At 38.0% G+C, this 225,528-nt stretch overlaps 14 protein-coding genes and 1 non-coding gene across 19 annotated transcripts; 5 read left to right on the top strand and 10 right to left on the bottom strand.

Annotated features, from left to right (window-relative positions):
• Window positions 1-2,667: 2,667 nt before the first annotated feature.
• LOC134795811 (divergent protein kinase domain 1C) lies at window positions 2,668-5,845 on the bottom strand. 2 transcript variants are annotated; one of them, XM_063767744.1, is made up of 3 exons: window positions 5,607-5,845; window positions 4,970-5,168; window positions 2,668-4,122 (listed from the first exon to the last, which is right to left on the bottom strand). In XM_063767744.1, the coding sequence occupies exons 2-3, from the start codon at window positions 5,144-5,146 to the stop codon at window positions 3,079-3,081; spliced, it is 1,221 nt and encodes a 406-aa protein (XP_063623814.1). In that variant the 5' UTR covers window positions 5,147-5,168; window positions 5,607-5,845; the 3' UTR covers window positions 2,668-3,078. The 2 variants fall into 2 exon arrangements, with proteins under 2 accessions (XP_063623814.1, XP_063623813.1); XM_063767743.1 differs by having other exon boundaries at window positions 5,600-5,698.
• A 2,169-nt stretch (window positions 5,846-8,014) lies between these two features.
• On the bottom strand, window positions 8,015-11,055 carry LOC134795492 (SRSF protein kinase 3). The gene has a single exon (XM_063767344.1). It carries the CDS (start codon window positions 10,928-10,930, stop codon window positions 9,005-9,007), a length of 1,926 nt encoding a protein of 641 aa, XP_063623414.1. The 5' UTR covers window positions 10,931-11,055; the 3' UTR covers window positions 8,015-9,004.
• Window positions 11,056-13,676: 2,621 nt separating this feature from the next.
• LOC134795898 (uncharacterized) lies at window positions 13,677-15,840 on the bottom strand. Its single transcript, XM_063767828.1, has one exon. The coding sequence runs from the start codon at window positions 15,681-15,683 to the stop codon at window positions 13,677-13,679; it is 2,007 nt and encodes a 668-aa protein (XP_063623898.1). The 5' UTR covers window positions 15,684-15,840.
• Window positions 15,841-16,701: 861 nt separating this feature from the next.
• Window positions 16,702-18,731, bottom strand: LOC134795899 (uncharacterized). The gene has a single exon (XM_063767829.1). The coding sequence runs from the start codon at window positions 18,729-18,731 to the stop codon at window positions 16,731-16,733; it is 2,001 nt and encodes a 666-aa protein (XP_063623899.1). The 3' UTR covers window positions 16,702-16,730.
• Window positions 18,732-19,790: 1,059 nt separating this feature from the next.
• On the top strand, window positions 19,791-23,153 carry LOC134795520 (DNA replication factor Cdt1). The gene is made up of 3 exons (XM_063767401.1): window positions 19,791-20,444; window positions 20,550-20,685; window positions 21,281-23,153. The coding sequence occupies exons 1-3, from the start codon at window positions 19,915-19,917 to the stop codon at window positions 22,445-22,447; spliced, it is 1,833 nt and encodes a 610-aa protein (XP_063623471.1). The 5' UTR covers window positions 19,791-19,914; the 3' UTR covers window positions 22,448-23,153.
• Window positions 23,154-23,434: 281 nt separating this feature from the next.
• LOC134795900 (uncharacterized) lies at window positions 23,435-45,022 on the bottom strand. Its single transcript, XM_063767831.1, has 11 exons — window positions 44,951-45,022; window positions 44,474-44,534; window positions 43,738-43,905; window positions 43,161-43,318; window positions 40,621-40,866; window positions 37,362-37,522; window positions 26,423-26,658; window positions 25,151-25,318; window positions 24,251-24,408; window positions 23,894-24,136; window positions 23,435-23,569 (listed from the first exon to the last, which is right to left on the bottom strand). The coding sequence occupies exons 2-11, from the start codon at window positions 44,496-44,498 to the stop codon at window positions 23,435-23,437; spliced, it is 1,698 nt and encodes a 565-aa protein (XP_063623901.1). The 5' UTR covers window positions 44,499-44,534; window positions 44,951-45,022.
• Window positions 45,023-47,457: 2,435 nt separating this feature from the next.
• On the bottom strand, window positions 47,458-65,975 carry LOC134795502 (RAB11-binding protein RELCH homolog). The gene is made up of 16 exons (XM_063767359.1): window positions 65,563-65,975; window positions 65,247-65,417; window positions 64,951-65,111; window positions 63,683-63,901; window positions 63,003-63,313; window positions 62,378-62,560; window positions 62,066-62,228; window positions 57,652-57,817; window positions 57,004-57,375; window positions 56,315-56,660; window positions 55,710-55,994; window positions 53,771-53,889; window positions 52,563-52,704; window positions 50,610-50,818; window positions 49,610-49,736; window positions 47,458-48,613 (listed from the first exon to the last, which is right to left on the bottom strand). Exons 1-16 carry the CDS (start codon window positions 65,789-65,791, stop codon window positions 48,397-48,399), a joined length of 3,420 nt encoding a protein of 1,139 aa, XP_063623429.1. The 5' UTR covers window positions 65,792-65,975; the 3' UTR covers window positions 47,458-48,396.
• A 212-nt stretch (window positions 65,976-66,187) lies between these two features.
• On the top strand, window positions 66,188-71,422 carry LOC134795504 (centrosomal protein of 135 kDa-like). Its single transcript, XM_063767362.1, has 2 exons — window positions 66,188-69,427; window positions 69,517-71,422. Exons 1-2 carry the CDS (start codon window positions 66,320-66,322, stop codon window positions 69,658-69,660), a joined length of 3,252 nt encoding a protein of 1,083 aa, XP_063623432.1. The 5' UTR covers window positions 66,188-66,319; the 3' UTR covers window positions 69,661-71,422.
• A 137-nt stretch (window positions 71,423-71,559) lies between these two features.
• LOC134795560 (transmembrane protein 170A) lies at window positions 71,560-73,456 on the bottom strand. The gene has a single exon (XM_063767453.1). The coding sequence runs from the start codon at window positions 73,139-73,141 to the stop codon at window positions 72,743-72,745; it is 399 nt and encodes a 132-aa protein (XP_063623523.1). The 5' UTR covers window positions 73,142-73,456; the 3' UTR covers window positions 71,560-72,742.
• A 4,696-nt stretch (window positions 73,457-78,152) lies between these two features.
• LOC134795916 (U6 spliceosomal RNA) lies at window positions 78,153-78,256 on the bottom strand. Its single transcript, XR_010144881.1, has one exon. It is a non-coding gene; the product is annotated as a U6 spliceosomal RNA (small nuclear RNA).
• A 1,350-nt stretch (window positions 78,257-79,606) lies between these two features.
• LOC134795567 (uncharacterized) lies at window positions 79,607-84,909 on the top strand. Its single transcript, XM_063767461.1, has 4 exons — window positions 79,607-81,773; window positions 82,487-83,006; window positions 83,568-83,745; window positions 84,736-84,909. The coding sequence occupies exons 1-4, from the start codon at window positions 79,746-79,748 to the stop codon at window positions 84,827-84,829; spliced, it is 2,820 nt and encodes a 939-aa protein (XP_063623531.1). The 5' UTR covers window positions 79,607-79,745; the 3' UTR covers window positions 84,830-84,909.
• A 2,821-nt stretch (window positions 84,910-87,730) lies between these two features.
• LOC134795521 (breast cancer anti-estrogen resistance protein 1) lies at window positions 87,731-205,886 on the top strand. Of its 3 annotated transcripts, none has more exons than XM_063767403.1 (10): window positions 87,731-88,252; window positions 198,510-198,650; window positions 200,155-200,295; window positions 200,568-200,659; window positions 201,722-201,917; window positions 202,414-202,600; window positions 202,742-202,982; window positions 203,466-203,637; window positions 204,896-205,119; window positions 205,509-205,886. In XM_063767403.1, exons 1-10 carry the CDS (start codon window positions 88,199-88,201, stop codon window positions 205,834-205,836), a joined length of 1,776 nt encoding a protein of 591 aa, XP_063623473.1. In that variant the 5' UTR covers window positions 87,731-88,198; the 3' UTR covers window positions 205,837-205,886. The 3 variants fall into 3 exon arrangements, with proteins under 3 accessions (XP_063623473.1, XP_063623474.1, XP_063623472.1); XM_063767404.1 differs by lacking the exon at window positions 87,731-88,252 and adding an exon at window positions 94,580-95,022; XM_063767402.1 differs by lacking the exon at window positions 87,731-88,252 and adding an exon at window positions 195,604-195,750.
• Window positions 205,887-208,499: 2,613 nt separating this feature from the next.
• On the bottom strand, window positions 208,500-214,604 carry LOC134795532 (uncharacterized). The gene is made up of 9 exons (XM_063767419.1): window positions 214,397-214,604; window positions 213,727-214,094; window positions 212,954-213,046; window positions 212,842-212,863; window positions 212,472-212,607; window positions 211,801-211,971; window positions 211,170-211,305; window positions 210,341-210,432; window positions 208,500-209,613 (listed from the first exon to the last, which is right to left on the bottom strand). Exons 1-9 carry the CDS (start codon window positions 214,441-214,443, stop codon window positions 209,407-209,409), a joined length of 1,272 nt encoding a protein of 423 aa, XP_063623489.1. The 5' UTR covers window positions 214,444-214,604; the 3' UTR covers window positions 208,500-209,406.
• Window positions 214,605-215,000: 396 nt separating this feature from the next.
• Window positions 215,001-217,970, top strand: LOC134795553 (N-alpha-acetyltransferase 11). Of its 2 annotated transcripts, none has more exons than XM_063767447.1 (5): window positions 215,001-215,145; window positions 215,600-215,756; window positions 215,838-216,003; window positions 216,254-216,402; window positions 217,709-217,970. In XM_063767447.1, exons 3-5 carry the CDS (start codon window positions 215,844-215,846, stop codon window positions 217,937-217,939), a joined length of 540 nt encoding a protein of 179 aa, XP_063623517.1. In that variant the 5' UTR covers window positions 215,001-215,145; window positions 215,600-215,756; window positions 215,838-215,843; the 3' UTR covers window positions 217,940-217,970. The 2 variants fall into 2 exon arrangements, with proteins under 2 accessions (XP_063623517.1, XP_063623516.1); XM_063767446.1 differs by lacking the exon at window positions 215,001-215,145 and adding an exon at window positions 215,227-215,472.
• Window positions 217,971-218,533: 563 nt separating this feature from the next.
• Window positions 218,534-219,345, bottom strand: LOC134795493 (U5 small nuclear ribonucleoprotein TSSC4). The gene has a single exon (XM_063767345.1). It carries the CDS (start codon window positions 219,246-219,248, stop codon window positions 218,598-218,600), a length of 651 nt encoding a protein of 216 aa, XP_063623415.1. The 5' UTR covers window positions 219,249-219,345; the 3' UTR covers window positions 218,534-218,597.
• Window positions 219,346-225,528: the final 6,183 nt, after the last annotated feature.

Here is a 225,528-nt window from a genome sequence, read left to right on the forward strand (position 1 = left end):
CAACGTTACCTAGTTGATAAGTTTTTTTACTGGAGATAAACACTATTAGTATTAAATCCCTGGTAAGAGTGAGCATTTTTATCTATTTACATTTAAATAGTGCAGATTGTATACTCTATGATACCTATAGTTCGCGCACGAGATCCGAGGAAATGCAAGATTCTCCGCTCTTGCCGTCTTCGCCGTCACACCAGTCCGACTAGTCTATACTCTAAATCATAATTAGATTCCAAAAAAAGCAAGACAATGTTGCCACTTTTTACTAGCGCGTCTTGTATTTATGTAAAAATAAGTAAATAATAGTACATTATTGTCGAGGCTCGGAAGTAGCTACTTGCAGGCTGAGGATTCGTTTTAAACGGACGACCTTGGGAGTCCGTTTAATTGAATCCGAAGCCAGCAAGTAGCCTTCCAGCCGAGTCATATATAGTGCTTTTCTCGAAAATGGTGCAACAAATATAAATATCATAGAAATATTTTACAAAAGCAACGTTCTTACGTATATATGTGACGTCCCACGGTCAAAGGTACCTTATGGCGGGTATGGAGTTATGCATACCCCAGTAATCTACAATAAATAAGCTATCGATAACACAAAAGATCAACCTTCTAGGTTGCGTAGTTACAGAGATATGATTTTTTGAAAATAATGTTGTGAAATGAGCAACTTTACGATAGAGAAGTTTTAAGTTTAGCCGCCTAAAAAACTATGTTCCTGAAGTAAGTTACATAGTTGACTACAAATAATAATGCCTTATATATCTGAGATTAAAAAAATATTGCGACTTGTTCTGTAATGCAAATAGAAACTTTTGATATCGACTGATTTATGTGTATACTAACCAATCTCTTGAAAATAAAGTTTTATTTCATTTTCACGATTGATTGCAATGAGCTCTCAAGATTTAAATTTTATCTATTAGAAAACGACACTGACAGACAGTTTAAGCAAAAAACAATACCGATTTAGAGGTGAAAATGTATTTTCTGACTTTTTCATATAAAATCACAAAATTGAATATTTTTACTTTTAATGTGACACACAATCAATTTTTCTGAGCACATATGAAAGAAATTCTGTCATTCAAATGAAATAAATCCTAAAACCCCAACTAAATACTATATTTAACCCCTTATGCCACTTTAAACTTACATAACAATAACAGTATTTGCTCCATACATTTACGAAAAGGTACCTTATGGAAATAAATCTAATAATACATCACTACAAAATATCAATCATATTATAGTTTATCTTTTATGAATAGAAAATATTAATTTACATTAAACTGCCCCCAATTTAATTAGTTCTTCGTCATAATAATCTTAAAAAAGACCAATAATTTGTATGTAATGAAAAGGTACCTTGTGGTCAAGTTACATGATGAGGCATGATGATGATGGAACAGTTAGGATAAACTAATAATATTTTGGGGTTAAGATGGTATAAATCGTCTATTTCTTATCAATAATATATTTCGGTTGCTATTGAAGATAAGCGGCATTGAGGTTCAATGACCTCAGATATTCCATAAGGTAATGCGTCGGGTATTGGCATTTTTCAGCAAACCAATGGCTGATTTACTGCATGCGACCAAACCAAATGAAGATTATTCTAGTTAAGAAAGACTTGACGAGAGTAACTTTGGTATAATAGCAGTCTACTTGGATTTGTGATGTCGGTCTATGTACGGTTATAATATTTGCGAGGCGCCCCAACCAGAACTGAAATTATCAAATTAGTTTTGCAGAATGCTAATACAGTTCTCTACCAAACTTCTTTTCCCGTATTGACTAGTTTTTTTGGGAATTTTCAATCTTTTTTCCATAAGGTACCTTTTCTACTAAACTCTGAGACGACATTACTAGGCTTATAACTAACTTATAACAAAAATAAAAACAGGTAAACAAACGTTACGCATTAAGGTTTCAGATCACACAATAAAAAAAAATTGAGCATTTTTTCACCTCTTTACAAAACATTTAATATCTCCGAAACTAGAAACCCTCATAAGGTACCTTTTCCCGTGGAACGTCACATATTTTCACAGAAAAAAGTAGAAACAATTGAAAAAATTAGCTATGCCGCCTTTTTATTTTTTTAATAAAAAAATAGAAGTGTATTTTTCTGCCGAAAATACGCCAACCTATTTGAGACAGCTAAATAGTCGCGGTACTAATTATCTGTTTGGCTGTTTAATGGGCCTGTGCCTTCATTTGATATGGCCATTTTAACTTTTAAAAAGTTTGGAACTCGACAAATAATGGAATTTGTATGCAACATTGCAGTCCCAAAATCGGGACTGCAATGTTTTTAACTTTTTAATTTTTGACTGACAATAAACTACGCGCTTCGCGACCTATTTTTTAAACGGCAAAGTCGACTTTGCCGTCCATTTTTGAGAAAAAGTACTTTTTTAAATCGTAGGCGTAAAATTACCAATAAATAAATTATCTTAGCGTATTTATTTATAAAAAGGAATTTACTTTTTTACAAACAAATTATTGCAGTGGCAACATTTTTTGGAATCTAATTACGATTTAGAGTTTAGTCGCACTAGATATGGATATGGGCGCAGAGGGCCTACCGCGAACCACGTTCGACGAGTTGCCTCCTTGTTACACTTACGTACGAATTTACAAGTGCGACAGAGAGGCAACACATCGAACGTGGTTTGCGGTAGGCCTTCAGAGCGTCACGATTCTACGGACATCGTGCGCGATTTCTTTTAAGACAAATACAATTAGTTGGATGTTTTACTATGTAAGGAAGAACTATTGTTGGCAATCTGGTTAATTTTAGAAGTATGTACCGGAAACATTAGATTAGAATTGACTAGATTAAACATTTTTAAATCTCATTTAAAGGCACATGAGAAAAACATTTTTTTGTTACTTATCAATGAATTCTAAAAGCTAACTATCACAATTTGGTGCAACTTGATTGTCACTCCATGTTTTACTAGTTATGATAGTGTTAAAAACTACTTAAACAATAAGTAACTTTAAAAATTGTGACTAGAAAATCTTAACACCTACATATCTAAGGTAATTATTTATCACAGTGTATTACATTTCTTAAGATAAAGATAAATGAGAGAGCAGTTTGTGAAGTCTGTTCCTAATTTCTTTGGAAGCTGGTGCTCTTGGTGTGCCTGATTCTACGTCAGGGTTGGCGCAGAGCTCCAGCACGTCGATAAGGACGCGAGGAGACCGCGGCCCGAGCAGCAACCCTGGCACCATGACACGACCAGACAACACCCAGCCCAAAAATATCTTCTCACAAACTATCTGCAGGTTATTGTTAGCCACGCCATGCTGACATTTAAACGTCATCAGATTACAAAAAGATCGACAGTCTTTAAAATCACAATCACTGTGCTGCTTGCAATCTGACCCGTCGGCAGTAAGCTTGTTTGTAACACTAACGGGGTGAACATAGTCGAGATCTAGGTATTTGATTTTCTTGAAATCGTTTGTGACTCCAAAATGGTCCATGTTTATATCACAGATGTGAAGCGGCTCTGGCAGTGCATGATCTAAACGCAATAAGAAATCTAGTATCATCACCGACAACTTGACTCTCTTCACCCACTCACTCTTGCTATCATAAAGTGTTATAAGATGCCAGTACCTTGATATTGTATTCAATTTCTGGACAGCATACAGTGAGCCGCATGATCCCTCCAAGTGAGGGAAAATATCAAACTTTTCATACAACAATAAAGCAAGATATTCATTGTCTTGCAATAAATTCCATACATTTTCCATTTCTATTTCCCTATGATGATTCAATGAATAATTAATATATGACATTCTCTTAGCATCAATATGGTTTAAGAAAATATTGAATTTAAGTTTTACATTTGTTACAATCATATTCGTAAAATCTACTTCGGAAGGATAAATCTTTTTACTTGAGTTGTCTAACCAGTGCAGCACATCATAGTTTGATATTTTTCTAGGCAACTTGAACACCACACTGTGGTTGCCATGGATACCTGAGAATACTGCCTCCTTGCCGGTGTGGAAATTGTGACAGGAAATGGAGGATATACCGTCAGGATTACAAAGTTCATCACAAAGGTTTCCAATGGAGGTTCCACTGTGGTAATCAGTACACTGGAAAGGAACACATGCTTGGGTTAATTTGAATTAATACTGTATAAATCTGGGATGATAATACAAAACAGTTTGGCTAACAAAATTTAAACCAAAGGAGTTTCAATTACAATGGCTGAGGTTGAAACAATTATTTATTGTTTATGAAATATATGGGACATTATCTATGAAAAGGGACCTTATTGTCGATGGCCCTTACGCCGCACAGCGTCGCGCGGCATTGTATTTATATCGGAGCATCGTTAAGCCGGGTATTCATTAGGCAACATTTGTTAATCAACTGTTTATGAATTTGATCACCATGTTTTGCAACAAGTTTACCGTAAACACTGTTTCTGAAACTTAGCAGTCCACACTAGTTTAGTTGTTGCTAGGATGTCGCCCGAGGAGGTAGTACTATTTCCATGTTTCTAAACTTGCGTCACACACGTCCACACTCGATGACATCTGTTTATAAACATTTATAAACTGAATGTTTCGTCTTGTTCTCCACCTAGAGTGGGGAACACAGCAACATGTATATGCAACAATATTTCATCATCCTTGTTTATAAACATGTTTACAGAGGTGATGAAACATTGTGCAACCCTGTTTATAAACAGTCATTAAACAGTGTTTATTAACAAAAGTTGCCTAATGAATACCCGGCTTAATGGCGTAAGCGCCATCGACAATAAGGTCCCTTATCATAGATAACATCACATATAAATATAAAGTAAGTTACAAAATAGAATTAAACCCTAGACTAGGCCTGTTTGTTGAAATGTGTGTAAATGTAATTTTATTTGTTATGTTATGTTCAACTTTTGCTAGCCAGACTTTAGTAGTTTTTCAAATAAATACTTACAATATTTTTCACATATTTTTGAGGCTGAATATTAGAGCATGTGAAGCTCCATTTCAATAAAATGGCAAATATTGTAAAACTTGCTAATGATGCAAAACCAACAAGAATTAGTCTTCTTTTAACTAACTTATACAGCTGGGCTAAAATCCAAATCAACAGATGACACAAATTGTTCATTATTAAGTGGAAATCCAGAAACCTGAAAGAAATAAGATTATCAAATTACATTAAAAAATAAATTCATTAAATATCTTGAGTATATAAATCATAGAAAGTTTGGCAACATATCTAAGCAATTTTATTATATTCCTACCAAGACACTACGGTCCTTTCCAAAGAGAATATAACCACTATGTTTTGTCCTTGCAACAAATTATAATAGAGGCTTATTAGTGCTATATTAATAGTGATTGATGTCATATTCAAAATTGGGAAGGAGTAACAGCAGTTTTAATCATTTTTTTATTCAGACTTATTTACAGTCAGGGATACACCGACAAGACAAGGAATGATCTCGTATTCGCGAGACTTGACCATGGACACTGTTATGTTCTGTGATGTTTTCTTGTTGGAAGTTTTAAATACAAGTTATTAAAATTATACGTAACAGTATCTATAATATTTGCATACCACATACTTTCTTAGTCTTTTCTTATTGGATGCATTTTTAAATCAAACTCTCCATTGACAAAGTGCACACCGCAATGCAGTAGACATTTGCGTTTAACGATCTGTTTTGCAAAGTCCAATTAAGTTTTACTAAAAGAACTATTGGGTACACGATGTACAATTCAATGAAGAAACACAAATATAATACAAAATACAAATACAACAATAAATAAACGAAAACCGGGGGACTTCTCCCGGCAATTAATTAATTTTAAACTTCAATTCAAAGTTATGTAAAGTGTCAAATGTGTCAAAACGAGCAGCTGTCAAAAGGATGTCAAAAATAAAGTGTGATCAAAATAATATTGTGCGCAAGTATTCAATGGATGAAATATAAACGTATCTATTTAAGCTTATTTTTTAATAATTGTTGATTTCTCTACTGTTAAGCCATATTACATTAATTATACACTGCGGTCAGAGCCACTGTAAAATCGCAAAATTGTGCTCAGCCTAGTATCATGCTGTATCTCTGCTGAACGCACCTTTTGAACATTCGAATTTCATCAGATATTCTACCCGATATAACGGTTTCATTGCGAGATGAGATTCAAACTCAAACGAGATTCACTAGTTCACCAGTAAATATTATAGGTAAAAATTATATTTGTATACTCTCATTTTAATTATCTTGATCTTTATATACTTAGAGATCAAGAGAAAATATCCGAACGTGCCATTTTACATCGGGACTGCGCGTTGGAGGGTCTGCCATCTTGTGGCCTGAATCCGAAACATAAACATGTACCTACACTACATTGGCAAAGCAAGTGCTACCATATTAACATTCTCGTACTCGTAGTAGGTTCTGCCATCTTGTGGCCTACATCGGAAGCATAAACTTCACATTTACGTCTCGCGTATGGGCCTAAAATCTGACGGCTATTAAGCTGCGCCCAAGCTCAATGCACGCTCCAGCCAGTGTCATTCATAGACTCATAGTAAACCGCTTTTTATTAGCTTAGCCGCAGGCCGGAGCCTGGCCACGACATTGCGTGACTGGCTTCGGCTAAGGCGACATAGATTATAGATGGGAGCGAGACAGCGATCGGACCTTTCGTTCCCACCTATAGTTTTCGCCTTAGCCGAAACCAGTCGCGCAATGTCGTAGCCAGGCCGTTAGCCTTAAGCTTAGGACAGCCGTGATTCCCATCAAGGAATTCCTACTATCCCTATCAATATTGCCTATAAAAGCGAAGGTAACTCTATCTGTTACCTCTTCAGTCTCTTCATGTATAACCACTGAACCGGTTTCGATGAAATTTGGTAGTTCCGGGCCTGGGAAACGACATAGGATAGTAATTAGTGTAATTACATATAAAAAGGGGAGTGGAACTAATTACGCAAATGGGATATAGGAAGTACTTACCTCTATGCATACAAAGTAACGGTCAAAAACTAGTAGGTATGTAGTAATAAATGCTAAAGTAAAACCTGTCTTGTCTGCCTATTACCTCTTCACGCTGAAACCATTTCGATGAAATTTGGTAAGGGCATATTGGAGTTGGAGTCTTGGGAAAGTTAGATTTTATCACAGAAATCAATAATCTAGGCAGACGGATTCGCTGCGGAAGCTAATTTACAGTGTAGGAATAGGTATACCTACTTATAAAACCTAAAGTGCTTAGTACCTTAAGTGTTTAGTACCTAAAGTGTAGAAACCTTACCTATATCTGAGTAACCTTCACATAAAATGTGTGGGAATGATATAAGAATTGAATAGCAACCAGATACAGCTGTAGACAATGCAATGGAACCACAGTATTCATATCTACATCTGTATAACACGCCATACATAGATAAGCTCTCTGGGTGCGTAGTTCGACTCGGATTACAATAACGTTTCCTGCTACACCTTGGAAAAATGTTGAGGCCTGTTATTCCTTACCGCACGACGTTACCAGTATAAAAGTGATCTTTGTACAAATAGATGTTACGAAGATAGAGGTCAAATTATACTAGGAACATTCAGCCAAGATAAAAATTAATGGCTTGTGAAGATGCAGGTTGCTTGCGCAGATAGGTCAAACCTCTATTACTGTGTACAACTCTTTTATTCATTCTGACTACGCCAAGCGTATCACGTGTAAAAGGTACAAAAAAAAATTAAACAGTTCTCAGGGAAATGGGTCTATGCACTTAGAACCGTTTTCCAGAGAACTACAAAGTTACTACTGTGCATCAGGTACACTCAGCTAAATGGAACCCTGGGTTACCACATAGAACCATGTCAAATTGACAAATATTAAGAGATTATTATGATTTCAATTGCAGCATCAATGCACTTCGTTAATGGCCCAGCCCTGGGTTTGATTTGACTGACCATACAAAATAACAATGTTAATATTTTTAATAAATCTACATTAAAACTCATAATAACAAGCTCGTTTTGTCATTTTATTTATGTAAATTTGCAGATATAATTAATACAAATGGTCATGTAAATTGGGATCTATGATAAATAATAACTATAAGCTGGATCAGAGGACACCATATTATACATCCTCCAGAATATCTGCACTCCAGCCAATGTTAAATTTAGATGACTCATCAAAATATAAAAAAGGCAGTCTCGGAGGTGTGGCTTTACAAATACTGTCTTATTCCTAAAGTTTATATTATGAGATTTCTATTGTGATAGTGATAAAACACAAACTTAGACTATTACGTGAACATACTACCGACAGGCTACAGCAGGGGTTCCCAACCTTTTTAGCGTCAGACTCCCATTGGTGAAAGGCTGTTTTCTATATGATTACACTCAATTTGCTTTTATGCTCTTAGGGGGACAGAACTCACAGGTTGGGAACTCCTGGGCTACAGTATGCATGCATGACTTCACATTACACTCCTCAATTTCTAGGTGGATTTAGGTGCTGAACTATGCCAACTAATAAATTCCTAAGATTTATGTGACAAAACCTATATTGTCTACATGTCATACATCACAATTTTTCCTAAAGCTATCTGTACAGTTTGGGTAATTCATGTTACATATTACATTCAATAATGCCAATGAATTTGTTCAGACATGTCACCACTAATAAGTAACCTGTATTATATACATAGCCACTCGCGGGGGACTTGTGTCTCAGCATTATCTCAATAGATGGATACAATTTTGTTTTACAAATTAAGGATTGCTATTAAACAATGAAGTTACAAATTAAATTATTCACAAACAAATCTATAAATAAACTTTGATATTAAAACACTGAATACTTGTAAGTCAACACTACTGATTTAAGGAACCTCAAGGGATTCACTCAGTAACAGAGAGCGAGCAAAATGAGTGTATACAATGAAGTTATACAACAAAATACCAAAGAAACAAAAAGTATGCACTGTGGCATATTATGATCTGGGCTATGTATACACTTTCTTGGCCCTCCTCTTTGCTGGTTTATCAGTCTGCGACAGCTCTTCTGGGTTTGGAGTAGAGTTAACAGATGACTCTTTCTCTTTCTTTTCCTTTTTTTCTTTCTGCTCTGAATTTGCTATTTTTAGCCAAGGGTGTTGAAGGCACTCATATGCAGTGGCGCGCCGATTTGGATCAAAATCTAACATGGGCTTTAAAAAGTCAGCAAACTCCTCTGCGTCAGTGTGGCTCCATTCATACTTCTCTGTGAGGACAGACACAAGACCCCATGGCTTCAGACCTGTTATATTCCTCAGCTCTCCTTTCTTATTGAAGAATACTTTAGAATACTTCCCAGAAGCAGCAATACGCTTAGGAATGTCTCCAAGCAACTCAATGATGTGTGCCAGGTGGTCTTCATCTCTGCTGTAGCCATCGCCTGAGTGAGGCTCAAATAAATAGTCTCCAGTTGCCAGTTCAAAGGCCATACAGGCAGTGCTCCAAATATCTGCGGATGTTCCATACCCCGCACTAAGCAGTACTTCAAGGGAGCGATATTGCCGAGTTTGAATGTCTTCTGTGAAATGCCGGTGCACCCAGCAAGCATTTCCAAGATCAGCAATCTTGACTTCCAGATCACATATATCAAAGGCTGGGTCAGGTTGTTTTTCCAAAGACTTACCCTTAGTGGACTCTGAGTTAAATGAAGGAGGAGTATCAGTCATGTCGCCTTCTGACATTGGGGTGCCAACGTCATCGCCGCAACCGGTCTTACTTCTCACCTGCACTGCATCAGCATCAGTATCGAATGCCTCATCATCTACTTTTTCATAGTCATTGCAGCCGTTAAGGTTAGGTTCATTTAAGTTAGAGTCAGTTTCAGAGCGGGTCGTCTCAATGACACTGGCTTCCTCGGGTGTCTGGGGTGAATCATCATTATCCTGAGACATTGGCGCTGAGTCACTGACTTCAACCTTTTTCTGCTCTTCCATCTCTTCTATTTGTTCCATTTGTTTCTTGAGCAGCATGGATTGGCGCTTTGCCTTCTTTTTTAATTTCTTCTTTTTATTCCTACTCATCTTACCCGTCACTACTTGTTCTTGGAATTCCTTTGGTGCAGTGCTTATCAGTGAATGGGGCAATCTCAAGCCCAAGGAATGTAGCTCAGTAGCTTCAGCTGCTAGCTTGCGAATGTAAGTCTCATCCACACACACTAACACATTTTCAGGTTTTATATCTGTATGAATTATCTTGCACTTAGTATGGAGATAATCCAAGCCTTCTAGCACTTGACGTATAATTGTCTTCACATTATCTCGAGGGATGCCTCTATAATTGGACTTCAGGATAAGCTTCAGTAAGTGGTGGCCTAGGACCTCAAACACCATACACACATGGGTGCCATTGACTCCAGTGATCTTGAAGTCGTTGAGCAGCTGTACGGTCTTGTTCCGCTTAGGATCCGAGGGATCGCTATCGCGAACGGACTTTAATATTTTAATTTCGTCTAGGGCAGTTTCTGTAAAGTGGGGCGCGGATTTCACAACTTTTAACGCTACAAACCGTTTGTCGATAAGATCCCAACAGAGCCATACCGTCGAGAAGTGGCCCCAGCCTAATTTTCTTGTAACGTGGTAGCGGTTAAGAAACAAGTCTCCGATTTTGACAGGATGGTATCCACCCTTGCAGTAGTCGGCGCTGTCCTCCTGCTCCTCGTCGTCGCTGTCGTACTGCTCGTCCTCGTCCTCCTCAATCGTCTCGTTGGAAGAACTGTGCGTGGGCTCTAGTCGATTCTGATTCTGGTTGCGCAGCCCGTTTCCTTGTCCTCCACCACCGTGCTCTTCCTCGCGATTTTTCTTTTTTCCTAATTTATGCCGCTTCTTTTTCGCCTGGATGGCGAGTACCCTTCTATTTACATCTGATTTAGAACTCATTTAGTAAATTAAAACACTTTCGATAACGCCCGATAAATATAAATTTTATCTTTTCATCTCAAATCTTTTTGTTTGAGTATGGCGGCCGGTCGTAGAACAAAATGCGCTCGAACACGAAACCCATTCAATGTTGCTATATAATTTCGTGATAAGTTCAACGAGAACTCTTCTACTGCGCTAGGGCGTATCTTTCCAAAAGCGTGTCATCAGATAAAAACGAACCAATGCTAATGGCTGCAATACAATGGTGTACACAATTTAAAGTACGTTCGAGGAAATAAAACTGAATTTTTTTCGTAGTAAAAAAATAGAATTGTAAATTTAAATTTATAAATTTAATAGGCACATTAGCCTAAGGCCAAGCGCGCACCACGACTTTTTGTCGCGCGATAATTTAGTCGCAGAAATGTAACGTATGTGTTTATATGGCAGTGCGCGCATATGCGACAAAAAAATCGCAGCGATTTTAAAATTGTGATTTGTCACATTTTTCCGCGACTGCTCGCGACGCGATTGTCGCAAAGTGAATTGCAGCATACGGAATTGTATGGCCCCGCGCGCACTGCGATAATAAAATCGCACCCGGACCTCAGTCGGCATATCGCTCTCCAAGCGTCAACATGTCGGAACCTGCTGCTGAAGACGCTAGATGTTGACCATTTAATTATGAAAATAGAAGGAGATCACCTTTGTGGTATAAATACTCAAAGTCATACAGCGATCACATATTAAAGACAACGTTTCATGACAAACGACTGGTACGAAATCCATGTTGAGAATGAACAAACCGCGACTTTTTCATCGCAGTGCGCGCAGTGAATTTTCTGCGATATATTACAGCGCGATTCTAAAATCGTGTCGCAAAAACTAAAATCGTGGTTAAACAGATTGTAGAGACAAATGTGTTAACTTAATAGTGGTAACATTAAACAGATTGTAGAGACAAATGTGTTAACTTAATAGTGGTAACAGACTATCGCACCGCACCAAGGTTATTGTGCGACGCACCCATAAGTAAAAGCGAGAAAGAGATATCGTTTTCTAGCTCTTACTTATCGGTGCGTCGCACAATGACCTTGGTGCGGTGCGATAGTGTGTTACGGCCTTAAGTAGCTAACACACTATCGCACCGCACCAAGGTCATTGTGGGACGCACCCATATGTAAGAGGGAGACAGCGGTGCTCACTTATGGGTGCGGCCACCGTGACCTTGGTGTGGTCCGGTCATAGATATAATATACTTAAAGATTACGTCTAAGCGAGCTGTCACTGTAACCCAAGGCCCCAACGGTGTCTGTTCTCTTTGACGGCGCAGCAACTAGTATCATTTCTCTCTCCTTGCTCTTTTAAAAATGCCGTTTGTCAAAAAAGGACAACCATACTGTTGACAAGGTGGACTTCAAATCAAGGTGTCCCCTTTTTAAGGCCGTAACACACTATCGCACCTCACCAAGGTCATTGTACGACGCACCGATAAGTAAGAGCGAGAAAGAGATATCGCTCTCTCGCTCTACGGCCTTGTAGCTAACACAGCACCGCACCAAGGTCATTGTGGGACGCACCCATAAGTAAGAGGGAGAAAGCGATATCTCTTTCTCCCTCTTACTTATGGGTGCGTCCCACAATGACCTTGGTGCGGTGCGGTAGTGTGTTAGCTACTAAGTGAAACCAGGTTGTGTATGTGTGCGTAAAAACGTATATGTGTGCTCTTTTAGGGATGTGAAAAGTCGATTTTAATCATTTTATATATCGATAATATTGTCAGCCTTGCGTGTCTAACTTCATTGGGAGTGCTTTAGGCCCCATTCGCACGACAGCTTAAAAAGCGTTGCGTTAAAACCCGACGTTGGCGCTTTTTTACCGTTTCCAATATTTGTGTTCATACGAACGCTTAAAAATCACTTGTGAGTCGTACTGTCACGTACGCATCTCAGCAAAGCCATACTTTATTTGCTATTACGACGTATTATTTGAATATAGCTTGAATATTTCAGGAATTTGTAAGCATAAGTTGACATTTTTAAGGTGAAACTAATAATAATCTTGACGATTGACACCAAAAATTGACACTTGACAGCCAACTGACAGCAGCGCCGGCGCTTTTTTAACGCTTGTGAGAACAGATACACGGAGATCCGTATGCTCTATTCAATTTGACGCCAACGCTCAACGCCGAAAATCGAACAGTGCTCGATAAAAAAGCGCCGCGCTTAAAAACCGCCTTCGTGTGAATACATACATGGTTATCCATTTGCGTCATTCAAACGCTTTTTTAACGCGCGTTGAAAAAGCTGCCGTGCGAACGGGGCCTTACAGGCGACGTCAGCTTAGAACAGGAGCGCCGCGGCAATATCTCGCACGTGCGACAGACTAGGTACCGGCCTTTTTATAATTATATTAATTAGAGGGACCGGTAGTTTCGTCTCGCGTGTACTGATACTGTCGCCAAACCAAATTGGTGAATCGGCTTGAAACTCCCAAGTGAGTCCCAAGTAACAATGTTTTATCTTCAAATTTGCGTTTACTGATAGAGCTGATGATGTAGGTAGTTGTGTAGCGTACCGAGAGGCACGCCAACAAGTACAAACAATGCACCATCGTGCCTGTCGCTGTGAATGTCTTACAGTTGATATGACGATGATGTTAATGATAAAGATATGATGCTGATGATGCATGCGGAAAACACAAACAGGAATATGTTATAAGTAATTAGGCATATATATTTATAAAACAAAGATACTTAAAATTACTTTTTACTGATTACAGGCTGGTCTGACGCTAATACAGATACTTTTTTGTCTTTGGCTGGTTTTGGTGGTACCAAAGGAATTTCTTTTAAATATATGTAATTCACAGGTATTAAAACTAGACCACCTAACGTAATAAATAGCCCAGCTACACAGAATGAAACAGTGAATCCAAAGCGTTCTATCAAAGCACCTGCTAATGGTGTGCTGATTAAGCTCCCTATTCCTTGAAATAGCAATATCATGCCTGTGGCATTTGTTAGCTTCTCTAGTCCGTAAAGCTTAACAAGCATTAAAGCCCGGAGACTAACCACACAAGCTACACAAAAGCCATATAAACCACAATATGCATATTGAAAAATCGTATTGAATGAAACATTTGAAACCACGGTACTCACGCCAGCAACACACAATGCAGCAGCTGTTAATTTGATTGGGCAAATTTTAGTAGCTATAAAACCAAAACTGAGTCTGCCCAGACCATTACATCCCCCCAGTGCACTGACAAATAAGCTACAATGCTTTGGATCAATACCAGCTTGTAAGTTTCTTTCTTGTATATATGAATAAGGTACTAAAAAACCTAAATAAATAAGGAATCCACTAGCACAAAATAATTTAAAAGTTCTTAATTTTAGTAATTTGGGGTCCATCATTGTTGCAAGAACTCTCCGAACCGCTGTAGTGAATACGCCGCGACGCTCTTGTAAATCTTGTGCAGCGGCCGCACGGGACACTGCTAGCTGATACTCGAGCCCAGTTTCTTCTTCAGCAACAACTGCGGCCCTACTTTTTTGGTATTCAGGCAAACTTTCTATTTTTCCGTCATAAAATGCGTCATCCCGGTACATAGGCCGTGACTCGGGCACATGTTGCTCCCAAGTACAGAGCCGGCCCCAACAACTCACTTTTTTGGGTTCTTCTTCTGGGACAGTAACTTGCAATTTCTGTTGTTTAGCATCCCCCGCCATGCTAGTTTTAGACATAATAGATTTTACTTGTTGTAAATGACGTTTACTGATACCGCCTTTTGGTGTAATTGCAGTAATCGTTAGTTTGGAGGCATGTGGAGGTCCAGCAGAAGGCCCAGGCTGACTTGATAGAGCTTGAGGTTCGTCACTGTCTTTCAACACAGCAGCAGCTGTGGGATAGTGGTCATTCTTCACTGCAGCGAATAGACGCTCTGCAGCTGTTGGTTTAGTGCCGTCAGATTGAGGCCCTTGAGATGCTGCTGCTGCTGCTGCTACATTGGGCAAATACGTGACTGTACGAGTGGGATGGTCTGTAACTTCAGTTTTTACTACATGTAACGAGAGTAAAGGTCGGTAAGTCATTGAAAGAAAATAAATAATTCCAAACATCCCCGAATGAAGTAAAGTCAATGAACGCCAACCTGCGATATCAACTAATTTTACGTTTATTGGATACCAAACCATAACTCCAACACTGGAGCCAAATGTAGCTATCGCTATTGCTAAAGACCGTTTCTTTTCGAAATAAAAGCCCACGACAAGTCCTGTAGACATATTAATTAGAGCAAGCCCCAAGCCATAAAATACTCCATAGAATAGAATAAGAGGTGCAAAAGTGGCTAAAAAATAAGAAGTGAATAATGAAAGAGAACATATTACTGAACCTGTCATGGCACAGGCTCTAAACCCAAATCGATTTATTAAAGCAGAAACTAAGGGTCCTGCTATTAAATATAAAGCCAGAGCAATCGAGTTGATTAACGATGTCATCGTTTCAGAAATACCGAGATCTAAGGTTATATCTGGACGTATACTGCCAAATGTCATTGATATACCATCCATTAAAAATGTTGTACAGAATGCAGCTGTAACGACGACCCAGCCCCAACCCCCTTCTTCAGGTACAGAAACTTGTGCCTGGATCTCAGTTTCTTCTGTCCCCTCAACACTGCCACGTCTACTTACTCTGCTTGCAACAACAGTAACACTCTTCCGGTTATCGTATGTCTTGGGTGAAATTGGTTTTGGGGGCATTTTGCAGGATAATTATATTTGATGTCATAGAATAAATAAGTAACTTGCTTTACAATTAGGTATTCTGTGTACTTTGATCATGAACAATGTTGAAATACTTAATACATTAATTATTTAGTAAATAATAAGATACACCTACATCACTGCAGACATTATTAAAACGTAGTGATTATATGCTCTTTGACATTATTGTCAAAACGACATAGCGTCATAGCGTGGTATATTCTCTTTGGACATAGCATATATAGAGTAACTTATATCGACATAGGTAGTCAACCACACGTAGTGTTTCATATTATGCTCTTTGTCAACCGCTTATTCAACATTTTATTCAATAGAGTCCGCTAACCGCTAAGTCATACATAGTCGAGCAGTCTGCGCGGAAAGAGAAGAGTCGTAGAATGTATTAGATCGTATCAGGCCTACCGCGAAAAAGGAAAAGCGTAATTTCTTTAACTGCCTCTCTATCACTAGATATTTAGTCTATCGCAAGAGCGATAAAAAGGCAGCGAAATTACGATTTTTGTCTTTCGTGGTAGGCCCTTTGGTGTGATGGACGGCTAAGCAGTATAGAGTGTGAACAATATCGTACTCCGCAGTCCTGTGAGGCGGACTACAAGGTTCCTAGTGTGAATCAATGGTGAGTAGTGAGTAAGTACCTATGGTGACCAGAGGCTAGCTGGGGCCTCTGTTCATGGAGAACTGGGCGTATTAGGTAGCATAACTATCAAACATAGTAGATAGATAACTATAAGTAACTGTACTCTGTCAAGCCATTTCCGTCAGTAGAAAAGAAATGCGGCAAATGTAAAAAATTTAGGAGCGAAGGGTTATCGTCCCATAGAAAAACTGAATTTCGCGCCTCTTTCTGCTAACAAACTTGTTTGCCCGGTTATATATCACTAGATATGAGGGCGTACGGCTTGTGAAAGGATAAATGTGACAACCCCTTAAGTAACTTATACAAAAATCAAATGTTATAATAATAAGTAGATATGTGACATAAATACATTTTATTCATTTAATAATTAATTAAGATGCTTAAAATTACTTTTTGTTATTTACTGGCTGATTTGACCCTTCAGATGGAGATAGGGAGACCAAAACTTTTTCTTTCATAAATACTAAATACATTCGTGCCAACATTAGACCACCTAAGAATAGAGACGCCCCGGATACAATAAAAGCAACTGTGTATCCAAAGTGCTCGCTCAGAACACCAGCTAACGGCGTGCTAATTAAACTCCCTATTCCTTGGAATAATAATAACATTCCTGTTGCGTTTGTTAACTTCTCTAGTCCATAAAGCTTGACAAGCATCAAAGCCCTGCAGCTAATCACACAAGCTACACTAAAGCCGAATAAACTGCAATAGATATACTGAAAATACATATTAAATGATACATGCGACAGCATGGTAATCGCACCGCCAGTACACAATCCAACTACAGATAATTTTATAGGACAAAATTTGATAGCTAATAAACCATAACCCAGTCTTCCTAGACCATTAAATCCTCCTATGGCACTTACAAATAAGCTACAATGCCTTGGGTCAACACCAGCCTGTAAGTTTCTGACTTGTATATATGCGACGGGTACTAAGAAACCTAAGTAAATTAGGAAACCCGCAGCACAAAAGTATCTAAATGTACTTAATTTTAATAAATTGGGGTCCATCATTGTAGCAAGAACTCTCCGAACTGCTGTAGTGAATATGCCGCGACGCTCTTGTAAATCTTGTGCAGCGGCCGTGCGGGACACTGCTAGCTGGTACTCAAGACCAGTTTTTTCTTCATCAACAACGGCGCCCTTACTTTTTTGGTATTCAGGCAAACGTTCCACTTTTCCGTCATAAAATGCATCATCCCGGTACATGGGTCGTGACTCGGGCACGTGTCGCTCCCAGTTACAGAGTCGTCCACAACAACTCACCTTTTTAGGTTCTTTTTCTGGGATATTAACTTGCAATTTCTGTTTTGTGACGTCCATCATGCTATTAGTTTTAGATATTATAGATTTAACTTGTCGTAATTGACGGTTACTGATACCACTTTTTGACGTCATTGCAGTAAGCGTCAGTTTAGAGACTTTAGAGGCATGTGGAGATACAGCTGCTGAAGTCCCTGGCTGGCTTGATAGAATTTGAGATTCTTCATTATTTTCCACAACATCGGCTGCTGTGGGAAACTGATCGTTCTTCACTGCACCGAATAGACGTTCTGAATGTGATGGTTTTGTGATGTCAGGTTGATCTGCTTGAGATGTTGAAGCTGCCACATTCGGCAAATACGTAACTGTACGAGTTGGCTCTTCTGTAACTTCGGCTTTAACTACTTGTAACGAGAGTAAAGGACGAAAAGTCATAGCAAGAAAATAAATTATCCCAAACATTCCCGAATGGAATAAGGTCACCGAGCGCCAACCGGCTAATTTCACTAAATTTGAGTTTATTGGATACCAACTCATAATCCCAACACTAGTACCAAGTGTAGCTATTCCTATTGCTATAGAACGTCTTTTTTCGAAATAAAAGCCCACTACAAGTGCCGTAGACATATTAATTAGAGCAAATCCGACACCACAGAATAAACCATAAAACAGAATAAGCCCACCGACATTGGCTAAAAAATAAGAGATAAATAATGAGAGAGAACATGTTACAGAGCCTGCCATGCAACAAGCTCTAAATCCAAATCGATTTATTAAAGCAGAAACTAAGGGCCCTGCTATTAAATATAAAGCCAGAGCAATCGAGTTGATTAAAGCTGTAATTGTTTCAGAAACATTGAGGTCTACGGTCATATCTGGACGTATACTTCCAAATGTTAATGCTATGCCATCCAGGATAAATGTTACACAAAATGCGGCTGCAACGACCACCCAGCCCCAGCACCCTTCTTCGGGTACATGAACTTGTGCTTGGATCTCAGTTTCGTCTGCAAGTTTTTCTCCTCCAAAACTGACACGTCTATTTGATTTATTTGTAATGACCGTAACACTCTCTCGCTTATCAAATGTCGTTGATAACATTGGTTTAGGAGGCATTTTGCAAGTTGATTAATAGTGGATTAATATCATATAGAACAAATATATTGCTTTAATTGAGTTTGTTCGTGTTCCTTGAACACAAACAATTTGATTTATTATTTAGTAAGATATCTATACGTCATTGCAAACATTACCAAAAGCGTCAAATCCCTTCTTAAACGAAAACTTTTTGGGTTTCAATTTGGTTTTAATAATATCGCACCCATCGATAATATCGAATCGATCGGATCGGAACATGTCGAGCTATTCGACTTAATAATTAATACCTATATACGTGCGTGACCCGTTTTAATTAATTTTAATACTTATTAAATTTTATATTAAAACGGGTTACGTATTTTAAGCCGAAAATTGCTCGACATGTGTCAGCCCATTGTCAGTCCATATAGAGGAGCATCATCGGGGGAACGCGTTGGCGGACCGACGCAGACGCAGTTTTTTGGGTTTCATATTATTTTTCAGATTTGCCGCCTTTTTCTACTGACAAAGTTGCCTTGCCAGAGTATACGTCCCAGAGTCCCAGACTAAAATACAATAAAATAAGGGTTTATTATATCCACCTATCGAGACCTATCGTGTCAACGGGAACAGTAAAACGGTGAAAAATTATACTCTTTTCTCTGTCACTCTCATTCTTGGTTTTCAGTAGAAACCATGTAGAAAATGTCCTGAAAAATAAAAGATCTATTATAATTACGACCTAGGCTATAACATTTTATCACAATCCACAATGACATTCTTGGATTATTACATTTAGGATCGCGATAATAATGAGAAAGCTAAGCCTAATAAACATGTGTTTACCACTTTAAGTGGTGGTGGAAAGTGGTAGTGGATAAAGTAATTAACTAATGATAATTTCCAGCCTAATATAAAAGGATTTGGTTTCATATTTAATCCGAGTATTTAATAGTTCAAAGGAGAGTTCGGACGGATGAGCAAACTTGTGTCTTGTCTTAATATTGGATAGAAAAACTGGCATCTAAAGTCAATGGATAAAATATATTAAAATACATCGTTCATTGTCTATGGTAAAGCTTGACGGTTTGAGTTGTCATTTTGAAGTTGACTGTTCGTTACGGATTTGGAGGGAAAAAGTGCTCTCAGTTATAATTATTTTATTTTATTTTGCCTCAAAATTAATGTCTGGTATCTGATAAGTGTTATTCCTATATATATAATGTCTCAAACTACGCTTACCGCGTTCTACAACAGCAGAAAAAGGCCTGCAGCGGAAGACATCGCATCATCAAAACGCAAGATCCCACATATAGAACGCGTTCTGGAAAGTGAATTAAAGTCTAAAGCAAAGAATATTTTACAAAAAAAAAGTGTAACTACTGTCAAAGATGGAATAAGCCCCACAGAAAGTATCGCCCAGACCCAGAAACATGACTCTCAAGCTACCAAGCTTTCGTCTCCAGTTGTTGAGTTGGGACACATAAGCGCTGGTGATGCATTTGCCAGTAAAGTTAATGCATCTAATATTACTAAAACCACTCAACCCTCCAAATCAGAAATAGTGAGTTCGGCTCGTAAGGAGCTTAGTTTAGGGGATATCAGAAAGAAATTGGCGAGCAGTTCCAGGTTGGCAGAATTGAAAGCATCTGCTGAAAGGCTGAGCAAGGGCATTCAGCAGCTAAAGGATGGCAGCGAAAAGCAAGGCAAACTCAGAGAATTCAAATCGATTGATGTGGAAGTACCATCAAGGTAAATGTCATTAGATTGTCTCTGTTGTAAGCACGCCGTAGCATTTGCGTCATTTACATGAATTAATATTATGATATGTATACTATAATCAATTTTTTCTTTTAGTCCAAGCAAAAGAGCAAGCAAGATTCAAAATGAGTTGATGTCTCCAAAGAAAGAGGTGCTACCTGGTGCTGTACAACAAAGGCCTTTCATATCACCTCGGAAGGTGGTAGTCAGTCCTGTGAAGAGCCCAAGCAAGGTAGTTATTTTTTATATACAATTTAGTGTTAATAATTGTTATTAGTCTTTACTTACTACTGTTTTGCTTTAACAATTGTTTTTCCATTTCTCTTAATTTGTAGGTTAGGTTCACAGTTAAGTAATTGTTAATTACTGTTGATTAAATACACTGGTATCCATTCTAGTAGGATGAATGAAACTTAAATTTTGATATACAATACAAATTGACCTTGGAATGCTTATCCCAAAATAAGAGTGATTATATCCAGATGCTTTAGATATTTTTTTCCTTATTTATTATTTTATACTCTCACTACTCACATTAAGGTGCAGGAAAACATTGTGAGGAATAACCAGGCCTACTTTTCCCTATGGGTTGTTGGGTCTGATGGCATTTAGTAAAAACTAGTGCCTGGGCTAGTTCTTGGGATAAGGCCATGACAGTGACAAACAAGTGGGTGATCCACCTCATGTTGAGCAGCCACTGCTTTGAGAGAACTCGTTGCTAGGCCCTAGCATATTTTTGATTGATTGTTCCAGGGTTTCTTAGGATGCAACAAGCACTGAGATCTTGTAATATGTTAGCAATAAATAGCCATTTGCAAATGTTACAGGTTCCAGCATACATCAGACATGCTGCTCTTGCCAGCAGCTCCTCCAGCCTGCCACTCCCGCACCACTACCGGTTCCTTGCAGAGCTGTTCCGAGGTATGGAGACTGTTGTGTCCCTCCTTTATAACAGGAACGAAAAAATTACTTTCGCCAAATTGAAGCCGTCTGTACAAGACATGCTCAAACGCAACTTTACTGAGAAGCATCTCGCTCAAATTAAGCACTTAGTACCTGACTTTTACAACTTTGAGGTGCAAAAGATTAAGAATTTCACCACCTCATCCCAGAAAGAGGCTTTTGAACTGATCATATCCCCTAACTTTCCCAATGATATTAAGGTAATGAATCCAAGTGTCCTTCTAGAAAGACGTAGATACTTCTTTGATACCTTGCTCCAAGTAGTGAAGAAACATCACACTCAGTATTTATTGAACCTTGATCCCCCTATGGTGATCCCCGACAACAAGCTCACTCGCTGGCATCCTGAATTTGAAATTGAGAAGGTACCAGAAATTGAAAGTGCCAAGCTTCCGGAAATGCCTAATGCTGAAAAATTCTCAACTGCTCAGGATGTACTGTCTAAAGCTAGAGAATTATTCAAATGTAACACGAAAATGGAGAGAGCTTTAGAAAAACTGGCTCAAGCTAAAGCCAGGGGCCTTACTGATCAAGAAAAGGTTGCCACTGGCATCAAGGACCCACCGACACAGAATGCAAGCACTCAAGCCAGCCAGCCGTCAACAAGCGGAGTCACCATACTGAATCCTGCATTAAGGAATCTACCTGCATCATTGCTTGAAAAAGTTAAAGCTAAGCAAGCGGCTAAAGCTCTGGAAGCCATGACCAGGTCGTCAGAGCACGAGCAGAAATACCTCGTCTACAGTCGCTTGCCTGACTTAGCTAGAACCTTGAGAAACATATTTGTCACAGAGAGGAAGAATGTGTTAGCCCTTAACATAATACTCTCTAAATTGGACAGCAGTTTCAAGAGCAAGGTCTCCAGCAATGATTTGCAAAGAGATATAAAAGTACTCACTGAGCAGATTCCAGATTGGATTAAGTTACATGACATCAGAAACACTACTTATTTAAAATTGGACAGAAATGTTGAGCTTAAGAGCATCACCTCCAAACTGGAAGCATTGGCAGATAAGTATAAAAGTGATTAGTTATAAATATTTATTTGACATAGGAATAGATCCTTGAGACTGTTAAGTAAGTGAATGTATTGTTAAGTATGACATTCTACTTTATTTTTAAGATAACTCTATTCAACTTTTAGCCAAATTTATAGTATTCAGTAGTTCGCAAGTTCGCATTCTTAAAAACTAGATTAACACGTATTAAAACGTATTTTATGTCCTATCCTACATCATAACTTGGTAGTTGGTATGTTATATTAATAATTTAATTTGACATTTTGGTTTCACACAAATAGAAATTACTTGACATCATAAAATTAGTCTGTATCTTTAGGTATTTAAGAAAGAGTAAACAAAATCTACCCTCAAATGGCTTCTTAAGCCAGTTGAGGGTAAATTAAAACATTACTTACCTACATGATCAAATGATGTAGGTTAAAGTCAGGTCGTTCAGCGACAGATCCAGGTGGTTTTGTATTTAGTTGGTTAATCAATAAATATTATAACTACCCAAAATGTACAAATTATTTGTTTACTTTTATTTAAGTACCTAAAGATACAGAGTATAGACTTGGTACAAAATAATCTTGATGCAGTTTTGACATAGTAAATCATTGGACATAGCTTTATCTTTATTTTCTGTTTATAATGATTTTTTCAAACACCAACTTATCATGAAATAGAAATTGAGGTGTCACATAAATATACTGCCATCTAAAAATAGTAAATATCAGCAAAAAAATATTCTTGATGCTACTTTTGACTTAGCTTAATCATTGGACATATCTGTATTTATGTTTATTTTATCATGGATGTATTACTTTCGATCCTGAAAGAAGTTGCAATGTAGTTTTCACATGTAGCCATAAGTATTTTTAGTGATTACTCTTACATTTTTCTTACTGTGTGGTATTTTGTTTTACAATTAATAAAAAAAATGATCTTATTCCTTATATTTTATTTCATAACCCGTAATACTAATATCTATAAATAATTTCGAAGTTATTAAATTAATTACTCCACAGTAAGGAGATTATAATCAGGTTTTCCTCCAGTTCTGTAGGGTTCAATGAACTTAAAAAGAATCTCCTTCGGCACCAAGTACTGGCTCACAGCGGGGTCCTTGAACATGTTGTTAATGTATTCCCACTGAAAAGAAACAAATAATTAATACATATTTTATTTTGATGTTTAAATCAGTTATGTTTTGCAGTTAGGCAGAAAATGATTATTTATTAGTTTCATCAAACTAGCAAAATAATAGATTCTCATGTGTATAGAACGTCTTTATTAATAATGCAATGAAATTGCTTACGTCTATATTTATATTTTAATCATTTATTTTCATAAGACATGGTACACAGGTGTTACATTGAAATAGTACTGCCAAACTGCCAATACTTTTAACTTAAGCAAATGCAAATTCTATTCATGACCATTTTCTAAGCTAATTTCATAAAAATAAACGCTTACAAGTAATTTGTATTCATTCTCGTCTATCTTCACTGTATCATACAGCTCTGATATCGGCACCATCCTCTCGAACCAAGGCCAGATCATATAGTCCGCGTATCCTGGTTCGGATCCTCCAAGAAACTTGCCTCCGCTCTTCTTTAGTTCGTCTTGGATAAAGCTCAAGAACTTCCTGTAAGCAGCTATGTTCTCTTCCGTGACTTGGTCTGGGGTTCTCAAGATTTTGAATAGCATTGTTTGTATCTAAAAAAATACGTAAACTATGTAACAGTGTAATTTTACCCGTAATTTTGAACCGTCAAAATCTGTTCATACTTTACTTGCAATTTTGTTAGGTGTTAAACACTGTTAACTTACTGGGCCCGATCCTTCGACGATGATCTTAGCAAGCGCCTTCTTTAACGGGTCTTTGGGCAGCAACGGCCGCTGCGGGTACACCTCGTCTAAATACTCCGACGTGACCAGGCTCTCGGCGATACAAACGCCATCTACGATTTCGATTGCAGGCACCTTCCCTGAAAATATGAAGTTTCGTTTTAGTTGCTCCGCCATTATTGTCTTTAATCAAGGCATATCTTAGAAAAGGTACAAATAAAATTATTGTAGCAATCTTTTTCTTAGGGTGGTATTACATCTGTCCAATATCTTGGTCCAATGTGTATTTGCATCTCGCATCTTCCTTAATGAGAGAGTGAGGCGCAATGCACAGGTGGAATACCACCCTTAGTGAAGCCACCATTTACCTACCTATGCCCACAGAGCCGTAATGCTAAATAAGAATAAGAATAAGAAATGTTTATTAGCACAAATAATAATTAATAACACAAGATGAAATAACACAAAACTAAGATTCAATTACATAAATATTTGTGCCAAAAAGTCCCCACTCAGCTTTTTGTCACGTTGTGTATCCTAGGACACACAACGTGACGCTGATTTTCAGTGAGGCCTGGTAAAAGACTAAAGCTAAAACTAAAACTAGGTATATGGTGGGAGAACCAAAACATAAGAATTCAACAATGAATAAATAATAATTATAAGGCTATTGATTTTATACATATGAAATGACCTATTTGGCTTCCCGCTGAACCTAACTAAGCATTCGCAGAATTTTATTGTATGGGAAGTTTCATAGTTCACTGCTGAGTGACGTTGAGTCCGATAAATGTGGTTGGTGCAACTGGTATATAGGGACAGTATAACGCATATTATAAATATGCACTTTAGACCTTAAGTAAAAGCAATAAGATTCATTACCAAAAAGGCTTTTGCTGGTGAGCCATTCGGGTTTGTCCATCAGGTCAATGTTGACAACTTCGTAGTCGATCTGCTTGGCGTTGAGGACGAGAATCGTGCGGTGTGCGTACGGACAATAACGCATGTTGTAGATCCGAAGCTTTCCATTGTACGGGGGCAGGGGATCGCCTGAAAATATTTAGGTACCTAATTGATTACTTAAATTTTTTCATTTCTCATGCTCTGAAAGAGGGTCCTTGTTGATCTAAAAGGTGTGCAGAAAATGATACGTTTCTGAATAAGAGCATTTTAGGTTCCCAGTACGATTTTTTTAATACGATAAGCAATTGAAATTTGGGTATAAATGGATTTGTTATCAATTTCCATTCTGATATTTTACTCCCCATTCCATAAATAACGATACTTTTGCCTAAATTGTTAGTTGAAAGTTGCCCTCAAAAATACTATAAAATTGTATACTTAGTCATGTTTAAAAAAAAAACATGAATTTTACTTTCCTCGTATCGTATTCGAAATGAAAAGTAGAGTGTTTAACTCGGGTGAAAGGCATCATTTCAGCCTCGGACTATTGGTGTTCTCACTGCGTTCGAGCGCCAAACTACCTCGGCAGAAATGAGTGCCTTTCATCCCTTGTGACTGTGACAAGGACAAACAATAATAGCTCTTTCGATGAAAGATACATAAGACTATCCTGTTCGGTCACTTCCCCCCAGGCCCCCACCTTCCATGCCAGATCCAGTTATATACTAGATTCATGGCCCATTCTTATGGCAATTATATCAATGTCACAAGTTGTGTTAAAACAAGTCGAATATATGTAACTTGTCTGCAGTTTGCTTTGCACAAATGCATTTCAAATAACTTAAATATGATTAATTAATATCAAGGTAAGCAGGTATTGAGACGACCCACTTACTTATTTAAAATATGTTTAGGTAGGTACTCATTAATGTCATGTCTGCGACTCTGCGCGGGAGGCAATTCACGATGATAATTTGCAGAATACTACATAATTTTTGCTGACAGCTGAAGTAAAAGTAAGTAGGTATATATTATCTTTAAAACACAACCATATGTTACACGTTTAAAATATTGATTACTCTACATCTACACAAGCCAATGATTAATTCACGTCACAAACATAACCTACATTTACGAGTATACACACTGTAAACATCTAGTCAAGTTCATTAACCTTTATAATTATAACACCAATTGGCGAGAAGTGACTCAGCGCAGGGCAGGTTAAATCTGCTTAGCGTAAAAACTTACCTTTTTTCAGATGTCTCGTGTCAAAGTTAATCTTAGCTGCTCCTGCCATAGCGCGGTATAATGGTAACACGTACTTTAAATTCTGAACTACCGGCACTAGTACCCTCCAAGACGCCAATGCCAGTGTGTGCATTATAAACAAAACCACGTCCACTTGTAACCGGTTTATCTTTGATAATGTAATATCGGCCAAAATAGCAGGTTTAGCTAGTATCTCGCTTTTGCCATGTTGATAAAGTATTTATTGCGGGAGCTAAAATAGTACCTAGAGATACCGGTGACGTAATCGCTCGAACACGACAACATTTAACATAATATTATGCTATGTCATGTTTTATGATGACTATAAGGCCGGTTTCATTTGTTACCATTAACATTTAAAATTGCTAATTTTTTACCCGAATAAAGAAAGGGGTGTAATGTTTTTCTACATATAATCTTGACGCGTCTATTACGTTATATCAGTGGCCTATTTTATAAAGCTACAAGTTACAATTTACAAGCGGAAGTCTCTTTCTAACCCTATCTATTAGAACGAGACTTCCGCTTGTAAATTGTAACTTGTAGCTTTATAAAATAGGCCACTGGTTATATGTACTTACTTAGCCCCAAGAGCGGAACCGATTTTAACGCTATGTTCAATACCTTTACCTATTACTATCGAAAAGCGAATTTCTAAAAAACATATTTAACTCATAGCGTTGTTAAATAAAATAAACTTACCTCTAGCAAGATGCCTCGTGTTAACGTTAACTTTGGGAGCCATAGTTACCACATACAAAACAAATCGATCTTCAAGACTAGACGGCGCTCACAACGCGTTTAGCCAGACACTAATAAAAAACAAATCAGGTACCTTTTATTTATATGTACCTCAGCTACATGTTCCAACTAAAATCATCGAATGACCAGACAGATTTGTTATCACATGTTGTGTGCAGTTCTTTTATCACTGGGTAAATAAGATCCCATCAAAAACATAAATGTGAAATTAGAGCCAAGTTCAATATTAAGAATAGGTACCTATACCTATGCGTCGTTGATGACTTCGCCGGAAAAAGAATTGAGATCTATAGATGGTCAAGCAGATCTTGTCAGTAGAATAAGGCGGCAAATTTGAAAAGTGTAGGCGCGAAGGGATATCGTCTCATAGAAAATTTGAATTTCGCGCCTTTTTCTACTGACGAGATTTGCTTGACCATCTTTATAAATGGGTATTAGGTGCCAAGTTCTAGTTCGCTTGGTATGTAATTAGACTTTATATCGGTTGAGCTATATTCATGAAATTTGGGGTTCTAAGTAGCCTTTAAGGGTCTTAATAAATTTCATATGTTTAATAGATTTTGAGTTACGTAGGGGTCAAAAGTGGCTCCAAATGGTTCGTGTAATACTTATAACACTCGGCCGCTGCCGTGTGTCTAGATACCACTCTAATATAGGTACTTACATATCTATATAATCGGTTAAATGACGAAATTTGTTGCGGTGGCTGATCGAAATGACTAAGTACCTAATATAACATTTAACATCAAGAACGGCATAATTCCAGACCAAAAAGAACTATATCAAGCGTAAATACAAAATACCTAAATTACGAAGGGCTCTAATGTATCTACAATTTTAATACCCATGATTACCCATATTTAACGTTTGACTAAATTTTAGTGTCCGACCGAAACATGTTTTTTTGCCGAAACCGAAACCGAAACCGAATGTTCGGCTTTGGCTCTAGTTTCGGCCGAAACCGAAACCGAAACCGAACCTTTTGTAGATTTGTTAAAATCGTTGCAAAAATGTCATAAAACCGCTTTTACACACATAATTATGGGGCTGTCAACACCCAATGTCCTTGAAATTGATGTTACTTAAGCAGTTTTTTAAGAAAATTACTAGAGTTAGACCAAGATAATTCTGCAACGATTTTGATAACACACGCAGTGCAAGTGTTATTTTAAACGTCAAAACTTCTATGAAATGATGACGTATAAATAACATTTGCCCAAGTTGCATTGCTATCAAAATCATTGTAGAATTTTCTTGGTCTAACTCTATTCATTTACCAGTCAAGCTAACATGTAGATATAAGGTCAACTAAAAAACCAACCATAAACGCGAGCGCAGCGAGCGCGAAATTTTTTGTTGACAAATATCGCAAGGCCGGGTACCGATCTTCAACTGGGCCTAATAGTCCGAAGTTCCCCAGTGAGGCGAACTTTCATGCGAAGTCAAAGCCGTGCTTCAGGCTTCAGGATAAGTAGTTGAGCACAGACTCCAACCAATGTCCATTGTATTAAAAAGCGAGCCCGCAGGCCGAGCATGGCGCAGCGAGGCTAAATGCTAAGCTGATGTAGAGGACATGTGGAACACAAACCAATGGTAAATTGAGGTAAAAAGTGAGGCTAAGGTCGAGCATTCGTATGATAAACTGTACTAGGGACACTTTTAAGAGCTTTTTCTTCGTTTTAATCAATTGTCAGCTGTTCAGCCTCGCAAAATATAAACTATTGAGAAAATCAACTTTGCGGCACTAGTTGAGCGTAGCCTAAGCCTCGCTTAAAATTTGCCATTAGAGGTATGTAGGAAAATGACTGAATAAGTGAGTGAATAAGAGCGAAAATGACAGCCTTCGACTCGGGCCGACCTGATACTGGGCCCCGACATGCTTAATCCGGCCCTTCTTAAAATCACCATTAAACGGTTCTAATGTCTTTATTTTTTTGACTTATGTATCTGAAATTTAAATCACAATGTGTGAATATTTATACCTAAACCGTTAACGAGTAATATTACACAAATAATCCACGTTTATTTTTATTACAATAGTTTTAGATTAGTTGTCAATTGGACCCCAGGCTCCCATTCCCATTGCCACGGCTCGGCAAAAATTCCGGTATCACGCGAGGAAGATGATGAATTTTCTTATTATTCTCTTGCCCAGGGCCCAGTAACATGCGACAGTGCTATCTCATTCACTCCGATACAATTAGACAGTGTGCGCGTTATAGGTATTGACAGCCTCTTAAGACTGCGTCGACCGTCCTGTGGCGCCCTCATTAGTGGAATTGTATTTTATAATAAACCAATTAATTTCTGTACCTATACATGAATCAGTATATGTAGGTATTAATATTGTTGTCCTACTTATTCCCCAACTTGGTCTTTGTCCGAAGTACCATTTCGTAAGTTTCGGCCCGGCCGAAAGGTTCGGCCGGTTTATGGCCGAAACCGAAACTCCAGCCGAAACATGATTTTTTGGCCGAAACTGGCCGAAACCGAAACCGAAACCGAACCTTCGGTCGGACACTACTAAATTTGTTGCATATATTAACAAATCCGTTTAAAGAAAACGCTGCCAAAACTGACTCTGTTACAACACTGTGTTACAACACAGACTTTATAGACCTTAGATAAGGTAGAAAATCAGATGCATAACCAGGGCCGTTAATTTTAAACTATGCTGGGGCCCTTTTGGAAAGAAAAGCGAATTAAACTATTTTTAGGGTTCCGTACCTCAAAAGGAAAAAACGGAACCCTTATAGGATCACTCGTGCGTCTGTCTGTCTGTCTGTCTGTCTGTCCGTCTGTCACAGCCGATTTTCTCCGGAACTACTGGACCAATCAAGTTGAAATTTGGTACACATTTAAATTAAATTTTTCAAACTATATCATGTTACATATCAAATGAAAGAGCTTATTGTAAGGATCTCAAATATATTTTTTTTATAATTTTCGAATAAACAGTTTAGAAGTTATTCAAGAAAATAGGCAAAAAATGACCATTCCCCCCCCCCCTTATCTTCGAAACTACTAAGTCTTAAATTAAAAAAAAATACATAAAATAGGTCTATACCTATAGATGACAGGAAAACCTATTAGAAATGTACAGTCAAGCGTGAGTCTGACTTAATTACAGTTTTTGATCCGACCCCTACGGATTTTTTAAAGAGATTTCACTCACGTTTCACATAAAAAATACATTGTTAACAGTGCCGGATTACTTAGAGTAGTAGTTTTCTTAGAGTAATAATTGGTGATAATTTTCTGATAAGATAATCATTTTAAATATTTAACGGTCTTACCTGCTTAGGGGCTGTCCATAAATTACGTCATCGATTTTTGACGATTTTGGACCCCCCCCCCCCTATAATCATCCAAAAATCATGCTTCAAATGACCCCATTTCCTCCTACTTCATGCTACCGTCATCCGATGTCCAGACCCCCCCCCCCCTAATTTGAAATGACGTAATTTATGAATAGCCCCTTACGAGTAATTGTAAGGTCAAATTAAAAAAAAATAAAAAAAAAAATGTTAAATTGAGAGCTAGCTCAAAGTTTTTTGTACTCGTCGACTTTAATGGTTGAATTAATAAAGACTTTGTAACCAATAAGCAAAACAAGCACGTGCTTAGGGCACCACGTTCAGGGGGGGCACCAAAATGCCAGGTTTAAAAAGGTGAACAAATTTTAAAATTAGGGACAGACACATCGTTTTTACCACACGATTTTTTTAGCTGTCCAAAAGCTAATTTGCAAAAATAATGGCGCGTAATTCTTTGGGAAACAATCGGTAGCAGTAGAAGAGTCGTGATTACATGCATAGATTCGATTTCAACCCACTCTTTTGCGGTTCGGCGTTAGGTCTTATGCGAGGCCTTCTGCCTTACGGCAAAGTTGATCTTCTGCCTTAATTACACTTGGGCGTGGATCCAAATCCAAGCTTTCCTCTTTCGCAGCTGGGCCTACTGCCTTTCTCACACTTCGCCAATTCAATTCCAAGCTCTGCTTTCTTGCATATTTTATGCATGAAAACAACCTCGCTGAGACCCTTAAATATCGAGCCCTATGCGAAGCTAGGCTGATAGAAAACTGTCCCATCCCTTCTCTGTATGAAATCCTGGATTCGCGCCTGGTTGGGACTAAAAGTAAAATTGCGTTTTTATATCGAAAAATTTTCGCGCTCGCTTCGCTCGCGTTTTCAATAACTTTATAAGGTATGATAAAGGTGACATTCGGGTGGCGACTGCAGCAACATTACTCTGTTGCAACGTTACTGCTGCAGTACTGTCAACTTCCGTGATAAAATGATGTGACTGATTTCCATACTAAAAGTAAAAATGTACAACTGTCTATCATATTGCGTTTTTATATCGAAAATTTTCCGCGCTCGCTTCGCTCGCGTTTCTATTACTTTCTAAGCTATGATAAAGGTGACATTCGGGTGGCGACTGCAACAGCATTAGGTACTCTGTTGCAACATTACTGCTGCGGCACTGTCATTTTTCGTGATAAAATGATGTGACTGATTTCCATTCTCAGCTGTAATGCGGCAATGAACTTCTCTCAATTTACCAAAAAATCAATGTAATCTTGATGACCTAGGGAGAGGGGGCACCTAGAAATGCTTAGGGCATCAAAATATCTTAATCCGGCACTGATTGTTAAAAATTGTGTAATATACGGAACCCTTGGAACGCGAGTCCGACTCGCACTTGGCCGGTTTTTTTTCTATTATCTTCTATTTATTATGGGTAATCAAATATACTGTTTTACTATCTGTCCTTCGGGGCCCCCTGAGGATGGGGACCCTGGGCACGGGCAATGTTTTTTAAACTACATATATCGTGTTACATATCAAATGAAAGAGCTCATTTTAAGAATCTCAAATTTTGTTTTATGTAATTTTAAAATAAATAGTTTAGAAGTTATTTAAGAAAATGGCCCATAAATTACCAAATCCCCCCTCTCTCTAAATCCTCTCCTCTCGCCTTTACCTATCTCCAAAACTACTAAAAAAAACCAGCCAAGTGCGAGTCGGACTCGCGTTCCAAGGGTTCCAAGCCGTACATTACACAATTTTTAACAATGTATTTTTTTATGTGAAACGTGAGTGAAATGTCTTTAAAAAATCCGTAGGGATCGGATCAAAAACTAAGTAATTAAGTCCGGCTCACGCTTGACTGTACATTTCTAATAGGCTTTCCTGTCATCTATAGGTAAAGACCTATCTTATGTATTTTTTTCAAAATTTTAGACCCAGTAGTTTCGGAGATAAATATTTTCTTTGCCTTGCCTTGCCTTCGCCTATTTTATTGAATTACTTCTAAACTGCTTATTCAAAAATTATAAAAAAATATATGTATTTGAGATTCTCACAATGAGCCCGTTCATTTGATATGTAACACGATATAGTTTGAAAAGCTTTATTTTTTAATATTTTCATTTATCCCCCAAACGTGGCCCCCATGTTTAAAATTCATTTGTTTACGTTACATGTCCGTCTTTGGGTTACAAACTTACATAATGTGTACCAAATTTCAACTTAATTGGTCTAGTAGTTCTGGAGAAAATCGTCTGTGACAGACGGACAGACAGACGCACAAGTGATCCTATAAGGGTTCCGTTTTTTCCTTTTGAGGTACGGAACCCTAAAAATATATAAAATAGTTCTTTAGATGACAGGAAAACCTATTAGAAATATGCAGTCAAGTGTGAGTCGGACTAATTACTTACTTTTTGATTCGACCCCTACGGGTTTTTTGTAGTTTTTTTTAAAGGCAATTCACTCGTGTTTCACATATAAAACATACATTGTTAAAAATTGGGTAATGTAACGGAACCCTTGGAACGCGAGTCCGACTCGCACTTGGCCGGTTTTTTTAACTTAAATTCACCCTTATACAAAAAATATTTGATAAGGGCCTAGGTAGGTATTTCACAACATTGCTTAATGTAAAAGATATATAATCTTAATGTGATGTCATGTTGCTCGAAGTCCGAATAGGTACCTATAATAAACTACAATCATCAAAAATCGTGACTTGCATTATGGAGGTGATAGACGCCCTGTGGTGTGACGTCACGACCCAATGTTAACAAATAGGTTCACTCTACTTACAGCTTGATGAATAAGTCAGGTCGTATTTGACCGCCCAAAAACTCGGACTTATAATTTACAAATACCTAATGCCTATCCTATAGTATATATATACCTAGTTAAATAATATCTGGGTACTTTGCTCGGAAAACATAAAAACTAAAAAATGTGGGTTTTCCCAGAGATAAGACCTAGCTATTAGATCGATTTTTCGTCCCAGAAAACCCCCATATAGCAAATTTCATCGAAATAGAGCCGTATCCGAGATCCCCAAAATATATATATACAAGAATTGCTCGTTTAACGCATTCACTGCCAGGGAGCTTCTCTGTGTGGCCATGCGCGTCATCGGTGAGATCAAAAGCTCACTCAAATTCTGCAATACTGTAGTATGGTGGGCAGCCAACGTGTTAAATTAACAACCCGCCCGGCTTCGCACGGGTTACGCAAAACCTTAATGCGAGCTATACACTCTCGTGGAGAGACCCCGAGACAGGCCGAGAACGAGTGTGTATATGCTGCTCCCTTCTCGTCTTGCTCTTCCTTGTCTCGTCTTGCGCTTCTCCGATTGGATCGGAGCGGTGCCGACTCTCGGCGAGAGGCTCTCGACGAGTGTGTACAGTACAGCCGAAATAACAAATTATGCGCCTTACCCTTCCTCAAGAATCAGTCTATTGATAGGTGAAAACTGCGTGAAAATCCGTTCAGTAGGTACTTAGTTTATTTTAGGGTTTCGTACCCGAAGGGTAAAAACGGGACCCTATTACTAAGACTCCTCTGTCCGTCTGTCTGTTTGTCACCAGGCTGTATCTCAGGAACCGTGTTACTTGAAATTTTAAACAGAATAAAATAAACATTTAAGTGGGGCTCCCATACAACGTGATTTTTTGCCGTTTTTGTGTAATGGTACGGAACCCTTCATGCGCGAGTCCGACTCGCACTTGGCCGGTTTTTTGAGTTTATCGTAATAGCAAGTAATAGTGAGTTATTATATTCTTTGGTTTATCGCAAACATACAGACAGACGCGGCGGGGGACTTTTATTGTTTTATAACAACTTAATAAGGTTGTAGTGATAATACTGATAATAAATTATCTCTCCCTTTCTGTCATCATACTCATCATTTGTTTTCATCTTTTCCAACGAGTCTCAGTTACCATTTTTACTTTTAAGGGTTCTGTAATAATTTCACGATGCTACTACTACTACGTACTGTAGTCAAGTGTAAAAATATGGGTGCATTCAACTTACTTAAAAAATTCAAATTCTTAATTCGTTGACATAAGAGCTATGGGACATATTTTTGAGTATGACAAGTACACCCATATTTTCACACTTGACTGTACAATGACAAGCATTATTCTTTATCTTATCAATTATCATTAACACAGACCATGCACACGCCACTAACCACATAAATGTTTTATTAGGTGAAAAGAAAAACCAATGTTAACTTTAAAATTTTATTGTACTTTTTTGTGATATCAGACTCCGCTTTTAACTAATAAATGAACATTATTATAAACTAGTTAATTATTGTATTATTATGCTATAATAATATTCATTCATTTCGATTGTAACCGCGATTCTTAACATAAATTTCGCTTAGACCATATTGCATACAAAATAGGGTAGGTATTCTTTAGTTTAAGAAGTTTACTTGCAAGTAAACTGCTAATGTTTTCAACAACAGTTTTAATGTGCCTAAACATTATTCTGTACTTCATAAGGTTGCTTTTGCCGTTCAAATAGCCAGGCTTAAAATTAAAGTCTAGAAAGTATAGCCACATAAAATTTGTCAGTTTAAACTTCCAAACTGCATCCATAATCGCTCTTTATATGTATAGATGGTCTCGAATTTTAAGATGCGAATGGAACTAATGACGAATAATAAAAAACAGACATACACGAAATGTTACTGCGTGCGTGGCTATTCTTTACGTTGTTGTAATACCTAGTTATAAGACTGACAAAAACACACAGGCGTAGTTGTATTTTGGCTTCACTCAACTCGGCATCTAGGACCAATTTTCTAGACTTTAATCTTAATAGCCAGGGCTGATAAATTATAGTCTGTATCTTTAGGTATTTAAGTAAAAGTAAACAAACAATTTGTACATTTTCGGGTAGTTATAACATTTATTGGTTAACCAACCAAATAAAAAAACCGCCTGGATCAGTCACTGAACGACCTGACTTTAACCTACGTTATTTGTGACGTCCCATGGTCAAAGGTACCTTATGGCGGGTATGGAGTTATGCATACCCCAGTAATCTACAATAAATAAGCTATCGATAACACAAAAGATCAACCTTCTAGGTTGCGTAGTTACAGAGATATGATTTTTTGAAAATAATGTTGTGAAATGAGCAACTTTACGATAGAGAAGTTTTAAGTTTAGCCGCCTAAAAAACTATGTTCCTGAAGTAAGTTACATAGTTGACTACAAATAGTAATACCTTATATATCTGAGATTAAAAAAATATTGCGACTTGTTCTGTAATGCAAATAGAAACTTTTGATATCGACTGATTTATGTGTATACTAACCAATCTCTTGAAAATAAAGTTTTATTTCATTTTCACGATTGATTGCAATGAGCTCTCAAGATTTAAATTTTATCTATTAGAAAACGACACTGACAGACAGTTTAAGCAAAAAACAATACCGATTTAGAGGTGAAAATGTATTTTCTGACTTTTTCATATAAAATCACAAAATTGAATATTTTTACTTTTAATGTGACACACAATCAATTTTTCTGAGCACATATGAAAGAAATTCTGTCATTCAAATGAAATAAATCCTAAAACCCCAACTAAATACTATATTTAACCCCTTATGCCACTTTAAACTTACATAACAATAACAGTATTTGCTCCATACATTTACGAAAAGGTACCTTATGGAAATAAATCTAATAATACATCACTACAAAATATCAATCATATTACAGTTTATCTTTTATGAATAGAAAATATTAATTTACATTAAACTGCCCCAAATTTAATTAGTTCTTCGTCATAATAATCTTAAATAAGACCAATAATTTGTATGTAATGAAAAGGTACCTTGTGATTAAGTTACATGATGAGGCATGATGATGATGATGGAACAGTTAGGATAAACTAATAATATTTTGGTAATGGTATAAATCGTCTATTTCTTATCAATAATATATTTCGGTTTCTATTGAAGATAAGCGGCATTGAGGTTCAATGACCTCAGATATTCCATAAGGTAATGCGTCGGGTATTGGCATTTTTCAGCAAACCAATGGCTGATTTACTGCATGCGACCAAACCAAATGAAGATTATTCTAGTTAAGAAAGACTTGACGAGAGTAACTTTGGTATAATAGCAGGCTACTTGGATTTGTGATGTCGGTCTATGTACGGTTATAATATTTGCGAGGCGCCCCAACCAGAACTGAAATTATCAAATTAGTTTTGCAGAATGCTAATACAGTTCTCTACCAAACTTCTTTTCCCGTATTGACTAGTCTTTTTGGGAATTTTCAATCTTTTTTCCATAAGGTACCTTTTCTACTAAACTCTGAGACGACATTACTAGGCTTATAACTAACTTATAACAAAAATAAAAACAGGTAAACGAACGTTACGCATTAAGGTTTCAGATCACACAATAAAAAAAAATTGAGCATTTTTTCACCTCTTTACAAAACATTTTATATCTCCGAAACTAGAAACCCTCATAAGGTACCTTTTCCCGTGGAACGTCACATTTGATCATGTCATAGTCTAATAAAACATGGTCTTCCATTCCCAGAGTGACACGGGCCTACGTCACAACAACATGGCCGCTATATATAGCGCTATCGCATATTATCATATAGCGCTGTCGCATGATGACGTAGGCCCGTGTCAGTTAGGTGACCTAGAAAAGACGGGAATGGAGTACCAGGCGGAGTATATTATTATACCATGGATCATGTAATGTTTTCATCTAGTCTCAACTGGCTTAAGGAGCCATTTGAGGGTAGATTTTGTTTACTTTTATTTAAATACCTAAAGATACAGAGTATAGAATACGAATGTTTTACTTCTTCTTCCTAGGACGCATGCAGCACACATCGCTGGTGTCGAGCATGTTGTAGTTGGCCTCGCCCTTGGTCTTGGACTCCACGAACTTGGCGTGAGTCTCGGCAGACAGGTAGTATTGCTTCACGGCCGGCACTTGCTTCATCGCCTCCAAGTAGCTTACCTGGAGATAAGATAGATAAGTTATAAAGTATTTTGTGTTCTAGTATTATCAATGTTTCTGAATCCTTTTAGGTGCATTCAGCAGCAGGAGCATTCCATGAAATTGTCTACCGTTTGTCCCGTACAAACGCGAATTTTCTGAAGATTTGCAGGTATAAGAGTTTCCTTTTCTATGACAAATGGCCAAAAATATGTACAGAAACATAATCGCCTGCTTTAAATATCGAAAAAAAAAGTCGCAACACAGGAAATAAAATGCGTTTGTACGGGACAGCCCGTGGAATGCTCCAGCAGCAGTCTTCGAGCCACACCCGGGAAGGGAGACGGCATTCGTACTATTTCCCCTCTGCCGAAGCATAGGTACAACTGTACTCATCCGTACACAAAAAGAGATCGAGGTTTGTAAGATTTGTCTTTGACGTTCGTCATTTTCTATGTATTTGTGTCGTCATTACAGATTGGATTTATTATGTAGTGAGTGAAAAGTGCGACTGTATGCACGTTTCCCCCCGCAAAAAACGGCAGAATGATTTGTGCGGTAAGGTTATCCCTTGGGCTCCGCCCTTCCGACATGTCAGAAGCCGGTGTTGCTCAAAAGCAGATAAGCGAGTAAGGTGTTAAATATTATCTACACACGCTCGTACTATACTATGTGGTGGTTGGTAATATAGGACACCTCGAACGCTTAGCCAGGTTTGCTGCTATCTGACAATCACAATGAATTGCTAGATATTTTAGAAGCTACATGTTTAGGTGGGTATATAGCTTGTCTGCAGAACAGATAACGGAGTTATAAAGATAAGTTAAACTAAGAATAGTCCTAGAATCACAAATGTTTACAATGTATGCTTGTTATGTATTTATAATTAGTTGATTAGGTACCTTGGATTTCTCGTGTCGATATAGTCAAAGGAGTAATGAGGAGCGATTTATAAATTGGGTAATCTTTGTTTAAATAAAGTCCTAATTAAGGTTACAAGTTGCGACGTTAGTGCAATTAAGCAACTTCGAAATAATAGACTCAAAGGAGTACCTAATAATGAACCAATTATTAATTAAGGAACGTTTGTTTCAAGAAATACCCAATTATGGACTAATTAAAGGCTAACAACTTGTGTTAAATCATTCGGAAAAGTTGTATGAATGAATAGAAAACATTAATTATTTTAAGACATTAGGCAATGTGGATATATTCAAGGCTTGGTAAATTCAAGGCTACGAGAATGAGAGAATTGAGCGTTGTGGCGTGACCATGCAATACATAATTGTCCGTTACCTACTGAATATAAAATGACTATTATAAAAAGGCAAATCTCATTAGAGGAACAATTAAACTGACTTAATAATAATAATTCAATAAGACTAATTAATAGCTTTACGATCGTGATAATTACTCATTTCATTCATCGGGATCGCCTAAATCGTTACATTTAACAAATTTTATTATATAAATCTTAAGTTCTGTTTTTACAGGTACTTTAATTTTTATACCTAGGGCATTAAACACTCTTTAGTTACATGCACATTGAAAAATCATATTAACATTATGAATTATGTTTTTTTTTTCAAAACTTGAGATAAGGAATTATTACAAAATAGGACAGATTTCGATAAAAACATTAGCAATAAACAAAACAATACGCACCACATGCGGATACTTAGTGCTGTCAATAGACATGGAAAAAAAAAGTCGCAACACAGGAAATAAAATGCGTTTGTACGGGACAGCCCGTGGAATGCTCCAGCAGCAGTCTTCGAGCCACACCCGGGAAGGGAGACGGCATTCGTACTATTTCCCCTCTGCCGAAGCATAGGTACAACTGTACTCATCCGTACACAAAAAGAGATCGAGGTTTGTAAGATTTGTCTTTGACGTTCGTCATTTTCTATGTATTTGTGTCGTCATTACAGATTGGATTTATTATGTAGTGAGTGAAAAGTGCGACTGTATGCACGTTTCCCCCCGCAAAAAACGGCAGAATGATTTGTGCGGTAAGGTTATCCCTTGGGCTCCGCCCTTCCGACATGTCAGAAGCCGGTGTTGCTCAAAAGCAGATAAGCGAGTAAGGTGTTAAATATTATCTACACACGCTCGTACTATACTATGTGGTGGTTGGTAATATAGGACACCTCGAACGCTTAGCCAGGTTTGCTGCTATCTGACAATCACAATGAATTGCTAGATATTTTAGAAGCTACATGTTTAGGTGGGTATATAGCTTGTCTGCAGAACAGATAACGGAGTTATAAAGATAAGTTAAACTAAGAATAGTCCTAGAATCACAAATGTTTACAATGTATGCTTGTTATGTATTTATAATTAGTTGATTAGGTACCTTGGATTTCTCGTGTCGATATAGTCAAAGGAGTAATGAGGAGCGATTTATAAATTGGGTAATCTTTGTTTAAATAAAGTCCTAATTAAGGTTACAAGTTGCGACGTTAGTGCAATTAAGCAACTTCGAAATAATAGACTCAAAGGAGTACCTAATAATGAACCAATTATTAATTAAGGAACGTTTGTTTCAAGAAATACCCAATTATGGACTAATTAAAGGCTAACAACTTGTGTTAAATCATTCGGAAAAGTTGTATGAATGAATAGAAAACATTAATTATTTTAAGACATTAGGCAATGTGGATATATTCAAGGCTTGGTAAATTCAAGGCTACGAGAATGAGAGAATTGAGCGTTGTGGCGTGACCATGCAATACATAATTGTCCGTTACCTACTGAATATAAAATGACTATTATAAAAAGGCAAATCTCATTAGAGGAACAATTAAACTGACTTAATAATAATAATTCAATAAGACTAATTAATAGCTTTACGATCGTGATAATTACTCATTTCATTCATCGGGATCGCCTAAATCGTTACATTTAACAAATTTTATTATATAAATCTTAAGTTCTGTTTTTACAGGTACTTTAATTTTTATACCTAGGGCATTAAACACTCTTTAGTTACATGCACATTGAAAAATCATATTAACATTATGAATTATGTTTTTTTTTTCAAAACTTGAGATAAGGAATTATTACAAAATAGGACAGATTTCGATAAAAACATTAGCAATAAACAAAACAATACGCACCACATGCGGATACTTAGTGCTGTCAATAGCCATGTCAGCCTTCCCGAGGAGCGGCAGAGACTCGAAGCGCTCCAGATGCGGCCAGATAGTGTAGTCGACCAGTCCCGGCTCGTCGCTGTGCAGGAACTTGGTTCCACGGACTTTTAGTTCCTTGTCCAGGCATTCCAGGCCTTTGCTGTAGGCTTCTAAGTGGGAGGGCTGGAAACCGTCCGGGTTGAATGCAGCGACGTAGAAGGATGAGTGTGCCTGGAAATAAATTAGTTAGTGCATTTTTTGTAAAAAAATGCATCATATTTTGGCGGTTGTAGATATGTACTTAAGTCTTCTTTACAATTCATCCTAATGGCCTAATAACTAGCTACTTTATAACTTTATAGCAAAATTCCTCATTACACTCGTATTCCTAAGCGTATCCTATGAGTCTAGATTTGTCTTTTCAGATTGGATATGAGAAAAATAATATCAAAAAATGTACAAGCTATACAGCTAAATTTAAAATTTAAAATGTTAAAATTGCATTTGTTCATCCTCTTCTTCTTACTCCAATCAAAGAGATCAAATGTAGAATATAGAATATGATTAGGTATATCAAACATTAGAGATGGGCCGAATATTCGCTATTCGGCATATTTTTCAATGTTCGTATTCGGCCGAATAGTTCGGTTTAAACTGCTGAATATTACCGAATAAACAATTTTTTTAATGGCTTTCGCTAGTTAGCGCGGAGGTACTTCGCGATCAGGAATGAGACGTTTCCGTTTATTTTCATAAACATTCCCAGTCGGCCGGGAGAACGGTCAAAAACACGTTATGAGTGCAGACCGCGGACCTGAATGAACTTGTTTTCAGCATTTTAGGCAGGTTTAGCCCAACCGAATATTCCGCAAAGTCCATATTCGGCCCATCTCTATCAGACATACCTAGTATAATATACAGATATTTAATTACACAAACGGGTCTACCGCGATATAATTTCATTGTTTTTACCTTTAATTCCGACGTTTCAGCTGAGTTGCACCAGCTGTGGTCACGGAAAGACTGACGTCCCAACAAATGTCAACGGAGATATTAATAAAACACCACTAAACTACCCGAAATTAGTTTATAAAAATGTTCGGGGTAGACAAAGAAATTGCAGCTACCCGTTAAAGTTTAATGTTTATTGTCCACGGCACGACACGCAACACTCACAGTATCCGTACACTGGTCCGAAGATATATCCGCTGGTTTCAACATTTGAATCACTGGTCCCCCATTTGAACACTTTGAAGAGTTGGCATTACGTTCCGGACCGTCTGTAATTACAATGTGGAAGAGATATGTAGATGACGTGTTCTGCATTTTAAAGGGCAACGCCGACACAGTGGAGCATTTCGTCGGCCATTTAAACTCCATCCACCCAAAGGTAAAGTTTACATTTGAGATGGAGTGCGATAGATCCTTACCCTTTCTGGATGTAAAGTTAAGAGTGAAACCAGATGGAACCCTGGCACACTCCGTGTACAGGAAGCCCACACACACTGACAGGTACCTACAAGCATCTTCCCACCATCATCCGAGGCATCTACAATCCGTGGTCACATCTCTGGTTAACAGAGCACGAGACTTATGTGACGCGGAACACATAGATAATGAGTTAGCCCATGTTCAGGAAGTGCTAAAGAAAAATGGGTACTTGCAGAAAATCCCACGCACGACTAGGAAAAAAGAAAGACATCCGGAGGTGAGTAGGCAACCAGCCTTTTTGCCGTATGTGAAAGGGATAACGGACAAAGTTGGATCAGTACTGAAGAAATTCTCCATTAAGACTGTATACACGCCGTTATCTAAAGTAGCAAGTCTTTTACGCAGCCCAAAGGATGTCATTCCGTACCAGAATCCCGGTGTCTACAAGATAGAATGCAGTTGTGGAAGTGCGTACATTGGCCAAACTAAGCGCAGCGTTCAAGAGAGGGTGAAGGAACACATAGCAGCTGTTAAAAATCGCCATGTAAACAAATCCGCAATAGCTGAGCACTTGCTGACAACAGGAACGAATCACTGGATTGAGCTACATAAACCCAAAGTCCTCTCCAACGAGCGACACTATTATCCGCGGATCGTGAGAGAGGCGATTGAAATTAAAAAACACCCTAAAAATTTCAATCGTGAGGACGGGTACAAATTATCGTCTACTTGGGGACCAGTGATTCAAATGTTGAAACCAGCGGATATATCTTCGGACCAGTGTACGGATACTGTGAGTGTTGCGTGTCGTGCCGTGGACAATAAACATTAAACTTTAACGGGTAGCTGCAATTTCTTTGTCTACCCCGAACATTTTTATAAACTAATTTCGGGTAGTTTAGTGGTGTTTTATTAATATCTCCGTTGACATTTGTTGGGACGTCAGTCTTTCCGTGACCACAGCTGGTGCAACTCAGCTGAAACGTCGGAATTAAAGGTAAAAACAATGAAATTATATCGCGGTAGACCCGTTTGTGTAATTAAATATGTGTACAAAACGCGAGAGTTTAAAATATACAGATAACAATACCTACCCCCAAGAACAGTTCCACAAACACTTTATCTTGAGCTCTGCGGAGTGGGTCCGTAGACTGCAGTGGAACTTCCGGATACTTCTCATCTAAGTAGGTGTTAATGATAGCACTGTCGAATATAGCTTTGCCCTGCTCGTATTCCAATGCTGGCACTGAACCTAAAGTTATAGAAAAGTGTTTAATAAGCATGACAGTGCAGAAAAAAGTAAAGGTAGATTATTTTATAAAAAACTGCTGTGTGAATTTTTTTTATATGTTCATAAGTTCAATTTTATATTATTTTTACTGGAAAAGTGACTCAGCAAATAGTGATGTTCCAGAGTCTTCTCACTTTTTGTGAAAAATAAAATAATAAGTTTTAGTTGTGGTTTCCATTATGTAAGTAGATTATCTGGAATAAACGCTCCTTAGGGATATAACCACTTGTTTACAGTTTATTCTGAACCATAGTGTATTGATTTGTCGTATTCACTATAAATTATTAGTAATAAATACAAATCAAACTAGAAGCTACAAACTATTTAATTAAAACAATCAGCAGAAATAACAAAAAACAAGGAAAATAACAATTACTTACCTTTAGGGTTGAAATCAAAGATCCATTCGGGCTTGCTGTCCAGGTTGATAAAGACCAGATCATACTGGAGGTTCTTGGCATTGAGTACCAGCACACTGCGCTCGGCATACGGACAGAACCTCATGGCGAACAGACGGAGCTTTCCATTGTATGGAGGGAGAGGGTCACCTGACAAGATAAAAATATTTTACTCCATTGTTCTCTAACAGAAAACTAGTTCCTATGTCAATTCTTGGGATTAGTTGTCAAACAGACCCCAGGCTCCTATGAGCCGTGGCAAAATGCGGGGATAACGTGCGGAAGAAGAATAGTTCTCTAACAGAATCTAATTTCATAATCATAATCATTTATTGCATCCATGGTTTACAAAGGTGTTAAAAAAAAATAATTGGGTACAGTATGGACCCTACAAGGGCGTGGCAACATATTATACGTAGTACTTAGGGTACATACTTTATTTTCTATTGGGTAATTAAACTAACTAATTAAATTAAATTATCTTATCTATTTAATTGTCCATAAACTCTTGCAGAGTGTATGGGCATTCGGTTGAAAGGTAAGTCTTCAGCTTATTTACAAAGCTATAACATTTATTTTCATTTTTTATATACTGGGGGATGTGGTTATATATTTGAATGGACATCGAGTAAGGACCTTTGTTGAAGAAATGTAGGTTGGCGGGAACTGCTTGTACAATTTATAAGAAGCAAACATTTATTTACCAGTACATACTTACCAGCTTTTAAATGTTTCTCAGACATCTTTGGTGATAATGATAATCCAATGAATAGTGATATCTGCAAAAAGTATTTATAATAAGTCCTTTTCATAGAATAAAACAATATTTGACAATGTTCTTGTTTTTTTCAGAAGACAGCTAGCTTATTAGATCAAAGAGTATAGTAAGATTAGACTACATTATTTTGGATTAAGTATAACCTTTTTAAACTTTCTTGAATAAGAACCTCATAAGAAATATAACCTTACGGTGCCTTTTTAAGAGGACGAATTACAAGATATAAGAATGATTTATTTTACATCCGTATTATAAATAGATAAAAAGAGATTGTCGCAGGTTACACAGCAAGTACCGCTACAAACTATAACTTAGACCAGTAGACACCGCTAGAATACTTAGGCAATGTTCCTTCCTTCCATGATATCCAGGAACGAAATAATATACAATCTTACATTCAAAGTCAATTAAATCTACCTGAAATCAATTAGAACACCACACAGTATTCGCCGCACACAACTGAAGTGAAGAGTTACCGGGCGCCGTGTGACAGTTTCAGACATGACGTCATCATGCAACTTATCTGTCAAAAGAGCGTTCCACTTCGCATTGCACGGCGCACGGCTCTAATCGATTACTTTTTATCGAAAAACTCGGAAAGAGCTCGTTGAACGCCAGACCAGTGGCCTATTTTATAAAGCTACAAGTTACAATTTACAAGCGGAAGTCTCGTTCTAACACATAGGGTTAGAAAGAGACTTCCGCTTGTAAATTGTAACTTGTAGCTTTATAAAATAGGCCACAGCTATCGGCGACTGTAGGTACGACTGTGATTTTTGGTAATGTAGAGCAAATTAAGCAAATACTTAATAAGACACGGTTATGTATATATAAAAAATATTTTATTTTATAATTCAAAGTAATGATAATGACAGGTCAGCAATTCAGACTACATTAAACCAAATAATATCACTCGTTTGGGATAACAGAACAAACACAAGCAAGTATTTAAGATGTTCGATTTTTTATTGCTTTAATGAGATTCATGATATTTTCACTTAAAACACGTGAAACATCTTAGTGTTATCTTTTATCTTACATTAGGTATATTGAATGATATACATTAATTATCATCAGTTTTTACATATTATTGGATGCACATACGGTCACATACTTTAATAATTGATCCAGGTTAAAGTTCAAGTTAATTTGGTTGTCCATCTATACTATACTAACGGCATGAAAAGTCCAATGTAAGTAAACCCTAAATGGCTCAATAATTAAAGTCTGTGGCTGTACAATCTCGATCTCATTGGGTGAGCTCGAAGTGTGAGAAATCGGGAATATGGGCAACCGATGCATGACGCAGCGCATTCATACCGATTCTTCACACTTCGTGCGCGAACTATCTCGCTAGATTTCCCCAACGTTACAAAAAAGGACATACTGTTAAATCTACTTTAGGCACTTCACTTATAGAGCACATTTAAACAACAATAGTAAACAGTTCGGCTGCAACTTCACTCTACAATACATTAAAGTTAAGATTAATGTTATTTTTTACTTTGTGCTCTAAAATCGTTTAAAAAAAAATCTTAAAATTACATGTCAATTAAGTACATAACGCAAATAAAAACTTTAATAAATATTAAACTTATAAAACAAACATAAATGGACTGAAATAAATTCTTATTGCATATTGTAAAACTTCAAATATATTTTTTTGTTGTTATTCAAATTGCACTGTTTGTACTACATTTAACACGACACGAGTTTTTATAACATAATTAAATATTAGTGTCAAATGATACATCATGGTGTGAAAAATCACTCTCTCTCTGATAAAACTAAGAATCTAATCTACACAACACATCTCTTTAAGTACATACAACCAACAAATAAACTAAGGTGTAAAATACTCTAAAACACATAATTCCAAATTTAACTTTGTGGAACTAAACAACCAATTGGAATGCATACACAGACTATTTAAAAGTTACACTTGCATTCAGTACGGTTACCATCAGTTTGTCACTGACATAAACGCCGTCGAGAACGTAATTTACTTTCTATACATCTCGCTCGCACTCGCATATTAGTGCAAACGGGATGTATAGAAAGTAAATTACGTTCTCGACGGCGTTTATGTCAGTGACAAACTGATGGTAACCGTACAGAACACAATGCGAAGAACGACTTACAAAGAGTAAACTGTTCTTATACTTTTTGTGACAAATTTACTTTTATTTACGTGGAACCATGCTTCTTTCTCAATTATATTTTTACATTAAGTATATCGGAATCAAAAAAGTTTTTGAAATGGCTGTTTACTATTTCTATAGTCTGTATCTTTAGGTATTTAAATAAAAGTAAACAAAATCTACCCTCAAATGGCTCCTTACGCCAGTTGAGGGTAGATGAAAACATTACACGATCAAATAATGTAGGTTAAAGTCAGGTCGTTCAGTGACAGATTCAGGCGGTTTTGTATTAGGTTGGTGAACCAATAAATGTTATAACTACCCGAAAATGTACAAATTATTTGTTTACTTTCTTAATTAATTATTTATTTTCTTTTATTTTGGATATCGTAGTTTGGTCAAACTGAAAAGGTGTTAAGATAACTATGCTCATTTCTCTTTGACCGCCATAGACGTCAACTCACGCGCGCGGTTACAGCCCAAACAATATCAACCTTCGTACATTGCCACAAGGTTCATGATGACACGCCGCACACAATAGGCGCACGTTCAAAGTGTTAATTTAAATAGATTGAGTAAATTACATAGGTGTTCCACTGCTCTGCTATTGTCATTAAGAGCCCATCAACGTGCACACTAGCGCCACTGCTAAATAATCGTGATTATATAAATTTAATGAAAGATATTTAAAAAAGGGGGCCGCTACGTACTGTATTTTGTATTTAAGTAACTTTTGAATACATCAAACTAGTTTTTATGTTGCTGGATTCTATGCGGCGTCAATCTATGTGTCCAAAGTTAAAACGGCCGTTTTTGTTTTGAGTTCATAGATCGACGAATCCAGCAACATAAAAACTAGTTTGATGTATTCAAAAGTTACTTAAATACAAAATACAGTACGTAGCGGCCCCCTTTTTTAAATATCTTTCATTGCATCCATCAGCAGTGGCGCTAGTGTTAGTTAGTGCACGTTGATGGGCTCTTAATGTTTGACCAGACTTTGTAATATAATAATCTTCCCAATATAAGGAGAATACCGTACCGCCAAGGTTTGTGAAGTAGTCCATACGTTTAAAATAAATAATCACAAATCGTAAAAAATACTTTCAAAAATTTGAATACATACTAATATGGAACAAGGTTAAAACATTAATAATATTATGTATAATATAAAACCCAATAGTTTTGGAAGACAGTAAATAAATATTGAATCGATTATGTGGTGTTGAGTTTAGTTCTTATTATTAGACATCACATATAGGGAAGTTAGAGTCGGACCAAGCCTACTCTGCACGGGATTTGCTTATGACGAAGTGTGGCCATGGCAATATTATCATAAATGCTAAATTTCTATGTAATCGTGACGTTTATAATGACGCAGCTTCACTTAGTTCTGTTCAAATCAGTGCAAAATTAGTCTAGACGGACTCTATCATAATTCAATAACAACAACATAGCGCAATAATGTCAATAATGATCTAGAGAGGATCAAAGTCTTTTAATTTTTTTATTTGAGTTTAAAACTCCCGTATCAAGAATGCGAAATTGAATTTAAGTAATTGATAGAAAGTTTAAATTCCAAAAACTCAAAACGATGTATGCCTCTTAAGGGGTTATGTAGGTTTTTATTTTATTAAAAAAATGATTAACCTCGTTTTTTTTTTCAATATATGTTCGTAAAATTTGATTGAATGCCAGCTATGAAACAATTCGTGCTGTTGTTTACGTCTTCTTTTTGAATATATTCGGCATCATGTTAGTCTTCTGCTGGAACATCATGGAGACGCGGCGGCCGACCTCGTGCGCGGCCGCCATGTTGGAGGCGCGCGGCGGCTCCCGAGGCGGCTCCGGCGCCGCGCCCGTCGCGTTGTGCAGGAGCACCTCTATGGACGGCTTGTATTGAGTGAAGCCGGGGGTTTGGACGATCTCTTCCAGTTTTCTGGAAGGATTGAAATGAGGTTATAATAAATATTAGGGGACATCTTACACAGATCAACCTAGCCCCAAACTAAGGGGCTATTCATAAATTACGTAATTTCAAATTAGGGGGGGGGGGGGGTCTGGACATCGGATGACGGTAGCATGAAGTAGGAGGAAATGGGGTCATTTGAAGCATGATTTTTGGATGATTATATTGGTCATCAAAAATCGTCAAAAATCGATGACGTAATTTATGGACAGCCCCTAAGCAAAGCTTGTACTATGGGTACTAGACGACGATATACATATTTACATGCATGTACAGCGGGGGAAGGTTGTAAATTCAATAAATTTACAACTTTATGACACAATGTCTTTCAGATCTATCTCTGAATCAGAAACCTATAAATACCTTGGTATGGCACAGTCGTTGCGTATTGAGGACGAGGGTATTAGACTGTCGGCGAAGGAACGCTTTTTCAGTCGGTAACCAAAAGGTAACCAAATAGAGCTGTCCCGCTCAATACGAATGAGTCGCGTTTTGACGTCGAGACACTTGGTTCGTGGGGCAGAGGCGCACAGATGATCCACAAGGTGCTCGGCAAAACGCCTCGAGAAACGTTCACTCTCTAACAAAACGCGTCTATTACGACAGATCAGATATGACCGCAAGGTGGCGCAAGCGCGAACAGGCGTCCGTTCCGTAGCGGTGTGCGGCAACTACTACTGCTAGACACCAAAACTGGTGTGGCATGTCCTTGTAGCGACGCGACAAAATCGCGAAGTGAGTCACGTCTGGTTCGGGCGTTATAGTGCGCAAACATCCTCCGGCACTATACCCAGTATACCCAACTACCAGCATCTGTTCCAACTGTTAGTGTACAGAGACTACCTATAATGTTGTATCTGAGCGCCAGTAGCGTGAGAGAACAGCCCGGTCAGCGTCCGTTCAGGCGAACATTTAGTATAATCCGAGGTGGACCTTATCCCCTGGCAATAAAGTTTAATGTTGTACCTTAACGCTGGTAGTAGTGCGGGGTGGTGCGCGGCGTGGTGCGCGGCGAGCTGCAGGCCCGGCGTTAGCGCGCAGACCCCCTCCGGTGACGTACATAGCCCCGCCAGTGTGCACAGGAGGGACACCGCTGCAAAAACAGTTCAGTTATAGTTGGTCAAACCAATTTGCCAGTCAGTAAGAACCAGGGAAACTATACTCATCCTTTTCTTTTGGGTGCTAGTACTAGTGTAAGACAAAGATAGTATGATTCTCTCTGTCTATGATTGAAATGAGACAGTCCTTTGACAAACTATATATTAGAAAGCTAACGTACGTACCTACACCAAGTAATTAGGTATATCATGCACAGTAAGCTGCAGAGTTAACTGACCCCCCTGCATAGAAATTTGTTTACAGGGAGGTCAGTTATCTCTGCAGCTTACTGTACAATGAGCTGCAAAACTGCATGAACATAATGAGTTCCTTCATAAAGTGGCCATGCAATTATACGGCTGGGTGGACATGGCCCAAACATAAATAGCAATTGGCCCAACAGTCACGCCTTTAACAAAGAGGAGTGTGCGACTGTACATACGGGCCATGCGGTCATGCTGCAAATGCAAGTTTGCCACGTTTGCGTTGCTGTACCCCATACTATAGTATCCAAAGACCAACTGTACCGTACTATACTAGTGTACTGTACTGTAGTACTTCAAAGATCTCGGCAGAGTCGGAAATTCCATTGCAGCAACTCGCACCACCTCTATGTCGGTCGGCTGCTACTATGTGTTCCATGAGCAGCCAACACTGAGTTTTGCTAGACAAATATCTACGACTATATATCCTATGGCACTAGAGTTAGGCCAAGAAAAGTCGGCAGCGATTTTGATAGCCCACGCAGTGCAAGTGTTATTTTAAACGTCAACTTCTATGAAATTATGACATATAAATAACACTTGCATTGCGTGGGCTGTCAAAATCGCTGCAGACTTTTCTTGGTCTAACTCTATTATATAGCTACCTCTCTCAGACACGACAGCGTTCTCAGCAGTAGGCAGCACCAGCAGCGCTAACGCTTCAGCAGCGCGAGCAACTTCCTTAACTGAAAGTCTCCCGGTCGATATTGTATGTTCCATGGGCGGCCAACATTGGGCTTCGCTGGTGTAGCCGTGGATGAGGCAGGCGCGGGTTACGCTGCCCCAGCAGGTGATGGCTGATTCACGGACCGATCTGAAATTGAAGAAAAGCTAGTATTATAAAGTCGTAGTATACACCGTGTTTTTTTTGATTTCCGTTAATTTCAAGGGTGCATACCTGAGCTTAAATCAAGTAACTTTCCCAAAGACACCGATATTCTAATTAACTCCATTTCGAAGATAATCAATATTTTATTTTTTTCCTATAAGGCCTCTACAAGCTTGTACACTTGCCTTAAGGCCGGTTTACATATTGATTAGTGTTTAGAATGAGTTCATACATTTGCTACTAAACTTAAGTAAAATCTCGGTCGATCGATGTTCGAATTGACATTGATATGTCACAGATTTCAATTGTTTGGTTTAGTTAAATGTAATGCCCGTGTTACAACAACGCTATATGCTACATTTAATTACTTTTTTATATTAATTTTTCTGAAAAAAAAAAGCAAAAAAATATTTTTTTTTTTCAAAATTAACTATGCCATTTAGTTTTCTTAACACATTCGACACCGCGTACCCGACTCTCGGGCACTCGTAAACTTTACTCAGATGCCGGCATACCCGCTAGTCGGGCAAGAGCTATAAACCTACACGCGACGCCGAAGTGCCCGACAGGCGGGCAAGCATTGCATCTTCACTACCTCAGGGCTGCCACTGCCACTAACAGAAAAAATTGTAAGTCTTCTGATTATTATGTGGTCGAAAAGTTGGTACAGTTGATTATTATATTTTATTACTTCACTTTGTATTTTTATTTACTTTACCTAATGCGATTACAAAATAAAAATTCTTATTAGTTGGTTACGTGAAATTGCATACACGGGTATGTATCAATAGGAGTTAGAATTAGGAGAAGAACAAAACGGGGAGCCTAAACAGATGAGACAGCAGATTTAATTTTATCCACGTACTTATACGAAAGTTACTTGGCACAGCCCTGAGCGTCCGCCGCTTGCCCGACTAGCGGGTTCGCGGCGTGCGGCATTGAGTTGCACGTCGTTGCCCGACTAGCGAGTACTGTCGGTTTCTGGGGTATTGTTTGAAATTTTGCCTGGTTGCGAAAGTGTTAAACGTACTTAACCATACCCCGAAGTTAACGGAATTCAATAAAAACACGGTGTATAGTCGTAACATAAATTAGTACAACAATGTTGCTTTGTTTCGTCAAAAATATAGTGCTAATGCTAATCATAATCAATTAGTGCCAACACGTTATGCTTACTTGCGTATTTTTGCATGCGTTTAATGTTTCCATAACAAAGACAAATACGCATTTAAATACTTCTAATAACTATAAATTAACTGAACAAATCACAAAACACGATACGCCCTTCTTATAAATGTCCTTTACATTTACACCACACGAGAGTTAAGAGTTTTCGCAAAGTTAAAACTATCGCGCGAAATACGATGATACCGTTACGGGAAAAATGCTTAACATTTAGTAACAGGAGACGTCATGGCTGTCATTTTCTGTACTAAACAGTCTGCCGATTTTTGCGGGGGAGGGGACATCAAAATGTATTGCTATTTCTATATGATTTGTACGTAACGTACAAATAGCCATGTCAGCCCATACAAAAATTTGCACAATTGTGCAAGTTTTTCGGCAGAGGGGTAAGCTCTTAAAGACGACTCTAGTTATTAAATGCTCTAACGAAAAATGTAAACAACTTATGCTGCTGCAGACACTCCTTCAGCTCTTTTCTTGTGAAAATTGCCTTTCACGATATCTGGTTAACGTGGTAGGCCTAGTCTTTACACATGTTACTTACGCATCGTCATCGTTGAGCAGTGCCATAACAGCGGGTATAAGCTGCCGTTCGATGCTGCCCTCGTCCACGTCACATACACTAAGTAGCTCTGCTAATAACGTACTAATATACACTCGGCTGCCGGCGCTGCTGTGGGCTGTGACTGGAATAAACATGGCTTGGTTATCATCAGCACATTAAACATAAAATATTCATTGTGAAGTATAAGTATGAATTTTCTCAAATGATTTTTACACCTATGAACCTAATCTGTTAAACAAAAGCTATTGTTTCTTTTGTGCGAGCGGTGAGCTACAGTGTTGAGCGCGTGCCAAAGCAACAATGGCGTTTAAAAAGCGGCTGTATCGTGGTGGTGTTAAGGTTCAAATCTATGTAATAATATGATCGCTCGCCCACATTGAGGTGGTCGATTGTCTTACATCACCAAAACATGTTACATCAGGCCTCTTTAATCCGAACACCCAAAATGTATACCCTGTTCGGACTCACGGAGCGTTCGCTTTATAGTATGCAGAAATTTTCATAGTAATTTTTGTTCAAGTGTTAGCGTCACTAATTTTCTTTTTCTCGACGTCGAAGCTATGATGAAAAAAACTATGTAATTCGATAACAAAATGCCTAACGGACGCGTTGCGGACGATAAAACAATACGTGTAACACCTAAAACGCACTTCGTGGCACTGCAAGTCAGAACCTGAGCGAAATGGCGGTGGCGCGGGTGGAGGGGGGTCGTTCGAATTATAGAGGTGTTCGTATTAGCGTGGGTACGGATTAAAGAGGCTCTGCTGTACATGTTTTGAACCTTAAAATCACTACGATACAGCCGCTTTTTAAACGACATTGTTCCTTTACCACGCGTCTAACACGGAAGCCCACCGCTCGCACAAAAGAAACAATGGCTTTTGTTGTAAGCCGAGGGTCTTAGGCCTAAAAATCTTTTGAGAAAATTCATACTGTACTGCTTTGCAATGTAATTTACACTTAGGTTATGACCCAGTGTGCGCTCTACATTCAGTTGAGATATTCTTCTTCTAAATTCACAAACTTAAACTCTGTGGTGTGACGTATCATCAGGGATATTGATTAGATGCAACTTAAGATAAGATAGCGAATCCTGATTAAGTAGTTTATTTATTTGAAAGAATAAACCTATTCGTTAATATGCCTAGTCTAAGACTTATAAATATTTCTATTTTAAAGGTACTTACATTCTCTAAGGTGTTGTAAGTAAGACTCCAGCAGGAGCGGTTTGTGTTTCGCCGTCCACTTCAAGGGGATGGTGAACATCTTTACTGGAAGCCCGCGGATACTGCTATACACAATCCACCTGTAAATTATACGTTCATAAATTTAGTTAACTATTATTATATGTAAGAGCCCGCGCCCACATAGAGCGGCCTGGAGCTCTGCGTTCTGCGTTCAGAGTTCTGCCTTCTGTGCAGTGTAGGTACGAGGGCTGCCTTTTAAGTTCTGTCGTTTGGTAAAACTAAAGACAATATAAGTGTTAATTGGTATTTATTGTTTTTCAAAGTAATCACCGTGATACGTAATACACTTTTTCATTCGATCGAACCAGTTTTCGAAACACTTATTAAAGTCCGAAGTCGGGGTCTCCAAAATGGCCGTTTTGTATGCCTCAACCGCTTCTTCAGGCGTTCGGTACCGTTGACCACGAAGTCGTTGCTTAATTTTTGGAAAAGTGAAGAAGTCATTGGGGCTTAAGTCTGGACTGTACGGCGGGTGTTCCAGATTTTCGACGTTTTGCTCTTTTAAAAACTCAATTGTCTGCCTAGCGGTGTGCGAGCTCGCATTATCGTGGTGCAGTACTATACGACGTCGGGGGTTGTTTTTTCGGAACTCGCTGATAACTTCTGGTAAACAAACATTGGTATACCAGTCAGCATTGACCGTTTTACGATCCTCTAGCACGGTGGTGGCAACGTGGCCACTTTTCGCTACAAACGTGGCGACCATTTTTTTCGAAGTGCTCCGTGAGCGTATTACTTTGGTCGGTTTTGGCTCATCTTGGAATACCCAAACAGTCGACTGCTGTTTAGAATCCGGATCGTAGGCATATATCCAAGACTCGTCACCACTGATAATGTCGTAAACGTGTTTAGAGTTTCCTCGGTTGTATTTTCGTAGAGTTTTGCGACACCATCTAACGCGAGCCGTTTTTTGGTCTTCACTAAGTAAATGTGGTATCCAGCGTGAGATCAATTTTTTTACGCCTAAGTGGTCATGCAAAATATTTTGAACACTGGTCCCTGAAATACCCAATGAAGCTTCTATCTCACGGTATGTCGCATGGCGATCTTCGACGATCAGTTGCCGTACAGCATCAATCACATCAATGTTCTCCTGAGTCACGGCTGTTTTTGGTCGACCTTCACGATGCCTATCACTAAAACTAGAGCAACCACGTTGAAATTCTAAATACCAACGTTCCACAGTGCGGAGGCATGGTGCTTCATTATTAAAAACAGTAGTCAACTCTTCAAAGCATTGAAGACGCGTTAAACCTCTTTTGAAGTTGTAAAAAATGATCGCACGTAAATTTTCCTTCGTAATTTCCATTTTCACAACTGACTTGTCAACTTTGAACCGACGCTGTTCTGAAACGATTCGGCCGATCTCGAGTCATTCTTTTGTTTTCGAGTTCTAAATTCAAATATTTTACGATGATACTAGTTTTTTTTTTATAAAATCGCGGGAGGTTTGCAAACGACAGAACTTAAAAGGCAGCCCTCGTAGCTCCTAACTATAACGCACACAGGAGGCGTTCAGACTGCGGCGGTCAGACAGAACGCCGGCGGTCATGAGTTCTATTTCTATTCCCGCCGAGACAGAGAACGCCAGACCGCCGCGATGTCAACCGCCATTGAAGTCCGTAAACTTTCTCAAAGTTATTATATAACAAATACTTTTCTTTGGAATTCAATACAAACTGTTAACTCTGTGAACGCCACGCCTATCGTACGCGGCGCGTCATTGTGTGGTGGTACTGGTGCTCGACGCGCTCCCAGTACATGTCATCTTGAAACTTATGTCATTGTCAATAGTGACAGCAGGGTGTCATCACCACCACCTTACTTTCTAGCAATGTGTATCTTAGCTACTATCACTCGAGTATTTTCAATAACATACTTCTGTAGGAACTCCGCCTGCTGCCCCAGATCCCCTTGCGCCGGCAACACGGCTACTAGGTACACACCCACCACCACAGTATACTCCACATTCACACTGTGAAGCTTCTCCATTTTCTGCTCCAAGTCCATTATGATGTCCATGAATATAGGCGTGAGTATGCTAAGTGTGAACTGAGCGCCGAAATTGTCTACGTAACTGTTGAATAGTGATATTAGGAGCTCGTATATTGTGGGGTGGTTCAGCGCTTTGCCGTTCGTTGCTATTTCTAAAATTTGTTTAACTCTGAAAACAAAAAAATATATTATTGTTTAACAAGTAAAAATAGCAAGTTCTAGTTTCGGTAATTCAAAAGATCACATAATTTTAACAATAGATTTTTACATTTTTTTAAATCAATTTAGAAAAACCTGTTCTATGTATAACCCAATCGATATTGAACTCGAAACTACTTGTCTCTATAAAAGCAACTTTCTTGTATTACAATATAACATTATTGTATTTTTTGTTTAGTTATTAATTCGGAATCACAATGGCAACTTAGTAAGAAGAGAAACTAAGTGTGTAATACCTACGTTTAAATAATTTATAAAAAACAAACTTACATATCAATAAACCAATTCAACTCCGCCCATCTCACATCCTTTTTCAACAATAAACTATTCATCGCCACCAACAATCCTTTGGCGTCCACATTCTCCGTGAAATAGCACTGCAGATCCATAAAGCTGTCCTGCTCACTCTCAAGCAACACGTCTTGTAACATAACACTCGTATCACAGATAGGGGTAACTTCTCTAACGATTTGTACATTCACTACGTAGGCCAGCTTCGATAATACTAATACTCTCATTACTTCTAAATATAATATAACACTCTTTGATTCGTTTTCTTTGCTTGCTTTTAGTAAATTCGATAGTATTCGTGTGCATAATTCCGTTGAGAATTTGCCTGAAAAATAAATAAGAATCAATAGACATGTTGAATTCAACTAATGTAGAAAAGCACGATGTTAATCTAGAATATGTCTATTTCATTAAAATAAAAAGTAAATTCAGGTGATTTCAGTTTTGAGATCAAATTGGGGAAAATAAATTAAATTTTGTGTAATATAATATGCTAAAATCCTATCAAGCCAAATCAGCAATTTTTATGAGACAAGATGTGGTAATGTTTACATTATAAGCACATTGACATTTTTCCTGAATTTTTGTCATTTTTTTTATTTCAAAATTGACATTATCATTTTATCTGTAATATCGCTTATCTAAGCTTACAACATAACATTTCTTACCTGAAACTAAAGCGCACCTCGCCAACAGCGGAACAAATATTCTAACAGCATCCTTAACATTCTTATCCACCGGGTCCTTCAAAAAACTAAACATGAGATTCTCCAAGTGTCCATACTTATGCTCGGCCACAGGACATATTAAACAAGCCGACTTTAGCCCAGTGCTTCTTATCTCTGGTTCACTAGATTCACACATTAATGTGACTAGGCTGAGTAGTAAAGATGTGCACAGCTCTATGGGTACGTAGGGTGCTATGGCTACGCATATTTGGCTGGCTAGGATACGACGCTCGGTGGACCGTGAGGCGAGAAGTTCGGCGATGGATGATAGGACCTCGCCTGCGCCGCCCCATTTCACTATGAGACATGAAGCTGAAAATTAAAAATATGCTATTTTATTAGTTACAAGCGACCCCCCCCCCCGGCTTAACAAATACACGTAAACCTTCCTCAAGAATCACTCTATTGATAGGTTAAAGTATCCGCCGGTTCAGGTTTTATTTCTTCACTAGCGTGAGCAGAATCTGCAGGGTGCGGGCGCGTCTCGTGTCTCCTGCTCCCAAGTAGCGCCGCGCAGCTCGCCAGTAACGCTGCCGCTTCGCGACGGCGAGCCACTAGCGTGTGAGCACCTGACAGCAATATATTTACCTTCACAAATAGCACGAGTATCCGCCGGCTCAGGTTTCTTCACTAGCGTGAGCAGAGTCTGCAGGGTGCGGGCACGCCTTGTGTCCCCAGGAGGAAGGAGCGCCGCACAACTTGCTAGTAACGCTGCCGCTTCGCAACGGCGAGCCACTAGCGTGTGAGGTAGCACCTGACAAAAATGGGGTAGTTATCACATGTTGAGTTTTATTATATAAAAATAAAGTACTGGATATCTATGTATATGTATAGCATACACACAAGCACTCCTGTAACAGTCACACCTTTTAGGTACACACACACACACACACACACACACACACACACACACACACACACACACACGCGCGCACGCACACACACACACGCACACACAGTCGCGCCAAACGCCTTCCGACCAGAGGGATCAGGCTGAAAATCAGGGCTGGATAATACCACCAATCTAGCAAAACCTGAGACTGGTGCCCATTGCCTATGTACCAAAAGAAAGGCTGTCCTGCACTTGTAAAACTTGTTAGTATTAATAATTGTCTATTGTAAGCTATAATGTACTTATACTGTAAGATTTCGTTTTTTTGGCAATAATCATTTTTTTTTATTTTTTAATAATTTTTATAATATATCAGTTTAATTGCAAGGATTTGATAAGAAATATAATAGTAAAATTAAAATAAATTCTGATTATGACCTTTACAATTCTAACTCTCATCAATCTCATCATCATCAACTAAGTGCTAAGCGGATTCATGGTCAAGGATTTAATTTCAATAGGGAATATTAGGCAAAGCTCTGCGTAGGTGGCACCACTAGCACAAGTAGCACATACAGTAAACAAACATCATTGACATCATCAATGACACATCATGCGTCCATGCGTCACTAGGTCAATCACATGGCCTACCGTGAAACACGACAATCGAAAGTTCGGTTTCTGCCTCTCTATCACCCTTGATTATTCGATCAATACACCGTGTTTTTATTGAATTCCGTTAACTTCGGGGTATGGTTAAGTACGTTTAAGAAAACTAAATGGCATAGTTAATTTTGAAAAAAAAAAATATTTTTTTGCTTTTTTTTTCAGAAAAATTAATATTAAAAAGTAATTAAATGTAGCATATAGCGTTGTTGTAACACGGGCATTACATTTAACTAAACCAAACAATTGAAATCTGTGACATATCAATGTCAATTCGAACATCGATCGACCGAGATTTTACTTAAGTTTAGTAGCAAATGTATGAACTCATTCTAAACACTAATCAATATGTAAACCGGCCTTAAGGCAAGTGTACAAGCTTGTAGAGGCCTTATAGGAAAAAAATACAATATAGATTATCTTCGAAATGGAGTTAATTAGAATATCGGTGTCTTTGGGAAAGTTACTTGATTTAAGCTCAGGTATGCACCCTTGAAATTAACGGAAATCAAAAAAAACACGGTGTAGAGAGGCAGATAAAGAAATTTCGATTTTCGCGTTTTGCGTTAGGCCACCTGTCAACAAACCGCCTTGGGGGCTGATCCAAAAATCATGCTTCGAATGACCCCGTTTCCTCCTACGTCATGCTACCATCATCCGATGTCCAGACCCCCCTAATTTGAAATGACGTCATTTATGAATAGCCCCTTGGTGCAACAATGTCATAGTGAAAACTTGTCAAAAACTGTTTAAGGCATAGTATGTATAAGTTACTCTATGGTTTACTAAACAAATTAGTGCTGCACTCTGGCGGCAGAACATTGCAGTAATACTCCCTATTCCTAAATCAACTTAAGTATGCAGAGCTTGCAACCTTAGAACGAACATATTATGACCTTACGTACACACACGTGCACAACAACGTTGCATATGCATATTATCTTGTAACCTAACACGTATTATGCTATTGTTAATCTTACAATGATTATATGCAATTAATAACACGCATTGTTGCCTTGTGACCTTGGCTTCACGTTTCCGAATAATGAGAACATAATCACTTTATTTAACCCTAAATAAGAATGGACCAGGAATGTCCGTTTACTCCTAATATTTTAGGTGTTATTCAATCAAATCAAATCAAATCAAAATATACTTTATTCATGTAGGCCTAGCAACAAGCTCTTATGAATCGTAATTAATCTTAATCTAATTATCAGAGCAATTTATTGATGTTAATATTATTCCATAATAAAATTGGATTATTATACATATCAAATTTAACACTAAGAATTTCACAAAAGGATCGTCAAACATTAAAAAGATTGTATAAAAAAATACTAGTCTAGAATTTCTAGAATAAAATCTAAATCTCAAAAAAAAAGCATAAGTAACAAAAGAAGTAGATAGTATTACATCGGAATATCCATTTCCTCATCAATAATCAAATATACCTAATAAATAAATAATCATTTCGAATAACAATTAATCCCACGTTGTAATATCATTCATGTAGTCTTGTGTGGTATAATAAGCTTTAGAAATAAGTTTACGCTTTACATAATTCTTAAATTTATTAATAGATAATTCAGTAATATGGTTTGGAAGTTTATTATAAAATCTTACACAATTACCCATGAATGATTTTTTAATTTTATGGAGCCGAGTGAAGGGCACTGCGAGCTTATGTTTATTTCTAGTATTAATATTATGAATTTCACAATTTTTCCTAAAATTTACAATATTTTTATGTACATACAGAATATTCTCATAAATGTATTGACAGTGCACTGTCATTATGTCAATTTCCTTAAATTTATCTCTAAGTGAGTCTCTATGGTTCATTTTGTATATTGCTCGAATAGCCCTCTTCTGCAGAACAAAAATGGTATTTATCTCTGAAGCACGCCCCACAGTAAAATACCATATGCCATAATGCTATGGAAGTAACTAAAATATACTAATCGAGCTGTTTTCACGTCAGTTAACTGACGGATTTTGCTCACTGCAAAAGCTGCAGAGCTCAGTCTATTCGAAAGAGTAGCAATATGGGGACCCCACTGGAGTTTAGAATCTAAAGTTATACCAAGAAAAACTGTACTATCAACTAATTCCAATTCCTCATCCTTCACAATGACACTTGTTTGCACATGCCTTACGTTACTACTAGTGACAAACTTAATTCATTTAGTCTTTTTCTCATTTAACAATAAATTATTAACATTGAACCAATTTACTACTTTTGAAATGGCATTGTTTACATCATTGTAAGCTTGTTACTGTCGTTTGACTTTGAAAATAAGTGAGGTGTCGTCTGCAAACAATACTATATCATGGTGGGTCTTAACTGGGAATGGCAAGTCATTTATGTAGATAAGGAACAGGAAAGGCCCCAATATTGACCCCTGTGGTACACCCATAGAGACCAATGACCCAGGTGATCGCTGTCCATTCACATCGACCCTTTGTATTCTACCATTTAAGTAGGACTTAAGTAAATTCAGTGCCGATCCTCTAACTCCGTAATAATGAAGTTTCCTGATTAATGTTTCATGACAAACACAGTCGAAGGCCTTAGATAAATCACAGAAGAAACCTAAAGCATCTCGTGACTCCTCCCAGGCATCGAAAATATGCTTAATTAGCTCAACACCGGCATCGGTTGTTGAGCGACCCCGTGTAAAACCAAACTGCTTATTAAGCATCAAATTATTAACGTTAAAATGTCGTACTAATTGAGAAAGAACTAATTTTTCAAAAATCTTGCTAAATGTTGGTAGCACAGATATCGGTCTAAAGTTAGTGGGGTCAGAGCTGCTACCAGATTTAAATAAAGGAATTACTTTACTATATTTCATTAGATCAGGATTATTCAACTAAAATATTGGGACTGTTCAGCTGTATAACCTGCGACCAGAATGTTTTGCACGGCTTTTCGTTTCGGCAATCCTTTACCTAAGCTAGTAACTAAACTCGTATATCTTCGTTTCTAGGAAACCTTCCCAAGGCAATATGATAGGTTTCATCGTCTCGTATTGAAAACACAAGTCTTATTGAACTTCCTAAGGGGTTGCGTCGATTTCTGTAAGAATGTCCCATAATACAAATAATGTGAAAGAATGTTCCATAATAATACAAATACAAACGTCTCCATACTTGAAGAGCTCAAGGTGAAAGAGAGAAGAGTATCCTCAGATACTTCGGACATGTGACGCGACGTGGAGCTGGCTATGGAGAGACTTGTTGTCCAGGGACGGGTCAATGGCTGTAGGTCAAGAGGACGTTCCCCAATGCGTTGGACGGATCAGATAAAAGCCCTTACCAACACCCCACTTAACACATGTGCCAGAGAAGCATCTGCCAGGGAGAACTGGCGTAGAATCGTTCGTCGTTCAACGTGACCACGACTGCTCTGCCAAGAGTAATTCGACGGAGAAGATGTCCCATAATAGTTTGTTATTTTCATTTAAATAGTTTAAGTATTTAAGACTTTTGAATACATACCTTAGGCATCGTGTCAGCCACCAACGTAAGCAGTTCCGTCAGCGTGACCGGTTTGTCGCTGTTCACCAGCTCGGCCAATAACTCGTTTGTCAAAGGCTCGTTCAGGCTCAGCGTCTCGCTGCACCAGTTTATCAAGGACAGCTTTAGAGTGTTCGGTAGACCGCTGGAAAGAAAAATAAACCATAATGTTATCTGTCCGCAAAGGTGAGAATTGCTTGAATTACCTTGAACCTATCGTTAAATATTGAACGCCACGCCTATCGTGTGCGGCGCGTCATCGTGAACCTTGTCGGTTGCGTTGTCGTCACTGACCTGTCGATCCACATTTCCTTGCAGTCGTAGTCGTAATGCACGCGGGTCCACTCGGCCGCGTCGTTCATACTTAACGTGTCGTCGAGGGTCGTGACGCTCCCGTGCGTTGGCGAGCCCCGGCTTGTGACGTCACCGAGTAGCGCTGGCTCGAATGAGCTGGTGTTTGAGCCTTCTTTTCTTACTCTGTTAACAAAGAAACTAGATTTGGTAACAATATAAAAAACTGATTTTTAGCTAAGTATACTGATCCCATCACATATGAAGGGTACAGGGAAAACATGTCTAATCACTCTGACAACATTTTGAGTTATCGCGGTTTGAAAGGAACAATGTACATAATTAACCTGCGAGTAAAAAAGGAGTTATATTTATGATTACAGAGGTAACGGAAGCTGTAACTAATAGTTTATTGAGAGCGCTACATTTTGAGATTAAAATCACATTTTTTCAAAATAATTTACTAGACATGTTCTTTCCATGTACCCTTCATATACACATAGTAACTGTCATTACAAGCTAAAATAAAAATCTGATAAGCTACGCTCCTAGTTCTACGTTGTAGCCAATAGCTTGGTTTTACCCGGTGTAGATCGAAAATGCCTTGTAAATGTATAAAAGTACTTACATTGCACTATTCTTCTCACTGTCAATCATTTCAAACTGGTCCGGAGTAGCACTGTGGGTAGATTGCCCACTGCCATAATGGTTCTCCGTTGCCGTGCAGGGCAGAGGCCTACTTTCAATTGTTTCTATAACCTGGCTCATCTTCTCTTCTGGCATGTGGAGTTCTAGACCTTTGCTCTCTGAGCCTGGACTGGTTAAGGAGTTCAGACTAACTATGGCGGCATCATATAATTTCTGAAAGTTTAACTTTTCTGTTTGTAGTAGTATGATTTTTTGCTTGAGGAGTTCTATTTCTTCTGCTTGAATAAGTATCTGAAAATGAATATATTTGTAAAGGTAATAATGGCACTGTAAGATGGCACATGGATGTAAATGTGAGAGGCTTTTCTAGTGTTCATATGATCACGGAAGATGCTCATAATTAACGTTTTATGTAAATGTAGATTCTAGTTTAATAAAAGATGTTGCAACTTGTCCTTTAATTGCAATGTTCTAACGACATGTAGCCTTAGCACGAGTGCGCCGCGACATTCCCTCGCGCGCGAGATACTGTCGGCGCTCTCGTGCTAAGGCCGCTTAGTGGTGCAAATGCTCAAGGTTCTATTAGGCCTTTCCTATGACAAAATAGCTGGTAATGTAATCCATTTCTCACAAAAAAAAGGGGAAAAAAATGAAACTCACCTCATGATTCCAATCAGTATCATTCTGAAACGATGTCTGACAACTAACACACACATTGTCATCACAGTCAGTCTGGCATGCCATATTCGAACATTGCCAGTCCGTTTCTGTACTTGCGTCCGTCTTTGGGACATTTATGGCAGAGTTACCCCAGAATAGGGACACCAGACCTGAGGGTCGCGGCATATTCAAACCTACGTCATCCCAATCTTCGAAATCCTGTAAGTGATAAGTTATATGAATAAAATATTAGCTAGTACAGAGTACCTAACCATAGTCTATCTATTCCATCTTAAAAGAACGTAAAATATGTACTACTTGTCTTGTGTGTTACTCATGCGTTCCTCCTATGGGTGGTATTCCACCTGTCCAATGTGTATTTTGTCTCACATTTTACTTAATGAGAGAGTGAGACACAATGACATTGGACATATGGATACCACCCTATGACATTATGTTAAAAAAAATCTACATATATATTTGTACTTTGATTCAGTGAGTTTGAGTATCTTGCTAACCCCTTGACTTACTGATAGACCTTATTATATTGTAATAAGGTTTACAATGAAATAGTATTGATAAGCTCTGTTTTCATATCCCAGATACCAAAATGACAGTACAATTGGCAAATTTAACCATTAAGCCATTGTGAGCCTTATGTTATGCATGAAACATTAAACCTATAAAGAAGTATAAACCTGATATGTTTTCAAATGTAATATCTAAACTAAATATGCATGTACAATTCATAATAGTGAGTCAACATTGGATAAACTCCAACAAGGCTAACGGACAGGTGATAATGAGGAAATTGTATTCAAATTCATATTTTACTGCTTAGGTGTATATGGTTTAGTTTAATTCACTTGAACTTTAAATCACAACAGTCTATTTATTTATTTATTACCATTATTAATACAAGAAATAATCTTACGATCTAATTCAGTTCCCTGCAAAACTGTTTACACAGTTTGTCTACGCACATATGTTATAATTATGAAACTAGCATCTGCTTTTCAATACAACACAAAGGGAAATATAGTTGTTATAAATCTAAACTTTGTACACTATTACTATTTCTGTCTATTTTGTATTACAAAGAGGGCAATGCTTTACTGATGATCTTACTATTTGTTTAAATTTTTTATTTATTTAAAGTGCCTTAATAATTTCATCTAAAAAACTTAAATCCAATTTATTTTTGATGACCCATTCTCTCATTGCAGTTATACTCCAGTTATATCTTACTCTCATGGACTGTGACTCACCTGATTAGGATTTTCATCGGAAAATGTGATAGAGGTGAGCTTGTAGTCTTGGAGCAGCAGGTACTCATTAATGAGGAAGTTGAGGGCTCTGCGCTCATGGGGTTTCAGGGAGCGCTTGTTGAATGGATCCTTTGAGTTTTTGTCTAGTCCTGATTCACCATCTACAAATGAATTTAAAAAAGTTGAATTTGTCTTTGGTTTGTTTTTTTTATTACCGAACACTAGCTTGCACACTGGTTGTATCTCTAAATACTTAGTTTGTAATGTTTATCATAAAGTTCATTTGACTAACTTACCAGCAAATTGAGTTAGATTAGCTCTTAATGCATGAATGGTTTCCTTTGCTTTCCTCAATTCAAATTCCAAGACAGCCACATCACCCCCACTGCCACCGCGGTCCCCACCTCCATCCTCGGAGTACCGCGCGGTGTCGAGGGAATCCAATGTCGCCTGGCTGGGCGAACGATCTAAGTAAAAGTAGCGTGTTTTAAAGTATTTCTAATCTTTGTTGAGTGTTGCTAATCTGAGACTTTTTTAGTCATAGTATACTTAATGATTAACAAGAAATATTGGCTTTGTTACACTAGTGCTTTATAAGCTATTTTTACTTACGCATAGAAACAAACTCTGAAGCTCTGGAAACATGTTGTTCGAAGTTTCCTGGATTAGAAAAAAACTCCCTTAATTGCGGCAATTCTTTACCGCTTTCTACAAGCTCCGTATGCAGTTCTAGAGCCGTTAAAAAATAGTGATCTTTCAGCAATTTTGTGGCTATATCTTCGTAGGTCAGGTGAGGAGCGGCGGTGAAAGAACTTTCTTCCAGATCCTTATATGGATTCATGATTTATTATTTCACCTATAAATCACTACCTAGAGAAAATTTTACAAAACTGTTTGATGTACCCTGATAATTCATCTCATTTCGTACTTATAAACAAAACATAATATTCATGAACTTTGGAAAATAAATAAGAATAAGAACAACTCAAGGCATTTTTCTCAAAAGTGACAGATCAGATGAATGAAATGAAAGACAGATTATATTATACTCAAATTAAAAATGTCATGAGTGAGTGAAACGACATTAGCCGTAACTTTCTGGCGCTGTACTCCCAAAATAAGCGCCAGCAGCGTTCGGTGTGAGCTGAGAGTGTGTGGCTCGGACGGCTCGTAGCAAGTTTCGAATAAATAATTATTGTCTATGGTTTTATGCTGTCAATGTCACCATCGAATTCGAATACAAACAAATTAAAAGTTGCTTGCTTTTTATGGACCGTTATGTTACGTTTATTTATCTCTTTAAGCTAAATTTTCGTTGTATTATGTGACGGTTTGTTAAAAAAACTACATTTTATCTTTAAAATTTAAAATGGCTGAAGATTATTTTAATCTGAAGCGAAAACTAGAAGAATTGGGATATAATAATTCTTTGCCTTTGGAGGCAGTTCCTCTGGTAGAATGTGTGCTCGCAGATCTGCTTCAGACTACAAGGAGTTTACAACATTACATGGATCTTTCAAAAGAAGCTCTCATGCAACGGGACTCATTGATGCTGGAAGCTGAACCTTACAAATGTGACAATGCAAAGCTCATTCAAGAAAATAATCAATTACACAAAGAAAACATCAAACTAAAAGACGACTATTTGAAGTTGTCTAAAGACAGTAAAAGAAAAATTAAAACATTGTTGGATGAGCTTACAAAGAAGGAATCATTGATAAGTAAGTTGCAACACGATCTTAGGGACCTGAGCCTCAGAGGGTTGTGTGTTAGCACCCAAAGCAGCCGCAATAAAAGCAGAAGGAAAGACTGTGGAGATGATAATGTTGCTAGATTGTGCTTTTGCAATGACAATAAGTTAACTGGTCCAGATAGTGATATCACAGAGTTGACAAAGAAGATACAAAATCTGGAAGAATATAATGCAGCCTATTTTGATGAAATATCACTTTTGAAGAGTCAAATTGAACACAGGGATAATGAAATTATAAGACTAAATATCCTTCTTGAAGGTGGAAGGCCTCTTAAAGCGGTTAGCAGAGATGTTTGCAATTCACATACAGATAAAAAAGTCCAAGAGCTAATCCGGCAGCTACAAAACATAGCTGCTGAAAATGATGTTCTGAGAAAACAAGTTACAGATGGCTTAGAAAAACAACATGAGGCTATGAAACGGGCATTAAATCTTGCTGATAGGAATAAGACTTTACAAGATGAACTGAAAAAAATGGACTCTTTAGCTTTGACTGTAGAAGATGATTGTAATAAAAGAATGGCTACCATGGCAAAAGAGATGAGTTTGTTACAAGCTAAAGTTGAAAATCTGGTTAAGAAAAACTCAGAACTTATGAATGAACTTTCGCAGTCACCTAAACTAGATAGACTTCAACTAGACTTTAATAATGCCCTGAGGGAGAAGGAGAATTTGCAACAGAAAGTGACAGATCTAACTGATTTAAATAAAACTTTACAAGATAAAATTGTATCTTTTGCTTTTAACAGTAACACAAATTCTGAACAAGGACTCAGTGCAAAAAGTAAATGCCCAACTAAAGATGAATTACTTAAAATTCTAGAAGAAGAAAGAAAAAAATATGAGAAGTGCATGGCCAAATTGAAAGAACAATTAACTGAAACAACAACTATGTTTAACAAACATTTATCTAATTGTAACTATAAAAATAATAGCCCAAGAACTTGTATTCCTCCAGATAGTTCTTGCATTAAAAATCTCCATAATCAGTTATGTGAGAGCCAACAAAGAATACTAATGTTGCAAAAAGAGAATGAAGAACTTAAAACCAAGTCTGCTATACAAGATGAAGGTAATAAACAAAATTATAAAGATGTAATTAGTCAACTTAATGCTGAAAATGCAGAACTTTCTAAGGAAAACATTTCATTAAGCAGTCAATTGAGTCAATATAAAAGTATGAAATTGGCACAATACAATACAGGATATGAATACACAAAACGTGATATATTAAAGCTTCAAGACGAAGTTGACAGGTTAAGGGAGAGTAACAATATCTTAAGAAAAGATAAGGAAGAATATATATCTTTGTACAAAGAATCTACAGATTTAGTTGAAAAGTTAAAACGAGATTTAACTCTGAAGCACAGAGAAATAGAACAGTTACAGGAAGAAAATAGTTCTTATAAAATGACACACCGGACAGGTAAAGCATCTGCTGACCGCCTCAAAGAAGAATGCAACTTCTTAAGAGAGCAAATAAAAAGAATGCAATCTGATGTTATAAAGGAGAAGACATTGGCTAATCAAATTAAAAATATTCAAATGGAAACTGAAAGAAGCAGTAATGAAGTCCAAAGTGAGTTATTTTGTACTCAGAAGAAACTAAGCCTATCTAAAGACACAATTGAATCATTACAAAGGAAATGTAATGATTTGCAATCTGAAATAACTTCTCTGAACCATGATAAAGCAAAGTTAATGGAGAATTTAAAAAAGATTGATCAAGATAGAGATAAATTAGTTTTAGAATTGGATCACAAGACTGAAGCTGTAAGTGTTCTTGAACAGAAAGTTAAATCTCAGTGCCATGAGATAAATAAACTGGAAGAGGAACTCACTGATCTAAAAAGAAGACTAAACCTTAACAAAATATCAGAACACAAATTGGTAGATTTTGAAACACAAATTCAATTCCTAAATGGGGAAATTTTACGCTTGAATCAGCAATATGATAATGCTGTCATGGAAAATAAACATTTGCAAAATAGTTTGGCAGAGGCAAATGGAAACTTGAAATTAAATAAAATTGAATATGAAAAATCTAGAAGAGAAGTAGATGGTCTTAAACAACAATTACAGCACTATGTAGCAGAAATCAGGCGAATTGAAGAAATGCTCTCACAAAAAGAAGCTGAAAGATCTGATATGTTAGAACACTTTGCAAGTTTGTCTGTTGAAGCAAATATATTAGAAAATACAAATCACTCGTTGGAGAGTGAATCTGCTTCAAAATCACTACAGTTACAAACATATATTAGCAAAATACAGGCTCTAGAAGAAAGACTGGTGGATAAAGATAACACTATTGACGCCCAATCAGCAAAGATTGCAACAATGACCTGTAGGATTACTGCCCTAGAAAATGAGGTAAAGTTAGTTACCGAGGAAAAAGCTCTTCTTGAACAGAATGTGTCATACCTGAAGCAGATGTGTAACAATCTCCAGAAAGAATCAAGTCAAGTCACACATGGCTTGAGCGACGCTGACTCAGAACTGCAACTTTACGAGAATAAAATAAGGAGTCTTTCAAAAGCAAAAGCAAGATTAGAGGAAGAGAAACATGATGTAAAAGACAACTTAGAAACAACTGAAAAGTTACTGGCAAATGCTAGGAGAGAAGTTGTGGAGCTGAAATTGGCTCTGCAGGATGCTACAGCTGAAACAAAATCATTGCAGGACAGAATTAATAGACTAAGTCGCGTAGAAACTGAAATACATGATGTAAGTTGTTTCATTTATAATAGGTAATGTTAATACTGTCTTGTTAACAATAGAAAGTTATTGATATTAATTTGTTTCCTTTTTTACAGTCTACATTGACTCGAGAATTGGAGCTACCTCTTATGTTGGAAGAAACAATACATGAGGTCAGCCATGAGGAGGATGAAGACAGCACACGTTTTCATGAAGTACATAAAAGATTTTCAAAGTACTCCCATGGAAGTACTTTATAAAATAAATTATTAGCTTATTATCTGTTGTTATTTATGAATTGTTAACTGTTTATGTAACAATTATGTTATGAATTAAGCCGGGTATTCATTAGGCAACTTTTGTTAATAAACACTGTTTAATGACTGTTTATAAACAGTGTTGCACAATGTTTCATCACCTCTGTAAACATGTTTATAAACAAGGATGATGAAATATTGTTGCATAAACATGTTGCTGTGTTCCCCACTCTAGTCTAGGTGGAGAACAAGACGAAACATTCAGTTTATAAACAGATGTCATCGAGTGTGGACGTGTGTGACGCAAGTTTAGAAACATGGAAATAGTACTACCTCCTCGGGCGACATCCTAGCAACAACTAAACTAGTGTGTGTGGACTGCTAAGTTTCAGAAACAGTGTTTACGGTAAACTTGTTGCAAAACATGGTGATCAAATTCATAAACAGTTGATTAACAAATGTTGCCTAATGAATACCCGGCTTTAGGTGTAGTTGCATTTCTAAAAGAAAACTGTATTGTATTCAATAAATTTTATTTATTACCATGAATGGATAAATATGAAAAAGTTACTTTACCTAAACCAAAACCTCTATACAATACATTCCTAGGTAACTATATAAGAACACTAGCTTTTATGTTCTAACAACAAAAAATTCATTCATTATATGCCTTTGTTATTGTGAAAGGGTTTCAGGTGACAGTGACAGGTGTGAGTACTCTGCTTTTAACAATCAAGAGGACTAGATTAAGGTCCAGGCCCCCCTTTTAGTTAAGTAGGGCCGTAGTTGTCTCTATGGATATTTCAGCCCAACAATTGTTAGAGATAATGCCATTACCAGATGGATTAGGGTCTCCCCAGATACATCGGCGCGCATACGGGCAAAAGCCGATAGGAAAAAGCCCTATGTCCGCGCCATAAGAGCGAAAAAAGCCGTCAGCAGGCGCCGGCCGATGTCAGCCGAGCCGAACCACGACTTTTAGGGTTCCGTACCTCAAAAGGAAAAAACGGAACCCTTATAGGATCACTCGTGCGTCTGTCTGTCTGTCCGTCTGTCACAGCCTATTTTCTCGGAAACTACTGGACCAATTAAGTGGAAATTTGGTACACATATGTAAATTAGTGACCCAAAGATGGACATGTTGTTTTTTTATAATTTTAAAATACATAGGTTTGAAGTTATTGAAGAAAATAGCCAAAAAATTACCATCCCCCCCCCCTTTATCTCCGAAACTACTGGGTCTAAAATTTTGGAAAAAATACACATAATAGTTCTTTACCTATAGATGGCAGGAAAACCTATTAGAAACGTGCAGTCAAGCGTGAGTCGGACTTATGTACGGAACCCTAGAAACGCGAGTCCGAGTCGCACTTGGCCGGTTTTTCGCTCTTATTGCACTGACATACTCGTATAAAGCTTTTTCCTACCGGATTTTGTAGATTCCGCGTCGACAAATGTGGGGGAACCCTTAGACTTAGTGAAACAGCAGACTCCTATTAATACTTACTATGATATCCTACAACTACTGAAAAGGCTAGGAGTTCAATTCAAATGCTCACAGTTTGCTCCATTTCACCCTCCATATTCATAAGGCACAGTGAAATTGCTTGAAAAAGAATCACAAATATTTAGATAGTATTCAGCTACTAGATTCTTGACACAAAAATTTAAAGAGAGATATGTCAGCATACATAGTTAAATGTCTATTGAAGTTGCAAATAAAGTAAAATGCTATTAAAATCCATTATAAAACCAATAAAAAAAATATTGCAATCCCTATATACAAATATATATTCTGTTTGCAAATTACTCATTTTGTCTAGCACCTAAGCTAACTTTAGCATTACATACTATCTTATATTACTTAGTAGAGTATGTTCATATTTTTACTTTAAGTTTTTGTTTACATAGGTAAGTACCAGTACATTTTATTGGTTTAGGTAAGTGTTTGTGCGTCCAAAAAGAAATCAATTACTACAGTAGGAATAGGAATACAAGTTATAGGTATGTTATCTTAACATAATTTCGTATATTGTTTATTTATCATTATCACAATAATTTACATTAAAAGAATATTGCAATTCAACATTATTAAAATAATAATCAGTCACTAGCAAGCATGATTAGTGACTATCGGTGGGTCGAGCACAGAGACCAATGAGCAATAAATTGTAATCACAGTACAACTTTATTTAGAAACAAATAATTACTTTACAAGGTAACTTATATGTACCTACAGGTACTTCATACACAGACAGATTGATACCCAAATTCACTGTGATTGATTCCACCCAATTTGTAGAGGGTTGTCACCACTACTAAATTGGAGTGACCTAATTATGGTTGTAATGTTACTGCCCAGATTAGGCTCTGTTTTTATATGCTAGATTTGAGACAATTCAGCTGTATAATTTAGTATTTTCTACCCAATGTGCCCAGTGTAACTGTTGCAAATTGGGTAGTAGATTGGGCATTTTTGAATGTGGGATATATGAACAATGTTTAAAGTATATAAAGTACTAACATAAAAGAGGAATGGACCTAGAAAAAGGCTTATATACAATGTCAGCAGTACAGTAACAGGATCTGAATGCAGTCCCAAGACTTGGGAATTCACATCTTTTAGCATTGATAGTAATCTTGCAAATTGTCAGTATATTGTTTTCAATACACATGCAGAGCCATGTGGAAACTTTGAACACAAACAGAATAATAAATACATTGGAGTTCATGTGTACTTGTACAAAATAAGTGATTATATTTACAATGGTTAAAGCCAAGGACAGGTTTTTAAATAAGTAAACTTTATAATTTCATTGCCAAATTATACAATATAAATTACTATTATTTGCATACATACACAAAGTACACATAGAGAAATATTATTTACAGCAGTCTCACTACTATGATTAGTGAGTATTTACCATTACCAGGACCAGTGATAATAAAATTTATCTATACTACATTTGCACTGTCCTATACCATTTCCATTACAATAATGCTAAGATAATTGACTTTCAATTACATCAAAATTATATAGAGAGTTGATGCATCACAATCAAAACTACAAACAATACACCACTTATTACAAAGTTGCCAAAATCCTTGTGAAACCAATGCCTGCCCCTAACAGTGTTTGTCCAATGCCCCATATCATGGCATGGATGGGCGGCATGGTCAGATTTGCTGCGCGGTATATGAAGGCGACAGCAGCGCTGCTCGCCACGCCTGATGTCACTGGGCTCACAACACCCATCACTATTAAAAGGACGGGAAAGAACTTTCCATACTTGTGCTTTCTTAGGGTGCCGAACGCCACGAGCGCCGCACAAGTGTGAACAAACACTGACGAACACAATGACCACAAAAACACTGGGTACCACATCTCACCAAACGTATCTAATGGATCACCAGACTTCAGTCGAAATATATCCCCGATTGAATCGAATTCTGATACTTGGAACTCAGACAACATGTCATACATGTTGTCTTAGGGATGCTGATGCTTAGAGGCATCGGGGTAGTTTTGATGGTCATGAAATATTTGTCCAAATAAAATTTCTTCTCCGACACAACTCAAACCGTCGATATTCCACAGAATAGGTCATTGATCACATTGAAATTTAACACACTTCACACAGATTTATTGTAAATCCTATTTGTTTTGTTTGAAGTAAGCCCATTTTCGAATAATTCACATAAATTCATCGCACAATTTATTATCATTGCACTAACATGACATTTTGTATTGTTACAAATGTCAATCAGAATCACGTCAATCGTTGCTAGTGTTGTCCTTTGGGTATTATCATTAGTTGATTCGATTATTGTCTTTCACTGTTTGTGATCGATTTATTCCCGCGCCACACGAGTGTGGAGGGGGCTTTAGTCTTTTATTCACAAGTGATAAAAAAAAGTTGAGTGTCTATGGTGTTGGTGATGTCCGCTATAAAAAAATCCCGTAAGATTAAACATTTTAGCATTTAAGAAGAATTGTAAAATAATGACAGCGTTTTACACAAAAATAAAACGCTAATTAAATAACTTACCATATTCGAAACCTAAGAATAATATTGAGAATGGCAACATTGTGTTGTCGGTCGTATTGTCCTTTTCTAGCATATACGTCCCTCTCTCTCTCTCACATTCCCACCACAGAGCAGTTGGTTTTGACAGGTGTTTGACAGTTACCGCCAAAACAAATTTCCAAGTCATTGTCTCAAAATTATACATATTTACACCAGGCAGGATTAAAACTTTAGGTTTCGAATATGGTAAGTTATTTAATTAGCGTTTTATTTTTGTGTAAAACGCTGTCATTAAACAACTGTACCGATATTCGAAACCTAAGAATAATATTGAGACGTGTTTGTTATCGCCTGGTGGTGGGAAGACGCCAAGCCAATGTGATTATACATGTACTTATTATGTATATGTAATATTATTATATTACGAGTGTTTAATTAATTATGTAGTACACCCTTTATTTTAACACCTGTGAGGAGAGACGTATTATGTAAAGCATACAATTTGATATACCATTATATTATGTTACTAACTTTACATTTCATATACGTACTTAATGTACTTATCAATGTTCAAAGAGAAAAAATGAGTCACCACAATGGTGCTATACTTAATTATATGTATGTGAAAACTAGGTAAAAGAAGATGAGATAAGTCAGTCTACTCTTCAAGGAGCATACAACATCTGTGATAAGGAGTGATGTAATTCAAGTATGAAAAGAATAAAATCATAAAGTACTCGAGTAGTTTTTATTATTTTATAACTCCCAATTATTAACAAATTTGATAATAATTATCTAGTAAAGTAAGCAGTTGCAGGAATATAACAAGGACAAGACCTTTCTTATTTCCAGAATCCCTCGGGATTAAGTAGACGAATATTTTAAATATTCGTTATAATTCACTATCACTACCCACAAAGTTAATATTGGGTACCTACTTACTAAAATGTCATAGGGAATTACTGAATTCCTTTAATGACTGTGAGTCAGTGTGAGCTATATAGGTACTTGGTTATAGCTATAAAAATGCATTTAATCCTTTGTACGCTTTACTAACGCGAACGCGAGCTAATGTACCTAAACAAACCTTACTTAAAATTGTGAAGGTTACTTTGAGAGCTTAAGCCATAACATAACACTCATGTGGGCACGCCTAGTTATGACGCTTTTTGGTGCTCTTGGCGTTCAAATGGTTAATATAGAAATGCCACAGAACCTTATCAATTATATTTGTAAAGGTGCCGGCCCATTCTGCTTATATTCATGTTTAGCTATCATCAACTGACCTTAATTGTACTCATTAATTTCTATATATGCAGTAAGAGTAGTTTACCTTATCTGGTGCCTATAAGCTTGATTGGTTCTGAACGCTAAAGTGGTTTAATTTATGTAAACCATGCATAGCATTGCTTAATTCTGAATATTCAGTTTCCTCTTTCCAGTGTGTAAATTATTAAGAATAAGGTACTTAATTCGAAACCTTAGCTCATCGCATATGTGTTTTTAACCAAAATGCAAATTTGTGTGTTTATTTAGTGATCATACATTATTTGCAATAACTATGCGGACCATGGGGTCCCCGACCTTTTGCCGGGCACCCGTGGGCCCAAAGCCAACAGCGCAGAGGCCCTTTAAGAGGGACCTATTTCATCCAATGCTAGAGTCAACACTTTGTCGAATCTATTTGATATTTATGTATACTTATCCTCCTTATGAACTAAGGATAATTGTAACTTTTTGATATCAAATATACGCCGAATTGTCAATTATTTTATATTTTGAAATACATATAATATTACTGGATTTGGATCAGTGTACTTTTGAATACTATATCTCTGGCCTACTATATAGGCTAGTCTATTGGCATCCCGCCTCCTGGAAGGCAGTCTACAGACTTTTTAGATATATATTCACAGTAGCGCTAAGTGTGTGGACCTAGTTTTCCGACACTTGACTGCATGAGATTATAGTGAACATTTTTTCAGGTCTCGGGCAAGAAGGGTACCTAGATAGGTTGAGGTCCTTAACTTATGGATTTGGTAAGAGCAAGACACAGGCGGGGTGTAAATTAATTAATCCACCATGTTTCAAGAGATTCATGTGCATTGATGCCTTCAGGTAACGCTGTTCAGACAGACTAATACTTTGGCAGAGTTTTGCCAACATATAATAAATGACTGCATTTGTTTGGGTGTACATGTTCCACACCAAAGACATATTTATATATTTCAATTCATTTTTGAAAGTTTGGCGTTTCAAAATAGCTTCGCCTTTTCGCAAGGCGTGCTCCTGTTTCTCTATTTTATTGTGCAAGCGAACAGTATCACAATGCTATAATTTTGTATAAATTGAGAACTAGAGGGTCATGCCCTAGGCGTGACCGCCCAGAAGTTGTGCTAGAACCTCTCGTGCAAACCATTCAGTCACTGTTTTTAAAAACCTTTTGTAGTGGGTACATTCCACGTTCTTAAATTTGTTAAACGTGTAGTATCAAACTATGACAAGTCATGATAAGTGAATTGAGTGGTAACAGTATCTGGTCCGTGCATAGAAGCACTTGCCCTTGAGGTTAGGGCATGGGTAGTTTATAATAAACTTAATCCGTGCATGGGAGCACTTACGATACAGGTGGTTTAAAACTTCCAGGGTCACAATACAGACATAAGGGTGTAAAATACATAATTCATAAACGCCCGTTAGGCCAGTTTTGTATATTTTATTTCAAACATGCTTGTGCAGCACCGCCAGCACATAATAATTTCCCATACCATGGCAGTCAGGGATATAATAATTAAATAGGTAGGTAACCTTGGTCATATCGTGTACATAGGTAGGTACTCGTAAACATGTTAACTGAAAGACTAGTGCTCTCGAGGCAAATATAATTTATGCAACTGTGAGCTGCTCTTACATTGGGATCATATGTATTTATTTCTAGTCTGCCTTAGCAGGCCTAGACTTCAAAGGTTTTTAGATATTCATAGGGCCGTTAAACGGACCTTTTGTACACCTTGAGCAGGCTGTTTGTTTCACACTATTAGTAATATATATTGTAAACATAGCTTATTTCAGAATGGAATCGTAAGCTCTGTCGTGTCGTGAGCTTACCGAGCCTGATTTAATTACAGTCCACAGATTATCTGGACCTTGGAGGATTGACCACTCCTTATTCTAATTATCAATATTCTGCCTGGGCTTATAGTCGAAATTCAGCGACTAAATTTCTTAGTATTATCTATGCCGCCCAAGTTATGAGGCTTAGCGTCTCCAGACCACAATTTTATTTATATATTAGGTTGCAAAGATTTTATCATCTTTAAAATAAAATTGAGTCGAAATAGGCCTGGAATCTTAGGTTATTTTTTACCTTTTATGATTTTAGAAATGTTATTGTAAATAGTAAGTAGTTTACACTTTTACCACAGTTAATCAGCCCAATTTTGGGTTTAGCCAACAGGGTGTTCGGGACCCTTAGAATAGATTGGTAGACAGAAATGAAAACTCTAATAACGAAGCCTTGCCTATTTCGACTGATTTTTACCCAAAACATTATTTTAAACCCTTTTTACTTTCTCTAAGAGGAGATATTTACAAATTCATCTTCTTAATATTTTTCTGATTGTGGCCTACTCGCTCGCTTGTGTTATAACCATATCATTTATATTTCTGTGAATATGTCTGACATGCCTTGCGCAGGCTTACATAGGTTATAATATCATCATCAATAACTTGACGTCAGTTTGTGAACGAATCAAAGATTCTTTGGCACACCTTACGCAGGTGGAAACATGGCAGCCTTGCGCAGGCTTAGATAGGTACATAATATATTGGGTTTATCACAAATAACATGACGTTAGTTTGTGAACGAATAAAAGATTCTCTTAGGCACACCTCACGCAGGTGGAACCATAACAGACGTAGGTTTAAGAATATCATTCAAATCAAATACCCTGTGGGTAATATTCCCTTAGTTGCGGGTTCCTTGCTCGACAAGGTGAAAGGCTTTAAGCAGGCTTTAACAAGCACTTTTAGAGAGTGTCATTCACGGTGACGCGCAGATTTGCCAAAACTAAACTTTAACTCTACAGTTAACTAATATAATTTGACAATATGAACCAAACCATGCGTCTTCGTCAATGAATCAATCTAAAGATTCCCGTATCGTTAATGCCTTTCCAAATCACAGGCTTCCGATTTTATTTGAAACGTTTACAAATGTACTATTTATGTAGGTAGGTAGGTAGGTAGGTAGGCTTAAGAATTGACTCTCTTGTATGTAGTTACATATAGAATTAATAATCAAATTATTCAAATCCAAAATAACACAAGCACATATAGCAACTACATGTAAGAGTTCTTTCCTTAACCTTTTTAGGCTGTAAGTACCTGCTAAGTTATTTATTTAAGTAGGTACCTACCTACATTTTAACCATTTTTTTTTTTTTTGGAGAGATATAAGTTGGTAGATAAAGAGTGAAATACTTGACGATTTCGCATGTCATTCTTGCGCAGAGCCATGCTAATCTCTCTCTATGTCTAGTCAGATTTAAGTTTATGTACTGCCGAAGTACTCACTTTCCACAAAAATAAATGCAATGTTTGCGATGTAGGTTTGTTCGTTACCTTGTGTCCCTCAGAGAGGAAATAGAAGCCCCGCGAAGCGGGGCTTCGTCGACTCCTGAGCGGGTACACATTATTTATCAGCAAGTTTATTACCAAAAAATAAATTTTGCAATAAATATTATATTAACCCGGAACGGGATAAAAAGACAAATTGCTGATAGATACTTGGACAGATAAAACCTACACGTCTATAAGCTTCTACCTTCATACGTAGGTTCTACGTAACACGTATTAACTATCCGATCCTTTCGTATTCGAAAACACAAATCACTTGAAAACTGAAGGGTATGCCTCCACAGATCACCATTTAAGTATTATAATTTCAACCGTTATTATACACACACACACAAAGATTTAAACTAACAAGACTCTGAAGAGACTTAATGTAGGTATAAAATTAAATTATAATGGTGACACGCGCACGCTTTACCAGCTCGATGTGTTTTCTAACATGTGTTTTAGTATTTTCATTGGCATAGCCACGGTGCGCGCAGGCAGCCTTTGAAAACACTTGCACATCACTATTCCGGATCGTTTTTATTTGCTAGATAGTTTAACGGACAACTAAATTTAAATATTTATTTCGAACGGCAAAAGCCGTTAGAAACTGTTTTTCAATATAGTCAGCTAAACTGGGGTACAAATTCAAAAACTCACCAGCAGTTTAGCTTCACGACCTTCCAGATGGAAAAACAGCAAGCCAATGACTTGGAAATTTGTTTTGGCGGTAACTGTCAAACACCTGTCAAAACCAACTGCTCTGTGGTGGGAATGTGAGAGAGAGAGAGGGACGTATATGCTAGAAAAGGACAATACGACCGACAACACAATGTTGCCATTCTCAATATTATTCTTAGGTTTCGAATATCGGTACAGTTGTTTAATAAATAATTTTGATACAGAATGAAGTTCTTTCAGATAGTGTTTAAAATAATTGGAATAACATTATGGCCATAATTAAAAATGTTTCAAATATTGAGGAAATTTAGCAAATTTATATAAATTCTAAACTGTATGTTATTGGATTGTTGGATTTTTATGATTTATTAATATAGCAACACAAGGGATTGTTCAATAGAATGAAGTTAGCAGACAATGAATAGAAGAGTGTTTGTATTGTGGAATTAAATAATAATATTTTGTGAATATTACTCTACCTCAGAATATAAAGTATATTAAGCTTGCTAGTTAATTCGTCGTTTCATCATTAATCAAGGTAAGATTTATATTTCTGCCATTAGTAACTTGTTGTTCCTCAAGAATATGATGACAATTTTCAATGATGTGACGTTAGCGAGCTTCACTGACAGTATTCCATCCATCGTCAAAGAAACGTTGTGGTGTTATCCTCATAACCTATATTGTTCTTGCCTCGTGATAAATAAGTAAAGAGGAAGGTTTTGAACGTAATTATAAGTGTTTTGTGCAACTACTATAATGGGTAAAGTGCGGTCCGCAACCGGGGCTCCCCGGAAGCAGGGGTTCAACAAGTCGGGGCACTCCATGAACCCCGACAGACCTACGGAAGGACTGAAGGGTGTCGGTAATCCCAGAACCAAAGGCACCATCAAAAGGTTGCAGATGTACCGTAATTTTAAAGCTAAAAGGGATAAAACTGGAAAAATCTTGATGGCAGCGCCATTTCAAGGCTGGCTACCGTCGGGCACTCGAGCTCGCGTCGAACCTAACCAAAAGTGGTTCGGCAACTCTCGTGTCATCTCACAGAACGCTCTGCAGAAGTTTCAAGATGAGTTTGGAGCTGCAGTTAAAAATCCGTACCAAGTTGTCATGAAGCCTACTAACTTACCAATCACATTACTCAATGAAAAGGCCAAGCAAGCCAGAGTACATTTATTAGACACTGAAGGATTTGATAAAACATTTGGCCCTAAGAAACAGAGAAAACGTGTAAATCTTAAGTTTGGTGACCTGGATTCACTGTCAAAGTCTGTTGAAGAGAATACTGAGAATTATGATGAGAGCAAAGATATAGATAGGGTGAGAGAAGACACGGGTGTTAGAGAGGGACAGAGGGAATGGGTGTTTGGAGCCGGTATGAGCAAGAGAATTTGGAATGAGCTGTACAAAGTAATTGATTCATCAGATGTGTTGTTGCAAGTTTTAGATGCCCGTGACCCGATGGGGACTAGGAGTCCCTTTGTTGAGAACTTCCTGAAAAAAGAAAAGGCTCACAAGCACTTAATTTTCATATTGAACAAAGTAGATTTAGTGCCTAATTGGGTAACACAGAGATGGGTGGCTATTCTCAGTGCAGAATATCCAACAATCGCTTTCCATTCATCATTGACGCATCCCTTTGGTAAAGGTTCACTGATTAATTTACTAAGACAGTTTGCCAAGTTGCACATTGATAAGAAGCAAATCAGTGTTGGACTAATTGGTTATCCAAATACTGGGAAATCATCTGTGATCAATACCTTGAGATCGAAAAAAGTGTGCAAAGTAGCTCCCATAGCCGGTGAAACTAAAGTGTGGCAGTACATCACACTGATGAGGAGGATATTCCTGATTGATTGTCCTGGAGTTGTTTATCCATCAGCTGAAACAGACACAGAAAAGGTATTGAAAGGTGTTGTTCGAGTGGAACTGGTACAAAACCCTGAAGATTATATCGAAGAGGTTCTTAAAAGGGTAAGGAAGGAATATTTGATAAAGACTTACAAAGTTGATGGTTGGGAGACGGCAACAGAGTTTTTAGAAAAGATGGCTGCCAGGACGGGCAAATTATTGAAGAAAGGAGAGCCTGATGTCAACCAAGTTGCAAGGATGGTGCTTAATGACTGGCAAAGAGGCAAGTTACCGTTTTATGTTGCTCCTGAAGGATTTGAAGTTCCTCTGTCAAAACAGCCTAACAATGAAACACCCAAAGAGAACCCTACAGTTGCAGAAAAGAAGCCTGAAGAAAATACTGCAGAAGTAGCTTCTGAGCCTAAAGACAATGAGAAGGAAAATGAAGAAAAGAGTGTAATTTCTGTAAATAATTTGATTATAGCACAAGACTTTGCCAAAATTCGAGTGGGTCTTAAATTTGATAATGATGAAGATGTAAAACCACTTGAAGCTATAGAAATTCCTGAAGAACTCAAAGATATTGATGCCAAAAGTGACAATGAAGAATCACGAGATGGTGAAGATCAGAATGATGATGGTGATGATTCCTCTGACATTAGCGACTTTTACAGTAATGATGAAAAGGATATAAGTGATGTTGAAGATCATTTGACTAATGACCCAGAAACAGTCAAAGAGATGAGGCGTAAGAAGCTTGAAGCAGCAAGTGGTGCTTTTACAGTGGAAGAAGTTGGAAAAGCAGGCAAGAAACGCAAGGGAGCACAAAACGATGTTACTGCAAAGAAGAAGAAAATTACTGCCAAGGAAAGACGTGCCCTTGACAGAGCTCAACGCCGAACTAAGACAGGAAGCAACTTTTATGAAGTCTCTAATGTTAAGAATAGGAACAGAGATAAAAAGAAACCTGGTGTTTGAACTAATTTGTTTAGTAAATAAATTATTTTAACTACAATTATGTTTTTATTTGTTTAAGTATAAATATGTATATTTCAGTATACTTACTGCAAGTAAAATCTCAATTGGGCATACCATTCTTTAGCTCAGTTATGGCTCGTGCTTATTAGATGATATGCATTGTTTCAAAGTACAAAGTGACGTGGGCTCGTACACATTACACACAGCCTGTTCGCACCTATACTCGCTAGAACAGGGGTCTCCAAACTTTTTTATCTGAGGGCCATATTGCGCCTCAGAATTTTCGCGCGGGCCACCGTCGGCGCCGAGGGGGGGTGGGTGTATCTGGGGTTGCTGCTGTTAGCGCTGAACACCTGGAGCCTGGCTCCCGCGGGCCGGATTGGACCGCTGTCGGCGGGCCGGATTGGAACGCTTCGCGGGCCGGATTTGGCCCGCGGGCCGGGGTTTGGAGAGCCCTGCGCTAGAACATAAAGAAAAAATACTAGCCTAAAGTTTTATACCTGTTTGTATTAATTCCAAATTTCAATCACACTCTAAAAGAAAATACCTTTAAAGCAGCCCTTGAGTATTTACTTAATTAGGTAAATATTTTCATTTACAAAAATAAATATTTTTATATATTAAAAAAATTAGATACATTTTATTAAATGCTATTGCGTTTCTTATTTCAGATGTCGTCCGGAAGTGACAGTGATGAAGAATACGTACCAGGTGAACCTGAACAGGTTTCCGAAGAAGGCTCTGCTAATGAAGAGACTGATCTACAATACGAAAAAGAACAAGAAATCAAGACTAAGAAACGAAAAGCAGCACAAGAAAGCAACAGTAAAAAGAAAAGGAGAACTAGAAATACCATAAAAGAACCCACACCTGAACCGGAAGAAAAGGAACCGGAGACAAATCTAGATCCTGTAGAAGAGAAGAAAAGAGAGGAAGATCTATGGGCTAAATTCTTAGCAGGCACAGGATCCGCTTCTAAAGCTCCTGTGAAAGAAACACCAGTGAAACAAGCAGAGAAAAGTGAAACACCTAATAAAATGACGGAACCTAAAGCACAAGCTAAAACAAGTAGTATTCAAGATGAGATTAAAGCTAGGGAGCAGAGGATATTCCAGTTTGCTGGTGAAACTATTGTTGTTGAAAACAATATCATCAAAGAAAAAATTAAAACTGCAGAAGCTCCTGCTACGGGTAATTTTTTTTTATTAGACTTTTTTAGTTACAATTGTATAACATAATATATATCTTATATATGAGTATAAAGTATCAACGCTAAGAACGAATAATTTCGTTAACTGATCCGCCATTTCCTATCTCTATCACACGCGCATAATTACATATATTGGTTTCCCGCTCGCACAGTGGTATTGACCGCTAACACAAGGTGTAATAACCACGCAATACAGTAATCTAACATTATTTCGATTACCGAATTTAGATCCATATTTAATTTTCCATTCTCTATGCATGGATACAAATTGATAAACATCTGAACATGTTCTAATTATAGTCTGTATCTTTAGGTATTTAAATAAAAGTAAACAAACAACTGGTACATTTTCGGGTAGTTATAACATTTATTGGTTAACCGACTAATTACAAAACCGCCTAAACTGAACGACCTGACTTTAACCTACATTATCATGATCGTGTAATGTTTTCATCTACCCTCAACTAGCTTATGAAGCCATTTGAGGGTAGATTTTGTTTGCATTTATTTAAATACCTAAAGATAAACGTGTCCGTTTTCAGTGAGCAAACTCGTCCCCCAACGGAGCCGCGGCTCGAGCGGCCTGGCCGACGTGCTCGGACAACTCAACAAGAAGAACAGCCTGTCCACGCTCGAGAAGTCCAAGCTGGACTGGGAGACGTACAAGAAAGACCAGGACATCAATGAAGAAGTACAGAGTCACAATAAGGGGAAAAATGGGTAGGTTTACTTTTTTATTGAATCTTACTTGCCCGCTCGACGTGCTTGGACAACTGAACAAGAACAGTCGGTCCACGCTGGAGTCCAAGCTGGACTGGGACACGTACAAGAAAGACCAGGACATCAATGAAGAAGTACAGAGTCACAATAAGGGGGAAAAATGGGTAGGTTTTATGTGTCCTTATTAATGCACAATCCTACGCATGTTATGCGGATTTTAGAAGGACGTACATAGATTTTAGAAGGGCCGCTACGTACTGTATTGTGTATTTAAGTACCTTTTGAATACATCAGACTAGTTTTTGTGTTGCTGGATTCGTCAATCTAAGCATCCAAAGTTAAAACAGCCGTTTTTGTTCTTAAATACACAATACAGTACGTAGCGGCCCCCTTTTTTAAAATACCTGTTGTTAAATTTAAATAATCACGATTATTTAGCAGTGGCGCTAGTGTGCACGTTGATGGGCTCTTAAAATAAATTAGATTTTCTAAATTTAAAATATTCAATAGTACGTTACTTCATGTAAAAAAAACTTTATGTTGATTACAAGTTATAAATTCAAATGTACAAAAACAGTCGGCCACAATCGATAAAATAGTATTTTACTGATTATTTAATTGCTTTCACAGTTTTTTATTATTTATTTATTTAAACTTTATTGCACAAAGTATATACAAAAATGTACAAATGGCGGACTTAATGCCAAATGGCATTCTCTACCAGTCAACCATAGGGCCAAACAGACATCTACAATTGGTGCAGAGAGAGAAATATACCTATTCAGTGAATATAAAAAAAGCAAACTATACATATAAACTACATAAATAAATAAAATATATATAAACTACTACATATTTATACAATACATACTATAAATATAATAATGATGGATATTATTCGAACTCTTGTTTTAGCAAATGCTTACGCAACAACCGCTTAAAAGAAAACTTACTTGGAGCTTGAGCTTTATTATTATTATTTTATTACAGTTACCTGGACCGCCAAGACTTCCTGGAGCGCGCGGACCACCGCCAGTACGAGATCGAACGCGACATGCGCCTCAGCCGCCGCAGCAACCGATAATTGCATGCCATGTTACCTGATTACCTGATACCTGGTACCAATACTACCAACGCTTACTCAAATAAATGTTAGTCGTAAAACAGTCTTTCATTATTAGCTTCATTTATCTAGATTTCTACATTATCACACAATTCTATAGTTTTTATATGGAAGCTACCAGTAGCGGCGCGTCAAAGCCGGAGCCTTAGAGCATTTAATAGCTGGAGTCGCCTTTAAGAGCTTACCCCTCTGTCGAAAACCTTGCACAATCGTGCAAACTTTTGTATGTACTGACATGGCTATTTGTACGTTACGTAGAAATCATGTAGAAATAGCAATACATTTGACGTCCCCTCCCCCGAAAAATTTTGTAAAGAAAATGACAGCCATGACGTCTCAAGTTACTAAATGTTCTAAGGCCGGAGCCAATTATGCTTTTTCTCTTTATAAGAATAAGAAAAGTACTAAGTGAAAATAAGGCAGGCCGGAGGGAATCGAATTCTATGGACGCTCCGCCACTGAGAGCGATATATACTAAGCCATGGGTAGTTTAAATTAGAAAAGCCGTTTGACTTGGTTAAATTCCTGTAGAAGTACACTTTAGACTTAAATAAAAGCGGCAAAGTGCGAGTCGGACTCGCCCATGAAGGGTTCCGTAGCAGCAAGTAACATAATAAAATTGCGGTTTACGATTTATGACGTATTAAAAAAAAATACTAGATCTCGTTCAAACCAATTTTCGGTGGAAGTTTGCACATCACACATTTGTGTAATAAGTGTGTACATCATATATTTTTTTAGTTTTATCATTCTCTTAATTAGAAGTATCAGGGGATTTTTTATGATACAAAAAAAAATCAGTTCTAAGTATCGGGAACCCCCAAACCTCCTCCGAACCCCCAAAAAAAACAGAAAACCAAAATAATACCGCATAATGCACGGAGCCGTACAGCGCCATCTACAATAGCTGTCAAATTGGAAGCAAGAACTTAAGCCTTCGTCGTAAATACCAAGCTCACTCTACATGGCATTTGTAATGACAAAGTGTGAAATATCATCATTAATGTCAAATTTCTATGAATATTATATGATGTTTATAATTCTCCCACACTTTGTTCCGTTCAAATCGGTGCAAAGTTAGTCTAGACAGACTACCACTGAATAAGTAATAAATAGTACTACCGTCCAGAAAGGAAACTTCCTACAAAACCGAAGTTTGACATCGGTTCAGGGTCGAATCAGGCTGTCTCTTTCTAATATATGGCACTACCCCATTCGGCTATTTAGGGTTGTCAAAATTCAAGCGGTTATGTGGTCGTCGTGTCAACCCTAATAATTGATCGGAGCAATGCTGAGCCGAGCGGAGCCGAGTTTGCCCGAAGTCAGGAGTGTCTCCCCGCTGTAGACAGACTACCTCTTTTGTAAGTAGGTATTTTAAAAATCTGAATACGCTACCACGTGCATTTGAGCATTCGTATTTCGATTTCAATGTTTATTTCACAAAACTGAGATATGAAACGTGCAAATGGCCCGGCAGTTCAAGTTTGGTCGTAAAATTTTTCGCTCTTCCATATGTACCTACTTATAACAGTACTCTAGCCATTAGCGGCCTCACTTCGCCATTCGCATCATTAGCGAAAAAATTGCAGTTACAACAATTTAGCTTTTATGTCTTTCGCATTATGGTATATTTTGCAATGTTTTGTGTATGTTCGTCCTAATTAGTTACAGTAAGAGCGGTTTTGTTTAAGTAAAATAACGTGGGTTAACTTTTAATATGAGCGACTTGAGCGAAGCATCAAGCAGCGAGGATAGTTGTAAAATAAAAGTAGGTACAAAATGATGCAATATTTACGGCGTGTGTCAACTTGTCAAGTGTGATTTCATGATTTATGTGATTATGGTACCTACCTATTAACCAATTTGCATTCCCTATACTTACCTACACAGTATTTCTACAGGTAGTTCAGACGCATTGCATAGTATAATTTGCCAACACATTCGTAGAAATTGAACACTGCGTAGGCACAAGGTGGCCTTATTAAAGTGCTTGATCAGCGTCAGTTGATAGCTACGTGAAACTATGCGCGAGCTCCCACAGTCACTTGTTACTTAGATCCATCGCACACGATGACTTTGAAGTGTTGCAGTTGTAATAATCGCTGGTCGTATAAAATCGCACATTATAAAATCGATTTTGCACTTTCACTCTAATGTAAGCTAAGGTTCTAATGTAAATACAAACAGAGAACGTTGAATAGATAGTGACAATACATCGATAACTAATCGCCAAACGAAAAGTAAAAATGTTCGGGTTGACAGATACTGCGAAAAGTCACGTGACTATTTATTATTGAAGTTTCAATTGGCGTTTTCTATTAACGATTGTCGTCTTGGCTAGGCTCCCAGTCCCCAGATTCCCCAGTTACAAGACAAGAGATCATAAAGTGCCTACTGCCTACCTATGCCAACTTAGACTACCTATTTGATGCTGGCTGCTCTAGCCCGAAAAAGTTGTGAACTCGGTTTGATACAGAAGCGAAGTGGTGTTCGGTGAATTGTACGTGGCGGCATTGCACTGTCGTTTGTTGACGCGAATGAATATGCGACGAGGAAAGTAGAGGTACAAATAGGTACACTAGCAAAACGCGCTATTGTAGACGTAGTTCGGTATATTAGAGTATGTGCGGAAAGACAAGAGTCGTGAAATGTATGGGATCCAATATATACTACGACTCTTTCCGCACAGACTCTAACTTGGTGACCCTTACCAGTCCTTTCTCTTGTAGGTAGGTAGGTAATATAGACTAAAAAACTGAGCAGCGTTCAAATGCCCTAAAATCACATCATCACCAAACATAGCAAGGTATAAATGCATCAATAAACAAATCAGTGTAAGTAAACGGTCCCAAGGACCATATCGTTTATTCAGTCATTGAGATTAATGAATCGAGTGGACAATGAATTTGAATTTGCGACGGGCCGCGGTTGGTCGAGTGATTTGCGCACGCTGTGCTAATCAAGCACTAAACAAGGCTCTTATTCTTCACTTATACTTAGCATTTGCTTCACGAAACCAGTATAAAAATGATCTCCGATTAGGTAAAATTGCAAAAGATCTCGAGGTCACGCGTATATTGGTATCTTGCGACAATATCGCGTATCGATGAGAAAAACTGTTCACTTTATTTCTCGAGGCGCAGTGTCAAAGTGAGTTGCTTGCGCTTTGCTTGTGCCTATGAACTACCTACTTAAACTAATTGAAAAAAAAAACGTGATTCAGTGATCGATTATAAATCGAGCCGTTCTTTAAGATCGATTGTGTTGTGCCAACAGGTACCTACAGGGCGCGATGTGATCATTATACGTTTGGTTGGAAATTAAGTAAGCATGACGACTTACGGACGTTGGACGCTGTATGATGGCGGTATGGAAAATGTACAGGTAAGTCACAAAAAATATGACCTAATTTAAACTAAAAGTTACCTTCTATGATTAAATGATTATACCTAATTAAATTAAAATTAAAACGAGATTTGGTTTGGGAAATCTGCAAGCATGTGAGTGTGACGTACAACCTTTTCTTTAATAACGCTGTATCTTTTCTTTCCTATAAACTCTATGAAATCTAATAGCTATGGTAAGTTAGTACAGGTAACTCTTATCCGTTGGTAAGTTAAGTTACGACCATATCCAAGTACGTTTAACTGTGGGTGTCGACATTTTAGAGCGGTAGCTGTTTACAACTACTTATTTTGAAAAGCTCCTCATCTGGTCCCTCAGGAAAATCTCGCCAAAGCGCACAGCCTGAATTGATTATTACTATGGCCTATTTATATCTAAGTATCTGAATCTTTAACTGCCTTTACAATCGACACATAAATAATGTATGGAAATAGTCACGAAGTCACGATGACTTTTCGCAGCATCTGTAATCCCGATTGGCGTTTGTCAATGTAGGTACGATGTACGATTGTCAACTTGGCTAGGCCCCCTGGGAATATGGTTATTGCTTACTTATTATCGGGTAGGTAATACGTATAACTAGAGTCTGTGCGGAAAGAGAAGAGTCGTAGAATGTATTGGTTCCTGTATATTTCACGACTCTTCTGTTTTTATTTAGGCCGACTCTATTAGGTACCATAAAATAACACAGGTTATCTGCATTTCTCGAAGGTTGACTGGTAGAGAATGCCTTGTAGCATTAAGTTCGCCTTTTGTACGTTAGTATTTTCTTTCGTGCAATAAATATTAAATAAATAAGTAAAATAACGAAAAGTCTGTACAAGAGTATTATTAATTGTTGTCGAGGTTAAATGCATTAAATTAGCTTCAGGCTACAGAGGTATGATGTAAATCTGTCTAACTTTTTTGTCATTGCATTTCATGGTTCTGCAAACTTAAATTAGATTCATTTTATAAAGACGTTCGCACACATTTGTCAAATATATACCTACACCCTTTTATAAATGATCGTGAACCAATCGATGTTTCGTAATTACTAAGTATCTGAACCATAAAATTAAAACGGTATATTTTATAACTCATTCAAAAAGTATTATATTAAAAACCGCGTTAACACTCAATGCCAGACAATAATCAACTTTTGACCTCAATTTCGTCCGGGTCCATAAAGTTCAGGAACAATGCGCCGTCGATTGCAACCCAATACACACGGAACCTTGGGAAGGATGTTAACGTGACTAAGTGTTACTCATCGCTCTCATCTTTAGGTAGGTATTCCTTATTTATCTTATTGTTCTGACAAAATCGTAGTTGGGCCGCATTTATACACTGTACCTATCTTTAGGTAGGTACTGCAATAAAGTAAACAAACAATTTGTACATTTTCAGGAAGTTATAACATTTATTGATTAACCAACCAAATACAAAACCACCTGGATCTGTTACTGAACTACCTGACTTTAATCTTACATTATTTGATCATGTAATGTTTTCATCTCTACATTCATTCATTCATTGTTTCATTCTATTTTACTCTTTTTAGGGTTCCGTACCCAAAGGGTAAAACGGGACCCTATTACTAAGACTTCGCTGTCCGTCCGTCCGTCCGTCCGTCTGTCACCAGGCTGTATCTCACGAACCGTGATAGCTAGACAGTTGAAATTTTCACAGATGGTGTATTTCTGTTGCCGCTATAACAACAAATACTAAAAACAGAATAAAATAAAGATTTAAATGGGGCTCCCATACAACAAACGTGATTTTTGACCAAAGTTAAGCAACGTCGGGAGTGGTCAGCACTTGGATGGGTGACCGTTTTTTTTTTGCTTTTTTTTCGTTTTTTTTTTTTGCATTATGGTACGGAACCCTTCGTGCGCGAGTCCGACTCGCACTTGCCCGGTTTTTTAAATACCTACCTAAAGATACAGACTATAGGTACCTACACACAATAGCTGTGGAAAGAACTGTGGTATATCTTGACCGAAATACGACCTTCAGAGACGAGATGGGCGACGGTAATCGCTTACCATAAGGTGATTCGTCTGCCCATTTACCTCTTATACCTACCATAAAAAACAATATTTGACCGCACTGGTATCAATAACATAACCAATACTTCTTACCTATAAAATTAATTAGGACTAGCTTCTGCCTGCGACTTCGTCTGCGTCGAATGGTGATGATGATTGATAAAAACTACCCTATGACCTTCCCCTGGCCTCAAACAATCTCCAAACCATGTTTCAAGTTTCAAGTTTCTTTATTTGGCCAAGTAACAAAAGAACGTTACATCTAGCAAGTCAAATACAGGGCATTGCTAAAACTAATCATGCAATGTCTTAATAGGTAGATAAAATTATACAAATCAAAATTTATTATTAACATAGTAAATGATCAAATAGGTAAGGTCAATTTCATAGTGTAAATAAAGCATGCTTAGAATTATTTTATATAAGAAAGTCATTATGAAGGCGCTATTGAAGGGTGACCTTCCCCTGTGTCTCAAGCGCAAACTCACCGACATGTGTATCCTGCCTATCCTAACCTATGGTGCTCAGACATGGTCATTGACTGAGGCTTTGAAGTCCAAACTCAAGGTTTGCCAGCGAGCGATGGAGCGCAGTATACTGGGTGTTCGCAGGACTGATAGAATCAGAAACACGGAACTGCGCTTCAGAACTAGAGTTGTAGATGTAGGTGTCAAGACCGCTAAGCTTAAGTGGGACTGGGCTGGACATGTCTGCCGCATGCACCCTGAAAGGTGGGCCAAAATGGTTACGGAGTGGGACCCACGGAACACCATAGATGGTGCTAGCCGGAGTGCAGGCAGACCGAAAAGGAGATGGCGGGACGACTTGGACGTATTTTGTCTGGATTGGCGGGAAACTACAAAAGACAGGGTTGAGTGGAGGGAGCGAGGGGAGGCCTTTGCCCAGCAGTGGGACACTTAACCAGGCTAGCAAAAAAAAAAAAAAAAAGAAAGTCATTATTTTTCATTTTATCTGTAAATTCATTGATTGAGTAAAATGGGTTACATTGAAAGAAACGTTTAAGTTTACTTTTAAATTCTATATATGTTAAATTCGTTATTTGTAAAGGCAATAGGTTGTAAAGGGTAACTTTTAGGGAGATACCTTGCTTAAATGTTTTTATTAGCTTTGTCGTAGGAACGCACAGCTTATCCTTATTACGCGTGTTATATGTATGAATGTCCTTCCGTGATTTAAAATCATTTTTACTTCTATGGATTTCTAACAGGCTATTAAATATAAATAATGAAATTACTGTCATAATTCGACTTGTTATAAAGAATTCTCTGGCTGAAGTGCCTTTGCGTAAACTAAATATGGTTCTTATAGCTCGTTTTTGTGATATAAGAATTCTTTGTACTCCAACAGCATTGCCCCAAGTAGTTACGGCATAATTTAGATGAGCGTGAACAAGTGCGTAGTAAGCCGATATAAGTGTCTTACGATTTATTAAGGGCCTCAGTTTTAATAGTGCGTAATTTCCAGAAGCAATTTTATTACAAATTTTGTCAATGTGAAATGAGTGGTTTATTTTATTGTCAATGTGATATCCTAGAAATATTGTGTTAGTTACATTTGTTAATCCTATGTCACTAGTATTTATGCTGTCAATTTTATTTTTATTTTGGTATGTCAATATTGTAGTTTTGTTAGAGTTTAAAATAATTCCGTTAGCATTAAACCATTTTCCAAGCGTTATCATGATACTCTTAATTTTCTGTTCCAGATTAACTAGGTCTGTATCTTTTAAGCCCACATGTGTATCGTCTGCAAATAGGGTAACCATAGCGTAATTAGGTATGCACTCAGGTAGATCATTTACATAAATTAAGAATAAAATTGGGCCCAAGATAGACCCTTGCGGTACACCAACATTAACATTGATTTCACGCGAACATGTTCCATTAATGTATACTTTTTGACTTCTGTTATTAATATACATGCATGCGGTTTACAGACAGACAAAGTCACTATCGCATTTATAATAAGTATTAGTAGAGTTTCCTAAAAATGTCACTCTGACCAATGCCCATGGAAGACCGGATTCCGTTTCATTTGGTTAAAAATCACGGCAAAACCACCGACTTTATTTTCATCAAAAGTGGACATTACCGATACGATACCACTTTGCATTACAACCTATATGAGCCTCAAGTTCTTTTACATTAAGATGAATGGATGTAGAGACGCCACCAGGCAAAGTAGGCTCTGATTCCCATGTCTTACCAAGTTCACGACTACAGCCAGCATAGTGCGAACTTAAGTTCCGTAACAACCATGGGCAATCAAAGATCAAATTATATTGGTCTCCCTGAGGCGAGAATCTACGTGAGCGATAGGAACCGATATGCCTTAACATAATAATATATCATGTTTCATGTAACACATTGTGTTTTACATGTAGGCATGTTTTGTTTTATCAATCGTCTTTGTTCGACTTTATTATTCACTTTGTAAGTAAAGTGCATACTTCATAGTAAATTATTTAGGTTTGGTGGTAGGTACTCGTGGTTTTTTATGTTCTGATAACTAGGCAATTTACTTGAACGTCCATTAGGGTGCTCTTTTTACTAGAATTGTGCTTCCTTTAAACCTCACAGCAGCTCTACTAAACTCCAAAACAGATAAATCCAAATTATTGCAGACAAAGTGCTTGATCACGATAGACATGTTTTTTATTGTCACAGACTAACACACAAATGGGACATATTTATTAGTCTATTGACATTTGCCAGGCATACACAGTGAGAAGGTTAGAAGCTTACGAAAGTTCACATTTTTGTGACTTCGAGCTCGGTCATCTCAGGGCCCGGTTTAAGAGCGATTTCCGATTTATAGATGTTGGCGGTAGGCCTTCAGTCATCACTTTCACGGAAGAGCGAACTCAACGCATTTCGCACAAACCAATACCTAGATTGTTCTCAAATGAATTCATTAATGAACATAGTCTACTGCCCACTAGCAAGGCAGGTGACGTAATCTGGACCGGTGAATGTAGCCGAGAGGAAAAGTGGGCGCGCTACCGAATGAGCCTGCAGCCTTGCGCCCACGCACTCCTTGCACCCTCGTTCATTCATTAACATCATGTATACTTAATCTGTTTAGATTCGACTACGTTCACTATAAATACAAACAAACAATAGATTGTTAACCAAGGGATGAAAGGCACCCACCTGCCAAGGTATTTTCACCCGAGTTAAACACTACTTTTTTTGCAAATACGAGAAAAGTTAGAAAATAGTAAAAATAACCATACCTACGGGTAATAGAAAATAGTGGAAGTAGGTACAGGAACCTAGTACGGAACTTACCAGCACTTGGAACCATTAATCATTTAATGAAGATAAGAAAAAATGTTTTTTATGCTTATTTGTGTTCCGTGAGAATGCGCGAGTCGTGATACATATATAGGTAATACTTACCTACTTGTGGTAGTTTCCGATACTTAGATAACTTACATCCTATATCAATAACTATTTATTTTATTGTATTAATTAGTTTTATGCACCGTCTGGTATATATACCTACGTACTGGGATAAAATGCATAATACAAACCAATAAAGAAAATAAACTAGGTACCTACCCGGTTTTCGCATTCGAATCCTGTTAAGCCTGTCGGCTTAGGAATTAACTCAAATTAATTAGCCTACCTGCCTTACTTGCTAATAAATGATACGATAAAAGTTTAATGAGTTTAACGGCTTCATTCATTATTGACTTAATGCTAAAACCAGATTTTCTATACAAGTATACAATCGCAAAAGATAATTCACTGAATGTTTATAAACTGAAATAAATATAAGTAGGTTTACCAAAAAAAGTGACCAAGCCGTTTATAGTGGCCGAGGCCACTTTAAGTACTTAGGTAGTGTAACTACCTACTTAAAAATACAAATCAAAATATTTATAAAAATTTTAAACGAAACTGCTTAATACAAAACTGAAGAAAACATCTTGGAAATTCTGCGAGAAATAATTTCTTGGTACTTATACTTTCATTTAATGAAGTTTGCTAGAAAATCTGAGCTCATTTCAGTTTTATTTTGCAATAAAACGCAGTGCAAGGAAACTAATGAACGTTTAACGAAATTCCTCTGAAGCGTGCCATAATGAGTTCGTTCGTCGATAATAATTGTTACGAGCACAACGCGCCTATTGTCGTCGGATTCCATAATATTTGCTCAGGTGTGCTCCGTGAGTTGACCCGTGTAATGAATGAGAAACACTATGGGCCAGTGCGCATGTATACACGCGCGTGCCGACTCCGCACGTGTCCATGTGACCAGGGTGCGAACCGAACGTCAGGGAGGCTGTGTCTCGAGCCGGGCAACGTGCGTGGGGTAGAGCTGCGCGCGGCTCACCGCGTCAGTCGTACGCTACCGCCTATCGGAGCGGGCGCTTTCACGACTGCGTCGCGCATTTTTATACACACCGTTCGAAATTTTCGATTATTATACACAACAGTGCTTCCGTTTTCTAACTTTATATTGAATGGATTTACAAGGATTACGAGTGGATTTGATGCTTGAGAATTTTTGAGTGGTGAAAATTTTTCGGAAAAGTGTTTTTCTTGTTTGTGGCGGGCGGGCGGAGAGGGCGCGTGCCCGGAGCGCCTGGTCGGTGGATGGTGCGGCGCGCGCGGGCGCCGGGGCGCGGCCGGCGGCGCCGCTAGCAAAATGTCGATACCCCTAGGCCGGGAGACTGTGCTCCCCACGCAGGTGAGTTGCTTTTCCGTCTTTCCCGAGTTTCCGAGCGTCGCCGACGACGGGTATGCTCCCTGAAGAAGATCAAACAAGTGATCGCGATCTTCAAGCTTTTTTACATCGAGTACTTGTTTATGGGTAAGTATAAGTAGAGTATTACATGCTACATCACTATACACCTGGAATTAACTTTAAAGGTAAAAACTACCCTTGTTTATAAATTAAACAAGTGATTCCAATTGAGCTTACCTAAGCACCATGTTTAATAATTTGGGGTTTTATTAACTAGATACCTATCTAATCGCTAATCGGGCCAAGTATTAAGTATGTATAAGTAGGTACCTACCTACTTATACATACTTAATACTTGGCCCGATTAGCTCGACAACACTGATATAACTAAGGACTTTTTTCATACGTTTTAGGATAATCAAAATCAAAATCATTTGGACAAATTTGTAATTTTTTTCTTGATTTGTCGATAAAAATAAAACCTTAGTAGGTAAGTATAACACAAACTATTTTTCGGAAAATAGCGAAGTTATTTACTTTAAAAATATAAGAAAATTTCCAAATTACAAATAAGTCACAAGGTACATAACATACGTGTCATATATTATTTTAAACCAAGCTAGGTGTCAACACCTGTGTCCTCGCTGTTATCGTCGATAGTGGGCGGAGTGGTCGCAGATAACGATGTTATTTTTAACTAGCTTTTCCCACGACTTTTCCTACGTTTACTACATGCCGGCACTCGCGATCAAAGTGGTTTAGAAAATTGCACATGGCTACATTACTTTCTTCACTATTATAGGTATACTTTTGTCACATTTAATATAGAAACTAAAAACGCGCGTAAAGTAAAAAATAACTTTTGTTCGCTTCTTTGTCAGTCCCTCATTGTTGAGTATCATGACTTGGGTCTTTCTTCTTTCACTTTTCCAACCACGACCAATTTATCCCGGCTATAATCAGCTCTTCGGACTTTTTTACATTTAAGATAAAGACACCTACTTGCTATTAACCAAAACAGTGTTAAATATAGCATTCTACTCCTGGTTAACTATCTATTAATAGTTTAACAAGGGAATTACCCACCATTATGGTTATCTAAGCAGTAACTTACCAGATAATGTTGTTATGAGCTTAAACATTAGTTGTAGAGATCATCTGTCTGTGAGTATACCTACTCGTAGTATACATATATCGCTTAACCTACTCCTACTACTTAGTAGGTACATACTTATGTATTAAGTAACTAAGTACATACGCTTAAAAATTTAACTATTAAAAAATGTAGATGACGTAAAACCTAAAGCCGATTATTACTGATTTTATTTAGGATTATTAAATGTAATATGTATTCACGCTGGACTAACTTGTACTGTAACTGATATTGAAAACTAATTAAAAACCTCTAAAATTAGATTAGCCCTCTTTCCTTGTATATATTATACTTTTACGTTGTTTCCGGGCCCATAACCTGCAATATCCAACCTCAGTGATAGTCCACTGTCAATAAAATACCAGTATAACGTCATAAAATTTCAAGTAACAATTAGTAATATCAGAAAATGATAAGTGATAAGGATACCGATACAATATCGAATATATACAGCGCAACAAACATGATCACGCTTGTTCAACTTCTTATCGGAGAGTTCGAGAAATTATCGTAATCAATAGCGTATCTTAAACTATTTGCATAATTAAAATATTTTACCTAACTATTGTTATATAACTTATTAGTATTACGTATTACATATAAATATAGGTAGGACTTAAGAAATATAGTAGATTGATGAGAAATCTTAATACCTATAGATCAAAATAATGGGTGTGCATGCAAACAAGTTCCTAGGTACGAATATGTGACGTTATCTATGAAAAGGGACCTTATTGTCGATGGCACTTACGCCATCATTATTAACGACGCTCCGATATAAATACAATGCCGCGCGACGCTGTCCCTTTTCAATACTTTTCATAGATAATGCCCCATATATTATATAAGTACTTGACTAACTAGTATGAATTCGTAATTTATTGCAAAAAAATACGGTAAACAATCGCATGAGTTTTCTAATTAGAATTATTTTTAATATTTCAATTTCAGCATCAATAAAATTTATATGGATTTTTGTTGCAAGAAATAACTCTGTTTGAATAAGAAGAATAAGAATGTTTTGATTATTAATATTATTTTTTGTCTATGATAGACATTATGATATCAACTGAATTTATAGGCACGACATAGTGACACTGGAATATTTATATAAGTACCTACTTAACATCCTGTAATCTACCATCTACATATGTTGAACAAATTAACGCTTTGAACTTCGAACTTTGTAATCAAATTGGTATCATTACGTATGATAAACATTTTATGACCCTGTAATTCCTGAACAATATGGAGGGGCCATATTAAAGCTGCATTTCTAGCACCGATGATAAAGTTAGGTACTCTGTTAGTGTTACCATATCGATCGTCCTTATCACGATATTATTGATTAAATGCACCAAGCGACCTAGTTTGCTGCGCTTCAGTGTTATGATTGAATATCTTGAATACCTTATGTACGTTGTACCTACGTGCCTGAGAGGCTGAGACTGTAACCCACTTTGAACATTAATCAGCTCTGGAACTTAGCAATGTATCGTAGCTAGTGCGATATCATATACTATCGTCCACTGATGTAAGCCTTCTGGCTAAGACATAAGGCTCACCTATGGCCAGTTAATGATTCGCATTGAAGCAATAAGGCCGTTTGTGGACTAGGTATGTTATGTCACGAAATTGTTTACGGTTTGTATGGATATATTAGTATAAGATTAGATGGGGCATCAGCGGCTATACAATACAATGAAGGTAAGGGTTTACTTTGGATCCGCTAACCCCTTGGTGTACATATAATTGACAGCTACCTACGCCAAGGTGAAGGTGCATCAACCCTTAAGGTTATGCCCAATGCCCATGGACACAGTTTGCCCGATGACTACACGCTGAGTTTCTTGCGAACTGTGGTATAAATTTCGATAAATATTGTATTCTCCTCCTCGCGTCGTATTCCTCATTACTGAGGGTCGTGAAGTTCCCGTTGGATTAGCTTCTCCCTGATGGTGTCTCGCCATCTGTGTCATTGGCGTCATATTGTGCGACGTGCAGTTTGGTGTCCAGCGTGGAGCGGACCTGGTCTGGCTATCGTTTTGAACTGCAGCCTCTTGATCGTTATATTATTTAACACAACAATATTATACTAACACAAACTTTACTTTAAATTGGTCTGCCTTAAGTATAAGGTTGCTTTTGCTTTCGTGAGACTACTAACCTAATAATCGTTTTCAGGACACAAAAATTGTAGATACCTACCTGTTACTGTGATTAGCCTGTAAGGATAATGATCACAAAATTCAAGTTGCGCATCAACACCCAATCAGCGTCTGTTCATGTTCATAGGCGCTACAAATTATTAATTGTAATAGACGTTTAAGTACATAGAAACATTCGCATACATATACTAAAATCGACACCTCACAGACTTACATCTGGTATCAGATATGAAAGGTTTCAATGCTAGGCTGTATTTATAGTCGCTCGGTTCGGTTCGGCGCGGTAAGTTCAAGGCTCTATTGATCCACCAACCAGCGGGTGCAAGGTTCCCGCTATTTCCTTCACTTGTACACTGTTTCCGCGTTTATATTTGGCTTAAATTCCGGTACGTGATTGTAGTGAACAAGTTTGCAACAATATCAGTCATATCTTAAATGTGACTGAAAGGCATAAAATTGGAGACACCTAGGCTAGGTATTTAACAAAGAAATAATGTCGCAAAGAATGCGACTTAAGTATCTACATTAAAATCAGTGTTTTATCAATTGATCATGAGACGGATTAAGCTTATTATGGATTATAGATATGGACATGAATATAATTATAGTGAAGACTAGCGACCCGCCCCGGCTTCGCGCGGGTTACACAAAATCTTAACTAAACCTTCCTAAATGTGTAAAAGTGAATATTGTCACTCTATTGATAGGTGAAAACCGCATGAAAATCCGTTCAATAGTTTTTGAGTTTGTCGTGAACATACATACAAACAAACAGACACGCGGCGGGGGACTTTGTTTTATAAAGTGTAATGATATACCCGATAATAGCAAAAGATATTGGCATTGACTCTACACTACCTACTATATAATATTTGTAAGTAATTTCGATAATTATCATGTCAGCATTTGCGTTTTATCGCGCCATAACGCGTCAATCACAGCACCATTTATAACCTGACAAATGTTCTCGTTGTCTCCCGTCATGCTTAATGCCGACAAATCGGTCTCGCTTTATCGTCGATTACGTAAACGTCAACGTAATAATCCGTAACCATTATAATAGTTCCTACAGTTTTGGCCGTGATAAATTGTGTATCGTAACATTACTAACATTCTACGTAAATATTGCTTAACAAAATAAACATGCTGGGTTTAACTTACCTGTATTTGACTACTTAACTTTAAAGTTTTCTGATGTTATTTTTTATTAGTTATTAGTACCTGCCTAATCTTTTCAATATTTTTTAACTTACTGCTACTCTTGTTGACATTAATCAACCAATCAATCGAATAACTACTCTACTCTTTATATAATTCCCAAAAATAATTAACAACCATGTTAATTAAATATAATTAAAAAGCGTTAAACAAAAGGCGGTATTATAGCTTATAAGCGATCTCTTCCGACAGTAATTCGACCTCAGAGAATTTTAGACATATACGATATACGTACATTTACAGTACATGTACAGTTCACAATTTCGCATCACATTAAATTCTGTATCGAATCCCTATTAAAATTAGCCAAACCATGTGAATTTTGATTAACTCGTTATGAGCAACAAAACGTAGAGTTCATCATTTGCACTGTGTAGTTTAATTTTGAATCTACATGCCTGCGGTTAGGTAGCTGACTTTGTAATTACAATTACATAGTTAATTAACTCCACATGACCTTACAGTAGTGCCAAAATCACATACCTACACAATTAAACAATCTACGATTCTGCCAGGCTTGTTATTGTTGACGAAACCGACCCAAAGCATGCTAGTGTGTTAAAAAAACTATTAAAACGCAATGAAACCACAATCCTACAATGCAGTCGCGTGTCGGCAGTGTTTCCGGCTTAAATCTGATCCTATTTGGGCAATCATTGGCACTGGCCTTTATTTTTAGCACCCTGCAGACAGCGGTCAAACGCGTCAAATTGGTTGTCCGGTGATTAAGTATTAAGTAGGTAGTTCTCATGTGAAATCAATTGGGTACCTGCTGCGTACATTTACATTCATTCATAAAACAGCTATATCACTATGTTTTCGGCACATTGGATGGTTTTGCATTTTTGTATTGTTTTACAAAAAGATAATCATAATTCATAACGCTAAAATTAAAAAAAGATAATCAAAATTCTCCATTTTATTTAAGTAGGTGTAGTTAGTTAAAATATTTGCATAATAATTTTATCGCATTTAAAGATTAAAATAGTAAAATTAAGTAGGCATATTACAATGCGCTTATGAAGCTACACCGGCTCTAACCCTACACCTCTGCCCGAGATTTAAATTGGAGGAGGGTAAATGTTTTGTATAAAAAATAAAATATACCTAATAAAAAAATTCACAGATTTCGTGCCTCACACGACTATCGAGCACATTGGAAATGAATCTACGGAATTCGAAAAAATATTGTCGCTGAGCGACGAGAAAGTCTGGATAAGGAAAAAGTTACAAAATAAAACTACAACGTTGAATGATAATTATTTTATTCTTAGACTAACACAAGTATCCTGGACATAACGCATGTGAAAAACAAATTGCAAAATTTCCACACGCGTATCCAAGTTTGAATAATTGTCGCCGTGGCGCATAAGTATAGGTACATATTTCATTTTTGGATGAATAAGCAGGATATATTAATGTTCAAAGTACAAGAAAATTATTACACGGCAAATCCGTAGTCAACTCGAGAAGTGGTGAGCGGCAGCGGCCCATTTGCTGCAAGATATGAAATTTTCTTGACAGCAGTTTGACGCGACGAGAGATGACCATAACAGCGTTTGTCTATGTTGCACCAAACCTGAGTTCCAATAGGTACTACCAGGGTTCAGCATCAGCTATCTTGGGTAATGCTCATCATGACGAATCGGGTGTCCAAAACAGCGTGTGCCTATGTTGCACCAAACCTGAGTTCCGCTAGGTACAACCAGGGTTCAGCATCAGCTCTATCTTGGGTACTACTCTCCTAAGTGCTCATCGAGACGAGTCCGATGACCAAAACAGCGTGTGTTTATGTTGTATTAAACCCGAGCTCCACTAGGTACTGCCAAGGTTCAGCATCAGCTATCTGCTAGCAGCCGCCAGCAACATGCTTTTTTATGTTTCTCTGTATAAGTTTTTATTTTGTGTCTCTCCCTCTCCCTCTCCCTCTCCCTCTCCCTCTCCCTCTCCCTCTCCCTCTCCCTCTCCCTCTCCCTCTCCCTCTCCCTCTCCCTCTCCCTCTCCCTCTCCCTCTCCCTCTCCCTCTCCCTCTCCCTCTCCCTCTCCCTCTCCCTCTCCCTCTCCCTCTCCCTCTCCCTCTCCCTCTCCCTCTCCCTCTCCCTCTCCCTCTCCCTCTCCCTCTCCCTCTCCCTCTCCCTCTCCCTCTCCCTCTCCCTCTCCCTCTCCCTCTCCCTCTCCCTCTCCCTCTCCCTCTCCCTCTCCCTCTCCCTCTCCCTCTCCCTCTCCCTCTCCCTCTCCCTCTCCCTCTCCCTCTCCCTCTCCCTCTCCCTCTCCCTCTCCCTCTCCCTCTCCCTCTCCCTCTCCCTCTCCCTCTCCCTCTCCCTCTCCCTCTCCCTCTCCCTCTCCCTCTCCCTCTCCCTCTCCCTCTCCCTCTCCCTCTCCCTCTCCCTCTCCCTCTCCCTCTCCCTCTCCCTCTCCCTCTCCCTCTCCCTCTCCCTCTCCCTCTCCCTCTCCCTCTCCCTCTCCCTCTCCCTCTCCCTCTCCCTCTCCCTCTCCCTCTCCCTCTCCCTCTCCCTCTCCCTCTCCCTCTCCCTCTCCCTCTCCCTCTCCCTCTCCCTCTCCCTCTCCCTCTCCCTCTCCCTCTCCCTCTCCCTCTCCCTCTCCCTCTCCCTCTCCCTCTCCCTCTCCCTCTCCCTCTCCCTCTCCCTCTCCCTCTCCCTCTCCCTCTCCCTCTCCCTCTCCCTCTCCCTCTCCCTCTCCCTCTCCCTCTCCCTCTCCCTCTCCCTCTCCCTCTCCCTCTGCCTCTCCCTCTCCCTCTGCCTCTGCCTCTGCCTCTGCCTCTGCCTCTGCCTCTGCCTCTGCCTCTGCCTCTGTCTCTGTCTCTGTCTCTATTTCTATTTCCACCACCACAAGAATGCATAGATTGTCGAATAGTGCGTTATCTACGCCCGTCTCAAACAGGATAGATAGAGTTAGATCAAGAAAAATCTGCAGCGATTTTGAAAGCCCACGCAGTGCAAGTGTTATTCTGCCGTCATAATCCCGATAATTCACAACAAACACCGATAACGAACTCTGCGAAACATGAAGTCATAAATGTCCTGTGAAAAATGTCGTTCTGACTTTTTGACTATTTTAAGGTTAAGCTACAGGGCAAACCCTTAACCCGATCGTCTTTGTTTTAGGCTCAAATTGTAGCTGACTAAATTGTCCAGAGCCGTTTTTCTCAAATTTTTGATATCATTCTTCGTTTCCAAATTATCGAGCAAAAAAATCAAAAATTCGGAAAAAATTTAATTTTATTTTCACTATTTCGACCATAACTTTTTTTGTTTTTGACTTTCTCGAATAATTATTTTTGCACCTTACAGCTCTCGTGATTATGCGTCTTTTGAGCCTATTTTTTAATATCATATCTTCACAACTTTCCGAGATATAAGGGGATCGCACTTTTTCGTGAAATCGGACCGTATACTGGAGCGAACGAAAAGACATTTCCAATGTCAAAACCCTAACAACTTAAAATTGATGTTTCAAATATTGACATCGTTGTCTCCAACTGTCTCGAAAACTTCAACGCAGGAAGATGCAACGGCGGCGCCATTGACACACTGAAGTTCTAATCTAGGCGGATGGCAGCAACACATCGGAACGGGCGAACGGGTCACAGGCGACATATGTGACGCCCCATCTGCCGTCTAGGTTATTTTAAAGTTACACGCGAGTGCAAATTACTAACAGCTAATGTCGCGACGATGTTTTTATATGCTGTTAAGGGTCTTTTAGATCCTATGTGTAATCTTATAGGTGTTTAAATGTCTACCGCTAAAATATGAACGCGATTGAGGACAAATATTTCCGTTCGATGTCTAATTAATTAATTATGTACTAACGTAGAACGTTTTTACTGAGGTAAAACATTCCTAGCTGCTCGTATAGTTAGAATATATGAATATATGACGGAAATTCAGTTATCAGGGTTGCTTAGAGTTGCGCAGTCAATGCTGGACATACCCAAAACATACCCCGCATTTTGTGGCTAATGGAATATTCAAGTACCATTGGCATTCAAGTGGCGCAAACTTAGGTCACAATTGTAACGAAAGGAAATCGTTGCCGACCCCTGAAGATGAAATAATTAAGATAAACGTCCTACTGTTTTACAGCCTAATTCCAATAGTGGATAGCGCTTTTGTCATCTCTATTGATTTGAATTAAGATTGAAGGTGGCAATTATTAGGATAGCGTCCAGCATTAGGACATTAGTGTACGTTTTACCAACTAGTGATATAAACACTAGAGAACGTAGAGCTATTTTGTGACACTAAAGTCAAAAGGTCAAACAAATCGTAACTTTTCATATTTACTTTTCTACGAGTTTGTAGCCTTTGGCATCGAGGCCTGCGCTTTTGGCTTTGGGGGCGCGGGGGCTCCACAAGGCGCTCAGCAAACGCCAAGAGGCTCCGTCACACAGGCGCGTTTTGCGGGCGGCGCGTGAGCGGGGCGCGCCGCTTTTACATATAAAACGCTCACGCCCCGCCCGGAAAACGCGCCTGTGTGACGGAACCCAGGTGACCCTCGCGCAGGCAGCTTTCTCTCGCAAAGATTGGCCATAGCAATCCGGCTCGAGAACGCTGCCTGCGTGATGGGCACCCTACCAAGGGCGCAAGATAGGAATTTTTTAATTTTTTTGCCTTAGTTATTTTAATTGTAGTTAATTTTAGTTTTATATTCATTTTATAACACTTATTATATTATAAGTAATAAATTTCATTATAATTTTTTACTTTTCAATCTTTTCACTAAAAAAATGGTAAGCACATCACTAAGAAGTGTAATACTTATTGGAGGAGTTTAAAATGGACCTTCACTAATTAGGTGTCCTCATTCACACTTCAACCGCACCTCTGTAGATAATGGCAGTGTTCACTATGGCATTGTCTATGGCTGACTGGCTGCACATCGCTAGGCTCTGACTCACGACTTCTGCGAAGTGGCGCTTATCTTTTTAGGTTTAAGTATAGTCAGACTAAAATACGTGGCTAGAAATAGACTATGCTTAGGTGATAGTATTGTGAAGTATTTGAAGTAATGATATAATTTGTACAAGTGCGTGTGCTTCATAGTTAGGTTCAGCTTAATTTACCTGATTTCCTAGCCAAGTGACAATAGTTGATAGAATACGCCAATCGAAAGTGAAAAAATGTATGGAAAAAATCACGTGACTTTTCTTGGCATCTGTTGGGATTACTGGGGGCCGATTTTTGAATTTCGATCTCTCGATTTCGTCACTCGAGAATCGGTGGAAAACGGCGAAATGCTAATTTTTGAAATGCGAGCGATCGAAATTTGGAATCTAGTGGTATTGACCACTCGATTTCAATTCTATTAGTAGAATTTAAATGCCTAGTAGTGGAGATATTATTGAACGAAATACTCGAAATCGAGCGGTCGAAATTCAAAAATCGGCCCCCTGTACGTTTTTCTTTTCGATCGGCGTTTATCGATGTACGATCGTCATATTACTTAAGCCCCCCGATCGGTTTAAATATCCTATAACTCAGATAACCCTAAATAATGACTCTTCACATGTCAAATAAAAACTTTTTACAAAAAAAAAAAACCGACTTCAAAAAGGATGAAATAAAATATTATCCTTTTTTATGTCTATGCGTTACCAACTGATATGTTTGAAGTCGGTGCCAAGCCAAGTCAATACGCGCCTTTAAAAATTGAGGAGTTCCCTCAATTCCACATGGATTCCATCATCAGACCAGAACCAAAAATAATACGGAAACATTTTGGAGGTAACTTCTTCCAAACAAAAAAAGGATTACTCAAATTGGATCACAGTTGCCGGAGTAATCGCTGAACATACTTACATTTAAAGAAATCATCATCATTATCATCAAAATAATCATCATCATCAGGTCTACTTCATCAAATTGGTGGTTTTCGGTAGAAAATGCTCGAGTTGCTTAAGAAAACGCCCAAAACACCATGCATGTGCCTTTAAAAACTGAGGAGTTCCCTCAATTCCTCATGGATCCCATCATCAGAACAGTACCAAATTAAAATAGGACCAACTCGGAGGTAAGTAGCTCCTTTCAAACAAAAAAAGAATTACTCAAATCGGACTACGGATGTCGGAGTAATCGGTGAACGTACATAGAAAAAAAAAAAGATTATAGCCACAACCGAATACAGAACCTCCTCCTTCTATGAAATTGAAGTCGGTTAAAAAAGCCAAGCGAATAGTTAAGGGTGCAGAGCATTTCTAAAACTAGACATACATCCAGTAGACCAGCGGTCGGCAACCCGCGGCCCGAACCTCTCACTTGCGGCCCCCGAGCCTCCCTGGCTATTTTATTGACAAATGACAGTGTCTGATAATGTCATAAATATTAACAAAGTGCGGCCCGCGTCCACTTCGTTAACTGCTGTGTGGCCCTTGGCTGCTAAAAGGTTGCCGACCGCTGCAATAGACCATTACACTTCCTTGTTTGTCAGTACGGTCAGAAAAAGATGTCAATGTCAAATGTTATTTGCAAGGGCAATTAAATTACTTGGTCGTCATAACAGGTAAATAAATAATCAATGTGTCACAGGTTACGATGATGTATTTTATGTAGGTGCGTCATTAATATCATCACGTCATAGTCATACGTCGTTATTCGCGACGTTCCAAATTGTGCCTTGGGATGGAATGGGGATGGCAACTGTCCATGGTATAATAATATACTCCGCCTGGTACTCCATTCCGAGATTCGCGTATGACCTAACTGACACGCGCCTACGTCATCATGCTGTTTACAGGTTCTCAAACTTTGAAATGTGGGAGAATTTTAACCAACGGTGAAAATTATTTTAACGGCATTAATTTTAAGTTATTCATGTAGAAACATAGTAAAATAAAACAAATCTAATGTATTAAATTAAACTTTATTTATCTATACAAGACAAACGTTTAAAAAACTAATTCACAGTTACACATTAATTACCAAGCTTACGACGTGAAAAGTTTGGAAAACACTGCGACTGCTGACACTGAGCGAGAAGGAAATAACAATTAACACGCGTTCGACAAGGATGACGGTCAGGGCATGAAGTTATCTAGATCCGAATTGTCAAATGTCCACAGCGCTATCCTGTGTTGCCAGTAGTATAAACAGAATTACCCGAAAGTCTGAAATTTCTTTCGTGAATCAGAAGATATTGCTAACGAGTAATTAAAAATGACGTGTTATTGTAAAATTTAAGCTAAAATACATATAAATGAAAATTATAAAATTATAAAGAAATATTTTAACTTATTAACCATAGGTATAATGTACCCATGTAACATGTTATGTTGAAATAAAGTGGCAATGTTATTGTGACGTAATCGCGTGTCACTCTGGGAATGGAAGACCATGTTTTATTAGACCATGGCAACTGTCTAAGGTTTGCATAAATGGCGGCATCATAGCTTGCCCCTTTCTTTAGTTTTGTTCTATGAGATTTGGCTTAAAGGGCTGGCACCCAGGCCATCATATTGAAAAAAGAAACAAGAATTTGAACCAATTGTAGGGAATGACAGGGCAAGCTATGCTGGCACCATTTGGAAAATACTTCGACCGGCCAACCCCATTTAGCGATTTATTCCATTCACACTAATGACTAATTAATATAACATTATGTCTTTGCTTACTTATATAGGTACTTCGAGCAACACCGGCTTCCGACACAATGGAAGGGAGGGGCCCAAGACAAATCTTTCTGCCATTTTTCGCGGGGGGAAAGGTGCACACAGTCGCACTTCTCACACACTTACATACAAAATCCAATCTGTAATGACGACACAAATACATAGAAAATGACACACGTCAAAGACAAATCTTGCAAACCTCGATCTCTTTTTGTGTACGGACGAGTGATAAGTGTCACAACACGCACACTAGCTAACACATTTTCGTCGAAGTAGGTATGTTATTGTATTCTGAGAGATGAGAAGTCGGATTTGTCGCTCGACCGATCCGCAATTTGTACTGAGCAAGCAAAATCGATAAATCCAACAATTACATGAGACTAAAATATAATAATTGTGTTTGAATGTAATTAAACGTATGATATGTAAAAAAATATTACATGTGAAATGTAACACTTTCTTTTTGTAAATTTGATGTCCCCGACCTCTTTTTATAACAAAAAACCGAGCAAACAGGCATTTTTGTGCAGCAGTATTCACGCGCGCGTCTGGACTCGGTCTAGTGAAAAATCCAAGTGCAACTAGTTTTATTACCCGCGCTAGATTAGATTGACGCGCTAATCTTGTACCTCGGCAGAGGGGAAATAGTGCGAATGCCGCCTCCCTTCCGTGTTGCTCTAAGTATAGGTACCTTCAGTATTTACTAAGAAAATGTTTGTTATTTTACCAAAGAAAATTTAATGAAACTGCTAAAAAATAAAATAAGGCCTAAATTAACGCTTAGGTTGGCAAGGAATAATTTATTTCTGGGTATTATGCGTTTACAGCACCCTTCGCAATCTACTAATCATCATTCTAAATCTAGAGTCGACTGTACCAACCCCGGTGAATAATGATGGTATTATATCAGCGCGCGAATTAATCGGCCGAATACGGCCCTTATTCTCACAGCTAACCAAGAAAACCAGTGTAAGTATGATCTGTGATTACATATAATCCTTAAAGATCTAACAGTTACATCTATACTGGTTCGTAGACGATGAAGCTCCAGTAATGACAATATTTGTCTAGGGACGCGCCATGTCGTCAGTCAGCGGAACGGCACCTCTTTGCGCACTCTTCACTCCATTAGCTTTTATTACAGGTTCCAAGTCTTGATGCTCATGCTATCACACACCATACCAGTATCTAACACAACTTTATTAAGCGAATAACAGCCTTCCCGCTAATGACAGAAGATTCCATTTCGATCAAACGCAAGGACAAGATAAGCGCGTGCGAAAGTTATACTCCGCTATTGATTTAAACATAACCTGGATGGGGTCAATGAACTCCTGCGTAGGAAGACATCCTGCCACGAAGTTTTTCGTAATTAGTTGTACTTGCTGTTACTACTTTTATTTGGCAACTAGGAAAATCTAAATAGCCTAATATAGTCAGACACTATTTTATTATGTGTTGACTAATACGTACCTACCTACACCATAACTACCTTTAAAAAAGTCCTTCTTTGAAAAAAAAACCATTTAAGTATAGACAATTAAGGGTATGATCGTTGATTAAACTCCTCGTAGTTACGAATTACCGACTCTTGATATAATTTTAATGTAAAATGACAATAACCGTCTATGTGTTCTAGTTAACTATTTAAATACCAAGAAACTCCCGAAGTTAGGTTTTATTTTTAACCAGTGTCAGTGTTTATTTTCGTAAAATTCTAGAGACCGAGGCGAGAACAGCACTCGCTAAAACCGCAATGACTCTCGTTTATGAAGAAACGAGTCAACTGCAAAGTCGTGAGCATAACAAAGACAATAACTAAAGTTTTCCATGAAAATAAATGGTTTAAGTCCAGTAAAGAATATATTTTGTTTAGAGTACTTGGACGGAAAGTGCTCTTGTTTATTTAAAATAATGAGTTTGCCGCTCACAACATAATTAAAAGTTTTTTTTTAATTTGCTTGAAGTTGCTTGAAGTCAGTACCGTTACATCTACTTACAGAACTTGTATTGTATAGGTACCTAAGTAAAATTTATAAATATAATACAAGTATGATTTATTGCGCAAATAAAATAAATATGTTGTCAGATAACAATTGTTAACTACTTAGATACCCTTATAGTTACGAGACAACGAGACTACAAAAAATTATAGATACTTATTAAAAAATACTTCACCAATCACAGACACTATGTCACCAATATCATCATCATTCGCTTGCCCTTATCTCATTCATTTGGGGTCGGCGCAGCATGTCTTTTTCTTCCATACCTCTTTCTCGCCCGTCATCTCATCATTCACTTGCGTTCGTTTCATATCATCTCTCACACAGTCCATCCACCTTTTCCTCGGTTTTCCTCTCCCGTTAATTCACCAATATGTTAATCACATAAGAGCTGAGACATTATACTTTCACAAGCGCATTAGAGAATTTGACAACATTGGTATAATTTACCTACCATTATAGACGGTCTAAGGACTCTAAGGAGTCAAATCCGTTTACTTAAATAAATAATTATAACGGTCTGTTAATTGTCGGAAAACATTACCTTTCCTTCTTCGTCAGCCGGCCTTTAACACTATGCCGCTGCACAGTGTACGCTTATCAAAGTGTCCAGATACCGTAGACAAGGAATACATAAGTGTAATGGGGAATATTGCTAACCAGGCTATCCCGAGGTTATAGCGTTATCAGCTACATTGTCTGCATCTTAGCGTGGCCCTATTACGATAATGGACCGTTGGCTGTTGCCTACGTCGGCTGGGCTAGTGAAGTGTGAGTTAACAATGCCTGGCACTACTTGTAGCATACATACTACTGTCCATTACTTTAAAGCAATCAGTGCGGCAAATATGGCTATTTTCTCTATTATTGTGGTCAGGGCATAGCATATTAGTGCTTTTTAACATACAATTAAGAATGATAGGTAAATAATAACTACTATCTGGAAATATTGGCGTTTATGTTATCATGGATCATATAAAATACGAAGAAAAACATTAATAGATACTATATTTTTCATTAGATACCTTGATATAAATACAATATCAAAGGACTATGTGGAAATGTACCGTTAAACTAGCGACATTTTATATCATTATTGTTATAGCGGTTGCAATCAAGATGCACATTTATCGAATAAATTTCTACGTACATGACACGGTATTACAAGCCTATCTCTCGGATCGTATCGCACTTTGTATGGTTCGCTTTATCGATACTGATTACGCGATAAGGGGATAAGTGTGGTACCGTTTTTGATTATCGAAAGGTAATAAATTTACATTTTGTTTTTACGGTTGCTCATGTCATGTAACGTACTAGAACTAAAAATAAAAACAAATGCCGGCGTAGCACAGGCATTTACGAGTATGATAATTACGTTCTCGCTAGCAACGACGCCGTGTCGCCAGACGAAGAATGCGCGCGTATCAGAGTGCGGACAAGCAATCCGCACAATGTACATCATGCCATACCGGCGATAGCATTCCCATGCCACGGCGCGACGTCGGATCTCAACAAATAAGCCTGAATGCCCCAAATTACGCCTACTACGGGCATCGCGTGCGTGATTTCGAAGAACTCCCGGTCCTTAAATAACCTCTGCTAAAGATTGGGCTTCTTGCGGCTCGTCCCCGTCGGCGTCCTTTGCTGCCTTCAAGAATGCCCCCGGCCCATATTTGGCTACATAATAACCATCGACTGCAGCTCTCAAGGACTATTGTTCGCCCTAGTTTGGAAATTGACTGCATTTTTGGCGAAGATTCATGATGGCTCCGTTTTTCGTTAAACGCAATTTCTAAATCGAGTTTTGTTTTTAGAATAGATGCCGTTTATCTTGATGCGTCCGAGTTCCAAACAAGACTTTTATTTTAAATCTATCAATATGTTGTTCCATTTTAGGATCGATTGAATAATTTAATAGGTATAATATTTCCACGAGATATGATTTACAACAGCATTCATTATTTTTGCCTCTGTATTTTGGCTACTGCTACAAAAATAATGTATTCCAATTTAAAATAAATCTATAGTAATATTCATAATAAAAAAAATCGATCCAACAATCTTCCAAAATCACCTTTGTATGAAAAACCCTGTCACCCCAAATACGAGGCACTATGGGGTGAGGTGGGGTTTCCTCTTTATCGTCAAAGTTATGAAATGGAACTACCCAAAATAAAATACAAACTAAAATACAAATGTCCGAACCACTTATTATATACACCATTCAGTTTTCACATGTAAAAATAAAATTTTATCGAGGTTTGAAAGTCAAATTTCACCAACTCACCCCATTTTACGGTACTTAATAGGTAGGTAATGTAGAAAAGATAAGGTAATTTTGTAAAATGGCGACCATCTCAAGCGATTTGCGATGGTTCAAACTGTCAAAACATGTGGAATTCCACTTGAGTGAGCTTTGAAAAGTTGGAATTTGTATAACATTAACGCGGCGCCTTTGAATCTGCTTAATTAGGTGTGAAATTAAAATGAACATATCCATGACATTTAAATACAACGAAATGCTCACATGAACGCGAATAATTTAGGGCTGGTAAAATGCCACAGTTGACCATTCGTAAGCTTTATTGCAAAGGTGTAAGGACTAGTAATGGGTAGTTAAGTGTTGTTTGTCCTGCAAGACTGTCGCAAGTCGGGTCGTAGCTTGTTGGCCGCGAGGGCCTTATAAGGCGGCGGCAACGAGGCCGAGCGGCGCCCGCGCCGTGAGGACATCTCCGGCACGACGCTGGCAGGGCCGCATTTACTCAGTGCCTAAGTGCCATCTTTGGGGGTGACGGGTGATGCATCCATCGGCTCGGCAAGGTCTCAGAGCAGCCTTCGGTGACAAGCGACAAATACACCCGAGTCAAGTAGACAGGCAGAAGGATAGATTTTGTAGTCGGAATACCAATCGTATCACCCAGACATTAATGGCATATTGACCCTCGAATACGGAAAGATTGAAACTGATCACGATCACGGAATTCATACACAAATCTTATTCGAGATAAGATGATTAAAAAAATTATGCTGTAAGCAGTATAATATAAAGGTATAAATCTACAGGTTCAAATACCTATTTGTACTCTTATTTATATTCAAAATACGGCCCTGTACCTACGCATCGGCAGCTCCTACCCTCTACCATTTCCAACCTCGTTAACCTTTTAATTTCATGCGCAACTCAATTCTACTGATTACAGTTTGGGAAATATGGACTCAATTTTCGTACAATGCGGCATTTTGCGAAATGGCTAGGCCAGCGCTGTCAATGTCAGAGAGAGCGTTAAATTTAACTGTTTTGCATTGAGAGCTGAAAGCACATAATTGGACTTTGGCGCGGGACAATTCAGAATAATCAGCCGGTTTATTTCAAGCGCGCTTAAGCTTTTATTAAAGCTCCATGAAACCTGATCGGTCATGTGTGAATCATCGTCCAAGTGAATCTCACTTAAGTACCAACTCTGAGAAGAATAGATGGTAGATAGCCAGGCCGGCCAAGCTTGCCGCGATAAAGCACGCCAGGTCGAGAAACTAGCGCAAATGTTCGTTAAAACGACGTTATCAACTCGCTCGTCATGCTGCCAGCGAATCCCTCACATGCTAATTGTGATTATCAAATCTGAACCTAAAAACAAGCTTTTAAAGTTCCATTCGCACCAGTTTAAACGGGTTTTCTAAGAGGCGAGTGCACAAGTCCATCGCCTTGACTATCAAAGACCTTAACAGCTTTCTAAAGCGTATAATCTTATGCCTTATTCTCATTATGTTACGGCAATACTGGCCGCAATTACCAATGTACATACGTTAATTAAGTCCATTAATGCAAGTTGCGTGACAGAATGAGAATCATCCGAAGTCGAGAGCTACCGTTTGACACGGATCGACTCATACATATCCTGAATTCTAAACCATAAATGCAATTGCAAGTTCAACTAATCAATTGGATTGGATCTAAATAACTTCTCACTCGACACTGGTTAAAATTCAATTAGGTTTAGCGCCAAGTTTAATTGGATGCGAAAAATATTCATGAATGTGAGTCGAATTGGAGGGTCCAGTCACTATTAAATTGAATCGTACATCTCCCTGTCGAAAACGGCTCGCGGATGCAGGCGGAACCAGTTTATGATCCAATTTAAAGTTGACTGACTGAGGTTTTATTAATTGGTTTGAAGCGCGTCATATACAGAGCTGTGGAATTATGAATTGGGGTAAGATGATTAAGTATATAGCTTCATAATATTTCGCTAGCAAAAGTTTTGCTTTTCTCTTCATGCAATGTATTTATATAGAATAGTTTAATACAATAAAGTGCATTTTAGTATGAATTTAAAATTTTAATGATATCATCCGTGCAGGCAATACTTACCTATAACTTATAATCAATTGATAGAAATATAGAGCCAGCTAAAAGTAGAGCTAATATTCTAGCGATACGCTAGCGACGACGCTAGATACAGGCAGTCATCATTTATCAATCTCGGCAGACGGCGACATTACTTATATCTGGTACAGGATATAAAAGCAATAAATATTGCGATTTCTACCATTCTCTGAGACTAAACGGTAACGACACGGTGCGAATTTTGTAGGTAACTCGGTCACACGCGTTTTATGTGCGTCCGCGTCTAGCGAATGTGTTCCTTTGTTTGACATTAATTAAGCATGAAACCTAATTGGCTGTTAGTATAACCACACCCGTCAAGAAATATAATTTATTTCTTTAACCCAGTGACACGGATTAAGGGTAGATAGAGCCTTAATTACGATATTCGATTATAAATTACGTTCTTGAGCATAGTTTAGAAAATGAGTTTCGCCTCGCGCTTTGTTACAATTGTTACCTAAAGGAAAAGATGAGGAAACAAAGTCTATTGAACAAAATGTTTTAAAATAACTCCAGTAACGATAAAGGCCATTACTGAGCAAAATTTGTCTTTTCTTTTATTGAAAAAGGAAGGACCTTTCAGTATGGGCCTTGAATGCTTAATGCGGACTTTAGTGGGCCAATTTAATTACAAGAACGGAATAACAAACTAAAACTTCGTTCCTAACTAGTTACAATCAGCCAAGTTTCAGTAACAAATCTCTCAGAAGAATCGCCTGAGGAGGCAATGTTCCTTGAGTGAAAAGATGAGTTCGACATGAGAAATCGTTTTATCTGCCGAGTCGAGTGGAAGCGAGGCGATATCGTTATCGACCGCAGTGAGGCGACAACAGCTTCTCCTTCCTTGTAGCAATTACTCCACCTTTAAGTAAGTGCCGTGAATTTAACCGTCCTTTTCACACTTTGGTGTAGGAAAAAGGACAAGAATCCTTTGCCTAAGTGACCAACCGAAGGCGGGTTGCAGTCACTGATAAGTTGAGGTCGGTCCGACACTACCCCTGTCGAGATACGCGTGAGATTTCCGCCTCATAATTTATTTTATTTTATAAATAACATTAGGGACAAGGATGTTCCTGTTTTAGCCCCTTCATTATTATAGTCTTTGTCGGAGAAAAACATGTTAAAGGCTTTGTATTGTTTTTGAGATTATTATGTGAGATTTATCAGGTACTTGTGTTGCTTGAACTTTTACCTATTTTGTGCCTTTTTGTATGTTTCATCATCATGTCGCTGTCGTCCAAATAGTTATTTGTTAGATAACTTTATTTTCCTAACGAACCGTAATCAGTCCTTTCCCACCCTCATCAGAGAACTCCCACAGCCTTCACAAGATTGTTTCCGGTACGTGGTCGCCATTCCAAAACTTTTCCTATCTGGATAGAACGGGTGTTCTGCAAGTAACATTGCTCGCAGATGTGTATTTAATTTGTCACTATATGGCACACTTGTACAACCAAAACAAGATCAGTCGGATCAAGCACGAGGTCACCTGCACGGCAGGCTCATGTAATCGCAATAAAGGTCAGTAGGCGATATATTTCCCGACATAGTACATTGACTTGCATCGGTTTAGAGCGGTTCAACGACCTCGCGTAAAAAGTAACTCGAACCTGCGGACGCATTACTGCAAATTGACGCCATACTCGTATCTGCCGCGGCCGGCTTGCGGCGGTACGTGTCTTCGGTGCTTATATGGACTTTTAATGTATGGGAAACGCTAAAAACGGGAAAAAATTACTTAATAAATAAACAGTGTTTTAAAGTGCGTGATAAAATGCCTACATTTTATTTCCTTGGAGCGGCTAAGTTGAATCAGCACAAAAAAGGCAATATTATATGAAAATGTGATTTAAGAATCAGTAGTAGGTTATTCAGATATAAAAAGAGGTTCTTTTTCGAACTAGCTGAGAGTTATCGAAGCTCGTTAGCTCGGCTGATTGCTCAGAGACGCCCGGTGCCCCGGTGCCGAGCGAGTTCTACCTCGGAGTTTCTTACGAACAACATGCTCGACTATTAAGATATTAATAATAAAGTTTAATCGATATATTGTAACGACCTTTTGGTTACTGCACAATATCTCGAATAGGTAATAATCGATCTAGTGATTTCACAACGTGTTTTACCAACTTGTGATTCATCACGGCATTGACTTAACGAAAAATCGTCATCGATTGCTCATGTCTGTTTTGCGAAATCTCTCTTTGTTGAGCTTTTAAGTAGTTGATTTATCTATTAGAGAAGGAGAGTCGATTACATTAATCGAGTGCTCCCTTCGGGCTCACGACTCGACTTTCACTGATCAAATTTTTGCTAAAAGCCGGTCCCGGATCGCGAAAGTGGTTGGTCAGGTGCAGTTGTTTATGAACCAGTGGACTCGGTTAGACATATCGCGTATGCCTCACTTGCTCTCTAACTATAATAATTAATTGTTACGTAATAGCTTAATTATCTGGAAGGAAGCAGGAACTGCGTCGCTTCTAATTATTAACATCTCGTCTGTTACCAAATATTAGAGTGGATATAATTAGCGAGCAATTAACAAAGTGTTCACGGTGTTCCCACGTCGCTGTCAGTTATGACATAAATAATAGGTTGATGCGTCGGCGCGCTGTCCCGGCTTCGATGTCTAATTGTGCTGATTTAGTGTTATTTTAAGTGAAAGTTGTCATAACTATCTTCAAGTTACTATTCTGAGAGCTAATGAAAACAAACAGTGGCTGCAAAAAGGAGGAGTACAATAAATAGCAGCTTATTTGCAAAGGCTCAGCTTAAGGATTACCTCGAATAAAGCCTAGATATCCGCTGTATGTAGCGGGCGGGAATACAACTCCTCAATGCCTATTATATCTTTGATACTTGGCTTCGTACTGAGCACTTTATGTCGCAAGGAAATACGTTGAGTTTTTAGTAGCAAATTTTAACAAGATACGAGGTTGACTGAGTAGTTAAAGGATGGGGGGGTTTCGCGGGTCGTATGCAAACAAACGCTAACAACGCGCCCCGGGCGTACATCCAGTGGCTAAATTTCCCGTCCGGCCGGACTTTACTTCGCTATTCAAACTTGTAACGATGTTACACAATTCGATTTGCCGCGCATCAAATATGTACGCTTTTGGATGTAACGAGAAATTTCAAATTCATATAGGCTCTATTTTCGAGTTAAGTGCAACTTTTAACTTAGGTACCTACTAAATGCGATTTGAATAGATTTGTTAGGTGGGGTTTGTTAAGAGAAAAAAAATGCTGAGTTGTTTGATAAAAATGTAGGAATTTTTTGTAACTCAATTATGGAAAGTCATGCCTCGTTCCCGTACAAGGCGGGTATGGGGCACGTCGGTAGCACGCGCTCCCAGAAATGGCCCGTCTTAAGTTTTATAAATACTAGTCACGTCACAACAAATTGATATTACACGATTATAAGAAATAATGTGTATAAGAACACATTACGGCCATATTAACATTCGTGAAGGGCCCTTAAAAATGATAAAAGGCCCTGCACTCTGAATGCCTAATGGGATCGAGCGATGGAATAAATCAAATTTACCTGATTAGAATTCTTTATGAGATGCCGTTTGCACTTGATTCTTATAAGACTTATTTTATAACGAAATGTAGCAATTCATTGTTTGTTTTCCGAAGCAGGTTGTTTGGTTGAGAATTATTAAATACCTTCGATTTATAATAAGAAAAAAAATTCTTAAGAAAAAGACTTAAAACGTTTTCAATCTTAGCTAATATCCGATAAATATATCTTAAATGATCGATCGTCTTTAATAAGATTAATAAATTAATAAAATATCTCAATTTCAATCTGCAGCTTCTTGTAAGTCGATAAGAAGTCTGATGATAGATCAAGTGAGTGCAGTCAGCCGTAATGCGTTATTATCCGGCTTCACCAAACTCGTCGCATGGCTCGTGTCAAGATTATCATCAGGCCGTGAATGTTTCCATTAGATGCGCGAGGAGAGTTCTCACGCCAACCATTCTAACTTGAGCTGAAGATCGCAAAAGAAACATGAGACATGAGAGGACAATTATACTACCATTCCCTGAGACCACTCGCTCTTATTTGTTAAGCACTTGGAATTGGAAGGACCTGGTGGCGGAGACCGGTGACAGTAGTCGTGACTCCAACATTTACAACACTTCTTCTACACGGTTTTTGTAAGATCTCGATAGCAGTAAATGAGAATCACAAATATGGACAGTAGTTAAAACGGTGGTACACATTTTTTGATGATAGGCAGGTTGTTGACATTATTGCCTTTGTTTTTCCTCCTTGTAACTATACTATACAAGGCTATGGTGAGTGGGTAGGGTAAACCACAAACTCGCAGCACGTCAGTTAGGTACTCTGTGAAGATGGCATGTGCTACTGTGCCGAAATATGGGGAACTAAAACCCCGTTTTCAATAGTATTTATAATGTAAATATGTTAGATGTTAGCTTGAAATCATAACTTTCAGTGATCAACAAAGAAATTATATTCAAATGAGAAACTCTTTTGTACCTAGGTATGTAGCCAATGTAGCTAGATGGAAAAAACATAGGTATCATACGTAACTTGTCGATAGCCTCACTCAGAGCATGTCGGATATGCAAATAGAACACCGATCTGTCGAGCGCGATACAACCTTTAATTCGATCGACGCATAAACTAATGAATTATTCAACGTATATGGTCGACAAATTTAAATGCCACAAGTCATCTGCGTTGAGAGAGATAACACTAATGTAGAGAGTTTAACAACACAGCGTAAGTGTATGCAAAACAAAAAAGAAACGAGTTTATAAAACAGTTGAAATAGCCATCGTTTTATGATCTCCATTAGCAGTTGCTCCTAGGCGCTTTCCGAAGGCAAATGCACAAGTTACTATAAACATACCCATCATTATAATATTTAAATACTTCCCTCGATTGTCTGCAGGATCCCATCATCAGATCCAGATTTTATGACACTGGGACCGACAGTGAAGTTTATAACAAAAAATATATTTTTAGGATTTGGTCCTTCCGTCATCGAGATACTCAAGGAACATATAAAAAAATATTTATTTATTTAATAGATTAAATATAACATAGAAAAATTCCTTCGAAAATTGGAAGACGGTTAATAAACTACAAAAATATATAATTTACATGGTTTAAATCTGACACGTGATTGAAACGGAATGAAAGCTCACGATACAATGACACGAGTTCAGGATAGTTTCCTGTTTTAGCAGTCGACCTTCAAGAAATCAGGTTTCCAGCCGTTTGTCTCGCGAAATCGAGAGTTTCGCTGGCTTCACTTCGTTGTTTATCATCGTCCCGCGGATCGATGATAATATTAGCAGAAAGTAATTTTGGAGCAGACCGTCGTCTCTTTGTCTTACAGGACTGCGCATTTATTTAGACAGTCGAGTTCGTCATGCAACTCGTATTTTAAATTGAATAAATGTCTTTCGTTGAATCAGTGTAGCCGTTAGGAAACAAAAGCATATTTAGACTGAACAATGATAATAACAAAGCTTTGTCTTCTGATTTCGGTAAAGTAAACGACTGTAGACACGACACCTGTCGTCGCGCCGGGTTTTCGAGGTTGAGGCTAGCTAAGCGACGAGGGCTAGGCGTTCAATAAATATTGGGGTTATAATACCTTTTTATTCAAGCCAACCTGTTAAAAATTAAGCCAAAATACGATCTCCATAATTATCGCTCCCTACTCTACATAATACGTTTAGTTCTGTAAAAATTGTGTAAAAGTCGTTTTTGTCTGAATCTGAATTAAGTATACAGTTTGAGATAAATATTGACATTACCTACATTTGAAGTGAATAGTGAGCATCTACTATCGTCAAGCCAGGAGCCTAGATCGAACTTCTTATTATATACCGACATCTGTCAGTAAAACTCGTTTACAATGATGATATACAATATTTGACAAATATATTTAGAAGCTTGTATCCATGTCTGTTTATTTCGTCAATAGAATGTGCCCCACCAGTATTTATCACATTGATCGACAGTATTTACTGACCGTCTAGCCGTCGCCGTTAGGTAAATGTTATTATCCGCTGTCTGTGTCTAGCGAATATCAAATTAAACCCCGACAGCCCATTATTAAGTTGTGAGCCGTCAAACGCGCTAAAGCTAAAAGCCTTTTTAGCGCGGTGCATTTCTTATCAAAGCACGACTAGTTTAGCTTGTAAACACACTTTCAGAGTAATGAGGTTTAGCTTGAGACGACATTAAACTTTCTTATCTAAAGGTTGGAGTTTAAACTAAAACGGATTAAGTGCTAAACATATGCAGGTACAGTCAGCAGGTGAAATTTATAAAGCGGACAAAGTGTTAAAATGCAACTTTACTGTTCAGTGAATAAGAGCGTTTGTTTGTAGGTATATCATTCTCACCTCACCCGTAGGCATAGCTACTTCTGCTGCTGACTGTACCTACTACAAGGACTATACCTACCTACTCAGTGACAAATAATAGGAACGAACCTAATAAACGAAAAAAAAACATATTCTTTTAATCAAATTCCATTATGTTTAGAGTGCGCGTGAATATAAACATTTAAATACCGAGCCGTAAAAGATAAAGAACGTTAAAAGCTAATGTAATAAAGACATCAAAGTTATAATAACCCGAACGATTTCTACCCAGACGAAAGCTTGTTTAGCAAACGTAGGTATCGCGAAATGTAAATGTTATGAATACCAGCATCGACAAAGGCCTTCGTTGAACTTCGTTCATCAATAAAATGTAAAGTCGATTGAGAGACTATAGTCAGGAGTTTAACAATATTTAAATGCATTGCGGCGAACCCGAGAGGTGCAATTATTTAAAATTGCGATGGTATGCGGACTGCCGGGAGCGCTCAGTCCATTTCAATTTTGGTTTTGTACCGATACTAAAACGACTGCTCGATTGCCCTAATTTGTCTGGCCCGTAGCAGATTTGCTATAAAATATGTATAAAAATAGGATTATTGTATAGGTAGTAAATTGGTCATTGGAGCCAATGCAATAATAGTACATTATTGTCGAGGCTCGGAAGTAGCTACTTGCAGGCTGAGGATTCGTATTAAACGGACGACTTTGGGAGTCCGTTTAATTGAATCCGAAGCCAGCAAGTAGCCTTCCAGCCGAGTCATATATAGTGCTTTTCTCAAAAATGGTGCAAGAAATATAAATATAATAAAAATATTTTACAAAAGCAACGTTCTTACGTATATATTTTCACAGAAAAAAGTAGAAACAATTGAAAAAATTAGCTTTGCCGCCTTTTTATTTTTTTTCATTAAAAAGTAGAAGTGTATTTTTCTGCCGAAAATACGCCAAGCTATTTGAGACAGCTAAATAGTCGCGGTACCAACATTATAATTATAAGTACTAATCATCTGTTTGGCTGTTTAATGGGCCTGTGCCTTCATTTGATATGGCCATTTCAACTTTTAAAAAGTTTGGAACACGACAAATAATGGAATTTGTATGCAACATTGCAGTCCCAAAATCGAGACTGCAATGTTTTTAACTTTTTAATTTTTGAGTGACCATAAACTACGCGCTTCGCGACCAACTTTTTAAACGGCAAAGTCGACTTTGCCGTCCATTTTTGAGAAAAATATACTTTTCTATGGGTGTCACTTGCCTGTCAATAACAAATTCATTTATTTATTATTTATTAACTGACGGAGGATCAATCTATATATTTCAAAATACATACAAATACATATAAATAGATATATATTTTGGTTAACACAGACACATAGAGTTTTGTAGAGAATATCCAATAAGTAATAAAGGAACTAATATTGGTAGTATTGGACATTGGTAATAGTATTGGTACACATCGGACTCATCAAATAGGTACCAACTAAATTTTATTTAGGGGCTGTTGCTATCAACAGCTAAATACACGTTATGAGTATAATTATACGCGATAGTAATTATGGCTGTAATCTAGAGGGCCGAATAACTCTATCAGTGACGGTTAAGGTTTAATTATAATGAAGTGTTATAGAAGTGGAGCGAGAGAGTTTCTATTGGTCTGTCTTTGTCTTTAGTGACGAATTGCTTCTCTTAGGCTTGGTACACACCGCAGATCATAAGTACACACGAAATGGTGAGCGTTTGGGACAAAAAAATAGAGGTACCTAATCAACATTCTGACGGTACACGCAAAGGCGCCTCCTTCTCAAACGGCGAAAAAAAATCGTGAAATGGACATAATTATTGGGTGAAAAATTGAAGAATTATTTGAGACGCATGATCATACGACTGCACCTATTTTAAAACAATTTTCGGAGGTCGGGTAAACCAATGATCACACAATATTTCGGAACATCACAAAACTCCGTGTGTTCTGAGCCTTAGAGAAGTTCTTTGTGCAGTAAATCAACAGAGCACTTCAATTTGTTCAGTGGCGGTGCTCTATTAATTATTCCGCGAACGACCCTTCCTTAGTGCACGCTCAAGAGAAACTAGTTCAGCCAAGTTAATTTGTTTGTCCTGCCAACTTTAAAGGAATACTAAAAAAACCTCTTTATAGCCGCGACAAGCACTGAAGTGACACTTCAATACTTTTAGGTCACCATATGAGGCAGCTTGTACTGTTAAAATGCTTGGAATATTCCTTAAATATTCATGAATGCCCGGAGTCGAGATGGTTACGCACGCGGAAATGGTTTTATGCACAGCGTCCGCAATCTCTTTTAATTTTATAATGCGACTTGGGTTGTTTGCTTTCAGCCGCCATCAAAATATGCAAATTTAATGCTGTTTTTGCAGCTCCAGCTTTAATTCATGTCTTGTGTACACGGGCAGTCACTAACTTGGTTACTAATGAATGTCAGAGTAATTAAATCATAACTTTATTATTAAACATGTTCAAGAAATTGCATAGCATCGTTTTTTATTCCTAGTATATACCTTGTGCAATGACATGAACGCTGATTTATATTAAAAACAGCGTTGTTATTTAATACACGAACTTACGAAGTAAAAAAGAAACATGTCCGTATCGTTAGTTTCCTTAAACGACATTGGTTCGTAATGTTTCTCGGATAGATATGGATCAGGAGTACAAACAATCTCACGGTGTGAGTTATCTCGTTTCCTATCCCGAAGAAATCAGTCGGAAGCAAGGTCAACGCCCTTCAAAGCTACGTTCGTGACAAAAGGCCTGTGGGCGCAATAAACTAAAGGATACTCATCTGTCATCTAGTAGCCCCCACTGAAGCAAGGTCTATAAGGACTATAAGTTACGGCTCACTGTCAAAAAAGGAAGGAGGCTGTTTATTGAGGTTTTTATTGTGCCCGCTTGCACAGCCTTCCTTTGTTGGCGATACCGCAAAGTTTTGTACGCGATACAATACCCTCGTGTTTAATTTTGTTGTATGAATACTTAATACCTTGTATGACATTTTATTTATAGGCATTTTCCTCTGTTCCAGGTACATTGATTGAGTGCAACGGATTGATAAGACAAGTGTGTGATTACTGTGAAGCAGATACGTAAGTTCTGATAAAAAAGTAATACAACACATGGAACTTCATATATTTATTTCTATATTTAATTTTTACCTTTTATGAAGTAGGTATATACCTAATCATATAATGTGTACACTAAATACTCGTGCATAACTTTTAAACTCCGAGTTCGTCGAACTTAATTTGATGCTTATTATCAGTAGAGTTGCGTTACTCTAGTTCAAAGGGAAGATGGACACACCTTCGCTCTTTAACAATAGGCTGCTGTCACGATTTACAAAGTTATGAACTTGTTTCTTTAGAAACGTTTAATAAGAAGTGACTGTAGTTTAAAAACGAAACTGTTTCTTATGGTAGACCCCTAGGTCCTAACCTAGGCCTATTCGAACTGTACAAATTGATATAAATTAGTTTACATCTTAATATCGACAAACTTCTTCAACATATTGTCCAAGCGAAATTCGCGGTCTGATAGTGATCACAGTTAAATAAGTCATACAGTAGTTCGAATTAGCCTTTCAGCCCTTGCACAAATTTTGATCATACATTTTCAAGTCAACATGACAGCGAGATTACTGCTCGCTCGCCGACAAAGTGAGCTACGGGCCGGACAATCAAATCTGCCGCGACAATTTCCCGCCGTCACAGAACCTTTGTCCTTTGTGCCGTGTACAATGAGTACATGAAGCGCGTCTGACAGCCTTTTTTGAGGCTCTCGGGTATGTATATTTTTTTTTACGAGTTATGAATGACTTATTATGGTTAACTCGTATCCTGAGTTAACCGGGTCAAAGAGTACTGCGCGTTTATGTCGTATTTAAATGAAAATCTATAGAGTTGGTACCAGAACCATTACATATTTATTCAAGATCAAGACAGTTATCTATTCTTTGCGAATCACCTGAAAGCGGGTAGGTTAATCATTGAAGTCTTTTAACTGCGCGAGTTTTTCCAACCTGCACTTGCAAGTGCAGGTTGGAAAAACTTGGTCTTGGTGTTTATTATTAGGTTGTTGCATAATTTTTTTCCCACTTCAAAATTTTCTTGATATTTTCAGTAGCCTCGGGAATATTCTAGAATAAATCTACGGTATAGTAGAATGTTCTCGAATCTTTCACGTAGGGTATATAAGCGCGGGCTTGTTACAGGGATTAAGTTAAAATCGAAAAAATGGACCGACAACATCTTCGAGTGATTTACTTACTTATACGAACACCAATTGGGAACCAGTTCGAGGGAAACAGCAAATAAGATTAACACTGCTTTTGGCCTTAACACTACTACCGATCGCACAGTACGAAATTGGTTCCAGCGCTTTAATGAAGGAGACACAAGTCTAAAAGACATTCCTCATTTTTTCATTTTACATTGTTTACCGATAAAATACCTATTCTGTTATCTTGGTTAACTATTCATGATGCCGTACACATAAAACAAATTAACTTCGAGACCTTTCCCAGTGCACACTGGCACTAACAATGTTAAAAACAGTCAAAATTCATGAAAAACCTTAATTTGGCAATAACTCGAAAACCGTGCCACTTTTACTGGGATCATGTTAAGTTGGTTTGGGTCCTCTTGGCCTGGTCTACCTCCAGTGTCACTGTGACGTGTCACTTATGGGACACCCTGTATAATATAGGTATTTTTTTTAAACGGAGATTAATTGTATTGGAGATAAGCAAAGCCGACGTAGTGATTCTGATTACATTTGAAGCGTTTAATCATTTTGTCTCCTACAATTAAACTGCAGTGACGCGCCATATGGCCGCATGGCGTGTTTGTTTGTCACTCGAGATTGTACATTGACATTTCCATACGGTATTACCCGGTCTGTTTGAAAAGGTTGCCCATATCGCCCCCAGTGGTCCACGAATCGATAATCGAATAAGGTCGGTTGCGCATATTTGTGTTGCCCTTATCTTGGCTATAAAAAGCAGGTAGTTGAGTTCCCAGAAACGTGTGTGAGTTGAACTCGCGGCTCGTTTAGTGTTTTAATGGTTCCACTCGAAAAAATACCGTTTGTGTTTGACTTTTTGCAATTATTTGTCGATCTGCGCGCCATGTGTGTTTTATCTTTAATCTTCTGTCGATGAAAAAATAATTAGCCTTGAAACGTTAATGACTTTGAAAATGGCGCTAAGCCCGCTCGGACTAATCCAACGTGAATTCTTTAAACTCAACACGATGACAAAAGTTGAACCTGAAGTTCAACTGCGATCGTAAATCATGACGGTCGCTCATTCATTAAAGGAGTTTTTGTTACCTTTTGATTTTACGGTTCATTAACTAATTCTCAGGGAAAAAGAAGAACACTTTTTTTACTAAGTAATCATTCATTAACGCACTTGAGACAAAAGTTAAAGCGCGGGATCGATTGAAACGTGATGCGACCCGACTTCCTGGAATTGTGCTTGGTGGTCTTTTTCTGTCAATTTTAATGTATTGACGGACCTCCACAATACGATGGACGGAGCTTGACCACACCCATTACAGTCAAAATTGCTTTGGCTTGTGTTACAGTGCAATGTTTTTATGAGAAATATTGATGAAGGCAATGGATTTTTTAAGGTCACGGTAAAAAGGAAACAAGATTCCGCGTGGGAGCTTAACAGTCTCGATATTTTGCTTTGTTAAAAATAATGTTCATTTGTTTTAAATTTGGCATGAATTGTCAGAAACAACACGGTATCAGGTTGAAGTGTAACGGTTTCTTCACAAATTCTTCAATATGAATGCAGTCCACGTTAAATAATATAGGGTTACGAATTTTATGGGTTTCATTGACAAATAAACATCTGTTGAGTATTGGGCTCGGTGGGTAGAATACACAAACTTTACCATTAAGTAAATATTTCTCTAAACCATGCCCTCCCATCCCGAAGGCGTTATAATTATTCTCAAATCGATATCATAGATGGCGCTAAATGTCACAATCAGCCATTATGAAATTTTTATACTACATATTAAGATGGATTAAGAGATATTTAAAGTGTCATAAATTAAAATCATTATAAATGAAATACAAACATTAATAATAACACGAATTCAATGCAATAATTTACAAAATTTGAAACCACAATTATATTGCGACTGGCTACGTTATGAGCAACAGCGCAGGACAATTATGTCGAGCTGTCGAAGTAATATTGAATAATGTCACTAGATGGAGCCACCACGATTCTAGTAAGACCTACGATTCTAGTACCTAATCATTCCAAAACGAAACGAGTGTGGGTTTCTTTTCCTACGTTTTGATTTTCGTTTTAAGACATGATGTGAAGTTTGATTTAGATTAGAATAATTACATTTGAGTTATAAATTTCGGAATTTAAGTACTTAGTATAAAATGTAAAAAAATGGATCGGTGAATAAACATACCTAATTTAAATGAGTACCTACTTATTTTAAAGTAGGCCTGCCTGACGTTAAAATACAAATTAATAAACTCACATCACAGGGCGATGTCTTTCAAAACACATGAATGCTTTGTTTTTAAACATAATGCAAGTTTTTATTTCGCTTGGTGTCCAAGTCAAACGCGCATTTTACTCCTTTATTGAACGAAGCGTTTGCTAAGGTCTCCGTTTTAACTCGTGCCAAATTTCGTATGTTCGGACGTTCTCCTCGGTTCAATTCTCAACTGATTCTTATCAAATTTTGTGACCAAAATCTAGAATAAAATAGTTCTTTTTCGATTCGATTATTGAATTTTTTTTTCAAAATGGCGGAAACAAATAGTCGTGTCAATATAATAAGAGTTTTTTTTTCTCTTTGAGAGATATTTACAGTGTTTGGCAAAAATGTAAAAATTAGTAACGCTGGTGTAGGTGGTATTTAGATAAGTAGGTATGTAGTACTCGAGAATAAGTAGCCAAATTTCGTATCTTTAGCTAAGTGCTATATTGGCGCAGTTGGCAAACAATTGCTTTGATGCATAGAGGTACCTAGTTCGATCCCCAGTAAAGTGTGTGAGCTTTTTGTAATTTTTTACCCTTAAATTTTATATTATTTTATTTTTATTTATTTTTTTAAACTTTATTGCAGAAATAAAGTACAAATGGCGGACTTAATGCCTAAAGACATTCTCAACCGTAAATGTTGTATTGTTGCTTGATCAAGCGAGTGCAAAGCATACAATATTTAATTTAACTTTTTGTTAATTTAGTTTTTAGGGTTCCGTACCCAAAGGGTAAAACGGGATCCTATTACTAAGGCTTCGCTGTCCGGCCGTCCGTCCGTCCGTCAGTCCGTCCGTCCGTCTGTCACCAGGCTGTATCTCACGAACCGTGATAGCTAGACAGTTGAAATTTTCACAGATGATGTATTTCTGTTGCCGCTATAACAACAAATACTAAAAACAGAATAAAATAAAGATTTAAATGGGGCTCCCATACAACAAACGTGATTTTTGACCAAAGTTAAGCAACGTCGGGAGTGGTCAGTACTTGGATGGGTGACCGTTTTTTTTTTTGCTTTTTTTTTCGTTTTTTTTTTGCATTATGGTACGGAACCCTTCGTGCGCGAGTCCGACTCGCACTTGCCCGGTTTTTCCAAATTATTCTAAACGGCGTAGCGTTATTTTTTTATTCAGTTTAAAGCTATGCTCGCGAGGTCTACAGAGGGCCTACCGGAAACCACGTTGCTCACAGCGCCACTAGTTTATTAATTTCCTTAAGTTGTAAACAACGATCGGCTTTAACCGCGAAAATCGAAGTTTGTAAAACTTCGAGAGTTAGACCAAGCTAAATTGACAGGGATTTTGATAGCACAGACTGTGCAAGAGTTTTTTTTAATTCAAAATTAATAGAAGTTTGACGTTTAAATAACACTAATAAAATAGCTGGGTAGGACTGATGCCACTCTAATTACGATGAGTAAAAGAGAAAGATGCCCATGCAATATTCGGTGTTCGCGGGTCGCGGGGCCTGCCTACCGCTGGGCCCGCTGGTATTCAGAGTCTGAATTTCAGACGAACTTTTTTGACGGACGGACTCCGACAATTACTTACTGCACTCATGACTACGACGCGACGGGGAGTACGGGCCGATTTATTAATTTTGAGCACATTTATGGCGCATGATTTTGTTACTCGATAGTCTGTTGAAAATGATATATCTTAGATAGAACACCATTTAACAAATTGACCAAGTCAAATCCCACAGTACAGCAATAAGACCTCAGTATTTAATATATAAATATGTTTTTATAAATACTAAAATACATATACGTACGTAACACCCAAAACTTAGGAACAAATATTTGTGCTCGTCACACAAATAGATGCCCTTACAGGATTTGAACCCGGACCATCGGCTTCATAGGCAGGGTTACCTACTATACCAGACCGGTTCTCAACACGATGACATGCTATTTATGAAATAGATGAGCGAAATTAAGAATCTTAAGTGATATTGATGACTTGTAATACGAATATTACGAGTGATCAATATCACTCGATTATATGATTATATTATTAGTCCTTTAGTGGTAATAGTATTGAACTGACAATACGGCGTATTATGTCTATAGGTTTGTATTTATATTTAATTTAATATTTGCTTATTTTCGATTTCAAATTGTTCGTATCGCCGCCTGCGCAACCTTGCGCAGCCTCTCAAGGCCGCGTCTGCACAGCGACCAAAACTGCACACTCAGATTTATAAGGTGCGTCTGTGTGCGTAAGTAAACTACTATACAACTAGGTACATACATAGGCGAGAACGCCAGTCATGCGTGCCGTCAGGGGGGTGTCACTACGCAGTTTAGGTACATTTGGCCGGCGCGCCGCGCGGGCCGGCGTATGGCCACAGTACAAGAACAGTAGTGAATCTTCATAGAAATGAGCCGCTGCCGGCTTGAATGTGTGCGTGCGCGCCGGGCGCCCTGTACGCACGCGCTGCCACGCACACATTAGCATAATATACGGGGGAATACGGTGGCGGCAGTGTGGGCTGTACCGCGACTGTGATCGCGCGCATTCGAGTACGCTGCCCGCCCGCTCGCATTTGTCTGCTCTGACAGTAGGCCTTAATTTTTTTGATCATGACTTCGAACAGAGACAATAGTATAAGTAAGGTACGAGATTCAAAAGCTTGATTATATCACTATTGTATACAATACTTTTTCTACGAATCAACAAAAATAATACTTTAAACTAGTAGAATCATACAAACGAACCAAACCAAAAGTATACAGTTAATTGTGAGATACGCGAGCAACCTACCTTCATACTGGTACGCGCCTCGGCCGCCGCGCCCGGCGCGTTAGTCAACGACACCTTCTCGTAACTCATGAGGCCCAGTACGGCTACCACCAGTGCCGAGTAGCCGAGTAGCCAGTAAAACTGATGGTAGAGGCTCTGGTACTTGCTCCGCGCTAAATTAAATTTTTAGACAGTTGTTTTCTCGATTTTTGCCACCGTAGCCTATGGAGACTAATAAGCAACACTAAGTGGTTTTCGTAGTCTATGGATGTTGCTATATTAAGGGTGCTACATGCGCGTTTCTGACTTATGAACCAATTGTTTCTACTATACAAACTAAAATTAATAATTAATTTGAGCTATGGTTTTATTTCGTCCTCTTGACCGCGGCGAGCTGTGATTGATCAATTTCATTATAGTTGACTAAACTGTATCGAAATGAATATTATAGTTGAGTTGGGAGCTCATACATTAAAAATACCCATTTGCAGTTTGGTATAAGAAATGTTAATTCAAAAATTACAGTCGAGTAGAAAAAAAAAATTATAGTGTCTCAATAACGATTCCTCAAACCCGGACTTGTCATTCTTCATAATACCTACTTGCCCATGCTTCCCTAAAACCTTTTTACTAAAGTTATACGTAAGGATGAGAATTTACTTTACTTTAACCGCTAACAATAAAGCGTTCCGAACATGCAGAAACCGGAGGATTTTTTTTCTGTATTGAATTTATAATTTTTTTAATAAATGCCATTTCCTAATGTAAATATTTAAAAAGCGTTTTATTTATACTTAATGTATGAATTGATAGAACATTTCATTATATTATAATAAATAGAAACGTAGTGCTACTCATAATACGCAAATAATATTTAACTAAAAATAAAAGTGACAACCCTAAGCGCCAACGCAAGAGTAGGCAAATAACTTGCCGAGCGGCCTTAGATTCACTACGGTTCTTAGTGTACTGTGGTATGGCAGTGGGCTGGCGCTCGGCTCGCACGATGTGGCGCTCGCGCAAAATTGAAAATACACAATGGCTTCGAAACCTATATCTCGATCTAATCCGTATAAAAGATATTATTGTTATTGTACTGTTTACGGATGTCTGAAGAACAAGGAAGTGAAGGAAGTAGAAATAACATTTTATTAAATTCCGGACGATATTGAAAGGTGAATTTAAACTTTAAAACATAACATAAATACTAAGTAATCAAATTCGATAACTAATTCGTTTTGTTTGCATAAAACTAAAGCGCTTTAGTTAGACCAATTTAAAATGATTATTGGTTGCCCAAAACAATATTAGGAACTGACCAACATATTTTCAAAGGAATACGGCTGTGGCATACCTACCTACCTACTTCCGTAAGAATCAGACATACTATCTCCGGATAAAAAAAATATGTTTACAGAATCAACGTTTGTAATTCGTAGTATTCGTACATATTAATCTTAAAAATAATAAATCGGTAGGTATAGGTACAAAAACTTGTCAAGTTTCAACCCTGTGCCGACGCTCACAGCTCGGTCATAAAACTGCGACTGCGACGTGCAAGGAAGATTCACGGTTCGTGCGCGGTTACGTAGGTATATAAGTTTCAATTTTGCTTGCAGGCGGCGAGTATAGGTATAATTTTATACCTAAATGTGACTTTTGTGAACGAGTGAATTTTCTGTACGGTAGTACTATTAGTTATTCTGTGGTGCCGTCATGTGCCCTCCTATTCTAACCAGACTTCTTTCTAATAGGGGCGACAGGAACAGCATGCACGGTTTGAAATGAAACTGGAGTCGGTTAGTGGTGCACCGCGAAAGACCGATCCTTAGGCTTATGTAAATAGGGACACAGCTATACTACAGAATGAGATATAAATATTGTTATCGCAATCTACCAAACACCTTTGTCCCTACTTACGTAAGTTAAACTTACAATTGTATCTTAGGCTTTATTGATACCTGCGACTTACGTCAAATTTAAAACATTAACTAACTATTAAGTAGGTACATACGTTGTATATTCATTCGGAAAATTATTAAGCACGTTATATGCCTGTAAATATTAGTTTTTAGAGCAAATAGGAGTATAGTGTTTTTGAATTTTAAAATACTATGAAATAAATTGTGTTATTGCCTTTTGTACGAAAGTGCAAATTTTTAACATGAAGTAAATTTTTAATAAATAAATATTATAGGGACATTCTTACACAAATTGATATTGAGTCCCACGGTAAGCTCAAGAAGGCTTGTTTTTGGGTACCTACTCAGACAACGATACATATAAAATACAAATACTTAAATACATAGAAAACATACATGACTCAGGAACAAATATCTGTGCTTATTATACAAATAAATGCCCTTACCGCGATTCGAACCCAGGACCTTCGGCTTCATAGGCAGCGTCACTACTCACTACCCACTAGGCCAGACAGATCGTTAACCTTTATCTTTGCAGGGATCAAAATATCTTAAATATGTATTTTTTTTTAGTTTTGGTCACCTATTGAGCATACTAGACTATTCAAAAATAAAGAAAAAATCCAATATTTTCCAGTTTCGGAAAATCATATGTATCATATTTGATACAATGCCAATCCCTCGACATACTATTTAGAAGAAAAATGTGGGTTTTAATAAAAATAAAACATGTAATGCAGCAGAAATCATCATTTATTGCTAATTAAACCCAATCTAAAGCATCAGATGACTATTACACCTGTAAATATAAATTATATCTATGAATACCTGAACACATTCATGGAAGAAAAATTTGATCCCGTAAAGTTACAAAAAAGTCGCCAACAAAAAGTTGTGTAAAATAGGAAAAGTAAACAAATAATTAAAAAGTAAAAAAAAATTATACTTAGGAAGCATTTTTTGCCATAAACATATTTTTCCGCGCTACAGGCTACGGCGTAGTAAACCTATTTTGATGACAACTTGGCAATGTATTAAATGTAATACAATCCTTTTGATATGACTTCTGAGTTCTTGGCAATGTATCAAATATACTACATAACAGTTTCATGTAAATATTCTGTGTATTAAATGTTTTTAGATTAGACCACAATGTAAATATTTATGCCCTAACAGATAGTAAATGCATCAAAATGTAGATTATGGAAAAATATATAAGTACATACTTATCTAAGAAATAAGTGCCAAACTTTCAGTGCGAATCGAAATCTGTTGTTTCCGCGGCGCCATGTTGATTATTACTAATTAATTTAAAATGACACTTGTGTCCATTATTTTTTTCTATAATAAAGGAGGGTAGCTCGACATATTAATGGAAAAATATTTTATTAGATAATAAAGTGAACCTGCTAGGTTTTTTAAAGTTCCATGTATCACGGGTGTTACAATGCCAAAATAAGAGTTAAGAAATCGGTTAATAGTTTGAATGGATTGGCAAGAACCAGAACAATTAATGAACAAGAATATTTTTTCTTTATTTAATGGAGTAAAAGGGGCATTGAGATTATTCCGATACCTAGATTTTTCGGTGAGTTGAGCTGAGCATAATGAAATGAACTCGAAAGTTACAAGTAGATTGTTTTCTAAAAAGAAATCCTAATTACACTTACAATTCTTTTTTAATTTTCAATATAAAAAATTGACCCCTCAAGAAGGTCAAGGTTACTTTTTTGAACGACCTCTTACTAAACATATAATAAGTAGGTAGGTATACAAATTAAACTAACCTAATTTCTGATTCGGGAGGCCCTATCATCGACATCGAAATTTCTTTAAATTTCGCTTGTTATGGTAGTCCCTCTGATGTTTGATATCATAACAAATTAAATAGGTACCTACCTTACCTAACTTTCCTAAATCATTGATACACTTTAACCGTATTGTTTCAATTTTCCGTATAAATTATAAGATAAGTCATTCAAGATTTACCTCCGACGTTTCGAGGACGGCGTTGCCCCGTCGCCGCCGTCAACGCCGTCCTCTTCGGACTTCGGAGGTAAATCTTAAAACTTAAATACATGAATAAATTGTGAAAGTTTAAATAAGTATAGTGTTGTTCAAAATATACTTATCTAAAGTGATAAATAACCATTTACCCGACTACCTGCCTTGTCGAAGGTCACTGTGAGATTTTATATTGTTTGAGTCGTGTATCCTTTTCGAGTTTAATGATAAGGAATTCCTTGTTAACCCATTTCTATTAGAAAATATGTTTATTTATATTCCTCGGACCATTACGTTCGCATGTTGTGATTTTAAATTTATTTGCTTAGGGCTTAGTGTTTATTTTAGAACCTTTACCCACGTTCATTAATATATTTATTATGGGTACTGTAATATAAAAATATTTCATTAATTTATTAAAATCAGAAACATTGTAGTAGGAAGTACCTAATATAAAATATAACACGAATCCCGGAATGCCCACTGCATATCCGTATCAGCAGAATGATTGAGGTCATTAACCCCGTGTGGCACCGACTTGCCTGATAAATGATTTTTGACTTGAAATTGGGATTAGGTATTAAGCGCTTATGACACTATACCCACATACTGAAACCGCAAGAGTGTGTAAACTGTCTAAGGAGACACTTCCATAGGTATTTAGGTATTTGTTGTAAGTGTTGGCCTTTCCTTTTTGACACAAAATGGTCATGGTCTTTTCTATTTGATAATAAATCTAAGACAATACCGCGTTATAATTATATATCTAGGTACCAATATAAATTTTTAATTTAATATGCGCATACTTTTTACTTACGATTTTATTTAACGAACGTTTCAAATACTTTGTATCGGCGCAACCTTGGGCCTCTCAAGGCCATGTGCACGGCAACCAATGCAACGCTTAGCGCCCAGAATTATTTATTAAAACTGATCGTACCGCAATGCCTTGTTCTTTTTGCCCTAACGTGATGCGTAGATACCTACTAGAATCTAGTAACTAGATAACTTCAATCCAGCATAAGAGTCGCTCTTTGATTATGCATTATTGTGTATCTCAAAGTCACAGTTATGCTGGTTTACTCGAACGCTCGTCGTGCCGAAACAAGGTAAGCGATAAGAACATGTCCTGTGATTTGTAAGGAAACTTTGACCCCTTACTAAAGTACCCAATCAAACTTCTATTTACAATACAAAAAATGTAACCAAAAAAACAAAAATGTCAAATTGATTTCATAATCGTAAATTGACGTAAGTATGTAAATAGATTTTAATTTTGTCGCCGATGTCTGAAACGCCATCTAGTAACAATGAACCTTAAAATGAATGTGATATGTAGGTTTAGTGCGTGAAAGCTACAACAGATGTCGCAAGAGAGGTGTTTCGACGCTATTTCAACTCATGTTTGTTGTAAGAGTTTTGTTAGCTCCATGCGCCATCTAGTTTGTCACTGTGAACTAAAAAATTAGCTACAAGTATAAGATACTTAGGACGGTGCGCTTTTTTAGTATGGGATTGGGTATCTGTACTAGTATTATATGATCTGTGTCTAAACTAACAGTAACCACATTTCACGAGCTTATTCCACCGTCCCCATTCTACCATCGGACTTTTAGACGCACGGCCGGTTTCCATCCTTACTTGGTAGATATTCCACCAGATCGCACGAAGCGCTTTGCTTCTTCTTTCCTCATGCGCACTGCCAAGGAATGGAATTCCTTGCCGGCGTCTATATTTCCGTGCTCTTATAACCCGGCAACCTTCAAATCAAGAGTGAACAGGCACCTTCTGGGCGAGCTCGCTCCATCGTAGGCCACGTCTACGCCTCGGCTAGTCTGTGGCCATGAGTAAGCCCATTCATAAAAAAAAAATCTATATATAATATAAGTAATTCAGAATTTCGAAAAACTTAAATAGGATAAATTTGTGAAGAGGCTTATAATTTATGTAATGTAACTTTAAAAAAAATTCAACTTCCATGTTTGGTATTTACAATTTAGAAAAAACTCCACACTTAACTCAAACTGCGACTTCAGTTCAGTTAGTCATGGTTAGTCTAACTACCTAGTCTATTTAAATTTATTTAAGTACCTATAGTATAGTGAGACTCACAAGTCCACAGTCAAACAAAATGTAGTTTTGTGGAACATTGTCCTTAATAAAAAAAGTTGTAACTTCTTGTGTAATAAATAACTAAATAAAATAAAAAAACCAACTGAACTATCGAGTCTGCAAAACCCTGGTGAATATTTTCCATCAATTACATCTTTGTTTACACACATATGAAGGTGTATATGGTAGGTAGTGAGAATTTCCTTATATGAGAACTTCCTTATCCTACCTACGCAACACACACATTAAAGCGTGGGTTAGTTTTTAAGTACAGATGACATTTACAACAATCGCTTATGCCTTAATAATTAAGTACGTCTAGAGTCTAGATACCTACGTCTGACGTCTATATTTAGATTTTATGCGGTGCAGTCGAGTTTGCTCTAAATACATTCCCGTCTTATTGACATTGGCGCCCTGCAACCCATATTGATCTTTCTTAGAAAAGGCAGAAAATAAATATCGTTGCGCACAGAGTATTTGAGTAAATATAGATCTATTTGGAGTGATTGCACATTTTACGATGGCTTAACCAGTCAGCCAGCCAGTGAAGTATTCCGACATTGGACAAGGTTAGATTACAGTTGAGAAGTCTCCAATAGGTCTGAGGATCTATCCTTGAGTTCCCTAACATCGGAAGAATGAAAACTTTAGATTTAAATTTATATTTTAGTCATTAGTGTATTGTTTTTCACCCTTGGATTCTCGATCCTCCGGTGCTTATTATAGGAGATCTCGAAGTCTTATCGGTCATGCAAATTGCAGGTAGGTAAGTACAGATAGGAAGTCATGAGATTTTTTTACATTAAGAGAATAGTGTATATATATGGCTTAGTTGCTGAGTACTTACTTATCTCAGTTTTGCCTTATTTACAGTTATATAACCCAAGCCATCAATGATGGATCATAATAACCAGTCAGAGATCCCTACAAAACTTTCTTCGACTTACAATAACGGGTTCAAAAGTCAAGTCGAATATCAGATTATTTCCCTCCCCATTACTTATCATGTCCTGCTCGGTGACAGAGTAACTTATCTTCGAGCTTTCATTAAAAACTCGTCCGATATGATTAAGTAAATCGTTTAACGTACGTTCGGCTTACGTCAGATTACTTGTCTGACCCCGTGACTCAGCGGACGGGACGGAAAGGAGCAAAATTCGAACTTCAGAAAATTGATCTCATCTTTATATCCGATATCCATTGCTGTCACGAAAGATAATGAAATCACTTTTTATAGTCTCTCACTATTCAATATTTTAATATTTCAGTCTCTTCCTGCAAGGGTTGTATAGGGGAAAGGGGCTCTAGGGGTATTTAAGGGCCATTCTGTACATTTAAAAGATAGCGCAGCCCTTGAGACCTCACTAGCTGAATTAGATAATGGTTGAACTAAAGAGAACATACGTAGAAAGGGCATAAACTTGGTAAAAGGTCAGACAGGTGAAGTTAGTGTTAGTGTGTTCACCTAGTTTCGACGAAAGGATTTACTATTGGAAATTGCCGATAGCTGTTTAGAGCAAGCTTTTACAATTGGCTGGACTTTAATTGTATAAGTTTCTAGGGCTACTGGGTCGTGCTGTAAAGGTCAAAAAGGGAATTGAGGCTTTAAGGTCGCGTTTACATTTGAATTCACTAGACTGTTTGATCTCTTTGACTTTATGAGTGGCACTGTTGACTGTCCTAGGTAATCGAGAGGCTAGTGTAAAACCGCCTTTCTGCTTTAGAAGTATTTTTTTATCAAATAATATTACAAATCCAGTTTAGCAGGTTAACTACTTACAAAAAAAATCAAGCAGTCTAAATCGATATTCCAAACAATTTGTAAGCAAACACAGCCTTGCATCGTATGCACAGCTTATCTCCCTTTCAGGTTCCTTTGTTCGTACAATCATGCCTAAAGTGAACGAACATACATGGCTGGTATTTACACCTACATAACAGAATAATTGCCGAATGAAAACCAGCATATCTGTGACTTTAAGCTTCGTAAAATTATGCGCTGCCAAAGATCAAATTATATCGGATTGCTTGTGACGAACATGTCTCGGTAAACGGTAATAAAGAGCCAGAACACTCATACATAAATCAAGGTGCGATTCGTCACACACCATGTGCACATTCGCTTCGGGCCGGACCGTCCACAGGAATAATGAAACAACAGAGTAACAGCTTTGTACAACCACGGTACAATACAATCTCGGACTTTGAGAGTAACAACTCCTGCAAGCGCGCGGTGTCTGTAGGTGTAGACGGCTGTTCCACCACTGTAAAGAAAGAGAAGAGAACTAAGATATCGAAAGGTACAATGCAGTATATCGAACGGATGAAAGTAAATTGATTATTAGATGAAGGGAATTCCCTAACACTGACTGTTAGGTAGTAGGTATAGTTCGTTTTTTTTAGCATTAGGAAGAAGGTAAGCGATCTTGACATGTCTTTTTATTAAAAATCACCATTGAAAAATAAGTCACAGCAAATATGTTAGAATTATAAATCATATACGATCTTTTCCATTCTTTTGCTTTCATATGTAATATAAACTATTTTTTAAAGCGTTTTTCAATATTTTTCAATAAAAAGACACGTCAAGATTGTTTACCTTTTTTTTTAATGCTAAAAAAACGAACTATAGTGAGAAGCGTATTTTCTTAGAACTTTCTCATGGTGATTCCTCTGTCCGCTTATTACTTAAATACACGAGCAGCAGCATTTTAGTACAGGCAAGTGTAAAAGTATGGGTGCACAAATCATCTCAAAAATATGTCCCATAGTTCTTATGTAAGCGAATTAAGAACTATGGGATATATTTTTGAGTAAAAGTTGTCTACACCCATATTTTTACACTTGACTGTACCTAAGGCCTCACAGTGATTTCTCTGTTACTCTGGTTCGCTTTCGTGCTCCTGCGACCCGTCGTCCATCAGAGTTATAATCACTTGCAATCATCGAGATCGATAACTCGGGAACTTTGTACGGATAATGGGGCTGATGTGAGAACTACATACATTTTAATAGACCTCTTGTTAGCGCAATTAAGTAGATACAGGTTTTCGTGCTTAAGGCCCCTCCACACTCGTGCGCGAATCGCGGCGCGAAGCTGCGAACGCGAGTGTGGAGTCGCAGATCTGCGAACTCGACTCCACAGTCGCGTTCGCGGCTTCGCGTCGCGATTCGCACACGAGTGTGGAGCGGGCTTTTCAATGTATAGTGGTCTTGATATACTATTTAAAATGCATGCGGCTACGAACGTAACAGCGTTAGTAAAAACGTTCTCACTGGCGATATTCGTTTCATGCAAATGATTCTTGGAACTTACTTTGCTCTATCTCTGATTTGCACACATGTTTTTGAATGTTAACTTTATTAACCATATGCAAATGATTAAAAGTTCTCAGGGGCAAATTGAGTTGAAGTTAAGCTGTTCTTTAGATACATTATTGATTAGTAGGTAGGTACAGTGTGTTTTTACAAAACGATGTTTTACTGTAGGATAAACCCCAAAATAGCGAAATAAAAATTGCAAAGTTTAGCTAAACGTTGAAAAAACATCCTGTATAGGTACTTACTTACAGAAGATATGATATTTTCCATCACACGGAATGAATCTGTCCACGCCGGCCGTTGTTTTTGTTGTGACAATGACGAAGACGCCATATGGTGAATGTGGATCAATACAATAAAGCCATGCATTCCCATTGAATGAGCGAGTTGAGTTGCCGTGGGACAAGTGTAAGGAAAGTCACGATAATTTAACATTTATCTACCTACAATTTACAACACTAAAACATATTTAGGCACAACACTATGTAAAGTACACAATTGACAATGTTATCCAATTTGTTTAAGTTTGTTTTCGACGTTACGTGGCCGCAGATAGTGAAAAACCCAGTAAAATGTCAACAGAAATTGGAATCGTCTTCATAAACGTTGGGGGTAGTACGATATCAGAAACTCGAATCACAATCGCCACACTTTTTTAGGGTTCCGTACCCAAAGGGTAAAACGGGACCCTATTACTAAGACTTCACTGTGCGTCCGTCCGTCCGTCCGTCCGTCCGTCCGTCCGTCCGTCCGTCTGTCACCAGGCTGTATCTCACGAACCGTGATAGCTAGACAGTTGAAATTTTCACAGATGATGTATTTCTGTTGCCGCTATAACAACAAATACTAAAAACAGAATAAAATAAAGATTTAAATGGGGCTCCCATACAACAAACGTGATTTTTGACCAAAGTTAAGCAACCTCGGGAGTGGTCAGTACTTGGATGGGTGACCGTTTTTTGTTTGTTTTTTCTTTCTTTTTTTTTGCATTATGGTACGGAACCCTTCGTGCGCGAGTCCGACTCGCACTTGCCCGGTTTTACTTATTACCTACCTACCTGATAGGCCCGAAAAAGTTCAAAATTCGATCCGTCCCTGATGAAATGTGTAAATTGGAGAACACACTTGTCCTGAAAATCCATTGCATAGACCTCGTAGATCGTTGGAATATGCAAGAATAGAATAAAACTTTATTTATATCATTTGCAAGTGCGTTAGTCTTCGACTCACTCGTGTGGCAAGCAAGTGGCGTGTGGAATACCACCCACAATCGGCTTGGGACTGTGACGTCTTCTTCATAAGGATGTGACATCATTTGTTTGTTATTTTTAGCCCAGCATTAGTTACAGGATAATTACATTCATAACCTGTCATATGCGCATTGTGTGCATATTGGACCCATTATCAACATACGTTGCAACATGCAAAACACATCAGGATCATTTTACAAGTTTTTTTTAAGGCTCGTACCTAACTTTGAAGATGTTTTTGACATTTCACTTCAACTATTTTAGTCATTAACTCATTATCATGTTTGCCATATATCTACCTATCTGATCTATTAAGTATACTAGACGAATACTGTGCTCCTGTCGATGCAAAGGAAAAACATCGTTGAATAATTACTCAATTCCTTCTTCGGATAGCAAGCTTTAATGTTATTTCCGTATTTAAAATAACGGTGCATTGCAACAGAACACCGGCTCGTTTAAGCAATGTATCTTCAATCGGCATTGCAGCTGAAAATAAGACTGCATCTGCGGGAGTTGATTCTCGACTGCTATTTGATTCGCAGAGCTTTTTAGAGATTTTTATTCGGTTATGAGCTCTTGTTTACTTGACTTCGAGATCGAGGACCAAGAGTTATCATCTACTATGAGAACCACAAGACGCCTATTATTTACTGCTTTATACTTTTTCTGAATACTTGGAATTCGATTCTGATATAATCTCTTATTCTGAAACTGTTATGGATTTGATTTGTCAGCTGACGTATGGTCTCACCCACCAAATATAGGGACATACCTACTTAGCAAACTTAAAAAAACTTTTACCAAAATAATGCCAAATTACATACATACAGTCAAAACCGTTTATAACGACATCGAAGGGACTACTCATATTTGGTCGTAAAAACCGATAGTCGTAACAGCCGATGACGTACTTAATACTTATTATTAAATGTCTGATTAATATACTCATCTATAAAATAAAACTACATTTTATTTATATCACATGAAAATTATAATAAAAAGACATTACGTACATATAATTATCATTTTTCTACATTAACAAAATCTGTTATTTTAGTTTGTTTGAAACACTTCTGTAGTACGTACGCACTTTACTAGTTCACGCTGAATTTTAATTAAAGTATTGTCATAATATGTTTTGGTGCGTCTTGTGTTCGGATAAGTAACAAACTGACTGAAAAGAAATGAGAAAGCGGGCTTTGGGTTTCGATTATACTGCATACACGTGTACCTATTTTGTTTCTGAGAAATACAATAGACCCTAAACTCAAGTTGTTTTTGTTTACTTTTGCGATCTTAATGACTTTAGTGTGCCAGATGTGGGAAGGGGATAATGCCCTCACCTCTTCAAATGTTTACAATACGGCTGGTCGTTGTAACAGATATAATTCTCCGAGAATATCAGTTAAATGTAGTCGCTTAAAGAGATATGTTGTAATAAGCGATGTCGCAAAAAGCGGTGTTTTTTATAAGGCGGTCTAATAGAATTCAGCCGGGACCTTTGATTTTGGTCAATATAACCGGTATGTTGTTCTAAACGATGTCGTCGTAAACGGTTTTGACTGTATTTCAGATTTTCAGTGCCGGGTGTGGTATGCTTAAATACCTAGTTAAACTGGTGGCCCGAGACGATGCGCTTCGTAACCGTTATGGAGAACATTCTTAGTCTCAAAGCAAGCTTACAAGTATATAGACGGACCCGTGCTCTGTTTAACATCATTTGGATCGATTTATTTGGAATAAGACTTAGCTTGGTCAAGAACCAGTCCCGGATATCGCGTTATGTAAACAAAACACTACCAGGAAGAGGTGTTGTCATTGACCGATGCGAGTATGGTTTCAATACACCAGGCAACATGTTTAGCTTTCTAACTTCGAAGTGTAAGTTGCGTACAGGCTATTGGATTCTAAGGATAAATTATGGTTTTCTCAAGGGGCCAAAGGTACAGGTAGGGAAGGGACATTTCTGAAATTGCAAACACTCATAGACTGCGTATCTATTAATAATTAAATGGGGCATATTATGCTTATTTACCACGTGATATAAAAATTTCAATTTTATATTTTTAGGTCACCATCCTTGTACTATAAAATAAAAGTTATCCATTTTACAGCCCGCCCAACACCAAATATGAAGATAATTTTCATAAATTCCTGTAACAATTTTCTATAGCATGTAATGGATAGGATAAAAGATAAAAATTCAATCAACAATCCAATCCAAAGACTAATGTATGCCATTGCGTACAATTTGTAAGCTGCCAGTGAACAATAAAATGCGAGTGTACAAACCGTATAAACATTGGCTCCGTCCCCCTGTCAATAGCCCTGATTGGAAAGCGAGGCTACTACCCATTCATACATCGGCAACAAACAAATGGCTTCAATGGCACGTTTCTGTTGCCATTCCTTTCGCCCCAACGCGTTTTATCATTTTGCGAGTAGTAGATTTCGCGTCGGATGTTTTGGGAATAGGGATTGGAGCTCTACTGGAATTTAAGGACGATGTTTTATCGCGCTCGTTTCGTCTGCGAGATAAATCTGCTTGAATTATTAAGGGAATGTAGTGTTTTTCTGTGTAGGTCTTAGCTTTGATTGGAAAGCCAGGACTACTTGCATGCATTTTTTTGTCTCGTTCCAATGCGTTTTGATCATTTTATGAAAGGAATGTATTCGAATCGGATGATACTTATTATCGGAGTTTTCTTTGCGATTTAAAATCTACTGTATATTTTAACACATCCGGTGCGGCAGCGCAAAACCCAAACTTACTGCCAGTGCCAGTGCTATACGAGTCATATACTTCCCGTACTGAGAAAGCCAGATTTGCGGCACGACCTATATTTTCCCGTACCATGTCCCGACTTTAACGGTCCCTACGGACCTGGAATGTAATCGATTTGAACTAAAAGTCATTCTGATCAATAGACTATATCCTTGTGTATATACAGCTGCCGTCGCCCGCGGATCTGTATAAAATTCCAAAAGATATAGGCGTCTTTCAAAACCCTTATTTTTACGGGAATATACTTACTTGCCGCACAGGCCGTATATAACACTAGTGATGGGATACAAAAAAATCGACAACGACTTTTATAATCGACAATTATTTATTACCGTCATCGTGTCTGTACGTAATCAAAACAAATATTATTCATCCTCATGTAATTATAGACAGGGGTCAGACTTTTAGAGTAGGTAATTTTCAATATAGATGTCATAGTCTTGAATTGCGGAATTAATAAAATGTCGTATCGACGCGGAAACATGAACAATGCACAGCACTATGACCAATCTGAGCGCTGCGTACCTACCCGCCTTTCGGTGCGGTACGGGGTGATGGAGTACGGACAAATAGTACACGTGCCGCGCCAGAGAACAAAAAATACCTTTCAGTGCGTTACGCAAAAATACTTCCCGTACATTTCTTCTTTTGAAATAGAATGTACTTGAAGTAAGAATATCGGGAGTATAGTCATCTTTCTCTTATTCACACGGGAACATAGAAAAACCACCGCCGCACCGGGGGTAAGACAAGCGCACATAGCTGCCGCACCGGCGGAAAGTCAAATACGGCCAAATGCTTCCCGTAACGCAGCGAATGTGTTAAGGACTATGTTTCGTCTGCAAGCTAAATCCTGAATGAATTATTAAGGAAAAATAGTACTCGCGTTTTTCTTATTCTCGAGAACATATTACCGGTCTTAGCATTGTCATATATTACGGTATCTCTCCAGTCACGGGGTAAATAATAAATAGGCGCAATTTCAAGTTAGTTGTCGGAACACAGGCTGGCCATAAACACGCCCCTTTCTACAACAACGACGTAGTAAAGACCCCGTTTAATCACATTACGCTATGTCGCGTGCCCTTTTCGTATGTTACGTATCTATGTTCAAAGTTCTCCACTAATTGAACATTAAAACCTGTTTAGTTACGCTTCATGAGCAACCCATTATCCAATATTCAAATATCAAAGGCAATTTCTGTATTCGCGACTTATTTTATTTTGCATATTTAATGAGTAAGATATGTACTTATTTTGAGTATCAGACGAATTTCGTTTAAGATCAGCTAGGGTGTATGCCTCAATGTCGGAAAGTTCTTTTCATCCCAGACGTTTCTCGACGTGGTTCTTACGACTTGACAACAATAAGGTAGCTATCACAATAAACATGACTGTGAAAGGTGAAGACATGTATTTATTCCGTTCATATTTTAGTTCGAGAGCATTGTTGTTTGTTGTAAACGGCTGTATAACCTTTAGAAAGCTTGGCGCCTTGGATTGAATGTGTCAGGAAAATGCTTAGTCAGCCGGTTTTAAAACCAGAAGCATTTCGTATAACAACAAACCTTTTATAGTCCGACTTTTTACATAATGGTGTTTGCATCCTACGTTAACTTCATAAGTAAGTAGTAATAATTTATATGATACTTAGGTATCTATATACTTGAAATACAAATCATGTTTGAAAATCACATGTCTGACATGGAAATTAGTTTGCTAAGGATAAGTAAGTATAGCAGCTACAATACGGAGAAGGGACATAAGTATATGTATATTTGTATAATGTATGGATATGACCACGTGACTTTTCGTTGGCATCTGTCTTTTCTTCCTCATCTTTTCGAATTTACTTTACTATTCGATAGAGGATTGTCGATTGTCATCTTGACTTCGGCTACTGTGTCTATATTTGTCTGGCTACTCTTTTGCATGCCGTACTGTCGAATCTAATCTAAACGGCTTTTGCGGAATTTAACTTGTAGCCAGAGTCTTTAGACTCATTTCCGTTGTTGAAGTGGCATAGGCTATATAAATATTATAATCAATTTAATTTTCTTTTATCTTCTCTTGTACAATTATGGGTGCAAACAAACTTAGACATTCATTAGTCTCGGAGCAGTCCCGGAAGCTTAATGGCTCTGTGATGAGGCACAATAGCCCATTAGCAAGTGTAAATGGCTGGTATAAAAGTTGAAATTATACGCCGCCTTTTATTATGCCGTATCTCGGCATTGCTGAACTATAAAGCTGAGGAAAGGTTATTTGAGGAGCGGCCATTTTTATTGTCTTAACATAATATATTATATTTCCCCGTGTTATAGTTTTTGCTAGACATAATATAATTTATCTTAAGTACCTATATGAACTTATTTGATAATGTTTAGAACTAGTAGACAAGTGTCACCAAAGCAATTTAAGTTAAGCAAATATTTTATACTTAGTTAAAAAACTTTCCGGTGCATTCATTTGATTATTATCCAATTCTACATAAAGAATTATTGAAAAGAATAGACTAGGTACCTATTTCAAAAGCACATTTTCCTTTAATTGACGTAGCCCAAATTAGCATATTTCCATTCCCAAGCAATTTACAGCTGTTAACTATAACTATCGTTTTACAGTACTTATCCATTGTCCAAAACCAACACCCAAGGCCTTACTTTGCAGCTTTATGAATACATAGTGTTTATTCTACATAGTAATTTCAGCGGCATCAGCTTTACGAAGTGTCGCGGTCACGACGCTATCTCCGCGGCCAGTCGCGCGTGACCGCTCATCTCGTTACCGCCCTGCCCGCCCTACCCGCGCCCCGCCCGCCCTAGGGTTCCCCGCCATTGTGAGACTCACAAATTGAATGCTATTGTAAACTGATTGAAAAAGGTTCGATGATAACCCTAAACCAAACCCGTGTGGTGAATAAGCGATATGCATTCAATATAATTTTACATCAGTTAATTAAAATAGCATGCTTTATTCATTCAATTCCATTAGATGTAGGATAGAACATAATCGCCCACGGCAACGCCCTCATTTAAACTATAGGCTGTGGTGGTAGTGAATTCTTTAATCCGTCTATTCATCGAAACATTCGGAATAGAATCACCTATTTACTTGATGTGACATCAAAAGTCTAGGATTTCCGGTACCAACCATTCAACATTTTTTCGGAGGCTGGACCCAATTTACAATAAGAATACTACTTAATTTTTAATGATTAGTCTAGATGATTAGTAAGGAAGACTTCCGAGGGTAGAGATACGTGGAAGAATAGAATGGAGGCTTTTGCCCAACAGTTATGGGATTGGGGCTACATATACCTAAACATGGAATCATTATGAATAAATAAATGTTTATAAACCAGAAGTCAGCTAACAATTTGTTGATGATGACATGGCATGGGGTGATTTACTTTCGTAATTTGTGACCCCTCAGAGGCTACCCTGGGACCCCGCCTACGGAACCTCTCACCGCATTATAAATTTAGCTTAATTATCGACACTGCCGGGTCGACTGTGTTTAATGTTTGCAGAGGTTAATTAGGCCGCTTGTTTGCTTAGGGCGCTGTAGAGAGTACCTAAAGATTTCGTAAAGCCCATAAAACATTAGTAAGGTTTCGGTTTTAACGGTGCTAAAAAGATGTTGACTCACCGTTTACGTAGCAAAATGAGTAGTTACAATTATGCATACGTAAGACAGTCCATAACACTGTGTAAGATCCTTTACTGAACTAAGTCTATGTGGTCCAAAAAAAGAATTGAATCAGCGTAATCTTTACTTCTGCAAGGAAGAGTGGGAGGTGACAGGGCTAGAGGAAGATCGCCAATGAGATGGACCGACCAAATCAAAGCCAGTGTGTCGGCCACAGTAAGCGAATGCTCACGGAAAGCAGCTCTACGGGAGGAATGGCGACGTGACGTTAAACGAGTTGCTCAAAAGTTTACATAATGACCACGACCACTCTGTCAAGAGTGTAACGAAGAAGAAGAATCTTTACTTCTACATTGTCTTAGTTATACTTGTGTCTTCACCTCTTCGGTAGTCGTTCATAGAAAATCTGTAATAAAATATTTTGACTCTCATGGTGTCGTTGACTGTCATAAGTCTTACAAGTAAAGTTTTGATTGTTAACACTGTAAACGATGTCTCCGTCAAGTCGAAGTTTTAATCCCCGTAAGAAGTGTGCACTCCGTAAGTTGAGCGCAGACAGGAGCAAGTTTCAGTACTCCAAAGCATTAAGTTTTCACGCCGAGACCCGCTCTCACGCGCGCCGCGTAAATCTCTTCGTTTGCACTAGTTTGCAGCGTGGAGCGAACACCTCTGCCGCAGACTCAACTTCAATAGATAACACAGTACACAACTACTTCAAAATGTATGAAAATATTTGCCCTACCTACCTACTTCAAAAGGTATCGTAAGCAGCAGCCACATAATACTTACAAGATGTGATATGATATATATCATCAATGTTATAATTTTCAGCCGAACGGAGAGACAGTTCCATACGATTGTAAGAACCTGCGTGATTTATTGGCACGGTCTTTGGCTACCTTCGCTCCTTCTTGTCTCGTTTCTTTTAGCCTACACAGGGACAATTATGAACTATTGAATTTGGTAATCACTATTGACAAGATCAGAATAGCAACAAGTAGATAAGGCGCACTAAGTACTTAATAAATAGATTGTCTCTGGAGTTTTTGTTCGAATCTAAATAGCTTATCTCTGAAGGCAAACCGTGAATTTGGGTATTGATCTCGCTGTCTCACCGATTTGTTAAACGCCAATATTGCCTATTTTGATTAATTGTACTTATCGTTGTTTTTTCTTATACAGGAACTGAAATTTTAATATGTACCTACTTAAGTTGTTCGCAGAAATCGCGAAGCGTCTGGTTGACGTAACTGGTGACCGAAGAGCTGGCGGCTACCTCGCACAACGTATCAGCATTGCGATACAGCGAGGAAATGCCGCCAGCATCCTTGGTACAATGCCTCAAGGGCCTATTTTAGATTTAAGCTAGTTATTAATTTCGTTTAGTAGTACCACTGTATATATATTGTATGTAAATAAATGTTTTATTGGACTTATAATTATACAGGTAGGTACCTACTAAAAATATACGGTACCTACACAATGAGAGGGTAGCAAGTATGTACAAATACTGCTCTAAAAGAATCGCCAGTCTTAGTCTACTCCCAGTTTTACCGCCTCACTATAATTTTTTTCACATTGCTTGGGTGCGGTGACAGCTGTCGTCTCCATACATTTTATAACCTTAAAACGAAAAATTGTATTGAGATGACAGCTGTCACCGCACCCAAGCTATGTGAAAAAAATTATAACTAACCGTATATACCTGCGTGTGCAGCATCTGTTGACTTTGAATCTGTCGCCAGTGCTCGCGCTTATCTGAGTGTCTGGCTGCATTTGCACAAGTTTGCAGTTTCACCTCTGCCTTGGATTAAAAACTGTCGTCAACTCGCATCGACGCTTAGCAGTTTAGACAAAAGAAAGTCGAGCGTTTATTTCCTTTATTCTTAGCGACGAAGTTAACGTGTTGAGAAATTATGATTTCGTTCGGTGCTGACAATGTTTATTTCTTTATTAACGCAAGTTGCTGTTTATAAATTGTTGTTTCTATTCGGTATAAAACTATTTTATAATCAAATTTATTTAGGTACTACGTTAAAGAACTGAGAACCAGGGAATGTACGTAATTACATATTGCATACGGATTTTTCGCAATATCACTGACGTTGTTTGCAATAGCTTTAATTGCTACTTTTATATTTCAGATATTTCATAACAACCTTATGCGCATAATTATCAATTCATAGCGCCTAAAGCGTGACTGGAATATAATTCGCATACATGCTGGCGTAAGACGAGATTACCTACGTGCACAAACAAGATACATATTTTGTTTGCAATCTAATCTTGGCTTCGCAACGCTATAACAAGCCATAGGGTTAAAAATAATCCCTCGTCTGGAGCTTAGGGCGCCGCGGTACGGAGACACCTCTTTAACCTGCATTGGAAATTCTTATCTCCTAAGTGCTTGTAAATTGAACCTTGTTTCGAAGGTGGGAAAGTCGTATTGTAGGAGCCAAGGTAATGTGAAATCGATTAGACTTTAATGTTTACGAAGTGGATTTGTATCGGAGGTGTAATCTCGCCCCTTACTTACGCCGCGTCGCGCTCTATCACAGATCTCCTTGTATGATAATTTTATCTGGAGAAGCGCAAATAAAAAATGCTGAACTGTGGTCATATTGTTACTCTTAAGCGTATTCATGAGATCCTTATAGGTATAAGAGGCAAGCAGGTTTTTTTTTAAACCTGACAGATAAAAAGTTGTATAATTGGTGGCAAGAGTAAGGGGTACCGAGCTACTTTTTATGAAGATGAACTTCTTCGAAACCAAATATGAATGTACAATACATATTTCGGTTCCATAATCAGCCTAAGAGGAAAAGTAATGTAAAAAAGTGTTTTATTACGTAAATTTAAATCGTAACTGCCCAAAAGCTTTGCATATTATAACCTTTTCCGGACTTACCGGATGTACGGAACTCAATTGTCATAAATATTGCAGCTATCGGCTTTACATTGCATACGACTGGGAACATTAAAGTTTAAATGGCATTCCAGTAGTATATTTTACATGACATGTTGCAAGGCATCTTCGCATGCATAGCGAGTAGTTTGCATGGCAAGCACGCGGCGGGCCGGCCGGCGCCGGCGTCTATCTTCTATCTTGCTTTATTCGCGTATCGCACGTCGTCAGGCCGTGAGGCCAGCTTCCCATTGCTTACAAAGGGCAGATGATTTGAACGTCAAGACAAACCACCATCGCAGACACATCTGAATTTAGAGTCGGATGTCTACTTATTAGCTCTGACGGCTACTTAATAGGTTATGATTACTCTGACGAGTGAACCGACCAAGTCCCTACGCGTAATTATCGAGTGCACCTACAATGGTCCATCTGGTCGTTTGATTTGCCAGCACTAGGTAAGCAATGCAATGCGATCAGGTCAGGACATTCTCGCCGCCGCGACGGCCGGCCGGACGGCGCGCGGCGCGAGCGCAAGGTCGCTGGGTGCAGCCCTATCTCCGGCGCCCGCTCTCTCCCGAGTCTCCAATCTCCACGCTAATTGCATACGTCTCTGATATCTAATTAAGCTCACATTACCCGGTCCCGCCTTCCTATCAACATCTACAAATCAATGACATAATTATTGTTGTGCTTTCGTCTGCCGTCGGGCGTCACAAGTCTCCAGCGGCCTTATCTTTTGCGTCAAACTTGCGTCAAGCCTATTTAGGGCACTTTAGACTTGCGATAAATGTAACCAGAATAGACCCTATACTTACTCGTATCAGTTCAGTAAAACATTGTTATAGCTAGAATTGTGATGTTGTCGCGTAAAATATTGGCTTGCGAATATCGGAATTGCCTTTTATGTAATAAGTATCTGTTCGTGAATGGATTATAGATAATGAAACAAGTGTTGGCTGTATCTTATTACAGGGGCGTCGCGGTAGGTATTACATTCCTGCATGTTTTGTGGTTTATGTTGTTCTAATATTTTAACGGCAATTGCCTGCTAAATGTATGTAAGAAATACTTGTCTGGCCCTTGCTCTATATTAGAACCAGTGTTATAAGCATAACCGTCACCAGTCACTACGCACAAGATCATTATTAGTCTCATTGATGAACGCGTCGACAGATTTGTTTCCAGTTTCTTCGATCGAAATTATAGGATTTTGTTTAATATAACGAATTCACGACATAGGCTAAATGACCCAAAGAGGATCAAATCTTGGGCTCCGACACCAGACATCGTCATTCTTCCCTATTACAGGCTTCCCTATGTTAGGCTTCCAAGGTCAATTAGATCTTTCATCAATCATTCATCTTCTTTCAAGACTTTTTTTCCAATTATGAATTGATGATTTAACTTCAACATTAATCTAACATGCTTAAAGCGACATACAAGGTGGTATGACCATACTTGCATGTTGCAAGTGTGAACGAATGGTTATTATTTCGACTGGCATGCAGGCGACCGCAAGTTTTAACCTTATAAGGGTTTATTGCGTGCTTGGCAGACAACACAAATATTTATCTCAGGCACCATTAGGCACGGGTCATTATTTTTACCTACCTGCTAAGACGGATACGTGGCTTTTAATTCGTGTTTACATTAAGGTGGAGCCCTCTATAAACATCGTTTAAATTTAAATAATTAAAACTGTAACATCAAATGCCTTAAATAGAATTGGGTGCATTCCTGCTCTTTAAAGAGTTGTTTAGTATGGTAATATCGGTGTTTGACTCTTATGCCTGCCCTGACTCTTTATATAGCGCACTGAGATGTCTGAGATCTAATGTTTACATTTATATAATCAGACATTATTTTTTACATTAGGTACCTGAACTAACGTAGGTATAATCATTTTATTATGTCGCAGTGTTGCCAGATGGTCACAAAAGTCACATTTTTCGTGACTTTTCGCCTTCTCGTGTGACCTGTGCGTGACTTACGATCTTGAGGCAATTTTTGTGACTTTTTAAGCTAGACGAATTTTGGACCCATGGTTAAAATGCTAGGGGAACTAAAGTGGAAAACACAACTTTTTTTCTTTCAGATCGATTATTTCCGAAAATATTAAGTTGATCAAAAATAGTCCTTAAAGACCCTTATCCATTTTAAAAGACATATCCAAGACACCCACACTATAGGGTAAAAGCGAAAAATCATCCCCACTTAATGTAGGGGAGTCACCCTAAAAAAATATTTTTTCTAGTTTATATTTTATGACTTTGTCAGTGTAGCAAATTTATATATTCATGCCAAATTTAATAATAGAAAGTAGAAAAAAATATTTTTTTATGGTGGCTGCCCTACATTAAAGTGGGGATGAATTTTTTTTTGCTTCCACCCTATAGTGTGGGATGTCGTTAGATAGGTCTTTTAAAACGAATACACTTCAAGAACCATTTTTTGATCAACTTAATATTTTCGGAAATAATCGATCTGAAAGAAAAAAAGTTGTGTTTTCCCCTTTAGTTCCCCTAACTTTTGAACCATGGGTCCAAAAAATATGAAAAAAATCATAAAAACATAGCTTAGTAAAGACTTTCAAGGAAAAATATAGCGAACCTAATCGGTATAGCTGTTTTTGAGTTTTTGCGAATAGTCTATTTTGACAGACGGGTAACTACGGAACCCTACACTGAACATGGCCCGACATGCTCTAAACCGGTTTTTTTTATATTTTATCAGCAGGCCCCAATTTCACCACGGTGACAGGTGCGACAATTGTAAAACATCACTGTTGCTGACGTCACATGCATCCATGGGCTACGGTTACCGCTTACCATCGGGCGGGCCGTATTTCTGTTTGCCACCATCATTGTATTATTTAAAAAAACTTTATTATAACGGAAAAACAGATATTTCTCTTGCTAAGTTTATGACAATTGTCACAAGAAACACTACAATTGTCACGAAATTCCGACATATAACTCATTTCCTGTCAAGATTCACCGACAATTCTACAAATATGTCGACTAGAAAAAATAATTCTTGTTTCACAACATAATTGTAAGACATACAATTGTAGCAAAATGCCTGTCATGTTTGTAAGTATTTCTATAGAAAATATTTTATAAAATTGTAATATGTCACCTGTCGCTTGACAATTGTCGCTCGACATATGTCACTGACAATTGTAGCCGTGGTGAAATTGGGGCCTGGTCACTTAACTTGCTTACTCCAAACTAAAATTTTTATTTATGATGAACAATTACGAAAAAAACCGGGCAAGTGCGAGTCGGACTCGCGCACGAAGGGTTCCGTACCATAATGCAAAAAAAAAAAAACGAAAAAAAAGCAAAAAAAAAACGGTCACCCATCCAAGTACTGACCACTTTGCTTAACTTTGGTCAAAAATCACATTTGTTGTATGGGAGCCCCATTTAAATCTTTATTTTATTCTGTTTTTAGTATTTGTTGTTATAGCGGCAACAGAAATACATCATCTGTGAAAATTTCAACTGTCTAGCTATCACGGTTCGTGAGATACAGCCTGGTGACAGACGGACGGACGGACGGACGGACGGACAGCGAAGTCTTAGTAATAGGGTTCCGTACCCAAAGGGTAAAACGGGACCCTATTACTTAAACCGTCTATTTTTTAACTCTAATTTAACTTTAACAACCTGAAGCTCCTAAAGTATTGATCGTAGAGTAAAATTAAACATAACCAAATTTGTAGGAAATTGTATGATAAAACTTTTGTCCGAAGTAATAGGCTACCTCGCACAACGTATCAGCATTGCGATACAGCGAGGAAATGCCGCCAGCATCCTTGGAACAATGCCTCAAGGGCCTATTTTAGATTTAAGCTAGTTATTAATTTAGTTTAGTAGTACCGAAGTAATTATAATGCTATTTGTACATATATTCGAGATATGAGCAAAAATAAGAAAAAAGGTACCTTTAACCCTCCCTGCACCCTCAGCACACCCCCTACCCTCGAGGACTTTTAGTATGTTTATTTAGACACCACAAGGTATACCTGTACCAATTTTCAAAACTACTCGAATTATTTCCGCAGATTTTTCTAATTTGCTTGGGTTATTTCTTAATTTTTTAACTTTCTCATTGACCCCCCAAAAGTAGCCCCCATGCTTAAAATTCATTTGTTTACGTTACATGACTTACATGTCCGTCTTTGGGTCACTAATTCCACCAATTTGTACCAAATTTCAACTTAATTGGTCCAGTAGTTTCCGTGAAAATAGGCTGTGACAGACGGACAGACAGACAGACAGACGCACGAGTGATCCTATAAATAAGGGTTCCGTTTTTTCTTTTTGAGGAAAAATCATAAAAGGTTAGTAGATTTTTTGTGAAATATATTATTTTCTGAATTTCTTCTAACAAAATCGATTTACCTACCCATACAATACAATAATATAAAAATGTGACTTGAGCAGCAAAAACGTGACTTTTAGGGAAACGAAACGTAACTTATGACTCCAGAGCCCTGGCAACACTGTTATGTCGGCCACCAACAAAAACTATACAGTGTCTGAAATTCCGATAATAAATTGGAATAATATGAAGGACGTAAACGTTATGGGATGTAGGATATCGGTTGGGGGTTCCGATATTGAGCCGGATAATGTAAAACGGCTCCAACGCTTCAAGCATCGGAATGACGGGTTTGACATCCCTCAGCCGACAGGCTAGGACGATAAATCGGGTAAATCTGTCATGAATCGCATACGCGCGTGACCGGCGTGCCGTCGGGGAGATTACCCCGGTACCCTCGACGACGAACTTAACTGACCATTCGTGAACCTTTTTACGACGAAATAAGGTCTACTTATGGTGAAATGAGTGTGTTGCCGTTGCCATATGCGCACCCTCGACAAGTGGCGATGTCAGATTCTCATTACATTCACGTTCATTGCATTATTTCATTCCATTAGGGGATGCTATCGCTCTTCGCTGGGTTTTTATACGCGGTTAAACGAAGGTTTAGGAAGCGGATTGATCGAACAACATTAATTTGAGATTATGAAAAGCTTATTACACAATCCCTTTAAACCACGAGATTCCCGTGTTGAGTATGATTACATAAGAACAATTAGCGGTCGAAGACTAATCAATAACGATTGACTTTGACGTATTAAGGTTTGTTTAATCGAATGCATGTGTCGTGTTGGCGTTCCAATTGAAATCAAGGGCCCTTCCAATGGGACAACGACATACATTATTTATCAGGTCACAGCGTTGTCTTCATTATTATGACAAGAAGACACCTTACACTTGCATTAACTTTCGTTCCCTGCACCTTTCGTATTCTCAAATTAAGAATTGTTTTAGGTAATCTTGGTACAGTAAGTGTCTATAAGTACTTACGTCGCCATACTACGATTAGCTGTATAGAAAAGCGGATACATAGGTAGGTAAGTACTTAACATCCTAAAAAACCGACCGACTGTACCACAACGTAAAAGTGAAATCCTCCTTATAACTCTTTTGGTTCCAAAAGCCTATACATCTCATAGATCACCATCTTTTTGTTAGATCTCATAGATCATCATATCATAATCTTTATAGTCTGTGCGGAAAGAGAAGAGTCGTGGAATGTACTGGGCCCCAATACATTCTACAACTCTTCACTATTATTATTACGAACCTGTTGAGTCCCACTGCTGGGCAAAGGCCTCCCCCCTCTTGTTCCACTACCTATATACCTACGTACCTACCTACTTTTTAACCGACTTCAATTTCATAGAAGGAGGAGGTTCTGTATTCGGTTGTGGCTATTTTTTTTTTTTTTTTTTCTATGTACGTTCACCGATTACTCCGACATCCGTAGACCGATTTGAGTAATTCTTTTTTTGTTTGAAAGGAGCTACCTCCGAGTTGGTCCCATTTTAATTTGGTTCTGTTCTGATGATGGGATCCATGAGGAATTGAGGGAACTCCTCAATTTTTAAAGGCACATGCATGGTGTTTTGGGCGTTTTCTTAAGCAACTCGAGCATTTTCTCCCGAAAACCACCAATTTGCTGAAGTAGACCTGATGATGATGATTATTTTGATGATAATGATGATGATTTCTTTAAATGTAAGTATGTTCAGCGATTACTCCGGCACCTGTGATCCGATTTGAGTAATTCTTTTTTTGTTTGGAAGAAGTTACCTCCAAGGTGTTTCCGTATTATTTTTGGTTCTGGTCTGATGATGGAATCCATGAGGAATTGAGGGAACTCCTCAATTTTTAAAGGCACGTGTTAAGTGATTTCGGGGTTTTCTAAAGTAACTGTAGCCTTACCACGAGTTTGACATTGACACATTCGGTAACGTCTTATGAATCTAAATGTAACTTTTTATGCATCTCGCTCACACTAAGGTTAGTACGAGCGAGTTGCATAGGAAGCAAGTTACAAACATGCTAGCGAATATATCAATGTCAAACTCGTGGTAAGCTGGTAAGGCTACTGATCGGGGATTAGGGTTAGGAGTTAAGGGGTCAGGGATTAAGGGGTCGGGGAATGGCGGTTGAAGGGTTGCTGGTTCAGGATCGAGGGGTTCCTGGATCAGGGGTTGATGTGCTGTGAGGTTAAGTGATCGGGGGGCTGAGGGATTGGGTCAGTGGCGGGGCAGGCGGATGGATTTAGTTGACAGGAATTATAATTTCCTAGACGGACTCGAGAAAATTTCTGGTTCAGGGTCGAGGGGTTCCTGGATCAGGGGTTGATGCGCTGTGAGGTTGAGTGATCGGGGCGTTGAGGGATTTGGTCAGTGGCGGGGCGGAGGATGGATTTAGTGTAGTCGTGACAGGAATTATAATTTCCCAGACGGACTCGAGAAAATTCCTGATTACATATTTATTAAAGAAATAGGTACACGAATTTAGTGTTAAACATGATCTTGTTTTTCATTCATGCGTCGCGCTCTTAACAATGCGTTAAAACTAAAAATGGAAAAATAAAAACTTTTTACAAAAAAAAGCAAACCGACTTCAAAAAGGATGAAATAAAATATTATCCTTTTTGAAGTCTATGCGTTACCAACTGATATGTTTGAAGTCGGTGCCAAGCCAAGTAGTAACAATACCAGTCAAAAATAATCAGCTTTATGGCTATAAATCCCATTAGAACTGTACTAATAACTATTACAAATGTGTAAGTAATTCTGTCTGCCTCTTTGTCGCCTTTTCATGGCTAAACAACTGAACCGCTTTAGGTGAAATTTGGCAAGAAGGTAAATTTCTTGAATTGTTTTATATTTTGAAATGTAGTCCTCTGGATAAGGGACGGGAAATTACTCAGTCCCAATCTCACACTTGCGTGCTATAGACTGTTCGAGCATTAGTAAGAAATGCTCTTTAAAAAATACGACGGAAAAAAAATGCATTGGATTTCCACTAATGTGCCGACAAACATGGTACAGACTGCGCCAAGAAGGTTTGATCGTGTGTTCTGAGGTGTGTTCTTAGATACAATCGACGTCAAAGATATGTTTACACTTTTGCACCTTACACCTTTGTTATAAGGCGAAAAGTGTAAACATATTTTTAACGTCGACTGTACCTACAGAAAGTATGTTCATTGTCGTCGTGTAAGGCAATCCAACGTAGGTACATCCTTATCGAATCGCACCAAAATCATGGTATGCTTCAAAATTTGGCTTGGCACCGACTTCAAACATATCAGTTGGTAACGCATAGACTTCAAAAAGGATAATATTTTATTTCATCCTTTTTGAAGTCGGTTTGCTTTTTTTTGTAAAAAGTTTTTATAGATAGTAATAATCGTTAGTCTAGGTTTCGTAAGACATGTACACATTGTCTATTCATATATTTTATATCTATTGCTAATCATTACTGTTTATGTCATAATATTGACCGAGCTATAAACGGGCTGGGAGGTCTGATCCGTCGTTATTCCGATTCCGATATTTATGTAGCTTACCGACGCTGCGTTCAAACACAATGTATGTTTATGGCAGAGTTAACCGATGATTATGCAATGAACAATATAACAGTTTATTTGAAAGTTAGAAGAAACAGTTCTTTTTAACAAACGTCAACTACTTAAGGTCAGGCGGGGTAAGATAAGATAAACATAGTTTATTTTGCTCGGGACAAGAGAAATGAGGAAATTTGGGTATCACCATGGATCAGACGCTTTCTTGGTCTCCCCATGTTGCTGAGGTGAGTAAAAAAGTTTTTGGATCCCTCCACTCTCTTCGACGGCTGCAGAATTTTCTCCCTCTTCATACTAAACTGACTCTTGCCCGTTCTCTCTTGCTCCCTCTTCTGGACTATGGTGACGTTGCGTATCTGGACCTTAATGAGGAATTGCTGGATAAACTTGAGCGTTTACAAAATGTTTGCATCAAGTATATATTTGGCCTCCGTAAATATGATCACGTCTCCAACTTTCGCTCCCAGCTCGAGTGGTTACCGATCCGCCGACGCAGAGATGTGCATGTCGTGTCGTTGCTGTTCAATATACTCTTCAACCCCCGTTCCTCATCTTACCTAACGGAAAGATTTAACTATCTGGCTGAAGGAAGTGATCACCGTTTACGATCTAGCTGTAATCTCACGCTTACTATTCCGCCTAATAAGACGCGAACATATGCAAATTCTTTTACGGTGCGCGCTGTGAAGTTGTGGAACGAGTTGCCCCTGTCGCTCAGGCGGTCCCAGTCTGTGGCGTCACTCAAGGCTAATCTGAAGAAGCTTTGGCTTTCCAATCAGCGTGATCTGGTTGAGTACTAAACCTTTATTTCTACTTATATATTGTATTGTATGTATGTATGCTAGTATGTATTTTAATTCTATAATATTATTTATGTATTTTATGAGTTGACAATACGTTAGTTTACTTTTTCTAAATATTACTGTACATCCCGTAAGTTTGTCTATCTGACCTGACTGGAGTTTTCCTCTCATCTAATCGAAGGTTAGCTGGAAGAGATCCCTTATAGGGATAAGTTCGCCTTTGTACTTCCATTACTGTAATTTATTTTTGTAAACCTGTGTTGTGTACAATAAAGTGATTACTACTACTACTACTACTACTCATTTCTCTTCTCTACATTTCTTTATAGATTGTGATTTTACTATTAATATTATGTTTTGTTTTGGGTTCTGTTTAGTTTAAATAAATAATACCTAATAAATAACCCTTTACATGTTATCAAAACTATATTTACAAACAGTTAATAAAACAACAGCAAATATCAACCATTTTTACTGAAACTTATTACTCGGTTCATAAAACTAGTTGGCTGCAATACGCAAAACATTTTACAGTTTATAAGTCTCAATGTTCCACTTTGTTGCTTGAATCCACTTGAATTTCTACTTAAATGAAAATGGATTTCGTCTATGAGGTTGGCAATCTCCCCGATCTCCGCTTTAAAGAGGGTGGCGGAGAAATGGCGCAATCCAAGTGATTTTTAAGCCCTATTTACACCCTGGAGTCGTATAGCCAATCCCTTCGCTTCTCCGACTGCGGATTGCTATTGCAGTGTTAATCCCAATGAAGGATAATTTGCCAAGGCAAACTGAAAAATATTAGCCTAATTTAGAATTTTTACCCATTCGGTTTCTAGGGTGATGATTTTTGTTAGCATGTCCCTTTCAAATCGGAGGGCGTTCAAAACCGAGGACATTAGATTTGAAGTTTCATGTGAATCCCAAATAGGTAGGTAATATATCATGTGAATCCCAAATAAGTAGGTAATATCGATACCTATAGGTACTTTTAATTTTCTATATCTCAAGATTATCTCTACAATTTGCGTCGTCGTCAAGTTATTTGAGAAGGTTTTTTGGACTATTTCGAACTTTGTTTTGTTTCATCAAGACAACCGAATATTATTTTCCATCGCAATACATACTGTATACTGGCAATTGTAGAAATTAGATACAATTTGTGTTAAAAAATTAATAGTCCTAAATAGTCTCGTGAGACGGCTCGTGAAATAGTTATTTGTACAACAAGAGATCAAAGTTTGATATTTCTTCGAGTGCTTATTTTGAGTCCCGTGCAAGCGAAAGATTCTATAATAGATTCACGAGCGTAGCGAGTGAATCTAATTTAGAATCTTGAGCGTAGTAAGGGATTCAAAAGCGCACGAGATGTAAATAACTTTGATCTCGTGTAGTACACAAAATTTTTCACCCTAAGCAGTGAGAACATACCTAGAGGGACAGAGATAATAGAACCCAAGTATATCGAACTTGTATTAGACCCCGCATGTTGAAATGACTATAAAGGTCACTTGAATGTCATTTTGTCTCACTCAGTGAGCAAAATCGCATTTTGCTCACTGAGTGAGACACAATCAGTGAGCAAAATGCGATTTTGCTCACTGAGTGAGACAAAATGACTCAGTGAGCAAAATCGCATTTTGCTCACTGTTTTTAAGAAGCAAAGTACCCTTGTTCGAGCTGCTGAGGTGAAAAATATTTTTATTTAGGTACATAATTGAATACTCAGTAGGCCGTAAAGGGGAATCTCAGCAAATCGCAAATTCACGTTCCTCAAGCATGTCACTGTCAGGCAGACGCGGACGTGAGTGCTGTTCGAGTATCGGCGGTGGAGTGGCTGTCACGTCACCCCGATGGATCCAGCTCCTATACAGGGTGGGGTGACAAAAAGAGCCAACGACTAGTAATAATGAAAATAACATTCAGGCCTATTCGGATTTCGAGATAATCACAAGATCTTGAGACGATTTAGAGATCAACTAGATCTACATTAGATATCGACTAGATGTGACTTGGATATCTATGTCATAACTTGTTGAAATCGTTCAAGAGGAATCGCGGAAACGTCAAATTTGACATATCTATCTTACAAATATCTTTAAATTATCCGTATCGTAACTTGTTGAAGTCTAGTAGAAATCTAATTCATTTTCCGAATCGAGCCGATTATCATAAAGGAAAAATTACTAACAATCAGAAGTCGCCTATTTTTTTTCTGGTAGCTTAATTAATAACCGGTACCGGTTATAACTGGTAACGGTAATATATTACCTACCAGTGTTGGCCGAACGTTAATGCAATTGACCATTAAAAATTAACCATTGAAAAGGTTAATTGCCATTAACCATTAACCATTGAAGGGAAATTAATTAGCAATTGCATTGATCATCAATTTGCATTAATATTAATTTATTTCGAACCACTAACAATTAAAAAGAATTAATGGTTATTGCTTTACAAACCATTAAAAATTAAATCAATTTTGAATGAAAATTAAAAATGTGATTGATAATTAACAATTAACAAGAATAAACATCGTAATTTTTGTCTCTGTATTTTTATGCAGGGTTTTCCCATATGTTCCCCGCGAAGACAAATGGGAATTCACCCATTATTGGTAATTATTGTTAATAATGGGTGCTTATTGGTGTATTCCCATTTGTCCCCGATTCGCGTGACCTACGCCATGCATGAAGCTGGGACAAATGGGAATGTTTTATATGAATGAATATGAACGGCGGGGAACAAAAGGGATACACCCGATATTAGTGTTCCCATTTGTCTCCGCTCCAATGAGATGGGGAAAAATGGAAATATTTCTGTGCAGCTTCTTTTCCCATATGTCTCTATACACTCATTATAGGTGTATTCCTATTTGTCCCTGCCGTATATGAGTTGGAGACAAATGGGAAACGGGGACAAATGGGATTTATATGCAGAGCCTATTTCATCTGTTCCAGGTGGGAACAAATGAGAAAACATCGGAAAATGAAGTGTTCCCATTTGTCCCCACCTTATTGGTGTGGAGACAAATGGGAAACGGGGACAAATGGGATTTATATGCAGAGCCTATTCCATCTGTTCCAGGTGGGAACAAATGAGAAAACATCGGAAAATGAAGTGTTCCCATTTGTCCCCACCTTATTGGTGTGGAGACAAATGGGAAACGGGGACAAATGGGATTTATATGCAGAGCCTATTCCATCTGTTCCAGGTGGGAACAAATGGGAAAACATCAGAAAATGATGTGTTCCTATTTGTTCCCACCTTATTGGTGTGGAGACAAATGGGAAACGGGGTAAATGGGATTTATATGCAGCGTATATTCCATCTGTTCCAGGTAGGAAAAAATGGGAAAACATGGGAAAATGATGTGTTCACATTTGTCTCCACACCAATAAGGTGGGGATAAATGGGAATGTTTTATATGAATGAATATGAACGGCGGGGAACAAAAGGGATACACCCGATATTAGTGTTCCCATTTGGCTCCGCTCCAATGAGATGGGGAAAAATGAAAATATTTCTATGCAGCGTCTTTTCCCATATGTTTATATACACTCATTAAGTCTCATTATCGGTGTATTCCTATTTGACCCCGCCATATGTGAGTTGGAGACAAATGGGAAACGGGGACAAATGGGATTTATATGCAGAGCCTATTCCATCTGTTCCAGTTGGGAACAAATGGGAAAATATCAGATAATAATGTGTTCCCAGTTGTCCCCACCTTATTGGTGTAGAGACAAATGGGAAACGGGGACAATTGGGATTTATATGCAGCGTCTATTCCATCTGTTCCAGGTGGGAACAAATGGGAAAACATCGGAAAATGATGTGTTCCCATTTGTCTCCACACCAATAAGGTGGGGACAAACGGGAAATATTTATATGCAGTCTTTTCCTATATGTTCCCCGAGGGGACAAATGGGAATACACTCATTATTGGTTATAATGGGTGCATTATTGGCGTATTCCCACTTGTCCCCTATCCACGTGTCCTACGCCATACATGAGAGAAGGGACAAATGGGAACACATCATTTTCCCATGTTTTCCCATTTTTTCCCACCTGGAACAGATGGAATAGACGCTGCATATAAATCCCATTTGTCCCTGTTTCCCATTTGTCTCCACACTAATAAAGTGGGGACAAATGGGAACACTTCATTTTGCGATGTTTTCTCATTTGTTCCCACCTGGAACAGATGGAATAGGCTCTGCATATAAATCCCATTTGTCCCCGTTTCCCATTTATCTCCAACTCACATATGGCAGGGACAAATAGGAATACACCTATAATGAGTGTATAGAAACATATGGGAAAAGAAGCTGCACAGAAATATTTCCATTTTTCCCCATCTCATTGGAGCGGAGACAAATGGGAACACTAATATCGGGTGTATCCCTTTTGTTCCCCGCCGTTCATATTCATTCATATAAAACATTCCCATTTATCCCAGCTTCATGCATGGCGTAGGTCACGCGAATCGGGAACAAATGGGAAAACATCGGAAAATGATGTATTCCCATTTGTCCCTTTTCATGTATGGCGTAGGACACATGCATAGGGGACAAGTGGGAATACACCAATAATGCACCCATTATAACCAATAATGGGTGTATTCCCATTTGTCCCCGCGGGGAACATGTAGGAAAAGACTGCATATAAATATTTCCATTTACCCCGTTTCCCATTTGTCTCCACACCAATAAGGTGGGAACAAATAGGAACACATAATTTTCCGATGTTTTCCCATTTGTTCCCACCTAGAACAGATGGAATAGACGCTGCATATTAATCCCATTTGTTCCCGTTTACCATTTGTCTCCACACCAATAAGGAGGGGACAAATGGGAACACATAATTTTCTGATGTATGTCCATTTGTTCCCACCTGGAACAGATGGAATAGGCTCTGCATATAAATCCCATTTGTCCCCGTTTCCCATTTGTCTCCAATTCACATATGGCAGGGACAAATAGGAATACACCTATAATGAGTGTATAGAAACATGGGAAAAGACGCTGCATAGAAATATTTTCATTTTTCCCCATCTCATTGGCGCGGAGACAAATGGGAACACTAATATCGGGTGTATCCCTTTTGTTCCCCGCCGTTCATATTCATTCGTATAAAACATTCCCATTTGTCCCCGCCTTATTGGTGTGCAGACAAATGTGAACACATCATTTTCCCATGTTTTCCCATTTTTTCCCACCTGGAACAGATGGAATAGACGCTGTATATAAATCCCATTTGTCCCCGTTTCCCATTTGTCTCCACACCAATAAGGTGGGGACAAATGGGAACACATCATTTTCTGATGTTTTCCCATTTGTTCCCACCTGGAACAGATGGAATAGGTTCTGCATATAAATCCCATTTGTCCCCGTTTCTCATTTGTCTCCAACTCACATATGGCAGCGACAAATAGGAATACACCTATACTAAGTGTATAGAAACATATAGTGTAGAGTCTCATGTTAAAATATGTATCACGATCTGATAATTCACTGAAGCTTGTATTAATGGTTATTTTTATTTATAATTTTAATAGTACCAAGCAAAAGTAACATTAATTATTAGTTTATGAAATAAATTATTTAATTCCATTAAACGTTAATGCAGATTGACAATCAATGTAATTAAACGTCTCAAACTTCAATTCTAACTAATTTTAATTATATTGATGCGTAATGCAATTGATTAATTGCGGAATTAATGGTTAATGCAATTGATTAATTGTTAATTAGAATTAACCATTACGGCCAACACTGTTACCTACCTCACTAACACTACTAATTTGATTGAGTTACAATTTTAATCGAGAAATGTAATTCTAATCATTAGTAATTACCACACTGGTCCCACACAGTCTGAAACCATCGACACTAGAAGAAGAAGTATAAATAATTATACTATTAATGGGTTCATATTAATAGTGTTTTTATTAGGTACTTTATTTAGGTATATAAATATCTTGTTTTTATTCTAAATATCATTAATTAATTATGAAAGCTAAATTACATCAATTAATAATATTTAAGTAGTTAAAAAATTTAATCTCTCTTTCATAACCCTTACAACTTTCAACCCCGTATAATTGCCATCTCCATCCCTTTTATGCCATAGAAGAGAAGGCGCTTCATTCCCCGCAAAAGTATCGATGTGCGCACCGAGTACGTGATCCATTTAAGAAATTTGCAAATTGCAATGTTAATGTACCCATATATTCCGAGATGATCGGCGTGTAAGCTACGGAGAAGTAAAGTGTTTCATATTCAATTCTATGGAAGGTTATCTTTAACAATCATATTTCTGGTAGGTATCGAAAGTACCTTTTGCATTTGTAGTGGTAGGAGTACAAAAAAGAAACCCTACAAAGCGAACCTTTCTGTATGCCGACATAAAGCCAACAAATAAAAACCCTGAGTCAGCACATACATATCTAAAATTGACAACGGTCGGACCTCTACTACATAGTTGTTCGTACACGAAACACTTGCTAGAAACCCGAAATTAACCCTCCTCTTTGCAATACCGATGAAGTGTAAAATCTAATTCGCCTCAATAAAGCACCTACCAGACCAGTTAGGAACCAATGCCTCGTGTAGCGTGGCAAGGACCTCTTATCTAATTTCACGGGCCAATAGGAAGCCAAGGACGTTGACAACTACAACAAACGGGTTCGCAATATCCCCGACAAGTATTCGAGTATCCAATAATGCCACGAAAATGAAATCCTTTCCTCTTGCGATATTTTTCTGGATATTTGCAGAGAGAAACTGTTTAGGGCGGTCTTCAAATCCACTGTATTGTTTGGCTTTATATTTATACTGTGTAAGTAATAAGGAGCAGAGACTTGGTATATTTATGGAAATATGTACTCATAGTAGGGTCGCGGGGAACCCTTTTACTTAGGATTTTTATGGTATCGTGCATAATATTTGTTAACCTTTAGGCCCACATATACCTATGTAGATACAACATGGTAAAGAAATGTGATTAAGAACAATCTTGACAGAGGTATTTAGGATTTGAGTAGCACGTAACGGCCCCATACCTATAATAAAAGAATGCCTAAATTAAACATAGTAAAAATAAGTTGTATAATATCGGTAAATCGTTCGTTATAAACTTGATGGTGAAGTTCCGTGACTTGTTGAATGTTTTTGTCGATTCACCTAAAAATATTCCTGCAAGGAATAAAGGAAACTTCCATTTTACTTGGCAGCACGCAACGTTGACGAATATGGGGGACAATGGGGGCACAATTGCTGAACCTAAACGATCATGATGGAGCGATGGCACCACTTAATTGGCTACTGACACGTACGCACGGTTCAATGACTTAAAATATCAATTACTAAGTTTTTTCGCGGCTTCTTCTGCTTTGTAATCGTGGGAACCTTGCAAGGTTGTTGTTAATCTCATTAAGGTTGATTATTAACAAAAGAAAACATTAATCGAACGTGAAACATACATTTAAAAAGCTCTATTTCAATTAAGCTATCGTTCAGTCACAGTCACAACACCTAACGCACGTAACGAAGCGTCGGTGAGAAAAAACTCTATCAGCCGAATCCAGAAGCCCTGCCATTCTCTTAATCAAGCACTTGCCAGAATACCCAGTATAATTATGACCTCTACATCAGTATCAACATTGTGTATTCAGAGATCATATTCGACTGGATTGAGCAAGTGATGAGAAACTAAGCCAAACGCCGTGACAGACAGACAGAAGTGCAGAGTCGACGGCTCATTCATCAAAACGTCGATGTGTAGTAGGTAGTAGACAAGAGAGGTTGTTGCAATAGGTTACCGAGTACCGGCGGGTCAGCTCTGATGAACGCTTACGATTACTCGTCGTTGGTAAGGGTTACTGGTAATGCCAAATAATAATAAACGGCCATTTAACTTACGCTGACACTAGACTTTAATTAAATTGAATTTATTCAAGAAAAATATATGAATAGTGTTTGAAATTCATACAGAATCAGAACCATAAATATTCAGATCAGATTTCTAATATATCTTCGGTTCGATGGGTCTTTCGAACCAGCTTCTGCGAGATGTCGATTCGCTACCCTTGCGTACCGATGGGAATATACATTTGAAGCCCCGAAAGGTCTCTAGTAGTTAAGCTACTGTTATCTTATAAATAGATCGTTATAACCAGACGTTCCCATGCTTTGAACACTTGTTATACTTGTTTGTTGAATATTAATAGTATCTAGTTCAGTGTGTGACTTGAATGAGCGATTGTTGGTAGACACTGTATTGTCATACGAATAATTAGGTACCTGCATTTAAACATATAATTCACTATATTTAAATTTACAAATATTAGGTAGAGTGTTTTAAGCTAGTAACTTCATTAGGTACCTAAAGTAGAGGCAGTGCCCGACACAGCTCCAATAATCGACATTATCAAACATAATGTCAAGCAATAAAGTTGACAGTAAGGTGTCGAATATTGGGTCTTAACGTGTCGATTATTGGGGACTTTACGTGACGGTTGTTTCCATTCAACACCAGCGTGTTGTGCCGACAAGTGAACAAATCTGAAGTTTGTAAAATTAATTTTCGCGAATCATAGGGGTACAATTAATAGCTTTTTATGGACCCATATCATTCGCCTTCGTTTGATCCTTCTCCCATAACAAAAAGCTCGTAACAGCATTCTCAGTTTCATATAAGTTTCCGGTGAAACGTGAAAGTTAAAAGGCGACCGCTTCATCAAATCCCGTGAATAGGCAACAAACTGCCCCCCCTCATGCATTAGCGCCGGAGTTGATTACAGCCCCAATAGTTCCATCAGGAACAAAGGAAGAAAGTAATTTTGTACATGAGATCAACCGCGTCTTTACTTTGATGGATAAGGGGCCTTAACTAGGGTTAACACTGTTAGCAGGTGTTAAATTGTATATTTAACAGCGCCATCTATCTCACCTCTTACATACTTTTTAATAATGATCTACATAAACGTAAGTACCTACCTACTTAGTTCCCTACAAAGTGCATAGGTGGTGCTGTTATTAGTTTTAATTATTTTGGGCTAGTTAATTTGTGATGTCCTCTGACACTTTTCCAAATAGACACGATAAGAAGCACACGCTGTTTTCTCTCCGATTCCCTCAAGATCCTCCGACCTCCGCCCACGTGCCATCATTCTGGTGACCCCGACCCTAAAGAAGATACTTCTATTGAATACGCACGGAGTAGAAGCTGGGCGATGCGAGCCTAGCAACAACGAGACGGGAAAATCGAGCGGTAAGCATCCATACCGCCTTTGTGTTCCCGCATCGCCACGTGGGGGATCGAAGCGTTTTTGCCAGCGGAGAAGGAAACCTGGGTGCTACAATCGACACGATCTTCACATATGCGCAGAGAGCTACCAAAATCAATTGAAAAGTCACCGATTCATCAAACAACGAGCGAGTCGTGGCGAGCGACGACGCCACGAGGTCACCTGCAGAGGTCAAGCTTCAGAGAAGGGTTGAGCAGAGAGGAAGAAGGCTAAGAGCAGGTTTCTATTATCAAGTAAGTGGCTGGCAATTAATTAACGGGCTAAATTATTCGAAAATCCTTCAACTTTCGCGTTTTTATAACCTAACTGTACACGTGTTATACCTATTCAATTCTACAATCATATCTTACATTTAAATATGCCTTCATCGGACAGTGATTCCACAGAATCCACAGTTGTTGGGGATGTAAAATTAAAAACTTTAATTAAAAAACGAGGAGTAATTAAAGGGAAGTTAACCTTATTTAAAAAATATCTGTCGAAACTTACACCTGCCTCATTAACTGCTGATCATATAATCGATTTAGAGTTACGTACAACTAGAATAACAAGTGTTTTCAAAGAGTTCGAAATTATTCAAGATAAAATCGAGACTTTAAGCGAAACTCTCGACGAGCATTTACAGGAAAGAGAGACCTTTGAGAACACTTATTTCGAATGTGTGTCTTTAAGCAAAGGTTATTTAGCGCAGGCATCTAGACCAGGAGCCTCCACATCCCCCGAAGGCAACGTTCGCGAGGTCAGCGAGCCACGTGAGCACGATTCTATTAAATACCCAGATATTAAATTACCGTCTTATAATGGACAGGTTACGGACTGGATTGAATTTCGAGACACTTTCGACGCACTCGTCAATCAAACCAATCTAAAACCTATCCAAAAATTTAAATACCTAAAGGGTTGCTTAACTGACAGCGCACTGGAGGTTATCAGCTCATTGGAATTTGCCGAGGAAAGCCACGCCATAGCGTGGCAATTACTGTGCGAGAGATATAATAGCCCTAAGACACTCGTTTATAGCCATCTCAGAGCTCTGTTTAATATTGACACTTTACCTAATACAGCCACTGCCCTTAGATCCTTAAATGATAACATTTCGAAGCATTTGCGCATACTTAGATCAGTAAAGGTCCCTACCAACGATTGGGATTTGCTAATTGTTTTTTTCCTCAGTTCCAAACTCGATAAAAAATTGCAAACCAAATGGGAGGAAAAAATTAATTCCCGTGAATTGCCTACGTTACAGGACTTCAAGTCATTCTTGCGAACTCAAGCCGACCTCAGGGAGGCCGTGAGTCAAGCCGAGGCCTCGAAGACCGCGGCCCACGAGGCCCCGTCGCGGAAGGCGATGGTAACCACGCACCCTCCGTCCCATACCAACAGTAAGGTAACCCCTAAAAATAGTACCTATCGTAACCAATGTCCGAACTGTAAAGAGGCGCATTTCATAAACCAATGCCCGAAGTTTTTGGCTCTGAATGCAGCCACACGCATTCGTGTGGTAAAAAGATTAGGTCTCTGCTCCAATTGCTTAGGATCGAATCATATCGTACCAAACTGCCGCGCGAGTAACTGCAGAACATGTAAAGGTAAGCACCATACGCTCTTACACATTACACATACCGACACAACCGAGTCTAATCCACGACAATCGACACTTCATACTCCTTCAGAGACGCCGACTTCTGTAGATACGCAGTCAATCAATTTAATTACTAACCGACGACAATTGAACTCTGGTGGGGTTCCGCGCGATAGCAATCCACAAAACAAAGGTGTAATTTTGTCCACCGCCCGTGTAAAGGTACTTAATAAAGATAACCAACCAATTATTTTGCGCGCGTTGCTAGACAATGGTTCGCAATCGAACTTTTTAACCAAAAGTGCATACAATAAATTAAATTTACCAACACAACAATTAAACCTAGAGATTATAGGATTTAACGAAAAAATAACGAAAGTAGATCAATCATGCAACTTAATCATGCGGTCAACCGATGACTCATACTCAAAGAATTTGTCTTGTTTTATTGTATCCACAATAAGTAATTTACCCCAACACGCGGTTAGCGCTCGACAACTCAATATACCTAGGCGATTCCGTCTGGCAGACGAATTCTTTTACGAAGGTGGGGAAGTCGATCTGCTAATAGGAGCTGAGCATTTTTATCAGCTACTTTGTACCGAGCGGCATTATTTAGGTAACGGCCGACCAATCCTTCAAAATACCCAATTAGGTTACATAGTATCCGGCCCGTACTCGTGCAACTCAACCAACGTGCCACAGAGGGTGAGATGTAACTTTACTCAAACTCAGGCACTTCAGACCTTTTGGAATTCAGACAGCGAACATTCTACAACGGCGATACCAAATGATGAATACGTTCAGTGCGAGAAGGTATTCAATGAGCACTCCAGAACGTCTGATGGTAACTTTGTGGTATCTATTCCCTTTAAGGACCCGCCTACCGATCTGGGTCAATCGCGATCTGTAGTTTACAAACGATTTAAAACATTAGAATCCAAGTTCTCTCGAAATCCCGAATATAAGGAAAAATATGTTCAATTCATGAAAGATTTTGAAAATGCAGGACATATGGTTCAGACAAAAAATACTGAACACTGCAATTACCTACCCCATCATGCCGTGTTAACCCCCCATAAGCCCACGACACCTCTTAGAGTCGTGATGGACTGTTCATTTCAAACTAACAATGGAAAATCACTTAATAGTATTCAATACAAGGGTACAATAAACCAAGACGACTTGGCCAACATATTGCTAAGGTTCCGAAAAAATAAATATGTAATAAGTGCAGACATCGAACGTATGTACCGAATGATTTATATCAACCCCGACCAACGACATTTACAGTGTATACTATGGCGCGAAAATCCTACAGAACCTTTACGTACATACACACTTACAACTCTAAGTTTCGGTTTAAAAAGCGCACCCCATATAGCTACTCGGTGCCTACAGCAGCTCGCGCAGGAGTGCCAGGAGAAGTATCCAGAGGCAGCGGCCGCGATACGTGACAGCTTCTACATGGATGACCTGCTCCACGGAGGCGACGATGAACGCCAGGTCGAAGAAACAGCTGTTCATCTCAAGCAGATCCTGCAAGGAGCGAATTTTCACCTGCGAAAATGGAAATCGAATTCTGCCAACATATTGAAAACTGTAAGTAATACCGATCCCACACACACTAACACAACAACACCCATCTCACTCGCACACGATACGCATAAGGTGTTAGGGCTCGCGTGGTGTAGTACAAGTGACGATTTAATGTACCAATTTAAAGACGAACCAGTATCAAAGCCATTAACCAAACGAAAGATTTTATCCCTAGCCTCAGCTATATTTGATCCCCTAGGGCTTCTAAACCCGACCCTAATTATGGCTAAATTCATTATTAAAAAGTTGTGGGACAATAAATATCAATGGGACCAAAGTTTACCTACAGATGTTATAAGTGAATGGGAAACCTTCTATAAAAAGTTGTTTACGCTCAATTCACTACATATACCTAGGTACGCGCTTATCAGCGATTACATAACGTTAGAAATGCACGGATTCTCGGACAGTTCATTAACTGCATACGGTTGCGCTATCTACCTACGCACTATAGATATGTACGGACATATTTTAACACGATTACTATGCTCAAAAACAAGGGTGGCGCGTAAGGAAACTATACCTAAACTCGAACTTAGAGCGATGCTGCTACTCGCACAGTTATTTAAAAAAGTAAACAACGCCTTAAAGTGTAAATTTACCAAAGTATACCTATGGTCTGATTCAAATGTAGCTCTGGCTTGGGCAAAATCGCAACAACCGAATAATCTTAATTGTTTTGTAAAAAATCGAGTAATCGAAATTCAAGGCTTAACCGACATTAACGATTGGCATTGGATTTCGTCGAATGACAATCCCGCGGATCTTTTGACGAGGGGCATACAGGCAGACAAATTAGTTGACTGCGCCCTGTGGTGGGAAGGACCTTCGTGGTTAAGTAAACACAGCGACGAATGGCCTTCCAACCGTACCCCTACCACGCTGTTGCCAGATACCGAGCTGGCAGAGACTCATTGCAATGTCACTACGAGTGTACAGTCAAACTCATTTATGGACAATTTATTTCAAAGATGGTCGGATGTAAACAAGCTTATAAATTGTGTTTCATTCATATTTCGATTCGCGAATAATAGCTTGAACCGAAACAAAAAACTTACCGGTCCATTCTCTGTGAACGAATTAGAAACTTCATTAAATAAATTAATCGAAATTTCACAAGTTGAAATGTTTCCAACCGAATATAATTTACTTCAAAATAAAAAATCGTTACCAAAATCATCCAACTTATTGTCTTTAAATCCATTTATGGAAAACAAGCTAATTAGAGTAGGTGGCCGTTTGGGCCTGTCTGCTTACGACCATAATAAAAAACACCCAATCATTCTTTCACACAAACACATATTAACCAAGCTCATCATGAGCGATTACCACGTGAGACTGCTGCACGCCGGACCTCAACTGTTGCTGTCATCGGTTCGCGAACGATTTTGGCCGATAAACGGTAAGAGTCTGGCAAATAAAATAGTAGATAAATGCGTAACCTGCTTCAGAGCCAAACCAAGGTCACAGACTCCCATTATGGGCAACTTACCGCCGACGCGGGTCACACCCGCGCTTCCCTTTGTGTTCACGACGTTGGATTACGGTGGTCCGTACACGGTCAGGGACAGGAGGGGACGTGGATACAAAACCTATAAATGTTATATAGCTATTTTTACATGTATGGCTACGAAGGCAGTTCACATAGAATTGATTTCAGGGTTACAGACCTCAGCATTTCTTTCGGCTTTTAGACGATTTATTGCTCGACGAGGGGTCCCAAGGGAACTCCTGTCAGATAACGCTACAACCTTCCATGGTGCTTGTAACGAGTTAACAGAGCTTTACGATTTTTTGAATGGGCATTCTAATGACTTGATGACCTTTTGTGCGAAGGAAAGAATTCAATGGAAATTCCTTCCACCCTATACTCCCCATATGGGAGGGCTCCATGAGTCTGCTATTAAACGATGTAAATTTCACTTAAAGAGGGTTCTAGGTCAAGCTCTTTTAACCTATGAGGATTTTTTATCGATACTTGTACAAGTTGAAGGAATTTTAAACAGTCGCCCACTATGCCCTATTCCAAATTCAAATACTGATGAAATTACATGTCTCACGCCAGCCCACTTCTTGATAGGTAGGACACCTAATTCAATGCCCGACTACGACTACAAAGATGTACCTATAAACAAACTCACCCTGTATCAACAATTACAGCAGCTGCAACAGAACTTCTGGACCTCTTGGTCAAGAGACTACATAGGACTGTTGCAGGAACGTACAAAATGGAGAAGTTCCAAAGGTCCAGCTCTTCGCGCGGGAGCCGTGGTGCTGGTGCGAGAGGAACGTCTGCCGCCCTGCCTGTGGAGGATGGGGCGCATCATCAGCTGCTGCCAAGGTCGCGACGGCATCGCAAGGGTGGCCGAGATCCAAACAGCAAGAGGAATTATTAAGCGATCTTTTAATAATATTTGCCCGCTACCGATCGACGCGATAGACATATAAGTAGATTATTCTATACGTATACCTAGCTATAGAAGTAGTTATTAAATTTAAGTTTAGCACATACCTAATGTTACTTAAGTTCCTATTGTTTATTAAAATTTGTTTTCTGGTTCCTTTCATTGACCTTAACCTAAATAGTAAAACAAAATGTTTGGTACTTACTAACAATTGCTTATACTTTTCCTTTAAATAAATATTTAACTAGTTCTTGTGATATTACACATATTTTATTTGTCTATAGTCCAAAGAGCACAAGTACCAAACAGTTTGTGTTATGCTTCTTCCAACAAAAACATGATCATCTTATCGGTCATAGTTACCTACCTACATTCCTTTAATTAAGAGATAGTCATGTGTTGAAAGAAGTATAATAGCAAATCTGTTATGCTAGACAGAGACAACAACCTTTCTGAATGGCATGACAGGTTTCTTATAATTTAAGCAACTCCTTTGCCCGGGAGCATGTTAAATTGTATATTTAACAGCGCCATCTATCTCACCTCTTACATACTTTTTAATAATGATCTACATAAACGTAAGTACCTACCTACTTAGTTCCCTACAAAGTGCATAGGTGGTGCTGTTATTAGTTTTAATTATTTTGGGCTAGTTAATTTGTGATGTCCTCTGACACTTTTCCAAATAGACACGATAAGAAGCACACGCTGTTTTCTCTCCGATTCCCTCAAGATCCTCCGACCTCCGCCCACGTGCCATCAGCAGGTATGGATAGGTATGGCTTATAAAATTGCGGTACAAGTCTTGTTTTCCGTAAAAATCTAACGTTTTGACGTTTTGTTACAGTATCATTCGACCTGTAAAGAAAGAAACAATCTATGACGGATAAAAACCGAAATCCCGAATGTTGCGATTAACTTAGCAACGGCTACTGAAAGTCACAAATATTATGACATGTTCAAAAATATGAAAATGACCTCCTACCTATAGGAATTTCCTGAAAAAGTGCCTATATTGGCAAACAAAGGATATTTACTTAAGGTTCCGTCACACAGGCGCGTTTTCCGGGCGTGGCGTTAGCGGGGCGTGAGCGTTTTATATGTAAAAGCGGCGCGCCCCGTTCACGCCCCGCCCGGAAAACGCGCCTGTGTGACGAAGCCTTTAGATTCTCGTAGGAGTCGTAGGTATCTATATCTGTAAGTAGGTATATATTCCTATGTACCCTAACAAAAGATGAGTATTCCTCAAACGTCAGGAAATATCTTGACGTATTATCTCATAACCCTAGCCGAGCGGGCACAATCAGTCTTGATACTTACACGTTTTATACGGGTTTTGTGGTATTGTCCTGTAACATTAGGGGAGGAAGCCCGGTAATGAGAGTACTCCCCCATATAACCATTCCAGTCGCAGAATCACAAAGTGGTAACTAAATGTCAGATGTGTCGTAACAGAGTCCACACAATGTGTCTAGAATTGTTTCGAAACAAAGTGTCGTCGCCGTGTCTACACTTTTCCGTAACAAGGTGTCGACACATTTGTGTGCACTTTGCGTGCGGTTTGCGACTAAATCTGACAGCAAATTTGTGACAGCAAATGTCAATATAAAATACCTCTTGAAAACCAAGGGTTGTCAAACTACTATTAGTGTCTCGTGTGCTCGTAATTCTAGTAAGTCATCATGGGCAATGCAAATGATAATAATCGACCGAAACCATATAAACACCCAACACCCGTCAACCTTTTACAGAAAAGTTTTTAAAGAAATTCAATAAGCTACTTAGGTCAGGCAACGAATGCTCCAAAAGTTGTAGAGGGAAATGCTCGGAACACAATTTTTGACTCCGTAACTCGGTTTGACAAGTTAGGAGGTGAACATATCAAAAGTCCCCGGCCGTAGCCCTTGAGCGGGGGGGAGAGAGGGGGCTTTGAAGGTCCCATTTTCCCGTTTTTCGATTATATCTCGGAAACTATGCATCTCAGCGACATGGCCACTTATACAAAATGAAAGTTAATTTAATTTGTTACAAGTTTATTCCGTCAATTTTTTCGATATGTTGAATAGTTTTTGAGATATCCGCTCTTGAAAGTTTATTTAGGGCTCTCAATTTTATCTTGATATATCTATATCAGTGAAGGTGCTAGGCCGTGTTTGGTATCGTTTTCGTATAAATCTGGGGTGCTGAATCCATTTAAGATATCACATTGACACCATTCCACAAAATAAAAATAAATCTTTTTAGGGTTCCTTACCTCAAAAGGAAAAAACGGAACCCTTATAGGATCACTCGTGCGTCTGTATGTATGTCCGTCTGAATACACAAAATAGTTCTTTACCTATAGATGACAGGAAAACCTATTAGAAATGTGCAGTCAAACGCGAGTCGGACTTAATGTACGGAACCCTTAATACGCGAGTCCGACTCGCACTTGGCCGGTTTTTTTGAAACTCTTCTTGACGCTTAACCGCTGAACCGATTTCGTTGAAATTTGGTATAGAAATAGTTTGCGTCCCGGAACAGGACATAGGATAGATCTTATAACCAAAATCATCTTTTGAAGGTGTGAAAAGTGGCGTGGAAATTTGTACGGGAAATCAATAACCGCTGAACCGATTTATATGAAATTTGGGATGGTCTACATCTTTGATCTAGTTAAAAATGATGAAAAAACATGACTTCAAACCTAAACTTAAACAGTATTAACTTCAAGAGGTCAATTCTGAATTCCCCCCTACACCTCATTTCACACCTTTAAAGGATGATTTTTGAGATAACTTATTATATCCTGTCTCGGGACTCAAAATATATGTGTACCAAATTTAAATTAAAACTGTTCAGCAGTTTAAGCGTGAAGAGGAGTTTAAAAGAAAGTATTTTAATAAGTTTATATGTTTTTACTTCGGAATGGTGTCAATGTGATACCTTAACTAAATTTGGTACTGCGAATTTATACGAAAACGATACCAAACATGGCCTCGTAGCTTTACTGTTGTAGAAGTCAAAATAAAATTGAGAGCCCTAAATTCTTATTACTTGGCCAAACTTGTGTAGAAGGAAAAGGTAAAATAAAAGTCTTCGGCAGGAATATAAGACACAAATATATTTTTTTTTGCGTTACTATTTCATTCATCAAATATAAACATACCTTGATTATACTATTCTAGTGAGATCCTCATAGATAAACAAAAACATTTACTTAAAAAATTACAAGGTCGAAATGTCACGGAACTTGTGAGAGTAATATGTGAAAAATAAAAACTTTTATGACAAAAAAAATCTGGACACAATTTAAGAATCACCCAATTGCGTCGAGGAATCATCTGTATTTTTGCTTGTTTCATTACCTCCTCGCTTCTTTTTTGTCCTTTGTATTCTGTAGCAATTTGTTAGATCTGAAAATAAAGATAACTTGCGTCGTCACGGATGTCGATTTATAGGTTTTAGGGAGTGCAGAATTCGAAAACGATGATCATTTTATAATCCAAGATGGCGGCTACGTATTTTGTCATAAAAGTGGAATCCAAAATAGTCATCATTTTCGAAATCTGCGCCCCCCAAAACCTATAAAACGACACCCATGACGACTTTTATGACATAGTGCATGGCCGCCATTTTGGATTCCAAAATGGTCATCATTTTCGAAAGCGCGGCCCCCTAAAACCTATAAAACGACATACATGACGACTTTTATGACATAGTGCATGGCCGCCATCTTGGAATCCAAAATGGTCATCATTTTCGAAATCTGCGCCCCCTAAAACCTATAAAACGACACCCATGACGACTTTTATGACATAGTGCATGGCCGCCATTTTGGAATCCAAAATGGTTATCATTTTCTAAATCTGCGCCCCCCAAAACCTATAAAACGACACCCATGACGACTTTTATGACATAGTGCATGGCCGCCATTTTGGATTTCAAAATGGTCATCATTTTCTAAATCGGGGCCCCCTAAAACCTATAAAACGACATCCATGACGACTTTTATGACATAGTGCATGGCCGCCATCTTGGAATCCAAAATGGTCATCATTTTCGAAATCTGCGCCCCCTAAAACCTATAAAACGACACCCATGACGACTTTTATGGCATAGTGCATGGCCGCCATTTTGGATTCCAAAATGGTCATCATTTTCAAAATTAAGGCCCCCTAAAACGTATAAAACGACATCCATGACGACTTTTATGACACAGTGCATGGCCGCCATTTCGGATTCCAAAATGGTCATTATTTTCGAAATCGGCACTCCCTAAAACCTATATATCGACACCCATCTCGACTTTTATGACAAAGTGTTTTGCTACCATCTGCATGCAAGACATTTCTATTATTTTTACGTACAAAAATGGCCCCCTGTCAACTTTCAATCGAGATTTAATCGATAATTTATTCGATTAATATTCAGATTAATTCAATTTCAATCTATGTTAGGTCGACTAAACTAATCGCGATTAAAATTTGAGAATTAACTTTTTTTATTCCATTAATTAGTCGAATAAATAGTTAATCGATTAATGCCCATCTCTGACCACGGCATTTTTACACTTTGAGAATATCTGAAAACAAATCAACACAAGGAGCCATTTTGCAAATCCAGTAACATACCAGTAACTTTGTTATTACTTTTGACAGCGCGTGTCATGTGTCAACACAGAGTCGACACAAAGTCGAAACATTGCAACTACTTTGTGACTGCAATATTTCTCAGCCTTAAACCATATTTATACATCATAATTAACAAGTTTCGTAGTATGTAAAGCGTTATTTCTGTTATTTAAGTATAGTATACGCATCGAAGTACTAAAAATGCTTCAAATAATATAGTTATGAACACAGGCACTGAGAAGTAAACAATTTCATTTCCGGCTAAACTAAAACAATGTGGTGGCGCGTTGATTATATTACACTTAGTTTATCAAATCACTCGAGCAGTTTAATTCCCCATAATAATTTAAGTCCTATTGTAATATAAATGCAAACAATATATAATTACGTCTTGTAATCCGTTTTAGAGATGGCGTATTAATGTCACTTATTTTTATTTAAGTATTTTTCCATCTGACAGTTTCCATTTGACAGGAACAAAATGAACGAATGAACGAATGATTTTGGCATAAAGTAGTCGCAAACCCGAAACAATGTGTGCACACGGCGACCACACTTTATGTCACTTTGTGTCATGTGTCGACCCTTCCCCATTTCTAGTAACTGTGTCGACACGGCGACGACTCTGCGACTGGAATTGTGACCGAAACAGACGGTGTCGACACAAGATGTGTCAACACCGCGTCGTAACGGCGACTGGAAATGGTTGTATGGGCCATAGCTAAGCTAAGTACAGACCTGTGTATAGGGAAAAACTTGAAGGGTGGAAAAGACTTTATTCCTCTCGGGAAACGACTGGAGTGTTATTGCAACTGCTTCTGGAATCAGGCGAGTTATACGTTTGGTGAACCAGTCTGAAGTGTGTACCTAACTATAATACTCGTATACGCAAAGTTGTTGCCGGAACTCTAATTCGGCTGCATTTGGTAAGCATTGGGAATTGGAAATAATTTCTGATCGCTGATGGGGAACACAAACGAGCTTCACAAAAAATCCTCGATATAAAATATATGGCGGGAAATGAGATAAAAGTTTTATGTCGCGGTCGAGCAGTCGATATCGTTGTCGATACGTTATCGGTTTTCTTTACAATTCATATGTTTTGTTCGATTGGCTTTAGCTTTTAGGTTGACCTATCCGATTTAGTGGAAATGGTGACAATTTAGCTTCAGCGAGAAAATTCTGTTAGCAGACGCGTCTGTCAACTAAATTACAATTGCTAAAAACAGGAAAAAGGTAAGATTCGCCGGCGCCTTAAAGTACAAATCTTACCAAAAGGTCCCTCCCCTCCGTAATTAGGTACCTACAATTTATTCAGTGAGCGGTTTTAAATTTGAACTCGCACGCGTAATGCGAATGCGGCATACTTTTTCCCATGAGACGAATTAAAGTATATATATTTTCGTATTATGTGGTATACGGACCTCCTTATACTCAAGGTAAAAGGAGGACAAATAACATTACCACGAGGGTATGGTTTATTTTATTTCACTATGTCGCTGACGCGCGTTGTCTCAAGAGACCCATTACGCTGTCTAGGCCGCGACGGACAGCGGACTCCAAACTTTGTCTATTGTTTGTCTACCCTTCATAGCGGGCCGCAACAAGAAACTTAGCAACCTATTGTTTTGAACAAGGTACCTAAGAAACTTGGAAGATCTATCAAGTTATTATTCTAAAGTCTTTAGAAACGGGGGACCTGGTCGCTCCTTGTTATGAATATTCACATTCCATTCGGGATTTGTATCTATCCAAGTTTATAGTGATGAGTCCTACGACACAAAGAGCCAAGAAACGTCCATTAGGAATATTTACAATGCAAGAGATAGATACAGATTTATCTTTATTGTATATCTATAACTGTGTAAGTCATGTAGATTGTTTATAAATTTCATTATAACTATTCAAAACTTTGAGTATTTAACTTAAGAAAGTGCAATAATATTCGATATACCTAAAAACGGAGAAAAAACACACATCTTGAATCCTAAACCTGACAAATCGTATTAATATAAAGGGTATAGGAGCTGATATGATCACGGAGAGCCACAAATAAATAAGTAGACGTAAATGATTGTATCCTATATCACATCATTACGCATCGTATAACACACGCATGTTAGTTTGAGAACGTACGCAGCGTTGCAGGGCGTGATCCGAGTCTAATGCATAATCTAATTCAGTCTGGCTGCCGCTCTACCGCCAAATTTATGCTCTTCCCTCCATTAAATATTCCATTATTAAATTATTGTGTGCATTGCCATCAGACGCCTAAGTTTGAATGAATAATTAATTAGTATTTACTGCGACAACATGATGATTTACATAAAATATAATTGAGTGTCGATTCCATTTTAGTATACCTACGTATCACTAGATATTCTAGATAACTATTATTTAAGGTAAGATTACATTATTTCAGTTGTTTCGGTCGAGGACCCTCAAAACTGATTGAAACATGTCGAGCGCTTTCTAGACTAAAATTAATATTTTTAATAGATTAATCTTTACCAACAGACGCCATGTGATGCACTCAAAAAAAAAGTTTAACATAGATGATTACCTACATATACATACTCTTCTAACAGTTCTAAAGCCCTGTCTGATATTTGCAATTAGGAGCTATTCAGAACAGTGCACGCATCAGGCCCTGATCCGGGTGAAAATGTGCGTGCGAACAAAGAGGGTTGATTTCTTTTGCCCCTCTTTTACTTTGCTTTACTCGTAAAAAAAGTTTTTAATTTTCGAAAGAATCCCAAATATGAACCTCAGCGGGTAAATAAAGCAGGCGCGGCGGGCGCGGACTGAGTTTAATCAGAGACAGCTCTCGACGCCCGACGAAAATGTTTGAAGCCGGCTCGAGTGCACTCCACTGCGCATCGTCGTAATGTAACGACAAGTTTGATAATAGTTGCCTATCTATACTACACTGCTCTATCATGCGTGCCGTTATTATTATGAGTGCTTCGTGGCCTTTGTACATACTTCTATCAAATAAATACATACCTAGATAGCCCATACCTATTGAAGCGCTATGAAATAGAGAGGTAGACATTATTCTAGATTAAACTTATGTCTGGACTCAGAAACAGTAACTACTGAAACAAATACAAATTAAAAACACAAAAGGAGGAAAAAATTGCAAATAACCACAATTCTCAATAAATCGCTGTGTTCAACATTATAGTAAAATAAAAATAAGTAAACAAAGTAACCTCCTTCAGATTATTAGAAATCCATGTAGGTGACGCCTTTCAAACTCCCGTGACCCGCGGCGGGACGTCGCTATATTTTCCTTAAAGCATTTGCAAATATATTTTATTTTACTTCCTTCCCCGTGACGTAAACTGCAGGTTACTGCCTACTCCGCTAAGCAGAAAACACGGCACTCCTGCACTATCGATATTACTTCCCGGTCGGAAAGTTAGGATCATATTTTAGTTCCCTTATAAAATTTTATATTCTGCTCACATTTACCGAGCATTGTGCAAGTAGGTACCTATGTAACGGAGTAAACGTCGCGTTCGGATTGGACACGTGCCAAGTCACAGACACAAGCTACAAGTGTCAGGCGCAGGGCTTGCAATACTTGGCATCTGTCGGCGTCTCTCGCCCGACAAATAATTGGGTAGCAGAAATGGGGACGTGGAATGATTCTTTTTCCCTTTTAACGAATGAACGATAATTTTTCAGGCGCGGCGGCAATCCCATTGTTAAGCCGCTTTTCGTTCCAAAAAAGTGTCGACGGAGGCGGAGGCTTTAAGAACTGAAGCCGGCGGTTAAAACACGGGTAAAATGAGTAAAAAGTCGCGACTATTCTTCCGCAGCCGTCCATATCTACAGAATGCAGTTGAAATTGCATCTCCCGGCACCCTCTCCCTCGCCGGAGGGCCCGGGTCCTCCCCCTAGCGACGGACTCCTGCGGTGATGTTTTTATTCAATTCCTGTGATACAGTTACAAAGACTAATTTACATCTATAATATATTCCAAGGGTTATAAAGCTATTTCGATCGTATAACTTTGGTTTTTTACGTAAAATGTGACCATCAAACTTATAATAAAAATAGTAATGTAGAAGCTTATCGACATAAAGCCGTAATAAAATCTTTATTTAGCATGTTAATTAGGTATTAATACTTGTTGAAGCCGATGAAAACATTCGGTCTGCAATGTAATAAAAATAAAATATATACCGGGGAACGGATCGCGTTTCTTCCTTTCAATAGCCTCTCTGTAATTATGGGATTAACATCAGTGGGATATGCATACATACACCTAATCAACTTTATTACATTACTATTTTTTTTAGCTTTATAGTATAAGGATTTACACATTCTTAAAAACCGGTCCAAACATGTAAGAAACGATAAGAGTATATAATTGAAAATGCCTAAGTATGAAAATTCAGGCACTTTATGTTTCATGTTTAGGCCTTTATAATACCTATCTACCTACCTAGTACCTACCTACAATTCTCTTTAACCGAAAATGTTTATGAACGGTAACTTAGCTACAGAAAGCCAAAGTAGGGGAAGAGTGGTATGAAAGAGACAGCCTTTAAAAGTCCGTTGTATTTTTTCGAAGTTTGTTTTAAAAATTAAAACCAAAATATTACTTTGCTAATCCGCGAAAAGATAACGTGCTAGTCAATCAGCGCTAACCCGTTATACTTACTTGCGTATTTTTACATGCAATTAATATTCCCACCCTCCCACCGCAAAAATAAATACGCAAATAAATATAACAAACCACCACCAAAAGAATAAACCTCCACACGTGTTTCGCCTCTCTACGAGGCATCCTCAGGAGTTGTTGACGGTCTGACGCCCGGCAACGGAATCCGTTCCCGGGTTTCCGTCCGGGGGGGTTTCCGTTGCGCGTATTTATTTTTGCGGTGGGAGGGTGGGAATATTAATTGCATGTAAAAATACGCAAGTAAGTATAACGGGTTAGCGCTGATTGACTAGCACGTTATCTTTTCGCGGATTAGCAAAGTAATATTTTGGTTTTAATTAGTATGGATTTCCGCAAAGTAACGCCTGATTCTATTCACGAAGTTTGTTTTTGTTAGCTTACGTATAGCTGTAATATCTATCTACAATTTCCTTAATGAGAACTAGTGTTTAAAACAATAATCGTGTGTGTTTAGGTGTTTAGACCTATAAGTCTAGTGTTCACGTCCGGCGCGGCGTCGTGTTTCGAATCAAACGAGAGCCGCCCTGGGAACGGCTGTACTGTATACCTATTCCATAATAATACATATTAAATATTATGCAGAGACCTTTAGATACCTGACCAACCACTCAGAATCGCTATTAACCACGAAAGAAAATATCAATTGTTCTCGGAACAGCCATGTTTAGAGCGAAACCGAACCGTTTAAGCTTAGTCAAAAATTATTTTGCAAGTCCCGATGTTCTTCTCTAGGTATAGGACAGTACAGGTCGCATTTCTCAGCCGATTCCCAAGAAATTTTATGAACAGTTTCGATAATTATATAGATTATTTTTGTCTATTTCGTTTTTGGAAAATCTTCAATTTGTCGGATCCATGGGGGTTGGCGAGGTCTACAGGTTATAGAGTTTAGGTCGTATTAAGTATCAGGCACGATACATCTTCTCACGCTGTACGATTTTTTTTTCTGTGTCTATAACGAGCCTGGATTCCCGTTCGGATATCCGTCGATCAAGCCGTCAATAAACAATTCAAACCGCAATTGCAGTCTATTTGCACCGCTAACCGCAGTGGTTGCAAAAAACTAAATCCAATTAGACTATTTTTAAACCCCGATGCAAAGAGGGTTATAAGCTCGAAGCCTTTGATAGACCGTAATTATCTGTGGGGATGTATTTCCACTTTATATTTTATTTCTACTTAATTTTTACCAAATCTGTAGAAGGTGTATTATTTTTAGAAACTCAATGAGTGAGCAAGTTTCTTTTTCCATATGAAAGAAATTGGCAAAATCCTACAACTCTATTAAATAGTTGGCATTAAAAATTCTTCAGCATGGATTAGGCATATTTTGTCTCGTCATTTTTAAAATAAAAAACCATGACAAAATAACATACAAGCAATTAACTTTTTACAGTGCACTTAGATGCGTATCGACTTATGTTCTCTATTGAGCAGCATAATAACATCCTCGGAACAGTACTAAACGCTATGCAATTTCTATAAATGTCTTCACTGCATTTATTGGTCTCGTTTGCCACTGGCATTATTAACCTAGAATTTATTTAATCGGCTACATCTACACTAGGACTAATGTATTCCCACCATTATAATCGATTCAGGCATTCGCTTTACATATTTCGAATTGCCACGTCGGCGGCAATTGCGATAGGTAGGTATAAATTACTTTGAAACATATTTTTTCTTTAAATTACGACGAAGGGTTGGTTAACCCACACATGAATGTTGTTATGCTGAGAGTTTTCGCGCGAGGGAAGGGTGTTTAGGTACTTATCTGCAGGGATGCTAATGAATTGATTACGTACTCGTACTTAGACAAATCGGTAAAGTGTGATCTGATAGGCTTTAAGTACTGATACTTCTTTAAATAATGTAGATCTTTTGTGCAATTGATCCCTTATCGCGCCTACTCAAGAATTTGTTCAACAATTGTCTTGTAGCTACGGAATGATGTAGCTCATGGGCAGTGCACTGAATTCCTTTGCTTCGAGAAAGCTAGCACCAAAGTCCTTAATCCTCACCCTGGCGAGGGCCAAGTTACAAAAGAGGAGTTTACAAACGAGAAAAAATGTTTTGTAAATAAATAGAACAGCCCTCCTGACATGAAGAGAGACAGCGATTTCAATTGTTCGTGACAATTGGGATAGTAGGGGATATTAACCAGACGTTACAACTAGGGGATATTAAAATAAAGTGCCTATTAACCAAACGTTACGAAGTGTTTGTTCATATTTTATGGATGGGTCATTGTTTTCTACAGTTTTACTTTACTTATCTACCTATCCTATAGGTTTCTTGCCATAGGATAAGATCCATGTTAGTCGTTCTCTATTGTTAGGTTGATATTGCTTTTTTCGTTGGTACCTAGTGGTCCTAGTGGAATTATCGATATCTGAGATTTAACCCTATAGACGGAGAGCTAGCTACGGAAATAGGTTTGCAATTTATAGAGCAACGAAATCCCTCTAGTTAGTGTGCCATACTATCATTATTAATTAATTCGGGCGCCTGACAGCTGTTCAGCGGTGGGTGTGAGAGGTGTCAAATAAATTGAAGGTGTACAATCTATAGAGCTCTGAGTTTGGTGTGATATAATAGCTAATTATGTATTTAATTCGAATATAATATTGCCAGGCCAAAGACATATGTAGCTTCGTATAAGATGAATAAAGTCTAAGGAAAAAACGTGCCTCGGAAATCAAGAAAAAGTCATTCTCGGATAGATGGCGTGACGACACCGTTTCATATTTAACAATTTTAACACATAGATATCAGTGAATGAACATAGGTCAAAATGATATAAAAATAATAAAATCATTTATCCATATATATAATTTTTTTTGATAATTTTACACGTTTTCATTTTGAGTTTTAGTCGTGTGTCGATAGATGGCAGTAAAGGCCATAGTCGGTTTTCCATAGTAAGTTGGCCCTTCGAAATCAATTCGATTCGGGTTTTTTTTATGAGTACCTCTTATGGTGAAGGATATTTTTGCTGAGTATCAACATCCTACTAGTGACAGTTTTTGACTTATGATTTTATTAATTTTTTTCTTTAATGTATTGTTTTTCGGGATGTATTCAAGCGATTTGCTTAAATTTTTTAAATAGTATTCTTTATTTAGGTATGCACCGATACTCAAAAAACGAATACCAGTTGTCATATAAAAAAAAGAAGAAAAATGAAGTACTTAAAAAAAATCATTTTTTTAATGTCGTTGTGAAGTAGCGACACCTCTAATTTTTTTCTAGTTGTAGGCCAGACATTGGCCTACTAGTCCTACTACTTGCCTAAATATCAAAATTTTCCAAACGGTACTTCCTGTCAAAAATTTGCAATATGTGTGGTCAAGTCCTGTACTACAAATTGATTTAAGGGCCAACTTACTATGGAAAACAGACTATGGCCTTTACTGTGACTTCAAAATTTACTATGACAGGACCCGTCTATACTATCTATTCTCTTTGGCCAGGCGTTTTAATTGGGGGAAAAGTAGTGCTAGATGACGTCCAAGATGCGCGAAAAAGTGCCAAGTCATCTTATTTACTGGATCAAATTTTATCGTGTTTCGTTACCCAACGGGTGAAAACGGGAGCTTATTACTATAAGATCAACAAGAACGATTCCTAAAATCATTAAATTAATGTTATTGACGTAGTAAGTAAATTAAAAATTGTTAAATAGGTACATAAACTTAGGTCCTTACGCAATTTTACTCTGGCAATGAAACAAAACATCAAATGTAGGTACCTTTTTATGTAAAATTCATATACTTCTTTTTACTTTCTACAACGTGTGTCTCAAAATAGGTCTCAAGACCTCAGAATAAATATTTACAATTTACATATTGTCCCAAATATCGGAAACATATCCGACAATTGCAGCATCCTTTGGTTATATCTGCGGGTCGATGACTGCGGCGGCGTGCCATTGAATATTGAATGATAAAATGTCTATACCTAAAACGGCAACTAGACTTTACTTGCATGGGACCCATACACACACATACATATAGGTATATCTAGGAGACCTGATCAAGCAGGTTTATTTTAGTTCAAAGTCAATGAATAAAAATTCACATACCGATACGTAGCATAAATAGAGAATACAAATTTAATAGAGGTAGGTAGGTTTTGTTAAAAAAGTGAATTATATGCGTTTGCTAATAAATCTAATAATATATCGAGATTTCAAAGAAACCGATTAACCGTTAATGTAAAAAGTCTAAGGTCTAAGATGACTCGATTCGTGCTTGACTAGTTTTTGCCGTTATGTCCAGTCACTTTATGAATCAGCTTGGACTCTTGGACACAATTCCAATTTGCTGTTGGACAGTTCATGACATGACATCTTAAATATGGCTACATTTCAAAATATTTTCCATGTTTAATAACCTCTGTTTTGTTAAAAAATCCGGTTTCGGTCAGACTCACACGGGTGGCTTACCTATGCAATATTTATTTTTTGCAATAAATGTTAATATTACTAGACAATCAGGACAAACTCATTAGTTTTAAGTTAGAAAAAAAGGTTTAAATTATAAGGATTTATTATTTTGGATTATACTTCTTTGGCCGAATTGATAGTCGACGTTTGTTAGCTTAGTGATTACACACACACATTTTATAAAAGGGGCCATATATGTCACGAAGACATTAAAACAAGTCGCATCTCTTCCTCGGCGCTTGGAAAAAGGCGCCGTCGGCTTCGCCATTATACACGCCATGTGCACTTTTTATCAAAGTCATTTGTCGCACTTATGCAAGACAAATGCAGGGAGAAGGACACACTTATGTGCTTCATATAGTTGCGTCTCGCTCGTTGAATCTCTAACGAGTTGTTAGAGGATGGGACACGGAGCGTCCTTGCGGTCGCAGCCACTTATGCAGTTCAGGCTGTGTTCCGATTGCTTACAGAAAACAGGGGAGATCAAGAGAATATTGTGTGTTGCATTTATTCATATATTCCTGGTCAGGCTTTACTACACTATCGCATAGAAGATTATTTCGTAAATAATAATAAAAAAACATTAGGCACGACAATAGCAACTATCGATGAGCTGTCATATATAAAATAACTATGTATCAGAAAATACAAAAAAAAAACTGGTACTCATTATTAGTTTTCAACCAGCACTCTGCAAGCGATACGATTAACATACGCCACTGTAATAAGCACTTCTTGACTTCATGCTGATACGGCATCTAATTTGCTCCTGCATTTTACTTCTTATCTCTTTAAGTGGCCACGAGTGGAAGCAGACGTTTTTGCTACTACGAATTTCCATTAAAATGTCACGATGATGAATGCCAATATGTTTTTTAGAGGCAAAATAGGCGGGCTTTTAAAAGGCCTCAACTTTCTAGTCTCAAAACAATTGGCTATTATCAATAACAGTTATTAGATTTATTTTATTAGTATCGCGTTTGTCAGCTGGTTTCTAAAGAAAGTGTCGATACTTAAGTTGATAAATAGGTACGTAAAATTACTCGCTATAGTTACTCAAGGGTAACTTCATAGGAAAAATCCACATGAAGTGACCCGTTTCCATTGCTCTGGCGTGTAACTATTTAAAAAAATCTCCAATGGGATGGAAGCAAGAGTAAGCACAATTAAAGACGATTGAAAGTATTGCAACTTTTATTTAAATGTCACATGCGTGTTGCCGATTACTTATAGGTGAGAAGCTCTTGTGCATCCTCAGAAGCTCTATCAAGTTTACTTATCAGTACCAGAAATTCACTATTATAGGCAGAGGTACAGGATACTAATCATAGGATTAAGAAAGTAGGTACATATCTTTAAGGTAGAGGAGATTCCTTAGACAGTTTACTCTCAATAAAAACAAGAATAATTTCCACTGTGGTTTTTAGTTGTTTAAGCTTCCGCGGCTTACCGCTTCATTAGCGTTGACTAACAATAAAACTGAAACTAATAATAAAGAAAACAGTGGGCGAGAGGCGCCAGACGATTGACCCCATTCTGGCCCAGGCCCGCCATCATTTACAAACGCATTTTGCAACGCAATTTACGAGTACTATTGGAGTGGACGAAATAGCTTTCAATTTTCCAATATATCGTTACCGATTGCATCGGTGTGGGAGAGTTGGTTAATTAACAGCGCCTGTGGGGTGCGATTCGACTTTGCTTTTGATAGGGCGTGACGTGGCTCTGATAACACGAGATCGTAAAGTTTATTTGATTTTCGATTGCAATATTTGGCAAAAACTTTCGACAAAAAATATAGCAGTGCACTCTGGTGAGTTAAATTAACACCTATTTAAGAACCAGCTCTGTTGTAAGTATAAATGTATAGTATAAAGTAGCTGATGCAAATAAATCCGTAAAGGCATTAAGTATGTATCCTACGATTTTAGATACATACCATAAGAGTGAGTATGCAGATTGGGACCCGATTTTAGCCTAACATAGCTAAAGCACTTTCGATCGAACCACTTTTAAAACAAAAATAAAAACTAGATCAAATTGGGTTAATCCGTCTGAGCGCTATAATGTCACACATAGTCGCACAAGTGCACAGATATTTGTTGGGAATAAAAAATGGCTAAATAGTCGCTTTGTAGAGAGCTGTGATTGAAACAAGTTGAATTGAACCCCTAGAGCCCGCGATTTCAACTGGCTGCTGTTTCCTGATAGAGATTAAAGTTTAATAAACTCTGGGTGATTTCCGTGTAAAAACCTGAACTTTTAAATCGAGCGACACGACAGCTACATGAGCTATAAAATATAGATACCTATACGACAGCAGGTAATTATTTATTAGCAGTTAATGTTATTTTATATAATAGCCTTAATGGGTACCTCGTATTTATAGTCAATTATTTGCTCCAATTTCGGTCCTTCTCTCTCATTTCGCTATACGAGTACTCACATTTCAAATGGAATTAGGTAGGTACTGATGATGTCAATTATTTTCTCATACTTATAGCGAACTGTATACCTAATTACGTCATGTCTTAATACCTAATACATGGGTAAATTTAACCTATAAAGAACCTTAAAAAACTAGACACAATACAGAGACAAATTTCAAGTCTAACTATCTCTACCTAGCTTCTTTAGAAAAAAGTAAAATGCGTTGTAAAACAGCACGATTATTTTCTCGGTATGCTCCCACCCTAAACATCAGAATCAATTTCCTAATCCTTAATCCCACTAAAGGTTCTTTTTACGACATAAATAAAAAAACTAAAGCCGGTATTTCGGGTACGCATGCGCGCTAACCCTTCGCGTACTACGGGAGCAAAACGCGACCTTCCTAGGTCGCCCCGCCATTCAGTCCCCTGCCGGCAGCCATTGATTTTCGACCGGTGTACGGTGTACCACATGGCGTCTTCACTCAACCGCGAAAACTACGGCTCACTTCGCTGACACACGTGCCTGGTTGACCACTGACTCCGTAAAGGGTGCAGATTTCTAGGTCATCGGACTAACCTGGATGCTCGCGGCATCGTAAGTGCCTGTTCCAGATTTTAAAATAAACAAGGTACTTAGTTTAATTTTCTTTTATTTGTCAAAACCGACTTCTAGATATCTTATCTGGATTTTGAATAGTATTGGGGACTAAGTTTGATATAAATAAGTAGATTAAATTAATTTTGAAATTTGTTTTTATATTATGGGAAGTCGGTCTTTAAACTGTGCTTAATTCTAAACTGGACAAAAGTCGTAGAGATGGTTAATATTTGTGTAACATTTTTAAAACTTAATAAGCCACCTGTCAGATTGTCGCAAAGAACTTAGTTTAGCTTATTATGCCACCCGTAACCGCAAAAAATAAAGTTCAAGTACGGTCAGCCAAGAAAGTGGTTTACCACTTTTCGACTCTATCAATCAGATGATCGAGTCGAAAAGTGGTAAACCACTTTCTTGGCTGACTATACTTAAATGTTAATTTCAACAAAATCTGCTTCTTTGTTGTGGGAAGATGGATGTTTTTTCTGCGGTTAAGGGTATGTTCACGCTATATTATTGTGATTGTGACAGGAAAAGTATTAGTAGGGTTTAATGGTATTGATAGTTTAGTCGGCGCCAGAGGTCAGACAATGACCTCACCATTCATGTTCTATAAACCTTGCTGGTTCCATTGAACTACGGATTAGTCCGGTCCATTACTCATTCTTTGATAGGTGACGCAGCATCCCTATTTTGCATTCGTGCTTATTTTGGGAGGTAAAGTTGCTAAATGCGTTAAACGCAGTGTAATAATTAATGAGTAATCCTCTTGATTAATTAGCGTGATCACGTACTACCTGGTCAGACTGTCGGATCTGTTGATTAGAGGTATCACTTACAAATGATATTTAGGTTTAAAGAAACTTGAATATAAATTGATACTCAAGCAAGATACACCTAAATTAAATACCTACTTATTAAATAGGTCAGGGCTCCCCATATAACCATTCCAGTCGCAGAATCACAAAGTGGTAACTAAATGTCAGATGTGTCGTAACAGAGTCCACACAATGTGTCTAGAATTGTTTCGAAACAAAGAGTCGTCGCCGTGTCTACACTTTTCCGTAACAAGGTGTCGACACATTTGTGTGCACTTTGCGTGCGGTTTGCGACTAAATCTGACAGCAAATTTGTGACAGCAAATGTCAATATAAAATACCTCTTGAAAACCAAGGTTTGTCAAACTACTATTAGTGTCTCGTGTGCTCGTAATTCTAGTAAGTCATCATGGGCAATGCAAATGATAATAATCGACCGAAACCATATAAACACCCAACACCCGTCAACCTTTTACAGAAAAGTTTTTAAAGAAATTCAATAAGCTACTTAGGTCAGGCAACGAATGCTCCAAAAGTTGTAGAGGGAAATGCTCGGAACACAATTTTTGACTCCGTAACTCGGTTTGACAAGTTAGGAGGTGAACATATCAAAAGTCCCCGGCCGTAGCCCTTGAGTGGGGGGGAGAGAGGGGGCTTTGAAGGTCCCATTTTCCCGTTTTTCGATTATATCTCGGAAACTATGCATCTCAGCGACATGGCCACTTATACAAAATGAAAGTTAATTTAATTTGTTACAAGTTTAGTCGTCAATTTTTTCGATATGTTGAATAGTTTTTGAGATATCCGCTCTTGAAAGTTTATTTAGGGCTCTCAATTTTATCTTGATATATCTATATCAGTGAAGGTGCTAGGCCGTGTTTGGTATCGTTTTCGTATAAATCTGGGGTGCTGAATCCATTTAAGATATCACATTGACACCATTCCACAAAATAAAAATAAATCTTTTTAGGGTTCCGTACCTCAAAAGGAAAAAACGGAACCCTTATAGGATCACTCGTGCGTCTGTATGTATGTCCGTCTGAATACACAGAATAGTTCTTTACCTATAGATGACAGGAAAACCTATTAGAAATGTGCAGTCAAGCGCGAGTCGGACTTAATGTACGGAACCCTTAATACGCGAGTCCGACTCGCACTTGGCCGGTTTTTTTGAAACTCTTCTTGACGCTTAACCGCTGAACCGATTTCGTTGAAATTTGGTATAGAAATAGTTTGCGTCCCGGAACAGGACATAGGATAGATCTTATAACCAAAATCATCTTTTGAAGGTGTGAAAAGTGCCGTGGAAATTTGTACGGGAAATCAATAACCGCTGAACCGATTTATATGAAATTTGGGATGGTCTACATCTTTGATTTAGTTAAAAATGATGAAAAAACATGACTTCAAACCTAAACTTAAACAGTATTAACTTCAAGAAGTCAATTCTGAATTCCCCCCTACACCTCATTTCACACCTTTAAAGGATGATTTTTGAGATAACTTATTATATCCTGTCTCGGGACTCAAAATATATGTGTACCAAATTTAAATTAAAACTGTTCAGCAGTTTAAGCGTGAAGAGGAGTTTAAAAGAAAGTATTTTAATAAGTTTATATGTTTTTACTTCGTAATGGTGTCAATGTGATACCTTAACTAAATTTGGTACTGCGAATTTATACGAAAACGATACCAAACATGGCCTCGTAGCTTTACTGTTGTAGAAGTCAAAATAAAATTGAGAGCCCTAAATTCTTATTACTTGGCCAAACTTGTGTAGAAGGAAAAGGTAAAATAAAAGTCTTCGGCAGGAATATAAGACACAAATATATTTTTTTTTTGCGTTACTATTTCATTCATCAAATATAAACATACCTTGATTATACTATTCTAGTGAGATCCTCATAGATAAACAAAAACATTTACTTAAAAAATTACAAGGTCGAAATGTCACGGAACTTGTGAGAGTAATATGTGAAAAATAAAAACTTTTATGACAAAAAAAATCTGGACACAATTTAAGAATCGCCCAATTGCGTCGAGGAATCATCTGTATTTTTGCTTGTTTCATTACCTCCTCGCTTCTTTTTTGTCCTTTGTATTCTGTAGCAATTTGTTAGATCTGAAAATAAAGATAACTTGCGTCGTCACGGATGTCGATTTATAGGTTTTAGGGAGTGCAGAATTCGAAAACGATGATCATTTTATAATCCAAGATGGCGGCTACGTATTTTGTCATAAAAGTGGAATCCAAAATAGTCATCATTTTCGAAATCTGCGCCCCCTAAAACCTATAAAACGACATCCATGACGACTTTTATGACATAGTGCATGGCCGCCATCTTGGAATCCAAAATAGTCATCATTTTCGAAATCTGCGCCCCCTAAAACCTATAAAACGATATCCATGACGACTTTTATGACATAGTGCATTGCCGCCATTTTTAAATTGAAAATGTTATCATTTTCGAAATCTGCGCCCCCCAAAACCTATAAAACGACACCCATGACGACTTTTATGACATAGTGCATGGCCGCCATTTTGGATTCCAAAATGGTCATCATTTTCGAAAGCGGGGCCCTCTAAAACCTATAAAACGACATACATGACGACTTTTATGACATAGTGCATGGCCGCCATCTTGGCATCCAAAATGGTCATCATTTTCGAAATCTGCGCCCCCTAAAACCTATAAAACGACACCCATGACGACTTTTATGACATAGTGCATGGCCGCCATTTTGGAATCCAAAATGGTTATCATTTTCTAAATCTGCGCCCCCCAAAACCTATAAAACGACACCCATGACGACTTTTATGACATATGCATGGCCGCCATTTTGGATTTCAAAATGGTCATCATTTTCTAAATCGGGGCCCCCTAAAACCTATAAAACGACATCCATGACGACTTTTATGACATAGTGCATGGCCGCCATCTTGGAATCCAAAATGGTCATCATTTTCGAAATCTGCGCCCCCTAAAACCTATAAAACGACACCCATGACGACTTTTATGGCATAGTGCATGGCCGCCATTTTGGATTCCAAAATGGTCATCATTTTCAAAATTGGGGCCCCCTAAAACGTATAAAACGACATCCATGACGACTTTTATGACACAGTGCATGGCCGCCATTTCGGATTCCAAAATGGTCATTATTTTCGAAATCGGCACTCCCTAAAACCTATATATCGACACCCATCTCGACTTTTATGACAAAGTGTTTTGCTACCATCTGCATGCAAGACATTTCTATTATTTTTACGTACAAAAATGGCCCCCTGTCAACTTTCAATCGAGATTTAATCGATAATTTATTCGATTAATATTCAGATTAATTCAATTTCAATCTATGTTAGGTCGACTAAACTAATCGCGATTAAAATTTGAGAATTAACTTTTTTTATTCCATTAATTAGTCGAATAAACAGTTAATCGATTAATGCCCATCTCTGACCACGGCATTTTTACACTTTGAGAATATCTGAAAACAAATCAACACAAGGAGCCATTTTGCAAATCCAGTAACATACCAGTAACTTTGTTATTACTTTTGACAGCGCGTGTCATGTGTCAACACAGAGTCGACACAAAGTCGAAAAATTGCAACTACTTTGTGACTGCAATATTTCTTAGCCTTAAACCATATTTATACATCATAATTAACAAGTTTCGTAGTATGTAAAGCGTTATTTCTGTTATTTAAGTATAGTATACGCATCGAAGTACTAAAAATGCTTCAAATAATATAGTTATGAACACAGGCACTGAGAAGTAAACAATTTCATTTCCGGCTAAACTAAAACAATGTGGTGGCGCGTTGATTATATTACACTTAGTTTATCAAATCACTCGAGCAGTTTAATTCCCCATAATAATTTAAGTCATATTGTAATATAAATGCAAACAATATATAATTACGTCTTGTAATCCGTTTTAGAGATGGCGTATTAATGTCACTTATTTTTATTTAAGTATTTTTCCATCTGACAGTTTCCATTTGACAGGAACAAAATGAACGAATGAACGAATGATTTTGGCATAAAGTAGTCGCAAACCCGAAACAATGTGTGCACACGGCGACCACACTTTATGTCACTTTGTGTCATGTGTCGACCCTTCCCCATTTCTGGTAACTGTGTCGACACGGCGACGACTCTGCGACTGGAATTGTGACCGAAACAGACGGTGTCGACACAAGATGTGTCAACACCGCGTCGTAACGGCGACTGGAAATGGTTGTATGGGTCAGAACCGGTTTTTTTTAATCCCATAATAGCCCACAATATTTTTAATAATTTTATGCTCTTTACGTAGGACTGAATCATGTATTTAAGTAACAACTTCGTATTAGATTGTTCCATTAAAAATGAAATAATAAACCAAAGAACGAAAAAGAACGTAATAATACCGGTATTTTTTGTATGAAGAATATACCGGTTCCGAGTCTTGAAATAGGGTACCTACTTTTTTTTGATGGGCCATCTTATTTAAGACTCCACTGTCCGTCTGTCTGTCTGTCACCAGGCTATATCTCATGAACCGTGATAGCTAGACAGTTGAAATTTTCACTGATGATGTATTTCTGTTGCCGCTATAACAACAAATATTTAGTAAAAAGTACGGAACCCTCGGTGGGCGAGTCCGACTCGCACTTGTCCGGTTTTTTTTCCTATTTGGATATTTTGGATCGAAAGAGCTCGTGATTCTCTGACGCTGTATAACCGAAGACAATATTACTTGTAGGTTTTTAGGTCGAATAAGAATGTTAAATAATTTATAATTGGCAAAAAAAACATTATCTAACTTCATACTAAGTATGTAGAATCTAGTAACTTCATTATAGAGTCGCTACCGTTGTAGAGAGACAAGTTAATACGTTTTTACTTAAGGCTAGGTTATTTAAGGACAGCTTCAGATTCTAAATTATATTGTAAATTTTAAGATGTATTATTGTTTTGCGTCTAAGTGCCTATTGTACATAGCTACGTGACTGACGCTTTCGTGATTCATTATCAAACCGCAGCAAAACAACAAATAAGTTATTAAATTAATTGGCAATCGCTCTCCCGGCTCAGTACCATTCGCTTCCCCGACGGTAGCGGACTGAAGGAAATATATTTTAATAATTGTAATACGTGAGTGAGTGTATTATGTGAGGATGCCGGACACAGTGAATATTCGAGTTTATATTTCGAACGTGTACAAAAGCTGCAAGGAATGCTATTTGAGGAGTATAAAGCCGGCGCAGCCGAAAAGGGTCAGTTTTTCGTCTAATATTTTAAGTATATTTCGCAATATAAGTGATGAAATATTTGGAGGATACGGGCAAACTGCCCTCCTGAAGCTAAATTGGTACGGGAGGATGGTTGAATTTCGGCTGAAGCAAATAATTATATTTTCTATTATATTATTTAAAATTCAATATTGTATATAATCTCGTGAACTGATATTACCTATTTTAAGTACTTTATTTAATGGCATAAAAGCCTTTTGGACAATTTCTTTATATGCTGACGAATTTTTTTTTTCATCAGATTTTGATTAAATTTGGTAATTTTGAAGAGTTATTCGTTCTGACAGAATAAATACGAAATCCCAATTTGGAACAAAAAATGTATGTAGGTACTTAATTTTCCATTGAGTTATGAAAACACCATACGTTTTCGTAACTCAGTGGAAGATTTTGTGGGACATACGGTAAAAATGCGCTTAGGTATATTGTACCGAATAGGAAACTCTATACTTATCCACAAAAAAAACCTCACTAAAAAGAAAATCGATAACAAATAAAAAACATGGCCCTCCTCATGTTACTCCTCAAAGCCATATTTCAAAATTATTTAAATTTATAGCAAAGTGCCTACGCAAATGATTAAATTGGATGTAGATAGGTATTTAAACAGGGAAATAACAACCTACCATTTAAATTACTTTCCTGACCACCAAGATTACTCCTAATCTGTAACGATATCGTTATACTTTAATAGTCGACTAAAAAAAACTCCTTTTGGTAACGGAGGCCGGATGCTCGTTATATTTGTAACCCAAAAAACAAAACCATTGTTGTTGTTAGTGTCAATTTATATAAAAATACCCTGTGATCAAATGGCGGTTAGTGAGATACGTTTGTTATTCAAATTACCTATCTGGACTATTCAAGAAAGATGTTCGACTAGCTGATCCAATTACTAAACTATAGAATCTAAAAATCTATAAAATCTTTGAAGCATCTGTGACACACCATTCTACCTTTTAAAAATTAAATCCGTTATTTATAATTATCTTAAAATGTTTAACTAATACCCCAGATGGTATCAGAGTAGAGGTATCTGATCAATACTTTAATAATTTCAAACTCTTTAATCTACTTCAGTCATCTCTTAGCTCCTCAATTTGCGCTTTTAAAAGCTTTTTGGCGTCTTTTAAACCGCGCTTCTTCGTTTTCTGATAACGCGATTATTCATTTTCAAGATCGGTTGGGTCTCTTATAAATTAGCGTTTTATTAAGACAAACATTTTAGTACAATTATGTATTAGAATTAGAACCAATTTGCGACAACGCGATACCTAATCAAGGGATGTCGCCATTGCCTACCATAACGTTATTACACCGCCTCTGCATCAGATACTAATGAAGTTATCAATTGCATAAACACTCGGTCGGAAACGGACATGGCCTGCCCCAACGTTTGGTTGCACAATCCGCCATTATTACGATATAGACCCGCAGACATATAAGTAGACTCGCAAACAATCGCTAAATTTGCCAATTGTTAATTAGAACCAGTTTCGACAACGCGATACGCAGCCTAAGACAAATAGTCTAGGTACTGTAACGTTATTACATCGCCTCTGTATCAGATACTAATGAAGTTATCAATTGCATAAACACTCAGTCGGAAACGGGATATATTCTTATATATCTGCGATGATTGATGATTGACGATGATTTTGCTCTGTGGAGCAAGTTTATCGTCAAACCTATTTATTTAATTGCAGTTTTGTCTATGGTATATACTACCGAAGATTGACGCAAAATTTGAACCCATTCATACTTATAAAGTTATGATATTTTGAAAGTAGGCACTAGCCTTGTTTGGCGCAGGTTAAGCAGGTACCTTAGTAATTTCTTTTTGACGCGATAGCGTCTTATAAATCGATGAACACCGGTAGCATGCACGAAAAAGTGTCACGTTGTGGACAGATCTGCATGGTAACGTATGCAATTTTCATCAATGTTTTCTTATGAGGTTATCACGCAAAATTATCGTCCGTAAACCGACTTTACAACCATTTTTTTTATTTCGTTTATAAGTTGAATGAAATAATAAATTGAATGATGAGAATCTGTTGACATTACGACATGACACACGTTGCTCGATGATTGTAACCCTACGTTTTCATACTACTCGCGGAGAAAGCGCACATGCACATCTATTCACATAGTGGGTCTGTGATCTGTCATTATCGTGATATAGGACGCGCTGCAGCTGCACATGCATGCGCCAAACGCCAAATTATGTGGGCGAGGGTGTCAAACGCTAAACGAGGGCTTAATAATAGGCACAACACATGGGTTCCTTCGCGGATATTTATACACTGTGCCAGTAGGGTCAGAGGGCAACGGTAGCTGTGGTGTAAAGCATGCAACTTTAGGTAGGTAGTAGGTAATCCGGAGATTGTGGGTTCAACGCTTGATTAGTATAGGTACCAATAAGTATACTGTGCTTCAGGGCGACAGTTTTCGCTGAAGCAATTGATATTTTTGATGCGCCTATGCCGTGTCTCCAACCAAGTAGGAATATCGGTATTTCGTTTCCTGTTATCTGGGGTATATGGTTCGACACCACCATATTATTTCAACAGATCAGTATTTCTTCGTTTTGTCCTTTTGAACTAAGAACAGTAAATATCATTAAGTTTCATAATGACCAAGTGAGAAAATAGAAAAACGCATTCAACAATTTTACTCACACGCACACAACTTATACTCATAACCGTCTTTCATTGTTACAGTGCATGGCGCGAGCGTTGTACGACAACATAGCGGAGTCGCCCGACGAGTTGGCGTTCCGGCGCGGCGACCTGCTGACCGTGCTGGAGCAGAATACGGGCGGCAGCGAGGGCTGGTGGCTATGCTCGCTCAGAGGACGCCAGGTGAGTTACTCTACACAACATAGCGGAGTTAGGCCGCGGACTGGACGGACACACAAACTGGGCGCCGGTCGCGTGCGTCCAGTTCGCGAGCTTGGCGGCGACCCGCTCAAAGTACTTGAGTAGAATAGGTACGCGCTCAGGGGAGCAGCATATGACATATGACTTAATATCATAGCGACCGCAGTACGCCGCTATCTCGATCGGTCTTGAAGTTCGCGCTTGAATTCGCCTTGAGCTCTGTAATCATAGTTCGTCGTCAGATTTAGGTACCTACTTTACTTGGACGGCAACGTTTTCACCTTCCTTGGATTCCTCGTTTTGTCTTGGTATGTGGTCAGGATCCCTTACAGTGCACTTCAGTTCCGAGTGAATTAGAACGAGTAGGTAGAAGTTTTACATGCAATACTGAGAGCGTATAGTGCGGGTGGATTCCTGTCACTCTTAAGTGTCTGCTTTGCTTTGCCAGTTTACGAAGCGATGATTTCTTCGATACCTTCAGTCTCTGACACGACCTTCTCTCGGAGCAGCATAGCAGAATAAAATTAATATTATAAAGGAACGTACTCCATAAAAGACGCACCGTACGCTACAGTTACGTGTGGCTCCGGCGTTACTAACGCAGCGACATAATTGACATTAACGTCCAAAGAATAGAGCATTATTGATACTATGTATATCGAAGTCTGCGATGCATTGTTACGAGACGAACGTGATGTGACATGTTACATTTATCCTGACAGGAGACATTTATTTCGTACGCATTTTTTGCTCCTTGGAGAATTAGGGGCTTACACTTATTAAACCTTATTTGTCGGTATTATTATTTTGTCTGAACGAATGATAAATGATGTGATTTTCATAAACATAGGTACATGTTAAAGAATTACCAAGACGTTTGTGGAAACCACTGTCTCAGTCACGTAGATCCTCAATTTACCTTACCTAAAGTCTCTCAAAACGCTGCAATTAAACAAATTATAATGATGTAATGTGATTGAATGTTATGCCTAACGCGAATATGACATACTTACCTACCTATTTAGGTACCTGCAACTGGTCCATGTACCTAACGATATTGTTTTCTTGTGGTTTCAAAAGACATCAAATTAATAACGCTGATTCAGTGTAAATTCTAATTTTTCATTACCTACTCATGGCATAGCATTCCGTTATAAGTAAGTATTAGGTACTAATTGCAAATGCAAACTAATATGAACCAGTTTATCATTATTGTCAATGCTCGAGATGTTATACTTTGGACACTAAATTTATCTGTTACTAGCGCAAACACGCCTGATAATGCTATCGTAAAATCTATGTAAGATATACGTATCGTCGAATACATTACATTGTTTGGCAACTTGGTCCTTCGAACCGGACAACAGATCGCAAACTAAGCAAAAAACTTTTACAATTTACGACCCAAGTTTTACGAGTACAACCTTGATACTTGAACTTTATGTGTCGTAGGGCTTACAACTAACCTACGATATCTTCTTTACAGGGAATATGTCCGGGCAACCGCCTACGCATCGTCGCGGGTGTATTTGACGCAAGTGCGGCGTTGCAGCGGCGGCGCGCGCGCCCCCCCGCGCCTGTTGCGCATCAACCGCTGCCGGCACAGCAGTCGCCGGCGTTTACAAAGGTACGGACAAACTTTACGCCATCACAGGCCAGTCTTCATGGCTATGACATAAGGTTGAATATGCCCGGTCAACCGTTGCCCATACAACACCGCTGACGTAATAGGTGCTGACATTGATTGAAATAACTTCTGCAAATATTAGTTAAAATAATGGAACAATCCCATAAACCCCATAAAACAGTGTTTACCAACTTACAATAGTCATTGCAACTACTTATAACAGTAGATAATACCTAGCAGAAATATTTACATTAAAATTGTTGTCATTTCAGATAGAAGAATGTTCACATTACGATGTGCCTCGCGCGCCCATGCCAGTGCAGAGAATTGGGAACTATGACTCCCCAAGGCCCATCGGTGACTGGTACGTGCTTTTAAACCTACCACGTTTCCTTTATATTCACAGCGTTGTACACGAGAATGAAAGAAAATTCCACCTTTCCCGGTCCATATTCGGACGTTCAGGCGTGACATGCATCTTTAACTATTTGGGTACTCGCAAGAAGCGGTTGGCCTCATCTTTCTTAATGTGATGAGTAGGAAGGATACGTTCCCAGCATCTGTATTCCATGAAAAATACAATCTAAGTCTATTCAAAGCAAAACTTTGTAGGATACTTACTCAACAAGCGAACTTTATCCAGCCCTGTCACTGTCATCACGAAAACACGAAGTCACCCGTTCAGAGGGACATTCAAACATCTCACTTAAGACAAAAGGGAAGGCGAGAATACGTGTCGGAACTTAGATAAGTCCCTACATGCCTAAGTACCTTACCTTCGTCTCACCCTTAAGTTCATTGGACCAGAAAGGGCACGCATACTGTAGGCATAATGTGTTTGTGCGGGTCCCTGCGTACATATACCTGAGAATTTCCATTTCCATTACGTTATTAAAATGAGTAAAGTAAACATGACGCGGGTAAGAAAACAACTTAACTTACCTAATGTCGATGCTCGGCCTGGTATTTCGCGGATTGCTTTCAAGATGCTGTGTGAAGTAAGTATGCGAGAATTTTGTGTGCGTTAAAAATTCGTGGATATTCTTACTTAATTTATTTGAAACTAAACTACATTGAATTAAGTCTGCAGCCCTAATAAGAGAAAAATGTAACATGTTCTTGCTTCCTCTAATAATTCCAGTCACAACAGATGAGCTAAAACAAAAATATCGCATCGTGCTTTTGCCTTCTTTCACTCCGCTCCCTGTGCAGAGGAGCTCCGTGGAATTGTAGAGGGTAGATAGATCCTATCCATCTAAAAGGCCACAGCCCCGGGCTCAGGCACACCCTTAACAACTCGTAAATGCAGGAATTCATCCTGTAGGTCTGAGACGCGCTGATATATATATTAAGTGTCTAATTTTTATACAATGAGCCAAGATCACAAAGCTAAAGTCCAATTTTCTGACCAAACATTCTTCGCCAGGTATGACGCCCCGCGCGCGCCCCGTCCCGCCAGCGCAGACTCAGCTTGCAGCGGTACCGGCTCCCTTACATCGGCCACATCCAGTGCTTCCGCCAACTCGGGCAGCTCCGCACACTCGAGCACGTATGACGTGCCGCGGTCGCGCGCCCTGCCGCTGCCCTGTGACGCGGCGCTTGAGGCTTTGGAGAGATTACAGGCAAGTTACTCACCCATGGTACATTTTTACACACCTCTGTACATTCTGAACGCCTCCGCGCATCTCACTGACATCCGTAGGTACATTCAAACAGGTCGGTACTTAAATATAATGTGCTCCGTTTGTGAGCGCTCCTGCTATCTTGTGACGCCATTACAATTATTAATGCTAGCAATTAGCGATTCACTTAATTGCACATCTTTCCTTTTATAAAAGAGAGGTATGCAGCATAACCTTGTGTTTGGGGAAATAAGTCGACGCCGAAGTGCTTCCGACAACTCACTCATATTAATGTATTAGGTACTGCAGCGTTATTGCTGGACTACTCGTACCAACAATTATTTTGCTTGAAAACACAATTTTTCCTTGGTGGTCAACCCTTTGATTTTATGTCAAACGCATTCAAGGTTGACTCCTTATACTCGAAGTCCATGTTTTTTGTCATAGGCACGACACCATTATTCCTATATCTGATTATATCAATTTGTTGTGACAGGAGGAAGCGTCAGCGGCAGTGTCTCGGCTGCTGTCATACGTGACGCCGGGCTGGCGGCGGCGCGGCGCGCTGCGGCCGCGCGTGCTGGACGTGCGCGTGGCGGGCGCGCGCCTGCGCGCCGCTCTGCACGACCTCGCTGTGTTCGCGGACGCCACGCTCGCCAACGCGCATGATGCCCAGGATAAAGGTACCTAGCGCCAGTGCCAGACTCTACGTATAGATAGCGACTTGCTGCAAGAAATTCCAGTTCTGCTAGATATTGTTTGCTGTGTAAGGAATTAAGGCTTCTTTTTATGAACAAAGACTAATTTAACCTTACTATTTCCAGGCATCGCAGTAAAGCTACGGCCACTAGTTAAAGCCCTGAAGGACGCGGAGCGCATAACGCACGAGGCGACATCAGCGCTGGACGCGGGCGACTGGGCGCCCGAGCGGTTAGAACGCGAACGAGAACCAACAGACGGGACGCAAGATGCCCTGGACCAGCTGGTTGCCTGTGCGAGGTCCTTGACAGAGGATGTGAGGCGAGCAGCTTCGTTTATACATGGGAATGCGTCGCTATTATTCAGGTAAGATCTCTCAACAAGCACAACATTCATACAGATACAGAGCTTTAAGGTTGCGCCGAGTCGTTAGAGTGCGAGCGAGAACCAACAGATGGGACGCAAAATGCCCTGGACCAGCTAGTTGTCTCTGTAAGATCCTCGACTGAGGATGTAAGGCGAGCAGCTTCTTTTAGAGCATTCCCATCTCTGTGTCGCTACTTTTTAATTAAGACCTCTTAGTAGAATTTAAGTTGTAACCAATTCTGATGATGCACTTTAAAAGCGGAAATCAGGAATACAGGCTAAAGTTTTCGCTATTTGTTCTACTAATAATGTACTTGTATTTCATACGCTGTCACGGTCACTTAAATCCGACAATACTGAAGACTGAATTAAGACGCAGCGGAATCTTCTAATACTAGTCGAATCGATTAGATTTGTTGAAATCGTCTTCATGAAGACAGCAAGCTATTCATTATAAATTAACCGGTGTTTCGTTTTGTCCAGGCGGTCAGCAGGCACAGTTCCAGAACACGAATGGACGGAAGAATACGACTACGTCCGCCTAGAATCACGTACGGCGGTGGGGCGACGGAACGCCGAAATCCGCGCTGCGTTACCCGACAAGCTACGGGCGTCGTTTGACGCGCTTGTGAGGGATGCCGACCACGCTGGCGAGGTACCTACACCACCTAATTATAGTTAATTTTGTATTTGGTTTGCGACTGCTCCAAGCAGTAAGTAATTGAGCCACAGCTCAGAGACCTTAAAAGAGAAGTCATGCGTTTGCTTCATCATGATTGACATCATGATTTGCGACCTTTCAATCAATCAATCAATCTATTTTTTTATTTGTTAACCCTTTACCGCATATGGGTCCAAATTTGGAACGTAATTAAATTATCCTCGTAGACTGGTATTAGCGTCATCTGTTTTACTGAACTTGTAAGAGGTAGAAACTATGAATACTACTGAACGTTTTCTGTACTCGATACAGCTTCTAACTAGTGTGTGGTCCATATGACGTTATCATCTCCACCGACGTCCGGCAATTTTACTTGCAAGTGTGAATGACTACTTTTGTAATTAGCTTTTCGTTGTTATATTTAGTGCAATAAATAAATTTCCAGCGTTGAGTATTAGAAAAATATATGCCGCGAGATTTTACGGTCAAACATGTAAGCATTTATATTTAAATTACTATGTATGATGTCGTGAAAGTTTGTTCCTGAAATAGAACACTATGCGTTACAAGCTAGAAGGATTGGACTAATATGGAACATTATGCATTAGTGATTTTTTTATCAGTTTGCCAAATATGGAACCTTATGCACCCAGGCAAGCTACTTCTTTATTTTGTTTCTATTAAGTTGGGTACGTTAGCCGCATTGTTAAAAATCTATGTTAGATAACCGGTGACAGCTGGTAGCTACAGATAACCAATAACGATCAAATTATTTTACTACGTCAATGACAAACAAGCATACGTTCCGCCACCACACCACCGCTACCATAGCCTAAACCTTACCAAAAATAATAAATAGTTTTTGAAAATGTAAGTGATTTTTTTTAAACTTACATTTTCATACATATATTGCATACAGTTCCAAATTTGACCAGTTTTATAATCGGGCTCCGGTTAGCCACTAATACATAAAGTACCAAATTTGGAACAAATTGTTATTTACTATTATTTTTAATTGGGTCGAATATAGATTTTTTTCACAATTTTTTTTATGTTACATTGACAGTGTTTTATTACATATATTTAATTCGGGGAGAATAAAAAATCCATGCGGTAAAGGGTTAAGCATAGGTACATAGGTGTTACAACGTACATAGGTGTTACAGTCATTCAACATTATGTTATGTATATTCTAAGCTAGGAAAAATGAAATTTATTGAATTATCGCTTATCAATATGTCTTTTGTTATAGGTCAGCGCAGTAGCAGCAGCGACACGCCTGCCCGCCGACGACCGTCAACTCGCCGCGTTCTACGCCGCACAGGCGGCTACGTACGGAGCGCATCTCGCCACGGCCGTCGAAGCGTTCTTACGGACTGTTGAGATGGGTCAACCGCCTGACGTCTTCCTCGCGCATGGCAAGTTCGTTGTGCTTAGCGCGCACCGAATCGTTCACGTTGGGGATACGGTCCATCGGTGAGTAACAACTATATACTTACCCCCTTATTCATAAACCGGCTACAAGCCTCAATTAGCTAATAATCGTTTGTCTTTATCTGTCATTTTGACTTATTTATTTGCGAGAAAGGGATAAAACATAATTTAACTAAATCAGGTCCGTAAAGTTTTATGAATGGGGTTAGATTGGAACTATAAGCAGCGCTTTCAGATGCGTAGAGGTGGTTTTGCGTCAATAACACAGGAATCAAAAGTGGTCTTTGAATGTCACCTTGGGGTCATGATTACAATGTGCCCCATTTTTAAACTATTCTGTTTGTATAGGTATCTGATATAGATCGATGTTTGCTGTTCAATACATCTGTGACACCAATTTCCTCAGTTCTGACAGTTTGTTTGTCCAACAGGAGCGCCCAACACGCCGGCTTAAAGTCGCGAGCCCTCCGATGTTCCGACGCGCTGTCTGACGCGCTCGCCGCCACCGTCGCCAAGACCAAATCCGCTGCTCAACAGTTCCCGTGTGCAAGCGCCGTGGCGGAGATGGCCGAGGCCGCCCGAACGTTAGCAGCACGAGCACAAGAATTAAGGCGGGTTCTGGTCCGCGCCGCTGACCCGCCGGTGGACACGCCGCTGACCCCCGCGACGGCCGTCGCCCCCTCCGCACCCACCACCCCTCTGACGCCATGCACGCCGCATAACCCTACTCCACCTTCACTGGCCACTCTACAGATATAATAGTGGAAATGAACAATTCTTTTGAAGGAAATTAAAGCCAGTGACGTCCTTGTGAATGTGAAGTACCAGCGGAGCCATTTGGACTGTACGACGGACGGTTCTTTTGAACGTTAGGCTGTGAATAATATCACGTTGGCTATGTTGAAACCATTTTGGTGTTGGATTAAAGACAATTGTATGTAAAGCTTATACAAGTTTAACATAATCTGCTGCGCAGGTCTAGATGTTTCGTATTAAATATTTCGCCTCTATTTGAGGTTGACGGACCGATACCTATACATAGTGAACTATGCTAAAAGGTACGGTGCATATGGTGTTAAAGTTAAAACGCGTCGGTACCTACATAAGTTATGTAAGAAAACTAGAAAAATCAAGGCACAATCATTATTGATCAAGGAGTTTGAAAGCGAATCATTACCAAAGAATTGTCGAGATAGTACCCACGTCTACAAAATGTAAACACGACTGCCATAATGACGACGAAATAGTTGTATTTAATGTTAGCATAAATATGATCTACTTACAATAAATTAAAGGCTGCCATTAGTAATTTATAGGGTTCCGATAGTTACCCTGCTATACAAAGACGCTCAAAAGAATCAAGTGAGGTAATGACAACGCATTTAGAATGGACGCTATCATAGCAAAGTTGTAAAGTTACGTATAAATTTAATAATTCTAACACAGACGTCTAAACTTGTGATAACTTATCTCTGATAAGGGGCTATTCATAAATTACGTCATTTCAAATTAGGGGGGGGGGGGGTCTGGACATCGGATGACGGTAGCATGAAGTAGGAGGAAATGGGGTCATTTGAAGCATGATTTTTGGATGATTATGGGGGGGGGTCCAAAATCGTCAAAAATCGATGACGTAATTTATGGACAGCCCCTAAGCCGGATTCATCAGAAGCTAATAAAAAGCTGAACTCGTAACTAACTAAAGTTTTATATTGAGCTTTTTTGAGCTAAGGAGCCATAATGAAATACAATGCTAAAATTGTGATGTCAATTTATTGACATTTTTTATCCAATAGGCTTTTGGAGTTATCACATGTTTAGTACATAAAACGTTTATCGAGAAGACATTTGTGGTGGTTTTATGAAAAGCCGGTCCACACTCGTGCGCGAATCGCGGCGCGAAGCCGCGAACGCGAGTGTGGAGTCGATTTCGCAGATCTGGAGCGCGCTAAAGAAGAGACAGTACTAATCGACTATCGGGATCCTACTCGGATCAACGTAGTTTGTATGCCTCGGCGAATTTATTTAAACGACACGGATGTCAACTGTAAGGTTTTAATTGCTGGATGCTCATTTGCAGTAGTGAGTTGAGTTGTCCGTCCAGGTTTTATACAATTTTGCATCAGCTAGTTACGACTTTTAGATTGTGTACGTGTGAAAGTGTACTTTATGCCGGGGGCATAACGTTTCTTTTCTAACAATCGGATGGTTGTCATATCTTAATTATTATCATCATAAGTATAATATCATTGCACATTTTTTTTGTCAGTTATTGATATTATACTACTGGGCCCTAAATTTTATAAACCAATTACAATTTTACAAGCACTGTCAAGCGCTGACAAGAAAATTGTAACTTGTAGCTTTACTAAATAGGGTCCTGGGGCCCGTTTCTCAAAAGCTTGTAACTTGTAACACAAGTGGAAGTCCCTTTCTAACAAAAGCTGTCAAAAAGTGACATCCGCTTGTATTACAAGTTACAAGCTTTTGAGAAACCTGGTGCTGTTTTTTCTTGTTGGTGCCATTTTTATGTTGGAAGACTTAATAATACTATACGTGAATAAGACTATGATTTGTTCTGAAAGAACAAGAATGTTCCTGAAACTTGCCTCACGAGTCATCGTGCAAATATAACCGGTATTTGGTAGCTAAAATCCAGTGGTCAGCGGACAAGCAACCACGTTTTAAGGGACCCAATGATTAACAGTCCGCCGGACGGTATCTGCCTGTCAGTTAGAACAAAATTTTGACAGTTCCGAACAACTGAGAGGCCGATACCGTCCGGCGGACTGTTAATCAGTGGACCCCTTTACGATCGCGATTGACTCAAATCACGCTCAAATTATAAATGTATTATGTTAAATGAGTCCTTTGGAGTCTTAACACTAAATAGCTCATTCCACACGGATTAAGAATCTGCCTTTTTATGGTATCTGATATTCTGCTATGAATATTTCATTAACCATAGACAATAATTAGAGACCATAGATATTTCGATTCTTAATTTAAGATGCGTGTGGGATAGCCCAGAAGTTAAAAGATTCTACGTATTGAAAAACTAGGGTAACCTATCCTAAAATAAGTCGCTTTTCACAGTAATTTTGTTAATATCGACCGATATCGGGATAGTGGCTAATTTTACGGCAGGTTACCCGAATGTAAGTGGAAAATTTATTGTTAAAATCATAACTCCTTTGGACTCTAAAGCTTGTCACATAGACTCGTGGCTCATTACTTAATCTTTACACTACTACGATAGCATTGTGTATGTATGTATGTACTTACGTTTTGTACTTTATACATAAACATACTAGATAGAAGTAGTCTATGTAAAAAGCATGTTGTAAATTAGCAATGTGTAATATATTTCAAATAGGTGTCGTAGTTTAGTTAGTTATAGATGGAAATTGTACAAATGCATATTTAAAAAATATTAATTTTAATATCGAATTATAATTTATCATCATGTAAAATGCAATTAAGTAAAATATACAAATTTTCGTATCTAAGTTATTGTATTTTCATTTGAAATTCCTTCGGTGGTACTTATAACAAAAGTGACAAATCTATAGACTACGAATGTCACTGCCGAACTTAATGACTTAACCCGTTGACCGCCAAGAACACCCTTACACGAGCTCGAAATGTCATATCATAAGAACATTTACAAACAAATTCATCATAAGAGCTTACGCTGTCTATAAAAATACTAGCTTTTGCCCGCGACTTCGTCTGCGTGGAATTAGTGACAGCAGCTAAAGTAGGTATAGCGCCTGGATAATGCTAATAGCAATCATTCAATTCGCGCATTGCTTACTTCAATGATTAGGCGATTTATTAACTCTTTCAATTCCACCCCCCTTTGCACTCTCTTCAGGGATGATTTCCGGCATAAAAACTATCCTATGTCCTTCCCCGGGACTCAAACTATCTCAATACCAAATTTCAACTAAATCGGTATTGCGGCTTAAGCGTGAAGAGGTAACAGACAGACAGACACACTTTCGCCTTTATAATATTAGTATGGATTGGTGGTTCAGTACAAATAACCCTCCAGCTTATTGTATAAAATTGTTAGCTTCATTTTATAAACATACTTAGGAGCTTTGATAAGTTGGACCTCAAAACTTGTGATATCTATTCGTAAATTCATCATGCACATGCCAAAACAAATGTAAACTTTGAACACCTGAATGTTACTTTGATAGTATACTTATAATTTGTGCGCTACGGGCCCGACAACTCTCGACTTTAAAATTGTTCTTAGCGATCAAAGCGTTCAACTGTCCCGTTCAAAAAGTTACAATAATAAAAAAAGTACTAACATCTTCAAGTATGTTCATACTGCCGCAAGTATCTCTCCGCGGGCTGTTCCTCGGGAGTGTAGAGTAGCGCGGGGTGCTGCGGCGGCAGCTTGGCGGCGGCCGCGACGGCTTCGAGGCGCGCGGCACGGAGTCGTAGGGCAGCGGCGATGGAGTCGGACTCGCGGGTTGCGGCTGATGCGCGAGCGGCTTCTTCTAGCCTTTGTCTTTCCAGCTGAAAAAAGACGAACCGTTTAATGACCACTCTAAAATAAAGTTCAGTGGCACATTGTACGATTGTCTAACTACATCCTACCGACTGCGCCATGTAATGTTTACTAATAAAAAAAATTTTTTTTTCAACACTGGGTTTATTAATATAATTATTTTAAAATTAAGTTATAAGTACACGATGTGAGATCAAACATCAACCAAGTATCTCTGCCGTGGCATTCTCAATAGCTACGTTCATTTATTTTAAATGGCGTGGCGTCTATACTAAACAAACACCGATCGCTGTCACTGTCACTGACACAAGCATTGGTTCATTCAAGACAGTCTGTATAGTTCGTTTTTTTAGCATTAGAAAGAAATTGAAAGAAGGTAAGCGATCTTGACATGTCTTTTAATTGAAAAACGCTTTTTAAAAATCAGTAACTATTACTTATGAAAGCAGAAGAATATAAATGATCGTATTAGATTCATAATTGTTACATATTTGCCGTAACTTATTTTTAAAATGTGTTTTTCAATTAAAAGACACATCAAGATTGTTTACCTTATTTCTAATACTAAAAAAACGAACTATAGTTACGTTCGGTTACAAGCATAAACACACATCATTACATAAACTATGCTATTTTATCAGAGTATATGGGTACACAATACACACATAGTTAAAATGACTTTAATACGGTTACTTCATTATTCAATTAAAGCGTGACATCTAAGTGAATACTTACTCTCGCTGTTTCCATTTTGTAATTTAATAGTTTCAATTTTAAATTTGCTACTTCTTTATTATCTTGACTCCAAGAACTCGAGTGTGTTGAACCTGAAATGAAGCAAAATGTTCCTATTTATTTCGCAAAACGATTAGGTCTATAAAATTGCGTAAATTTTTAAAGGTTTGTAAACATATAACTGCTACGGTTGCTATGACTTAGGTTCAATAAGCAGAGTATGCTGCTATATTTTTTGTCAAGGGGTTTTCAATCAAGAATTGAAATTCAAGGATGACTATTATTGCTTTCAACAAGACAGTGCCCCGTCTCACAAAGCTAAACGTACACAAGATTGGTGTCGAACAAATTTGACAGATTTTATACCGTGGCAAGAATGGCTTGCATCTTCACCAGACTTGAATCCGTTGGACTTTTCTATATGGGGATACATGCTCAGCAGGATTGGCAGCACACAGGGAATTAATTTAAATTCATTCAATCATCGGTTGGTCAAGATATGTGACGATATACCAGATGAGGTAGTGCGTGCCGCGTGCAACTCATTCTATGGTAGAATGCGTAAAGTTATACAGGTTAAATAAGAGCGATTTGAGCTAATGAATTAATTTTGTAAATATAGAGTATGCTTAAAATAAAAACAAGTTTAATATTCAGATTTGAAGCTTTGTTTTAATTTTATGGTTATTTAAAACTAGGACACTTAATCTGCCCAACCCTGTACTTATGGAGCGCTGATAGATTACGACGATAAATTCCCCACTTGGGTCTTCTCTTTTCGAGTAGGTAATTGTGCGATAATTTTGTTAAAATGTTACTCTTTACATACCTATTCCTGAATCGCTATTAAGGACAGTGCTGAGAGGATCTGGCGCGAAGTGGTTGCTGTCCGAGTTGTGACGGTCGTCGTCATCTGGCCCGTTTAGCTCCAGTTCCATTTCGAACATAGGCTCTGACTTGATTGGCTGTTGTAAGAAACCATAACTTCAATAATGATTTGAAATGTATTTGCCACTATTATTTTGAACTTTATTAGAAATAGGGTCCGGTCTTGCGTAATTTCTCAACACCTTTATGCTCATTAAAAGTTTTCAGACAAAATATGTACCACATTGTCAGCAGTAGTTCTTCTGCTAATTAGTGGAGAGGTCAAGCCGTTATTTATAGTTTTATATTTTTGAGTATTCTACTACTGACAGTTTCGTGTTCAGTGATGTGTTCCGATCCCGAGCACGAAATGAGCGGTTATTTATTTTTAAATGTATTAAGGGTAGAGCTATGTCGTCAGAAATATTCATCATATCAGATATTGTCGAACAACTCAAAAAGTCCTTAACCCATTTGGAAAAAAATTGCTATCATATAAACACTACTTGAAATTCTTGTTTTGTTTCAAATAAAGATTTAATGGGAAGATATGGGTACTGCTGGCATTAGAGCAAAAATCAATAACTACTCACCTTGGCGCTTTCATTTATCAATTTATCATGTTTTGTATTATTTATATCAAAATTCCTAACAGCATCTTTGATACCCATGGTTTTAGCCACTGTTTTCATGTTATTGAACTTTGTACGTAAAACCTTCTGGGATCTCTTTTGAGGGCTCTTATTGTTGAAAGCTTCAGATATCTGAAATCATACAAGGTTGAAATACTGGAGTGAAAGAAAATTACCTTTTTATTTATATTTATTTGAAGATCTATCTGTACTGCGTTTCTTCTTAATTTGAATAAAATAAATCAAAATAAAATCATAATTGAGTGTACCTATTTGAAATAGGTGAATTAAAATGTGTGTTTATACTGTTTATTTAATGTAAAACATTATTAACCTTTCGTGTTTTCTAGACATATTAAATCAAATAAACTTCGGAAATAAAGGAAAACGAAATACATTGACGATAGACCCGCTAAAATTATGATTTAATATTTATTTCAGATATTTTCAAAGTAAAAAATATAAGTATCAATAACAAATAATAAAGAACGCTCAGCAAATAACAACAACAAATAAACAATTGGATTTTTGAATTAACAATTCTAAGTAAGATAATTAAACTTGCATACTTATTAAGAAAGTAACTTGAGAACTGCCAATTTAAAAATAAAGTTTGTCAAATCTCAACATACCCTTTTCCAAGCTTTATTCTTCAACCCAATGGCGTGTGCGTTATATTCTTTAGAGAATACAAACCTCTTTTCTTTCCGTACACATTCCAGTAGGAGGCTGCACTCTTGCGGGGCGAAATTGAGGGATCGGTTAGTTCTGTAACAGGGACAGATAGAGTTATAGCAAAGATGAATTAAAAAAAAAAGGAAAAAAACGAGCTTTGAATGTGATAGTTTATCTATTACCTGTCCCAGCGGGTACAGCTGATAAAATATGTTTTTGTGTCAAGTTAGTTTCTTTTACACATATGCCAAAATTAATTTCGTGTATGCAAAGTTAGTATGAATGAAAGTCTTTAAATATTTATTAATCATAACATCTTTATATTACCTCTTTTCTCCATCATTTCCATCTGAAAAACAAAAAAAAATAGATATAAATGGATAAAAAATAAAGCTTAATGTTTTTTTTGGAAAAGGTATTTACATTGCAATACACTTACCATGCGAGTCGTCAGAATCCTTCTCTTCTACACTTTCCCAATAGGACTTTATTTTCAAGTTTTGACTTTCTTTTTCATCATTTGAAACAGGCTCTGAAATATAATATTTATATTGGTTTAGCCTTTTGAAAAAGGTCAAATAAGACATTGCTTTTAATAAAATTTATTATTCTAGATTTAGTTGGGTTTACTGTGCTAATAGCAACACTAAATTGACCAATGTTGGCAGATCTTGATGCAATTGCAATAATGTTAAGGAATGATAAAGAAGCTTATATAATCATGGAATTTACATATCCCAACAACACTTACAGTTTAGTCCCTTTTATAAGGTTCCATAGTAAACTAGTTTTGATATCTACTTGCAAGAAATATACCTTATTCCCTAATCTCAAAAGAAGAAAGAGATAAAACATGTTTCATGGGTGAAGGTGTCTCTCAAGTTTCCTTAAAATTGGTTCTCTAGTTGTTTATAAATTTCTTGTGAATGCTCAGAATTTGTGTTGACAGCTCAATGGTAATATGCAGTGATCGGGGATTTGGTTGCCACAAGGGGTAAATAATGTTTGTTTTTTCTTATGAAATGTTTTTAGTAGGTAATTCTATTTCAAAAATATTAAGATAGCGTTTTTGTGAATAATTCAATCCATGTTGCGGGCTTACTCCTGTATCCATACAAAAAATTCTAGTAGATCCATCGGCGTTGCAACCAAATCCCCCATCACTGGTAATATGCATGCACACTTTTTGAGTGAACCTTGTTTTGACCTTACCATTAAATTCATCATTATCCTCCATGTTTTGGCTCTGTTCCATAGGAGCATTGGCCTCTACGTCAGACATCATGGCCACTATTTGCCTAGTCAGATCACTGTAACTGTTGTTATCATCTACTAAATTTTTAGCAAGTTTTCTTGCATCTTTCTTAAGATTCTCCCACTTCGTCTTCAAAGAATCTGTGGTTCTCTCATGCTTGAAACCCCTACTGTTAAATATATTAGTTATCTTCTCCCATGAAAGCTCTTTGGCCTGGTTCACAGCTGAATTAGTTGATTTATTAAGGATTGTGTATTTATGCCTTTCAACTATATTTATTAAGGTTTGAACTTCATTTCTACTAAATGTTGGACTCCTGTGTCGTCTGAAATTTATAAAATGACTGCATTAGGTAACATTCTAGCTACTTTGCCCCAGGTACCTGGAGCAGAGTGGCAATAGATCGGAGAGAGTGGAGAAGGTTGGAGGAGGCCTTTGCCGAAGGGCAAGCAGACAAAGAATACAAAAGATGGAAGATAAGATAATAGAGAGATAATGTGCAACTGTTCTTTGTTCTGTAAATAAAGGCTATTTTATTTTTGTTTTATTTTACTAGCTACTTAATCTTTGCTTTATTCATGAGTACAAGAGTAGTGTCGCTAATAAATCTAGCTCTAGAAAACTTACGAGAAAATAGAAGCGGAAAGCTTATCGTCTTGTGTTTCTTCTTCCATGTCCGAAGAGCATTTATAAATCTTCTGTATTAATGAACGTGTTTACTCATTCCTTATTAGAGCGGAGGTAGTAATAATAATAAATTGATTATTGAGCTCAAGACGACGGTTCTACGATTTGATTTACAAATTTGTGTATTTTGTGAAATTTGTTTTGTTTTAACATTTGACGTTTTCTGTCAGTCAAATCATAAGCCTCCTCCACACTCTATTATATGGTTGATCTGCTTGAAGAGATTATAAACATTTTAATTTATACTCTGTCAAGCCATTTCCGTCAGTAAAAAAGAGTGGCAAATTAAAAAAATGTAGGCGCGAAGGGTTATCGTCCCATAGAAAACTTGAATATCGCGCCTTATTCTACTGACAAACTTGCTTGACCAGCTATATTCATTTTGACATTGCGATTTTTTATTTCAAACTCGTAGTCTCGTATTTTATCTAGCAGTGTGATATAATGGTCAATATTTTCAAAATTTATCATAGTAAAACGTTTCCTCCGTTTTTTTAGAATCGATTTCAAATCATCGATACTAAACTGCTAGTGAAGTGAAGTACCACATTTGTGAGTAAAAAAAATCGCATGTCAAAAAAGAAAAAAAAATATAATTTTAGGTTAGAACATTAATTTCATAATTTTGGCTAGTATAATAATTGCTCAAGCTGAAAACCAATAACCTGTAGTGTAATAAGTGTCCTAAAGTATGTACCGCATTATTGTAACTAATGATTAACTTAAATACAAGTAATTTCCAGCTATATTATTGTTTTCCATATTAGATGGTTCAAAATGGCGCTGTTTCTCTCTGCGTGAGCAACTTCTCTAATCAAAACATATTCTTACGCAGTTTCAGACTGATTAAAATAAGCGGAAGGCATATTTTTTTGTAGTTTTATCTGGTAAACTGAATGCATAATCCTGTGTTCACCTTTAATAATTCCATGCTTAGTTTGAAATGAAGGAAGTGATATTAGCTATTGTAACCTGCGTATGTAGTGTATTTCTAGTTTTTGTTTTTGTATTGTTTTGTAAGTAGCCCAATTCGCTTTATTAAATCACATTACTAACAGAAACCAGCATCATTACCATTAATGTAAAGCTTGTGAACATTATTCAAAGAGTGACAGTATGAATTTTCTTTGTCCTTTGTTTCAGGTTGGTATATTGTGTGGAAGTGCTGCTTGTCGAAGTTCCGTTTTGTTAGGGAACTGTTGGGGGGTATGTCAGATACCCCTCCAGCATCAGAGACTAGGCAGCCTAAAGCTAGGAAAACTAGAAGAGACTAACTTACTATTATCCAATTAAAACTAAGGTAAACACAGAAATATCACTCATGTAGTGCATGATTTAACAATGAGTAAACAAGTAACTAATCAGTTGTTTTATTTTTTAGGTCAAGATGAATATCCGCTGTGCCCGCCCAAGTGACTTGATGAACATGCAGCATTGCAACTTGCTCTGCTTGCCGGAGAACTATCAGATGAAATATTATTTTTATCATGGACTATCCTGGCCGCAGCTCAGTTATGTAGCTGAAGATGAGAAAGGACATATTGTTGGTAACTGACCTCTTTATATCTAATATCAATTTAAGTTATGCATAAACCATCATAGCATTATCTTCCATAATATAGCTATAGTAGCATTACTATTTATCTGTTACCCTGTCTGTGGTGGACTCACATACTTATGAAGACTCATAAAATGTGCAAAGGCACACACATGGGTCATATTTATTTATGAATGCAAAGATCAAGTGTTTTCACTAATTTAATCCAATTTATAATATACACTATCTGTATCCAACAGGATATGTTCTGGCCAAGATGGAAGAGGATGGAGAAGATAACAGACATGGTCACATAACATCACTGGCTGTGAAGAGGTCACACCGTCGCCTGGGTCTCGCTCAAAAACTCATGAACCAAGCCTCCTTGGCCATGGTAGAATGCTTCCAGGTGTGTTAGTTAACAGATTCGATCTTGCTAATTAATAAAAAATAATTGGGTCATTCTAAGTTAAGAGGTATTAACAGTGTCCATGATACATATCCATACTTTTCTTAAACAATTTAAATAAATTATGGTAATTTCCCTTAGAAGATTGCATTTCCTCTATAGACAGTCAATTTCAATTTATTAATTAATTCAGTTTTGTCACTATTGCACCTCAAACATGCGAAATGTTCCTCCCCTGGCCTGTCCCTTTGCAGGTTTTACAATAAATCAGTAATTTTATCCAGTTGTAATTCCCATAAATCCATTAAATTTGGTATACTTCATAAATTAAAACAAATATTGATTGTAATTTTATTAATAAAATCCTTTAAATTTATCTTTTTCATAAAAAATATTTATGTTAAATTTTGGTCCCCCAAATTCTATGTCTCCTACCCTGGCCATTATGTAAATGTAAAAATATTGGGTTTATAATTTTAATTATTGCGATTTTAATCCCAATAGCAATGCATTTGATTCAACACTAACAACCAACCCTGCAACAGTCATCATTTGGTTCTGATTGTCAGTCATTTTGATCATTGACCTCTTTACTTGACAATGTTGTTTTATGAAAGTGGTATCTCCCCTGGTCAGTTTTATTTCAAAATTATTGATATAAATACTCAATTGTATTTGTATATTTACTATAGTTTATGCATAGATTATATAAATACTTTAATTTAATTATTCACAATAAATACTTTCACAATTATATCTGATTTGTCTTGAAAAAGTCACTCCCCTGGCGTCTTTCCCCTGGCTCATAATTTTTCAAAATGTACAGTGGAGGTATGAATTCTTGTTTAAATGAATCATTACACTTTAATTTGCACGAATTTGTAAGATGGCTGGTCAAAATTTCGATTTTGTTTATGTTTTTAAAGAGATCAGGGGAGAGACCCTTCTCTCTTTATTACATAGAAAAAGTACGGTCTCTCCCCTGGTGTCTTCTAAAATGGTAAAAAATAAAAAAAATGACTGATCACCTTACAACTATACATAAACGAGTTGTTTCAATAAAAATATTGTATAATTAGATCAAAATTTTAACATTTATGATGTGCCACTTTTTCATATAAGCGATTACCTCTTAACTTAGTATGACCCAATTCCACAACCATTCTTAACTCTTACAAGCTCAATCATTCTGTGCCCATTATCATACTGTGTCAAACATTCTTCATTCTAATAGGTGGTATTATTGTAAAAAATATTTTTTTTTGTAACTTGCAAATAAAACTAATCATATTGTTTTTCTTTACAGGCAAAATATGTGTCGCTCCATGTCAGAAAAAGCAACAGAGCTGCATTGAACCTGTACACTAACTCTCTTGGCTTTAAAATCCTGGAGATTGAGCCTAAATATTATGCTGATGGTGAAGACGCATACTCCATGATGCGAGATTTGAGTACGTTCTCTGCAGACAAGTCTGAAAGTCAGGCTTCCGACAATTTGGAAATTAAGTCTGAGTCAGCTGTTATATCTCAATGCTAATCATATTGACAATAAAATTATGAAATACGGACTCATGTCATTTCACTAAGTACCTATATTCCCTTGTAGAGTTGTACAGTATAAACCAAACCTAGTAGGGAAACACATCTTTTTTATTGGCAATAGTGATGCTGATGACAATCCTATAAAAATGTTAACAATTACTTTAATCCCGAGCCAGACTAGAGCCTAGCATCAAAAGTAAAATAACTTACTCAATATGATTATTGAATGGGTCTGGTGTTAGGAATGCCCCAGTAAAGTAAACCTTATGCACAATATTAGGTACTTACACCAAAAAAAAAATTGGCACTGTATATCAGTCAAAGGTAGCTACTGTACTTGGGTGTAAGGTCACTAAGGTGTAACCAAGTTGGGAATGTGATTGTATTGAATGATATCAAATGCTCATAAAAATGGAAAGCCCATGCACACTTTGTTACTGCAAACAAAATATCCTCTTGTCTGCTAGGAGGGTGAGCAACTAGGCATTACTAGATCCGTGACAGTAGAGTGGTTTATGGTACTCACATTATTTTGATGGTATCTCACTCTGTACAATTGGAAAGTGTACACAAAGGAAAATAATCAACATTCAATTCCTTAAGCAATAAAATATAATAGCAACATAATGTTATGTTTTACACATCAATTATAACTAATCTTCATCTTCACCATCATCGTCATACAGATGATTTAACTTTAGTGCCGCTTTCTTCTCATTATCCTCATTATTTTCAGGCAATTGTTTTCTCATAGGTTTCTTTTCTTTCTTTTGTGCTCTCCCCACAACATATTCAGGCATCAGAACTTTACTGCTTTTAAATACCGCTTTTGGTATTTCTGGTTCCGTTGCTTTTTTTACTGTGGCTGATATATGGAAAATAGGTTTTTTGAAGACAAACTCTTCAGGCCCTTCACAGTCTTGATCCATTCTAGTCTTAGCAGCTTCTCTTTCTTCCAATTCACGAATGAATGCATGCGCTGTCGCAGAATTAGTGGAATCTGACATCTGCTCTTGTGTCACATCTGATAATGAATAATACACCCATTTTCTGGGATTTTTCACATATTCTGGGATTCCTCGCGCTCGTAAACAGTCCCTCATGGAAGCTTCGGGTCTCTTATAAATACTTTCTTTACCTCTGAACTGTTTCATTTCATGTTTTAGTTTTCTGTAGTGCCTGCGGTCCATTTCTCCATTGTCATGCGGAGTTTCAGCTTTATTGTGTTTGGAGAAGCTGATTTGTTCCTCGGCATCTTTTAGATGGTTAAAAAGGCTTTTCTGCCTTTCTATAAACGATGTCATTGCTAGAATGATAGGCCAGAGAAGACAGAATACTGTGAAACCTGTGAAAGGAGAAAATCGTAATAATATTTGGTTGATTTACTTAACAATTATGCACTGGTGTTGAGAAACATATCCACACTCACTTAAAGATTCCTGAGAATTATTTGTCCTAAAAAAACTATGGGAAATACCTTTTTCAAGTTAAATATAGTTAAAACAAAATCCCTGATCTGATCTGGGATCTTGTTTGGTATTGGCAAAATAGTCAGTGTTGCCACCTCGGATTTTGAAAAAATGCTAGACTAATGTCTAGATTATGCCAAAATTAAGCCAAACTTTTTAAGAAATATGTAAAAACAAATGGTTATATGTCACTTGAAATTAGACACTTAAAACGCATACATTTTTCAAATTTGGCGCCTTTTTCTACTGACAAGATCTGCTTGCCCAACTTTATATAGTCCGTCGACGTCCATCTATCCACGAAAGTCAAAATTTATATGAAAATATGAACCACATAGGGCAATGGTGCATATTGTTGCTACCAAGTTGGTGCAAACTTGGCTTAGACTAAATTATGCTAAAAAATATGCCAGATGCTAAAATAAATGGAAAATTGTGGTGCCATAACGAGTGAAAATATGCCAGATCTGGCATCATTTATGCCAAGTTGGCAACACTGAAAATAGTGTTGTACAGTCCATCGACACCCCATACTACATAGAAGGTAGGATCCTATAGAAGTGGTATACGCGTGCCTCCGTGAGGGACAAAACATACGCAAATGCGTCACTATGATTGGTCAAATTTATTTGTTGCCCACCATTGTCCATACTAAAAAAAAGGTGGGGAACAAAAAATATGTGAGACTGTGACAAGGACAAACAATAATAGCGCTTTCTCTGCTACTCCTACTGAAAGATACGTAAGACTATCCCGTTCTGTCAGTTATCCCCACCACTCATGCCCAATCCAGTTTAATACTAGATTCATGCCATACTATGAAAAATTAGGAACGTACTTGTTACCAACATTGAGGCATAGAAATAATCTTATCGAATTAAAATGACTGCCTTTGCATTTTGGTAGCACATACCATACTTGCTTTTAACATAGACGTATTATACTTACTTTTCGTTAGGTATACCAACCTCGGTAGTAAAACGTCAATAACGTCATTTTTAACCGCCTTCAAAAAAAAAGGAGGTTCTCAGTTCGACCCGTATGTTTGTATGTATGTATGTTTGTCCGCGATTATCTCGCGTTTGGCTGAACCGATTTTGATGCGGTTTTCAGCAAAGTGTTTGTTATTTTCTGGAGAAGGTTTTAGTATACATATAGCTGATCTGATGCTGAACCCTGGCTGTACATAGTGGAACTCTGGTTTGGTGCAACATAGGAACACGCTGTTTTGGTCATCCAAAAGATGTCCTGATGAGCACTTGGGAGAGCAGTACCTAAGATAGAGCTGATGCTGAACCCTGGCTGTACCTAGTGGAACTCAGGTTTGGTGCAACCTAGGAACACGCTGTTTTGGTCATCCAAGATGTCTTGATGAGCACTTGGGAGAGCAGTATCTAAGATAGAGCTGATGCTGAACCCTGGCTGTACCTAGTGGAACTCAGGTTTGGTGCAACATAGGCACATGCTGTTTTGGTCATCCAACACGTCTTGATGAGTACTTGGGAGAGCAGTACCAAAGATAGAGCTGATGCTGAACCCTGGTTGTACCTAGTGGAATTCAGGTTTGGTGCAACATAAACGCACGCTGTTTTGGTCATCCAATACGTCTTGATGAGCACTTGGGAGAGCAGTACCCAAGATAGACCTGATGCTGAACCCTGACTGTATCTAGTGGAACTCAGGTTTGGTGCAACATAGGCACACGCTATTTTGGTCATCCGACACGCCTTAATGGGCACTTGGGAGAGCAGTACCAAAGATAAAGCTGATGCGAACCCTGGCTGTACCTAGTGGAACTCAGGTTTGGTGCAACATAGACACACGCTGTTTTGGTCATCCAAGACGTCTTGATGAGCACTTGGGAGAGCAGTACCCAAGATAAAGCTGATGCTGAACCCTGGCTGTACCTAGTGGAACTCAGGTTTGGTGCAAGATAGACACACGCTATTTTGGTCATCCGACACGCCTTAATGGGCACTTGGGAGAGCAGTACCAAAGATAAAGCTGATGCTGAACCCTGGCTGTACCTAGTGGAACTCAGGTTTGGTGCAACATAGGCCCACGCTATTTTGGTCATCCGTTACATCTTTAAGAGCGCTTGGGAGAGCAGTATCTAAGATAGAGCTGATGCTGAACCCTGGCTGTACCTAGTGGCACTCAGGTTTGGTGCAAGATAGGCACCTACTGTTTTGGTTAACCGACTCGTCGTCGTATGCCTATGTTGCAGGGTTCCTCTAGGTGGATCAATTCACTTTTTTCTAATCGCCTTCAAAAACAAAGGAGGTTCTCAGTTTGACCCGTATGTTTGTATGTATCTCTGTATGTTTGTTCGCGATTATCTCGCGTTTGGCTAAACTGATTTTGAAGCGGTTTTCAGAAAAATATTTGTTAAATTCTGGAGAAGGTTTAAATATACATGAATGGTACCACTTGGACCCGATAGGTGGCGCTGCTAAGCGGTGCCAAACCAACAAAAACATTCTTTGCTGCCAAACAGAAAAAATAGGAGTAGATAGTAATTAATGAGTGAACTACGTACGTCTTTTTTATGCAAGTACTTAAGTGGAGCGTTTTTTGTTGTCTAAAATTTTGGTTCTCTAACATTTTGGTTTGGCACCGCCTTCAAAAACTAAGTAATTACCCGGATGGTTATTAATTTGCCTATTATTAGGTATTACTTACTTTTTGGCAGAATTTTGCTTTAGGACGGGATAAGGAATGGATAAGGATAGGGGTGGGGTATATAAAAATTATTTAATGCTTTTCAGTGGGTTGTTTTTTGAAGGCGGTTCCCTTTTTTTTAAAGAAATAAAATTAAGTTATTTTGGTTTTGTTTTTGTTATTTTTATTTATTTTTTACTTTTTTATTTTATTTTTAAACTGTCGTGAACGTGGAAATACGTGGTTATTTTTTATTGTGATTTAGATATAATAAATAACTTTAGCTGTTATTTAAATGGGGGCCAAATCTTTAAGGAAATGTGAAGTTTGTGGTGGGAGTGTAAGAAGACTAACTACTGACGTATTTTTGGCCAGATTTCCACTTGATCCGAACCGGTCGGTAAACTGATGTTTGTATGCAATATTTTCATTTTTTACTTTGAGTCGTTAAGTTTGATTTAGTTTTAGTCGTTTACAATCCATGATTAAAACGAAAATATTTTGTGAATGAAGTCTTTTTAAGTAAAAAACTAAGTAACCTAAGCCTAAGCGCGCACCACGATTTTAGTTTTTGCGACACGATTTTAGAATCGCGCTGTAATATATCGCAGAAAATTCACTGCGCGCACTGCGATGAAAAAGTCGCGGTTTGTTCATTCTCAACATGGATTTCGTACCAGTCGTTTGTCATGAAACGTTGTCTTTAATATGTGATCGCTGTATGACTTTGAGTATTTATACCACAAAGGTGATCTCCTTCTATTTTCATAATTAAATGGTCAACATCTAGCGTCTTCAGCAGCAGGTTCCGACATGGTGACGCTTGGAGAGCGATATGCCGACTGAGCCGACTGAGGTCCGGGTGCGATTTTATTATCGCAGTGCGCGCGGGGCCATACAACTCCGTATGCCGCAATTCACTTTGCGACAATCGCGTCGCGAGCAGTCGCGGAAAAATGTGACAAATCACAATTTTAAAATCGCTGCGATTTTTTTGTCGCATATGCGCGCACTGCCATATAAACACATACGTTACATTTCTGCGACTAAATTATCGCGCGACAAAAAGTCGTGGTGCGCGCTTGGCCTAAGACACGAATAGTGTACGACCAATTTATCGATAATCTCTTTATTTCAGATGTCGATTATGGGCAAAGCTAACAGGAAATGAGGATTTGGCGTATTTATTTACGTATTCAAAAGCTGAATGGAAACAAGTTCATTTGTGGAAATCATTCTCCATCCAGTGCCTTCAATAAAAAGGAACCAGATTAAAAAAGAATGCGCGCGAATTCATAAGTGCCTATTGTAATATGCCTAATTGAATAATAAAATATGTTATTTTTATCATGTAAAATAAAATTGTTTATATAATGTTTTTTTTTATTTTATTAATCCACGTGATTCTCAAAATATACTGTTACAGTAGTACAGTAAATACAGCAGCACGTATCGCACATTTATCGATATCGATAAACAGTAGGTACTGGAAGGGTCGAGCCCTAGAGTTGTTTTTTTTTTAACAATTATGGCCTGGATGCGACTTATTTAAGCCTGTATTTGGTGTGTCGGCACAATGTACGTTCATAGTTCGGTTCAAGGCTTGTTCGTAAGTGCCGACTCTTAAAACGTAGTGATTTAATTCTCTTTGGTGTTGTAGCACAGAATAACTAATAGTACTACCGTACAGAAAATTCACTCCTTCACAAAAGTCAGATTTAGGTATAAAATTATACCTATACTCGCCGACTGCAACAAAATTGAAACTTATAACCGCGCACGAACGGTGAATTTACTTTTCGCGAGCGCCACGTGACATGACTACCGTGCGGTCGAGCAGCAGCCCACTGCCATACGCCTGCCCTGCCCGGGAGGCCGTCGGCCAAATGTACCTAAACTGCGTAGTGACCAAAGAGTATAATAATATATGTATATAGATGGTCAAGCGAATCTTGTCAGTAGAAAAAGGCGCGAAATTCAAATTTTCTATGGGATGATATCCTTTCGCGCCTACATTTTTCAAATTTGCCGCCTTTTTCTACTGACAAGATCTGCTTGACCCAGTATAGTAAGTAGTGACTCCCCCCTGGTTGTAGTCAGTAGTTATATTGTGTAAAAAGAATATCGATTAAAAATCGGAGTGCAGTAATATTATAACGTCAGAAATCAAAAAATCTAAAATTTTGTTAAAATTTATACAACCTACATAATCCTATTTGTACTTTTGATAATATTTTTCTTGTAATTTTAACAATGTACGGATATTCATAGTTCATACCGATTATCGATTTTCAAACTATAAACACAGCTGCCCTGCATTACAAACATAGAAGGTAAGATTGTATAGAAGTGGTATACGCGTGCCTCCGTGAGGGACAAAACATACGCAAATGCGACACTGTGATTGGTCGAATTCATTTGTTGCCCACCATTATCCATACTAAAAAAAAGGAACAAATAAAATGTGAGACTCTGACAAGGACAAACAATAATAGCTCGTTCGCTGCTACTCCTACTGAAAGATATATAAGACTATCCCGTTCTGTCAGTTACCCCCACCACTCATGCCAGATCCAGGTATATCCTAGATTCATGATTACAAATTAATCTATTAAAAAAAGAAATGTCAGTGTCAATGTGACGGTAATCATTTTTGTAACAATTATGGCTTGGATGCGAGTTATTTGAGCCAAGCTTTTGTTTGTAGCGTTTGTCCTCATTTCAAACATATGTACAGAGAAAATCATACTTTGTCTCATTAGTACTAGTACCCAAAAGAAAGGGATGAGTACATAGAAGGTAGGATCCTATAGAAGTATATACGCGTGCCTCCGTGAGGGACAAAACATACGCAAATGCGTCACTATGATTGGTCAAATTTATTTGTTGCCCACCATTATCCATACTAAAAAAAAGGTGGGGAACAAAAAATATGTGAGACTGTGACAAGGACAAACAATAATAGCGCTTTCTCTGCTACTCCTACTGAAAGATACGTAAGACTATCCCGTTCTGTCAGTTATCCCCACCACTCATGCCCAATCCAGTTTAATACTAGATTCATGGATGAGTATAATTTTCCTGGTCCTTATCGACCTTTTACCGACTGACAAATTGTGTATACCAGACTATATTATGGCGCGTCAGTGGGGGAAAACCGCAGCGTTCGGGCATAGTGAGTATTATATTCTTTGGTTCGGGCGTTCTCGGCTGCGTACGGCTCATGGTTGCTACAAATTATTATAGCCGTAACAGACTACCGCACCGCACCAAGGTCGCGGTGCCGTAGTCTGTTGACGCTTCATAAAAAGAGCCACCGCCATCGTGTGAAATTTCAACTGTTGACAGACAGACAGACGGACAGCGGAGTCTTAGTAATAGGGTCCCGTTTTTACCCTTTGGGTACGGAACCCTAAAAATAGTTCGGCGGGGCTCCGTCGATTCAGGTAACGAG

Source organism: Cydia splendana, chromosome 12 (genome assembly GCF_910591565.1).
Source record: "Cydia splendana chromosome 12, ilCydSple1.2, whole genome shotgun sequence".
Lineage (NCBI taxonomy): Eukaryota > Metazoa > Arthropoda > Insecta > Lepidoptera > Tortricidae > Cydia > Cydia splendana.

What these genes read in the sequence shown, in the direction of transcription:
- LOC134795492 (XM_063767344.1), bottom strand. Translation starts at nt 10,930, where the DNA reads ATGAGTTCTAAATCAGATGTAAATAGAAGGGTACTCGCCATCCAGGCG.
- LOC134795811 (XM_063767743.1), bottom strand. An exon ending in AAAAATATGTGAAAAATATT is followed by an intron (nt 4,123 to 4,969) that starts GTAAGTATTTAT and finishes GTTCCTTTCCAG; the next exon opens with TGTACTGATTACCACAGTGG.
- LOC134795560 (XM_063767453.1), bottom strand. Translation starts at nt 73,141, where the DNA reads ATGTATGACATGTTGTCTGAGTTCCAAGTATCAGAATTCGATTCAATC.
- LOC134795504 (XM_063767362.1), top strand. Translation starts at nt 66,320, where the DNA reads ATGGCTGAAGATTATTTTAATCTGAAGCGAAAACTAGAAGAATTGGGA. An exon ending in TAGAAACTGAAATACATGAT is followed by an intron (nt 69,428 to 69,516) that starts GTAAGTTGTTTC and finishes CCTTTTTTACAG; the next exon opens with TCTACATTGACTCGAGAATT.
- LOC134795502 (XM_063767359.1), bottom strand. Translation starts at nt 65,791, where the DNA reads ATGAATCCATATAAGGATCTGGAAGAAAGTTCTTTCACCGCCGCTCCT. An exon ending in AGTGAGAAGAATAGTGCAAT is followed by an intron (nt 62,561 to 63,002) that starts GTAAGTACTTTT and finishes CTTTGTTAACAG; the next exon opens with AGTAAGAAAAGAAGGCTCAA. An exon ending in TGGCTGACACGATGCCTAAG is followed by an intron (nt 57,818 to 62,065) that starts GTATGTATTCAA and finishes CATTTTTGTCAG; the next exon opens with GTGCTACCTCACACGCTAGT.
- LOC134795520 (XM_063767401.1), top strand. Translation starts at nt 19,915, where the DNA reads ATGTCTCAAACTACGCTTACCGCGTTCTACAACAGCAGAAAAAGGCCT. An exon ending in GATGTGGAAGTACCATCAAG is followed by an intron (nt 20,445 to 20,549) that starts GTAAATGTCATT and finishes TTTTTCTTTTAG; the next exon opens with TCCAAGCAAAAGAGCAAGCA. An exon ending in CTGTGAAGAGCCCAAGCAAG is followed by an intron (nt 20,686 to 21,280) that starts GTAGTTATTTTT and finishes CAAATGTTACAG; the next exon opens with GTTCCAGCATACATCAGACA.
- LOC134795899 (XM_063767829.1), bottom strand. Translation starts at nt 18,731, where the DNA reads ATGCCTCCTAAACCAATGTTATCAACGACATTTGATAAGCGAGAGAGT.
- LOC134795532 (XM_063767419.1), bottom strand. Translation starts at nt 214,443, where the DNA reads ATGGAAGAAGAAACACAAGACGATAAGCTTTCCGCTTCTATTTTCTC. An exon ending in TGATAAATGAAAGCGCCAAG is followed by an intron (nt 211,306 to 211,800) that starts GTGAGTAGTTAT and finishes TTCTTACAACAG; the next exon opens with CCAATCAAGTCAGAGCCTAT. An exon ending in TAATAGCGATTCAGGAATAG is followed by an intron (nt 210,433 to 211,169) that starts GTATGTAAAGAG and finishes GCTTCATTTCAG; the next exon opens with GTTCAACACACTCGAGTTCT.
- LOC134795900 (XM_063767831.1), bottom strand. Translation starts at nt 44,498, where the DNA reads ATGTCTGAGAAACATTTAAAAGCTG. An exon ending in TGAGAAACATTTAAAAGCTG is followed by an intron (nt 43,906 to 44,473) that starts GTAAGTATGTAC and finishes TTATCTTGTCAG; the next exon opens with GTGACCCTCTCCCTCCATAC. An exon ending in TTGTGGAACTGTTCTTGGGG is followed by an intron (nt 40,867 to 43,160) that starts GTAGGTATTGTT and finishes ATTTATTTCCAG; the next exon opens with GCACACTCATCCTTCTACGT.
- LOC134795493 (XM_063767345.1), bottom strand. Translation starts at nt 219,248, where the DNA reads ATGACATCGTTTATAGAAAGGCAGAAAAGCCTTTTTAACCATCTAAAA.
- LOC134795553 (XM_063767447.1), top strand. Translation starts at nt 215,844, where the DNA reads ATGAATATCCGCTGTGCCCGCCCAAGTGACTTGATGAACATGCAGCAT. An exon ending in TGAGAAAGGACATATTGTTG is followed by an intron (nt 216,004 to 216,253) that starts GTAACTGACCTC and finishes TGTATCCAACAG; the next exon opens with GATATGTTCTGGCCAAGATG. An exon ending in CCATGGTAGAATGCTTCCAG is followed by an intron (nt 216,403 to 217,708) that starts GTGTGTTAGTTA and finishes TTTTCTTTACAG; the next exon opens with GCAAAATATGTGTCGCTCCA.
- LOC134795898 (XM_063767828.1), bottom strand. Translation starts at nt 15,683, where the DNA reads ATGCCCCCAAAACCAATTTCACCCAAGACATACGATAACCGGAAGAGT.
- LOC134795567 (XM_063767461.1), top strand. Translation starts at nt 79,746, where the DNA reads ATGGGTAAAGTGCGGTCCGCAACCGGGGCTCCCCGGAAGCAGGGGTTC. An exon ending in ACTTTTATGAAGTCTCTAAT is followed by an intron (nt 81,774 to 82,486) that starts GTTAAGAATAGG and finishes TTCTTATTTCAG; the next exon opens with ATGTCGTCCGGAAGTGACAG. An exon ending in CACAATAAGGGGAAAAATGG is followed by an intron (nt 83,746 to 84,735) that starts GTAGGTTTACTT and finishes ATTTTATTACAG; the next exon opens with TTACCTGGACCGCCAAGACT.
- LOC134795521 (XM_063767402.1), top strand. Translation starts at nt 195,652, where the DNA reads ATGCCGGACACAGTGAATATTCGAGTTTATATTTCGAACGTGTACAAA. An exon ending in AGGCTTTGGAGAGATTACAG is followed by an intron (nt 201,918 to 202,413) that starts GCAAGTTACTCA and finishes TTGTTGTGACAG; the next exon opens with GAGGAAGCGTCAGCGGCAGT. An exon ending in AATGCGTCGCTATTATTCAG is followed by an intron (nt 202,983 to 203,465) that starts GTAAGATCTCTC and finishes CGTTTTGTCCAG; the next exon opens with GCGGTCAGCAGGCACAGTTC.